General features: G+C 37.7%; 2 protein-coding genes across 4 annotated transcripts; both read left to right on the top strand.

Moving 5' to 3' along the window:
• The first annotated feature begins 38,445 nt into the window (after positions 1–38,445).
• On the top strand, positions 38,446–38,817 carry LOC131876039 (uncharacterized). Its single transcript, XM_059220806.1, has one exon. It carries the CDS (start codon positions 38,446–38,448, stop codon positions 38,815–38,817), a length of 372 nt encoding a protein of 123 aa, XP_059076789.1.
• A 27,880-nt stretch (positions 38,818–66,697) lies between these two features.
• Positions 66,698–226,722, top strand: LOC131036397 (uncharacterized). Of its 3 annotated transcripts, XM_059221579.1 has the most exons (15): positions 66,996–67,119; positions 92,138–92,245; positions 97,848–98,220; positions 98,513–98,596; positions 98,840–98,930; positions 126,148–126,214; positions 152,546–152,589; positions 152,887–153,057; positions 153,264–153,362; positions 164,858–164,926; positions 165,173–165,311; positions 224,852–225,122; positions 225,281–225,381; positions 225,493–225,526; positions 226,324–226,722. In XM_059221579.1, exons 3-15 carry the CDS (start codon positions 98,019–98,021, stop codon positions 226,494–226,496), a joined length of 1,545 nt encoding a protein of 514 aa, XP_059077562.1. In that variant the 5' UTR covers positions 66,996–67,119; positions 92,138–92,245; positions 97,848–98,018; the 3' UTR covers positions 226,497–226,722. The 3 variants fall into 3 exon arrangements, with proteins under 3 accessions (XP_057824264.2, XP_057824263.2, XP_059077562.1); XM_057968281.2 differs by lacking the exon at positions 92,138–92,245 and having other exon boundaries at positions 66,698–67,119; positions 225,284–225,381; XM_057968280.2 differs by lacking the exon at positions 92,138–92,245 and having other exon boundaries at positions 66,700–67,119.
• The last annotated feature ends 61,636 nt before the right edge of the window (positions 226,723–288,358 follow it).

Raw genomic sequence — 288,358 nt, 5'->3', positions numbered from 1 at the left:
AGTGATAGGACAGGAAAAACAGGTAGAGGAAGAGAAGAAGCAACAGGAAGAAGGAAAGAAGAAACAGGCAGATGAAGAGGAAAAGAGAAAAGAAGAAGAAAAGAGGAAACAGGAAGAGGACAGGAGAAAAGAAGAGGAAAATAAGAGACAAAAGAAGGAAGTAGAGAAGGAAGAAGAAAAGAAACAGGCAGAGGAGAAGAGGAAGCAGGAAGAGGAGAAGATAAAAGAAGAGGAGAAGAAGAAGAAGGATGAGGACGAAGAGAAGCGGAAAGAAGAAGAAGAGAAAAGAAAAACAGAGGAAGAGGAGAAAAAGAAGGCAGGAGAAGACAAGCTAAGAGCAAAAGAGAAGGAGGAAATGACACAAAGCACTCAAGTGGAGACTCCAAAGGCAACCGGTAGTCAAGCCAAACTAGCTGACATTACCAGTCCTATTGATCTCCAATCTGCAAATGAATCGGAGCTGTTATAGAGCATTAAGCTTGCTCAAGAATGCCCAAAGGTGATAAGGAGGAAGAAGGAACGAGACATGATCCAAGCTACGGTGGACACTCTTACCGGTTTGATACCTGGTACCAACCTCCCTAGTACCGATTCCTCTCTAGCCCAATTGAAACTCTTATGCACAGTTGTGGAGGACCAGGTACAAAGCCTGGAAGAGGTTGCTGAAGCGAATGCCAAGAAGGAACATCAAAAGGCTTTGAACACTACCTTGGTGAAAAAGTTACATGAGCTACAGTCCAATCTGTAGAAGGCACAAAAGGACATCAGAGATGCAATGGATGAGGGGAAATTACTGCTCAGTAAGATATGTCAACCCCATCTATTTTGTGATGATGTACTTGCTCAGAAAGACAAACTGCAAATTGATTTGCAGACATTCATAAGCACCTTCCAGACGCCATATGATTCCTTTACCGCTTATGGGCAAACCATTCACCGGTTTCAACTTTAGGCTGCAAAAATTGATTTGGAGATCAGCAACCAAACCAGGGATTTGTAGGAACTACAACTAGTTCTACTACCAAGACTGTAAATACTTTAGAAGTGTTATCTCAATCTGGATGCCTTGACGGTTACTCAAGAGATGAGTACCTTGGACACCATGGAGCAACAGGTATCCCAGATGCAAATGGAGAGTGAGGTTGCTACCTCATTACTTGAGTCATGGTCCTTATCCATGAAGCAATTTATGCAGGACTTTAAATCTATTTTTGACAAGTTTCACTCTTTATTGTCATAAACATTTATTCAGCTAATAGAAATAGGGAATTATTCAGCTATATGTTGTCATTGTTGGCAAAGGGGGATAAGTATTTTGGTATTTAAAATTTTGATGCATGTTATGTATACTCTCATGTTTATCTCTGTAAGGAAGTAGTATACATTGTATTTTCTACAAAGGGATAGTGTATATGCTTAGGGGGAGTATTTTTTATTATGGCATTTTTAAAAAAAACTTAGATGTCAATTTTTTTCCTAAGTGTTGCCATCAATGCCAAAGGGGGAGATTGTTGGCATTTTTGATGATTATGATTGTCATTGATGGACACACACTTGCTATGAGATCACCTCTTGAATGTATGAATTATGCTCAACCAATATTATGTTGTAGTCTTTAGACTATCGGTATTTTGCAGAAAGTGTTTACCGGTCTCAAGCGGCATGAAGATCTCAAGCGGAACGAAGAAAAGGAACTAGAAGCGACAGTTATCATTTTCCCAGTCTTCATTTTTGTCAAACCGGTAATTTGTTTAATAGTCAAACCGGTATTACTCTGAGTTACCAACCAGTAATCGATAAAGTTGTATAAACGAGTAATACTCTGTGATGAGTTACCAACCGGTATATTTTTGTGATGAGTTACCATCCACTGACACTTTGACGGTGATTTTGTGTCATGTTACCAAATGTGTCTAGATACAATGAACCTAGGAACTTGCAATGTAATCCTATTGGACCGACATGAAATCAAATTCCTTTTAAGGACATCATGTCTAAGGTTTTAGTGTGTGTAGTTGTTAGGGTTTTTTGGTGGTTGATGACTTCTTGTATGTGCGATCTTAATAAAGAAGATCAAGACTATGTCCTGTAACAAAGTGTGGATTTACTGAAGACTAAAGTAATGTTGAAATGCATCAACAATGAGGTACCATGGATCTAATCAAGTAGACTATTCCATTTGCTAGATCATTCACTTGTTGATTACTCACATCTTTGACAAGTCAGAAACCCTTAACCGGGTAGGCCCAGAAAAGCCTTTGTAAATCCTCTAACAAGGTGATTCACATCTGTGGGGTCTAAAATCCTCTCACAAGGTAGTCTTTAATCGGACTTATCTCCTAACAAAGATTGAGATTCCTAACAGGATATGTTCTGGTAAAGAACATTGTATGACCTTAACCGGTCTGGTTACTATTTTGCAGATAGTTACTTGTGAGTTTCATCTCACCGTGGTTTTTCCCATTTGGGTTTCCACGTCAAAATCTCTTGTGTTATGATGATTGTGCTTCTGTGGGTGAATGCCTTACTTGTTTTTTGGTTTGCATTTGTGTTAACCGATTTGTTAGTTAAATTGTTGTACCGGTTTACTGCTAGATTGATAAAGTGTTTGAGTTCAATATTTTTTGGTATACTAATTCACCACCCCCTCTTAGTATTCATCATTAGTTGTCTAATAATTTCAACCCAATTATAACTTAATCAAACTTGATGCTTAAAACTGATAAACCAAACTTAATGTCAGTAAACAGATTAATAGTTAATATCAATACCGGTAAAGTTTAATGCATGAAATAGAAATAGAAACAACATCCACAACACATAACACACAAATTTGTATGTGGAAACCCTGTAAAGGGAAAAAAAACAGTGGGAAACCTTACCCACAATCAGATGATACTACTACAGATAGTATGTGTATACAAATGGGGTCTGCACATGCATAAAGGCCAGCTTCCTAGACCTCACTACTCAAACACAAGATGGAGTCTCCCTAACTACAATTGGATGATTAAATCCAATGATAATGTACTGCACAAAGTAGCATCTCCAATGCTGGATTTAGTACCGGTTAAGCTTTGATTGTCTTCTTCAAACCTTCCTTGAATCTTCAAATGATGTCTGCGTGAGTAGCTCTACTTATATTCGCATATACCGAATATCACAACCTTACCATACCATATTTCATTCACTTACATAATCTCACAAATGAGATCTTACATATATACCAAAACCTAAGACCAAATGTGTAGGTCGGCTCGCTAAGAATATTATAATAAAATCAATTACAACAAGTCAAGATGTGATGCATCATGTCGTCTCAATCAACAATACCAATTGATTAAATCATCTCCATAATGTGTCATGCCGATCTGGAATAGATAATGTATGTCAGTCCATAACCTAGACCAATTTGTCGGTAACAGCAAATATGTCAACCCAATTAGACCAATAACCAAATCACCAAAACCATGTGTCCAAACCATGTCTTCAACGTAACCAAGTGATCTCCACATGATAACAAGTCATCCTTAGTGTTGGTGAACAATATAACCTGTCGGTGAACCAAATACCGGTGACTGTGCATAAGTCACTGAACTTGTCGGTGAACATAACCAAAGATCTCCAGAAGGATAAGTGTTGATAAATGTTGACATCAATTACAAAACCAATACAACATATCCATAATACCAACACACAAATCACATGACTCATGTCCTCCAAATCTTTAAGTGCAGAAAAATATTGCTTAAATAATTCAAGTTTTTTCATAATTCTAGGTGTAGAAAAATGTTGTTTCTCTAGTTAGTTTATATTTTTTCCATATTTATAGGTGTGGACATGTCTCTAATTATATCTCAAATAAAACTAGAAACAATTTTTTTCATATATACAATTATCATAAAAGTGAAAATAAAAAATAATTAGTTGATCCCTCAACAAGATTTTTATTTTTCAAATATCTAAGCTCTTTTTCACTAATGTGCCCCATGTGTTCATGCTACACCATAGTATATTTATTTAAAACCTTATGGAACTCTTAGATGTAAGGGTGAGTTAGTGAGATGCTAGATATTAAATTCCAACCTAGAGGTAGTATGTCCATAAAGTCCAATGGCTACCAAAGTGATAGATTTTCACTAAATGTTAGCTCTTATTGAAGTAACATTAAGTGTTGTTAAAGTGTCATAAAAAGTTGTCAAAGTTTCAACTTGTCATCAAAGTGACATTATTGGTGAAGTATCCCAATTGTTTCTAAAATGACATTATTATACTAAATTTCAACTACTCATAAAGTCCACTTTCTACCAATGTCGCAATGTGCATCTAAAGATGTTTTTGAACTTAAAAAATATTATACTAAATGTAAAATTATGCCTCAATGAGAAATAGAATGTCATGTGGAAAGAATCTCTATATTTAATCATCCATGTATCCTCACATATATGCATTCCAAATATATAACATTTATATCACTATTGTCATTCTAATAATTTAGTGAATCTAAATCATCATTTAATTCATTCTTATAATATTTTTCTTGCATTCATTTTTATGTGGATTTTCTTGACATAATTATAAAGCTTAACATAGGATTTATTGAGAGACTTAGATCTCACTTTATATTTGGAGCTTTGTCCTTTTTCTTATTTTTTCTCTTTGCTTTATCCTTTTATCTTCCTCTCATAACCAATGCATCCTTTAAAAAAATTAAAGTTGTTTTTGTTTTAACTCCTCCAAGAGTAGAGAACCTACTATTTATTCAAGCTTCAACTTAGTGTAGTACTACTAGTTGTGATCACTAAATCATCCCATGATTCTAGAAAAGAACACAACAAAGCAGTACATGTATTGACAAGTTCATAGATATAACTTATGACTTTAATATAAAGTGGTAGCCTATAAATTCCTATCAAGTTGAAAATATAAAGTGGTAGCCCAATTGAAGATAATGGTTAAATATTGCAAGGGTACTAAATTGTAATTCCATGGAAGTTACCTTCTTTGAAAATATGAACTACACAACGCTACCATTAAGTTATTATTAGAAGTCTCTCATGACAAGATGGTCAACTATTATGGGTCCCAAAGTACAACTATCATAGGTATTGTAATCATCCATCTGTCTATAACAAACATACAAATGCACCATGATGGCCCAAAATGCCAACTAAAAAAAAATCTTAATCGAGAATGAGCCTTCAGTGGAGTCTAGAGGAGGTGATTATTCATTATCTAAATCAATGGAGTCATTTTATTCATTATCTCTCTCTCTCTCTCTCTCTCTCTCTCTCTCTCTCTCTCTCTCTCTCTCTCTCTCTCTCTCTCTCTCTCTCTCTCTCTCTCTCTCTCTCTCTCTCTCTCTCTCTATTGTTTTTATGTTTTTGATGGAACTTATATTAATGCATCTTTAGATGTTAAAAAGTATTGTTTGAGTAGCATGGTGCATGGGAATTATGACGTTTTATTTTGTAGAATATTTTTTATACTTTGATTTAAGTGGATAATATTTCTTAAATGATGCTTATTATTAAAATAGACCTGCCTATTAATAATATAGAACTATGTGAGTTTCCTTCTTTTATATTTAAGTTGGTAAATTGTATTTAATTATAAGTTTTTTTGAAAGGTGAAATGTAAATTAAATAGTAATTGTAAATCTTCATGTTTGTATATATATGCAGATTATTTTCACATAATGGATGAGTTTGAGATAGACGGGCTATTAGTTCTAGCGTCACCTCCACCTCCACCCCCTCCACCTCCACCTCCACCCAATCAGTTGAGGTAGACCATTAGGAGGAATATTGATTTTTTGATTAGAGATATCCACACCATTAGACATGAGCCTCATCCACCTCCATAGTTGTTACCCCTTGCAAATAGTATGCAAGGGATTGTACAGTCTATACAGGCATTAGATAGCGAGTTGGATAGCTATCGTACTTGGAGGGAGGGATTGCGTGCTTTTTATGTTGATGGCCTATCATACAAACAAGTCAATGAATTAAAAATAACAAAAATAGATTTGAAATAATATTTTGTGAACCCTAAGACAGGTGAATAGATAGATCTGAAGAAGCCACGGAACTCAATTAGATGGTGTAGGCACCCAGGCATAGCTAGACACTTTTGGGAGCGGTGGTGGATGGTCTTTAACTATCTGCCACACTCCAATCATGAGGTTCCCATGTATTTTTTGAAAAAAATATGGGTAGAATTTGAATTGGGTAAAAAACCCAATTACTTTGATATTAGATCATTTCAGGGGGTCGGGAGAGGCATGCCCTTAGATAGGTAGAGGGCCAAATTGAGCGACAGAGTTAGAAACCATGTGCATGATGATCCCTTGGTTCCTCTTCTTGCACCGATTATTTCAGCACCTTCCCATCATCGAGCAGTGGATTATGCTCTTGGTTCATTGAGTGCCCTATCGGGCAATTTGGTACAGTAGTTGTGCGAGGTGAGGGTTACCCCCAGCTTAGCACATGTTTGCATGAGCTGCGGGAATGTATGTATGGGTCCACAAAGTGAGGCTGCCCTTGGAGGAGATGGTAATTTTGATGATGTTGATGCTGCCCATGGTGGTTATGATGATGCCGAGGAGGTTGCACATGCTGATGACATCTCTTCATATGTTGATCTCCTGTGAGCAGACGATGATCAACCTACAAAGATACAAATTTATTTATGTAATTTACAGTGCAATATTAAATTCCTTATATATACACATATGAACCATAACATGAGTCAATTTTTCTGAACAAGGGATGGATCATACCACATCATTGAGGGACTGACATAATGTTACCTCGATACCTAGAGATGTCGGTGCCCCATTTACGGTATGCACTTTCATCTAGATACATTACATTGATATGTACATTTAAAATAAATAATGAAAAATTTAATGTAATGATGTGTATGATATGTTTTTTCAATTTTGTAGGGTGCTTCATGTAGCACCGAGGTGGGTAGTTCTTCACGTGACCCGTCGACCACTGAGGCTCGGCCTCATATACCACTAGTATGTTTTTCATCCATTAATTTGAAGTGTTTATATGCTTACTAATTTATGTACAAATCTGATTCATGTTCATTATTTTTTGCAATTGTAGGCTTCTGGATTGTTTAATGGTGCATCACACGTACGCCTTCACCCATCAGTTACTTTGCCTGCACATGACATACCATATGTATGCTTTTCTGCGATAAACTTGTAGTCGATATATATAATTTATAATTTATGTATATATAAAAGTTTGATTCATGCTTTATATGTGTTGTTCAGGTTGATACCACTACCAGTATTGGTATGGCTATGGGATTGAGCCAGATGCAACCGTCGACATTGTCATCTATGGTGATGATTAGAAAATAATTTCTAATTTGTTTATACTATGTACCTGGATTTTATAGGGATTATCAAAATTGATGTACAATTTGTTTTTACAGGACTTGACTACAACCACTTTTCTTGTTCATGATAGTGGACCTCAACGTACATGTGACGACATTGTAGAGCACGGTGGTATGGTAATTTATTTTAAATTTTCAGTATTTAATTACTTTATAAGTGAATTATGCAAGTAACTTCTTCTCATGTTAAATCTGCTTCTCATGTAAAATATTTTAATAATGTACAGGAGGGTGGAGACACTGATATTGCACACACACAGGATGGTGCATCTCAGGACCACGTGCAATAGGATGATTCATCTCAGTCAGCTTCACATGGAGTGAAAAGGACTGCAGATGGGATGCACGAGAGTTCTTAGATTATATATTTTAGATCATGTCATGTTATTGTATTATGGACTTTTTATGATGACACTTGTTATGTTATCCTGGGACTTGTTATTATGTTATTTGGACTTGTTTTAATGTCATTTCCTTGTTATTATTTTTTCAGGACTTGTTATTATGTTATTAGGAATTGTTATGTGATTATATATAGGACTTTTTATTATGTCATTTCCTTGCTATTATGATATCAGGTCTTGTTATGTGATTCGACGCCCTCTAGTGATTATATATGTGATGTTGTTATGTGATTTGGTGCCCTCTAGTGATTATATATGATCTATTTATGACTTTATATTTTAACATTGTGATTGATCATCTTATAGTGCAACAGTTTATAATTCAATAAAATAATTATCCCAATTTACAATAACATCCTATTTTTAAAATAATAATAAAATGAAGAACTTACAATTAATCTGTGAAGAGATTACGATAAAATAAATATATCATAAAAAATTAGAATGATTGTAACACAATTACAATGTGCACAAAATAACATTAGGAAGAAGATAACTAATACAATGTTGTTTATGAAACCAAAATTTTATCAAATGAACACAAATACAATGTTAAAGGGACAAAGAAAAACAATTATCATAATTAAATATAAAAAAGTTCACACAATTAACACAAACTTACATGCATATAAATTTGATTCAACCTAATGTACCATCTGCATCCTCTCTCTTCTGCAATGTGTCTATGATTGCCTCATGCTCTTCTACTAAAAGTGTCCACAATACCTTATTAGCAGGTCTACCTTTGTATCTTTCTAATTTGATGTTTGTTGCCACCACCAAATGAGAATAGTGTATAAATTTCTTTTCTGATTGGTAGTCTTCATAAGCTAGTAAGTCATTCCTTCTTGTTAAGTATTTGTGTAGCCATGTGCCAACTACCACAACAGACCCAACTGGATACTGAAAACCATCATCATCTACTTGATCACATATCTAATTTTTCTTAGGTTCTACACATCTAGTTGGCCAATACTCAACCTGCTCATTATTATCCTCAGGTGCAACAACAACATACACATGTCCTAGAAAACAAATTTAAGTACATGTAGAAATAAAACTTGTTAGAATTTATAATTCAAATACAAGCATAAATTATATGACAATACATAAAAATATATAATTTAAATTTATAAACAAGAAATTGAATTAAATTACCAGGTTGTATGAGGTCTGAAACACGATCATAATCTTCTGATACAAATGCATGATCTGGGTCTTCATTTCTTCTAACATCTTGATATTGTGTCTCACTAGGTGTTAAGGATTTGTGTTGCCATTCTTCGACCCATTCCATATTCTTGCATTCTTTCCATTCACCTGCAACACAAAATTGACAAAAACATGCAAGCTCTCTAGTCCATATAGTCCAAGTGTTAGAATTAGAAATCTTAAATGAATGCCATCTAGCTCACCCATTGATTGTATCACAATCATATCTTGGAAGGATATTCTCCTCTTTAACTATCCAGAAGAAACATCTAATTGTAGAGTTCTTACTGGATCCTGTGGATAAAGTTGCACTACACCAATCCACAATTGCACTTGCATTTTTAAATTTAGCCTTTTCCTCGAATTTGAGTTGCTCTCTGCAAGGGGCTCTCTTAACACATGCACCGACACCATCATGTTCTCCTTTTCCATGTCCAGCCTCAAAAAAACTCCACATATGTTCAATATTAGTTTTCTTATGAATCCTACTCAACCAATGAAACATCCTAGCATTTTTGAATTGCCCTGTGCAATTATCTGACCATGTTAGATTTTGTGTCATCTGAATTTCTCTCTCCCTCAAATTCTCAAAAAAGGTCTTGAAGCAATACTGGACAAACTCAAATGAGTGTAATTTATTATCACTCATATAGAAATGGTACTCTCTCAAAATTTTACGACCCTCTTATGTACTATCTGGTGCATTCCTATGGACAATATGGACAAAAATCGATACTCGCACTGAATTGTAGTATTTTGATTGGACCTCATTTTGTGGTTCAAGTATGTACTTCTTTGCAAAGTCAACGACTGAAAGTATACTACCAATAGGAAATGTATCCTTACATATTCAAAACTGACCATCGAGCTATCTAGCATTTTGAGAGTGTTTAACATATTTAGGTACGATCTTACTCTTAAATTCATTCATAAATGCATGAACACTAACTTTTTCAGTGATTAGATCGCACCTTCTTCCAACTTTTCCATCCTTCAGTGGATACTCAACAGTTTTAAATCTTCTAACATCAACTAATTGTTGTCCAAAATCTTTTGAAATATTTCCATGCAAACATTCATCCAAGAATGCAAGATTGCCACATATATCACATACACTGGAAAAACATGCATTGAAAAGAAAATTTTGCTCATTTGGTGGGTTGCAAAACAAACTTGATATAAACTCCTTTATAGTTTTAGGTGGTATATTTATACCACATTCTTGGAACATTATATTACTATGCATTGTAACGCGTATATATTGAAATACATCATAATGGTAGCGAAATTGAACATGAGTTTTGCAACATCATGTGACTCTTTCCTTGTTAATTTGAACATACCAAGGTTTACACTTTTCAAAAGACCTTTGACAAATGCTAATAGTCAACACCTTATCATCCAAAAAAAAAGTGTACAATTCAACTTGAGTCATGTCCAATAGGTGTTTTGGATGTGGATCACAAATTTTTTACCCAACTCTTAATTTAAGAACATCTCTAACATTAGGTGATACTCTCGTATTATCGTGCCAGAATTTTTCGATCAAAGTTTTGACTTCACTAGTAAGTTTCATATCAGACCTTGGTAGTCTACCACTAAAAGTCCATAAATTGTATGTCAGATCACTTTCAAAGTTAACTCTTCTTTTTATAGCTCTTGACAAAGTTTTACGATGAATATTAAGATATCCACTTATGTTACTCATCATTCTTTTATCAGAAGTTGTTTGGCTTACTAAAGTTGTTGTTATTGCCTATCATGCTGCATTTTTATCTTTAGAATGACTTTTCTTTCCAATTGTATCAAAGGTGCTAGCAACAATCGATACAATTTTTTTTAAAGACTCGTCCTTCTTCTTGGGTTTGACATAAAATCCTAACTTCTTCATCATTTTTCACATTTCAGTCATTTTAATTAGTTGTACCATTAATTGACATTGAAACCCAAATTTCTTATTATAAAAAAAATGTCTAAACAATCTATTTGCATGTGTCCTAATCTATCTCCATGAAACCAAGCCAGGAAGGTTGTTTAGTACATCACTTTTAATTTCAAAATTTTAATTCGTTTGATTATCATTCAAACATGTTTCATTTTCAATTGGTGTTTCCATGTCTACATCCACATTATTGGTTTCAGTTGCAGGTGGATTTTCAATTTCATTTGGATTTTCAAATTCGGTTTCAATTTCAAATTCAAGTTGAGATCTAGTTTCATTTGGGGTTTCAATTTGGATTTCAATTTAAGTTTCAACTTGAGTTCTAATTTGATTTGGGGTTTTATTTTCAATTGGTGTTTGATTTAATAAGCAATTTGCTTCTACTAAATCACCAATTTCTTCATGAGAAAAAACATAGGGCTGTGAAGACATACATGTATCCAATAATGGATTAGAAGATGCACCTGAATTAAATGGTTCCATTATGTTTCCTTCATCAGCATTTATGGTCTCATTGATGTTTTCCTCTTCTAAAACGATTATGGAACTTGAAGCTCCTTGTCTCATTCTTTCTCTTCTATCTCGTTGACATATTGCCTCCTTCTCCCTATTTGCTGCAATCTCCTCAGGTGTCAGAACCTTCCTTTGCCTCTTCCTACGTTGATTTGATCCCATGGTTGCACCAAATTTTGAATTCAAATCGATCTCCTTACCAAATCGACAATAAGACAAAAAAAAGAGAATGATTAATTAAAACATTATCTTTGTTGATTGTACTTGTCAAGCAATGATTGAAAAATCATTCAATCATTGTGATTTGTGCTTGTGGGCCAGATTTTGGCCCAATGGATCTTTTCAGAAATGGGTGCCTGTTATTTAATGAAACGAGTGCCCGTTTTAGAATTGGGTGCCCGTTTTTAAAAATGGGCGCCCATTTGTTAAAATTAGGGGCAGGAAACAACCCTTAGCATTTTTTTTTGCTTCGGGATAGGCTTGGTCCCACCAAGCCTAAGCTTGGACCTCCAAAAAAAATGGCTAAGGTAAAATGACATTAGATTTCTACCTTGGCCTAATTTTTTGAGGGCCTTCCTGATTGAATTTTTTGATGAAATGAAAACCCTTTAGAGTTTTTAGCGTCTTGATTTTAGAAATGTAAATTTCATAGTGATAATTATTTTTTACTATTTTTGTATTACTTATTAATCAAAAGTGGTACCTAAACCTAAAATACCGAGGTTCAGTAAAACTTTAATAACTTTTTTGTTTTTAGGATTTTAGAAAAATAAATTATATAACATCGATCTACATACAATTCTTTTGAATATTAAAAAAAATTGAAAAATATGAAATTTTCATCAAATCTGGTGGTCGTACACCCGATGTTTGAAAATATATTTTATTGTCAGTTAAAAATTAATACAAAAAAATATATTCAATAAAAAAATAAGAAAAAATATTCTCATCAATATTTGGTGTCTTAGGTATTGTTTCCCAAAAGGATTTGCAAAAATTCATTTATTTGCATCAAAAAAGGGTGGTCGTACACATGTGTGGTATGGTCCCGAAACGGGCATTTTGAAAAATAGGTTTTTAAACATGCATACTAAAAAGTGTTTTCTACCATGTGGGTATTAAAATAAATTACATATTTTAAAAGTAGACTCCGAGCACTACATTTTCTATTACTAAAGTTTTTTGAGATTCAATATCTAAGTGCATCAAATTTTGACATCAATCGACGAAAAATTTAAAAAACAGAGAAAACACTTCCACTTTTTGCCCAAAAGTGGGACTCAGCTTCTTGCAGCCACCCTTATGCCACTATTGAACATGCATTCCTAGCAATTATCTTCACTTCTCAAAAGCTTAGACATCACATGTTGACTCACAAGACATTTTTTGTAGCAAAGATAGACCCATTAAAGTATCTACTCAACAAGGTAACACTCACAGGGCACCTTGCTAAGTGGGTTATGATATTGAGTGAAATTGATATCTAGTATGTAGGCAGTAAGGCTATAAAAGGATAAGCAATAGAAGATCAAGTGGACGAAGCTCCTCTACAAGATGATCACCCATTGTTATTTCATTTTCTAGATGAGTCCATATTCAATATCACACCTATCATTGAATGTCAACACTATTTCGATGGCTTACACACACAGCATGGCTCGAGGGTAGGAATTTTGTTTCTGACTCCGCAGGGGATGCAATCCCTAAATCATACATAATCATTTTTCAATGCATAAACAATATTGCATACTATGAAGCCTTAGTCATAAGATTCAGAATTGCAATGGGATATGAAGAACCTTCAAGTACATGGTGATTCTCAATCGGTGATCTGACAAACAAATGATAAATATGAGACTAAAAATGAAAAATGTATCCCTTAAAATAAGTTAGTTGATCTCTACAAAACCAAGTTTGTTACAATCACATTCAGTTGGGTACCATGACTACAAAACAAACCAACATATGTCATCGCCACTATTGCATCTATGCTTGATATCCCACAAAATGTTGCTATATGTGAGTTCTCAATTGAACAATTGTTGATATCTACCTTTGAGATTCCACAATTTGAACTCGTGTGTGAAATTGTTGGTTTAAATTCTCCTCGGTACTAGGACATATCAAACTACTAAAAATCCCAAACATTACTTCTTAACATGTCAAAAACTCAACGTCACTCCTTTACCCATCGCTCCTCCCCAGCCTTTCTAGCCTCTCCCCATCAGTATCATCCTCCAACTGAGCCATGGGCTCTCCAACAATTGTAATTTGAGGAAAAGGATGTGCACAAAAGTAGACCTCATAATTTTGAGTGTCATGCCTGCATCTGCAACATCCAACCGAAGATCCCAATGATGATATGATGAATCAATAAGGATCCAGACAACTACTAAGAGGGGGGGGTGAATCAGTAGATAGAAAACTAACTAAACTTTCACCAAACTCAAAAACAATCTCACAAGTCAATCTATGAACTAACTGGTTCAAACACTAAGCTACAAACTGCAATAGCACTGACAGTTTACTAGTTTGACTAGCATATCAAAATAACAGTATAACAGCTCTGAAACTCCCAAACCATTTAACCAAAACATCAAAATACTTTATTGATAATAGTAAAAGCACATTTCATATTATTGTTGGTCATCTTATCATAACTAAGTGGATTTAACAATTAAGCAAATTAACCATATCAAACATAACCACAAAAACCATTCACCACTTGACACAATGATTTTTGACGTGGAAACCCATATGGGAAAAAACCACAGTGGGGATGAATACCCACGAGTATTATGAACTCTTCTGAAGTTCACCCTGTTAGTAGCCAAGCCTGTTAAAGCTTTAAAAAATGCCCTATTAAGAACAGATCCTGTTAGGGACCACTCGGTTAAAGGATTGACTATAATGCCCTATTAAAAGAAATGCCCTATTAGAAGCAATACCCTGTTAGGAGTAATCTCAATAAAGGAGTTGAAATCCAAGCTAATGTATTACCTAGTTAGAGGATTTATAAAGCACTAAACTTGTTAAAGCTTACCCAATTAAGGTATTTAACTGTTGTAATTGTTAGACAACAACAAGGGTTTGTTGATCTGGTAAATAGCACTACTCTGCTTGATCAAATCCTTTTCATGCTCCTATCTGCCTTCACACATATTTCAAATACTCCTTCTGGTTCATAAATCAATCACACAAACACTTAACCAAAATTTCCAACACTACAACAAAACAACTCATCAACCTTATAAGCAAAACAATAGGTCGATAACACATCACAAACCTAAGATCTCATAGAGATTACAAATAAATTGGTTCAAGTATGACCGTTGGATTACATAGCAATCATTGCACATTGTTCGAGATAACCTCGACCACTTCTTGATCACCGCTCATCGATTCTTGTAACTCATCATGAGGTTTCAACTTCATGCAATGTACTCACTCATTCCCAAGATAAAACCGTTATCTCTATGCATCAAAAACCACTTGAAACTCATCACATACAACATGCATACGTGGGACAATCATTACCGTTCATCATTTGATCATAAACCAATACAACTGATTCACCAATCTCCATCAACAATATGCAACTTGATTCTCCCCCTATGGAGTAACTCTACTCTACACCAATCCTGCTTCAAGATTCTTCAATTAGCTCTGGGACTGATTTATTCCACATCTGCTCAATTGACCTCATGTGGGGGCAAAACCCCTAGCTGACCTATAAGATACTCAAAAGTGATCTTAGGCAAAGGTTTAGTAAAGATATTCACTAGCTGCTCCTTGGTAGATAAATGCTCCAGTAACACATCTTTACTCTACACTTTCTCCCTCAAGAAATGATATTTCAGCTCAATATGCTTGGTTCTAGCATGCAACATCGGGTTCTTTGAAATATTTATTGCACTAGTGTTATCACATAAAATATTTAATGGTTCTGTGATCTTCAACTTGAATCATTCCAGAATGTGTTTCATCCAGATTGCCTAGGTATAATTCATATACGCTACCACATATTCAGCTTCAGCAGTGGACTATGATATACAACTTTGCTTCTTGTTGCTCCAAGATATAAGTCTTCCTCCAAGAAAGAATGCACCACCAATTGTGCTCTTCTTGTCATCAACATTTACTACCCAGTCTGCATTTGTATAAACCTTCAAATCAAAGTTACCTGCATATGGATACCATAATCCATAATCAATAGTACCTTTCAAATATCTAAATATCCTTTTAGTTGAAATCATGTGTGTCTCCTTAGGGTTCTTTTGAAATCTGGCAACTAAACCAACTGCATGAGTAATATCCGGTCTGCTGTGAACAACATAATGCAGTTTCCCTATCATTGATCTGTACTTCTTTTCATCAATAGATGCAGCATATTCCTCCTTAGACAGTTTACAACATGTAACCATTTGTGTCCCAACTGGTTTACAGCCTCCCATTCCAAATGTCTTCAATACCTCTTTCACATATTTGGACTGTGTGATAAAAATACCACTCTTCATATGTTGAATTTGCAAACCTATGAAGAATTTTATCTCTCCTACCAGATACATTTCAAATTCACTTTTCATCTCATTTTCAAAGTCATCACTCATGTCATCATTGCCTCCAAAAATGATATCATCCACAAACACATCACTAGCCAGTATCTTATCTCCTTTAGTCTTGAGATAAATATTGTTGTCTTCACTGGTTCTCTCGAAACCTATATTCATCAGGTGTGATTGTAATCTTTCATACCATCCTCTTGGTACTTGCTTCAAACCATATAATGCCTTGTGTAGTTTACACACCATATCCTTTGCATCAATCAAAGCATAACCATCTGGTTGTTCAATGCATACTTCCTCTTCCAGCATTCCATTTAGAAATTTTGACTTCACATCCATCTAATATACTTTGAATCCCCTATATGTTGCAAATGCAAGTAGAGTCCTAACACCTTCCAATCTAGAAACTGGTGCAAATTTCTCACCATAGTCTTCTCCTTCTTCATGTGCATAACCTTTGCTTACCAATCTTCTTGTGTTTCTGACTGCTACTCCATCTTCATTCAATTTATTCCTGAATACACATTTAGTACCTATCACATTTTTGTTCACCGGACTAGGTACTAGGTTCCACGTATTGTTCTTCTCAATCTAGTCAAGCTCCTCTTCCATAGCTTTAATCTAGTGATCATCTCCAAAGGCTTCCTTAGCAGTTCTAGGCTCAATAGTGGAGATCATGCAAGAATTCTCTCTAATTCTTCTTCTCATTAACACTCCAGCATCTTTATCTCCAATAATCTGGTCAGGATTATGATTGAGTCTCACATACCTTGGAATGACTTGATTATTATCTTTAGGTTCTTCTTCCTCACTATCATCATCTTCTTCTGCAGAATCTTCCTGTTTCGATTGAACTGGTACTACAAGATTCACTTCACCAACTTCTGGCTTCACCAATTCTGGTTCCAAAATCAGAATGTAAGGTTCATCTTCCTTCTTCTCCTCACTGGTTTCTCCTGAAACTTCAGGATACTCATCCACTCGAACATCGACACTTTCAATGATTCTCTTTGTCCGGTTGTTGTAACATTTGTAGGCCTTACTCTTGGTGGAGTAACCAAGAAATATGCCTTCATCACTCTTAGCATCAAACTTACCAACATAGTCACCTCTCTTGATAAAACATTTACCGCAAAAAATATTAAAATAACTAACATTAGGTGGTCTACCATACCAGTATTCATAAGGAGATTTATCCTTACCTCTCTTTACCAATATCCAGTTCATAGTGTAGACAGTTGTGGTAACAACTTCTCTCCAAAAAGTTTTTTCTACACCTCCTTGTATTAGCTTCATTCTAGCAGCTTCAACAATTGACCGGTTGTTCCTCTCTGCAATACCATTCTGATGTGGTGTCCTAGGTGCCAAAAGTTGCCTCTTAATTCCATTGTCTTCACAATATCTAGTGAATTAGTCTAAAGTAAATTTGCCTCCTTGATCAGTCCTCGGACACTTTATCTTCTTGCCACTTTCCTTTTCAACTTAGGCCCTAAATTCCTTAAACTTACTAAAGGCTTTGGTTTTGTCTTTCATTCTTGAGCAATCATTAGTGAAGATCATAAAATATCTATCACCTTGAATACTTTTAGTCCTTATTGGTCCACAAAGGTTTGTATGAACCAAATCTAACAAATGTTCTGTTGAGAAAGATTTGCTTTAAAAGTTGAGGATGTCATCTTCCCTAAATGAAATTCCTTACACAAAGCATTCATTAGTTTGTCTAATTGAGGCAAACCTCTTATTGACTTGGACTTACTGACTTTGACAATGTTATCAAAATTTATATGATAAAATATCTGATGCCAAAGCCAACTGTCATCTACTTTAGCAATTAAACAGTTGTTTACTTTAGGATTTAGGTGAAACGAGTTACCTTTTGTCTACTTGTCAGTTGCAATCAGTTCACCTTTGCTCCCATAGATTTTGCACATTCCATTCTTAAATTCCAATGGATAACCTATGTCATTTAGTTGAGATACACTCAACAGATTATGCTTTAATCCTTCAACCCAATAGACATCATTAGCACTACTCTTTCCATTAAGAGAAACGGTTCCCTTTCCTTTTACCATGCAAGGTGAGCCATTTCCAAATCTCACAACTCCTCCATCAAATTCCTTCAAAGTAAGAAATTTACTTCGATCATCGTTCATGTGGTGTGAACAACCACTATCCATGATCCAATCATCAGAACTATCCATGCAAGAAACTAATGCCTTCTGATCAGATGTCTCCTCTTTAATGCCAACAAAGACAATGCCTTCATTAGTATCTCCCTCAGATTCCTCATCAGTGATTCCACCATCAACTGCAACGAGGCAATCTATTTTGCCTTTTCCTTTGTACTTCTTGTACTTCTCACATTTATGCTCATTGTCACCATTAGAACGATTAACTACAATATGTCCAATCTTGTTACATGCAAAACACTTCAAAGGTAATTTACCTCTGTACTTACCGATACCTCTGGGTAACTGCTTGGCCAACAATGCTTCAAGTTCGATCAGACTGTCTTCATCATCAACTTCTCTACTGGATCTAGACTCATAACTGTGACTGACATCTCTGCTTTTCCTCACAGGTGGATTAGAAACTGAAGCTCTAAATGCGGATTCAGATTTATGAGCACTACGATCATAACCATTTAATTCGAATGCAATAAGTTTACCAATGATGGAGTCAAAAGTTACCTTAGTTTTATCAATAGACTTATGCTCCTAAATGTTTGCAACTAGGATAGCGTAGACCGGTAGAAGGGTTCCCAATACCTTACTAACCACTATGGTATCCTCCACTTTACCACCAACACTCTTGATCTCACCGACTATCTCCTTGATCCTTTGACCATACTGTTGAATATTCTCACCTTCAACCATATGCATGTCATCAAACTTACCTCTCAGACTCTCTTCTTTGGCAATCTTCACATGCTCATCGCCGATATAGATCTCCTCAAGTTTCTTCCACACATCATAAGTAGTCTCCAGACCATAGACATCAAAATACTTTGAATTAGACAAAGAACTGACAATGGCTTCCAATGCTTGATTATTTTCTTGTTGCTCTTTCTTTTGATCATCAAACATGGTCCCACTAGGTGCAGTATATTGTGTAATAAAATGTTCCCAGTATTGACTTCCTAGATTCTTGATATATATTTTCATCCAATCACTCCATATTATTTAGTTTTCCCTATTAAACTTCAGACCTTCTTTCTTCATCACGTTCTTCTAGATCTTTACCTCAAGTTGTTAGGCTTAGACACTAGAGGACCTGAAATGCTCCGATAGCAATTGATGATATGATGAATCAATAAGGATCCAGACAACTACTAAGAGGGGGGTGAATTAGTAGATAGAAAACTGACTAAACTTTCACCAAACTCAAAAACAATCTCACAAGTCAATCTCTAAACTAACTGGTTCAAACACTAAGCTACAAACTGCAATAGCACTGACAGTTTATCAGATTGACTAGCATATCAAAATAACAATATAACAACTCTGAAACTCCCAAACCATTTAACCAAAAAATCAAAATACTTTACTGGTAATAGTAAAAGCACATTTCATATTACTATCGGTCATCTTATCATAACTAAGTGGATTTAACAATTAAGCAAATTAACCATATCAAACATAACTACAAAAACCATTCACCACTTGACACAATAATTTTTGACGTGGAAACTCAAATGAGAAAAACCGCAGTGGGGATGAATACCTTGAACTCTTCTAAAGTTCACCCTGTTAGGAACCAAGCCTGTTAAAGCTTTACAAAAATGTCCTATTAAGAACAGATCCTTTTAGGGACCACCTAGTTAAGGCATTGACTATAATGCCCTGTTAGAAGCAATACCCTATTAGGAGTAACCTTGATAGAGAATTTGAAATCCAAGCTAATGGATCACCTAGTTAGAGGATTTACAAAGCACTAAGCCTATTAAAGCTTACCCGGTTAAGGGATTTAACTGTTGTAATTGTTAGAGAACAATAGGGGTTTATTGATTTCGTAAATAGTACTACTTTTCTTGATCAGATCCTTTTCATGCTCCTATATGCCTTCACACATACTACATATACTCCTTCTGGTTCAGCAATCAATCACACTGACACTTAACCAAAATTGCCAACACTACAACAAAACAACTCATCGACCTTATAAGCAAAACAATAGGTTGTTAACACATCACAAACCTAAGATCTCATAGAGATTACAAACAAATCGGTTCAAGTATGACCGTTGGATTACATAGCAATCATTGCACACTGTTCAAGACAACCTTGACCTCTCCTTGATCACCACTCATCGATTCCTATAACTCATCGCATGGTTTCTACTTCATGCAATGTACTCGCTCATTCCCAAGATAAAATCGTTATCTCTACGCGCCAAAAACCACTTGAAACTCATCACATACAACATGCATACGTGGCATAATCATTACCATTCATCATTTGATCATAAACCAATACAACCGAATCACCAAGATCCATCGGTTAGGGTTTGGCACATCAACAGGTAGGGTTACCAGTTGATCTCACTGCTTCTAGAGTAATATCAGTTTCCTTCACTTGCTCACCTACTGGTTGCAAAACAACATCATAACAACATCATTACTGGTTACAATTGACATCAATGATAACACAATAGTTCATCAATGCAATCTTTATGCAAATTCCAACACCCAAGGCACAGGTGGCAATGCCTAAAACTTTGTCACAACAACCTCATAGGAGAGGCATGGTCCCCATTGAGGTATCTCTCACTTGGTGCGCACAAACTCAACATATCCTAGTGATTGCACCTATACCCTACCAAATTGTCTAGACACCCTATTAGGTAGGTGTCTCTCAGTAATGTATGGTGTCCCACCAATCAAGCACCTAGTTTGATAGCAGTAAGGCAGATCCTGCTCATCATCTTCTTGAGGTCACAATCTAAGTATGACCTCCAAATGACTGTTGATGTCATCAATCACTCTCCTCCAATAGTCCATCATCTCGAGCCAAGGTTGGGAGATGATCATGTTGTACATGTGGAAATATGTTTGTCATGCTTTGCAACCTCTATAACACACTGCCCTTGTAACAACAATATGTTCAAAGGCCCATATCTAGAGTAATGTCACTCTTGTTGAAATACCATAGTCTCTGAGGTACACAAATTGATGAAAATCATTATATAAGTGGGATAGAATGCATGGCCCCAAGAAAACTGAGTACCCTGTGTGAGCATCATCTCCATGACCTTGCCCCAACCAATGGACATTCTATGTGTCATACAATCAGGACATATGTATCTATTGATCACTCCTCCTAGGATAATAGCCCGAGTAGACTTCACCAACCCATCCTCGTACATCTCTTTCCAGCTAATGTGGCTATTGCAAACATCCAGATCCTCACAATCAAAGACATAATGTATAGAATCTATATCCTCGCCCTCCTGATCATAGACCACCATCTCTCCATGGATGGGGATTTGTAGTATTTGGTAGACATCCTCCAAAGTGACAGACATTTGTCTCGTCGACAAGTGGAATGTGTAGTGCTCATTGTACCATCTCTTAGCTAATGCGAACAATAGACCAAGATTAATTTAAATCTTGTGCATGAATGTAGCATGCCATAATTCAAGCACAAACAATGTCAAATGGTTATCCTTAGATAGTTGTGCCTCAATTGCTTGATCCACAGGAATCTCTCGTGTGAGTCCAACGGGGATAAATTAGCCCACAACCACAAATGCAATCACATTAGTGTTAAAATCTTCTTAGCTTTACTTGAGCTTTATCAGTCGCTCTACAACTTATCTTGTTGTGGCAATCACCAAATTTCATTAATCTGATAGTCTATCCTACTAGTCGTTTCTGTTTATCATAGCAACAACCTATTTTGCCCCTATTTTGACCATATATGTGTTTATGTTTATCATAGACATGCTAAAAATCCATAAACATAGTTTCATCGTGCATAAATGCATTTATGCCCTACATGTATCACTATTTGGTCAACATAAATGTGTCAAGAATTCATAAACGCACTTATCTGTGTCATATATGCAACAAGACCAAAAACGCCCCAACATTTGATGCAGATGCACCAAGACTTATCCTATACTCATTTTGACCATAAACCCACTTTTAAGTGCCAAGGACACAATTTTAGAGACCATTTACATGCTTTTAACATAAACACCCTCTAAACTACACTAAACGCGCTAAGAATGCACATAAATGCGATTTCACCATTTTTCTTATTGTTTTTTTTTTTGGCAAAATGAAACCTAGCCTAAATTATGATGCATTAAATTCATGAAATCAAAAGGATGATAAGGTACATACCAACTCTCTATACTCCTCAAGTGACTCATGTCGTCAGATGTGCTCGAATCGATGGAATCTCTCCACCATAGCTCTGTTGTTGTGCTCTTAAACTATCCTTCACTCTGCATTATGAGCAATGAAAATAATGGATGCAAATGAAGTGGACCCTATCCAACTCTCCTATTTATAGGAGTGGTAACCCTCCATGGTTGTCGTTATCTCCTAAGACGTTGTTTTCGCCTGTCTTTAGTCTTTTTCACTGGCCTATTCTTCTTGCTTAGCCTTTTTCTGGCCTTTTTCTTTTACAAGAGATTGTTTGAATTTTTTGAAATTTTTTCACCCAATCTCTCGAGGGGGTATGTCATCTTCCTTACCAAGGGCAACTTATCATATCAGTGTTTTATATTCTTTGAAATAACACCTAAAATTGTCCTAACCTAATTAAATAAATATTTTATCCTAAGCCTTCTATTAATTAAATAGATTACAATTTATTTAGTTAATTCACCAATCCTCTTCTAGCCTTCTCATATTTAGATAAATATTTTTATTTATTTAAATTATCTGTTTCCTAAATCAAATAAATATTTTATTTATTTAATTGGCCCCACTTCCTCTATTAAGTAAACAAATCTTTAATTATTTAATTAATTTATTATCTTTTTCCTCCCATGACACTTGTCATTCATCTCTTAATTTACCTTTAATCACCTAACTAATGTTTTCCTATTTTCTATACCTACCCTCTAATCCGAGTTGTCCATTTATCCCTCTACCTCTTAATCCTATCTCTTCATTTTCTAGGGTACTCTCTACAAAACATGATCCTTTTTCTCTCCCTTCATATCAATCAATCAAGTGAAGTATCTACACTTTGTCAAATTGCATACACAACCACAACCCATTCTATATTGAGCTCTTGTGTACGATACAAATTTGAGAGCAACCATAATCAATATCAAGCAAGATCGATGGAGATAGCAAACAATGCAGATCAAACTGTATGAGCATGTGAAGGTATAATATTTCTATTTTGTTGTTTGCATGGTTTAGGTTCTTCATTGGTGTATGTTGGTTTCATTGTAGAACTAGGTTTAGTGGTTGAATCATAGAGGTTTTACAATATTTTAGTTTCCAATTATAGCATATCCAATTATTATTTCTTTTATTATTGCTATTTAGATAAAATGAGGTAGATACTAAAATAGTTGAAAGAAGCCTCAAACTGACATAGGGTTGGATGAATTCTTAATGCAACCACCACCATAACAAGCAACAATTTGAAGTGGGATGTCAAATACTCTTGAGCTTACATAGAGGTTGTATACTTGAACTGCTAGCATGGTCACAATAGCATGGCATGTCTCGTGCTTTGAGAAATAACGACAGGTTAACACAATAAAATTCAAATTCCTTGTGTTTGCATATTGCATTTAGGAACTCAAGAAAGTTGATTGAGTTATTGTTGTGAAGTTTTAACACTGCCACACAATAAGAAAATGTAATACTGCAAAACTCAACACCCTTGAAGAAAAAGGATTCAAGACGGAATCATACGTACATGAAGATAATTTGCTTCAATATTAGTTACTGGTAGATAATTTCCTTTGTTTATGTCCACTGTATTTATTGTTAGTTCTAACAAATATTTTGGGGAAAAATATATTTATGATTTATCCTAGAGGTAAAAGACGATGTATTATAAAAAGTGACAAATTATGAATAGGCTCTTCAACATCAGAGTACGACATATTTTTGGTGAAGTGATTTTTTAGTGAGCCTATGAGGACCACATAAAGCCAAGTGTAATAACCTTACTACATTGAGACTTTTGTGACTTTATTTGAATCCCACATCGAGTGAGACAGTTCTCCTCCCTTATGTACCATCTGTCATGTCTTTCAATAGAGGTAAGTCTTGTGTGTTGCTCCATTTTAAGGCAATTATATCCTTTCTACCAAAAAATAAAAAATAAAACATTTTTTTAATTCTTTAATGGCTCCAATCCTAGGGTTTACAAAGTTTATAGCATACTACTATTTAGTATATAACATGATAGTAGCAACAAAGCTAAATGTATTGACGTGTTTTTTCAACCTAAATTGCTACAGGGAAAGAGAGAGGAAATTCAATATGAAAAAAACCTGCAAAACTAAAATATAGACTAGAATATAGGACCCAATTGATTGGGTACATCACCAAACTATTTGTGAAATTATCTGCGAACTAAAATATAGACCAAAGTATAAGACCCAATAGTTTTATTTGCAAAAGCAAAAACCTAGACATTTTTAACAAAGTGTTATAGATAGATAAAAGCATTGTTCGATACCTGCACGACGAGAAGAAATGAATCTAAATGTGTTTGTGGCTCGCAAAAAGATGTGCCCTTTCCATTTCCTTCCATGTTGCCCATCTGCGTGCCACTAACTCATAAAAGTTGCAAAATCAAGTGAGGAAACAATAGCATAGGTGTTTAATATTTTCATGCAGCCATTTGAACATTAGATGTTCATATTCATTTTTATCTTGCTTCCTCTACTATTGCTCATTTTTTTCATTAAATTTTTTAAATCGAAAATTATTTTTTTCCTCACAAAACTGTACAACCCAATATTTTTTTAAATATTTTAATTTTTTTAATAAAAAGAGTCTCCCCAACCCAAAACACATTAGAGATGAGGTTTAATATTTTCAAAGGCACAACTATGGATGCAAACAAATAGACAAAAGTTGATATGAAAACATTAGGCAAGGACTAATAAATGTTACTTAATATTTTTTAATAATAATAATAATTCTTTAAAATAGAAATAAAAACAATTGGTAATTACGTCAAAAGAATACCGTATTTGAAGTGTTTGAGTTAACTTCTGAAATCAACGAGTGAGAGTGGAGGAAAACTAATGCAAGACGATGGAAAAAATATTGACCATCCATATTTTGTTATTTAATTTGTCAAATTTTTTTGCTTTTTTGTTGTTTTTCACCGTCGGGGTTTGGTTGCATTATTTTTGGCGTCACGATTTTCATATATCTGTCACTGTTGTCGGTTTATTATTTTCACCCTGTAGTTTTATACTTTCTTACATTATTAGAATTTAATTTTATGGACAGTTTTGTTTCTCATTGCCACAATGCATAAATTTGTACCCTATGTGTACAGATAAACAAGACTGTACTAATTTCATAAAGATTTAACACATTGAATACTTTTAATTTGGTTTTAAAAAATCATATTGTCCTGTGCACTAAGATATCTATATGGCCTCCACTATAAAATATTAAATATTTTAACAACTTTTCAAAATCATCTATTATTCTTTATTAGTATCATTATTATAATAATGGGGAAGGAGAATAATGTTGCATTTAAAATAACAAGGAAATTTAAATTTCAAGCTATGGCGAGCGAAGGTGGCGAATTTGGCAGAGGTAGCGGCAGCGGCAGGCTTCTAACCGGCGAGCAAATTGTAGTGGTTTTGTTCAATGGCAAGGGAGGTCAGGGGTGTTAGGTCTGACTTGGAAAGCTAATGCACTGAGAGGGGAGGGGTGAATCAATACTTCAAAACTTTTCTTGAAAAACAATTTTACTGATAAGTATTGTTGATCTCATAAATATATAATACTAAAACATAATCATAGAAATAACATCCATCAACATTTCACTCCATAACACAAAGATTTTTGGTCACGCAGAAACTCTTGGTTAGAGAGAAAAACTATGGTGGGGATGGCACCCACAACTTCACTACTGCAGTAATCAAGATTGCTCAGTTAGAGCTACATGTTTAGCTATTTTTGATAGCTTACCCTGTTAGGAGTATAAAGATCTTTAGATCTACCCTGCTAAAGGATTTTACAAACACTTCTACAAAATGTTGTACCTGGTTAAAGGCTTTACAATTTATAGACTTTATTAGAGTCTTTTACCCTGTTAAAGGTTTCTAACACAACTTAATAATTCAATCAAAATCTTTACAAAATATCTGCAACTTCACATCTGAAATGTTATAGCAGACTCTATGTGCTCAATATAAAATTACCTTGCTCATAGAATTCCTCGGTAATTGATAAATAAACTCGGTAACCACTTTTGTAAACTATGTCCCTTAAATTGTTCTTTGAAACCTTCTCGGTAACCTCTGAATATCTTTGTCAATCTTCTTTCTTCACTATCATCACTTTGTATCTTCTCTCTTGATTTTCCATGTCATATCTCAAATACTCAAATCATTCTGTTTATATAGATCTCTGAGACGGTGATCTATTCATGCTTCGATCATACAAACATGTTTTATTGAATGAATAAACATAGAAATTATTTCATTGGATATTCTTCCTCAAAATCATACAAAATCTTTAAATGCAATTTCCTATGTAATAACGGTTTCATCTTCTCGAATCCTGTAACACATTTCACATGTGTGTCCAGGTTCATTGAATCTGGTAACACGTTTCCAATCGGTTCAAATTAACTCGGTATACGTTCTTTGCTGCTCGGTAGACATATTAACTCGGGTCATAGCTCGATGTATATCATCTCGGTGACTTGTCTCTCTTCTGTAACCGACACCGGTAGCCTTGGTATTTACCGACTGGACTTTTCGGTAGTATTAACCGACTAGTGTATATAGGATGACTTTGGGCATAAAACTAATGACAACTTAGTAAATAGCAACAAGGGGAAGATCAGATCATGGAGCGATGAAGCTGACGAAGCCTTTCCAATCGAAGCAATAAGGAATCATACTACCAGCAACCAACCAACTTTTAAATCGTCAGCATGGAATGATCAAACCCCAGGCCGACCATGGAAGATGGATGCACCTAATCCTGTGTGGAGAGGTAGGAGGGATCTTAGAACACAGAAGAAATCTAATGCTAGTCACCCCTACATAAATAGTAATCTCAGGCCAATAAATTTGCAAGCATGGAAGAAGAACGACTTTTCTTGGAGCAATGATGGTTGGTTTTGATCTGCGAAGCTTCTTGCTTCTGAATTGGCGCGCAATTGGAACTCAATCTTAAAACCTAATCCCTTTGTATTAGAGACAGGAACATTTAACATCCCTAATGGTCATCAGCAAGATTTCAACCCTCCTCTAGGTTATGGCCCTAATAATTTTTGGAATGGGAGGTTTAGGCAAGACAAAGTCTCGCAAGTCGATCGGGTAGAGACCTAGCTCTCCACTGCCCCAACCAAAAATCGGCGATCTAATCTGGATCAAGTTGGGAAGAATGAAACCGAGCGAAGATACCAATCTGTGGTTTATCCAGACATCCACAAACCGGTAAGGAAAATATCAAGACCCACTGTTATTTTGGATGATAACAAGATCAATTTGGCTAGGTCAAATCTTCAAGATTTCTGTTTTTTTACTAAATAGGGTGGAGTCAAATGGTTAAGGGGTCATTTTGAGAAATGGTGTAGATCGCAATGGGGGGACAATATTAACATTAATGTCCTTCTGAATGATTATTATCTGATTGAGTTTATGAAAAATGAGGACACGTTTAAAGCTAAAAATAAAGGTCCTTATACTTTGGATGGGATTGGGGTGCACATCATTGACTGGAAACCAAATTTTAATCCCCGGTTCCATTCCTTATCGGAAAACACAGTCTGGTTAAGGTTATACAACTGCCCATCAGACTATTGGCACATTGAGATTATTAAAGATATCTGCAAAGAGCTTGGCACCTTTGTATCTGTGGATGATATTTTGGAGGATAGGGTTTGGGGTTGCTTTATCAGGATTTGCATTAACACCGGCCAAATTTCCAGTATCCCAAAGGAAGTAAAAATTATTGGTGCCGGTAAGGTTTGGATTCAAAGGATTGACAAAGAAGATCAGTTGCATCTTTGCCCCAAATGCTTCTCAAGGGAGCACATTGGTCTTGATTGCGAGGTTTCAGCCTCCATCCTTAAAAGTTATGCTTGTGTGCAAACTAAGTCGATTGACATGAAGTTATATAAGGAAAATACAGAAAAACAGGAAACAAATGATGAAGAACAATCCTTGGCTGCCAATATGAAGGTGGGGGAAAAGAATAACCCTATTGTTAATCCTCCTCTTGTTGTGACTAGTCATCAACAGATCCTTACTAACAACAGTGAGAGTACTCAAGCTCTTCTAAATCTCTTGGATGATGCTAAATCCCTTCAAAAGGATATTGCAACAGAGCTTGCAGCTTCTCTTTCCTCAGTACCCAATAAGGCCAGTGATTTTAGTGTGATGGAGGATAAGATTATTTCCCCTTTGCCAGCTAATCCAATCGCCTCTGGTGATTTGGGCAAGAAAGGCCCCACTATTGACTTGGAAGAAGGAGAAATTGATTCCTCTGCCTCAGAATGGGAAGAAGATCTTGAACCGGTTGCCAGCCTGATATTGGAAAATACAATAAAAGGTTTTGGTAAGTCTGAATCGCATATTATTGCACCAAAATTCAATCCAAAGGGCAAAAGGGGGCGCAAATCAAGTAAAACAATGTTGAAAATCGCAGGCGCAGCTAGTGAGCAGTCCAAACTTAATTTAGGGAAGGGGAACCCCCTTCCCCAGGAACCATGAGACTACTATCCTAGAATGTCAGGGGCCTCAATACCCCTGACAAATGGTGCTTAATTAAGCGCCAGATTGATGAGACTAAGGGAGATATTTGGGTATTGCAGGAGACTAAATGGATTCAGTCTGAGATTATACTAAAAATGAAAGCATGGAAACAATGGAAAGGTCTATTGAGGCAATCTGAGGGGGCCTCAAGTGGCATGGGAATAATCTGGAACCTCTGAATGTTCATGTCACTCTCCTTAGCAAAGATAAATATTGGCAGCATTGTTTGGTCACTAGTTTATGCAAAAATGAGAGCTTCAACCTATTTAATGTCTATGGACCTTCTACTCCCAATGAAAAACTGTCACGAATCGTTTTATTTAATAATGTGCAATTTAAAGATTTAATGTGATTTTGAAATTAAAATAGATTAGATCATTCATAATCTAGTGTGAGGAAATATAGTATGCATTTTTACTCCTGCAATTGATATGAAATTCGACATTTAATATTCTTTTGGGTTTGTCAATACTGATAAAATTTTGAGTGCAAGTAATGCAGGATGAGGTGAAGGAGGTTGAAGGCGAGAACACGAATCAGGTAGAATTGTTTTTAACTAAATGACTTCAATGGAAAAAGGGAATCTCACACACCACAATTGCATATACATTTATCTTTACATTTTGGTATCAGAGCCTTGGGTTTATAACACTAGGACCTATATGAGTCACTACGTTAAGATAAATTTGGAGATTAATAGTTTTATGTTTAAACATTACAAAAATGGTGCGTACCAAGCAGACAGCCTAGAAATCCATAGCTGGGTATGCCCATTACCTGAGGGTCAAGAAGGATCCTCCATCTCCTGTCAAGCCAGTTTTGGATGACACCCCTTTTGAAGTGAAACCAGTCCCAGAAGAAAGTGTTGTAATACCTTCTGAGAAGAACATTCCTATAAAAGAAAAAGAACCTGAGTTAGAATACTCACCTATAAGGCCAATAGTGATCAGTTCTGAAGAATCCAAGGAGTATACTCCTCTAAGTGATGATGAATATGAAGGCTATACCCCTCTGAGTGAGACTGAATCAGAAGGATACACCCCTTTAAGTCCTAATGAGTCAGAAGAATCCACTCCCCTGACTCCTCCCGATGAGTGATGTAACGTGTTACAACACTTCTATAAAAATGTCTTTCCTTCTTTTACCAAATAAAGATGTATTCCCTTCTATTATCAAATAAAGATGTATTCTCTTCTATTATCAAATAAAGATGTCTTCTATTGTATTTTGAGTTAAAAATTGTGCATTTCTTAATGATATCTATATATATTTTGAACCTAACTTGTGTTATAAATTTGAATAAAGTAGATTGAAAATTATTTGATACTGCTATATTATAAATTTATATTGTTTCCCTATAATATTTAATAAGAGTATTAAATCTCTATAGTTGTAATATAAGGCTAGATATTAGGGAGCATGATAGAAGTTACGAAAAACGTAACATTTCATATACGTTTCTTTTTCGCTAAGAATTATCAACATCTCCCTGATGCAGAATTGTTAAAAATGGCCTCAAGAACCACAAGGGTAGGGTCAAGTAATGGAAATGAAAGGTTAGATCAAATTCTTGACCTACTCAATCAGCAAAGTGCAAGGATGAATGATCTTGAACAAGAGGTTCGAAGGGCCGGAGAAGTCCGACAGGAAGCCCCAAGGGTTGAGGAGCAACCCGACAACCAAGCCAGAATAGAAGAAGAACTGGCAAAGGATTTGAAAAGGATAGCCCCACCAAAGTTTGATGGAAAAACAATTGGCGATGGTGCAGAGGCATGGGTAATTGAAATGGAGAAATATTTTGGTCTCCGCAACATGTCAAATGAAACCAAGGCAGTTTGGGCTGCTTATTAGTTGTCTGGTGAAGCTACTACTTGGTGGGACAATGAAAAGTCAGAACGGAAACTGCAACCAAGAGAGATCACTTGGGATTTGTTTTTACAATCCTTCAGGAAAAGGTGGCTTCCACAGTTATTCTTCGACAAGAAGATGACAGAATTTCAAAACCTTACTCAAGGTAGTATGTCGGTAACACGGTACTGGGAGAAATTTACTAATCTCCTTAAGTATGTTCCGCAATACCAGATGGATGAAAGAATCCGCATTCGGAAGTTCATTTTGGGTTTAAGAACCCATATAGGAGTGGAGGTAGATATCCATAATCCATTAACTATGGTGGAGGTATTTGAAAAGGCAATTAAGCAAGAGCAGAAGTTACAACAGTTGGGGAACCTCTGAAAGAATGAGAACAACCGACTGCATTTTGGGAATAGAAATTTCCAAAGGAACCACAATGGAAACAATCGGCAGATAAGAAATCTTAAGAGGGGACCCAACACCCAGGAAAAAGGAAGAGCGAATCAGGATGGAAATAAGAAAGCAAACAATAACACCAATGCTCGACAAAATATGGACAGAGGAAGGTCAGGTGGCCATCCTGGTCCTAGGGATGGGTGTTATAATTGTGGAGGGAGTCATTATGCCTCCAATTGTCCACAACATACCTCAGCACGGAGAGGAGCATATCAGCAAGGAGCCCCTCAACATCAGATTCACGCTGTTGTCGACAATCGTCAAGCTGATTTCCAAGCCGCACCTATCCAGATTACAGGTAAGCTCTTTGGACAAACAGTTTCTATTTTAATAGATACGGGAGCTACTGAATGTTTTACTGATCCACAAGTAGTTTCTAGAATATCTGTTAAACCTGGTTATATTTCAAATTCATGGATGGTTCAATATGGAAATCGAGCAGAAAAGAGGGTAGATACTTGTCTATCTTGCAGTGAATTAGAACTTCCTAGTTTCCAAACCCAAGTTAACCTTTATGTTGCACCACTAGGATCATATGATGTGATCTTAGGTATTAATTGGTTGACTGAACATAAAGCCATAGTGAACTGTGAAGATAAGGTTATTAGTTGCATGGATGATTTTGGGAATTCCGTTGAAATTTTCAGGTCTCAAAATCCTCTTGAATTGAGATACATTTCGGCAATGCAACTCAAGAAGGCCCAAAGAAAAGGATGTTCCATCATTGCCGTCATGGTTAATGATTTGAATAATGTAGAGAAAATTCCTACAGATTATCCTGTCCTTGCAGAGTTTCTAGATGTCTTTCCAGGAGATCTTACCAAGTTACCACCTATGAGAGAGTTCAATTTTTCTATAGGATGTTGAACAAAGTAACCATCAAAAATAGATATCCTCTACCAAGGATAGATGAATTATTTGATCAAATGAAAGGTGCATCTGTATTCTCCAAGATTGATCTTCGATCCGGATATCATTAGTTAAGGATTAAAGATGAAGACATTCCTAAGACTGCATTCCGAACAAGGTATGGGCACTATGAATTCATAGTTGTACCATTTGGTTTAACTAATGCTCCAGCAGCATTCATGAACCTCATGAACAGTATTTTCAGAGAATACTTAGATGATTTTGTTTTAATCTTCATTAATGACATATTGATCTATTCTAAGAATGAAGAAGAACATAAGAAGCACCTGAGGATAGTTTTGCAATGATTGAGAGATCGTAAACTTTATGGGAAATTTTCTAAGTGTGCCTTCTTTCAGGAAAAGGTGCAATACTTAGGTCATGTCATACCCGCGGAAGGAATTTCAGTTGATCCTGCAAAGATAGAGGCAATAGTAGATTGGCCAACACCCTAGAATGTTTCAGAAGTTTGAAGTTTTATGGGACTTGCTGGATATTATAGAAAATATGTGGAAGGGTTTTCCAGGATAGCGGCACCAATTACCTCACTTCAGAAAAAGGAAAAAAGGTTTGAATGGACTAAGAAGTGTGAAGAATCATTTCAACCCCTGAAGCAGAAATTGACAACAACACCAATATTAACAATACCAGATCCCAACGGACATTTTGTAGTAATTACAGATGCCTCGGGTGAAGGTGTGGGAGCAGTATTGAATGCAAGAAGGAAAGGTGGTAGCATATGAATCACAAAAGATAAAGCAATATGAGATGAATTATGCTCTGCATGATTTAGAACTACTAGCTATTGTGCATGCATTACAAATGTGGAGGCATTACCTTTTAGGGAAGCCTTTTGAGCTTAAAACAGATCATTTAGGATTGAAGTATATTTTTACACAACCTAACCTAAATGCAAGACAGAGAAGGTGGCTTGAATTTCTAAGTGAGTGTGACTTTGGTATTGAATATATCTAAGGGAAGGAAAATAGAGTAGCTGATGCTCTCAGCAGAAGAAGACACCTATCTGCAATGGTCACAACAAGGACAAATTTGAAGCAACAAGTGTTGCAGAATCTTTATGAAGATGAACATTATTTAAGAGTTAAACAAGCCTTGGAAAGAGACTCTTCAGACCATCGCTATGATGGATATGAGATAGAACCAGAGGGTATTTTGAGATACCAAGGAAGGATGTACATACTAGAAAGGGGAGAGTTGAGGAAGTTGATCTTACATGAGATGCATAATACACCTTATTCAGGACACCCTGGAATAACAAAGATGGTAGCTGATTTGAAAACATTGTATTTCTAGCCTAAACTCAGGAAAGAAGTGGTTGAGTATGTAGCACAATGTCTGGAATGTCAAAGAGTAAAAGCTGAACATGTTCATCCAGCAGGACTTCTATTCCAACATGTTATACTAGAATACAAGTGGCAGGTAATCAGTATGGATTTCATCCAAGGATTACCGATGAGTAAGAATAAGCATGACACTATCTTAGTAGTGGTGGACAAGTTGACTAAAGTTTCACATTTCATACCTGGTAATCTAAAAGATGGATCATTTGTTCTTGCCAAGAAATCTGTGCAAGAAATTTTTCGGTTACATGGAGTTCCAGAAACTATAATATCTGATAGGGATACCAGGATGACTTCCATATTTTGGACAACATTGAATGCATCATTGGGAACAAGGCTAAATTTTAGCTCAGCATATCATCCTCAGACTGACGGCCAAACAGAAAGGGTTAATCAGGTAGTGGAGGATCTTTTGAGAATGTATTGCATGGATCAGCAGTACAAATGGGAGGAGTACTTGCCCTTAGTTGAATTTGCTTATAACAACTCCTTTCATGCGTCATTAGGTATGGCACCTTTTGAAGCACTCTATGGGCGAAAATGTCGCACACCTATCAGCTGGGATAGACTAGAGGATAGGATCATTATTGGTCTAGATTTACTCATGGAAATGGATGAGCAGATGGTGTTGATTAAGAGTACATTGAAGGAAGTAGCTGACCGACAGAAGAGTTATGCAGACCGAAATAGAACTTTTAGACAATTCGCTATAGGAGATAAAGTCTTTTTGAGAGTCAAACCTCATAAGAGCTCTATCTCGTCTGGAAAATCATCAAAATTGGCTCCAAGATATGTGGGACCCTTTGATGTACTGGAGGTTATCAATCCAGTTGCTTATAGATTAGCTTTACCCCCTGCTCTAGCTCGAATCCATGATGTGTTTCATGTGTCTTTACTGAAACCTTACAATGCTGATGCATCTCATATTCTTGATTGGCAATCCTTACAGGTTTAGGATCCAGGGGTGGTGCTAGTGGAGCCCATCCGAATCCTAGATCAGTGTAGTGTGAAGCTACGTAGCAGAGATTTCACTTAGTATAAGGTTCAGTGGGACCAATATTCTGAGGATAGTGCTACATGGGAGGATGCTGAGATGATTGACCGTCATTTTCCTCATTTGATTTCTTAGGAAATAACTGCTATTTAATTTTGGATATTTTGAAACAATTGTTTAAATTTTATGATGTAAAATTGGATAGCCTGTGTGCTCTTGGTATTATTATTTGAATTTGAGGTATGATTGACATTTTATGAGATGTTATTGTTTTGTGATTATTGATGAGTGGCAAGACATCGAGACGATGTCTCTTCCAAGAAGGGAAGGATGTCACGAATCGTTCTATTTAATAATGTGCAATTTAAAGATTTAATGTGATTTTGAAATTAAAATAGATTAGATCATTCATAATCTAGTGTGAGGAAATATAGTATGCATTTTTACTCCTGCAATTGATATGAAATTCGACATTTAATATTCCTTTGGGTTTGTCAATACTGATAAACTTTTGAGTGCAAGTAATGCAGGATGAGGTGAAGGAGGTCGAAGGCGAGAACACGAATCAAGTAGAATTATTTTTAACTAAATGACTTCGATGGAAAAAGGGAATCTCACACACCACAATTGCATATACATTTATCTTTACACAAACGTGAACTTTGGGCACTCCTGTGAGATAGATTCCAAAATATTCCTCAGGGCACCTGTGTGTTTGTTGGCGACTTTAATGCTATCTTGGCAGGTAATGAAAAGAAGGGTGGTATTCAGAGGATTGGTATGGCTCAAAAAGATTTCCAGGAATTTGTTGATAAGAATCAGTTATTGGATATTGTCCCAAAGAATGGGACCTTTACATGGACAAATAGGCGTACCGGTTTCACTGAAATTGCAGAACGTCTAGACCGGTTTTTGGTTCTTGGTGATTGGATAGCACAAAATCTTATTCTTGAATCATCTATTCTACCCCTTGCAGGGTTAGATCATTTCCCTATTTGCCTAAATGTGTCTTTAGGACAATCTGAGGGTGGCAATCCTTTTCCGTTTGAATTAATGTGGCTCAGAGTGCCGGACCTACATGATTTGATAGCAACATGGTGGAATGAGTCGGCTCTCAGAAACAACTCGAGGTTGTTCAGGCTCAATAAGAAGCTCAAGTATATTAAGATCAAAATCAAAGAGTGGAATTTGAGTCAGTTCCAAAACATCCATAAGGAGAAACTTAGGATTACAATAGAGTTGGAGGTTTTAACCAACTCTTTTATAAATTTAGGCACGAATGATGAACTTTTTAGAAGGGAGAACTCTCTCAAGTTTGAACTAAATGAAATTATTTGGCGTGAGGAAAATCACTGGAGGCGGAAATCTAGGGAACTTTGGCTCAAGGATGGGGATAGAAATAACAAGTTTTTCCACAGATTGGCTATTGCCAACTGTAGCAGGACCAAAATTTCAGAGGTTTTGAGACCGGATGGCAGTATTGTCAGAGTTTATGAGGATATTGCCCAGGAAGCAGTAAGACATTTTGAATCTCTGATGAATGGCAATTGCCAAAGTGTTCAGGAAGCAAGTAACAAAATTCTAGACTCAATCCCCTCTATTATCACTGAAAGACACAATAATGAGCTCTTTAAACCTATTGACTTAGAAAAAGTCAGGAAAGTTACCTTCCAGTTGAATCCTGATAAGACTCCAGGCCCTGATGGTTTTCTTACACCCTTCTTTCAACAATTTTGGGACATTATTGCCCAAGATTTGCACCTAGCGGTAGAAGAATCCAAGAAAAAAATGACAATGCTGGGAGCCATCAATCACACCTTTCTAGCTTTAATACCGAAAAAGAAGAACCCTCAGTAAATGGGTGATTTTAGATCAATTTCTTTATGCAATTCAGTATACAAAATAGTAACAAAGATCATTGCTAATAGACTGAAACCTCTTCTAAAATATATTATTTCAGATGAGCAGAGTGGCTTTGCCCCTGGTCGCTCTATTGTTGAAGGCATCATTACTACTCACGAGACCCCCCACACTGCAAGGAAAACTAAAGCTTCTTGTATGATATTAAAGTTGGATATCACGAAAGCCTATGATATGGTGGATAGGGAATTTCTTGTAGAAGTATTGAGGAAATTTGCCTTCTACAATGAATGGATCACTTGGGTCAGGAATTGTATATCAACCCCCCAAATTCTCAGTTTTGATTAACGGTTCATCTCATGGTTTCTTCCCTTCAACGAGAGGTATTTGACAAGGGGATCCTATGTCGCCATTTTTGTTTATAATTATGGCTAAAGCCTTAGGTCGGCTAATTAAATCTCTTCACCATGATGGTCATTGGCTGGGAGTCAATGTGGCTACAGGAGTTGAACACTAAACCCACTTGCAATTTGCTGATGATACTATTCTTTTTGGAGCCTCTAGTAGAAGGGAGGCAAGGACCATAAATACATTCCTGGAAGACTATTGCAAGGCATTAGGGCAAAAAATCAATTGGAACAAGTCAGAAGTTTTCTTTATCAATACATTGCCAAATATGCAAGGTGTCCTTTCAAGGATCCTCAATTTAAGAGTGGCAAACTTTCCAGGTAAATTCCTTGGGACTCCTCTTTTTAGTGGTCATAATAAGATTTGCTATTGGTCACATCTTATTGAGAAATGTAAAGCTAGGCTCGAAAATTGGAAAGGGAAATGGTTATCTTCTACCGGTAAACTCACTATGATAAAATCATCCCTCTCTGCCATACTGGTTTTCTCCATGGCTTGCATGAAGTTACCAGTTGCTATAGAAGAAGACTTAATTACTTTAATGAGATAATTCCTTTGGAATGGATCAGATGACAAAGGGAAGTTTCCCTTGATTGCCTGGAAAAAAATAAGTCAACCAAAAAGTGCAGGGGGTACTGGTATTCACCAGATTTCTATTATGAATCTGGCTATGGGAGCTAAATTGGTGTGGGAAATTTGTAGAGGAAGTAATCAGAAGTGGGCAAGAATCCTAAAACACAAATATCTGGACTCACTTGAGCCCAAAAGGATTACCACAATTATCAACCCTCCCAGGGGCTCAGCCATTTGGAATTTTATTTTGGAGTGCAGAGAAATCATAAGCGATCAGGTCACTTGGGATGTCAGAAATGGGAGGAATGCATCCTTCTGGCTGGATTATTGGAGTGGTAGAGAAGACTTGTGTCATAACCCGACCTTCCAATCTATAATGAGAGAAACATGTCGGCTTTGGGGACACAAGGTCTGTGATTATGGTCATTCAATTAAGGAGAATGGTATTGATAAATGGGTGTGGAATTATCTGGACCCCTTGGCCTTAACCCAAAATCGACAAGATCTTTTTACCAGTATTCTGAAGGATTGAATCATTCATCCATCCCCAGATGAGGACATCATTAGATGGTGTGGCTCCTCTGATGGTAAGTATAAGGTCTATTTTGGCTATAAATTGAAAGAAGCTGCAGTTGACAAGAAGGATTGACTGGTTAGTCTATTCTGGCACATACATCTTCTTCCTAAAGCAGATTCCTTTGCTTGGATGGTTTTTCAGAAGAAAATTTTAACCAGTGAAAGACTCCTTCAACTGGGTATTAATGGACCTAGTAGATGTGTATTATGTCGAAATGAAGAGGAAACAATTGACCACCTTTTGCTTCACTGCAAATTCTCCAGCAACTGTTGGTGCCATTTTATGGGAAAGCTTAATCTGGTATGCCTTTTTCCAAAAGGTTTGGATGATTGGTTTTTACTATGGCCTAAATCAAAATTCAAGGCATTATTTGGGGACTTATTTGTTATCCTACCCTCGTTGATGATTTGGGAAATTTGGAAAGAAAGGAACCGAAGAATTTTCCAGGATAAAGAAATGGGCCAGTTAGCCCTCTGTGGGAAAATAGAGAATCACCTGGTTGAGCTCTTGAATGAATCGGCCAAGTCCAAATCATTGAAAAAGGATCTATATACTGATTGGGATTGGAAGCTAAAGCTAGCATTCCCAAATTTGATCATCCCCTCACTTTTCCGAAATGGCAATCCTGAAATACCGGCTAATCCAAGGTTGGATGTTAAATGGGTAGTCCCAAAACCAGGGTGGTATAAGATTAACTTTGATGGTGCCTCTGCAGGGAATCCAGGGCAGAGTGGTATTGGTTGTATTATTAGAGATTCTGATGACATCTGTATTAAGGAATTTTTCGAAGACATTGGCTTGGCCACCAACAATGAGGCTAAATTCTGAGTGGCTTTAAGAGGTTTGCAGTTAGGGTCTGAGTTGGGGATAAAAAGAATCCCTTTGGAGGGTGATTCATTAAATGTTGTCAATGATATTCGTAGGAACCATACCCCCAATTGGCATCTCAACCTATGGCTTTGACCTATAGTGGGGTTGCTTGAGACCTTTGAAGTTTTTCGGATTAGCCATATCTATAGAGAAGGCATTATGGAAGTAGACAAACTATCTAAGATGGCAATTGCAGATGGAGGCCTTGATCCGGGTATTCGGCTTGGGCATAGATAAATTTGTTTACAATGATTATTAGGGTTAAATGTTGCATCCCTTGGCTGATGAATGTACTGCTTGGTCCCTCGATGTCTTGGTTCCTACCGGTCGGTCATTTATACCAGGATTTGAACTCTTATCAGTTATGGGTCTCTCTTGATTGTGGTATTCGAGCTCCTACCGATAAGAGTATCCATCCCGGCTGCTCGACCTCTTCCGGTTGGTGATTCTGTCGCTCACATAGGTCTATTGTACCCGTCCCCAACCGATACTTACTACGTTATAGGATCTCACCGAGGTTACTACAGTCTTTTTGCAGATGTTGTTAGAACGATAATTTAGCAAATCTTTGATAAGCAACAACAATCGTTTCTTTCCTCAGATACCCTATTTTGATTAAGGCACATCTTTATTTTGATTATGGTGGTTTATAAGGCTTAAGTGATGTAACTGCTCTTGTTCTAAGCACGAAATGTTTGGTTCCCCGATGTATTAGCCCCTACCGGTGGTAGCACTTTCTGGGAGACGTATTCTTACAGAGTCTCTTGCTTGGCCTCCTACCAGTATTCTTTATGGTTTCGGTAATTTGATCTTACTGGGGCCACTAACTCCAGCTCTAGTTGAGTTGTTGTCAGAAGATAATATATTTTTTATCATTACTATTAGATATCATGAAGACGGATGGTGACTGACATCAAAGAGGTAATTAATAGCGATTAAAGGTGGCATGCTCGAGATGTGCCTTGTTTGTACGAAATAATTTGGCTCGATTAGCTAAGTCCTCAAGCTCCTCAACCTTTATGAGATTTATGAGATAAATAAAGAATGACCTACATATTTTTAACATATCAAGCTCTACCTCTTTCTTACTCTGTTGTCCTTACAATGGAAACACTGATTTTGCTAGAAGCAACCTGTCATCAGATGACATTCCTAGGCAAAATCTTTGATAAGCGTCTACAATTGGTTCTTTCCTCAAGCCACCCTTTGATTTTGCACTGTGTTAAAAGAATTTTGGGGGAGGAATTCCTTTATGCATACCACAGATATAGAGCCAATGCAAACATCCCGACCTTCTTCCTAGCTATGCTGCTCTATATGAGGATTAGCAAACAAAGGGCGAAGCTTATCACCCAAATCGTGTTCGAGCATCGCTTTCTTGGGGAAATTGACGTAGTGTTGGACAATGTTGATGGCAATCTCAGATTGTCCTTCCCCCATAATTATTATATGAGCTTGGGAAATGGTGTGGAGGTGCGGAAAAAGATGATTGTAAACTCTCTTGACTTCAATGCACTGCAGGCCTCCTGGCTTGTTATTAACAAAAATATTGAGTTCCTCTGCAAGATTGTCGGTATGCTTCCAGGCTTCATGGCTACCGGGAGAAGCACCTTTATCTAGGAGGAAGGTCTTTCGAGTAGAGAAGACATTGGCATTATGGCCAACGGTGACATAGTTGAAGGCAACTCTTGGGGTCTTAGCCACGACGAAGAATGGATTCTGGATGATGTCTGCCACCCCTAGGGAAAAGAAGAATCACTAGCTCATGCTTCTTGTGGGAGTGATTGCCCGGTTATTCTGGATGCAGTTATTCTGGATGCAGTCGCTGCTCCTGCCCCTGATGAGGAGGATCTAGACTCAAATGATGAAGAATCCTGGATGCATCATCCTCCTTGGCCCTGTGTTATGGCCCTCGTTGGTTTTCCACATCTCATTTTCTTGCACTGTTTAGATAATTGTAGGTTTTTTGTTTCAATCAGCTTTTGTTCTCCTCCGGTTGTTTTTCCTAGCTTTTTAGGATCTTTGCCAGCTTGGCTGGCCCTTTTACTGTTGGAGCAATGGTGGGGGTTTTTCTTCCTGACTCTTTCCCCCCACGGCTCTTTCTGAACCAGGTATGTATTTCTCAATTTTGATTAATACAAGGGTGTTTCCCCTTTGCAACTATTAATCTAATAAAAAAAATGGGGAAGGAAAAAATACGATGAACCAAGCAAAACAATAAATAACCAGAGGGTGAGGGAAATAAAATTAAAAAAATGGAAAAACTTCTCGCACATAGAACTCTCAAACCGTACATCGGATTTCAAATTTTTTTGGGGTTGTCTTCGTATACGAATGAACTGCTTATAACTAAGGATCCGACTTCTGGCTTGTGACGACGCACATTGTGGAAATTGTTATGTGTCGAAAGGTCAAAAAGTGGTCATTTCAAAGTGTCTACCCATACATGAACTCCTTTGCGCCAATAGTAGATAACTCATAATTTCCAGTAGTAGTGGAGAAATGCCTCAGTAGTTTTACACAAATGTCCAGTAGTGGTGCACAAATGAGCTAATAAAGGGCAAAAAAGCTGAAAAATTATCCACTATTGGTACATGTGATATTCACTATTGGTGCACTATTGGTACATTTTTTGGGTTCCTTCACAATCTCCTACTGAGGGGTTGGGTTGACAAAAAGGTGTCCACTATTGGAACTATGTCCACTACTGGTACCCTTCCCCTAATCTATGGCAAAAACTAACAACTAATTTTAATATGTTTTATTTATTTTTTTAAGGTTTTTGTTTTATGTTTGAGGTTTTAATTTATTTTACTTATTTTTATTGTGTGAGCTTTTTTTTAATAGAATCAAAATTAATGAAAAATTACGGGTAATTAATTAGGTTTAAGATTGGGATTAAGGATAAACATAATTATCATTTATTCATATATGTTTTAAATATTTATAATGAAGAATCAAATTTAAGATTGAGTTAAAATTAGAATTATATACTTTTAATTAAATCACGGTTGTGATTATAATTAATTAGAATATATTTAATTAATTTTATATTGTTTTTTAGGATTAGAATTGTAATTAAAAGTGTATAAGATTATTTTTATTATATAATTATTCAATTTTAGGATTGGAGCATATATAAATGTAATGTGATGAAAGGTGATGAGGGGAGATCAAGTGGAAATCTTTACTCTCCTCAAGAAAGGAGTGAAAGTTTCACAAAGGATATCCTTCAACTTCTCACACACATTACATTTAAAAGAGGGGGGTTGAATTCACTAGATCCAATCCCAATGGAAAGAGATTGAATGCTAAGTGAATTGTAAGGAATTTACAATGAATTTGGAAAGTAAAGTAACCCTCTTTTAAAATAGACAAGTTGAACTAAGTGAATTGAGACTAAGTGTAAAGATGACAAATAAGCAATTATAACATGAGATAGAGACGTGGGATGAAGTTGTGCACCTGGAATTAGTAGTAAAATGTTGAGATGAAGCTTCCCTACAAATTTGAGTAAAAGTTGTCGAGGCCGAGTTGAAGTTGCACCTGGTCCTTCGAAAAATCCGCATGTCAAAAAGGGTTTTTCCATCTCTGAAAATGAATCCTAAACTTGCAATTACAGTCACGCACCTGCAATCTACACATATAAACGAGAGGGAATGTTGTTGGGATTAGGGGTTTGCCTTCAGGTCAAACCCCATTTTGAAATTAACCAAGTGATTGAAAATACTTGCAAGTAAATGAAAGGAAACGTCTGAAGTAAAATTCACCTCAAGAGAGGATACAATTGAAATGTTGATATAATTTATTGAAAGGATATGTAGAATAGAATGTCTTGAGTGTTGGTAGAGATCTCCTCTTCAATGGTTGAATCCTTGACTTGAATGCAACACCTAGCCCTGAAAGGAGACTTGAAATGCTTAATGCTTGAATGGATGCTTGAATACTTGAATGCTTGCTTATGATCAACTTCACTTATCATCAACTAACTTGTTGAATTTCGCTTTTAAACTTATGCAAATAGGAGGGGAAAATACTCCTTATATACTTGCCAATTACGGGTTTTTAAATAATTTTCCGTCTTAGGCCGATAAAGGAAAACATTTTCCCACTCACAATTGACAAGCCCAATGCAGGATTGGATCAAGGGAGGCCCATAATAGGGTAGGGATAGGGGCGCCACGCCCCTGTCCTACCCCAATTCAGGACAGGCAGTGACAGAAAGTAGTGCAGGGTGCAAGTTTTAGGTGTCTTGAGCATGTCTCGGGTCTCCGATCAGGCTTAGGGATTCATCTGCCAATGCGAAGACCCAAATGCGATCGAAAATTGCAAGGTCGCAATTTTATGACGCTACATTTAGTCCCCACTTTAGCGGGAGTATAAGCGTACACCGATACTATCGGTAAAGTACAAGCAAACAACATTGAAAGACTTTCACCACGACAAGGAGGGAAGATACACCAATCCCCCAGTGGACTAAGGATCTTACGACTTCAATTGACAAAGTAAAAGGGAAGATCAAGAGGGAGAGAACCATGACTGCAAGTAGAGGGAAGATCAAGAGGGAGAGAACCATGACTGCAAGTAGCAAGGTTCCCCTCACTATGAGTCATGAAAAGTAAGGATACCAAAAATTACGGAGCAAAGCCAAGTTCACTAACTCAAAGTATCAAGAAGGAAAATATGAGCGGAGTGTATGCCCCCATGTTAAAAAGATTGTGCATGCCTTATCGGGAGTGATTTCTTTAAGGTAGGATACACCAAAGAGAGAGAAAGATATGGAGCACGTTATCGCAAGGATTTAGCCCCTAATCGAGGAGTAAACCCAAGGATAATGAACACAAAACACAAAGAATGAGGTGGATTCACTTTCCTCGAGGTTAGTATACTCTATGATAACTCATGTATATCATCTATATATGCATAGAATAGTCCTCACTCCCCAACGAAAGGAAACCACCTTGGAAGAAAGGGAATGCATGTATCTTTTGAGTCAACATGAAAGAGACCAAAAGAGATCTCAATGCTTTGCATCGTCCTCAAGTAGACATCACTAGGGACAACAAATAGAAGAATAGAGATACACATAGAAGAATGGGAACAAAAGAGAAAGAAAAGATAGAGCTAGAGGATCTACGGTGCTAATGCAGCTAGTCTAGCACGACATCCACCTCCCGATCTTGTTGATCACTATTTCGTGAAGGCGGGAAACATGCCGAAGGAGAAACATCGAGCACAACAGATGGAGGTATCATAAGATGAAAACAAGGACTATGCTCATGTGCTAAGTCACTTTTTTCATTTTGAGGGGCTAGGATTAAGGCTTTTGAAAATTATGCAGATAAATGTTTGTCAACATCAACATATTCATATTCACTATTAGAAGAATTAGGAGTTGTATTGCCATCATGGATAACATTTTCACCTATTTCATCATCAAGATTTATAGAAAGAGGAGCTCTAACATGAATATAAGTAAAACCATCACATTTTTTTGCCACTTATGATTTGGCAACATATTGCTAAGGAGAAAATAGAATCATGTCAATTGTTGGTGTTTTGGGAGATTTAATAGTTTGAGAAACAACTTCACGAGATCGAGCATGACCTTTTCGTCAACGTTCTCTCGTACAATGATTTCATCGAGTCTTAGTGGAAGGATAAGAAGGATGAGGAATATTTGTTGAAGGATGAAAGTTTTCATCTTTAATAGTTGGATGGTTGGTTTAAGGTCTTGTAGGTTGAACAAGAGAATAGGCAGGTCTCTTCTCTCTGTAAGAGCAAGGAAGCGAAACTGCACCATATCAAGGAGGAATATTTGATGTAGGAAGGAGACTAGGTCCATCATGAGGAGGAGGTACAGGTCTAACCTTAGGAGGGACATTATTGTTCTTCTTAGGAGAAGGCATAGTTTCATCCATAGGAATAGGTTGGGAATCTTTCCTAAGAGGAATATTTCTATCCGTTAGAGGAAGAACTTCATCTTCAAGAATGATGAATATATCAAGTGTTGGAGTTCTAGGTTGGCTTAAGGATAAGATCATATCCTTCTTCCATTTTTGTTAGGATTTAAAGAGAGCATCGCTTCTTGGTGGAAGAGATTGAAATTGTTGAGGCTAAAAGTAATCAATAGGAACACCTGGGCTTCTTTCGGTTGGTCAAAATAAGCTATGGTTAATAGTTATGATTTCTCCATTGTGGGAAATTTCAAACACTTATGGATTGGAGAGGAAATAGCATTCATGGAAGATAGCCAAGGGTAGCCTAACTTCACACATAATTGTTCAAAGGAAGGAATGATAACAAAATTGACACCTATAGATTTACTGTGAACCTCAATAGGGAGCGTGATAGAACCAATAGTAGGAGAAGAAAATCCATCAAATAACTTAACAAACACATTAGTATCGTCATAGATTGGTTTGTGCAAATGTAAAGTATACATATATTCTTCAGTAATGACATTAACCATGCAAGAGGGATCAATAAGCACACCACGTCAAGGTTTGCCTTGGATCTTTGCAACTATGTATAAAGGGCCATCGGGTGCTCTAATGGTCTCACTAGGTTCAAATGTGATACATGGATCCTTGGGTGTTTATTGTTTCTTTACCATATTCACCAAATTTGGAGCCATGGTAGTGAAATAGGAGGGAGAGAAAGAGGTATGTACAGTCTCAATCATGTTAGAGATATGAGAGGGTAAAGGATCAGTGAAAATATTAAGATTTTGATTAGGAGGATCCACTGATTTGTTTCCCTTATCATTCACACTTGCCACATATATAGTATCATTATCAATCAGGTCTTGAATCTTACTTTTTAATGCAAAACATTTCTCTGTGTAATGACCAGGTTGACTATGAAATTGAAAAAAAGAATTATTATTAAAGTAGGGTGAGGCTGCCTTAGAAGGGTCAACTTGTTGGAATCCAAGAACACTGAGAAGGGGGGGGGGTGTGAATCGGTATTCTACTGGAATGATAAATTTTAACCTTATTAAAACATGCATACACCAACTGGTATATCGGTACATATAGAATTGAAAGAAGTAAAACAACCAATGAGCCAATCACATAAATGAATACCATAACACACAAAATTATACGTGGAAAAACTCAAAGAGGAAAAACCACAGTGGGATTTGTGACCCACAATATCAATCCACTGGCCATATGAAGAGATATTACAAAATACAGGGGCCTGCACTTGTAGGAAGGCTTACAACCTAGAGCACATTGCTCAATCACAAAAGGAGCCTCATTGACTACATACAAATCTAGACTACAATCCAGAGAAATGATTGAACTGCAATGATAGCATCTTCTATGCCTAAATATAGTTATGGTTAAGCTCTGTCTGTTCTAGTCTGAAACCCTAAACCCTTTACTCGAATACTCCTTTACATAAATATCCTCACATACATGATCTCTCTCATATATTTCACATCACATAACATTATCATATTCTCCTATCAATCCATATATCAAAATGATCTAATCAACTGACCTATATACCCTTTACAAATCATCATTCCTTATGTTGGCTTACAAAGATAATTACAATATGAATATACATGTCGACTAGATAACATAAATACATGAATATCAAAAAAATTATTGATGTCGGATCTCCAAATGATGTCATCCTCCAATACCGATAACCTGATTCTAAACCATGTTGGCTTGCATTGCTGGTAATCAAAGAAATCTATCCAATGTGTCGGTGCCGGTGCCGGTGAAGTGTCTGTGAAGTGCCTGTCGGTACACAACTGAACCAAAATATGAAGTCAAAACAAGTTACTATGTTCCCATCAATGACAACATATTGAAACCAACCAATTGAATGTCAATTTCCAACAATCTCTCCCTTTGGCATTGATGGCAACACTCATCTAAAAAATGATCATGGTTTGCAACTGTCGGTTTCATCCCCGAGCCTGCTCCCCCTAAGCTGAATATTCATCTATTCATAATAAAAAATACTCCATATCTCTAGAATGTTTTTCACCTATACTCCCCCTAATATATACAACTGTCTCTTTTTCATTTTCACATTAATATCTCTCCCCCTTTGACATCAATGGCATCAAAAATATCAAAAAGCCAAAAATTGGGACAAAGAATGAAAAGACTGTACAATGAATATCCCATAAATACCTTACTGGAGCTGAATATATTTGAATTTTTTTAGATAGGCCTTCTCCAAAAGCTCTAGATAAGTATCCCAACCAGATTTGAAAGTTTTGGAAATAGATACAAGTCCATGTAGCATATGGGCAAATGAATCTTTCTCATTTAACTCTGCCAGTGTGGGCTTACCAACCATATCTATACACTCCTTCTTATGTACACCTAATGAATCCAACCGGCGACTCACCAATCCTCTAAGACTTCTGGCTCTTCTTATGATTTTGTCTTTTTCCCTCTCAAGAGAAAAAACTTAGGCTTCCAAAACCAAAATTTGACCATCTATAGATGTACTCAATGAATTAAATCCATCAAAAGAATTGGCTATACCTACAATCTCTTCCTGAATGTCCTTAATCTTTTTATCTGTCTTAGCTATGAGAAAACCTGTGTTACAACATACTCTATAGATATTAGTACACTGCCTTAAAGAATTATCTATCAATTTTAACTTACCATTGATTTCCTTCCTTTCAGACTCAATCATTTGATCAAATGTATCTCTCTTTGCCTGTATAAATCTCTCCAGTGCTTGTTGGTTTGATATCTTCTGCAAGGACTGAAAGTCTTTGGAAATGTGTTATGTGATTATCTTAAGCTTACCATATGGGCTTGCTTCATTGTCAAATTTACACTCTGGGACAAGTCTATGACAAACAGTGATAGATTGATCAATAACACCTTTATCCATAGATCCTTCCTTCATCATTTTCTGTGTAGCCATCATCATGATTTCAGTAGAACTCATCTCGGTTATGCTTTTATTTTCAACCTGCGAGGTGTCAATTGACAATAATGATATAATCACTACCAGTTCCCTGTCGAATTCCCCTTTCTCCTCCTCTAATGGTTGAACCTTTATAGATTCCTCACTTGTACTGGTGGCTTCGCCACTTGGTGCAATCACAGTAACTACTGGTTCCTCCCTAGGAAATGTAACCTCATCCTGTACAGTCTCATCTAGAGGACTATTGTCCTCAACATTAGTAACTTGTACATTATCAACATTAACACTCTTTGTATCTACTGGTATCTCAATATTTTCCTATAAATTTGTATCTATTGGGGGCTCAATATCCACTATCTTAATGTTTTTCAAAATTGAGGGTGAAGTACCCATAATACCTTTACCCTTCCCTACAACTGGGATGTCTACAGTATCTGTCTTAGATTTCAGTGAAGTATAAAAACCATGGTTCTCTTCAAATAACTTAACCCATTCCTTGTGGGTCTCCTTGGTTATCTCATTGACCCTACCTAACATAAGACTAATTATTCTTATGCTTGTTGTTAAAGATTTTCCTATCTACAACCTCAAGTGTCTTGTCCATCTCCTCTAGACCAATAGAAACACAAATTGATAACAACTCTTGAATCTTTATATGCACGTCCTCTTGCATTGTTGATAATCTACTAGCATCTAAAATGTCATATAACTGTGCAGGTATTCGGTCTTCAATTTCTAACAAGGCTTTCTTATAAATATCCAAATACAACAAAACTACTTCCTTTGCTTCTCTTTGGTCATCATTATCTAAATGTTCATAATAAAACTATACAGTCTTTAACATACCATCTTTAGTAATTTCGTCAACTAGCTCTGCACAAGTCTTTGGTGGAATAATAGTTACATTACCAGATTCAATTGTCAGATCAATGTCATCCTTCTTCTTTCTCCTTCCAGTACCGGATGGGGCTGAAGGTGTTTCTTTTGGTACTCTTTTATGTGTCGGTACCCTGATAGTAATTTTCCTAACCGATTTATTCTTAGCCTCTACCTTATTTTCTTCAGTTTTCTTCCTTTTTACCCTTTTGAATGCCAAGGGTGTGTCATCATCAAATGGTGACTCTGGTGCAATAGGCTCAATGAATATTTCAAGTTCTTTCCTCTTCCTGCCTTTCTTTGGAACATCATCAATCAATGCTTTGATGTCTTGTGTAACCTTTTCAACAAATTTACTTTCCTTTCCCTCCCGCTTCTCTCTCTTTTTTGGTTGAAATCAGTTTCAACCTCTTGCTTCTTCTGCTTAGCAGTACCAAAGATTTTTACAGTCTCATCAATAGGTGCCCCAATTAGCATTTATGCATAAGCATCAAGAATATGTACATCAACTTAATAACCCATTTCCTCAATTCAAATTTTTTGGGGCCTTACAACTTCCATCAAAGTTTCATCTTTCTTGACCATGAAGCATATGTCGGTTGAGTACTTATCAATAATGTGCTTAGGAACCCTCATCCTAGAATTCATAGCCTTTTGAAATGCTTTAAAGTAACCCCACACTTTGTCATCTCTCTGACTACCCAATGTAGAAATTGATTGTTTTAATTGCCTCCCTACAGGGATATTGAATGCCCATTTTCTCTTCCCAAAATCGAGTCTCTTTGATGAAAAACAATATTAAACAGACAATTAAGTTACCATACCAGAAAGTCCCTTTCTTTTCTCCTTTAATCTTTCCTAAGTTAATCAACGGTTCATCCAACATCCAACCATAGAGACCTAACTTCTCATTCTCCCTCATCATTTTATGAGCTGCATAAATACAGGAGCTAGAAACAGAATTTAGACGGTTTGATTGTGTTACCTTGTAACCGATGACCATGCTTCCAAATCTGATATCTATGTCAGTGATAGTATGAATCCTCATTGATCGCTGGTCTGATGTTGCGTTGGTAATCTTGTTGACCTGATCATTTGAAACTTTCTTCTCCAGGCGTTGTCCAACCTGTGGTAAGCCAGTGATTCCCCTGATGGCCTACTTCATAATCTTATACGGTCTATCCAACCAGATAAACTCTCCATGCACTCTTCTCAAAACATACCTAACAATCTCATCTTCAAATTCTAGAATATCTAGAATGCTGGTAAACCCTAAATCAACAATATGTTGGTATTTGGGCTTAATCTTTTCAAAATATCCCATTAGCTCATTCATGTACATGTTATTAATATCACTCATTCCCAAATCCTCAATATGATAGTGAATGTAAGCTCTAACATCTTCAACATACATGACTCCTTTCGAGACACGGGAAAAAGTGCCAACCGAATTGTCCAGGGCAGCAACATGCAGATATCGTTTGAAAATTGGTTTGGGACGGTCCTTGACCTCAACAATAGTCAGATTTGCAACAAACATAAGTATAGATGATGATCCCGCTTCCATGATTGAAGATAAATACTTGTGAATAGCTGTCGGTGAAAAATCCTAAAGACCTCTTCCTATCGATGGTGAAATCGCTCAAGATGATATCGATCGCTCTGAATCGCCTTAGACTTCCTCTGAATCACTCTGAATTCAAATTGATAAAAAATAAAGTGAATTCAACCTTTTATCCTCCAAGAAACCCTAATCCATCATTGATATTAATGACTTCTAGTGGAAGATACCAGATCTCGATCAAACATCTCCATGCCGGATAAGCATCTCCAATGTCTGGAACATCTTCCAGAACCTCTTCCCGGGGCATATGCAACATATTCATGATTTTTGCCTACCCCTAAGGCATCTGCCTTAGTTATCGGATGAGCTTCCTGCTGGTGCAGGAGCAACCTCCTCTGTCGGTTGAGTAACTGGTGCATTTCCATCTATTGATTGTTCTTCTGACTTTCTGACCCATCTCTGGGTATGATCTTACTGGATTTCATTAACCTTCTCTTTTCCTTTCTCATTTGATCCTCCATTGCCAACCAGTGGATTTATGCTTCTACAGAACTTAGCAATATGTCCAACCTCATTACATGCATAACATGTAACATTGTTATTTTTAATTGCTTTGCTAAAACTGGTGTAATTTCTTGACCTGCATTGATTAGCCATATGTCCAAATTTTCCACATGCATAACATTTAGCATTCATTATGCAATCTTCTGTCTTATGACCATACTTATTACATTTAGAACATTGACCAGAAGAAGAATTAGGGTTTTGATTTTCTCTATTTCTACATTGCCTAGCCATGTGAACAAATTTATTATAAACAAAGCATCTACCATTAAATTTATAAGTATTAAACTGCCTTATTGGTGCCTTATGATTTTGATCTTCATTTGCAGTACTAGAACTCTGTCCTTGTTCAAATCCAAGTCCACTGGAATCTCCATTCTGCTTTTGTCTCTTCAATAACTCATCAAGTTGTGCTAAATTAATCTTGAATTTTTCTTTATATTCACTTGCAATAGCTAGATCATCTCTCGGATTTATCATTTGTCTCTCAAGTTCTTGTTCATTACTCTGGGATTGCACTAAATCAGTCTCAACATATCATTCTCATGAACCAGCATACCACATTCTTCAAATTTGTTTTTCAGAGATACAACAAGATTTTCTTCCTTTTTCTTTTGGTCTTCAATCTCCTTAGACATCCCTATAGTTATAGCTTGCATTTTATTCCTCGTGACCATGTTCTCCTGACTCAGTTTTAGACATCTCTCATTAAGTGCATCTTTCTCATCATTAACCTTATTCTACAAAAGTTCCTTTCTCCTAGCCTGAACATATGATAGTCTCTCTTGTAGGACAAGAATGAATTCCAAAGCAGAATTCAATTCATCTTGTAGCTTCAAGTTCTTCATCCTTTCAACATCATAATCTTCAAGTGCCACCTTAAGTTTCTTCTCCAAACTCATATCCATGGACTCCGGATTCAGGATCTTCCTCAAATTGTTAAACTTCCTCTGAGGCACAAGGCTCTGATACCAATTGTTGGAATCCAAGAACACTGAGAGGGGGGGGGGGGGGGGGGGGGGTGAATCAGTGTTCTACCAGAATGATCAATTTTAACTTTATTAAAACATGCATACACCAACCGGTATACCGGTACATATAGAATTGAAAGAAGTAAAGCAACCAATAAGCCAATCACACAAATGAATACCATAACACATAATTATACGTGGAAAACCTCAAAGAGGAAAAAATACGGTGGGATTTGTGACCCACAATATCAATCCACTGGCCATATGAAGAGATATTAAAAAATATAGGGGCCTGCACTTGCAAGAAGGCTTACAGCCTAGAGCACACTGCTCAATCACAAAAGGAGCCTCACTGACTACATACAAATCCGGACTACAATCCAGAGAAATGATTTAACTACAATGACAACATCTTCTATGCCTGAATGTAGTTCCAGTTAAGCTCTATTTGTTTTGGTTTAAAACCCTAAACCCTTTACCGGAATACTCCTTTACATAAATATCCTCACATACATGATCTCTCATATATATTTCACATTACATAAAATTATCATATTCTCCTAGAAATCCATATATCAAAATGATCTAATCAACTGACCTATATACCCTTTACAAATCATCGTGCCTTATGTCGGCTTACAAAGATAATTACAATATGAATATACATGTTGTCTAGATAACATAAATACATGAATATCAAAACAATTGCTTATGTCGGATCTCCAAATGACGTCGGCCTCCAATACCGATAACCTGATTCTAAACCATGTCGGCCTGCATTACCGATAACCAAAGAAATCTATCCAACCTGCCGGTGAAGTGTTTGTGAAGTGCCTGTTGGTACACAACTGAACCAAAATATGCAGCCAAAACAAGCTACCATGTTTCCATCAATGACAACATATTGACACCAACCAATTGAGTGTCAATTGACAACACAACTGGTTTTATTGGAGGAAGTTTGATAACATTTATTTGTAACAACTGAGACATGATGCTATGCAAAGATTCATTCAAAGGAGTAAATTGTCTTTCTCTTTTAAAAAATTCAGAAATAGGAGGCACACCTATTGTAGCATTCACATTGTTGTTGTCGATGGTGTCATTGAATTTGATGAAGCCTTTGTTCGGTTTGAACTTCGCAAATGGTTGTTGAGCACTCCCACCCTTATCACTCAGATCCATAGGAGTAGATTGCTCCAGTTGACTCACAGTCAGTTGATAATTGTGAAGTGTTGCGCACAACTGCGGAAAGGAAGTAAACTCAAAAAGGAGAAGTTTGTCCCTAATGTCTTTTTGCAAATTAGAAATGAAAATTCTTTGAATATCATTATCAAGCATTGGAAAATAAATTTGAGAACACAAATTCTTATATCTACCAATAAAATCAACCACTTTTTCTTTAACACCTTGTTTACAATGCATTAAATTAGTCAAAGTGATTTTAGGAGTTATTTTGTTTTGAAAATATTGAATAAAAGCATTTTCTAATTGTTGAAAATAAGTAATAGAATAAGAAGGCACAGAGCAATACCATTGCAAAGCCTTATCTCTTAATGTTCTAGAAAATAATTTGGCAAGAAATCTTTGATCATAAGCAAGGCCAGTACACAAAGTTTGAAATGTTTTGACATGTGTTAAAGGATCACCTTTTTCATTATAGAGTTCCAATTGAGAGACTTCAACATGTCTAGGGGGGACAAATCTAACAATATCAAGAGAAAGTGGGCTCGCAACATCAAATGTGGGCACACTAAACTTGGATTGACTCGTAGAAGCGATTTGTTGTTGCAATGAAGACATGGTTTTAGCAAGGCTATTCATGGTTACTTCGGTTGAGGAATTTATGTTAGACATGTTTGATTGAGAAGGTGGTGTGATGTTGTTGAAAGAAGGCATTGCTTGAGAACAGGGTGATGGAACACTATGGTAATTAGGGATAGGTGATGATTGAGTAGGAAATGGGACACTAAAAGGACATATAGAATGATTGGATGAATTTCCCCCTTGTGTCACATTGATTGGTTGGGAGACAATAGGAATACTCATTGAAGGCATAGATAAAGATGGAGGATTGATTGAGGAAGAGGGATTACCCCCACGACTAATGGTTGTAGGTGTGACATTTTGAGTTGATGTAGCCATGATGTTTGAAGTTAAAGTAGGAATACTAGTCATTGAAGTGGTCAAAGGAATAGAATGATTGATTTGTGTAAAAGGTTGTGAATAACCTAAGTTCTTAGCATAGCTCTTTATAGGCATTACATTAGAATCAACAATGTGAGCAATATCACACAATATATCAATGCAATTCTTATTACTTTGAATCATGTGTTTTAGACCTTCAATTAATGGAAGAGCTTCATTATTAGGATATTCTCGGGACATCCATTGTTGGAAATTGTCAAGCTGATTATCAAATTTTGAAAGTTGATTTATGGAAACTCTAGTCAAAGCTTCTTCTTCATCATTGGAATCATCAATTGGGTAGATAGGGATGTTATTAGCATGGGAAGAATTATCCATATCCTCATTGAAGAAGTAACCCAAATTAGGCTCCATCTCTTCAGGAATTAAAACCTTGGGAAGCCTTAATTCTAATGCTTCGTCTAACGGGGATAGTATAGGTAGGACTAATAGTTGTAAAATTCATGCACTGGAGGGAAGATTTGAATTGGAATTTTGAATTTTGGGAACCAAGTTTACAAAATTTGAATAATGCAAAAATCCAAGAAACTTATGAGTAGAAATTTTGAACTTTGTGGAAAGAAGAAATGACACAATTTCCAAGAAAATTTATGATAAAAAGAAATTAGGGCTAGTGTGATACCACTTAATTTCAAAATTAAAATTGGCAAAATTAAGATTTTAAAATTAGGGCAGATTATAAGTGACCACTTAATTTTAAATGTTTTCTTGAAAGTTGTAATATTGAAATTGAGTAGTGTTTTTTATTTTAAAGGGATAAAAATTCGATAAAATCAACCAATTTTCTAGATTTAAGCAATTAAATACAGTCATAACAGTCTCCCGAAATTTTGGGAAAAAAGCCAGGGACCAAGTTGAAAGTGTACTTGGTCCGCCCAACTTTTTCGAATTTTTTTAGGGATGAAAGCTACGATGATTTGAGAGCTAACCCCCCAAAATTGATTGATTTTACGATCTCTAGATAGGAAAAATTAAGGTTTGAATGTCAAAATAGGACCCTACTAGGGTTCTGAAAAGATAAGAAATTGAATTGCAAATTTGAAAAAGGTCAAACCTAATAGATAGGGCCACCTTGAATAATATTTAGAAAACTGCAATTGATTAAAATTTATAGAAAATCCAAGTAAATTTGAAAATTAGGGTTTTAGGGCCTAACCAGTGAATTTTGAAATTTTGAATTTTGGAAAAAGGATGGAGGTTGAAAATTTGAATTTTAGGCAAGAAGACAAATTTGAAAAATAGTCCCAAATCTGAAAATTAAATGTAAATCCAATGTTTGCACAAATTCAAGTTGAGTTTTGAAAATTAGGGTTTTGACACTTAACCACATAATTTTGTAAATTTGATTTGCAAATTGAAGAAGAAAATGAAAGAATTGAATTTGATAAGCAATGTAATTTTCAGATCTAAGTCAATAGATAGCAATTTTTTGCAAAACACAAGTTCAATTTCAATTTTAACAACTAGGGTTTTGAATGAATTAACCACTAAGTTTTGCAAAAAAATTAAGCTTGTAAATGAAAAATATGCAATAATTTTCAATGTAAAGCATGTAGGACGTTAGGTTCACCAAAATGTAATTTGGTGAAAGGTGATGAGGGGAGATCAAGTAGAGAGATTTACTCTCCTCAAGAAAGGAGTGAAAGTTTCACAAAGGATATGTTGGTGTAAATAAATATTCATCATGGATATTATTACACTTTACTTAAGTTTACTTAGGTACATGCATTTCATAGTAGTTTGGGTATGAGACACTTGGGTGTTTGTGCCACATTGGGATAGTGTGTGTAGGAGAATTTCCACCTGTTATGGTGTGATCTTGTTGTTACACTCCACATTGAGTGGGTGTTCCACCTCATGTGGACTATTATATTGTTTCTCCTACCTACCCACAACTATTTCCTACCTACCCTTGTTTCTTATTGAGCCACGTGTCATGTTTGTGTGCTCGCATATCCATATAGCCTTGCCTATATAAGCAGACTTATATTCATTGTATGTAACGATTGATGATCCATTTGATTAGTATTTTGCATCTTGATAGAATACAGTTTATTCCTATCATATATTTTGTCTCTCTTATTTGTGCTTTCCATTGTCTCTAGATCTTGGAAAAATATCACATGGTATCAGAGCCATTAGAGTGTCATTGGTTTGCCAATTGAGAGAAATTTGATGCTATTTGGGGTTTGCATTTTGGAGCTTTCTATTGTAGGTTTCTATTGGAGCTTGTTAGGTCAAATATGAGGTCACCATTGGATTTAGGAGGTCCAAGAGAGTCAGTTTTGTCTTTTGTTTCATCCAAATCGGACTTCGGAGGCCAAATCTAGAGGCATTTGAAGTTTGAAGCTACGACGGAAATTTTTCAGAAATTATATTTTTGCAGGCAATTTTCAAATAGTGATATCTCACTCATCCGGACTCCTTTTTTCGAGCAATTTTTTTTGTTTGTTTTGGGGTAGAATTTTGTGATCTGTATAATGGTGCAGGAATTTTCTGATTTTCGGATACAAGTTTTTCGGAAATCATGAAATCTCGATTTTTACAACTTTAGAGGCTTCGTTTGGACTCATATGGACTCCTTTTCAGGTGTCATTTTTTTTAAAAGTGCATAATTTTTTGTCTACTTTCATAATTTGCCATTTGTTTGCAGTGATTCTGAGTAGAAATTGTACTTTCAGTATTTGGTCATTTTTGGCCTATTTGGTATTTGTATTTCGTTTGGATCTCAGTTTAGATCACTAACAGTATTTGTTGAAGTCTCTTATATCTCATTTTGAGAAGTTGTAAATTGAAATCAGAAGTCCACTTTGACTTATTTTGAAGTGCCAAATCACCTTTTTTGGGGGGTTTTTTTGATTGAGCATTTTGGGGGGGGGGGTGTCTTGTGTGATTGTGCCTCTCTCTATCCTATGTTTTTCATTTTGGTGCTATGGGTTCTCCTAAATTTTCACTTTTAACTCCTCATAATTATGCATCATGGAAATTTAAGGCATGGAGTAAACTAATAGAAAAATGACTCATTCATTATGTAAATGAAACTATAACAACACCACCTGATCCTAAGGCTGATCCTAATGCTCAAATTGAATGGCTTACTAAGAATGCTATGACACTTGGAACTCTTAGAAAGTATGTATCAGATGACCTCATTTTTCACATTGATAAGTGTACAACAATTAAAGAGGCTTGAGATATTTTTAAGAAATTGTATGGTCAAGTTGATGAGATTAAGGGCTACAAGCTTAATAGTGAACTCACAACTTTGGATCCCAAGGATTTTGATACAATCCAAGATTATGTCACAAAATCAACTGAGCTAAGAGCAAAGCTAAAGGATTGTGGAATTGACAAAAATGATGCTCAATTGGTTTATAACTTGTTGGACAAGCTTCCTTCGGAGTATGCAACCTTTGTATCTAGCTTTCACACCCATAGGTTAGCTCAAGGTTCCTCATACACTTCTCCCTCATTTGAATCATTCACGGAGATGTTGATAATTGAGCAATCTAAGCTGACCATGATGGGGATTCTCAAATCTTCAAAGTCACAAGCTTTGGTGGCTAACAAAGGGAATCAAAGTAATCAAGGAAAAGGCAAGAATCAAAAGCAACCTAAGTCAAAACCACATCACGATGGAGCACAATCTTCCTCTCCACAATAAGGTGACTCACCATTCTCACCCAAGAGGAAATCTTATAAGGACAATATTTTTTGTGGATATTTCAAGAAGTCAGAACATGATGAACATCATTGTTATAAGAAGGTTATTGATGAGTTGAAGAATCTTCTTGAGAAGAATAGAATCAACCTACCTTCTAAAATGTCTACATCGGCTTCTTCTTCCAAGGATAAAGGAAAGGATCACTCTTTTGGGACAGATAAAGGAAAGGGGCAAGCTCTTTGTGCTACTACAAGTCATGGTTCGGGGAGATTGCTTCTAGATTCAGGGGCTTCTCATCATATGGCATCTTCGCAGTCTATGTTTTCTACATTTGAGCCTGACCACTTGCCGTAGATTTTGATGGGCAATCATACATACATGGATGTGATTGGGAAATGATCTATTGCCATTGGGGATAACTCCTTCAATGATGTGTTGTGTGTACCCCACTTGACAAATAATCTTCTTTCCATCCATCAAATCACGCATGGGGCAACTAGGAAAACTGTGGAGTTCACACCTGATTCAGTTTTCATTAGAGACTTGGAGAGTGGAGCTATCATTGTGACTGGGGTGGTTGATCATGCATCTCAGTTGTACTCTTTTTCAGATTTTGGTCCTATTGATGAGGTTGATTCTTCCTATGTTGATGAATTAGATTTTGAGGAGAACTTTAGGCATTTGAACTTGGGGATTCTCACATGTGACCCTGTTCTCGAGCCTTGCATTTCATCTCCTCCTCTTGATATCACACCACCTATTGCACCTGATGATGTAGCTAGTGCGACAATTTTGCCTTCTTATGATTCAGTGCAGCAGAATATTTCATGTCTTCCAACTTCAGTTGATTAGGATGCCTACTTGACAGACATTGCAGGTTTTTTTTATGGACTCCTACATTACAGATTTGGAAGACACCATTGATGACATTCATCTTCTCTTTGATGAAGATGATCCTTCTTTGATTGTTGCGAGGGATCACTCTGACCCTCTTGTGCATTCTCTACTTGATCAATCTTTAGAGGTTGACATGATTATGGATACTTTTGTACAACACTTGGAGGAGGTCTCTTTATCTTTTAAGGAGACATATGACTCTTTGCACATTGTTATACATTCATCTCCACTAGATCTTGGAGTGCCTTTTTCAGCAGTGTGGCACAGTTTACCACCTTTGGAGGGGGTACCTTTCAGCATCAACATGAGGACACTTGAGCAGTTTTTCAAAGATTATTTTCGTCATGAGTATTTTTGCTTCATCTTCCCTTCATGCTTGGGGAGAATTTTTGGATACACCTTTGGTTTTGTTTCTTCCTAAGGGGAGGAACGTGGTTCGACGTTCGTGGAGTAGTTTCTTCATTTATCATCGAGCTTTTATCATTGGTGCAGATTCCACATTGAGGGGGGGCTTCCTAGTCTCTCTTCTTCTTCTTCTCTCATATGGGGGGGACTTTTTCCTCACATGGGGTTTTGTCCTTCACATACTTCTATGAGAGTTCTTTGTATCTAGTTTTCATCTCTCTTTTGGGGGAGGGTTTTTTCCCATTGGGTTTTTCTCTCTTTCTCCACTTTATGGGAGATTGCATTTGCATTTGTCCATGGGTACCTAACATGGCCTCGTAGCCGGGACCCATCTTGCATTGCTTAGTTGCATTCTAGACTTTAGTGCATTCCCCGAAGTTGCACTTAAGGGGGTGTGTTGGTGTAAATAAATATTCATCATGGATATTATTACACTTTACTTAAGTTTACTTAGGTACACACATTTCATAGTAGTTTGGGCATGAGACACTTGGGTGTTTGTGCCACATTGGGATAGTGTGTGTAGGAGAATTTCCACCTTTTATGGTGTGATCTTGTTGGCATGATTATGGATACTTTTGTACAACACTTGGAGGAGGTCTCTTTATCTTTTAAGGAGACATATGACTCTTTGCACATTGTTATACATTCATCTCCACTAGATCTTGGAGTGCCTTTTTCAGCAGTGTGGCACAGTTTACCACCTTTGGAGGGGGTACCTTTCAGCATCAACATGAGGACACTTGAGCAGTTTTTCAAAGATTATTTTCGTCATGAGTATTTTTGCTTCATCTTCCCTTCATGCTTGGGGAGAATTTTTGGATACACCTTTGGTTTTGTTTCTTCCTAAGGGGAGGAACGTGGTTCGACGTTCGTGGAGTAGTTTCTTCATTTATCATCGAGCTTTTATCATTGGTGCAGATTCCACATTGAGGGGGGGCTTCCTAGTCTCTCTTCTTCTTCTTCTCTCATATGGGGGGGACTTTTTCCTCACATGGGGTTTTGTCCTTCACATACTTCTATGAGAGTTCTTTGTATCTAGTTTTCATCTCTCTTTTGGGGGAGGGTTTTTTCCCATTGGGTTTTTCTCTCTTTCTCCACTTTATGGGAGATTGCATTTGCATTTGTCCATGGGTACCTAACATGGCCTCGTAGCCGGGACCCATCTTGCATTGCTTAGTTGCATTCTAGACTTTAGTGCATTCCCCGAAGTTGCACTTAAGGGGGTGTGTTGGTGTAAATAAATATTCATCATGGATATTATTACACTTTACTTAAGTTTACTTAGGTACACACATTTCATAGTAGTTTGGGCATGAGACACTTGGGTGTTTGTGCCACATTGGGATAGTGTGTGTAGGAGAATTTCCACCTTTTATGGTGTGATCTTGTTGGCATGATTATGGATACTTTTGTACAACACTTGGAGGAGGTCTCTTTATCTTTTAAGGAGACATATGACTCTTTGCACATTGTTATACATTCATCTCCACTAGATCTTGGAGTGCCTTTTTCAGCAGTGTGGCACAGTTTACCACCTTTGGAGGGGGTACCTTTCAGCATCAACATGAGGACACTTGAGCAGTTTTTCAAAGATTATTTTCGTCATGAGTATTTTTGCTTCATCTTCCCTTCATGCTTGGGGAGAATTTTTGGATACACCTTTGGTTTTGTTTCTTCCTAAGGGGAGGAACGTGGTTCGACGTTCGTGGAGTAGTTTCTTCATTTATCATCGAGCTTTTATCATTGGTGCAGATTCCACATTGAGGGGGGGCTTCCTAGTCTCTCTTCTTCTTCTTCTCTCATATGGGGGGGACTTTTTCCTCACATGGGGTTTTGTCCTTCACATACTTCTATGAGAGTTCTTTGTATCTAGTTTTCATCTCTCTTTTGGGGGAGGGTTTTTTCCCATTGGGTTTTTCTCTCTTTCTCCACTTTATGGGAGATTGCATTTGCATTTGTCCATGGGTACCTAACATGGCCTCGTAGCCGGGACCCATCTTGCATTGCTTAGTTGCATTCTAGACTTTAGTGCATTCCCCGAAGTTGCACTTAAGGGGGTGTGTTGGTGTAAATAAATATTCATCATGGATATTATTACACTTTACTTAAGTTTACTTAGGTACACACATTTCATAGTAGTTTGGGCATGAGACACTTGGGTGTTTGTGCCACATTGGGATAGTGTGTGTAGGAGAATTTCCACCTTTTATGGTGTGATCTTGTTGTTACACTCCACGTTCAGTGGGTGTTCCACCTCATGTGGACTATTATATTGTTTCTCCTACCTACCCACACCTATTTCCTACCTACCTTTGTTTCTTATTGAGCCACATGTCATGTTTGTGTGCTCACATATCCATATAGCCTTGCCTATATAAGCAGACTCATATTCATTGTATGTAACGATTGATGATCCATTTGATCAGTATTTTGCATCTTGATAGAATATAGTTTATTCCTATCATATATTTTGTCTCTCTTATTTGTGCTTTCCATTGCCTCTAGATATTGGAAAAATCTCACAGGATACCCTTCAACTTCTTACGCACATTACATTTAAAAGACAGGGGTTGAATTCACTAGATCCAATCCCAATGGAAAGAGATTGAATGCTAAGTGAATTGTAGGGAATTGACAATGAATTTGGAAAGTAAAGTAACCCTCTTTTAAAATAGACAAGTTGAACTAAGCGAATTGAGACTAAGTGTAAATATGACAAAGAAGCAATTATATATTGAAATAGAGATGCAGGATGAAGTTGTGCACTTGGAATTGGTAGTAAAATGTCGAGATGAAGCTTCCCTGCAAATTTGAGCAAAAGTTGTTGGGACCGAGTTGAAGTTGCACCCGGTCCTTCAAAAAATTTGCACATCGAAAAGGGTTTTTCCATCTCCGAAAATGAATCCTAAACTTGCAATTACAGTCACGCACCTGCAACCTACACATATAAAAGAGAGGGAATGTTGTTGGGATTGGGGGTTTGCCTTGAAGTCAAACCCCGTTTTGGAATTAACCAAGTGATTGAAAATACTTGCAAGTAAATGAAAGGAAATGTTTGAAGTAAAATTCACCTTAAGAGAAGGTGCAATTGAAATGTTGATAGAATTGATTGAAAGGATATGTAGAATAAAATATCTTGAATCTTGGTAGAGACCTCCTCTTCAATGGTTGAATCCTTGACTTGAATGCAACACCTATCCTTAAAAGGAGACTTGAAATGCTCAATGCTTGAATGAATGCTTGCTTATGATCAACTTCGCTTATCATCGACTAACTTGTTGATTTTTTCTTTTTGAACTTGTAATCACATAAATCTGTCCATTTTAATTAAATGAATATTTACTATTTATATGAATTTATTCACTCAACTCAACCTTAACCTTACCTCCCAAGTTAACTCTCAGGTCATGTCAAGCATTTAATGCTTCTTACCTCTCCTCTCAACCCATCTCATGTTGACACTTGTCATCCTAGGATTGGGTTGAAAGTTCTCACATGGATCATAAACCATTCAATCCTGACCCTTGTTGAGATTACTCGATCTCAACCATTCATTGCTCCATTTTACCTATAAATAGAGCCCATTTCTTCAATCTCTAGATCCTGAAAACTTTATGCATTTACCTTATAGTCATTTTTAGATAGAGAGCATTTAGCATAAATCATTTACATTCACTCTTTTGGCTTAAAATCAACACTAGCTAATTAAATAACATCTCATTTTAGCTTTTGTTTACACTTCATAGCATAGATTAATCATATTCAATCTTGAACCTCCATAAGGCATCCATAGTGCGTGAAGTTGCTGAGAGCTACACTTATTTGGAACTTGGAGAGGAGAGGGACAAGGAAGGAGAAGCTACCAACATGGTAGAGAGCATTTGGAGGTGTTTAGTAGCATTTCTTAGATTTATTAAGCTTTCTATCTATTTTGTAGTGTCTTTCTTGATATGCTTATTTAGGAAAGTGTTTTGCTTGTGATTTCTAACACTAACAATTGGTTTCTTGTTTCTTGTTTGTGTTTGGTTATCTTAACTAATCCATCACTGAAAACCTTTGAACAAAAAAAAATGCTATTATGTGTGTCTACAGACACACACACACATATACATATATGTGTGTGTGTGTGTATGGACAATAACCATATAGGCACATTAAACTGTAAGAAAGCATTGAAATAAAACTGTAAACCGCATACAAAGAAATCATCAATATACAAAACATAATGCAGCTACGAAGGAGCATAAACCATCATTGGACATCCAATATGACTGTTAATATTACTTATAGTGATTATATTGAAAGAAATGCTGGTTTACTGAAAACAATATAATTTAAATTGAAAGAATTATAACATTTAACATTGACTACAGAAAGAACTTAGTTATTCAGTGTGTACTAATCTGAATGAGCGCCCTCGAATAAGAAATATGTTGTTGATTACAATAAGTTATGTGGCTATATGGTTATTGTCCATATACATTTACACATTTACATAGACAATAACCATATAGCCACAAAACTCGAAACAACCATCATTATAGAACATATTATGCTATTGTGTGTGTTTCTTCATGTATACATATACATATATATGTACATACATGTACACATGTATAGATACACACATACATAAATATGGACAATAACCATATAGACACAAAACTTGAAATTGTATATAACAAGGAGACAAACAAAACGCATGAGATGCAGGAGTAAAATATGTAACTGTGATGTGATTGAAAACTGGATATTGTTGATATTCTATTAGATACTGAACAATTCAATCATTGAATATCTTTCAAAAAAATAAAAATGCTACCGTGTGTGCCTGTATATATATATATATATATATATATATATATATATATATATATATATATATATATATATATATATATATATATATATACAGAGACAAATCATTGAAATGAAACCTTCAATGCTATTAAGATAAATGATGAAAAAATAAATCAGTTTCTGCAGGTACCAATGAGTACAAATCCATCATTGAACAAAATAAAATGGTGCTATATATATATATCTCTGTGTGTGTGTGTGTGTGTGTGTGTGTGGACAATAACCATATAGGTACAAAACTTGAGACATTATATATCAAGGAGAGAAACTAAAAACACAAGATGCAGGAGTGAAAGATGTAATTGTGATGTGATTAAAAACTAGATATTGTTGATATTGTATTAAGATGTAGATTCATTTCTCAAATGACTAATAATTGAATGATGTTGCTGTATTTCTCATATGAAATTTATTGGAAGTAATACAGTGTATGCCTGATAATATTACTTACAGTGAGTATATCAACAAATTGAAGACATGACAAACAATGAAAATGCCTCAAAAAATCTTCATTTTCCAAAATTTTTTACGACAATGTGGTTGGCGGTAATTTGTGCCAAGTGGCCCATAACATGTATGTGAGAAGGTTGTTATATGTCGACAATAACTAACACACACACACACACACGTGTATATATATATATATATATATATATATATATATATATATATACGTGTGTGTGTGTGTGTGTGTGTGTTATTGTCGACAACAACCTTATAGCCAATATCATGCATACACATTATTGTAATGATAAATAATGATGGGGTTTTATTAGATAATCATTTTTTTTGCCTTTTTCCGTGAGGATTTCAACATTATTAAACTGTATTAGAGCATTGAAATATATATATATATATATATATATACGTGTGTGTGTGTGTGTGTGTGTGTGTGTTATTGTCGACAACAACCTTATAGCCAATATCATGCATACACATTATTGTAATGATAAATAATGATGGGGTTTTATTAGATAATCATTTTTTTTGCCTTTTTCTGTGAGGATTTCAACATTATTAAACTGTATTAGAGCATTGAAATGAAACATCGAATAATTAGGAACAATAATAATTTTTTTTTGCATTCTCTGTAATTATTTTGGAATTATAAATAGAGAGACACCATTTAATAGCATATGTATTTTTTTTTGCACTCTTTGTAATTATTTTGGCATTATAAAGAGAGAGACACCATTGAACAATGCACCCATAAAATAAAATGATAAATAATGAAAGGGTTTCGAATAATTATAAACAATAATCAATTTTTTTGTATTCTCTGTAATTATTTTGACATTATAAATAGAGAGACGCCATTTAATAGCCCACCCATAAAATAAAATGATAAATAAAGAAAATGTTTCGAATAATTATAAGCAATAATCAATTTTTTTGCATTCTCTGTAATTATTTTGACATTATAAACAAAGATACACCATTTAACAGCCCACCCATAAAAAAAAAGAGTAATAATGAAGAGGTTTCGAATAATTTTCAACAATAATCAATTTTTTTTTGCACTCTATAATTATTTTGACATTATAAATAGAGAGACGCCATTGAACAATGCACCCATAAAATAAAATGATAAATAATGAAGGGGTTTCGAATAATTATCAACAATAATCAATTTTTTTTGCACTCTCTATAATTATTTTGGCATTATAAACAGAGAGACGCCATTGAACAACACACCCATAAAATAAAATGATAAATAATGAAGGGGTTTCGAATAATTATGATCAATAATCTATTTTTTTTGCATTCTCTGTAATTATTTTGGCATTATAAACATAGAAAACCATTTAATAACCCACTCATAAAATAAAATGATAAACAAAGAAGGGGATTCGAATAATTATGAACAATAATAATTTTTTTTGCATTCTTTGTAATTATTTTGGCATTATAAACAGAGAGACGCCATTTAACATCCCACCCATAAAAAAATGATAAATAATGAAGAGTTTCAAATAATTATAAACAATAATCAATTTTTTTTTGCACTCTCTGTAATTATATTGACATTATAAATAGAGAAATACAATTTAACAACGCACCCATAATATGAAATCATAAATAATAAAACCCTAACCATTTTCTATGAGGATTTCGACAGTATTAAACTTTAACATACCATTGAAATGAAACCCTAACCCGCATACAAATAAATCATCAATAGACAAAGCATAATGTAGCTACGAAGGAGATAAACCATTAGTGGACATCGATAACGCATGAAGGAAGAGCGACGATCGTTACCTGGAGTTGAAAGGAGGCGTTGCAGAGACAGAGCCGAGGCATTGCGGGTAGGAAAAACCATGACAACGTGAAGGATAAACCACGACGGGGAGAAAAAAACAAACAAAAATCCGCCGGCAAACTTGTTTTACCTAAGTTTTTAGGGACAATATAGGTAGCGGTAATTTTTGCCACGTGGGGCCGTGAGCGGTACGCGGGAAGGCGGTCATAGGTGGTCAACGAAATATTTGACCACCCATTAAAAACTTTATTATATTCAAACATATTTTTTTAATATTCATTACGTATTTTAAAAACATTTTTTTGTGTTGTAAATATAAGATAAATATATTATTTATTAGGCATATAATAAACATGTATAGGGCGCAAAAGAGGTGAAGTATTGGTCATCACTTCAAAATGACCACTTTTTGACCTTTCGACGCATAACGACCCGTAGAGACCGGATCGTTATTACCCAAAAACCAGATCAATAGCTGTAAGCAGTTAAGTCGCATACAAAGACAACCCCCCAAAAAAAATTGAAATCCAATATACCATTTAAAATTTATAGGTGCACGAAATTAACTATGACGGCTACCCGTGCTCTTCCCCTATGATGATTAAATTATTATATTGAGATCTGGCCACTGACTCAAATTCGGATTAAATCGTTATTGCTGAATGTAAAAGATGAGGTCCCGATATAAATACCGAATCCGCCAATATGGGCGCGCAACCCTTCTTTTCCTCTGTAAGGAAGAAATTTAAATACTGTTTTCCTATTTGAAAAATCCAAGGAACAATTTGATCGTCGAAGTATGAAATCTTAATATCACAGACGAGAGTCCAAGTCGATTTGATTTCACCGCAGGAAAATTGGCGCTAGATAAATATCGAAGAGTGTATGGCAATATTTTAACGGTTGTATGCTGTTGCGATTACACGCAGAGGAAATGGGAATAATAAAAGATGGAAGCGTGTCAGGAGTGCTACCTGACATTAACTATTTTGCCGTCAATTATCCCGGTTATCCTTCTTCCATTCCTCGAGCAATTGAAACCCTTGGAGGTATAGATGGCATTGCTAAGGTAAATATGTTAGTTTGAGAGGCATGAATTTTATCGCTTGGCTTTCCGTTATTTTGTTACACGAAGTTTTTGAATTTCCGCGTGGCTTGAACATTTAACCTATCGAAGTTAGAGTTTGGTATTATTCTTAATGTCAGACAAGTTGCACACCGAACTAATTTACAACAGACTTTGCCGTATAATTTTATTTGGAGGGTTTTGAGTGCAGAGTGATTTCTACATTCTTTTGTTTCTATATTTGAAGAAAACTCAAAATGGCGGTGATTATAACCAAATTTGACGAAGGAAAAATAATCTTGGTTAAGAAGGGGAGCAAATTCGACATTGCCTCCACAATGGACACCGATTAGCTCCAAAGCACTCTAAAATGAAATTACTCGTTTTTATTTGAAATTTTTTGGATGAGTTTATGGACCATCTATTGTACAGCGTTGGCTTGAGCCAGTTAGGTGAGATTTTAAAACTAGATCACATTCGAATGTTCCTTATCTTTGTAAAATCTCAACCTCATCACATGTCGCTGGGGTTATGGGCTGACTTGTTGCAAGGCAAGTATTCAATTAAATAAATATTTTAATCTTTAATCAATTTTTGTCCTTATATAAATGTAATAACCTTTCAATATTGGATTGTCTCTTCGATTTCTGATGAGGACATAAGTGTAGTGGCTGTTCAGCTTCTTTGAAAGCTTATAAATAAGTTCAATTTGAATCCAATAGACAGAGTTACAGGCATACAACTCTTAAGACGAGTTTGTCAAGCTGTGACATACATCTCGTCTGTCGAGTTAGCCGATTCAGCTCTCATGAAGTCCACAAGCATACAGCTCCTTCACGAGTTCGCCTAACTTGTATGGACTCGGGCATACAACTTCACCACGAGTTTGCCCAAATTGGATAGATTCAAGGGCATACAGCTCTTTCACGAGTTTGCCCAAAATTGTATGGATTTTACATATATATTGAATGAAATGAAGCTTTCAGATGGTTTATTATGTGTTTACAATACCACCAATTCTTCTTTTTATTGTCTCCTGAATTAGCAAAATAATTCAGATCACACGGTCATGCTTGTATGAGTGTTGCTCGATAGCATTGTATCACAACCACTTGTGCAATGTGGGCCTATCCTTGATAGAGCTGGGTCATACAACACAATTTCACAAATGTCTCTTTCCACTTCTTGCAAGACAAACATAAGGTTCTCAAATTGAAGAAGAATAGCTTTAACCGAGAACAAAAATGATAATTGGAGTAGATTATGCATGGAGGTAAAATATCAGACTATGGTGATAGAAGTCAATAACTAGTTTAAATGTAATTTTTAGGGCAATAGAGGTGCATGGAGCAATGAATCTCTGCCCCACTGGTAGAGCTTCTGGGTCGCTAATTGTCAATCCCTTTTTCACCTAGCTGATCTGGCCTCTGTCATCACTGATAATATGCTTAGATGTTGCTTTTGAGGGATGTCCAATCTTTCACGATCACATGGGCTTTACATCATCTGCCTGGAAGAAAGCAGGACCAAGAGATGAAGCATGCTTCATATTAAACACTAGACCATAATCTGACAAAGACAAAATCCCCCTCTTGTTGACTAGTTGTAATAACCTTAAACAGAAGTCTGAATTCCACCCTTAGTAAATGAACATTTATCAATCTATAATTGCTTCTTAATCCAATGAGCAGACTCATAATTTTATTAATACAGTTAATCAGTCAAGGGCTTAGACAACTGATCAAACTTCTTAAAAAATAAAGTATATATATTTCAATTGAATTCCAGGTCTGATTTATTACAAATGAACTATCAGATGAAAATACAAACTTGAGACTTATCCTGGCCTTGACATAACCCTGCTTTTGCACTTCTTTCTGGGTAGGAAATTTTCAGATTAGACCTTGGATGCCCTTGCTGCCTAGTTGCTAGGGTAAAAATGAGGCAGTTCTTATGGTGACCAGCTCCAAAAACTCTGTTGACCCGGATCTTTTTAAATGACTGCCGCTGTTTGCTGATTAGGGCTCCTCTAGGTATACTGCTCAGCTGCAGATTAGGGTTGCAGGTGCCTTATCGTGCTAATTCTCCAACCCTTATTATGGCTGATTATGGGAAATGAAACTATAAATGCTTTTTGGTTTCTAAAGTTGAAATAGCCATTACATGATTTTTTATAGAACCTTATCTAAATAGATTAAGATTACTATTAATATATATACACTCATATGTTGTTGGATCCCTAACCCTTATGGAGATAATTGGTCTTATGAATGGCTTTTCAAATGTTGACTAACATTATGCAGGGTTAATACCAAAGTTTATGTTGGAAAGGAAATTGTTACTTGGCAAGTTTATATTTTAAATTTACTATATTTCTTATTATAATTGAACTTGTGATTTTAGGGCAAGATTTAGGAACATCCCAAAAGGGGACATTACACTCTCCATCAATCTCTGGTTGAACTCCTTTGGGGTAGTGATTGAGCCATGTCCTTGTGTCACCATGCCATGGTACCACCACTCATGAGCCACACTCTCTAGGTGAAGTGTTGCAAACTTGATTGCTTTCTCTTTGTTCATGAGGTTTAAGGAGAAATAGATATCCAATTTCTGCAACCAAGCTCTTCTAGTCATCTTTCCTAAACACTGTTGTATATGTCTCCTTGGCTGATCTTGATATCTTCTCCCCTACGATGATTATTTCTTGTTTTCATATCAGAATACTCCATGAATGACAGGTTACAACAAATGGTTGGGTTTAGAGCACTATATTCTGCTGATGCTTTGCTATATTATCCTCAAGTTTTGGTAGGATTTACTTATCTTCGTCAAATGGATCTCATTCTTCTCTTCGCAAATATTTGGCCTCGAATGTCTTGGTTGTTGGATTGACTAAAATTCTATCATTGGTTGAGTGACTTTCTTTAACACCATTTGGATAAGGCCTTTTAGCACTTCATTGTTTATTTATTCCTCTAAAAGTCCTCACAATCTTTGCCATAGACTCCCTCATGGTGGACTGAAATTTTCTGGCCAACTCTTTGTTTTCATTCCAAATGACCTCTTGGAGGTTGATTTCCTCATTCTTATCAGTCATGACTTCTTCCTTTCTGTTTTCCCTGATTTTCCAATCACCCTTTTTGCATGAATCTGCATCACACACACCCACAGGCTAACAAAAAAGTTGGCTTTGATACTGCTGTAATAACCCTAATCAGAAGTCTGAATTCTACCCTTTGTGAAAGAACATTTATCAATCTAAAATTGCTTTTCAATCCAATCAGCAGACTCAGAATTTTCTTAGTATAGTTAATCAGTCAAGGGTTTAGACCTAAGTTACATATATGTATGTATACATATGTATACATACATACGTATACATATACATACATACATACATATGTATGTATATGTACATACATACATATTTGAATTCCAAGTTTGATTTATTACAAATGAGTTACCAGATGAAAATACAGACTCGAGACTCAACTTGGCCTCGACATAACCTTGTTGTTGTGCCTCTTTTTGCGTAGGAAAATTTTGGATCAGACCTTGGATGCCCTTGTTGCCTGGTTGCTAGAGTAAAATTGAGGCGATTCTTATGGTGACCAACTCCAAAAACTTTGTTAACCTGCACCTTTTTAAATGATTGTTGCTGTTTTCTGATTAGGGTTCCTACAGGTAAACTGCCCAGTTGCAGATCTGGGCGTGTGGCAGTTTGTCCCAGTTTTAGAGTAAAATGACAGGTATTACTCCCAAAAATCCCATCAATTTCGCCATATATTGGTGGCCTACATTCACAGCAAAATATATAGTTTGGGATAAGGGTACGCGGGCCCAAAAGTGGTGCCTTATTTCAAATTTTACTTTTTTAAGTTTTATTTATTATTACTATTATTTATTTATTTTAATTTTTAAATATTTATTAATTAACTGATTTACAAAGGTGTTAATAAACACCTTTATTATGCTGGGAGATGGCTGAGCTAATTGGGTTGGGACATGGCACTAGTTGTGTCTGTTTACTATATCTACATGGAAAAAGTTTGCTTGAACTTATCACAGGTTCACACCAAAAACTTGCTGTGGATGGTAAAGATTGGGTTGAATGTGTTGGAAATCCCTTCCATTCTGTTCCGGCACCACCATACTTGAAATGATCTGAACACAAAAAATATTTTATGTTGAATTTTTGTCCCTCAAATCCTAGATGTACTTCCTAAAGATTAGAGCATAATTGGCATTGCATAACTTATCTTTTAATAATTTCTCACTTGCTTGACTTCTTTCCTCACTCCTGAAAAACACTGCTTTTACATAAAGAAAATGAAAGATCCCTGATGGATCTTTTAAGCTGACAGGCTGTAATTTTTAATTATTTGTTTTAAAATAAATTCTTCCTGTTTATTAAATGATCTTTCAGAGAGAGACAGAAGTTGCAAAAAGGTTGTGTCTTTTGTTTTTGTTTGTATTTTTCCAGATATAGGTAAACAATGAATAACAACAGCAGCAAATATGAAATAGGCTGGAAAATAATGTGCAATAATATAATATTCAGCCAATCCAGAATAGCTACAAATCGTACCAGGCAAAATACATAAATGATATGCCAGCAAAGTATCTACCAACCAAAATAATGTTGCCGGCTGCAAGAAAGACCATCCACGCACAATGAAAAGAGATGGCTGATGAATACCAATCAACGACCCACGTGCCAGCTGGAAGGAGGCCGTACGGCTGCTGCAATCACGTCCAGGCAGCCAAGGAACTCCCACGTGCCAAGCAATATACCCAACATCCAAAGCCAAAGCTCTTCCAATGCTGAACTTGCACTCCAATCAAAGTCTGAAACCAAATGAAGCTGCTGAAACCTTCTATTGGGGTTTGCATCCCAATATCCAAGCCTGGGGTTTGCGTCCCAGTTCTCCAGAAATCGCCCCTCAGAGCAAATTCACAAATGCCAAGTTTGAAGATGTAAAAAGATAATAGAATAATGAGCCAACATCTTCTTTTATCTCCCTCTCAAAGCTACTCGAACCCTAAAGGGAGAATATGCTTTAACCTTTATTAAATAATGGCATATTCTTAATTAAAAGGCCTTTATGTATAGGAAAACACCCCTTTCGTCAAATAACAAAACTCAAGGTGCCAGAAGGTCTCCGGATGATGAAAATAAGTTATAATAATTCAAGACCTTTCCAACGAGCTATAACACATATGCCTGCCTGACCAGAAGAAGCCAAAATCCCCTTATTACTCCAATTAGCTATATAAATAGCTTTATTTAATTAATAAGACGCTAACTTAAGAAATATTAAAAATATATCCCAAATAGCCGTATAATGCTCATCTGACTCCACAAGTCTGAAACGGAGCCTGCCACCTGTCTGTGACTGTTGTCGGAAATCATGGATCCTTGAGCAATCTTGTCCCTAAAATCTAGCGATGCTCCTAGAAGCTAGGAAACATAACTAAATCTTCTGAAACTGAACCCAAGGAATAGTCTCATGGTAACCCAACCCTGGGTACTGTCAAATCCTCCTAAATAGTAGGAATGGCCTCCACAAAAGAAGGAAATGCCTCCTAAAATTAAGGAACTGCTCCAAACTGGTCCACTACTGCCAGAAGACCAAGTCCCAAACACTGTATAACCACACTGAGTCTCTATCCATCATTGTCAGCCTACAAGACCCCATAATAAGCTGACTCACATGTCTCTGCTAGACAGAGCTAAAGAGGGGACATGACAGAAAACCAATAGTTTTTCTCTATCAGTTCGACACTACAAGTAATTACAGAATTCACGAAGCATCATCTACTATTCAATTGTGACAACATTGCTACTTCGGTTTTTTGAATTTTAAGTGTCTTATTTAACATTTTAATGGTTTCCCCTATAGGTTTACATAAAATAATGTGAATAAGGTGAGTGTAGTCCATAGTGGATTTCACAAGTTCAAATCTAGAGGGGTAAGTGTTGGAATTTAGCCCCAAGTAAAGTCATTTTATAAATGCTAACATGGCTAAGATACAAGCCCTTTGCGAAGGTTTAGTTTTGGCCAAGGATCTGCAAATTAAGAATTTAGAAATTGAAGGGGACTCAGCTATTATTATTAATACTATTAGAACAGGCTCTACACCTAATTGGAAACCTAATAGCCAACTGAAGAGGGCAATTGTCCTTCTCAGTTCCCTTGAGAGATATACAACAAATCATATCTACAAAGAAGGCAACAAAAAGGCTGATTTCTTGGCCAATCTTGGGGCGGATGGTAAGATGATCTTAAATCTCAAACCCCCCTGAGAGGTTATCGGCTGTTGGACTGGTGTCCACTGTATAGTCCTCCTTGTTCTCTTTAGTCCACCTTTGGCATGCATGTGTCTTGGTTTTGTTCTGGTTAATACTCATTCTTTGCCTGGTCCTTCGATTTTTTTTTCTGCTATTCTTCTGTCTTTCTTTCTCCCTTTTCTTTATTTATTCTTTTATTTATATATATATGTTAAGATATATACACGAATATTTACACACATATATGGATATATGTATATGAATATACTTATATGTACATATATATTTATAATATTTTTTCGCATATATATATGTCTATATATATGTTCATATACATATATATGTGTGTGTGTTATATTCATATATATATATATATTTATTTTCCTTTTGTTCTTCTTTGTTTTTATATTTATTCATTTTTTCCCATTTTCTTGTATGTGCATATTTATTTTTTCTTTTTATTTTCTTTCCTTTCTTTTGAACTTTTATTTTTTCCTTCTTTTTTCATTGCTCTTTTATTTTCCTCTATCCTCCCTTTCTCCCCCACTTTCATAGCCTTAGATTTTTATACTTGTGGTTTTTCCTTGGCTTTTTGCCCCCCCTTTTTTTCTTTTCTTATGTCTTCGAAGGCATATTTGCTGATTGTTCATCATATATCCTTAGGCTCTTTGATTGTATGCCCTTATCATTGGTTGTTAAGCCTAAACAACTTTGTTTCTAGAGGTGGCGGAGTCTGAGGTGTGGCCTTTCATTTCCTTGTCATTGTAATTATTTTGCCTTCATCATCTTCCCTTCGACATGTGTGACATTTATGTGTCCTAGTTTCGAGAGCCTTCTTGGCTATCTTTAAGTTCAATCTGGCTTAGCTTTGGCATTGTTACTGTGTTTGATACTTTAAAATGGAGTCTGCAATTCTTATGCTCCCCAAGGAAGGAAGCAGAATGATGGCCTTTAAGGGCCAAGTTAAATAGGAACGTTGGAGCAGGGTCTTAAACGACCTTGATGATCTTGCTGTTAGGGCTGTTATAGAAGTTATGGGGGAGGAACATATGAACTATGAACTCAGGTTTAGGGTTAACTATGACATTCCTGCTACATTTGTAGTCATCTTACTTGTCATGGGTACACCCAAAAATGAGGCAATTCTACTTTGTCAGGCGATTTTTAAAGAGGACTTGTTGATTGGTCTAGAACTAGCAGTCCATAATGTTAATGAGAACCTGATGATTCCTTACCCCGAAGATTATGCTGAGCCGGGTCTAAGGAATCGTGTTAGGGATGTGGTGATGCGCCCTATCTTGGTTATCAAAGATATCTCCTCCTTCGAAGCAAGGAAACCGATAACTGCTAGAAACATTGCATTCCTCCAGAAATGGCTTCATCTGAAACCTTCTCAGGGTACGAAATGGTGGGTCGATTATATGGTTGAGGAAGGCTTTTCGCCTCCAATGGACTTCCCTGCAATGGATATCGAAAAATTTCAGGTACTTCCTCCTGTGATTATCAAGGCATCTCATTTGGTTGATAAATCTTATTCTCAGGCTAGAAAAAGGACTCAAAGGGTGATGGTGGAGGCGGTCCTGTCGAGCTCTTCTGCAAATCCTCACCCTCCTCATGGGGATCGTGTTTTTGTTGATAGGAACCTGAAAAATTAAGGTTTCAGTTTTATATTCCCCATTTATGTCAAACTTAGTTTTTCTTGGGAATCCCCATGAATTTTGCTGCACCAGCTGGGGCATACTTGGTAGCTTTCTATTATGGTTATTTAGCAGTAATTTTGGACATGTGGCTACTCTGAGACTTTAAGAATTTATTTCAGGACTTTACTTTAGATGCGTGGTTATATAGGGCCGTTTGATAAGATTTTGTCTATGTGGATAATTTTAGACTTTTACTATGGTTAAGGTTAGATATTTTCCTGTAGTACTGACATAGCACTTTGGTTTTCAGTTTCATGCAACATTGTTTCCTGAAGGTTATAGTGTAATATTGATGGTAATGCTCTGGGTCCTCTCTAGCTATCTGGCCTCTAAAATAACACCTGTGTGTATAAAGATTAAATTCAGAGGGGCAAGGGCCTCAGACCGGCTTGGGCTTTGGTTTGGTTTGTGTTTTTTATGCTTACATGGCTATGATATGCTGTTACTTTAAAATTGATATGCACCCATAATGCAAGAGCATTCTTATCTTGCATGGTTTTGCTAACAGCTAACAACAGGTCTAGATGGTTGGAGGTTGTTTGTGACTGTTTCTGTGTAGGGAATATTATCAGTACAGGTCACCCAAAGGAGAATGTTATACTGGATTGGACTGGACAACTACGTACTCCATGGGAAGGCCGTAGCTATGAGTGGCAACATCTTCGAATTTCAGCATGTGGTCTTCACTCTGTGCGTTCTCTAGGGGCAAAACACATGCAGAATTTTGTATGTTGCTACATTATATTTGTATCAGACTTGTTGTAAATAAATTTGTAATTTTTCAAAATGTATCCATATACGAACAATTGAATTTTTTGGGGCAAGATCGAAGGTTTAATCCACCCGACTCTTTCCTACTGGTGCCCCTAGAGAGTCGGGTTGTTTTTGGTTATAAATATTAATAAAATCTTATGGCTTTGGCCTTTTACCGATAAAAAAAAAAATCTAAATATTTAAATTTGTTTAATTATTAAATGTTAATATTTCAAATAAATAAATAAATAAGTAAAATAATGCTAAATTTCAATATTTTAAATGATCATTTATAATTTTTTTTTATATAAGTAAAATAATATATATTTTTTGATCGGTAATAGGTATTACAATTTCAGCTGCTCTGCAACAATCCACTAACTTAAGACAACATGGGGTCTCGCCCCTACAATATAGTCGCTTTTGACTGGAGCTATGAACCAGTGGGGTCTCATGCAGCATATCGATCCTACAAATCCATAATACTCCTTATCTCTCCACAATTATCTCTCCATTCGCCTTATATCTCCCGCTCCTTGTCTCTCCACACACACCACCTTATCACTCCACAACCGTCTCCTTATCGCTCCACTGCAACTCCTTATCACTCCACAACCGTCTCCTTATCGCTTCACTGCAGCTCCACTGCAACTCCTTATCGCTCCACATCGTTGGCCTCCCTTATCACTCCGCTGTCAAACACGTGTGCATGGCGCCTGGCAGTATTGTCTGTGTGCTCCTGTGCGGGGAGTACAGTCTGTCTTCCTTCGTCCGCCATCAACGCAAACGCCTGCCAAGAGATTCGAACATTTGACCTCCCCAAACCGGGGCTCGTGACTTAACCGTCACGCTGCGGGGTGAATCCCATAAGTAAAATAATATTTAATTTTAATGGACATTGATTATTAAAATATTAAATATATGTTTGAAAATTTTTAAACTTTATGAAAGCCAAAAAACATCTATAGATAAATCAAAAACTTCCCAAGCAGATTGCAAACTTGTGGATTTGACATTCGACATGAGGCTCGATTCACAGCAACTCCTCTCATGGCTCACCCACCATTTTTTTGCTATCGCGAGTTTGAGAAATTCTGTTTTCAAAAGCCCTAATAAAAACTTTTATTCTTTTCCATACAAATGTATTGTGAATTTTAACAAATTTAATTTATTTTTAATGAGTTTTGCTGCAAATTTTAACTAATTTCTTCGACCCCAAGCTGAATGAATAACCTACTACCGCACGCCGCCATAAATAGCAATTTTTCGTAGATTTTTTAGGGTTTTCATGGTAGTTTTTTGTTTCGTGGGATTTGTGTGATTTTTATCGAATTAAACATGTGTTTTTTTCGCGATTAAAACTTGAAATAATCGTTGACCATCGGTAAAAATCGTTGACTGATTAATTCCGATTTTTTTGGGGAAAAAATTGGCTCCAATGCCGACTCCCAATTAATTGGATATAATCGCGTTTTTTCTCGATTGTTGCTTCTTTGGTCTAAAGTATTTAAACTAATTTAGATAGTTTGCTAAATTGTTTATCTAAAATATTAATTTTGTCTTTTCACTTTGTATGTTTAGGTTAATAGTTAACCATTAATTCAGGATGGCAACTTCAAGGTATGATTGGCCACTAGAACCATGCCCATCTGGATATATAGGCACCCGTCCTAAAGGTGCTAGAGATAGGGCTTGGAGGTATGCCTATGAAGGACCAGACCTTGGGTCGGTGATTTGCATTAAATGTGAAGAAGTATTTCATGGAGGCATAAATCGCCTGAAATACCACCTTGCAGGCATCAAGAAGCATGATGCTAGGGTATGTCCCGGGGCCATCGAAGAAATAAAAAGAGATATTAATGCCATACTCTCAGTTGGGAAAAAGAAAAAATTGCAAAAGGAGAGGGCAAAACTAGCCATGAGAGCAACCATAGCTGAATCTCAAGGTGTTTCAGTTGACATTGAAGAAGAAGAAGAAGCACTTCAGGGCATAGTGGGCTCTCGTCATGGCCCACGTATCTGCAAACCCAACACCACCTCGGCCACCACTTCTGTTTCCTCTAGTAGAGTACCTATTGCATCACCATCAGGGACACAGTCTATAGGTAGTTATTTTGTGCCCAGGAACACACCTGGAGCACAACCATCATTAGAGGCCACTGGATGAAATAGGGAGGCACATGAGAAAACAAATATTGCATGTGCTGATTTTGGGTACTTCAACAACATTCCATTCAATGTGGCAGACAATCCTTATTGGCTAAATTTGGTTATGGCAATAACAGTTTCAGGAAAAGCGTACAAGGCCCTTCTTGCAAGGATTTGGGTGGGAGGTTAGTAAATAGTCCACTTGATTTCATTTTTAATTGTTTTTCTTGTTTATTAAATCAAAGTTGTGTAGTAAGACCTAATTTTACTTTGTTCTTCTAGGTTGCTCACAAATGCAATTGATAGGGCAAAAGAAGTGGTGGAGGACCAAATAAAAGAATGGAGAAAATATGGCTGCACCATTCTTTCTGATGGGTGGATAGATGGCAAAAATGACACCATTATTAATTTTTTGGACAATGTGGTGTTCTTCAAATCAGTTGATGCCTCCAATAAGGTGAAAAATGCAGATACATTGGCTAGAATGTTGGAGCACGTTGTCATGGAGGTGGGAGTAGAGAATGTGGTGCAAATGATCACAGATAATGCAACGACATATGTGACAGCAAACAAAATCCTCCAAGATAGGCACCCCACTCTTTTTTGGACACCTTGTGCAACACATGTCCTTGACCTTCTTTTGGAGGACATAGGAAAACTTGATGGGGTGATTCCAATTGTGGAAGATGCAAGGGGGATCACAAAATATATTTACAATCACCCTTGGGTCCTACATTTGATGAGAGAGCACACTCAAGGGAGAGATTTGGTGAGATCCGGTGTCACAAGGTTTGCAACAATTTTCTTGACGTTGCAAAGCATTCTTGGTGCATTGACTTCTTTGAAACAAATGTTTGTGAGTCAAGCATGGCTAGACTCACCTTATTCAAAGAAAGTTGAAGGAGAGGGTGTCGCATGCATAGTCTTTGACAACCATTTTGCACAAAAGGCTACAGAGATTGTAAAGGTAACTTCAAAACTTGAATTTTTAATTATTCTTGATTCAAGTCTCTCATTATTAATTTGTAACTTCATTAATTAATCTTTTTGTAATTTGTAATTGTTCAATTGTAAGTGTTCGAGCCCTTGGTTAGAGTTTTGCGCTTGGTAGATGGGGATCAAACCCCAATGGGGTATATTTATGAAGCCATGGATAGGGCCAAGGAGTCTATAAAAAATTACTACAGGGGGGATAGACTCAAATTTGATCCCATCTAGGAAATTATTGATAGGAGGTGGAACAATCAGCTCCACCAACCCATTCATGTAGTCGAGTACTTCCTCAACCCCCATTTTAAGTTCGAGGATTCTTACTCAGATCCTAATGGAGAGGTCATGGAGGGCCTCACTACATGCATTCAGAGGATGATACCGGAGGTTGAGGTGAGAGACCTCGTTGTGATATATCTCCAAAACTATGAGGAAGCAAGGGGTAAGCTATTCTCTTTAGAGCTGGCAAGGAGAGGAAGAACCACTCAAACCCTAGGTATAACATTTGCCATTTGGATTTTGGGGTCTAAAGTAATTGATAAATTGATAAAATATGTTTTTGCTTTTCTCTTTGCTTTCTAACTTTTCAATATTTTATTTTGTAGATGCTTAGTGGCAAAGTTGGGGTGGAAATACCCCAAATCTCAAAAAATTTGCCCTCAGAATCTTATGTCAGCTTTGTAGTTCATCCAATTGTGAGCACAATTGGAGTTTGTTTGAGGCCATCCACACGAAGAAGAGGAGCAAGTTAGCTCAAAAACGCTTCAATGACCTTGTCTTTGTGCAATATAATCTTCGCTTGCGCATAAGGAAGGTAGAGAAAGCAACAACTAGTACAATTGATTTGGATGATATAGATCCTTACAATGATTGGACATCACAGGAGCGACCTCCATTGTTTACAGAGGATGACATCAATGATTTGGAGAGGCAGGCTATGGAGGAGGAGGGGGGTGGATTTGGTTTCACACTGGATGACATTGAGGAGGATGAGGAGTCATTGCCAGTACCAGGAGAAGCTAGAGGCAGAGCTACGTCTAGGATGGAGGGTGAGCCACAGCCTGAGTCAGACATACCGAGTGTGGAGACACAACCACGCCCAGTGCAGACTTCTAGGACTAGACCCTCTAGTTCTACCTCTCCTTTAGTTTTTACTAGAGCTGGGAAGAGGAAGATGTAATTGTAATGATGCATTTACTTTTAGTTTTACAAAAACTATTTACTATTTTGCTTCCAGGCATCAGCATTCCTCACGAGGATGCGATTTTGTACCCACTTTGCGTTTAAATATATCTAGACTCAGTTTGTTTCTTTTGTGTTCTCATTTATTGACTCATTGGATGCATCTTCTCATTGAATTTTGCAAAAATAATTCATTTCTAATTAAATTTAAGCAATTTTTTAAGTTCTCGAGTTTTTTTGCCAAGTAGTGGCTGAGTTTTTCCTGAGTTTCTTTTTCAGGCCTTGGCAAGTTTTTGGTTTTGGCGAGTAGTTTAACTATGTTTTCAATATTTATTAACAATAAAATTATGACTTGTTGATTGATGAATGTTAGAAAATAATCATCGAGTAATATTAAGGGTTCTTGGAATATCAATCTGTAACAACAGTTTGAGCTAACACAATCTGCATTTATAATGACTGATATTCTTTTATTGCTGTTTGAATCAGACATTCCTGTAGCAGCATATTGAATAAGTTAATGTTGGTGTTAGGGTCTCATCCTAACTCTCTTGCTTACAACAACATTTTGTTTTGATTGAATATAATCATTATTGCTGATCATACAAGAAATTCAATAACTATATCTAATTCAGTGAATTCATAAGGAAGCGTCCCCCTTATTTTTAAATGTTGTCTGATTGGGGACGTTACACCTTTTGTGTATGAAAGAGAGTTTGGAGATGTATAATACAAAGATGCCAAGTAAACAATACAATATAGAATAACAAAGAAAGAAGGATAGTATAACAAACTGATCCAAGACAGTGGAGTCCAATGGCATGTAGACAACTTCAAAATGATGATGCAAAATGGTCCAATGTTGCTGTAGGTTATTAGAATGCTGTAGAATATTGTAGGAAAACTTGTGAATGTAGAAGATTGAAGATGAAAGCTAAAACCAGTCCAGTGCGTGAAAGGAAAATGGAATCCAATTTTTTTTTTTTTGATTGGTGAAAGGTTGTATTGTATTCATTTCCAAAACACATACAAATTTTTTGTTAAAGTCTTGTGGTCTTAACCACTGATCTGGCAATTTAAATCTTCCATGGAGCCATAAACTAAAACCTTTTCCTACATCCCACCCAGCTCCAGTTACTTACAATAGTCACAAAATATACATTTAAATTGTTCGTTTTTGTCCATTAAAATCTACTATTGTATTTGAAACCCTAATTACAATATTTACACCTGATACATTATATATGGCTACACATTAGTACCAAAAAATAATTATGCAACAATGCAAAAACATCATATTGGTTAATTTTTCTTCTGGGACTTCTTTGGCTCACCCGCCCAATATTCTTTCTTGAATTTCAGGCACTTTTTTGTGGGCTTCTTCTTTGCTGGACTGGCAGCCATTTGTGTTTGCTCTCTGTTGCATATGTACTCTTTAATGCAATTACAACTCAATTGGGCTTCTGCACGTTTGTCTTCTTTATCACAGGAGGCACTTCACAATAGAAAGGGCTGCAATGGTGGCAAAAACTCTACCACATGAAGTCAATCACCCCTACGAGCTATGAATCCTTTACTAGGTTTGGCCATTGCAATAAAAGTGCCCACGTTGTAGGTCCATTCATCTCTCACACATTCATTCATGACCCAATGCACATCATCTTTTTCATCCAATTCCAGACAACATGCCAGAAATAAGGATGCAATATAAATGTTGGTGCGGTATCTATATTTTGACTTCACAAGCTCTTCCCCCAACATCATATTTTTGTGAAAACATTGGGTTTTCAATTTTGAAGACATTCTTTAATCTTGAGATTTTTTCCCCAAGAATGCCAATTGTTGCTTCTTCATTCTCAAAGTGAAATTGGCTTCTATCCTTTTGACCTTTGCAATTCACTACTTACTCTAGTTGTTGCAAATATGAGTTCTTGTTGTCATTGATGTCAAACATGTTGATCCGGATATGTAACTTAGTGATATCTTTAGTTCAGATGTGATCTGGAGTAGTGCAGTTACAGTGGATTAGTTTAATAGTTATGCAAATGTTTGGTGACTGATTGCAGTCACCTTAGATGGTATATGAAGTTGTAATATAGATTTTTCAGAGCTTTGGAGATGATCCTAATGGTCCGTAGTTGGTGTTGGTGAAGTATGGCTGTTCCAGTGAATAGTTTGTTAGAGTTTGCTTAGACTTTGGTTCACATTATGGCGCATATGTTTTATCACTTCTTGCGGTTGGAATATAATGTTGTTGGATGTAAATGCATGGTGTATTCTTGTTTTCAGATTCTTATTTGGTCTATAGATGGAGTTATGTTGATTTGAGTTCAGGTATGCACAGTGACAGAGTGATATTGTACAGGAATACGTTGCATTCCTCCGCCTTAAAGTATTTGGTGATGCGGCTTGATGATTTGTGTTTGTAGATATCAGATGATGCTATCTTAAGCATCCACAAGTGTTTTGTGGTCCATATTGGAATTGGTGTAAGTTTAGCTGGTGTGCTTGACTGTTTTATTATTTGGAGCTGACCTATAATAATTTGGTTCGTGCGGTAGTGTGCAAATCTATAGTCGATGATTTGGGATGGATAGGAAGGTGTGTCGACATGGTGTGATGCCTCACATGTTTCACCTTGCCTTTCGCAATGCATTGAAGATTGGTTTTGGGCCAATTGTTTTGATTCTACATGTTACATCTAGGTAGGCTGACCTGATTGATGTTGTTTTGGTTGCGAATGGTATAAAAGGAATGAAATCATTTTGTAGATGTAAGTATGAGTTGTATGTCTTGTGTGTAGTGTTTGTGAAGTTGTGCAAAGGTTCACAAGTACAGTGGTGAAATAATGAAGACAGTTTCAGATGTCTTTTAACAAAGAATTTTAATTAGCATATCAGTGGATGCGGTTGCCGATAGTTTAGTCATATTAATGTATCTCTCTTATATGTAATGTATCTTGCCTTGAAGAAGTGCTCTTAGTGTCTGCAAGTCTTTGTATCTTGCCTTGAGGTTGTGCGCCTCAGTTTTGCAAGTCCACTTCAGGGGCAAACAAATCCTTGGCCTTGAGCCTAAACATTGTAATCTATTCTTCATATAGTGAGATAGTTCTCACTGTGGTTTTTCCCTCATTGGGTTTTCCATGTAAAAGCTTGGTGTTCATGTGTGATTGCTTTTGTGTTTCTTAGTTCATTATTTCTGTACATGTGGTAAATGGAATGAAGGATGACTGAGTGATTAAATTGGTTAAGTTTTAATATATGCTGATTCACTCCTCCTCTCAGCATCTAGAAGTGTTCAATAGAATTCACATTCTTCACCAACACCAAATGAGGATTGAAAAGACTTCCTTGCATCACTAAGCCTACTTCGCATGCTCCCCATTTCTCGAGGGAGGCATTTCCTTAAATGCAATTCATGATCACTTCAAATTGCTTCAACTCGTACATTCTCCTCAAAATTTATTGCTCTAAAGTCCTCCCAAATCTCATTCGCCTCCTTTACTTTAAATGTGGATACCTATTTAGACAGGGTGTCCGCCAGCTCGTTTCCCTCTCTTTGTATGGGTTATTACTTATTTTAAATTCCGCAAATGAGGACATATTGTTTCTAATGATTTTAATGAATTTGTTTAACTTCCATATTGTTGTGATGGATTCACACATCGCCCCATTGCAAATGGGGACCCCTACTTTTTGCTTTCTAGGGTTAGTTTTCTTGGCTTAGTCTTTTAGGTTTGTGCTATTAATATTTGCATTGGAGAGTTTCTAGAGAGCTCATTAAGATAGGATGGTCTGCTTAGGCTCAAGTGGGTCAGTAGGTGGTCCAGGTCAGGGTCTCTGTTGAAAGCTTCCTCTTGGTTGGGCTTGGGACTTGCTTCTAGGGTTGAGTCTTGATTGAGTTTGAGGAAGTCTTTGTATCATGCTAGGAAGTCTTGGCTTTTGAGACCTATGCCATTGAGTCAAGTCAAGGATGCCTTGGACATTAAGTTGAGCAAACTTTTGATCATGAACAATGAGGAATCTGGGTGAGAACCTCAATTTTGCTCCTGACCCTTTCAAGGGTACAAGAGCGAATTCTTCAAAAGAAAGCTTCCCCCCAAACTGGATGAAATACTCTATCTCAGGGCCTTGTTTGATGCAATATCCACTTACCTATCCCTTAGAGAAGCATATCAATGAGACTTGAATGCAAAGGCTTGAAGATAATGGAGAATCTAAGCTAGAACACCGAGTTCGCTCCTATCCCTCTCAAGGGTACAGGAGCGAAATCTTCCTTAGCTCTCTTTGCCCTCCTATTTTGGACAAAACCTTCACTTTAAGGCCTGGATTGGGAGGAAATAAGCTTGAATTCACCCTTGGAGATGCCTTTGACAAACTTAGATTTGGAAATTTTAGAAAAAGTCAAGAATTTGAGCATTATTGCAAAATTCACTCCGGACCCTTCCAAAGGGTTCAGAGTGAATTTCCTTAGACTCTTCTCTTGTTCCCAGTTTAGACCACAAACCTTGCTTTCTAGTCATGATTGAGGAGAGGATGATCTATTTAGGCCTTGAGAATGAATTGAAACCTAGCCGAATGCACTTGGATCATGGGAAAATTTGGAATTTGAGCTTAAAGAAGAATTTTGCTCCCGACCCTTTGGAGAGAATTCTCCTAAGAATCTCTCTTGGTCCTAACCTGGACTATAACCCTTGCTTCCAGGCCTCAATTAAAGGAAGAATAATCTATCAAATGAATTGAAGCAAGCTTGAAGATCAAAATGAGAGAAATTTGAGCTAGATTGTGAATTTCGCTCCTGACCCTTCCAAAGGGACAGGAGCAAATTCTCCTAATACCCTCCCTTGGTCCTAATTTTGGACCATAAACCTTACTCCTACACCTTGATTGAATGAAGATTGATCGATCCATGCCCTTGGAATGAGTTGCAACAATATTGGATGAGAAATTTGAGTGGAAATTGCCAATTTCGCTCCTGACCCTTCCAAAGGGTCAGGAGCGAATTTCATTATAGGTCCTGTCCTCTCAAAGGGTTTGGAGTGAATCAAGGTGAGGCACGCAAGAAAATTTGAAGGAGTCTCTACTTAAACTCTCTTAAAAGGTTTGAACTTGTTAAAATTCATGAGCAATGATGTGAAAATTGAGTGAAAATATGAATTTTGCTCCTGACCGTTCCAAATGGTCCTGAGCGAATTTTCCTATACACCTATTTGCTCCTTGTTTGGGGTCAAAATATTTGTTCCTATGGTGTGATAGAGAGAGAATTGATGTGTACAACAAAGTGAAATGATGAAAGTGTGAAGGTTTTGACCAAAATGCCAAATTTCGCTCCTGACCCTTCCAAAGGGTCCAAAGCGAAATTCTTAGGAGGTCTTGTACCTTGCCTAAGCCCTTGAGCGAAACCTATTACTAAGCATTTTCGGAGGCAAATGACTTGTTTTTGATGAGAAAAGGATGAGAAATGAATTTCTATGAAGGAAAATTGAGTAAAATGCAAATTTCGCTCTTGATCCTTCCAAAGGGTCCAGAGCGAATTTTTCTTGAGGCCTGTACCTTGCCCAAGGTCCAAAGCGAAATCCTTCTTTTAGGCCTTTTTGGGGGTTAAATAAATGATGTCTTTAGGAGAGAGGGATTGAAAGGTCAAGTCTAAGACAAGGCTAAGTGAAAAGGAGTATGAATTGAGCCTAGAGGATCAAATTCGCCCTTGACCCTTCTAGAGGTATAGGAGCGAATTCCTTCAAAATCTACATCTCACCTCCAGTTTGGGTAGAATCCTTGGTTCAAAATTTTTGCATAAGGTCGAATGACCTTATCCAAGCCTTAAGGACCTATAATCATGGTTTGAGCTTGTAGAAATGAGTAAACTTGATGAATTTGAACACAAATGTCAAATTCGCTCCCGACCCTCTCTAAGGTACATGACCAAATTTATTCTAAAAGTGTGTCTTTTCCTCCTAGCTTCAAGGGAAATTGATTCAAATATCTTCTTATTGATGATTTAAGGTAAGAAATGCCATGTTAGAATGAATATATATCATAATCATCTTTTGTTTTCTTTCTAGATCAAGAAGGCCGGGCTAGAAGGAAGAACAGACAAAAACAAGGAGGACGTCATTAGGAATCTTCATCATCCTCAATGGGACCCTTAAGCGCATAAAAGAAGTCTCAAAGTGCTGAAGACTTCAAGTGTTTAACAGTCACAAGCAATGGAGCTAACCATCCTCAAGGACCTCATTCTATCACATGGAGAAATCACAAGATGGCAGAGAAGAAAGATCTTATAAACACTTCAAGGCGAGGTGAGCTACCAGATGAGGAGTGACTTGACTGTGAAATCAAGAGGAGGCCTCATCAAACACAAGAGAGTCAAGGAAAGGTACATCATTCATCAGGTACATCAAGGAAGGAGGATGATCAACCAAGGTCAGCGCAAGGGTATTTTGAAGAAGCAGATAGTTTCAAAAGAGTTAATCAAAGTTAGCTTCTCATTGAGTATCAAGAAATATTGCTCAATGTTCTTTGACCAAGCACAAACGCAAGACAAGGTGGTATCCTAGTCACTATTCCTCCAATCAGAAGGGTCCACATCAGCGTGTCTAGATTCGATGAATCACGCTTATGCACGAGGGCATAAACTCCGATGTACCTACCCTTTTCATCTATTGGTTCTCATGTATTAAATGCAATTTTCTCATTGGCTAGAGGAGTTTGTTGTAACAAACCCTAATTAGGGTTTCCATCTTGTAATCCTAGCCATTGATTGTGAATCAATCAGAGCCATTGAATTGTAAGGAGCTCTTTATATAAAGCTTTGGCTCTTCATTTGTAAAGGTTAATAGTTGGGTAATAGTGAATAGTTTGTGAATAGGATAGAAGAATAGAAGCTTAGATAGTAATCAGAATAGAATAGGAGAAGGCAAGAAATTGTTGCCTAAATTGTAAATGAACTCCATTTTCATTGAAGTTAAGGTGAAATGTGTCGTTTCTTGCAATATGCATGGTTTCTTGTTGGATCTTCAAATTTGATGGTAGATAATTAGAGTGAATGGAGAAAATTGTTGAATGCACTCGTGTGGAATCCACCTAGTCCATACCACTAGCCTCTTACTAATTGTAAGGGCGCCCTGCGTGGTCAACTGGCATTGAATGAGCTTAATCTCAAATTGTTTTGCGTCTATTGTTCATGCATTAACTTGAATGGTGATCAGTGTTTGATGGTGTAACGATTTGAACATATTCGAAGCATCCTTTGGAAGATTGCACTGAGCTGGTGTCAAATTGTTCAGTTTGATGGTGAGACCTAGCCTAGTAGGACTCCACCTAGTCGTTCATCTATCTTCTTGTATTCTAGGTCTTAGATTAGACTCTCTAAACCCTAAACCTTTTGCTATTTCTTTATTCTCCCTGGTGAGTAGATAGGACTTGAGTTCCAACAAATCAAGCATTTAGGCATACAAATGTAAGTCCCCTTGTGATTCCAGCATAATCACATCACACGAACAGAGCTTATCCACACGTAGAGACCCTACATATAAGAACCTTGGAGTCTTCTTGAATGATCCTTAAGCAAATCTTCAGTATGCGAGAGATTTTGTTCAAGAGAGGATAAGATACCTTGGTATTTTATTCTGCGTTCGCATGTGCATGAAAAACACATCAACACATACCTAAGTTCCCCCTTTAATAATTGTATTTATTATAACTTGAGAGTCTCCCTCTAAATGAAGCCTTGATATCGAGAGTCTTCTTGCCATGTTGGTAGCAAGCAAAGTGGCTTGCTCTTTAGCTTCATTGTTTGAACCATCCACTAGCTTCTTCATCCCTAAGGCTAAAATGCTCCATGTCCAATCTCGAGCAAGATATACTACACTGGATGGGCCTGTATTACATTTTGATGCCCTGTTGAAATTAATCTTTACCCATCGTTCCTCTAGCTTTATCCATATCACTTCCTTGTTCATAATATCGTTTGGATGAACCCAGGAAGGCCCATTAATAGGCCAAAATGGAATCCAATTTTAGATCTCCATTATGCCAAATGTTTTTTTGTTCAGAGGAGTTAGGAAAGATTTGTTGAGAACTTGGTGGGACTGGGTATATAACTTACAACACAATTGAATTTTAAAGGACACCATTTTTGGCTATTAATTAGCATCTATTAATTAGCATCCATATAGTTGTGCAAACATGAAACAAAATCAGATCGTGCTGATGTATGTGTGATTGCTGTTGTAAAGGGCCAAAGTTTAAAGTTATCACTAAATAATTTAAATTACAAAATGAACATAAAAACATCAGAGCAACCATCATATGAAAGACAAGTACACAAATATTCATCAAGTTGGCATTCAGATTTAAGGAAAAGGCCACATTATAGGGTAAACTTTGTCCTAAAACAGACAATGATAATAAATGCTAATTACAGTTACCACTTTCACTTCCCAATTATAGGCTATGCAGTTTTCAAATACCTCCCTCTACAAAGTGCCAAATATCATTAGTGAACAATGTATTCATATCCTCTGCGTTTGAATATGGATCAATGCCATTGAGGTTGAGTACATGATGTATCGCTTGCACCTCTACCTTCTTTGCACACAATGAAATGTTGGACTACACAAAGACAAGTTCATTGAAGCAGTTATTAGTCAACCTTCTTTGTGCACAAACCAAAAACAAGTTCATTCAAACATTTTTTAAGCAACTTGTGGTTTGTGTGAATGGCTAAAAAAACACTCCAAGTGCTGGGACAAAATATGAATGGTGAATTTTTTGAGGTTTTCATGTTGTTGCACTAAAATCTTTTGACCACAAATCTATATATGTATGCATGTATATATTATATGAATATTTTGATATGCAAGATACTGCCAAGGGGGCAGGTACAATTAAATCAAAATTGGAAGTACATAAGTTCTCAAATATCAGTTTGTGCCATTGACGGCCTACTCCTAAATTTCTTCCTCAAGTCTTTCCTCTTCTCCTTAATTCTTTGAGTCATATCCCCCATATGTTTTTAAACAAGATATACATGATTTCTTCAATGAGTTCCTTGATGCGTGTCTACATCCTTGTTGTTAAGAAGTTGAAGAGGTCTTCGATGTATTTCCTATACTCCTCCAAGTTCCCTTTTATCAACCCCACTTGTAGAAATGCAAAAGCCATTCTCAAGTAGCTGTTCTCCTTGAGCTCTTACTTCGAAATGGCCCTTCTCACATGGTATCATCTAGCCTCATCAAATTCTTTCACAACCTTTATTCCCGCATCCCAAAACCTCTTCTAAACATAGTTTGCAGTGGCCAACATTCCCCAGCTATGTTTTCCCATGATGTCAGCAATAGTTGGTAGGAAACTTCCAATGAAGAAGTTGTCATGTTTATGGCTAGCTGACTTTGTGCACTCCTTGGATTTTATAACAATGATTATTGTGCTCCTTATTTGACTAGAACCAATGGAGAATAGGGACTATCGCTTTGTTCAAATAGAAAGGCTTTGTTACAGGCACAGGGAATATATTTTAAAGAAATTTTAGACAGTGGCTTTTGTATTCATTGGGTAGTGAGAGAACCTTAAATAGAGTTTCCATTCCCATGCGGAAAGGGAGAACAATTTCTCAGTTTGCATCATACAACCAACTTGGGATTTGCTTGGATTTATTGGAGTTTAGAGAGGTGGAAGAGGTATCACCAATCCCCAAAGGTAGTTTGGTGAGATAGTGATGGTTCTTGGGCCTTGCTAGAAGCTATAGGTGACACTTAGCCCTCAGGTCATCTGTGGTGGTATACTTAAGCTATCTATTCCAAAAGTGATTGGTGCAAATTTTTGATTTGCTTGAGGAGAGTTTGGAAGTGAGGCACTGTTGTAACCTTTTCACACATCGCCCCATTGCTAACGGGGACCCCCTCTTTTTCGGCTTTCTGCGTTGTTAGGTTAGGGTTTTGGCTGCTTAGTGGGCAATTTTGTGTTTCCCGTGCTCGAGTCTCAGAGTTTTGATCATGCCTAGTGCCATTAGGGTTTTTGAGGTTATAGGATGAAGTTGCAAACGTTGGAATTTTAATGATCCTAAATTTTGTCTAAGTGTTGACCTTCTTGAGCGTTAACGTGTACAACGGTGATTTTAAAGTGCCAAGGTATTCCTAGACCTTTTGGAGTTGTTTTCTTGCTCCTAAGGTATTATTTAAATTGATTTCACACTTTATCCCGACAAATGTCCTAGCGTTTCGCTCAATTTTCTGGAAAATTTGCCTAAGTCCAGTCAAGTTTTGAAGTTTTTAAGCAATTTTGAGTGGTTAAAATGTCAAATTCCTAAGGGAAATCCATATTCCAAGGGTTAAAAGGTCAAATTCCATGCTAGAGGTGCTTTTCCCCTCATATTCCAGACTACCCACCCTTTTCCCCCACTCAAAATCCACACTACACATGGGTTTCTTCTGAAATCCATATTCGCTATGATTTTCCACCACTATTTATCCATGCCTGGGTCGATTTTCCCCTGGAAGTGCTAAAATTTTGCTAAGTGTCAGGATTTTTCCAGACTGCCATCGATTTTCCACCAGAAGTGCGGACTGCAGTGTCGACTATAGTGCGGACAATGTTGAGGATGATTCCATGCCTGTGTCGATTTTCCACCAGGGTGTTTTGTGACAAGTTAGTGCGGATTTTTGTGCAGACTCTCAGTCCATACCCAAGTCGATTTTCCACTGAGAGCAATTTGATGAGTTAAGTCCAGATTTTCATCCAGACTGAGGTCAAATTTCCACCAGGGAGTGTTTTTTGTAGACAAAGTGAATTTGGAGTGTGGATTTCTTATCCATACCCCCATCGATTTTCCCCTGGCCTGTTTTGTATGCATTTTGATGAAATTTTTGCATGGATTTTTATCCAAGCTAAGGTCAATTTTCCCTTGTGGGGAATTTTTGACGTTTTAAGTGATTTTTAATGGTATTTTTTAATCCCAATTAAAGTTGATTTTCCCAGGCTCAATTGTGATTTAAAATTGAAATATTTAATAAGTGAGCCCCATTTTTTAATTGTTTTTAAATGATGATTAATGATTATTTAAAATTTTAAAAGCAAAATTAAATAACTTGCAATAAGCATTCAATATTTTTAACCTTCTAGAAGCAAGTTAGTTTACCAAACAAGTATATAGGCAAGTGTTTTATCCCACATTGCTTGTGTGGTGAAATTGAGAGGCAAAAACAAGTATAAGAGAGGAGTCTCCAGTAATATTTTATTATTAAATCTGCCAAGTGTCTCCATGAAGGGCGATTTTTCTCTCTTATTGGCGAATTTTGGCAAAGTGCTGAAGTGAAGTGTTGGGTTGAGGATTCTTTCCTCCTTTTTTTTCCAGCTTGCTGTTCCATCCCATTGCTGCCATTTAAGACCATTTCCAGATTATTCGATTTTCCATGTTTGGTGATTTTTGGTGTTTTGGCGATTTTCTCCTCCATTGCTGGTTGCTGTTCTAGACCTCCGTTGTTGCAGATTTGAGCTACATTGAAGACATTTTCAGAATTTTAAAATGGCGCTATAGCTGGGAAAGTTCGATTTTTATTTTGCAAGTGCTGGGAGCTTACTTTGGTGAATTCCATGCATGTTTGATGCCACCTTTGCCTCGCTACTTGTTGTCATTTGCTTCAGATTTAGACCTCCATTGTTGGCTGTACATTCAATTTTCAGACTTAATTTTTATTGCCCAGCCAGCTGCAACTTCAGCAATTTACATTTGGAGAGCATTTTGGAGGCATTTTTGGGATCATTTTCAGACCATTAAAAGGCTGTCTTAAGGTCTGCAACTGTGTTAATGGCTGCTTGTCCCCAAAAATTTATCTTTTACCAGCCATAACCATGTTTCCAAAATTAATTATTTTCATCATCAAGACTGATTTTTATCAAGTTTGTGCATATTTTGAAGGATTGCAACATGGTTTTTGAAGTTAATTTATTAGTTGTAGGTTGTCTTCAGATTTGTGACCTCCATTGTTGACTGCGGAAGGTGTTCTCAGACATACCTTGTGTGAAAACACAACCTTTCACACCTTTTCTTAGTCATCGTTGATCCGGTATACTCCTTTAAACTTTAGTTTGCATAATTTCTAAGCATAAAGAGATATTAATGAATTTTATAGAGGGTTTCCATGCCCTAACGTTGTCACATTTTGAATCTAATTGTCAAGATCTACCAAGAGTGTGGACTATTTTCCTGACTTTATGCTCTAATTAGCTAAAATCTTTAGAAAGTCAGGAATTTTATCAAGAACATTATTTATTTTCCTAAGTCTAACTTCAAGCTTTGTACAGGTGCGATATCTAAGTTCGGATTTAAGGAAAGGAAAAAACTACAGAAGATGTTGGAGACTGGATTTTATCCAGAGCTCAAGATTTCATCCAGATGGAAGGAGATCATCGATACAAACATGCATTTCCTAGACCTAAACCAGATGCGACAGCGGATGTTCGGAGTCGGAAATCAGGTTCCTTCCCCAACATATGCGAACATTATGAAGAGTGGTATTTTTCATGTTGTTGGATTCCCACAGTCCATACAGTGTAGTGAGCTTATCTTGGAGTGTGCACGGTGTTATGATCCTCGCACGCGAATGATCAAAACTCCTAAGGGCGTTGTTATCGTCTACCTTGTTGAGGTTGCTATTGCTGAGGTGTTCGGAATTCCACGCGGAACAGATATGAAGGATGCGACCAAGGATGATTACACAGAAAGATACACGAAGAAGATGGGTGCATGCAAGAATATGATAAACAAGGAGTGGATGATTGAGCCTAGGTCTCATCATTCCAAGGCTCCCAAGACACTCATGTGCGTAGACTTCAAAGAGGAGCATAGCGACTTAATATTCCTACTCAACAGAGTGACGAGAATGCCGCAGGGAGCAATATTCGATGAATGGATGTTCTATTTCATCCAGGATTGTCTTAGAGGGACATTACTAAATTGGTCTAAGATTATAAGTGACAATTTGGACTTTTAGCTGAGGAATGTAGAGCGGTCCAAGTCATTCGCCATGACTTCTTACCTGGTATACCTGCTTGCACGGTTTGTTTCATACAAAGGATTGATATGCAAAGGTGAAGTTGGGAATGCGCAAGGACAATTCCGGAGTCATGAATGCTACCCCCAGCTGAGCATGTATAAAATTGAAGACTATAAGAGAGTGAATGATGAATTCACTATGTACATCATGCGGATGCGTCAAGGCGGAATCCACAAAAGATTGTCCAGGGAGGCAATAGAGTTAATAGAGAAATATGGATCGTGGTATATTCAGTTTCCCACTTTCACATACCTTAGGATTCATGGGTTTCAATCTGAACCCTACAAACTTCCTAGGTATTCGACTGACAGAATGATCTTGTTGGAAGTGGTGAGATAACTTCTAGAGTTTGATGCCATTCAGAGAGAGAAGCATAGGACAGGCTTGACATTCTCTATTTCAGTTGGGAAGACATCAGAGGTTTGCTAGTCTGCCCTAGCTGCCAGCACTGCGAGTGAGGAGCTTGCATTTTATCGATTTGCAACATATAAGAAAAGAGAAAGATTTGATCCAGATAAGAAAGTAGGAAGGATGAGGGGAGAGAAGTTCATTCACAAAGTTGACATGGAAGATTATTGGGCCAACCTGATGGACAAGCAAGCAGTGAAGAGATGAATGTGGTCCAGAATGTTAGTGGATTTCATGAGGAAGTGTGGAATTTTCCTCATTCCTGATCAAGTGTTAGATGACAGAGATCATACGCATCCACAGTATGAGAGTGAAATGAATAAGACAATCCTATTGCCAAATTGGTTAGAGTCAGAAGAGATTGACCTGAATATATTGATGAGAGAGGTCTTGAGTTTCTCCCGTGCATGGGTAGATATATAGATGAATAAGTTAGCTGATATGGGTGTTCCCTTCACTTATGAAAGGATGAAGCCGACAGAGTCTACTTCCGAGGATGATCAGAGGACTATCAGTGATGTCAGGATTTATGCAGACGAAGAGAGTCAAGCTCCCAAGAGAAGGAAGAACACGCCAGGAGAAGTCAAGGCCAGAGGGAAGAAGATTGAGGAGGTGAAGAAGAAACAAAAGACTATCATTCCTTCACCTATCATTCCTTCACCATCTCTTAGTGTCTCATCAATCAAAGTGATCGAAGTAACAAAGTAGAACAAGGAAACCCAACAGTGTTCCAACACAGTGATACTACCAGAGAATATTCAGCAGTTACATGCCACAACGACATCTACACCTCCAAGTGAGAATGATGATTAGCCGGGATCCCCTACTGTCCTTTTGGAAGTTAGTTTGGGAAATGTGTTATACGATTTGACCAGGAATAATCCTGACGATGATGATGATGTTATCTTGGGATTGAGAGGACTTGATCGAGAAATGTGTCTCGCTGATGGCTTGGAGATGGCTGCTATTCCTGATTGGCTGATGGGAAGTATGGAGAAAAGTACGAATATGATAGAGGTACAACCTATTGATGACATTGATGACTACCTAGCTAGGAGTGCTAAGGAGAAGGAACCCAAGAGAGCTGAGATTTTGTCGCACATAGCTAGAGACGAGATAGGAATGTGGATTGCGCAATTTGCTGTTCTTATTGCAGGCGTGACAGCGGACATTACTACTCCTATGGATTTCCCGATCACTTCCGTTGCCCTTGGTCGTACATCCAGAGAGCAAGAGTTTCAAGAGGTTGGTGATAACCTCAAGGCGATCAACGCAAGGTTAGACAGAGAGATTGGGGAGAAAGAAAGGTACATAGAAAAGAATATCAGACTTAGAGAGTATATTGCAGGGATAAGGCGTGAAAATCCCACCCTTATTTCCCCCATTGCAATTGACCATGGAATACATTCACACTATGAGGCATCAAGAGATACACTCTCAGAGGTGGAAAAGTGGATTGAGAGTACAAGAAAGCAGGTAGATGATTTCCTTACTCAGTTTGTCCATGCATATGATAGGACAACCGGGCTTGTATTTAGAATCTAGTATTTGGAGGGAGTTTGTGAAGAATTTCGGCCTATTCAAGAGAAGACTATTCCACGCCTCCAGGCTTTGAAGAAGATTCCTCATTCCACTTTGGTCAGCGAAGACATTGTGCACAGTGGAGACAGATATGATTTTCATGGCTGGTATTGTTCATTGGCCGTGAAGAAATCCACTTATGAGAACGCCCAGTCGAGTTGTATGGAGATGGAGGGATTGATTCAGGACATTCAGATGAAGATCCTTGCCTCGATTGAGGAATTATTGGGTGTTGATGTTAGTGATGCTAGTGGTTTACACTTAGCCAAATTAAGAGACAAGATGAGGTTTATGTATTTTTGCCAGTTGGACTATTTGAAGGAGAGTCAGATGGATGACTTGGTCTCTTTGTTGATTCATGTTCATAGTTCGTAGAAGCTCATGCCAGATTGGGAGAACACTTTGGATGCTTGCTCGGATTCACTGGACATGATTGATTTACAACAGGATACCTTTCCTAGCATTTCCATGGAGGAGTTAGATTCAGTATTGGCTAGATTCTTGGAGTATGCTAGGAGAGAGAGAGATGCAGGGAAGAATCTTCTAGAAAATTCCCTATTTGATGATTAGGTATCTTTTCATTGGGCCATATGTTGGTGGCACCATTTTTGATGTAAACCCTAATTAGGGCAATTCTAGGGTTTTGTTGGCATGATCTCGATCGTTGATCTTGGATCAATCTAGGCCATCCATTTTGTAAGAGACTCTATATATGCCTCCTTGTCTATCATTTGTAAGAGAGAGTTTTTGTAGAATTGTTGGTATATGCTTCAACTATTTAAATCATAATCATTGTTCAATTGTTGGTGTTTTTGCTCTTCAAGTGTTGTGTTTGCATTCATAGTTCTCAATTCCTCCAAGTTAGATTAGAATTTATTTTTATGTATGTTAGATTTAGTGAAAGATTTGCTGGATATATTTGTGTGGATTCCTTAATCCATACCACTGGCCTCTTGCCGCTGGTAAGTGTGTCTTGTGTGGTCAATTGGAAATTTACGTAAGCTTAACTTCAACTATTATGCGTCCCTTGACAAGCATCAACTTGGATGGTGTCAACATTTGATGGTGATAGCCTGAAAATCCTTAAGTATACCTTAGATGATTGCACTAAGCTTGTGTCACTACCTGTTTGTGAGACCTTGCCTGGTTTGATTCCACGAAACTTGTTCATCATTTCCTACATTCCTAGGCCTATAATAGATTTCCTGAACTCTATTCCTTTTGCCCATTTTTTTAGTAAGAAGTAAATCCAGAGCCATATTGATAAATCTTAAGTTGTCAGCACACCTATTCCGCATCTTCATGATAATCCAAACATTTGCGTAAGCCCCCAAGTGAACACAACAATTCACATCGACCATTGAGTTACCCACAAGTCAAGACCTGACATGTAGAAACCTTGGAATCATTTTAGTTGATCTCATTCTTAGCATTTGAGGTGATTTTGTTCAATAGAGGGTAAATTATCTTGGTAATTTATTCTGTATTGTTATGTGCGTAAAATACACATCAATAGGACAAAATAAACTTGAAAGAAAATTCTTCCCACTCCATAATGGCAAAAAATACATGGTGTGACTCATTGGAATGGATCAACTTCCCATCCTCTATAGGGAAGGCCAGCATACCTCACTAACCCATGGATTATGAGATCTTTTGGATGTGCCCCCATGTCTCATTGTAGTCTTTGATAATGATCTCCTATGTTTGAGCATGTGATTGGGAGGGATTGATATAATATATATTCCATACACACACACACATACACGTAGACATATGTACAAACATATACATACATATACACATGTATACAGACGTATACATATATATACACATGTATACATACATATACATACATATACATATGTATATATGTATAGATATACACACATATACAGACAGACAGACACATACAGACATACACACACACGTGTGTGTGTGTGTGTGTACATATATATAATTTCAGACATTTATAAATACAACCTTATGTGGCTCACTTTTCACATTTATCAATTTGTATTTCCCTCTTAAGTTGTATTGTGTTTATACAGATGGCAGTGTTTGTTTGTAGGCTACTATATTTACTTTTCCAATTATACTCATTGGAACTTTTAGCAGTACTTGGTATTTATAAATCTTACAGGATAACTTCATAACAATGTAATAATTGTTAATCAACTAGCTATCGGATTTCTTAAGCTCCTATGGTATATCCTCTGGTAGAATCTGCAGATTCTGCAAATAATGTTATGATTTTTACAGTTTTAATGATATGCCACTGAGGTTTTTACTTAGAAGTAAGAAAGAAGTGAAAAATCTAATGGCTGTGTGAAATTTCTGAAGATCATCTGAGACTGACTGCTTATTAGATTGTTGCCTATGATATATGACACGATTAAGAAAGCTTGATTTAGTTGCTTTTTTTTTAAATATCATTTACCTCAAGCTTGAAATTCATTTCTGTTATTTAGTATATCAACGATGAATTTCTATATGATAGACCATGTTAGCAGGCTTGTTCATGATTTCTAGTCAGAATATTATTGCTCAGTCCTTGATGATCTGTTTTGCCCTTGAGCTGCATTATGGTGTTTTTGACCTTTTGAAGGCTTCTGAATTGCAGGCAAGATCATCAGATGCCAATTACATTGAGCTTAGATTCCGTCCAGAAGATCCACATTCTCATCCTGCATTTGGGGAGCTCCGCCAAAATAATTGTCTTTTGCTGCGTATTACAAGAAAAACTACGCATGATGGACAGAGTTCTGTTTCTCAAGCCACCTTCCCTTCTGAAATGAATGAAAATTCTTTACAGTCTATTGATATAGATCATGATATCCGGATCCCTGGATCAGAAAATTTTGTTCTAGGGAGTTCGAATGAACTGGATACCTCAGATAATGACGAAATTGATACTTCACCAGCACAGGACTCAACAAAAGAAGAGCTAAGAGCTGATATAGTTGCCAGAGTAGATCATGCATATAGTTTTGATGGTGAGAGTACAGTGTTTCTTTATCTCACGAATTTTTTCTTTTCTTTTCCTTAGCATGTTCAAAGATTTGATCACACATATAGTTTTGATCGTGAGAATATAGAGTTTATATAACATATTGTATCTATCCTATCGCCTTAGTGTGTTAACATGGAAAATGGAATTAACAAACTTGTTCAGAATCCCTGCATTGCATTTATGAGTTATGAGTTTGCTATGTAGTCATTTGTTAGCAGCTTTAAAATGAAAGTATGGAAAATAACCTAATTATATGGCTTGCATTACTTGGGCAGGCATGGTAGATTATCAATATGTACTGGCTGTTCATGCCGAGACTTCTAGAAACAAGAAAAAGGGGCATATTGATCCAGGTTTTGGTAAGGTTTCTAGATTTGTAATTGGTTTAAGATTAGCTCAAAAAGTAATATTACAATTTCAGTTATTTTCAAGCAGATAGTTTAGTTCAGACCATTTGATATATACCTTGAATTATACATTTATAGTCAGCAAAAATCCTAGTTTTGTGATAGAGGAACTAGATTAACTGTGTTGCTTAGTAGATTTGTGATAGAGGAACTAGATTAACTGTGTTGCTTAGTTTGCTAATTCGTCTGTCTTAGAGAAAGGCACTCTTATGGACATAGAGCAAGATGACCTGATGATGCTTGTACCACCACTCTTTTCCTTGAAGGACATGCCTGAACAATTAGTGTAAGTTTGAAGATTCTCAGCTTTTGCAGTGGTGTTGAATGTATGGGCATTGTAAATTTAGATCGGTATTAAGGATAGGCATTTGCTTGCTTAGGTTAAACTTATGAACTTGTATATTTCTGTTACCTGTTTCAACTTCTTTTATTTGTGTTACATAATTGCTTTTAGTCAAACACTAATTTATAATCATAATGCACTCACTTGAAGAGGAGGTATAAAAAATAAGAAATGATGAAATGAAAAAGGATGAGAAGAAAGAAAAGGTTGTTATTTCATAAATGATTGACATATACTTATAATTACAAATTATTCAAAGAATTAAGTTTTTTGATGATCAGAAAGATATTTAATGAAAATTCAGAAGTTTATTGAAGGCATATCATGTTGATGATTTTTCTCCTATGCTTAAGAAGGTTCATGTTGTGATGTTTCCACGCATCGCCTCATTGCAAATGTGGACCCCCACTTTTTGCTGGTTAGCATAGGTTTTTTGCTTTTTTAGTTTAGTTTGGCAACATTTCATAGTCCCTGTATTTAGAATAAAGGTTCGATTGCGTCAAATTATGAGGGTGTTTGAGGGATGAAAGTGTAAAATCTTGACTTGTATGGAAGTGTGAAAGTGATGTAGGGTAAGCTGAATGAATGTTCTAAGTTTGCATTGAGCTTCAAAGTCTATTCAATAGTGTAAACAATTTTCAAAAGTGCAAATGCAAGTGAAGTTTTATATTGAAATGGAAAATTACTTGCTATTCCATTAGGGATTGCAAGTGTCACATGCAACCTTGACCTAAATTGTTCAAAATTTGTTTGGAATTGCAAGTCGGTATTGCATTCACTCAGACAAAATTTCGCTCTATAAAATTGCATAATGTTGCACTTTGGTGACAAAATGTTGAAGTTGACTCTGCCCTTTTCATTCAAAATATTGATCACCTTTGCAATTGCATTACAAAATGTTGCAATTCACTCTCAAAATTGCAAAGGCAAGAATTGCAGTGTAGAACAAATTGCAAAGTGATTATAGGATTTACTTGCATTTTTATTGTACAATTCAACATTATGTCTAAAATGAGCTTCAAATTGTAAAGTTACTTGCATTTTTGATTGAACATTGCAAGACTCTTCCTCAAGTGTGCACAACATTGTAGAGTTTCCTTTTCGCTTGCATTCAAATTGCAAGGCACCCCTTCACTTGCGTCCAACATTGTACAATGCTTCAAACGCACAACATATTGTAAGACTAGCTGGAAATTTGAGAGGAGCACAATTTCCTATCCACCTTGCAATTCTGCCCAAAGAAGAGCTATAGGAAGAGCACAATTTCCTCTCTACTTTGCAATTCCTTTGAGCTCAACAAAGTTTCTTGACGACCTCTAAATCGCAGCCATTGGATGATCAAAAACATGATAAGGTGGCCTAGGATCAAGCTAGAGGGCGCAATTCCTTCACCATGGTGCAATCTCGCCCTTGTTGGCTTGTCCTTGATAGGGTCTCAAACTTGCTCTCGTATAATTGTTCAATTTGGCCTAGTTGGATAAGTGCTAAATCAAAGTGTTAAATGTTATAAGAGCTTCATCGGAACTTCATTCTAGGTGCAAAGTTGCAGAGCAGAGTAAATATTCAATGCAGGTTTGAAATGTGTTATGAAAGTTAAGATCTTAACTTGTATTTATACCACTGAAGACAACTTAACTTCAAGGGCGAAGATAGCCGACTTGGTAGAAACAAATTGAACTCTCAAGCTGGCCGACCTGAATAAAATGGAAAGGAATCCGAAATTATACATTGAAACAAAAGAAAAATGCTAGTGAGGTTGGCTAATGCAAGATAAGGAGGGCGAAAATCTGCCTCTATACTGCAATTGTGCTCAAGACAATAAGGAAGTCGACTAGTACATTAAGGAGAGCGCTAATCCACTCCCATGTTGCAATCCCACTCTTCTATGGTTGTCTAGGTCAGCTCTCTGGAAGGGACTTTCAAAATTCAATTACACACAATTAAAAAGTCAAGTTGGCATTATAAGGGAGTTATAAGTTTAGACTTAAGAGGGCTATAAAAGAGTTTAAGGTCTTTAATTCTAAACATCAATCTTCAATTCATTCAAAGCTCTAATGCGAATTAAGGAGCAGATCTGAGATGAATTACATCAGATCTTAGGCAGTTCTTCCTCCACATTGGAGCAGATCTGATCAAGCTTGAGAGTACGAATTATAGCATCCATTGGAGGACATTTGTACCAGATTTTGAATCAGGACTTAATGCGATTTCTATCAGCAGACTTAGACTTGCAATTTTCGAGTGCAATTTCTAGAAATCTCTAGTCATGTTAGATTTGTGAAGCAATTATTGAAAAAGGATTGTCATTTAAATATCTTTTAAGTCCTTAAAACATAAATTCAGGAATGCAAGATTCTAGTTTATATTTTTTCTATTAATTTATTGCATTTTGCTAATTTAGGATTTATCTTGCTATCATAATTTAAGGATGTTTCTTTCTTTTTCAGATTGATTGTATGTCATGAAGAACATTCCAAATCAAGGATTTCTGAAGGAAGACAAGATTCACAAGACAACATCAAAATGGGGGATTTCCAAGTTACGGATGCAAAGCGGACAATAATGCAATGAGAAGGAATTCAAGTACAACAAGAAGATCAAGACTCCAAGAAAAGCATTTGAAATCCACCTATATGATGCAAGGAAATGTGGATTGATGATTGATGATGAGTGATATGAAGATTCACATGTGCAAGCTGAAGGACTTCATAGCCTAAACAATGTAAGATGCGACATGGAAGGACAACAAGAGGAATCCAAGTTCAATACATTCAAGAGAATCAAGTCGTGCAAGGAAGGTGGTGAATTGGCTAAGTCATGAGACATGGGCACTATTTCACTAGCCTATTGCAATCTCACCCATCTCACTTTGCAAAGGAGCTAATCCACCTATATGATGCAATTGCACTTTCTTGGAGGAAATTTCCTCTTAGTGTTTTAGATGCGCCCTTGTAGAAAGCTAGGTCGGCCTCCAATAATGTGAAGGAAAGGAGTTTCAAAGGTCAACATAAAGGAATGATGCAAAGAAGAAGTCAAGCATTGCTTTGCACGATGAAGAAGTATTACAACATAAAGAAAGACAACATCCACATATGCAAAAGGTTTGAACAAAAGATGCAATCACAACATGGATGATTCAGCAATGCAAGCTTTCTCTATGATGGAAGAAGACTCATCAATAACTACAACAGTCTTGGATTTCCGAAAATCCAAGATCCCAAGATCCCAATATCAAAGTTTGAGACATTCAAGATATCATTAAGATGATACTACTACAAGGAAATGTTCCACAAGTAAGGAATTACACCAAGGAACTCAACAATTCAAAGCAAGGAACTCCATATTAAGGAAATTTCAAGACAAGGTATACATTCCAAAGCGAAGAAATGTTTCAAGATTCAAAGGTTGAAAGTGGAAATGCATCACAAGAAGAAGAATTACCAAACATGATAGTGAAATGCAAAAGAGTGATCAAGGAGGAAAGATAGTTTTAGGAGTTAAGCAATGTTAGAAACTTGATCACCAATATGATGCAATCTAGGAATATGAGCCATCACAATCAGTGAAAAGCTTAGGAATGTTGAGTATCAAGATATTGCTTGCAATGAGGTATCAAGTTCACATGACATGCAAGTAGATGAGGTTGCGCCAACTCATCTTCGTCCGCCAATCAAGAAGTCCCATGTTAACATGCCCAAGTGCATTGAACCTATTTCATTCAAGGAAGGAGCATGTGACATGTGGCACTACATCAAATGTTATTCGATGTACCTAACCTTGTTTTTCATTGGTCCATGTTCAAAGAGGGACATGCGTTTGAAATGTTGTAATGATCTTATTGGTCAAGGAGGAGTTAGTTGTAACTAACCCTAATTAGGGTTTTATTGTTAAATCTTGTCCATTGATTTCAAATTAATCCTTGCCTTTGAATTGTAGTTGGGATGTCTATATAAGGCTCAACCTTCTCATTTGTAAAGGTTAAGAGTTAATAGTCAGAGAATAGTTGATAATAGAATAGTTAGTCTTAGAAGTACGGTAGAAGGGAAGACAAAGGTTGTTGCTAAGGCTTGATGGAATAAACATACTACATTCATTGAAGATATGGTGGATTTTGTGTGTTATTTCAACATGTTGCATGGTTTCTACTTCTCTAAGTTTAGTTAAAATTCATTGATCTTGATGGAGAAATGCGATGATATGTGATGAATTCCTTGGTTCATACTTTTTGTGGTTTACTGATTGTAAGCTATAGTGTATAGTTAGCCTAAGCCTAATTATTGTTGCTAAGTTCGATTATGGATTTTCATTTGGATTTCGCTTGTAATTGGGTATTTGGATGAATGCTTATGATATGAAAGTCATTCACTACCTTGGAGATCACATCAGTTTTGTGTAATTGTTAATTCATGACGAAGCAAAGCTTGGTTTAAGGAATTTATCTATCCAAGCATCATCTATCATCATCATTGTTCAATAGGTCTAAATTAGATTAGACTCTCTTTCTCTTTCCTTTTGAACTTTCTTTGTTTGAGTTTGAGTTATTTAGTTTCACGTTTCAGTTGTGATTCATAAGCATAAGTCCCTTTGTGATACCAACATATCACATCATATACATTGAGTCTATCCATTGCATTGTCAAAACCTGACTAAAGAAATGTTGGGGTAGCCTTATTTGATCACATTATTGAGCATATTAGGTTTCCTTGTTTAAAAGAGGATAAGATACTTAGTATTTTATTCTATGTTGGCAAGTGTCAAAAAACACATCAACATGTCACTAATACTAACTTTTCTACATAATCCTCATTTAACAAATAAAATATTATCGAGGAATACTTTATCATCATCCTCCCAGCACAATAAAATAAAGCTCTTTTTTTCTAGCATGCAGAATACAAATTAAAAGAAGGACAATAATAAATCTTGAATGATGTTGGCATTATAATTGTTAATGGTGTTGTGAAAGACTTGGCATAAGCATTGGAGAAACCCTTTGCAAAGAAACTGCCACGTTTGATAATTTCTCCAAATGCCTATACAAGACATTGAAAATGGGCTAATAATTAGAATAAATAACCAAAAAGAAGAAAATGTTTTCCCTTAGAAGAGTTGAAACATGAGTCAGACAAGCATCAATGCTAACTTACATCGTGGTAAATACATCCACCTCATCTTGTGTCTCCCTAAAAAATTTCTGTTATGGAAATTGGTCGCTTGGTCTTTACGCATAGTGTTTGGCTTGAACACAACACTTGTTTTTATTGATCACAGTGGGGAACAATATGGTATTTCTTGGCCATTTGCACAAGGAATCTTAAGGGTAATTATTCCTATAACTTACAAAAGCTAAACTAAAATAAAACACTAACTCATCCCTAAACCTAACCTGAAGGTATAGTTGAAAAAACACACATGAAATACTGAGAGGTGTGGGGGTGAATTAGTATTTTAAACTTTTCAATTTTAGCGAAAACATAAAACTTAAGGAAAGCAATCATCAAGACATCAACACCATTTTTCTCGTGAAAAACCCTTTTGGGTAAAACACCATGACATACAAAGCTTTTTTTAACAAAAATTGGGCACCAACCCATATTACAAATGAGAGCACTGACTCTTTGAGAGCACCGACTCCAAACAGCTGAGGCACCAACCTCAGTTAGAGCTCCAACTCAATATAGAAAACAATAAATTTTAAAAATCACTGATATAACTCCTCTGTATTTTCTAGCGGCACTAAGTGTAACATCCAACATACATACATATCTCTGCCCAGTCATCTCAAAATGAATATCAAGTAAACATACATCAACTCTGCTACCTTCAAGAACAAAAAATTAACAATCATCGATTCCATAAGCTCTGCAGCTTCTTTCCAACGCTACACCCACTGTCACATATATGCTTGACACACAATAATAGTAACACTACCTAGTCATTGCTAGATGATTATCGCACCACATAAAACAAGCACACAAACAGAATACATGACATTCTTCTTCAAACATTTTAAAGATAAAACTCGTTCACCACTTGAAATCATGTCACTTATTTATAGAAATGACACTTTCACTCCTCCACATCTCAAGAAAAGCTCCTGGAAGAAAAAAAGGATACTTTCTGTGCACCCCCTTCTAACACAACATGTTTCTCTACATCACGCATACACTTCTGAAGAATACCACAAAACCTGCTAAGCACACAACACACTCAGATTTCCCCAACACTGTTCTATATTCACTCAAAATCACAAATCGATCGTAATAACCTGTAGAAAAAGAAGAATGTCCTTTTTTTTGTTTCAGAACAAAAAACGGTTCTGCTATTCCCTTCTCCAGTCATTCAATTCACAAATCAATCATCATAACCTGCAGAAAAAGAATGTCTTTTTGTTTCAGTACAAAAAACGGTTCTACGATATCCTTCAAGATGATACAAGACACACGTAAAGAAATGAAACGGTTCTGCGATTTTAGAGAATACGTTACAAAAGCACACACTCAAAATAAAGCCATGTAACATGAATTCCACACATATCATTCAAAACTTACATAAGAGATATTATTTGAAGCCTTTTATAAATTTTGAAAACACACTCTGCTCCATTTTTAGAACAAGTAATAGCTGCGATAACTTCTTGTATAACTCGTGATTTTGGGAATGAATATTGTCCACCACATCGTGAGTATTAATTTAGGTATGTTGATTGTTTCTGCAACAATTGGCTCCACTGCTGTAACTGAAACAAGAAATATTCTCATCGCAGTAATATATACTTTGTTACAACAAATTCTCCACTTGCCGTCACACACAAATCATAGAAAACAAATTAATCAATTTGATCCCATGGAAACAAAACACAAAACAATTATGAGAACATGGAGTATATATTCGATAACACTGAAATTAGATTGCCATCATACTCGAACAGTGAACTGATGATGTGGCATAAAATCTGACTGAGCAGCTGACAAATGAACAAGTAGGCACACACGCAGGTGAAGCTGACAGCCAAGCAATTGAAGCAACCGAGTAAGAAGTTGAAGCACACAGCCAACCAGCTCAACTAGGCACCCAAGCACCTCAACCAGACAAGCAAGTAGCTCGAGCAAGAAGACAAGGAGCTCAAGCCAACAACCAAGCGGCTCAAATGAACTTCATTTTAAACTTTGAATCTCAACAACTGACCTTTGTCATCAATGACAAAATGTTCAACAATAGTAAGTGGTGTATTTGCATTCCAATTCGAGTGATGACTACATGCAAATCTTGACTAACCTTTGGGATATTCAATTAGAGTACCCCAATGTGGGTGTTTCTATAGCTATCCTTGGTAATATTTTGTTATTTAATATTGATGAGTAGGGATGCTAGATGCACTTTTTGTTAACTTTGTCTATCCAGCACCCATATTGTTGCATTGACTGTGTTTAATAATTAATTAATAATTAAAATACAACAAGTGTTTATTTTTTAATTAATTATTAAACACGATCAATGCAACAATATGGATGCTGGATAGATGTTGCTCTTTTTGTTTGTGTGATTTTGGAACTGTTATTCACAAAAAATGTATATTGTTGATACTTTAGGAATTGGAAACACAATGGACTAATAGTCAGTAGAAAAATAATTCATTAATAACTAACAACATGCAATGCCCCTTATGGGACATGTTGGTGTTTGTTTTATCATCTACCAACAGTAGGATAAGATACTGTTGTGACGTTTTCACACATCGCCCCATTTAAATGGGGACCCCCTTTTTTTGCTTTTGTTTTGCCTGTTCTTCTCTCTGCTTTTAGGGTTTTGAATGAGTGAGTTGTCTGTCTGGGCTAGGGCTTAGCCTTAGGGGTTTCTTTTGGATATTTTTCAAGCTGAGTCCAGTCAAATTTTGAAAGTTATTAAGCGTCCTCCCGAGGATTGAGATTGAGTCGATAAGGTGAGTATGTCGGGAAGTCAAATAGGTCCCAGGTTAGGTCTAGTCAGGGTTTTTTGGGGTAAAAATTAAATTTTGTCTAAGTGTTAGCATTTTGAAGATGAAATTGTATATTCTTGCTTAGGTAAATTTTGATCAAATTTCGGAGGCAAGATGATGCCTGAGACACAAAAAAGTGCTCCCATCCCTCACTGAAGGACCATGCCACTTTTTCAAGATAACTGATTCCTAGCCTTGAAGATGACCTAACTCTGCCTTGTGAAGTGATTGGGGACCTAAATTTTGAATATTTTAGCCAGAAAGGACAAAAGTTCTCCCGTCCCTCTCCAAGGGACCAGAGCACAAATGTTATTTTATGCATATTTGTCACTGACTTTTCTATTTTGTTTTGTGCAAGGTCTTCTGGAATGATAATTGGACATGACTTGATAATTTTGAAGATTTTGAAGGCACAAAAATGGTGAATTTTGAAGGTTAAAGGAAAAAGTGCTCCCGTCCCTCTCCAAGGGACCAAGGCAAAAGTGCTCCCGTCCCTCACTAAAGGACCAAGGCGAAAAGACTTATTTGAGACATTCCTGGCCTTGTTTGGTTAAATTGAGACATCAAAGACATAGTGAAGGACGAAATGAACATGATAAAGCATCCAAACTTGATTGAAAGCAAAGAAATGATGAAGTTTTTGCCTAGAAGGTAAAAAGTGCTCCCGTCCCTCACTGAAGGACCAGAGCACTTTTCTTTATATGCGCAATTTTAGACCTTTATTGGACATTAACTTCTAATCATAGCATGAAGTAAGATGAAATCTTCTCTAGCAAAGGAATTTCGAGGTGAAAAGTGAGACAATTTGGCTTAGAACGCAAAAAGTGCTCCCGTCCCTCACTGAAGGACCGTGCCACTTTTTTCAAATTTGCACTATCTTTGCAAGGTTAAGGTGATTTTATGATTTGAAGAGGTTAAGGGAAGCATGTTTTGTCCATTGAATATAATTTGAGCAGTCTACAAGGGAGTAAATCAACCCAAATGACAAAAAGTGCTCCCATCCCTCACTGAAGGACCGTGCCACTTTTTCAAGTTTCTCTTCATTGTTCGATATTTTATGATAAAACTTGACTTGGATGGGAAAGATGAATGATGTTTTATGCCTTGGACGCAATTGAGAGGTTTAAAGAGCAAAAAGTATGCCAAAATGACAAAAAGTGCTCCCGTACCTCACCAAGCGACCAAGACAAAGTGCTCCCGTCCCTCACTGAAGGACCATCCCACTTTTCTAAAAATACAAATATCTTGCAAAGGCAAGGCAAGTTGCGTGATTGAAATGAATGAGAGAAGGCAAGATTCATCCATTGAAGATAATTTCGAAGGCTAGCAAAGGACAAATAAGCTTGTAATTGCAAAAGTGCTCCCGTCCCTCACTGAAGGACCATGCCACTTAATATGTTATCTTCCCTTTCTCACCAATTTTGGACAAATTGAGACCAAGGCGCAAGTTTGAAAAGTGTTTAAAATGCCTTGAAGTTGAATTGAGATGCGAGAGTTGCAAATTTTGACGACAACTGGCAAAAGTGCTCCCGTCCCTCACTGAAGGACCGTGCCACTTTTTCCAAATATGACCATTTACCTTGCATTTTGAAATGATATTTTTATTACCAAGGCTCAAGATGGTGTGAAATGTGATATTCTACGCCTTGAGGGTAAATTGAAGATTAATATGATCAAGAATTCATGCAATGGACTCAAAAGTGCTCCCGTCCCTCACTCAAGGACCGTCCCACTTTTTTTGAAAACAACAAATTCCCTCCGAGATTATTCTAAGGCAACGTTGTATGAGATGGGAAGAATCTTCTAAAGCATGGTGAACAAAGGTTTGACTTCAAAAATTGAGAATCCTAGCCTAAAAATGAAAAAGTGCTCCTGTCCCTCTCCAAGGGACCAGAGCGAAGTCATTAGCATTTTTTATTTTTGCCATATCCCAACGTTAATATCCTCCAAATCGCATTAGATGCCAAATTGCCAACTTCGAAATATTTGAAAAAATTAAATTAAATTGGCATTTAATAAATTGATTTTAGGCCTTAAAAAATCGAACTTTTATTGTGAAGGCATTTAAAATTAATTTTTTTTAAATTAAAAAATTAAATGTGGAGCACACAAGGCATTATTTGCCTTTATTTGACAAGTCGGCCTACTCCTTTTGGGTTTTTATTTATTATTTATTTCACCTTTTATTTGCTAGGTCGGCCTCATGGGTAAGTGGAAGGTGAGTGCCCTATATAGTAGGGGTGTTTTGAGCAATTTTAATCATTCATTCATTATTTCAAGTGCGATTTGAGGAGCAAGGAAGGAGGTGCGAAAGCTAGCCTATTTGGAGCGAATTATCTTAAGTGTTGAAGACTAAAGGTGGTGGAATTGATGCTTGAGAAGATTAAAGGAGGCGCATTTTGCTAAAGGAAGGACTTTGATCTATATTTCGCCTAGCCAAAATTCACCCTATTTTTGCATCATTTCTTAGAGTTAATTCTCAAGAGGAGGTATGGCAAAATCATCTTGACACCCTTATTCAAGGTTTGATTTTTTTTAGACATTTTTTTAGAAAAGTCTAAGTATTGCATGGTTAATTAGGAAATGATAACTCAAGATTTATCATGAGGTTTCCTAATTAAAATCTTAAATCTTCCTTTTGAATCCTAATTTCTACACTTCAAGATATATTGTTAATTGTGAAATGTTGTGTAGGTATCAAGATGGCGACTCCCAAGCTCGAAAGATCTACAAGTCGGAAGACTCTCCTCAAGGAAAATCAAGCCAGATCAAGGACGATCAAGCAAGGACAAGGGCGACCTTCTCCAGTCTAGCATCGACAAGGACGACCTTCTTCGGACTAACATCATCAAGGGCGACCTCTTCCAATCCAACATTACAAGGCGAGGTACATCAACATCCTGCAAATGAAGGACATGAGAAGTCAGAGCAAAGGGTTCGTTGAAGAAGCAGATAGTTCCAGATGAATTAATTAAAGCTAGCTTCTCAACAACATCAAATTGAATATCTACCAAGCTACAAGTGTCAGATGAGTTGGCATCCTAGTCATCACTCCTCCAGTCGGATTGGTCCACCTCAACAATGTCCAGATTCAATGTACCTAACTCATAGAAGGTAGCACAAACTTCGATGTACCTACCCCGGCTATCCATTGGTGGAATTTTCCAGAGAGGACATGTGTCCAAGCAATACAATTATTTCATTGGTCGAGCATTAAATGTTATGTAATGGTTGTGACAAACCCTAATTAGGGTTTTCATTGTAAAATCTTGGCCATTGATCTCGAATTGATCTCAGCCATCGAATTGTATTATGGGCACTATATAAACCCCGACTCTTCATTTTGTAAAGGCAATAGATAAGAGATATAGTTGGAAGCAGTTAGAAGACAGATAGAGAGTAGTTAGAAGGTGATTAGCTAGTTGATAGAATAGCAATTAGAGTAGAGTAGAGAGAGAAGGCAAAGATTGTTGCCAAGATGTTGTTGTAAAAGACTTGTAACTTCATTAAAGAAATGGTGAAATTTATGGGTCGATTCGACAATTTGCATGGTCTCTATACTTCTCGTATTTGATTTCATGTTATTAGATGAGTGGAAGAAATGTGCTTGATTGATGGTGGAATTCGTATATCCATACTACTAGCAGTTTGTTGATTGCAGACTTGCCTTGTGTAGTCAACTGGAATCATTCAGCTTAAGCTTAACTTCAATTGTCGCTTCTTCATTGATATGCATCAACCTGATGGTGTCTATGCCTGCAGTGATGATTTGAACATCATAAAGCTTTCCTTCGAAGATCGCACTAACCTTGTGGAGATGGTCCTGTGATGTCAAAACAAGACTTAGTTAGAATTCCATCAAAGATCATTCATTGCTCTTACATTCTTAGTGTTAGGATTAGATCCTTTCCTTGCCCTCATCTTTTTTCCTTTTTTCAAATCAAAGCTAGTAAGAGCCTGTGTTCCAGCAATATTCAAAGCAAAACAAAAGTTCAGTCATCAAGTGTAAGTCCCCTTGTGATTCCAGCAAATCACATCATACCACAAAGAGCTTATCCACACGTAGAGATCCTACATACAAGAACCTTGAAGTCATCCGGATTGAACCTTTTCGCGACATCTTCAGCATTCGGAGGCTTTATTCAAGAGAGGATAAGGTACCCTTGGGTATTTTATTCTGTGTTTGATAGTGTACAAAATACACGTCAACAGATACCCAAAGGTATTCTATCCTCTCCTGAAAAATGTCTATATGTGCGAACAAGTGACTTTAGTGGGATAGCTACTTGGGTAGTGTTTGCTGAAAATCTCAAGGGGGACTTACGTTTACAAATGTCTTTCAAGCTTCTCGACTCAGATAGATTTATCAATTTCAGGCTCTTTCTCTTTTTTGGGATTTTCCGGGATTTAGATTTTCAAAAAAAAGAAAAAGGAGATAGGGTTAAGAAAACTGATCTAAACCTATGAATTCGGGAGATGGTATTAACTAGGTGTTCTCGGGAAACCAAACTTTGCTTCGCCACACTAAGGACAACTACACAAAGCCGGTGCAATCTTCAATGGGTTGTGCTTATGATTGAAGTTTTGGCATGCACAGGGGATAGGCTTAGACTAACTTTGCATAGTGAACTGGAAATCATCCATTCACCAAAAGTATGAGCGGAGATACACCGTTAATTAATACTTATCAGATCCTTCATTCAACTTTAACAACATGAAAGCAAATCTAATTTAACTTTTAACTAATGTGTTGAGGAAATTGAAACCATGCTAATCATTCAAACAACAGAGATTACAGAGCCTTAAGAGAAAGTGCACATGCAATATATTATTTGAAAATGACCTTCACGCAACAATATATCAAAAACTTCACACTCTCCAAACGAGAGGAGGTAGCCTTATATAGTTTTCAGAAAATAAATGAACGTTGAGATCAAACAGTGATCAAGGGCCCAAATTGAAAGTTATAAACCCTAATTAGGGTTTTCCAAGATTCTATCAGTCAGAATGTACGAGAACATGACAAGTGGCACGGTTGCCATTCTCACTAAAGTATGCGTCTTGTTTCCTTTTCGGACAAGTCAAGTTCATTGAATCTGGGCATGTTGACTTGGAGCAATCTGATTGGTCGGAAGATGATGAGGCGCCACTGCAGCGTGAGTCACTCCTAATCTTGCTGAGGCGGTGCAGGAGTAGGTACGGGAGCTGGATCAACTCCTTGGGGCGACAATGGATGTTGCTCTCTTCCTTGAATCTATACTTCAATGCGATCAACAATCGCTTCGTCCTCTTCAAGGATAAAGCACATTCAACACCAGTCAGGATACTTTCTTTTTACACTGCAAGCTAAGCTGTATAATTCTGTGATGATGTTTTCTTGCTCGTTGTTGAAATTCAAGTCTGCCTGTAGTAATGGTTCAGGATCTCTTCCTGGTTCAGGAGGAATGATTGGCAGGCCCATGAAGCTTGGAAGGAAAATTGTTGAATTTCTTAGAATAATTTCTTGTTGACGACTCCATGCTTGCTTCTTTGTGGCCCCAGTTTATGTTGTGCGAGAGGAGAGTGAAAGCTCTAGATAACCCCTTGCAAATATGAAATGATAGGATCAAGCTGTTCAGACATTCGCTGTGATCATGCCCTCCTTCTTGATACCTTGAAATTTGGAGAAGATTTTCTCCATGCCTTCATTATAATTGAGGAAATTGGGATTTTCTTTGTGAAGCATTTTCCATACTTAGCCAAATTTTGGCTATCTTCACGCACGGATGTGTTGTGACCATTTCACACATCGCCCCATCGAAAATGGGGACCCCCTCTTTTTGCTCGTTTTTCCCTCGTTTGTTCGCCTTCGTCTTTAGGATTTTGTTAGTCAGTTAGTTGTCTGGATTTAGGGTCAAGCCTTAGGGTTTTTATTTTTGTCTTTTCAGGCCATAATCCAGTCGTTTTTGAGAGCTTTTTGAGCTTCCTTGCTAGGATGCAAATTTTGAATGCAATGAATTCGCCAGAATGGTCTAATTTTCAATTGGAATGTTGATGCAGAGCTTAAATTTGTCTAAGTGTTGAAAGTGAAATGTGAATTTTTGTCCGATTGAATATTTTGACCAAATTTTGACTTTTTTGATTTTGATCCTGGGCATTGGAATTGATTTGTTTTCGCCTAGTGAAGTGTTAAAATGTGAAAAATCATGTTATTTTGGCCTGTAGGAGCAAAATCGCTCCTGTCCCTCAGTGAAGGACGGGAGCTCGTTCTCGAATATCTCATTATTCCTGCAGAGTCCAAACAAATTTCAGGTTAGAAGTGATGGAGAACGGCGAGATCTTTCCATTGAATATAAATTGAAGATTTTCATGAGCACAGAAATGCCTCCAGGAGGAAAATCGCTCCTGTCCCTCAGTGAAGGACCGGAGCTACAAATCAAATTTTGCCTTGTCCTTGCGAGATTTCGACGACTCGATGATTTGAAGACGTCCAAAGGGAGATGCTTTACCAAATGAATATAATTTGAGATGCAAAAATGGAGGAGAATGGTCCACAATGCAAAGTTCGCTCCTGTCCCTCAGGAAGGGACCAGGGCGAAGTATCTTATAGCTCCCGTCCCTCTCCCAGGGACCAGAGCGATGTCCTTCATTAGGCAAAATCTAGGCAAAAACCAAGGCAAGTTTACGTTCAAAAGCAAGAGAAAGCATGAGATGAACTCATTGAATACAAATTGAAGATTTTAAAACGTCCACAGGGGTCCCAAAAGGCCTAGTTCGCTCCTGTCCCTCAGGAAGAGACCAGAGCGATTTTTGGTATAAATGATTTTCTGGCTAAGTTACAAGCAATGTTAAGGCATGGACGAATGGAGTGGAGTATGACGAGTCCGTTGAATATAAATTTGGAGCCTGACAAAGTGAAATAAGAGCCACAAAAGGAGGATCGCTCCTGTCCCTCTCCAAGGGACCAGGGCGATATAGTGAATATATTGCTTTTCACTCAAGTTTGAAGCCGATCCAAGTCAAGACAAGGTGGCAAAGGACATTTCAAGGCGTCTTCATCAAGCACAGGCACTCGAAGGCCGTTATAATGGAGAGATTTGCACTCTAAGACCTAGATCGCTCCTGTCCCTCAGGAAGGGACCAGGGCGATGTTGGATATATTGGCCATTTCATGCAAGTTTTGCGTAAGGTTAAAGTTTCGCAACGTCTTAGAGGGTCCACGGTACCTTTTGAAGATGATACACAGAGATTTTGAACGTAATATGATCATCATTTTGAACATGGAGACCATATCGCTCCTGTCCCTCTCCAAGGGACCAGGGCAATTTGCTTTGGACTCTTTATTTTGCTTCAAGTTCAAACTAAGTTAAGACTTCACAAGGTTATACAAGGTCCAAGGCGTTCCTTGAAGATAATATGCAAGAGTTTTGAACGTCCAAACGTTGCTAGTCAGGCTAAAAGACTCACATCGCTCCTGTCCTTTGGACAAGGACCAAGGCGATCTCATCAAAGGCACTCATGTTCCTTCAAAACGAGGCAAGGGGAGGATAAGCAAGGCAAGGGACGGCGTTTGGAAGACATCACAACAAGGATCGAAGTTAGAAGTTGCCAAGGTCAAGGAGAAAACATGGATCGCTCCTGTCCCTCTCCAAGGGACAAGGGCGATGATCCCTTTAAACGTCCAAACACGTCATGAAAACAAATGGAACAAGCGCAAAAGGAACGAGTGGGGATGTTATTCACTCTACAATGAAAGATCAAAGGTCAAAGATGCATATGGAACATAAAAACATGAAGATCGCTCCTGTCCTTTGGACAAGGACCAGGGCGATGAACACTCAAAAGCACCCATGAACGCATGCAAGATGATCTAATTCGGAGGACCCATTAAAATGATCGATATTGAACGTGGAGATGAAGGAGTTGAACGTAAAAAAATGCAAAATCACGACCAAATCATGGATCGCTCCTGTCCCTCTCCAAGGGACCAGGGCGATGAGGTACGTCCCTTTCATTTTCATAATTTTGGCGCCAAATAGACAATTCGAATTTCCTTAAATGCTAAGTTCGATAAAATTGAAAATCCATTTAAACTAGCATTTAATATGGCGTTAAACATTTATTAATTATTTTGCCTTTATTTAAAAATCGAAATTTATAAATTAAAACGAAAGGCATTTAATAATTAATTAATTAATTAATAAAAATCGCATGGAGCGCTCATTTAAGGGAGGTCGGCCTTGTTATTTCATTTAAAATCATTAAAAAATTGTTTTATATCCTCAAGTCGGCCTAAAGGATGAATGCAATACAAGCGCTATATATGGAGGGTGAAAGATATCATTTTCACATAATCATTTTTGCCCTCTACATGCGAATTAAGGAGAAGCGAAGATAGTGCGAAGTGTGGGGTGCGAATTCCATTCAAATCCAAGGTGGCGTAAGCAATCAAGGGTGGTGCGATAGTTGAAGACTTCATTGGAGCGAATTTGCTAAGGATTGAAGACCACGTCAAAAGGCGATAATTGAAGATCACGTTGAAGACAAAGGTGGAGAAATTGATATTTTGAGGAGATAACGTTGATGATCATTTGTCATCATTTTTGCCTAGGCGATCTTTTCCTTTTTGCATTCTAGAGTTAGCTCTCTTTTGAGGTATGGCGATTTGATTTTATTGTTTTATTCATTCATCGTCATATTTTAAGTTTTGAAGTTTTGAATTTTGAATCTCTTAGCTCAATCATCGTTATTTTTTAGGAAATGATAACTCTAGAGACTTATCATGACGTTTCCTAAAAAATCCTCTCTCTAATCAACGTTATTCATTGCAAAATCTAGTCCTTATATTGAAATGTCGTGTAGGTATGGTGACCCCAAAGGCGGGAGCATCCACCAGTCGCTCAGCTCTCATGAAAGAAGATCAGAAGACCGAAGAAGTGGAGACCAAGATCGTGTCGAAGTGGAGCAACATTGGAGATACAAACTTGGGGAACTTTAGCACGAAGAAGTTTCGAGAGGTCCCCTACATTGGCAAGCCATCACCTGTCGCCCGGAGAATAATAGAGAGTGGCATCATTAAGGCGGCCGGTTTTCCTCCAGCTATTCAGTGCCACGAATTGATGATCGAGTGTGCCCGTCACTACAATCCACAGTCCAGGACAATTGTGTCCAATGAGGGAAACACTTTGGCGTACCTTTCAGAGGAAGCTATAAGTGAAGCTTTCCATCTTCCAGAGCACAGGGACATGATATATAAGAGCATTGAAGGAGCCAGATCAGTGTACGATGATGATCCAGATGCTTGCCTAAGCATAATCAACAAGAACTGGCTACTCAAGAGTCGTCCCCGTCTAAGCAAGGTACCGAACACACCGCACCGGATTGATTTCCAGGAGGAGTACAGAGATTTGATTACTATGCTCAACCGAGTTACAGGAGCACCTCATGCCTTCTATTTTGAGAAGTGGATGTTTTACTTCATCCAGGTGATTGTTCAAGGTAAAGGTACGATACATTGGGCTAGGATGATTAGCCATTGCTTAGACGTACAGTTGAGGAGACTCAGGGCTACTAAGTCCTTCCATATGAGTTCATACGTCATCTATGCTTTGATCAGGAGTGTTGAGTACGCAGGACTACCTCACAGAGGAATGATTGGAAGAGGACCGGGCGAGGTCAGAGCTTGTGATTCCTATGCCTACTTGCATCATCCGCCAGGGAAAAACTACAAGTTAGTTAATGATACTTTCACGATGAACATCACAAGGACGTTGCAAGGAGGGATTCACAACAGGTTATCTCAGGATGCCCAGGAATTCATCAAGAGGTACAGTGCTTGGTTCATTCAGTTTCCCAAATTCACTTACATTAGAGTGCATGGATGTCCTTTACCTCCATACATGTTGCCGAGGTACCCGACAGACAGAATTGTGTTACTTGAAGTAACAAGGCAGTTGGCAGCATATGTGAAGGCATTCAGACACAGACATCAGAATGGAGTCCAAGTACCTATTATTTTGGGTAATTCAGTTGAGGTATGTCCTAATGTCTTAGCCATGGATGACGCCGAGAAGGAGTTAGCCTTGTATTCTTTTTCATCTTTTGCTTGGAGAAATAGTTTTGATCCACATGGACATTTAGAGGAGACAGTCGGTAGAAGATTTAAACATGAACACCAAATTGAAGATTTTATGATGAACCTCCTAGATGATCTTGAAGTGAAACGAAAGATACATTCTAGATTGCCTTTGGATTTCATCAGGAAATGCAGGATTTACAGAGTGGCCGACCAAGCTCAGGACAATGGCAGGCACATCCAGTCTTCCTATGATAGAGAAAGCAAAACAATAAGGTTGGATTGGAATGAGCCCGAGGTCGTGGATTTAGATGATTTGATGGCACCAGTCTTGTCTTGTACTCGCAGATGGGTAGACGTTCAGCATCAGAAATTGAGAGAACAAGGCATAGCTATGTCTTTTACTTTGGAAGAGAAACCAGCCGAAGGTGGAGCAAGCGTGAGTGAAGGCAATCCTAATCCTAGGAATTCAGGTGAAGGTAACCTTCGATGTGCCAGTGAGGGCAATCTCCATTCGAGAGGTTCGAAGAGAAAGGAAAGATCAGAAAAGAAAGAGCCTTCCAAGAAAAAGCAAGGTGCCAACAAAGATCAAACACCAGGTACTTCTTCCAGACCAGAGGATAGAACAATTCGAGTAGAAGAGTCCATGGAGTCGATGGTACAGAATGACAGGCAGGAGGAAGGACAGGCACAACATGTTTCGTCAGATGGATCTCTCCAAGATTATGAGTTAGAAGAAGATAATGAAATAGCATCTCCTCCCAGACAAGAAGAAATAGTACATAAAGAAATTCAAGTTCAAGAGACAAGATCGAATATCCCAGATTGGTTGAAGGAAAGATTGACTAAGGTGATCGTAGTTGAGGACGAGGACAATGCAATTGATTTAGAGAGCCTTGTTGGACGTTCACATGTGATAACAGAGAAGAAGAAGGCTACAAAGATGTCCAAGATGATTCGGGATGAGACTGGATGTAGGAAATTGCAGATAGCTACACCGGCAGCAGATAAATATGAGGGTGAGATCCTAGCAGAGGATTATGATATACAGACTTTTGAGTTAGGACCATCCACAGCAGAGCAGACTTTAGATGATGCCACCGACACATTTGAGGCATTGAAGGACAAGCTTAGAGAAGAAGTGGAAAAGAATAGAAAGCTTGAGAGAGAGGTCGGTGCATGGAGGACATATTTCAGTCACATCAACGAGCCTTTGGGACGTCAGGATCCAGTTAGATCACCAGTGCAGGCATTGCCCCTTCAATCGATCAATGAAGCAGAAAGATTCAGGAACCTGGTCCAGCGTACATGTAGTTGGATGGATAGATCTCATACAGTGGCCATAGAGTTTGTTAAAAGGATGACGAAGATTATTCATCAAGCTATCCAAGTTCTTGAGATAATCCACAGATTGATGGCAACAGTAGCTGCATTTGCCCATACCAAGGACGTTGTCATCCCTGTCTTGAAAGTAATAAGACATACATCCAGAAGAATTTTAGCGCAGGAGAGGATCTTGGAAGGTGATTCTCACAGTTTATTTCAGTGGTCAACCTTACTCCATATAAAGAGTGTTCTCTTCGAGGACATCAGTGTTAGATGTGGTCAAGTTGAGGAGGTGATCAATCCGATCCAGGACAGAGTATTTGAGGTACTTCGTACCATTCTTGGCAGAAGGATCGAGGTCGAGACAGATGTGGATATGCAGGAATTTGAGGATAGAATCAAGATCATCTTTTGCAAGGACGCAGATGTTACAGATGAGCAGTATGATCAGATGTATGCCACCATGCTCTTGATTGATAGAACGAAGGAACTTGAATCTACTTGGGACGCAGCTCTTCTAGATGCATTCGATCAGGTCATCCACTTAGAAGAGAGTATCAAGAATCTTCCCGAGATTCCAATCACAGAAATCGAAGGAATCGTGACAAAATTCATTGCATATGCTAAGAAAGAGAATTGGAAAGGGAATAAGATTCTAAATGAAAGGTTGTTACAGATGACATGACATCTTATTTCTCATTGGTCGATACCTCCTAGGTTTTTGTGCCGAATTTAATATTTGGCTATGCATTTAATATTGTTCAGTAAAAAGGAGGTCATTTGTAACAAACCCTAATTAGGGTTTAGGTGTCATGATCTTGTCCGTTGATTTACTTTCAATCTGGACCTTTCATTGTAACTGGGGATGCTATATATACCCCCATTTTTCATTTCATTGAGTAATAGTAATAGTTGATGTAATAGAGAAGAGAGATTAAAGCTAGAAGCAATTTTATTTTGTAGCAAGATTGAGTCTTGAAGAGAGAAATTCAAGCAATTGTTGTACATGATGACTTGGAAATCAATAAAATATTGAAGTTATGGTGTTTTGTTGCAAATTTCTTGAGTTATCTTCATGGTTGTTTGATACACTTGAATCGTGCTCAATCGAAGTAGTTTGTTAATTTGAAAGACTAAGTGTGAGATTTGATATTTGGTAGGATTCGCTATCCAAACCACTAGCTTCTTGCTGATTGTAGGAACGCCTTGCGTGGTCGACTGGAGAACACTTTGAGTCCTTAATCTTCAATTATCATTGTGTCTTGGATATGTACCTTTGTAGTAGTGTCCTTGGTCTTTGATGCATTGAACATCATTATATTACCTTAGAAGATCGCACTAATTTCAATTGAGTTGTTATCTTATGGCAAAATTGAAGTTGGTTGAGTCTTGCCAAATCTCGTCCATGCTAAGTCATTCATAGGGTTAGGCTAGATTAGACCTCTTAAACCCTATCTTTTTGCTTTATTTTTGAAAGTTCCTTTAGTTTAGTAAAATCTTCGAGCTTCGAAAGCGTAAGACCCCTTGGAGGAAACAGCAAAATCACATCATACCACTAAAAAGCTTGTCCACACGTGGAGACCCCACTAAAAGAACCTTGGAGTCCACCTAACTGATCCTTTTTGCAGATCTTCAGCAGTTAGAGACTATTTTCTCAAGAGAGGATAAGATGCCTATTGGTATTTTATTCTGTGTATGATTGTGTATAAAATACACGTCAACAGGATGAACCTTGCTCGTGAACTTGTCCTCAATCCTCCGTTTGGCTTGAAACTCCAGCTGCTATCTCTAAGATGATCCCGCTTCTACTACCATCTGCAACTTGCAAAACCAAAGGAAATTAAATTAGAAATCTATCTTTTAGTGCAAAGTTTCGAAGGTTAGATGGCAGAATGCTTTGATCTTCCGATTTCCCAACACTTTTAGCTTTGAAACAAGCTGCAAATACTTATAAGGTCATGCTTGAAAGAAAGAACGTTCAATCCAAAATGATCCTCTTATCAAAATTTTGGATAAACCCGATAAAGACACACCCAATACACTTAGAAAAATTGAGAAAATTGATAAGTCTGCCCACCAATCAACTTCACCTTTGACAGAAATGAGAATATAGAAGGAACAAAACTCAGAAAACTTGAAAGTTCTGCCTTCTATTAGTTGATTGAACTCCAAAATCTGCAGATAGATTAAAACTCCTCCAAAAGTTCGCTCAATCTGCAAGAGATCACACTGCAACACCTCCAATCTGCAATAAAACTTCTTAAAAACCCTCAGACCTGCAAGGAGCTTGCTTGAAAATGCTCTCACTCTTCATAAAATTCGAACTCTTATTGTGCAATAATGAGAGGAGAGATTGTTTATTTGTATTCAAACTTAAATTCAAAGTTAGAAACACGCAAATGCACTTCCATTCTTGACTTCAATTCGATCTTGCTCATGGAGGAAGTTTCTAATTTTAAATGAATTTGTACAATCATCTCCTTCAGTTTGAACCTCTTTACTCTTGCAAGTTTCTAAATTAATTTTGAGTTTAAATTCAATCCAAATCTGCAGACCTTAACCTTGACAAACTTTCTAATTAAGGTTTAAGCTCGAACTCCTTCATGGATTTGAGTTTCTAATTTGATTATGGGCTCAAATTCGAACTATACTTGCAAATACCTTTTGTTTTGAAAACTTTCTAATTTCATTGTTAGTTCGAACTCTTCTCAAAATCCAAGTTTCCAATTTAATTTTTTAGTTCTGATTCGAACTTGATCTTTAAATATCCCTATTCAAAACTCTCTAATTTGGAACTTAGTTCGAATTTCATGAAGATTTGGATGAGATCACCAAGGAATATTCCTTTTTCAATACTTAGCAAGTATTTTTGACTTCATCTTGACTTAGGCGAACTTTTGAGAGGTAGGCATCTTCCTTCATCACCTTATGCAGACTTCAAAACTTTCCATACACTTCGACAAGGCGGACTTTGTTGGTCACATCTCTAACTTGTTGCAATGTAAGTCAGACCTTTGAGAGTGGGAACTTTCCTAATGTCAATGTGTACTACATCTCTTTCAAGGCAAACTTTGATCTACTACATGATTTTCTTGCATTTCGTACCATCTTACTCTTCAAGGTGGACTTTGGAGATATCATAACACTTGCACTTTTACCTTGGGCGGACTTTCTTCACTTTGAAATCATCTTGCATGTCCTCCAAAGCGGACTTTGCTAGTTTCTTCACACCTTAACTCCTCCAAGGCGGACTTTCTATCTTCCATGATGGTGGACTTTGTGAGCTTCATGCCACTTGCTATCTTCCCACCCTAAGGCGGACTTTCTTGCCTCCTTAGACCTCTTTCATGGGCGGAGTTTGAAGAGATCACCAAGTAGGGCGGAGTTTTTGGAACTTAATCTCACTTGCTATCATCTCACAAGGCGGACTTTGTTATGCTCACACACCACTTTGCTTGGGCGAACTTTGTTCACTTTGAAACCATCTTCCTAGGCGGAGTTTGGAGAGATAGGCCTCTTCCTCAGGGCAGACTTTGACTTGTTCATGATCATAGGCGGAGTTTAGAAGAGATCACTAAGTAGGGCGGAGTTTCAAGAGATCACCAAGTAGGGTGGAGTTTCAGGAGATCATCATCATGGCGGAGTTTGAGACACATGCTTCAAGGGCGAACTTTCGTAGACATCCATTCATCATCACCTTGGGCGGAGTTTAGAGAGATCATCAAGGCGGACTTTGAAGAGTGCACTCTGAGGATGGAACAACTCTTGACACCAAGTCTGTTTTGTCTGTATATGAAATATAACATTTAAGTGTAAGTGGCATTTCAATGTCTTTTCTCTTTCTTATACTTTAAGTTATATTTCATATATATTGTCAGGATGTTTGAGAGTGGTCTCAGATCTCTAGGACTTATAATGCAAATTCTAGTTTTTAGGAGATTTTTCAAAATTTCAGACAGTCAAATTTGAGGCCAAATCAGGATGACATATGCGAATTTCCAGACTTAGATGATTTTTTGAGCTGATTATCCTTTGAATGTGCCATGACCCCCTAAATAATAGGAACTTAGCTTTTTGGGTCAAAACTTGAAAATTTTCGATAGCTTTCGATGCATGCCAGTGCCACCAGTGCAAATCCTAGGTCCCCATTCCAAAAAAGTAAAAAGCAGACATCCCTAAAAAATAGGGAAAACTTTCTAAAAATAGCCATACCGGGGATCGGGCTAAAAATGCCAAAAACGAAACCTCCTAAAAAATAGGAAAAAGCAAAAAAAATAAACTTTCTAAAAATAGAAAGTTGTCCAAATTCGTTCAAATCTTATGTTGAGAAGAGTGCTTTTGTAACTAGAGAAGGAACAACAAGAATCCGCATAGAGGAGTTTGTTCAAGACTATTTGTAGATCATATGGGAAGTGTTGCACAATGATTGTGGACAGCGGTAGCACAGATAACTTGGTGTCACAAGAAATGGTTGAAAAGCTAAGTCTGGAGAAAACAAAACATCTAAATCCATGCAGCGTTGGTTGCGAAAGAGGCATTAGTTGCTGGTAAGTGAACAATGCTTGGTGTGTTTTCAGATTGGTATTTATAAGGATGAAATCATGTGCGATGTGATGCCTATGAATGCTTCTCATATTCTTTTAGGTAGGCTATGGCAGTATGACTGAAAAGCAATACATGATGATGAAGCAAATACTTATACAATAACCAAAGACAATAATAATTTTTTTATGACATCATTGAAAGAAAAATAGAAGGAAGTGTGTAGTGATACACAGGTATGTATGATTTCAAGTAAACAATTTGTAAAAGAAATACAAAATGAAGAAGCATGTTTTAATCTGACTCTTGATTCAAAAGAAGTTAGGACAGCAGTTTTTTGTAGATACATTGGTTGGAGAGCAAGAAAGGATCCTCATACAAGAGGGAAAGGAAGAAGATAAGAAAGAGGTTGCAGCTGAAGCATGGTTTTCTCAAGGCATGGATGAGAAATTCGAAAAGGATGTTGCAGTGGAAGAGGAGATTTAAAAAGTAATTATTGGTTTGTCAAATTTTGTCAATGTTGCTATGAAGGCTGATTTTTGTGTGGGTAACATGGTAAAAAGAAGTGAAGAAGGAGAAATGGGAAGATGTAGCAATAGGAGACCATGAAAGGACATTGTTAACTTTGTTGAGGTACAAAAAGACGAAGGAGAGGAAGAATTTGGTAAGGAAATGGAATTTTTTTCTCTAAAATGCTTGTGATGATGACAATAGTGTAGATATTGAAGATGATGGAATAGAGTGGGAAGAAGCATATAGTGGACTCAATTTCATGAGAGGAAGGAAGAATAGGTGGATTAAGGGAGGGTATAACATTCTCGAATGTTCATGAACTTCTCAACTCATGAAACATTCTTTCTTACTCGGGTTGTTTGATGCAGGAGCATCTGGGTTCACGAGCAATTCTACACAATCAAGAAGAATTGCTTTACTTTATATTTCATTTTTGTTGTGATTTTGATTTTTAGGTCTGATTCAATTCTCTCAACTATTCTCTTAGCTCTAAAGATTAATTATTGATTTTCAGGAGGTTGATGACACAAGAAATTAGTGCTATTTATTTGCAAGTTGTAATGTTTAATGTTTAATGTTGGGCATGAAATATCCACACCATGCTAGGGAGGGATATTTATTGCAAATGTTCAGTTTTGTGGAGATTACAAATTTCTGTAGTCTCATTCTGAGACAAATTTGCAAGGGCTTAGAGATATTGCACTGCGTTCTTGGATGCTATGATTGTATACGTTATTTATTATTTATGATGCCAGGGAAATATATTTTCAACTGCTTGGTTATTGATATTGATTTTGGTGATTAAATAAAGTTTGTTTTTTGAACGACCATTGAGTATTCCTTTTCAATTGAAATTTGAGATAAATAATCTTCTTGTGGCTATGGCTCTATAAATATTAGGTTGAGCCATTTCTTATTGGATAAGACTATATTTAATATCTGAAGCTGGTGATTAGTTGGGTTTCCTTTGCTGGCTGCTGCATTTGACAGCACTTTATTTATTGCACGAGATCTTCCTATGTGGAAGAATGGAAGAAGATAATGAATGGGTGCCAATATTATGATATGATATTAAGGAGGAAACTATTCTTGTTCGGGTGTTTGCATTCAAAGGAGTTACTTCCTGAAGGTATTTTTGGGTGTGGTTTATCAGATGCTGTCTCGAGCTCTTAAGTTCATATTTATTTTTCATGTTTATTGATTTGGATGTATCTTTGTGGAGAAGACAGAGTTGTCTGTCTGAGGTCATGGATTAACTTCCTCACCGCTAGCTAACTATTCTGCAAACATTCTCTGCTCATGGTGTGAGCAGAAGGCAGGGTGAGCAACATTATTGAGAAGGGATTTTGTATTTTTCTTGGCATGACGGTATATCTGCTCTTGGTGTGAATGGTTCGAGATGATCATTAGCCAAGTCCCGAGTCTTGGAAGGGAGCAATAAATGATTGAAGTTCAAGGAATGCTGCCAACATCTTGCTCATTCAGTCTTCAATCTTCTGATCATGGCCATTCAATCTACTGAATATAGCAGATTTTGGTCAAAGCTGATCATCAAGGGAGTTGTAAAGGAGTTTGTGGAGCTTATTGGGAGGATTGAGTCTTTGTTGAAAACTACAGTGGTCGTGAACAGTGTTACGACTACAGTAATTGGTTTCATACTGAGTGTGGAGGTTTGAAATTGCTGTTGATTTGGGCTTTACCTACAGCTAGTCACTCTCAGAACAGTACCTTTGCACTTTATATAATTGCTGCAATACAACTTCCAGTGTTGTAAGTAATTCTGAGCAACGAACTTCTAATTACAGATTATATAATGTAAGGAACACTGTCATTATTTATTTCTGATCATTTCTATGCCCTTGAAATCTAATTTTTATTGTAGAGGTCAGCTATTTGCAACTTTGTTCATATTTTGATTCTATTAGGATTGATAAGAAGGAATAGTATTCTCTAGTTCAAGCAAAGCTTTCTGCTGACCTCATCTGAATATATTGAGGAAAGGAATCTGAATAAGTAATATAGCTTTCATTTACCAAATTGAAACTAAACTTTCATGAGTTCCTACAAACTGCAAGAAATCCCACACTCCGAGGCTTATGCAAACCTTTTGACAAAATGCTCTTTTTAAAGTGAGATTCAAATTACCAGTGTGAAAAGGTGCAAAAATTTGGTGTCAACTAAGGGTGGCCTCTTACATGTTTTGTTTTGCATGTTGCTGTTTTGAAGTTTCAAGACCAGATTTGCAGAAGTTGTTGAGTAGTTTTAGTTTATTTTGGGTTTTCTATGCACACATGTTGTGGGTTCTCCTGTAGCTGGTAGGAGTAAATTCAGTTTGTTTTCAAATTAAGATTTTACCAGCAAATTTGTCTTTATAAGTGTGTTCAGATTGTTCTTTTATTCTCATTTCTCTTTTCTAAAATTATTTGTGAGATTTAAAGAGTTGAGGGTTTGTGGATTTTGTTGCAACAATTGACAATCCTAGAGGATTCTCATTGTTGAGCTCCATCACATGTACCCATACCCAATTCAGCAACTTAGCAGTACGATTTGACCATTTTTTGAATTTGAGTCACAATAAGCATTCTGTCATATCAAACAAAAAATGGGAGATGTTACGTAAATTCTTGAATAAGCATACATTTTGTCATAAGGATTTGTTTTTTGTTTTTCTGATTTCATATTATTGCTTATTTATTTTCTTTGCTTTTACTTGACTGTTAATGGTTAGATTTTCCTTTTTATTTCAGGCTAAAGCCTTCTAACATTGTAAAAGCAAAGCAGAAACAAGAGAAAATCATGCAACAACAGTGGGAGGTAAGTTCACTTGTCTGAAGTTCTTTTTTTTTACTTTACCAGTGTTCTGTTATTCGATCAATAGCCTTTGGACAGATAACAGATATTTATGATTATTTAGGTGCATTCACTGAACTTATAAAAGTACACATTGCAGGTTGTGATTTTAAATTAGGATCAAATATTATGGAAGTTACTTGCTAAAATTGAATTCACAAGAAAATTACCACTTAGTGTGCATGTAACATTTAACCATTTTCAATTTTTTGATTATCCTCAAGTTTTTTTCTTTGCCTCAAAAAGCTGATTTTTGCGTTGCCTTCTGCTTTCGTTGGTTGAAACTTGAAAGTTAAAGTTAATATATAAGCCTGTAAAAATTACATATGAGATTATTTATTATAACCTAATAGAAAGTTTGCAAGTTAATTATCACCTGTGAGCATATAGGTTATTTGTCACCAAAGACAGTTCTGCAAACCGTATTGAATGATGCATTTTTCATTCATAGATAGGCAGATGCTATGGAGCCACTAGCCACCTCTGTATTGGAATATATTAATAATTGAATTAGTGGATGGTCAATGTGCAATGACCACAACTGGATAACCTTAGGAAATAAATGAAATTTCAAACATTTGCAAGTTGAAATAATGAATCGACGTCAAATGTAGGTGCCATACCATATTGGAACTAATGCTGATCAACAATAATACAATTTGCAAACCCGTGTCAGTCAAAATGCTTAACTCCAAACAACGGATTGAAACACCACAAGTTGAAATGAACTTTGGTAAAAACCTTCGAATAAAAAATTAATCAAATTATTAGTTTATTACAGCAAATCTGACTTATCTATGGACTATTATAATTCTGAAACTGTGATGTCCTGAGCTATATTTAAAATTTCTGTATGTGGGTTGTAATAAATGTATATGCACTACTAACGCTACTAGAAAAATAGATATAGCTCACCGATCAATTTCTTTTTTTCGTTACTTAGAGAAGTCTACCAGTTAGACCCATTTGTAGTTATGAATTGGAAAACAATCCCCATACTAACAGCTGCAAAGGCGCCTTACTTTTATTTTATTATTCAACAAAAATATGATAGTCCAGGCACAAGTACTGTATGCGCTGACTTAAGAAATAAACCTGAAGCTTACAATGCAGGATTTGATAAAAACTTCTAGAGTTAACTATCACTTACTGTATACAGACTAAAACATGGGCTGGAGCTGCAGATGGTTGATGAAGAATCACTCTGTATAAACCTGCAATGGCCTTCTAATCCACTCCCGGGTATGTGTGTCTGTGAGAGGGTGAGCTCTAGATGATAGGAGTGAACTGCTGCAGGCTGGATTAATTAATTCATAGACCTTGCAGACTGTAATGATGTTTGGGAGCATCTGATTAGCCTATTTTATTCGCGTAGGTTGATTTGAAGAATTAAATAAGGGAATATTTTAATTAATTATTTTAAGTTTCCTTAAGTTGTTTTGGGTAACTTTATTTATTTAATTTTATAAAGTGACTAAGTTAAAAAGCAGAAATAAAATAAAAGTCATTTTATGAGGGCCAAAAGGTGATTATTTTAGTAAAGGTCAATTTTAAATTATAACTTCCAGGGGAAGCTATAAAAGAGAATGGATATCTGGGATATTTTATTTCTGTTATTTCAAGTTTGGGGTACGAGTTCAACTACAAACCTTAGGACGAAAACCCTAGGGGTATTTTGCTTTGGAGATGAAAGATGTCTTCATAGACGAATCTATCATGGATTCACAGTTGTACTTAATGAACTCACTCTGCAGTTTCTGGCTTCAGTTCTCCAAGTACAAATTTATTGAGATTTGCAGGCAAATAATAAATTTTGTATTTTTGTGTTGTGTGCAAATAGTGAAGAATCAAAAGTACAGGTGTTGTATGTGCAGTGTGTATAGTGGAAGATTGAATACCATATATTATATATTTATTTGTGCTGGGCAAACTCACCCAGCTGTACCCTAGCCTTGCTGTGCCTCTTGAAATCTATTGCAAAGTGGTGATGAAATTATTGAAGGCTGTGAAAGGCCTTTCCTTATGCTGGCGCAACATTCTAAAGTAAACTGTACCTCTATTTACTAATTCCAAGGCAGTCAATAGATGTGTGGAAGGCGTTAAGCCTTTTGAATTTCTATGCAGCCCCGAGAAGGTTGCCTTAATACTGCTGCAGCCTACATGGAGTAATCACAGCCTATGAAGAGTGCTGTCCTACCTTGAAATGAACCGTATATCCTTGGGAAGAAATTAAGGAAGTTTGAGTTGGAGTATGAGCTGTACATTTGACCAGGTCAGCAGATTATTATCAAGATATTAAGATTTTTAACAATCACTGTTGCTGTTTGTAATTTTCTGACCATGATATATTGTATCAACAATACACAAAACTATAAAAAATTCTCTGTCGAATATTTTGTGCAGTAATTTTGTATGAATAAAGCTATGATTGTTACAAAATTGATACTACATTAATTGTTTACAATATTTTTCAAATTCAATTGGAAAGAAAAATAGAACAGCTAGGTTGCAAATTGTTGGATGAAATGCCTGAGTATAAAACTTTGTGAAAATTGCAAAAATTTGGTTAAAAAATTGGCCCAACTAATTACAGTAGCATCAGAGCAATGTATCCATCCTGCCAGCCAGTGGGGAATTGAGCTTCTTTTTGTTATTTCTTATACAGCTAGGGGTTCTCATGGATATTATTTTAGAAGAAGATCCAATGATCCACCAAAGCAATCGAAGATTGAAGAGGAAGTTTCTATTACCAATTTGTTTGGTGAATGAGCTACAGGTAATATGGGTGACAAAAGATCTTGCAAAGGGACAACAACAGTTAGTACAACTAATGACCCATATGATGTAGAATATTACTACAGATCAGAATAATGGAGGCAATAATGGCAACCAGAACAATCAGGGTTATAAGCATGAATGCGGGTTCCTGTGCATTGAAATATGTATGGATAGCACTGAGAAAAAGACCAAATCTTACCAACACTCCCAAAAGAAATTAAACACACCAAAACCTGAATACCCAAATCAAAAAACTCCATATTTCTTTATTTTCATCAAACCCTTATCACCAAACATCGAGCAAACACTAAAAACTTTATCTGAAAATCAACAACCAGCTAGGCTGGATCTTGCACCACCGAAACTAGATTCATTTCGTGCTTAACAATCTCTAAAAGAACTCTCTAGGTTTATTTTAATAGCATCTTGTTATGTGTGCACAAGCATAATGAAATAATGAGAGCCAAAATCCCATTATATAAACTTTGATGGAGAAATTAGGGGAAATTGGAATGTTTAAATATAATATTGCCTCGAAAGAAGCCCCCAAATGACTTTTATAACACAACTTATGTCTCCCAACTAGGCGTCCCTTTTTTTGTGAGATACTTTATAAAATATTAATCACTAAAGTTAAATATTAAAAAGTCATTTTTTTAAACACTTATTTGAAAATATTAAAATAATTTCCATCACCTTATGGAAACTCGCCAAGATACTAAGAGTAAAGAATTTAACATGCTAGAAGCAATTGAAGCTGAAAGATGATAATTGATGCCGACACGAGCACATATTATAAATAACAATTTTCTCTGATAACCAAAGAGAACAAACTCAGAGAAACCCAGAAAGGTTGATGCCATGCAAGCACTTACAGTAGTAGTGTTTTCTGAGGACCAAAGAGAAGAAACCGAAGAAAATCCAAAAAGATTGATGCTATGCAAGCACTTCCTATAAATAGTAGTGTTCTCTGTAGACCAAAGTGAACAAACCCAAAAATACCTAGAAAGATGGGTGCCATGTAAGGGCTTACTATAAATAGTAAATGCTGTCGAAACCCACTGAAACTTAGAATTGAGCTCACCAATAACAATGTAACCCTCCCAGCATATCTGGAAACCTACAAAAAATTAGGAAAACTGGTTAATGCCCGCAGAACAGGATGACATAAAAATGGGGACATTACACAACAAATGGTTCATCACAATCTAATGTTACATGTATGATTAATCCAAAAATCCAGGACCCACAACAATTGATCCCTTGTGATATTCACTAATTCACAGCAGCCTTCTTTGATAGTGTACTTCTGCCAGACTACTCAGATCTATATAATTGCATAAGATGCTTCACACAATGACATGACTCACTACAAGACTACAAAAGTCTTTAGTATCCAGAGGAAAAGATCTGCAAATGGAAGAACTCATCTGGAATGAGAGGAAAAAGATCCTTAGCTCAGATATAAACTTACTATTTATAGTTCGAAGGAACAAATAACAATGATTATCCAATGGATGATTTGACATTTGTTCCTTATTTTCCATTCACATGTAAGCTTTTCCTTTGTACAAAATCAAAATGGATACCAAGGGACACATATTGCACATGATAACAATCTTTTTGGAAGTCCCAACCATGGGTACAAATACATGTGTACACTTAAGATACTATTCACATTATACTACAAATAAATGTGGCAAAATATGTAATGTGCCTATGCATAGCACAAGACTTTCTGACAGAGAAGGAATGGACAAACAAATAGAAGAATTAAACAAACAATTAGAAAAATGAAAAATATAAATAAGATCCATTAATATCAGTAAAATTATTTGGCTTGGGCCCACCTCAAGCAAATTCTGCCACCATTTTCTCCTATTCTATATACTAAGTAAAGTCCACTGATGATGCTTTGGTAAGTTACCTAAAGGATGGCTTCCATGGAGCCTTTGCTATCAATGCGATCCCTTTAACAAACATTTCAACATGAATTTTCAGATAGATTACTGCTTGTAGAGCATTGTTCACCTCCAAAAGTGTAGGAAGATCACTTTGATTGATGTTCTGGGCAAACACATGGATCAAGGGTTGAATATCTTTTAACTATTCATCATTGCTCTTTAATGTGCCATTCATTCCAAAAGGGGAGGGCAATCCAGTATCTATCAGACCATCCAAGGTATTACCCTATGTTATTTTCCCAATGTGGGAAATATTTATTCGGCAGCTGTTACTAGGGCCTCAAGGGAGTTTTTAAGTTGTCTTGAAGGATATCACTTTTTCTGGACATGTTCATCTGTTTCCCACTCGAAATATTAGCAATGTTAGTGATCAACCCAATTTTGGGAGACCATTTGCTGTTTATAGTTATACCAACCAATCGGCTAGAGGCATTATTTTCTTGATTGGTAACCTTTCTAGTGCTCCTTATTGAGCTCCTCCAGGAATCTGCCAATTTTTTGATTTCACATACCCTTGGCTCAAAGACATTCAACATTGTTTTCTTAAAATGGGCATTGGGCGATTCTGTTTTGCTGTACAACAGCATCTTTGTTAGTGGCAGGGGAAGTTTTTGGATCAAGAAAAAGGTTTAATGGTTGCCGTTGAATAGCGTGTGTAAATTAAAAGGTAGATTGCTTAAGGAAAAGAAAGGCTGACTGCAGAGGGAACTGTTGTAGAAAACAAAACAAAGATATAGGAAAATAGTGGAAACAAAGGGGAAGAAATCAGTCTGTTATCCATCCATCAAAGAAAAAGAACAGTCCATTTTTATTCATTCTTGTATTGTGAAATTAAAAGGCACATATGAGAATGTTTGTAAGCTTGTTCAAGGTTGATTTATCAATTTTAATGCAACTAGTATGGTTATGCTTCTTTTTTTGGTGCATATAGTTGTCATTAAATGTTAGGCTGCTAGTTTTAGGTTGTCCTTATTGGAACCTGTTGTGACCATTTCACACATCGCCCCATTAGAATGGGGACCCCCTCTTTTCGCTTTTGTTTTTGCTTTCTCTCTGCTTGTTCTTCTCTCTGCTTTTAGGGTTTTGAGTGAGTGAGTGGTCTGTCTGGGCTAGGGCTAAACCTTAAGGGTTCCTTTTTGACGTCATTCAAGCTAAGTCCAGTCAAATTTTGGAAAATTGTTAAGTGTCTTCCTGAAGAATTGAGCTTGTTGAAATCAGGTAAAACTTTCAGGGGAGTCAAATAGGTCTCAGGTTAGGTCTAGATTGAAGGTTTTTAGGGTAAGGTTCAGTTGGTTTCCAAGTCTGAGTCAGTTGAGCATGGTCAGTGAAGGAAGTGAATCTAGTGGGCTAAGTTAAATGGGTGAAGAAATGGATCAAGAGCTTGATAATGTCAAATTCGCTCCTGACCCTTGCTGAGGGCCCAGGGCGAAATTCCTTGTAAACTGGATTTCCTTCACAATTTTGGCTAAGTGTTGATATATTTGAAGGGGAAATTGTGTGTTCTTGCCTGGGGAATTTTTGATCAATTTTTTGGAAAGCAAGATGATGCCTGAAATAGAAAATCGCTCCTGACCCTTGCTCAGGGTCCAGGGCGAACTTCATCCTAAACACAATTTCTTGTTTTTTGATGAATTTGCTAACTGGTTCCTGGCCCTAAGAATGACCTGGCTTTGCCTTGTGAAGTAGTTTGAGACTTAAATTTTGAGCAGTTTAGCCTAAAAGGGTAAGTTCGCTCCTGACCCTTGCTGAGGGTCCAGGGCGAAAATGTTGTCTAAAGCTTATTTGTCACTGACTTTTCTAACTTGTTTTGTGCAGGGTCTCCCAGAAGGAGGATTGGACATCACTTGAGGCTTTTGAAGATTTGAAGACATGAAAAGTGATGAATTTTGGGGATTAAGGACAAATTCGCTCTTGACCCTCTCTAAGGGCCCAGGGTGAAATTTTGATTTCCCTCATTTTGCAGTGAAAAGGACCAAGTTTTGAACATGAATGGAAAATGAATGACTTTCTTCACCCGCCTGAGAAAGTTTTAACTTGAAATGATGAAGGATCTTGTTGAAAACCTCAAAATCGCTCCTGACCCTTGCTAAGGGTCCAAGGCGAAAAATATTTATTCGGCATAGAGTCAAGGTCATCTTTTGCAAAGAGGAAAATGTCATCACAGATGAGCAACGAGACCTGATGTTCACTACCATGCTCTTGATTGAGAAGATCAAAGAACTCGAACCTGGATGGGAAACAACTCTTCTCACTGCTTTTGATCAGGTTATTCACTTGGAAGAACGAATGAAGAATCTTCCTGAGATTCCCATTGCTGAGATTGAGGGAATTGTGTCCAGATTCGTTGGATATGCTAAGAAAGAGCATAGGAAAGGGAACAAAGTTCTAGATGAAAAGTTGTTATAGGATGATGTGGCAGCTTAATTCCTATTGGTCTATGTTTCCTCGATTTTTGTGCCAATTAAATATTTGGCTATGCATCTAATAATGTTCATCTAAGGGGACTTTTTGTAGCAAACCCTAATTAGGGTTTAGGTGTCAAAATCTCAGCCATTGATCTTCTTTCGATCTGGGCCGTTCATTGTATTTGAGGATGCTATATATACCCTCACTCATTTTCATTTTGTCATTAGAAGAAGATTAGAAGATAGAGATAGTAGTTGGAAGTTAATAGTTAGAGCTTAGAGAGAAGAAAGTTATTGTGTAGCAAGGTTGAGTAGTGAAGAAAGAATTTTGAGCAATTGTTGTCCATTTGGCTTTGAGATCAATAAAATATTGAAGTTATGGTGTTTTATTGCAAATACTTGTGGCTATCTTCATGGTTGTTTATCTTCTTGAATCATTCTCGGTCGAAGTAGTATTTAAGTTTGAAGGACTAAGTGTTGTGCTTGATCTTTGGTGAGATTCATGTTCCAAACCACTAGCTTCTTACTGATTGTAAGGACGCCTTGTGTGGTCAACTGGAGATATTGAGATTGCACAAACATTCAATCATTGTTGAGATATTGATATGTATCTTTATGATAGTATCTACATCCTTGATGATTTGAAAATCACTAACCACCTTAGAAGATCGCATCAATTCCAGTAGAGTTGTAATTCCTTGGCAATACTGAAATTAGTCGAATCTTACCAAGTCTAGCTTACATTGAGTCATTCTTAGGATTAGATTAGTATTCATCTCTTGAAACCCTTATCTTTTGATCTTTTTTGAGAATCTATTAGTATTAGGAAAATCTTGTTCCTGTAGTCAAAAGAGCATGACACGGACAAGCTTTCTCAGAAAGTGCGTAAGACCCCTTGAAGAAACAACATTCACAACGACCACTGGTGCTTATCCACACGTAGAGATCCTACAACGAAGAACCTTGAAGTCACCCTGATTGATCCTTTTCGCGATATCTTCAGCATTCAGAGGCTTTAATCAAGAGAGGATAAGGTACAATTTGGGTAGTTTATTCTGTGTTTGTGTACAAAATACACGTCAACAGAACCCCATACCTAGATTGCTTCATAAAGTTAAGATAAGAGTGTTTGCATCTGAATAAACAAAAATAATATTAATTGTTTTAATTGTCTATTTTGCATCTAATACCTTGTAGATATCCTTTCTTTCATCTAAGGTCAACCAAACATGCTATCATGTTGTTTGTTTGTTCAAAGCTTGACACAAATCAAAATCATTATCATGACATAGAGAAAATTTGTTTTCTTAAATGTTTAAGAAAAAGAAAAAGAACTTTATTGTTACCTAGGCCGTAGGGACTTCCTATCATTGTTGAGATGCTTGAGTGACTTATAGAAGACCCCAGGCCTTCTTGGGGACATCAAAGTATCCTCGCTATGTCCATAATAGGTGGGACATCTGGAAGAGATCTTCTGCCTTTGTATTACATCTTGGAAACATCCCCACTTTGTTGGGGGCAGTGGGAGGGTGATGAGGGGATCTTTTTTCTCTGTGATTGTGTCCTCCAAATGTTCTTGTTTTTGAAACTCTAAATTTTTGTTGGTTGGTTGGTTGGTTGGGGGTGGGGGGGGGGCCGGTGGGGGTGGGTGCAAGTGGAAGTATGTATTGTGTTTCTAATTAGTTTGCCAATTATATATGACATCTACATTCATTTTAGCCTTGAACAATAGAATGCCAAAATTCACTTGAAATTTTGGAGGGCCTCGATCTCAAAATGATTACTTGATGATTGAGTTTATGGAAGCATCCATTTAAGGGTATTGGTGAATTGGTTGAATAGGAACATCTTTTGCTGCTGAAGTGCCTTTGAAATTTTGTTGCATCTTTTGATTTGTGTTTAGTCTATCGTGTCACCTTCTTAGGTGTAAAGAATTTCAGAAAGACCCTTAGTGTACTTAATTTCTTGTAGGTTAATTTGGATGCTGTAAGGGAAATAATTAATTAATTAAGCTGTCTAGTGACATTTTATATTAAAAGGACAACTTCTATTTAATTAATTATTTTATTAAAGGTGCCTAGTGTCAAAGTAATTTTAAAAGAGGGTCATTCTAGGAGATTAAAAAGTACTTTCAAATTAAAGTTTTTGAAAAGTCACTTTTGGAGGGAGATGGAGAATTTTGAAGAATAATATTTTATTAGCTAAAAAGTGCATATAAAAGGAGGATTTAAAAAGACATTCTATGCATTTTATCAAACCCTAGTTTATTGGAGAGATTGAGCTTGGTTCATTCTTTAGCCAAAGTATAAAAACCTTTTTGGCAATCAGTTTCGTGGAATAAAATCGAACTAGTTGATTGAGTGAATTCATATGGGATTCACAATTGTTCTTCATTGATTGGACGGATTAAAGGAGATTTGTTTAATTTTAGTTTTGAGTGAAAATATTGAAGATTTATTATATTTTGAAGGCTGCGATAGTACCCACTACAGTACCACTTCAATACTTGCTGATGTTCAAAGGAGAAATCAACATCTTTCCAGCCGTATGATCACCCTTGGAAGGCACTACTTGTGAGTTTGGTCATTTTCTAATGTGAATATTAACATTTGACAAATATATGGTACTATAATGAAAGATGCATAAAATAATATTTGTCTATTGCATGGTTCTTTGATCTATAACGTATCAGTTGCTGCTACTATTGTATTTTGACATTAAATACCAGCAGGTATTATGTTGGCCAATTGTTTGTGAAATTGTCAATAAAAGGTTGATGCATGACAACTCTTTGTTAAAATATCCATGTAGTGTTCAATGCTTGCAAATGTTTGGGAATATGCCCATGATAATAAAAGATAGTTGCAGCTGTTCCTACGTACTAAATTCAGAAATATTTACCGGGTCAATGTTTGGCCAACTGTTTGACAAATTGTCTTGGAGTAGGAAATCAAAAATTTTGCAAGTTTGTCGAAATATTTTTGTGGGGACTTTACACTCTCACTATCAAAACATTCTTAGAATTAGATGGAAGATGGTTTGAGAAATATCAAGGTTTGATGTCAAGCTTTAGAAACTTTGAGCTTGTTTAATAGGACACGTTGAATAGAAACATATTTTGCTGCTGAAGAGCTTTTGTTGTTGTTGGAAATAAGCCACACCCGGACCGACGATGGACTGGTCCAAGAGGGGCCAGTAGCTCAGTGGTAGAGCACTCCAGCAGCGTATGGAAGGTCCTAGGTTCGAGTCCTAGCTAGTCCATGTCTCAACATGGTATCAGAGCCAGGTCCAGGCTAGGAGCCCCAAGCACACAAGAGGTGTGGCTTAAGGGGGGTTGTTGGTGTTGGAAATAAGCCACACCCGGACCGACAATGGACTGGTCCAAGAGGGGCCAGTAGCTCAGTGGTAGAGCACTCCAGCAGCGTATGGAAGGTCCTAGGTTTGAGTCCTAGCTGGTCCATGTCTCAACAGTTTTGTTATTGGGTTGCTTGTATTGCATTTTCTGATTTGTGTTTTTTCACTATGAAAACTTTCTTAGAATGACATGGAAGATATTATGAGAAATCTCATAGTTTGATGCCAAGTTTTAGAAACTTTGCGCTTGTTTAATGGAACATACAGTACCAAGATGATCGACTTTGATACCACTTGTCTGAACTTCTGGAGTTATCTAGATGTGTTATATATTGAAGCATGCATAGGAGGGATACTAGAACTGATGTAAACAATTTTTTTAATTTGTGCATTCTGTATGTGGCATTGTCTTGAGGGAGATGTAAGGTTGTTTATCTTCCACTATCTATGTCTATGGTATGAGTATGTTATGCTTATGGATTTTATTGATATAGATAGATACATAATGTTACAAAGCTGTGATGGATAAAGAATTTGTGATGGAGGTTGAAAAGGTTAATCTTCTTTGTGATGTTTCACCTTCTTATAGTTGAGCTGAATGGTGTTAGTTGTAACAGTTATAGGGAGGGCTTTGCTCTTTCAAGGATGAGGGCTGCAACATTGTTGGCAATTGGCAGTGATATATGTTATGAGTGAATCTTGGAGGTACGGTTTGTAGGTTGTTAAGTTCCCCTCCCGAGTTTAACCAATGTATCTAAATTGTACTTTCAAAAGACATGTTGTAGTCAGTATGGAGGTTTGTTTCAGTTTGTAGTTCCTTGGTTTGTCTTTGTGTGCAATGAAGGTAACAAAATATAATATAAATTTTTGTAATAATATCGGAGTATTTAAGTCTGACCGTTAATTCTTGGAAGAAGTGACTCTTTACTCATGCATGAGTTTGAAGATATACACCATTTGACAAAAATCAGCGCTCAACAGTTTAATAGAAGTTTACATAGCAGGAAAAATGCATGAATAAGCATGCAGATATTAATTTCTTATACAGATTTAGAACATAATACTCCCACCCCTATGTCTTTGACTTGAGCCGACCAAATAATGAGTCTAATAAATTCCAGCGACCAAATAAAGGACAGGTCTGACATCCAGAAGTTCCAGCGCCTAAAGAGAAGTCCAACACTAACAATGACCATTTGTCTGTCATACGCCCTTGAATATGCAAGTGTAATATCCCCTGCTGTTATATGACTGAAAGTGTAGGGAATATTAACTAACAATTGTCTGTTAACCTGCTGTTCTAGTTTTCAGACAATAACTTGCGTGTTATGCAGTTTTGGATGCTGTATAATTCTGCGTGTTATGCAGTTTAACTAGGCATATGACTGATATAAGACTTCAGACTTGATATTATTGCTTGCAAATGATTGTAAAACATTAAGATAACCTTCTAGGATGAACATGCAATAGTTTTTTGTGTTTTCAGATGCATATACATGGATTAAAAGCTAGAAATGAACACCTACAGCAGACTGGTATTTTCACAAACAATTGGCATGCAAATTACTATCACCTTGAATACAGACATATTATCAAATAATTGGCCTGCAACTGATTCCTCATTTATTATATACATTCGCCAAATACAATTGAACATGTAGTTGCCAAAAGTAGAGGTTTACATTCATAAATCAACTACAATGATAAGTCTGATATTAAAGGACATCTACAGCAGCAATTTGCAGATCGATATGACAATGCAAATAAACAATAAGGAACCTGATGTACAAATCGATATGCTTTGTAACAATGCTGCAACCCTTGATGGTGATGAAACTTCACAATATTTGATGAAATTGTGCCCTCTATGTATGCCGCCCTTGCTGTAGTATATCAGTCCTCAGAATTAATTAATTGCAGCCTTGAGACATCTCCAATTTATCCCAAAAATGACCTCCAATATTCACAAATTTGACTGCTGGTTACAACCAACTCAAAAGCAACCCTTAGAAGATCTTCATCACCTCAGGTAGCTGTCACAATGAAGATACTATGTTCTCCAATGCCCTGATTTGCAGAAATGCAGAAACCCTTGGGTTTGCTTTCTCCAAATGCCAAGAAATCATAAATGTCAAGTTATCAAATGCTCATAGAATGAATGGCTCAATTCCCAAGGCTGAATATATATAACTTCATGAAGAAGTTGATTTCCCTCCAAAAGCTCATTTATTCATAATTAAATGTTATTACATTTGCAACATTTAATATTTCACCTTTTACACCTTGGGATAGACGCCAATTAAATTTATTGAATAATTGGCCCCTCTTTAATGATGACGTGACCCTCAATATTAAGTTAAGTTATAACTTAATATTATATACCCTTTTAATTAATTTATATTTATTTGAGCCAAATAAACATTAATAACTCCATAAATACTCAATATCTTTGAATGTCGTCTGAACAGGGTGCTGAGCTGAGGTATCCGCATATGACCACACACCTTACTAAAAATAGTAAGGGTCCCCCATTATGTGACTCTGACTTACTATAAATAGTAAGTAGTGCATACGGAGTCCTGGAGACCTCAAACGAAAGCCAAAACTGCTAATCACTAAACACTGGAGATGATACAAGCCTCAAAAGACCTTCTAACCATTCTCATTAGCCTATGAGGGTCAAAATAATAGGCTAATCATCTAGAATCCATGGTTTGCTAAATTGGGGACATTACAGCAAGCAAAACTCACACTTCTCCTTCTCAGAACTGCAGCTAGGTATATGCATTGATTTTTGCCCCCAAATTGTGGAGGCTCAATTTCCAAATAGAGGTAAATAATCCTTGACCTGCTACTTTTTTTCCCATGACCTGCTACTAGGGCTGGCAGCCAGCAAAGTGGCTATCTTCTGCAATGATCCTCACACCCAATATGCAAATTCCAATAAAACTCACAAAAATACATAAGCAAAAACCCACGCATCCTTATTTCCTCTTTTAACTTTTGGTTTTACTCCAAAGTAACAACATAAAATTACTTGCAAACTTTTAGAATACAATGCTTCAATTTCTATGTGGCCAAATCCAAAATGTAGAAAAAGTAATAATTAATTGCCCGACATAAAATATTATATTTCCATGGCATCGAATAACATACTTGCCGATGAATATCAGATATCAATAAATCTTCAGCTTTGCAAACTTTTCTCTGAAAGAGACTTCACAAATTTGATAACTTTAATCGTTCGAATCCACTGTGAGATCCTTGATTGAAATTTCCAACCATTGGCTAGGGTAGACTAGTCTCACTACCACATCCAGCACCCCTAGGGTTTCCAACTCTGAGAAGCTCTCTAAATTCCAAATCGAAGAAAAATAATCCAAGCTTGAAGAAATGAGCTCCCAAAATGTCCTTTTATAACAATCCAAGGAACTTTCCTAAAGGTCTTTCCAAATTCCCGTTTTTTAATATTTCATTAAGTTCAATAACGGAGTTGTTAAAATAATATTAATATCTTCTATAATGGTCATCTTCTATTTTTAGTGGTCATCTTCTATTTTAAGTTGTCGACTTATTTAGCTTGTTAAGTTAGCTTTTTATTATGTAATTAGCTTTTAGCTTTTTCTTTTTAGTTAATTAGCTTTTAAGCTTAATTTAGCTTTCACGCTTAATTTAGCGTTTAGCTCTTTAATCTTTTACTTTAATGTTATGTTCTAATTATAGAACATCGTCTTGTAACCTTTATATATACGTGTGTATATCGTTCAATGTAATCATCCGATTATTGAATCATTCATTCAATTTATTTTTCATGGTATCAGAGTGGGTCGATGGGATTCTTTAAAGTTTTTTTGGTTAATTTTTTAATAAAAATTCATGGCCTTCTTTCTGGAATATTTTTTAGATATTTTTTAATTGTTTTTTATAAAAAAACAATTTTGCTTTTTTGAAGGCTTTTTGAGGGTTTCTGGTTCGTGGGCGAATTTCTTTGTGCTGGACAGCAGTTCATGTTTTTTTTAAAGTTCTGGAGATTTTCAGGCCTACAAGCTGGAGGTTTTTTTTTTGCAGATTGAAAATTTTCCTAGGGTTTCTGCAATTTTCGACTAGGCTTTTTGACCCTTCAGTTCAAGTCGAAATTTTATTCTGGTTGCAGATTCTTGGTGGGTTTTTTGAGATCTCAACTGGGTCGTTGCCAGATTTTTATGGGTGCATCGTTTTCCATGCCTCAATTTTTGAGCCGTCAAATTTGCATTTTGATTTCAGATTCTTGGTGGGTTTTTTGAGAGTTTTTCTGTGTTGGTCTCATATTTGTCTGGGTGCCTTGTTTTCCGTGCCTCAAATTTTGTGCCAGCGAATTTGCCTTGGAATTTCAAAATAGTCAGCGATTTTTGCTAATTCTGTGGACGTCAGGTGTCTTCTGGGTGCCGTTTATGTTGTACATCCGACCTAGGGTTTCTGCTCCTATTTTTTTTGCGTTTTTTTTAGAAAAAAAATCAGAGGTATTTTTTTATTTTCTGCAAATTATTATTTTTTTCTGATTATTTTCAGGAAAAATTTCAGGTTTTAAGTTTGTAGAAAATTTTAATTTATGGGTTTCTTCCAAACCTCGAAATTCGTGCCAGAATTCTTCTTCAGGGTTTTAGATTTTTTTTGCAGCTGCTTCTATTCTGATTTTTGAATTAGATTCTTCTGTCTCATGCTTTCACTAGGTTGAGCTCGTTCAACCTCCATTTTTGTGATGGCATCTTTGACCAACATCATGTTGGAACACAGTCAAAAGTTCAACAGCTGCCACAACACCTGAAAATAGTGCATGTTTACGATATCTGAATATCATTACCTTTATCAGATTGATTTAGGGCAGACCTCGTCTTACAGGTCCTAGGGTTTTCACGTTTTTTTCCTAAAAATTTGTTTGTCGGTTTTTTGATTTTTTCCACAAAAAAATCATGGGAGGGTTTTCACGATTTTTTCCTCAAAAATTGTTCACAGGGTTCATAATTTTCCCTTAAAAATTATCTCATCTGTAATCTGCGATATTCGCGTAAGGTTTTAGTTATCTGTCATCCGCAAAGCTTGCGTGGGATTTCTAGGTTTTCACGATTTTTTCTTCAAAAATTGTTTGCTGGTTTTTACGATTTTTTCCTAAAAAATCATTTGTAATATGCGAAGTTCACATGGGATTTGTGATTCGCAAAGTTCTCTGGTTTTGATTGATTTTTCTCCTCAAAAATCGAGCTTTGTTACAGTAGTTTGGGTCGCACCTGCCAGGGCGTACTTCTGCAACCGTGGTATCTTGCAGTCAGTTTTCTGCAAAAGGGTTTGCTGATTTTTTCCTCAAAATCATTGTTTCAGGCTTCAGTAATTCGTGTGTGCCAGATCTCTAATTCGCGTGTGAAGGCTACATTCGCTTGGATGGCTTTTGGTATTCTCGGTCATTTACATTCTGCAGATCCTGGGAGGGTCTCCCTGTAGTAGAGTGTTCTTTGCATTGTGATCATAACACTTGTAGTGTTTTCTATAGGGTATTGAGTACGTTGACCATTAGGGAGGGTGTTAAAATAATATTAATATCTTCTATAATGGTCATCTTCTATTTTTAGTGGTCGACTTATTTAGCTTGTTAAGTTAGCTTTTTATTATGTAATTAGCTTTTAAGCTTTATTTAGCATTTATCTTTTTAGTTAATTAGCTTTTAAGCTTTATTTAGCTTTTAGCTTTTTCTTTTTAGTTAATTAGCTTTTAAGCTTAATTTAGCTTTCACGCTTAATTTAGCGTTTAGCTCTTTAATCTTTAACTTTAACGTTATGTTCTAATTATAGAACATCGTCTTGCAACCTCTATATATACGTGTGTATATCGTTCAATGTAATCATCCGATTATTGAATCATGCATTCAATTTATTTTTCAGGAGTGACCTTTTAAATATTTCTTTTAATTTTTACTTTATTCACTAGAACATCATACTGAAAAACCCATTTAATTTAATAATAAAATTCTCGTGCATTCTATTAATAAAATAGAGTTATATTCAAGCAACTAAATATTAAATTATTAAGTTAATTTGATTGCTCATAAAGGGGACATGACATAGGTGCTTGGAACCTTGACAATGTTGATGCCAACAACTGCAAAAAGTTTTCTGCATGCTTGGATGGCATCATGTTTAATCTGCTCACTTTGTCTTGTACCATTAGCAAAGTTTGTGGGGAATTTTTAAGATGGAATGATGGTTGTGGAGATACCACAAACTTCAGGAGAGCATTCGGAAGTACTGCAGATTATGAGTTACCATTACTCCAAGCCATGGGAACTTAAAGATTATTTGGACCATCTGGATCACAACTGTAAATTCAAAACATAATTCCCACCTGGATCACATGAATTGTATTCCTTCAAATCTAGATGTATTTGTAATTTTAGGAAGTTCTTTTGGAAACACTAGTAATTATTTTTTTTTAATTTTGCAATTTATTATCCCTAGTCTGGAAGAGAGAAATTTTTCATTGATATGTTCTCCTAAAATTTGTTTGCGGAATATCTTCGAGAAAAGATATGAGGTTTTTTCCCCTGAAATTTCCATGAAACCTTTGGCAAACAGTAAAACCCTACTGGAGCCAGCAGAAAGGGAAAACAAACCATTATGATCCACATGGATTCTGAAATGGACTTTGACAATTTCTGAGCATGATTCATAGTACTGGACAAACTTGGTAAGTTTTGAAAAATTGTGAAAATTAGATGAAGCTTAAACTCTTGAGTTGGATGCAATTTTGTGAATCATGAAACATGGGAAAGTTGTGAAAATAAATCATCTCAGAGATTCTTGATTTAAGGGAAAGTCTTTTTGAAAACTTTCAATTTTCATTTAAAACCTATTTTGCTGGTTTGGGTTTTGGGTACATTGGTATGGTGATTTTTTTCCCCAAATTTGGTTTGATGTACAGCTGTACATTATGTATAATAAAAATTAGATAAAAATACCCATATTTTGCAGAATACAAAAAAAAAGAAACAGAGTTGGAGAAGTAGGTCATAGTGATAAAGATGATAGATAATTCAATGTCAAATATCAAATCAATACAAATTACAATCAATAATCTTCATCTTGTTTTCTATCGAGAACATCAATATCAGCACTTGGTTCATTTGAACCACAAGCAGGTACAGCACCACTCCTCCTACCTGTATCATGTGTAGTAGCCTCTGTCATGCCCCCGATTATAAATTCAATAAAATAAAATGTAATAAATAAATATTCGTTATCATAACAATATAATTAGAAACAAATATAATAATAAATAAATTCAAAAAATATATTCAATAAAAATTATATATTAAAAAAAACTGCTTTCATCCTGATTGGTAATCTATAAAATAAATAAAGTTAATTATTGAAGTAAATACCAAGTGGACTGCAGGTGTCAGAGATTGTCCCCTCAGCAGTAGACAATGATAATCAGTCTTAACTCTTAAGTGTTTTGGCAGCGATTATGATGATAAAAAGATAGAAGTTGTAATTAATTAAAGTCAGTTGTTATAAGCAGCGATTAAGTCTTCATAAAGGCAGATTGATATATCGTAATGAGCAACAATCATACTTAAGCAGCGATTTGATATGCAAATCAATTTGTGCTAATAACCATTATTCATGGAAATGGTGCGATTAGAACAAGTAACTAATATTCAGACAATAATAATTATTTATGAAGAGATATGATCAAGGAGGAGTACGACTGTTTACAAACTAAAGGATGCATTCCTTCGATATTGCAAGATATATAGTGGATATCAAATCCATTCTCTGAGGATCATGGAATCTTTACATCTTTTAATATATCCTATTTGGAATGCTCAATCTCAGCATTTGGCCCAATGTCAAGAATCAGTAAGAGCAAGAAGAGTTGGTACGTGGGAAAAGGAAGAATAGTCAATGAGAAAGAGCAGTGGAAGAGAACCGATCAAGGTAAGTCTGTTAGAAACCCAGAAAATGGAATATCTAGTTCGTATGATAGAAAATAAAATGTAAATGCTGTTACAGTCATTAAGCTTCTAAAGCAGTTTTAATTTATTATATATGTTTATAGATTTGTCCTTAATTTGGTAACTGAAATTAATCTGTAATAAATCTAGAAATCCATAGTAAATTTGTAGATGCGTTCACATTCATAAAGCAAAAGGATCACATTATATTACAGTAAATAACTTTAATAAATTTGTATTCTGTATATCTGGTGTGGTAACCATTAACTTCGTATAAAGATATTGAGAACTATGATTCGGATTAATAATAAAATGAAAAATGACAATAATACAGGCATTCCTTTGATTCAATCTGTCAAATAAGTAATGGTCTCAAACAATAAAATTTTGGATTGAATAATCAATTAATAACAGTAAACAGAAATATTAGCCTACATTTACAACGAACTTATTAATCTACACTTAAGTTGATATCATTCCAGGGAGGTACGGGATTTGTAGAGGGGAATACTGTCCACCCAAGTAGGCCACCTACTGAATCTTAATAAATGAGTAGGCCAGGAGGGCAGGTGACCACTTCTGGGCTTGGGTTTGACAGAATTAAGCCACCACTAACATCCAATGGCTCACTGGCCTAAGAAGATTAATTAATAATGAAATAAGGTATAGGGGATAAGACCCACACCATAACGAGTAGGCCACCCTGGTGGATGATTAATCTGCTGCCAGGGCCAAAAGAGCTTGATGACCGCTTTTGGGCTCAGAATGGGATGGTTGGGCAAACCTGGTCATACATTTGTTTCCAAATCATATAATAAAATGAATTATCTTCACCATCCTTTAACATATAATTGCGTAACTTCAAATATCTGTTGTGTAGGTAGTGATTCATGACTACAGGTGTCTTATAGGATTTAACAGAAAGGTTGCCTTTGGTAAGACATCTCTCTTTTTCTGATCTATTTTCCTGTTGTTAATACAGTTATACATATCTGTATATATATATTTAGTAGGGGACATTACAGCCTCCTCATTCTTTGGAGAAATTGTGACAAGCTGTGCAGAAGAAGCATCCGAGTTGGCATGCTGAGGGGCTACATCCCTATTCTTTGATGCTAGCTAAACTATCCCTGTAGCACTTGTCAAAGGCATCTTTGGAGTTTTTCTACCTGATCTGAATTTGACAGAGAATTCAATTAACAACAAAGGTAAGCGGACACCTGCAAGTATTGTTGCAAAAATGGACAATAGCATAACTTGTAGAAGAGTTGTTTGCATCCAAAAGTCTTATACAATTATTTGGAATGTGAGCAGTCTCCAGATTGTTATGAATACGAAATGAAGAGTTTTATGCTGACTAAAACAAAACAAAATTTTGAATAAAAAAAAAAAACTAGGAATTTTGATACCCCAACTTGGCGGGGTTATAACTCTTTGCTCGATGCTCGGAATTCGAAACCGCTTACACTGTTGGAAAGGTCTCCAAGACATCCAATTGGCTATTCAATTTAAAGGACCGACGAGACTTTCAACCCCAAATTTTGCTCCAAAGACTTCCGAAAATAAAATTTACTAGAATGTAGAAATTACCAAAAAATTAGATCTTCGGTTTTTCTCAGTTTTGTCACCTCCGGACTGCTTTGGATGACTCCCGACATGCTCTGAAGTCTGGACCATCCTCAGACGGCTCTGGATCACCACCACTCAAAGACAGCAACAATCTCGGGCAATGAAAAACAATATTTTATGGATGTTTGGAGTGATAGTTATGTTCAAAATGCGTTTTCTGTTTTTTTTTTTTTAAGGTTTCTTGTATGATTTAGATGGGCATTTTAGGGTTATTTTGATTTTAAAATATGCTTTTAAAATTTGTTTTTTTGTGGTGGAAAATGGCTGCCTACCCTTTGGATTTTCTCACTGCACTGCAGGGGTGCCTTGGGCACGTGTATAGCATACCAAGGATGCTTGGAACATGAAATGGGCAAATACCCTGGATATGACATATCAGGTCCAGTCTTGAACCTGTTTGGCTTGGCTAATGGGGGCTACCTGGTAACTTAGGTCAAAACGCTTGATTTGCAGTCATAATTCCTTAATTTGTAGGAAATAGCAAAAACAATAAGGATTGAAAGGAAAATAAAAAAAAACCTTATCACCCCTTGTTATCTGGTTCATCTTGCTTGCAGAACATAAATTTGGCAAATGTAACAATTTTATTTGGGTATTGTTGACGTGTTTTTTGTACACTATCAAACACAGAATAAAATACCCAAGGGTACCTTATCCTCTCTTGAGTAAAGCCTCTGAATGTTGAAGATATCGCGAAAAGGATCAATCAGGGTGACTTCAAGGTTCTTCGCTGTAGGATCTCTAAGTGTGGATAAGCTCTTTGTGGTATGATGTGATTTTGCTGGAATCACAAGGGGACTTACACTTGATGACTGAACTTCTGATTTGCTTTGAATATTGCTGGAACACAGGATTTTACTAGCTTTGACTTGGAAAAAAAGGGAAAAAGATGAGTACGAGGAAAGGATCTAATCCTAACACTAAGAATGTAGGAGCAATGAATGATCTTTGATGAAATTTTAACTAAGTCTTGTTTTGACATCCCAGGACCATCTCCACAAGGTTAGTGCGATCTTCGAAGGAAAGCTTTATGATGTTCAAATCATCACTGCAGGCATAGACACCATCAGGCTGATGCATATCAATGAAGAAGCGACAATTGAAGTTAAGCTTAAGTTGAATGATTCCAGTTGACTACACAAGGCAAGTCTGCAATCAACAAACTGCTAGTAGTATGGATATACGAATTTCACCATCAATCAAGCACATTTCTTGCACTCATCTAATAACACGAAATCAAATATGAGAAGTATAGAGACCATGCAAATTGTCGAATCGACCCATAAATTTCACCATTTCTTCAATGAAGTTACAAGTCTTTTACAACAACATCTTGGCAACAATCTTTGCCTTCTCTCTCTACTCTACTCTAATTGCTATTCTATCAACTAGCTAATCACCTTCTAACTACTCTCTATCTATCTTCTTTCTAACTGCTTCCAACTGCCTTTACAAAATGAAGAGTCGAGGCTTATATAGTGCCCACAATACAATTCGATGGCTGAGATCAATTTGAGATCAATGGCCAAGATTCAATAATGAAAACCCTAATTAGGGTTTGTTACAACCATTACATAACATTTAATGCTTGACCAATGATAAAATTATATCTTTAGGACACATGTCTTCTCTGGAAAATTCGACCAATAGATAGCTGGGGTAGGTACATAGAAGTTTGTGCCACCTTCCATGAGTTAGGTACATTGAATTTGGACATGCTGAGGTGGACCAATTCGACTGCAGAAGTGATGACTGGGATGCCACCTCGTCTGACACTTGGTTGATGCCAATTTGATGTTGCTGAGAAGCTAGCTTTAATTAACTCTTCTGCTTCTTCAACGAACCCTTGCTTTGATTTATTTTGTCTTTGATGTGCAGGATGATGATGTACCTCGCCTTGGAATGTTGGATTGGAAGAGGTTAGTATGATGATGCTTGACCGAAGAAGACCGTCCTGGTCGATGCTAGACTGGAGGAGGTCGCCCTTATCCTTGCTTGATCCTCCTTGATGATACTGAGCTGGAAGAGATCATTTTTGTCCTGGACCGGATCTTCTTTGATGAGAGCCTGCCGACTTGTAGATCCTCCGGGCTTTGGAATCGCCATCTTGATACCTACACAACATTTCACAATTAGTAATATATCTTGAAGTGTAGAAATTAAACTTAAAAGGAAGATGTAAGATTTTAATTAGGAAACTTCATGATAAATCTTGAGTTATCATTTCTTAATTAACCATGCAATACTTAGATTTTCCTAAACAAATGTCCAAAAATCAAACCTTAAACAAGGGTGTCAAGATGATTTCGCCATACCTCCTCTTGAGTATTAAACTCTAAGAAATGATGTAAAAGTAGATGAATTTCGCTAGGCAAAGTGTAGATCAAAGCCTTCTCTTGAACAAATTGCGCCTCCTCTAGCTTGGAAAAGAATAAACTCCACTAGCCTCTTCAAAAATCTGGAAATTCGCCTTCAAATACCTTCAAAAAATCTGGAAATTATCCTCCAATCTAGGAAGAAATTCACCTCTCCAATAGCCTTCAATATGAATTTCGCCCTCCTTAGTCTCCACACTTAGTAGAAATTCGCTCCACTCCAGCTAGATTTCGCTCCTTCAATTAGCTCTCCAAATTCGCACTTGAAAGGATGATTGAATGATTTGAATTGTGAAACAACACCTCCAATATATAGAGCGCTCACCTTCCACTTACCCATGAGGCCGACCTAGCAAATAAAAGGTGAAATAATAAATAAAACCTCAAAAGGAGTAGGCCGACTTGTCAAATAAAGGCAAAATAATGCCTTGTGCGCTCAACTTTTAATTTTTTTTTTAATAAAAATTAATTTTAAATGCCTTCACAATAAAAGTTTGATTTTTTAAGGCCTAAAATCAATTTATTAAATGCCAAAATGTCTTTTATTAAATGCCAATTTAATTTAATTTTTCCAAATATTTCGAATTTAGCAATTTGGCATCTAATGCAATTTGGAGGATATCAACGCTCAAATATGGTGAAAATAAAAAAAATGCTACCAACTTCGCCCTGGACCCTTGGCAAGGGTCAGGAGCGAACTTTCAATTTAGGCCTTGGATTCCTCATTTTCCTGTCCAAGACTTTATCTAGGCATTAAAATGGCATTTCTAATTGGAGTCTTGAGTTTAATTTCACTTGATCTCTAGGAGGGAAGTGCATTAGGACCCTTGGAAAGGGACAAGAGCGCCTTTTCACTTTTGCTCTTAATCCTTCACCTTTTATTTGTCAATTCTCGTTGTGGGGTAAGTAATGATCTCTTTCACTTGTTCCATGCATGCTCAACTTGCTTCCGCAAGGCAAAATAGGTGTTCTAAAGATTTTCGCCTTGGGCCTCTAGTGAAGGACAAGAGCGACTTTAGCAATTTAGGCTAGGATTATCAAATTTTGAAGTCAAATCTTTGTTCACCATGCTTTAGAAGACCTTTTCCATCTTTGCACAACCTTGCCTTAGCGTAATCTTGGAGGGAAGCTATTCGTTTTGCAAAAATCGCCCTGGACCTTCAGTGAGGGTCAGGAGCGATCTTGAGTCTTTTGCACAAATTCTTAATTACCTCAACTTCAAATTACCCTAAAGGCGTAGAACATCATTCTCCACTCCCTTTTGAGTGTTGGAAACAAAACGTTATCTCGAAATGCAAGGAAAGTGGGCACACTTAGAAATTTCGCCCTAGACCCTTGGTGAGGGACAGGAGCGAATTTGCAAATTGTCATCCAAATTCGTAATCCTAGTATCTCAATTCCACCTCAAGGCCTTTTAAACATCATTTCAAACTTGCGCCTTGGCTTAGATTTGTCCAAACTTGGAGAGAAGGGTTGGATATTAAGTTTTTCGCCTTGGTCCCTTAGAGAGGGACAGGAGCGATTTTGCAATTTCAAGCTTATCCATCTTTCGTTAGCCCTCCAAATTATCTTCAATGGGCAAAACACACCTTCTTCCATTCATTTCAATCACAAAACTTGTTTTGTCCTTGCAAGAAAATTGCATTTTTAGAAACTAGCTCCGGACCTTCAGTGAGGGTCAGGAGCGCTTTTGCAAATTTGAACAATTTCTCTCTCACCTTTCCCATTGAAATCACCTTGATAGGGAAGAACTTTCCTTGTTTCACGCTATGAATATACCTTCATGTCCAACAAGTGATAAAATAGTGTGTTCACAAGAAATTCGCCCTGGACCCTCAAAGAGGGTCAGGAGCGAATTTGTCCTTCCTAGGCAAAAATCCTTCATCTCTTGATCTTCAAACAAGTTTGGGGGCTTCATCATGCATATTTCACTACTCATCTGCCTTTGATACCTCAACTTGACCACAACAATGCTAAAGATGACCTTCATGAAGAATTTCGCCCTGGATCCTCAGTGAGGGTCAGGAGCGATTTTGCCTTGGTTGCTCAAAATTCAACAATTTTCATGCTTTCAAACCTTCAATTGTATCAAGTTACGTCCAATCTTCTCTCCGGGAGACCCTGCACAAAACAAGTTAGGCAAAATTAGCGAGAAATAAACTTGAACAACATTTTCGCCCTGGACCTTCAGCAACGGTCAGGAGCGAGATTTACAATCTAGGCTAAATTGCTCAATCCTTTAGTTTCAAACCACTTCACAGGGCAAGGTAAGATCATTTTCAAGGCCAGGAACAAGGTTTCAAATTCAAGCGAGTTGGCAAACGAAATCCACAATGAATTTCGCTCTGGACCCTTGGAGAGGGTCAGGAGCGAAATTCCCAATCTTGGCCAAAATTCATCATTTTCTTCAAGGTGTTCAATCAATTCCAAAGTCCAAACAAAATGCTTTGCAAATCAAAATTTGGTCAAATAAGACCAGGAATGAGTCCTAGGTTGATTTTCGCCTTGGACCCTCTGGAAGGGTCAGGGGCGAGATTCGCATTGGACCTCCTGAGAGGGTCAGGAGCGAAATTTGACTTTTTTGAACTCTCTGTCAGGATAATTTTATGGAATATAACATTTAAGTATAAGATTCCATATATACTTTCAGGATGTTTGAGAGTGGTTTCAGACCTCCAGGAGTTATATTGCAAAATCTAGTTTTTGGAGGTTTTTCAGTTTCCAGACTTAGCCAAATTTCAGGATCAGGACTTTCAGACTTGGCCAAATTTTAGGATCAGGACATCACTTATCAACTTGACCTAACTCAAGCAGAACCTGCTATCCAGGTGATCCCCTCGGCGACACTCAAAATGCAAAGGCTAACTAACAAAACCCTAAAAAACCTAAAGAACAAACCCTAGAAAGAAAAAAGCAGGGGTCCCCATTTGCAATGGGGCGATGTGTGAAATGGTCACAACAGGTATATAATTTCTTGTGTTATTTATCCCTGAGAAAGCATTAAGTTTAGTTATGGTGATACAAATTTGGAAAAAAGATCCGAATGTGTAAGATAAAATGCAAAAGATCATGCAAGGAATCATTCTTGTCCAGAATCTGAACTCGGTTCAAATAAGAGGCATTTCTATTTGAAAGGTATTTATCAAGAAAGATTTTGAGAGAATTGATCTCCTGTGCTTGTCATTATTCTTGTACTGAAGCCTTTTGGGCTTATCCATTGCTGCTTTTTAATGATCTTTTCCGGCCATTTTTGGGTTATTCTGGATGGTAAAAAGATTAATACATTTCTCCTTGAATTCTCCATTAGTACTTGCTTGGGAGGAAATATTACCATCAGCTTCAAAGGGAGAATGATATCTGTGTTTTGACTTTTGCATTTATCAAAGGATCCAATTAATAATTATTAGTGGTTGCAATCCCTTTATAAGTGTGGCTTCTTGTAAGTAATATGATAGAACATTTTTTTTCCATATAGAGCTCCATTATTGTATATTGAATGAATTTTTGTGTGTAGTCCTTACTGTTAGACAACTAGATTTAAATGCTATTAATTTTGAGTTTTACATTTGGAGGAGTTCTTGCACTATTGTCTTTAAGTTTTTTATTGCTGCTGCTGTGGTTTATTTGAGATTTAATTGTTTATTTATATTCTTTAAAGAAAAGTATGTTTCACTTATCCTTTGATAGTAGAATACATGAATCTTGTAAGTGAATGAATTATTATTGGCATGCAAACAGAAATAGCTTTTGCTAATTGTTTGGCCCAAAATCTGTTTGAAACTTAGCCATTTCTCTTTTCCTTGCAGATGGATATAACTCCATGCTTTGGGCTTGATTTCAAGATAGAAGATATCCAAGATACTGTTATCCACTGCCTTTTTTTGCTCTCTTTCATTTTTAGTAAAATTATTTAGGTGGTTGAATTTGTGCTTAAGTTAATACCTAGGATGCAGATGTGTGAAAGCCAAATGATTGTTGACATTTATTACCTTGATTTTGATGGTCTAGAAAGTATTAGTTTTTTGTTCAAATTTTAAGTTTATTTATTTTTCAGCTGTGAAGCATCCCAGATTAGCACAAGCTTTTTATGCTAACAAAATAAATCAAGGCTATAGTTCAATAAGTTGTTTGATTTGACAATCACACAAGTTCCACAAAAAATAAACTGGGAGGACAAAATAGTGAAGGGTTCAAATGACTGGATTTTGCAAACTGCTGTGTCTAAGCTCTTTGACGAGCGACCGATTTGGCCAAAACGCACCTTGCAGGAACGTTTGGCAGATGATGGCCTAAAGATTACATATGATCATCTGAAAAGGTCTTCCATTTGCCTCTTGCATTATGTATTTCTCATCTTTAATACTTGATGTATGAAGGGGAACTCAATAAGAAATCATATGAATTTTTTACATGTAATGCAATTTAATGTTTATTTTCCTTAAATATTTTCATATTGTTTTGTGGTTTTACTTTCTGTTTGGACTCGTACTTCAATAGGTATTACATTTCTTTCTTTCCATGCAGGCTTCTTTTTAGAACAGCATACTACTTTGGTTGTGGTCCATATCGCACTCTGTGGATTAGGAATGGTTATGATGCCAGAAAGGATCCAGAATCACGCATGTAATGGACTCAATTTCTCTTTCCTTTTTGCTGATTCTACACAATAATCTTGTTAAAAAATCATTAGAAAGTAGAATTGACAAAGCCTTGAATGTTCATTAATGAAATATTGTTCGGAAAGAATGTCCAATCAACTAGAATATGAAATAAGAAGAAATTGAGAAGAGAATACCTTGTGTAGACCCCGTATCATGTGACTTAGCATGGCAGGTTTAGTGGAATATCTTCTGCAACCATTGTGGTTCTTTAACATCTCATCTGTCATGGATGAATCGTTTCCTTTTACTAACTGTAGCAATATTTGTTGTAAAGATATTGAACCTTGAGATATAATATAAAGTAGTAACATAAAAAGGACATAATCAAAATTAATGGCAATTATGATAACATTAATAAACAGCATAAAGTATAGAATTAAAGTAACCTCACCTAGGCATCCAAAAAGCAAGTTCTAGTTTATATAATCAAAATAAATTGCAATTGTGATAAAATAAAATAAATAGCATAAAGTCTATAAATAAAATAACCTCATCAAGGCATACAAAAAGCAATTTCTAGTTTGTCGGGATAGTGCTGTGATCAGGAGTTGATCTGTGATGAGGATGGATGTTATCATAGTTACTACATTCAGACTCAGCACATACTTGGCAGGTTGGTTTTGGACTTGAACTCTGACTTGGTAAATTTTTTAAAATGATGAAATGTGGAGAATTATTAATGAATTAAAGGTTTTTTTAGACACTACAATCTAAATCATCTCTAAAGACAGAAAAAACTAATGAATTACAACCTACTTTGATCATATACACAGTTATATATCTATGTTTCCAAGTTTAGCTGAACCCTTCTGCTTTCTTGTACGGGTCCAGTTTCGTTATAAGTTCAGGGCTAGAACAGCCTAGTGTTCACCTAGGATGAATGATCCATAGGGAACCTAGGGTGTCCAATGTGGAACTTGGGTGAACCTAGCTAGACCCATGGGCGTCACGATACAAAAAGTGAAAAAAATCAATCTTTTAACATTTTTAAAAGACAAAAATTCCTAAATATCTAATTTGTCCTAAAGTTAGGACTCCTTAAGCTCTTTTGGCTCATTTCACAAACACAAGTGAGTAAAATAACATTTTTGCCTCCAAGCTGCAATTGTTGCTTTTTGAAAGTTGTAGCATTGATTTGTTTAAAAAAGAATATAGGGACAACTATATGAGAGTTTATTGTTATCTTTTATGGATAGGTGGTCAAGGGGTGAAAGTATGAGAAAAAGGGCAGAGTTATTAGAAGCTGCATAAAACTATACACAAAAATAATACGCTTATATTCTCTGCTTTTCATTCAATACAAATTACATATTTATAGGATTTTTTAGAGTCTATATTATAGGGAACAACTCCTCTAAGTATATGACTTGTTTTAACAACTCAAACAAACACACGATCGTACATCAATGTAATTCTATATTATCCTATACATGTCTAACAAATTTATCAAATACTCTAATATTCCTAACACCCAGAATAAATACATGAGTTGTTAGTACAACTCACTTTAGCTCATTCATTCTCACAATATTAACCGATGTGGACACTAGCTCCTAGCATCCCTCATTAGTGCAAACATGGGGAGAAAGTACATCACATGAAGTAGAAACAGAATGGTATGGCTAAGCAGACTTTTAGGTCTGCATATTGCTATCTGGATCTTGTTGCACATGATCAGCTACATACAAGAACTTATCTCGCTTTCACTCCCAATGAACTAATCACTGATCGGCCATACTTCCACGAAGTCTACTAGTCAAAGGATCTCTAGAGCCAACTGGTCTCCTTTACAACTGTTTACAACATCATTGATGTTCATTTTCTCCTTTCAAACTTTAGCAAGGGAATGTTTTTCTGTGTTCTCAATTTTAGCCATTATTGTTGATTGTCAACACTCGATCTTTAATAGCATAGGAAGTTGCTAGTGCCAGTGGAAGTTACCCTTGACTTTAGTCAATTTGGCACAAGTTGTTTTCTCACAAATAATTTTGCAACCTTGTTGCTAGTGATTGAGGAGAGGTTCTTGAATGTCCTCCAATCTCATGTGCCTTTGTCTTGCAGTTGATTAGCTACTTAGCAAATTTGACTTTGAAGCTCAATTTTATAATTTCCGCTCACAAGATGGACGTTACATACAAGCGATAGTATATCCACTTATAATTGTGGAATTTTTTATTTTTTATAATTTTTTTGACACTGTCACATTTTGACACAACAATTAAGTGTTGACTTGGTGGTCAGCACCTCCTTCGGGGTTTGTGACATGGCTTAACTGCCTCCCGTGGATCTGGGTAAGTCTGGCATTTGTAGTGGGTGTTGATAGCTCGAGCTTTTGGCGCAACCACACACATACCAACAATTAGTATCAGAGCCTTGGGTCACAGGTTCGTATCTCGGGAGGTGTCCTTCATTTCGTCGGTGCGGAACCCTCAGTCAGTGTTGAGGGGGAGATTGTTGACTTGGTGGTCAGCGCCTCCTTCGGGGTTCGCGACATGGCTTAGCTGCCTTCCATGGATCTGGGTAAGTTTGGCGTTTGTAGCGGGCGTTGATAGCTTGAGCTTTTGGCGCAACAACAAACATACCAACATAAGTACTTGTGAAAATGGACCTAATTCAAAATAACACAACTTGACTTTTAGACTTTGACAAAGTATCTCATTATGAACAATATCTGATCCCTCCTTAATCAAAATAAAGTCAAAGATGTCGGGTTCCACAGATAATGCACGTTGATTATAATACTTTTAACACGTTGACTTTTTTGAACTATCACTATGTAAGCAATTAAATTTATAAAACCAAAAACTAACAGACCCAACAACAATACCAAGAAAATTACAACACAATGAAGAAGTGTCTACTTGAGACATTGTATACCCAAAAGATCCAAAACATAATGCACCATATCCATTACAAACAAAAATTATATCTGATTTGAATCTTGAGTAGCTAGTATAAAAACTTCTCTAAAAAAACAGACATAGCTTGATCACCAGCACTTCCAAAGTTTGCATGTTTGTCCACTTAATGGTTTTGCACGTCCAATTGAACCTGTAGAAAACAGCTTGCACATTTGAAAAGAGATGCTATTTCTTTTACACGAAAAGTTAGCTTCATATCATAGCTGCTTTGATGAAATGGATCTTAAATAAGTGCACCATGAATTCTTCTATGCTCTATTTTTTATTGCAGCATGTGAACCAACCAAAGATGCATAAGGTTGTGCTACCAAATATGCTCAGGAAATGTAGATTAGTGATGAAACAAATCTTGGGTATCGGCTAGTGCAAGGATGGGACCAAGATGTAGACATTGAAAGCCTAGAATGACATGATTGTTAAACTCACCAACTTTATCCTTAATAGCATTGTAATTCCTTTGGCATCTTTATGCTGCAAGTTCTGAATATGGATAAATGCACCAGCGTGGAGATCAACATTCTGAAATCATATTCATGTCCTCCATTTTCATACAAAAGTGGTATGCAGAATATATTCAAATGATTTCTGGGTTTTGTTCTCCTCTATTTAAGTTTGACAAATCATTTTGACTGTTTATTTTTTGTTTAGTATTGAGAGAGATATCATGATTTTATTGAACAGGTTAGTAAAGGAGTGCAAGGAGCAAGAAACTGTTATGAGGTCCTCTTTTATGTACATCACCTTATGGTCGATGAGTGACAGTCCCATGAGGCCAAGGGGGTGCAAGGTGTGGCCCGCCCTTGGGCTTAGAGGGGAAGGATGCTCTAGACACCCTATTGTGACTTCCCACCAAACTCAACAAGGGATCTCAATGATATACGGACAAACCAGGTGGCACAAGTAGGGAGAGCAAGTACAAGTGTCTTCACTAGGTACACCTCATGAAGGATGGATGGTGGAAGGGCACATGAGGCGAAGAGGGATGGTATATTTGCTCTTGGGCCTAGGGTGGAGAGCTGCTTTGGGGGACCTATCATGTCCCCTTATTTGGGCCGTTATGGTTGAACCCAAACAATAAATTATAGATATTATATGATTAAGATGTTTGTGAATATGTCTTGTCTAACCTTAATACTAATTGCTATTATGTATTGTGTTCTTTCAATGATTGTCTAACATGATTGCAGACTTCAACCAAGAGCTATCTTGCTTCATATTTTTTGGGTAAAGGTTATAAATCTAACTATATTATGTTCTCTGCTTTATTGGAATTTTGAATTTAGGGCAAAATGCATAGTAATCCAAAAAGGGGACATTACAAAAAATGACATCAGCAAGATTGAGGGTCACTTGCCCATTGATGATGTAATCATCATGTATGATGATGTCAGCATTGTACAGGTTGTAGACAAATGTAAGTGAACCGGATGAATGCACCATTTAAAAGGTCCAGTTCAATAAGTAATGAAACTTCCACAAAAAGGGCAAAGATGAATTAATTGCTAGGTATGGAATATAGAGTTTTATCAACTGAGAATAACTACTTAATAAAGTTTAAAATCTTGTTTGGATGGATTCTAGACCTCTGCAAGTTGATGTATTGATGATATTAGCAATATACGAATTGCAAGATTCCTCAATTGAACTAGATCTCATTGGATTGGGAGAATTTGCAATTGAACTAGATTTATAAACAAATTACAATATTCTTGTTTAGATGAACACTAGACTCCCGCAAGGGGATTTCTATCTGCAGTAGACATTTGTGGACTTCCAACAGCTATTTGGATATGCCAAATTTTCAACGATTTAGTTGTAGTAACTATGAGATGTTGTAACAATTTTTCTTGAGAAGCTCAAAAGTATAAAAGAAAGGTATTGTAACTATTTGGAGAGCAATTAGTGGGAAAGAATTGAAGTGGGTAAATTCTTGAGGGTTTTGTGTGCATAAAGTTTCCCAATTGTGAATGCTTGAATCCATGTTGTAGCTGTAAAAGAAGGGCATGCAGAAAATGACAACTTTGTAATTATAGAGAGGATAATGTTTATTTTGTAAGGTTTTGGAAACCCCTAGTGTAGTAGTTTGATGATGTTGTAATGAATTTATAGAAAGAATAAAGCATGTTGTTGAGTTTGTTTGTTGGGAGCGTGTTTAGGCTGTAAGGTTAGGTAGTTTGATAAGACACCCCAACCTCTACTTCATAAAGTGACAAGCTGTTGTATATTCTTTGTGCAAGGAATGGTGAAGCCATTTGTTACCATGATGTTAAATCCTTTAAAGTCCTTTTGTAAGAATCCTTGTCCTTTCTGAACTTATTTTTTCAGTTTGTGTGGTTTGACATTTTGTCAAACACTTGGCATGTTTTCTTCTTAGGATTGATTTCTGAGTTTTGATTGTATTTGATGTATGTTTATAATGCCACACATAGAAGAACATACAAAATCGATAACATAGAGTGCATAAACCAAAACAACAATTTATTACTATCAAGTTCACTTTATTATCATCATATCAGATCTGAGTACAATGCTTATCAGGTCTGTTACAGTAATTTTCAGACATATAAAACCTATAGAAATGTATCAACAACATGCAAATGCATTACAAGATATCATCAACATACCCAAAGTTCAATATGTCCTTTAGGCACAATTTGATGACATGAATGGCTGAAGATAATGTCTGAAACTCCTTATGTAGGTCATATTTTCTGCCCTTTGTCTGAAGATTATGACAGCTAAAAACAATCCCAAACTCCTCCAAAGATATGTGTCGAAGTGTAATGTTCCCTATCTATAGGCTGTCAATTCTCAAAGGGAAACATACATTACTAGCTACTATGTTATGGTAATTATGAATTAATGATTAGGGTTGCTCATGGTATAGTTAGGCATTGTCCTTATTCAGGCCTAATCTTAATCCCCTTCTAATTTATAATCCTGGATGGGAAATTTGTTTGTCTAGGGCACGACAATACCATCTCCCCTAATGCAGCCCAGATTACTGGAATCTCAGTCCATTCACGCTTGGGGCTTGCAGCCCAGATTTCAGGATCATGAGTTCTTTCACCCTTGGGGCTCATCTATCGTGAGATGGTTTTACTCCACCTCTCTCTAACAGCTCACACCACTCGTCGGGAAAAAGAATCAGAACTGGTTAAGAGCTTGGGACTGTAAATATGTCAATATCTCGCTGGGAGTACACTAACTTCTAATGTATATGAAATAAATTTTGGCAGTAATAAATATTGCAGTCTATATTAATATTACTATTAAATTCTGCATAAAAGCATTATCAGGATTCATATATTAAGCATACTTATTAAGCACATCCCCATGTATACCACCAAGAACAAGGATGTTACTGCCTGTAACTTAATAACAGTTCTGATCTGATCTGATCTAATCAATAATGATGTTCACTGGATGCTTTGATTCCTTTCCTTTATATCTCTTAATGTGAGGGAGAGGTCAGACCTCTTCATCCCGTATGCTCTTTAGCAAGAGACACACCCTTTCCACCATTAGCACCCTTTGAAAGAGCAACTCTTCATTATATCTGCCCTTTGAAAGGGACACAACGTTTCATGATCAGATCTGAACTTATTATTTAAGTCAGATCTGCACTTTTGATTCCCAAATCATCCCCCCCTCAAATGAGGTTCTCTTCTCTCTTTTATATCCCATGTTTGAGGGAGTCACAACTTTTCATTCCATGTCTTTTGACATTTCATTAATTTAATTAAATTTTAATTATATTCTTTTATGTTTTAATTTAATTTTAATTTTTACTCTTTGTATTTTAATATTATTATTATTTATTATTAAATTATATTACAAGGTGGGAACATTACACCAAGCCTAGGAATAGGGCACTGAAACCCTAGATGCAAGATGTGTCAATGAAATGCAAAGTAGATCATCAAAATTTTATGGACAAAAAACTGATGTCACTGTAGAAACACTGTTCACGACACTGTTCATGCACTGTAGCACCCAACAATGTCCAACATTCAGCTCAACGAGTTTGGCGTCCAAACTCCTTCACAATATTCAAACCCTAGCAAAATGAATAGTAGAAATAGATACCTACATTTCCAAAAATGTGAAACACAAGTGAGATACCTAAATGATATCTCCAACTGACGATGGGTTTCTGTCCACTGCGTCCAAGCTCGAGGGTTTCCGTCCTCAAACTTGTTGAAAGCCAAAGCTCCCAAATTCTCCAAGAGAAAATAATAAACCAAGCATAACCAAGCATGCTGAAAATGAACTCTTAAGAGTCTTTTATAACTTTCTTGGGAGAGCTCACACACTTTCCAACCAATGTAGGATAAATAGATATACTTTTTTTTTAATATTCAAGTCTCCCAGTACTTTAGTGAAAGGGAACTTTTAATTTTAAAATAACTTTTTCCTTTTTGTTCCCACATTAATAAAATTAATTATTTAATTTAACTTTATAACTTAACTTTATTGTTAAATAAATTAATAATCATTAAATCTCTTGTCAAAATCAACACTATCATCAATGGGATATTATTCATGAGTTTTTTGTTGATCCAACCTTGGTCCAGCTGACTTACTATATATAGTAAGTATCTCAAAAACACACCAAAACACTTCAGTATCGCTTGCAACTGAAACTATCTAGGCCAAATATCCTCAAGATCCCTTAAATGTCCAAGTTAGCCTACGAGACTATGAAGAAATAGGCTAACAACAACGTCATACAATATGTGCTAGAAAAGGGACATTATAGTCCGCCCTTCCCAAAATTGCTTGTCCTCAAGCAATTCCAATGCAGCCCCAAGATCACTATGTTGAATCAAATTGAAACCGAGTATGATCCCAGGGTCCCAAGTCAACCTAGGAGATCTAAAGTACCAACCACTATAAGTACTGCCTTGTTGGATGCCAACACAAGAGACCCCTTGATAACAACTAGTAAGTAGAGCAATCAAATACTGCACCATCTCTGTCAACTCCTTAGGAAACTGCTCTCCAAAAAAACTAAACTGGAACACCATGGGAGTAAACCACAGTAAGCTAACATTGGCTTCTTCATCCTCAACTGTTGAACTGCAAACCCAAGTTATCCTAGGGTTCCAAATCAGCCTAAAAAAGGAACCACCATGCTGACGTTGCGCCACTCTAATATAATCATAAACTGAAACTCTGCTATCATGTGCAAGCCTGTCACCCATGTATGTACCTTAATCTCTTATGTCATTAAGCATACTCAGCATGAAATGGGGAACTCTAGGTATTTGCTTATTAGATCTTCTTTACGGGTCTAACGACGAGTGGAAAGAATGCCCAGTGTAGTTTTCAACATATCTCCAAATGTAATCACACACATCTCTTCACAATTTTCAGCAGCAACAAGTTTGAAAATCTGATTTATACTCACTTCCCAAATGCCTTTGCTTTGATGGACTAGCAGATTCTTGTCAACATCCAATTCCCAAGTGCTATAGAGATCATTATGTGCACTCAAATCCATACAGCCAGTTGTTATCATCATTGCATGCTCTGAAAATTCAATGACTAGCGTCATAGGAGAACTTTTTAGATGATTTAGAGCAAATGAGGCTTTTCCTTTCGACTTAGAGGACATAGTTATGTGGTGTGGCGCAAATTTTGGAACTTACTCAGCTAATATTTGTTACTAGTTGATGATGAAACATGTGAATGATCTGGATTGGAGGTACGATTTGTGTTGGCATAGCACAATATTGCCAAAGGCAGTGGCATTCTTGTGGATGGTACTACATGGTTGCATCCTAACAGATTAGAGGTTGCAAAAAATTGGAATAGAAGGTTCCAGTTGGTGTGTGATGTGGAAGAAGGAAGAGAGAGTTGCAACCATTTATTGTTTGAATGCGCCTTTGCACAAGACTATTGGAATTGGCTAAAAAGGATTCTGGGATGGCAGGGCTCTTGCAATGCCTCTTTGGTCTCCTTTCTCTTAGGCTGGCCAAGACATAAAAAGGGTGACTAGTGGGGTAGCGTTTGGATTATCTCCTTGTCATTATTGGTATGGAATTTGTGGCTCGGAAGAAATCGAAGGATCTTTGACAGAGTAGAGAAGCTAGCAACAAAAGTTACAAAGAAGATCAAAAGAAGCATGGTAGAGATTCTTAAGGTTAATAGTGGACAAAATCAAAAGGTCTACTACTAATGGCAGGACCATAGTAGAATTTGTGTGCTCCTTGCTGGTTGTGGCGGGGGCTTTGTATTCTATTAGAATGTGAATTGTGTTTTCATGGTTTGGGTCCATAATCGTTTGAGGTCTTCTACTGTGGTGGATGGGCAACACCCACACTGGGTTCATATTTGAACCATTTTTGCAATGTAATCTTCATTTTCAAGATTTTTAACAAAGGGAGCCACTCCCTACAATGGCGCTTACCCAATTATATATATGTATATTAACATATTTTATAGTTTGCAAATATATGTAAAAATATAAACATTTACAATTTTCAAAATCTATAAAAAATTGGAATTAAAAAATTCATATAAATTTTTAATTCATGACAATTTAGTGCGTAATATTTGGTTAGGCTAAGGAATATTTCCATTTCTCTCCTTGGCTAATAAGAGAAAGTCCCACATCGATTCCATTTTTATTATGGTAAGTTGGGGTGTAGGGATGGGGAATGTGTTGGATCCCACAGTATCTCCAAGTCCATAATCTGCTTATTGTAGAGCCAAGAAAAGGAAATGGGAAATCTCGTCTTTGTGTTTTGTTGATGCCAAGTTTGTTGCATAGAACAATATTGGAAACCTTGATTGCAATTAAAATGTATCAAAAAATGTTGAAAATGACAATGCACAATTTAAAGGCGATTTTAATGTGTGTAGATAGGAAGAAGTCGGTCAATAAAGCTTGATTACAATTTTTAAAGAAGATGCAATTTCGTTAAAAGAAAATTGTAAGTAGTGGCATTTTGCGGTTGTTGCAATTAATTCATCGTTTTTGGGAATTTCTGTTTCTTTGCTTTGTTCCTTCTATGGTTTACCCGTTTTAGGGGTGTCTTTTGTTACATTGTATTGCTTAGTTGAGTTCATATATATGTTTCGTCGTTTTTTTGTGTGTTGTCTTTTGGAGATGCTAAAGAAACTCTCATTGCACACAATGCTTATTCTAGGTTTTTTGGAATATGATAGCTATGAATGGAAATTTTAAATTAAATTATATTTTATATATCATTTCATTTTTAATGGGTCAACTCTAAATGTATTGAAAATATAGGAAATTGCGTGATTGTTAGTATGAGGTGTATTTATTGTCATCCTAATGCATAGGTTGCACATCAGGAAATAAAGTGCATGATATTCTATTTCTTTTTAGTAAGAATTGGATGGGATATAGATATACACGTTTTAGAGTGAGATCCTACTTGCCTTGTGGGATTTTCTATTCATTCTTTTGGGTAAGAAGAATGCAGTTATATGTCTTGTATAAAGATGATTCTTTTAAAAGTACACGTAATATTTTTGTTTGAAGGAAAAATTAGTAGATCATGACATTCATTGAGCATGTGGAATAATTGATTATTGGTGGAAAAGATGTAGTAGTGTATACATACTGAATTTATAGAATACTAATTATATGTTACATTTCCAAAGTCTGTTTTAGTGGATACTTGTGGTTACAAAGTCTAATGGAAGAAGTGAAAATTCTGAACAAGGCTTTTTCTTCTATGGATAATCAAATTGTAATAGTAGCAAGTGTAATGGGTATGCTTTTCAGGCTTTTTTTTAATGGGAACACCTGAATTAAATAGATATTCACATCTCTGCCCTTTCTTAAGCAGATTATAACATGAAAAGTAAGGAAACATTTAAAGTCCATAGTTACAAGACTCTGCGAGTCTTGGCAAGACTCGGCGAGTCCCGAGGCGAGTCGCCTCTGCCGAGGCCAGGCGACCCTGGACTCAGACTCAGCTGAGTCTGGCCGGGTCTTGGCAGACTTGGCAGACTCGCTGAGTCAAGAGCCCTGGACTCTGCCGCTCAGCAAGGTTAAAAAAAGCCAAAATTTGTTAATAATTTATAGTTTACAAAATATAGGGTTAGAATATGTCAGCTGCCCCTGGACCTTGCAAGGGGCGCTGCCCCCAAACCCCCATTGAATAATTTGGGGGGAAACTACGCTGATAAAAGTGGGGAAAAATTTAATCTCCGGGTCTGATTGGGCTCCATATAACAACAAATTCTGGACCAATAACAACTCTTGGATTTGAACCTTGGTGGATGTCATAATCAATAAGCATATCATCATTCTCACCCATCGTGCACAACCAATCGAGCTACAACCTTTTTGTTGCTTCTCAGTTTCGCAAATAATGTTTGTTCATTATTATCTATAGTTTTTATGTTGAATGTGCATAACATGTTTAGGGTATTTGAAAAAAGATCAAGTTTAAAAGGTTTATAGTTAATACAGTGTTCTATACTCAATAGCTTTTGTTTGAACTTCATTTTTCTGCTAGTTTGATATGACTGATTTGTGCGATTGGTTGAGCAGATATCAGAGGGTTGATTTTCGTATCCCAAAGCCCTTAAGGGACTCTATAAATGCAAATTCAAAAGAAGGGTAAGCTTCATTGGACTTTTTACTTATTGACTCTACAGTGTTTTTGTGCATTTCTTTAACTAACATTTTGAATTTCTTGTAGTTTCTAGAATAACGGCAAATGGGTGCATTAATTTAATCTTTAAATAAACACCAGTTTTCTTTTCTTAAGTCTCTTTCAACAAATAAGACAGTATATAAAGTCAAATTTCACCTCATGTTTTATTAAGAGCGTAACTGATGGTTCAAACTTGTTCTGTATGATAGTGAGAAGGTTTTATGGAAAGATATATGTGCCTTCAGAGTTGTTCCCCATAAAAAGTTCTCTTCTCTTCAGCTGTACGACTTGCAAGATGATTATATTCAAGAACAAATCAGGAAGCCTCCAGAACGGACAACTTGCAGAGTAAATTTCTGACTGGATCAAATGTGAAACAAACAAAATATGTATTTATAGGTTCACTTGTAAATAAGTGTAAAATTTTTGACTGTTAAACATTTGCATTAAAGAAACATAGAGATGAAGAATTGAATATAATTTAGCGTTCAAAAGTATAAGTAAGGACTTTGCAATTTAAATTTTTTATTTGTTTCATCAACTGTTTTTAAAGGTAATTCTTTCAGGCTATATCTTGCGTTTTATTAGCTCTACATTTCTTATTTGCTTGTCACTTTTGCCAGTTTCTATATGGATCCATGGTTGGTAGCCTCATCTGATTGTAAAATTGCTCTGAATTGGAAAATAGTTCTTGATATATTTCCAGATTAAATGTGTAACAGTATTTTACATAATCCTAGGCCTAATAGTAGAATATTTTATATTTTGTATTTTCTATATAGACTAGAAGCTGAACGGTCATCTAGAAGAAGAATTGGAGAATCATTTTCATATTGATAGTTATGTACATTGTATTGCATTTTTATCAATGGATGAATGGTAAGCATTTCTTTGAATACCTTGCTTCTTTTCCAATCCCTGTTCATTTTCGCATTTACATTCCTGAGCTTAATATTGGTATCATAGCAGGTTATTCATCCTCCATTTTTTCTTCAATTTCAAGTGAAATGTTCCCTAAATCCCTATTCATGTTTTATGTGTAATACAGTTTGTGGATGTTGTTATTATTACATTTTTGAGTCAATTAAAATTACATTGTAGGACAACTTATTATATGAGCCAAAAAATGAAACAATGAAGTCTATTATGTAGGAACAACCTCCCAACAATGTATAACCTACGTGAAGCAACTTACAACAAGATCAAGTGAAGTTCACACTTGAGAATAGGAATTATTCAAAACTCAAAAGAATGAGTGCACCTAGTGATAAGGGGCAAATTTGAACATAGTGCATGTTCAAACCATAAGTTGTAGGGAAAAGTGCACGTGTAAGTCTTAGGGGCATGTCTGTTAAAGAGAAAATTGTTTTGAAAACAAGGTTTAACTTTAGACTACCACACTATCAGGGGTTCACTTGATCATAAGGGGCAAACCTAAAGGCTAAGTTGTAGTTAAAAGTGCACGTGTAATTGTTAGGGGAGTGCCTCATAAAGAGAAACATGAAGCATTGTTTACAAGTGTTTAGGTGCACACTCACTAAAGAGAAATTCCAGGTGAAGCATGAAGTATTGTTTGTAGGTGTGCACCTGGCTTGCAAACACACACGTTGCTAGGGGAAGAACCAAGTGAAATGTATTTTGTTAGGAAGTGCTAGAAAGATGCACCTAAAGGATGTTTTGAAGTTTGCATGTGAAAACAAATGCATGTCTGAGCATGATGATAGAATGACGTCAAGCTATAGGTGCACACTTGGGCTACTGGGAAGTGCCCTATCAAAAAGAAATAAAATTGAAATTTGTCTATGTTGAGATCAGAGTATGCACCTTACAAGGTAAGGTGTAGGATAAAATTTATGTTACCTAGCCTGTAAGCATGCGCCTTTGTAATAGAGAAATCAGAATTGCGATTTTTATGCTGAGGTGCATTTTCCTGTTACAAATGTGCATATTTTGTATTGGGTTGAAAACAGCGCAATTTTCATGGTGAGGAGTTTTCGGAATTGCAGATATGAGTTAGGTTTTATGTAGGGAAAACAAAGAAAAGATTGTTGATATTCAAACCATCAAGTGGATTGTCAGAGGTTTAGAGTTTTAGAGAATTCTACCATGATCAACACAGAAAAGAGCTTCATTAAAATTAGTTACAGCTATCTATCCAAAAGTCTAGTTTTAGCCCTCACTATTTTCATGGAAAAAACATATTTTGCGTTCTGCTATTTTATTCTCTCCTCTAATTTTAATGTTTTCTATTTTTAGTGAAGAGTCAGGTATTATAGATCATCTATCTTTAGATCTCTTGTAATGCAAGAGTTGTGAGTTCTAAGTAGGAATTTGTAATAATTTGCACCATCAATCTAATTAGCAGTCGCATGGTTCTCGATTTAGTTTTAGTGGATAAGATTTGATGATAAAACCTGCATTGCATGCAAGTAGTTAGTAGGTAGAGAAGTATTTATTTTGATTCAATAGCTTTATAAACATTATAAATAAATGCTATTTTGCACATATTTCTAATAATAATTCCCACACCTACTTATTGTTGAAATTGCTCTTCACCAAATATTCAAGATTGTTATTCTAGAATTTGTTATTCATTTTATATACATATTTTTGTGCAAAATTACTATTTAAGTGTTTTGGTTTATGTTTTATTGTACTCTAATGAGTTGAAACCTAACAATTATTGAAAGCTTTATATTGCTATAGGTGTTAGGTTGGTCTCTTGTAGCTTTGAGTGCAATTGTCATTTTTAGCTTATAAAGTCTGTTGTATATGTTTGAGCCTCTCGAATACTTGTGTACTTGTATTTTTTAGTCTTCACTTTTTGTTGAATGTTGCAAGCATGTAGTCTTATAATTTATTTTCCGTCAAAAATTATAGAAGCCATTCACCCTGAGTTAAAGAGCATCTCAGCTTTTTGCTCTTAACTGAATCCAAAAAGACAATTTTATTTAGCATGATCATGAATCACTTAAGAGTTTTACTTTTAAGATTGCAAACAAGCAAGTACATATTGTGAAAATTATGTTAACTTTTGTTTGTAGAGAGGACACCAATTCCTTTTTGTGTTGCATTGAAAGGTGTGAATTAAAACACTAACAAATTCAGTGTCAAATGTCAATTCAATACACAATAATGATCAATTGTCTTCATCTTACTCTCTATTGTGAGAATCAATGCATTGCCACTTTGACTATCTGAATCATGTGTAGAAGCTGCTTCATCCTGTAAAGAAACTATGCCAAGTTGTGCAATAGAAGCATTTGTGTTTGGACATTTAGGGGCTACTTTCCAATTTCTTTATGCAAGATAAAATATCTCTTTAGCACTTATCAAAGACAACTTTGCAATTCTTCAACAATAAAAAACAGAAGCAGCTTTGAGGGATGAAAACCATAAAATTTTGGAAGTTTGGAGTGATAGGTAAGTTGGAAATGTTTGGTCAATTTTTATATCTTTAGGTTGCATTTAGGGTTTTGGAAAAAATGTTTTTTTTTTTAATTTAAAATTTTTTGAATTTATTTTTTATTTTTATTATAAAAAGTGGAATAGAGCCACTTGCCATATCGGTTCACTTGGGTATTTGTATAGTGTGCTCAAGGTGCTTGGGATATGCCCTTGACAAAACTCCTAGATACTAGGAGACATACCCTTGGCAAAACTCCTAGATACTAGGACCTTGACTTGGTCCCAAACCCATTCAGTCTAGGTACATGGGTCTAGCTGAGCATACATGGTAACATGGTGAAAAACATTTACACTCCCTTATATGCCACCTAGCAAACTTATTATCACTGGATTAATATTTTGGTGGATTCCTTGTAACAATGTTAGTGTTATTCTATAAAGAGTGGATGGTTTTCTAGGAAATGTATGTTAAATTTGAACCAGAATATATAAAAGAAATCACAAAATTTAAGAATAACAAGGACAGAAAAGACTTATCCTGGGAAAACCCTCCACCTGAGGGTGAAAAACCCTACCCACACAAATATGATCTTTATTATATCTCTGAAAATGAATACAACTGTTGATAGTTTCAGAATACTATCAATCACAATAAGATAAGATTGATTGTCTACAAATCAATCATGACAATGAAGTCAAAAAGACACATCTTGTATACGTTCTATAAACCTTCATAAGTCTGAAATCACTGAACAGGGAAAAACATATAATATTAATGAACTGACAGACTACATACACAATGTTCTCAACTTGCTACAAGACAAATGAGAGAAGCTAGCAATATATAACTATCCATCTGCCGAAGAAGAAGAGCAACGGAAAATGGAAGAGCAATGAATATAAAGAATCGGAATTGCAAGTGAAGAGACACCACGAAGGAAGAGGAAAAGACACCAACAGCCACATCTTCACCGACAGCCATATGGACATGAAGAGTCACCGACAGCCACGAGTCACAACTACTCCATCAGCCACATAGACATGAAGAGTCACCGACAGCCACAAAAATATTTCATGGACATCCACAAGATAAATAAGAGACATTGCATCTTGGATCTCTATCACAGCTATACCTTCAACAATGTACAACTTGAGTTTCATCTTATCTTGCTTTGAGGTTTAATTTTATTTTCTCTAGCTTGTGAAAAAAATTAACATAAACGATTTGGCTTAAGAGCCTGTTGACGTGTATTTTGTACACCATCATACACAGAATAAAATACCTAAAGGCATCTTATCCTCTCTTGAGAAAATAGTCTCTAACTGCTGAAGATTCGCGTAAAGGATCAGTTAGGTAGACTCCAAGGTTCTTTGATGTAGGGTCTCTACGTGTGGACAAGCTCCAGTGGTATGATGTGATTTGCTGGGATCACAAGGGGACTTACATGTGATGATTGAACTTCCGATCTGCTTTGCTGGACACAGGCTCTTACTGACTTAGATTTGAAAAAAATGAAAAAAGGATAAGGGCGAAGAGAGGATCTAATCCTAATACTAAGAATGTAGGAGCAATGACTTGATTTTTGATGAAACTCTAACTAGATCTTGTTTTGACATCAATGGAACATCTACACAAGACTAGTGCGATCTTCTAAGGGAAGCTTTATGATGTTCAAATCATCACCGCAGGCATAGATACCATCCAAGTTGATGCATATCAATGAAGAGGCAACAAATTGAAATTGAGCTTAAGCTGAACGATTCCAGTTGACTACACAAGGCAAGTCTGCAATCAACAAACTGCTAGTAGTATGGATATACGAATTCCACCATCAATCAATCACATTTCCTCCATTCATCTAATCATCTACCATCTAAGATTGAAGACTCAACAAGAAACCATGCAAATTGCAAGAAAACGACATATTTCACCATTACTTCAATGAAAATGGAGTTTGTTTACAATCAATGGCAACAATTTCTTGCCTTGTCCTCCTATTCTACTCTAATTGCTTCCAACTATTCTCTAACTATTCTAACTATTTACCTACTATCTCTAACAATTGCTCATTAGCCTTTACAAAATGAAAATGCTTGGGCTTATATAGTGCCCACAATACAATTTGATGGCTTAAATCAATTCAAGATCAATGGCCAAGATTTTACAATGAAAACCCTAATTAGGGTTTGTTACAACCATTACATAACATTTAATGCTTGACCAATGATAAAATTGTATTGCTTGGACACATGTCCCCTCTAGAAAAAAAATCGACCAATGGATAGCCGGGGTAGGTACATCGGAGTTTGTGCCACCTTCCATGAGTTAAGTACATTGAATCTGGGCATGCTGAGGTGGACCACACTGACTGGAGGAGTGATGACTGGGATGCCACCTCATCTGACACTTGTAGCTTGCTAGATATTCAATTTGATGTCGTTGAGAGGCTATCTTTAATTAATTCATCTGGAATTATTTGCTTCTTCAACGAGCCCTTGTTCTAACTCCTTGTGTCCTTGATGTGCAGGAAGATGATGTACCTCGCCTTGGAACGCTGGATTGAAAAAGGTCGCCCTTGTCCTTACTTGATCGTCTTGGCGAAGACCGTCCTAGCGAAGACCGTCCTGGATCCGGCTTGATTTTCCTTGAAGAGACCTCCATTTGATGCCTACACAGCATTTCAAAATTAGTACCATGATTTTGCAATACATAACATAAATTAGAGAGCAAATTTTAGGAAACTTAATGATAAGTCCTTTATTAATCATTTCCTAAAAACGACTGAGCTTATTGAAATTCAAAATTTCAAAATTCAAAATTTAAGCTATGACGATCAACGTTCAAAATCAAAACAATAAATTCATATCGCCATACCTCTCTTGAGAGCCTAACTCTAAAATGCAAAACAAGGAATTTGCCTAGGCAAAATTAAAACTTGAAGCCTTTGACTTGATCCTGAAGGATAATGAACGTCCTCTTTATTAATTCGCCACCCTTGGGGATATCTTTGATGTGTTCTTCAATGTCCTTGGCAAGTTCGCCTAACTTGAGACTAAGCTCGCACTCCTTTGATGATGTCTGCGCCCTCCTCTTGAATGACAATTTCGCACCTCCTTTGTATTCTCTAAATCGCATGCTAATGAAGGATGTTAAATGATGATTTGAAATGAATAAACCACCTTCCCTTTATAGGCGCATACCTTCATATTGATCTTAGGCCGACTTTGGTAAATAAGACAAATTTAAAATAAACTTAAAAGGCCGACCCTTGTAAAATGAAACAAATTTTAAATCAAGCGCCCCATTTGATTTTTTTATTAATTAATAATTAATTATTAAATGCCTTTATTATTTAAATTAATAAATTTCGATTTTTATAAAGGCAAAAATAATTAATAAATATCAAGCGCAAATTTTAAATGCCATTTTTAATTAAATTTGCAATCCATCGATTTTAGCATTTAAAATAAATTTAAAGAAATGTGTTCGAGCGCCAAATTTTTGAAAATGAAATAATACGTACCTCATCGCCCTAGTCCCTGACTGAGGGACATGAGCGATCCATCAATTTGGTCTTGATCCTTGCATTTTTGACGTCCAAAATCTTGATCCTTACGTTCAAATCGGCATTTTAGCTGGGTCCTTCAAGTTTGATTGACTTGTTTGTGCGAAGGAATGTCTTTAAGATGTGATATCGCCCTGGTCCCTTGGAGAGGGACAGGAGCGATCCTAATGTTTTCACTTGAAATTCTCCATTTGGATATCAACTTTTCCTCGTATGGTGAATAATAACCTTGCTTGTTCATTCCATGCTTGTTCCACTTGATTTTCACAAGGCATTTTGATGTTTAAAGGATCATCGCCCTTGTCCCTTGGAGAGGGACAGGAGCGATCCTTGTCTTTTCTCCATTTTAAGCTCAAACTGGTAATATTTAACGTCTATCTCCCTTTGTATCACCTTCCAAATGATGTTTAAAACCTTGTGCAACCTTATTTCAACGTGATCTTTAAAGGATATCATGTGTTTTGGCAAATATCGCCCTGGTCCCTTGCTGAGGGACAGGAGCGATCCTAGTGTCCTGGCTCAAATTTGCAAACATTTGATCTTCGTTCTTCGTTCATTGTCTTCCAAAGGACGTCCTTAACTTCGCCTACCCTTGCCTTGTCATGATTTTGAAGGAACATGGGTATTTTAATGAAAATCGCTTTGGTCCTTGTCCAAAGGACAGGAGCGATATAGGCTCTTTATACAAATTGGTGATCGTTTAACGTTTGAAGCCTTTGTATATCATCTTCTAATCATGCCTCGGACCTTTTACCACTTTGCAAAACCTTAACTTCACATGATTTTTGAGAGATTTGGCCAATATGATAAACATCGCTCTGGTCCCTTGGAGAGGGACAGGAGCGAACTTCAAGGTTTTGAGCTTGTTCTTGCGTTCTTCAACTTGCCATTGCTTTCGATGCGTAAAATGAAGTCCCTTGATTCTCCTTAATCACTTAACACTTGATAAACTTTCAAAATCCTGGCCTTTATAGGAATTTCGCTCTGGTCCCTTGGAGAGGGACAGGAGCGAATTTGTATTTGTAGTCTCCATCACACTTCGTCAGCTTCCAAATTTATCTTCAACGGTCTCGTAATGTCCCCTTTCATTCATCCATGCCTTGGAATTCATTGTAACTTGGCAAGAAATTTGTCTAAGACAAAAATCGCTCTGGTCCCTTGGAGAGGGACAGGAGCGAACTTGGGCATTTGGGTCCCTTGTTGACGTTTGATAATCTTCAATTTGTCTTCAATGGGTTCAATTCATCTCCTTTCTTGCCTTCAAACATAAAACTTGCTTGATCTTTGCCCAGATCGTACCTTATGAAGAATTTCGCTCTGGTCCTTCAGTGAGGGACAGGAGCGAATTTGACCCTCTAGGCAAAAACTTCATCATTTCGTTGTTTTTGATCAAGTCTGGATGCTCTATCATGCTCATTTCGTCCTTCACCATGCCTTTGATGTCTCGATTCATCCAAACAAGGTCAGGAATGGCTCAACTAAGCATTTTCGCTCTGGTCCCTTGGTGAGGGACACGAGCGATTCGCCTTGGTCCCTTGGAGAGGGACAGGAGCGCTTTTCGCTCTGGACCCTTGGAGAAGGACACGAGCGAAATTTGACTTTTCGCACTCTCTATCAGGATAATTTTTATGGAATATAACATTTAAGTATAAGTGACATTTCCTTCTATGTTTCTTCTTTCTTATACATTAAGTTATATTCCATATATACTTTCAGGATGTTTGAGAGTGGTTTCAGACCTCCAGGAGTTATATTGCAAAATCTAGTTTTTTGAGGTTTTTCAGTTTCCAGACTTAGTCAAATTCAGGATCAGGGCATTCCAGACTTAGCCAAATTTCAGGGTCAGGACTTCAGACTTAGCCAAATTTCAGGACATTCCAGACTTAGCCACATTTCAGGACTAGGGCATCACTTAAGCCGGACTTGCTATCCATGCGATCCCCTGGGCGACACTCAAAATGCAAAGGCTAACTGACAAAACCCTAAAAAACCTAAAAAAACAAACCCTAAAAAGCAAAAAACATGGGTCCCCATTTGCAATGGGGCGATGTGTGAAAACGTCACAACAGAGCCTCAAGTCATTCTTTAACTTATCATTCAAACCATCCATAAATGTGTAGGACTGTCTAGAGATTGGAATACCTTTAACCAAAAACCGACATCTTCTGAATTTATCTTTATAATTATCAATAAACAAGTGCATCTTTTATTGTAAATTTGTCAGATGTTTATTGTGGCAATCACAAGCTCTTTTGGTTGAAAATATAAAAAAAGTGAGGAAATCTTATGGTGATTGTTAGGGGTCAATAACACATGTTAGTTTGTAGTTGGGTTGGGTGATTATGTTTATGGTCATGTTTATGTTGAGTCGCCGAGAGGTTGCCGTGGGGTAGTTGGTAGTTAGTGACGGTTGGCAAGTTGGCCAACCGTCGAGTCTATATATGATTTGGATGGAACCTCGGCAAGGATGGTATTGTACGGAGATGTTCTTGAACTCAATAAAGATATCATTCTTCTGTTATAGTTGTTTGTTGTTGTTACTTATGCTTGATATATAAATGTTTCGTTACATGAATAGTTGGTACGCATGGGATATCCTTGTTTTATCCTTGAGTTTACCAACCTCACTTTAAGGACTAAACATTTTGGCACTGTTGCCTGAACGAACCTGGAGATAGCTATGGTGACAGACGAAAGGAATTAATGGGCTGGCCATTCAACCAACAATTAATTGTCGTGGACAGCGACACACACGAAGAAAGTACCGTGGAAGAGGCACGAGAGGATCAGTTGATGACAGACTTGGTAGAGTTGTGGGACATGTCGGTCACGCAGTACGTGCAGAGGGAGGCTCAGGAGAGAGCCGTCTCTGAAGGCACAGTATGTGGTGAACTCACCGTCAACACTCCCGTCTTTGACCTGCTTGGAAGTATTCCAAGGTTACTTGCCAGAAATTTGATTGCACTTCAAGACCGAAGGGAGGAAACTGCACGGGAACTCCGTTGGCAACAAGTACTCCAAAGGTATGAAGAGTGGAACTGTAGGGAGGAAGAGGAGGGAGACAAGCCGATGCCGTACCTCTGGCACTTAATGCCCCTACGGCCAAACAAAGACAAACGTATCACTGCCACCGAAGGAAGGAGTAGTCGAGGGAACTGTACGAAGATCTCTCCGTATAAAAGAACAGGCTGAGTGGAGACGACGGCTAAGGGAGGTTGTGTTGTGACGTTTTCACACATCGCCCCATTGCAAATGGGGACCCTTGCTTTTTTTTGCTGTTTAGGGTTTGTTTTTTGGTCTTTTAGGGTTTTGTTAGTTAGCCTTTGCATTTTCAGTTTCGCCCAGGTGATCACATGGATAAGCAAGTCCGGCTTGAGTGATGTCTTGATCCTGAAATTTGGCTAAGTCTGAAAGTCCTGATCCTGAAATTTGGCTAAGTCTAGAATGTCCTGATCCTGAAATTTGACTAAGTCTGGAAACTGAAAAACCTCAAAAAACTAGATTTTGCAATATAACTCCTGGAGGTCTGAAACCACTCTCAAACATCCTGAAAGTATATATGGAATATAACTTAAAGTATAAGTTCTTATACTTAAATGTTATATTCCATAAAAATTATCTTGATGGAGAGTTCAAAAAGTCAAATTTCGCTCCTATCCTTCACTGAGGATCCAGAGCGAAAAGCGCTCCTGTCCCTCTCCAAGGGTCCAAGGCGAATCGCTCATGTCCCTCACCAAGGGTCCAGAGCGAAAAAGCTTAGTGGAGTCATTCTTGACCTTGTTTGGACAAATTGAGACATCAAAGGCATGAAGGAGGACGTAATCAACCCATTGAAGATAGTTTTGAAAGTTAACAAGGCATAAATGAGCTCATAAAGGCCAGGGCGCTCCTGTCCCTCTCTAAGGGACCAGAGCGATTTTCCCTCAAGACAAGTTTTTGGCAAAAGGAAGGCAAGTTTCGCGTTTGAGGTGGGTGAAGGAAGATGCAATCGATCCATTGAAGATAATTTTCGAAGCTAGCAAAACACAAGTGAGCTTATAAATGCAAAATCGCTCCTGTCCCTCTCCCAGGAACCAGGGCGAAAAACACATTAGCTAACCTTCCTCTCCAAATTCGGACGAATCCAAGTCAAGACGCAAGGTCAAAATGATGTTTAAAAGGTTTCACGGAGGAATGAAGTAACAAAGGCCATCAAGTTGATGAAAAATGGCTAGGGCGCTCCTGTCCCGCACCAAGGGACCTGAGCAAAATTTTCAAAATACTTAATTACCTAGCATTGTGAAATACTATTTCTTGCTTCTAGGACTCAAGATGAAGGGGGGAATGATATTCTACGTCTAGAAAGTGATTCAAGGTTGATACGATTAAGAATTTGTGCAATAAACTAAAAGGCGCTCCTGTCCTTTAGTCAAGGACCAAGGCGATATTCATTAAAACAATCATTTCCTTCCAAGACCACGCCAAGGCAAGGTTATGCAAAGTCATAAATGCCTTTAAGAAGATGGTGAACAAAGAAATTACCCCAAGAATCAATAATCTTAGGCTCAAATACAAAAATCGCTCCTGTCCTTCACTGGAGGACCAGGGCGAAAATCCTTAGAAGAGCTCGTTTTGTCTTGAGAGGGCGAATTGAACATGCATAGGACGAACAATAATGACCATTGCCTACCTCACAACTTGCATTGGCGATTGGAAAAGACAAAAACAAAGGGCAAAAGGCAAAATCGCTCCTGTCCCTCACCAAGGGACCAGGGCGAAAATGGTTCTAAGGAGCATTCGTTCCAAAAATTGAATAGATCAAACTCAAGATTTCAAGTAAAATGCCATTTTGGACGTCCAGGATGAAGTGTTGAACGTGAAAAACAAGAATTGCAATGCTAAAGTGTAAGGGCGCTCCTGTCCCTCTCCCAGGGACCAGAGCGATCTTGTTGATGTCCATTATCTTGCCATGCCTAGGCGCCAATATCATCTATGACACATTAAATGCCAATTTCGATAAAACCTTGAAATATTTTTGAAATTAAATTGACATTTAATAAGTGCGCAAAACATTTAATAATTAATTTATGCCTTTAAAAAATCAAAATTATTAATTACAAAGGCATTTAAATTTAATTATTATTAAATTAAATTTAAAATTGGGGCGCTTGGGGTATTATTTAATGTTTTTATAAAGTCGGCCTCTCCTTTAATTAAATTCTTATTTATTTTTGGCCTATTTTCCAAGTCGGCCTATGGGAAATTGCAATGGTAAGTGCCTATATAGTGGGGGTATCTTGAGCGATGTTAATCCATCATTCACTCATTCACTCAAGTGCGATTTGGAGAAGAGCAACAAGGTGCGAAATTTGGTCTAGGAAGGAGCGATTTTTGTTGAAGGCTAGAGGTGGAGCGAATTTTCCTCAAGGCGTTGAAGGCTAGAAGTGGTGAAGTTGATAGAAGAAGCACATTTTGAAGACTTCGATCCACATTTTGCCGAAGCAAACTTGCTTAATTTTGCATCTTTTCTTAGATTTAGTTCTCAAGTGGAGGTATGGCGAGATTCTCCTAGTCTCAATTTTGAATTTTGAATTTTCAATTTCAAGTGGCTTAGTTAAATTTAGGAAATGATAATTCAAAGATTTATCATGAGGTTTCCTAATTTAAAACTTAAATCCTCTTTCTAGTCTATATTTCCACGTTGCAAAACGTGTTACTAATTTTGAAATGTTGTGTAGGTATCAAGATGGCGACTCCCAAACTCGAAGGATCTACAAGTCGGAAGGCTCTCATCAGGGAAAATCAAGCCAGATCAAGGATGGTCTCCTCCAGGACGATCAAGCAAGGACAAGGGCGACCTCCTCCAGTCTAGCATCGACAAGGACGGCCTTCTTTGGACTAACGTCATCAAGGGCGACTTCTCCAATCCAGTATTCCAAGGCAAGGTACATCAATCGTCCTGCACATCAAGGACACAAGAAGTCAAAGCAAAGGGTTCGTTGAAGAAGTAGATAGTTCCAGATGAATTAATTAAAGCTAGCTTCTCAACAACATTAAGTTGAATATCTACCAAGTTACAAGTGTCAGACAAGGTGGCATCCCAGTCATCGCTCATCCAGTCGGATTGTTCCACCTCAGCATTTCCAGATTCAATGTACCTAACTCATGGAAGGTGGCACAAACTCCGATGTACCTACCCCGGCTATTCATTGGTCGAATTTTCTAGAGAGGACATGTGTCCAAGCAATACAATTTTATCATTGGTCAAGCATTAAATGTTATGTAATGGTTGTAACAAACCCTAATTAGGGTTTTCATTGTAAAATCTTGGCCATTGATCTCGAATTGATCTAAGCCATCGAATTGTATTGAGGGCACTATATAAGCCCTGGCATTTCATTTTGTAAAGGCAATTAGCAATAGTTAGAGGGAGTTAGTAAGCAATTGGAAGTATTAGAATAGCAATTAGAGTAGAGTAGAGAGAGAAGGCAAAGATTGTTGCCAAGATGTTGTTGTAAAAGACTTGTAACTTCATTGAAGAAATGGTGAAATTTATGGGTCGATTCGACAATTTGCGTGGTCTTTATACTTCTCATGTTTGATTTTATTATTAGATGAGTGGAAGAAATGTGCTTGATTGATGGTGAAATTCATATATCCATACTACTAGCAGTTTGTTGATTGCAGACTTGCCTTGTGTAGTCAACTGGAATCATTCAGCTTAAGCTTAACTTCAATTGTCGCTTCTTCATTGATATGCATCAACCTGATGGTGTCTATGCCTGTAGTGATGATTTGAACATCATAAAGCTTTCCTTCGAAGATCGCACTAGCCTTGTGGAGATGGTCCTGGGATGTCAAAACAAGACTTAGTTAGAATTTCATCAAAGATCATTCATTGCTCCTACATTCTTAGTATTAGGATTAGATCCTTTCCTTGCCCTCATCTTTTTTCCTTTTTTTCAAGTCAAAGCTAGTAAGATCCTGTGTTCCAGCAATATTCAAAGCAGATCAGACGTTCAATCATCGAATGTAAGTCCCCTTGTGATTCCAGCAAATCACATCATACCACAAAGAGCTTATCCACACGTAGAGACCCTACATCAAAGAACCTTGGAGTCATCCTGATTGATCCTTTTTCGCGACAGCTTCAGCAATCAGAGGCTTTATTCAAGAGAGGATAAGGTACCTTTAGGTATTTTATTCTGTGTTTGATAGTGTACAAAATACACGTCAACAGGTTGTTGACTCGAAGAGCCCTGAGAAACGTAGCAGAAGTCAGAGTGTGAGTTAGAGTCGTAGTCGGGAGAGACAAAGGCCGTGTACATGGAAGGAGTTGGCGGAGGTCGCTAGGAACCTGCCACTTCCAGACGCAATGGAGGAAGATCTTGTGGACGAGGCCCCACACTCGACGTCGAGTGAAGAAGACTTTGGAGCTGAGTCGCAGAGCAACCCATCAGAGTATTCTGAACAAGAGGAGGCGGTACGGGACCTGCACGAAGAGGTTGCCAATATTTTTGAAGCAACATTATCTGGCATCAGGAATTTGTCCTTGTTAGAGGAAACCAAAATAGGAGGGTCAGATCCAGAAACCCTGGGAAGGAGGGACTATAGGAGCGAGGGTGACCAAAGCTTTGTGGACAGGGGTCCAACCAGGTCAAGAGCGTACGGTACCTTCTAGACACATAATACCTTCCGAGCATATAGTAACTTCCAAGCGCTACATAAAACCCTCCAGACAAAAACAATGGCACACACCCCGGAGAAACAAAAGCTTCCAAAATTCATGGACGACGGGTCGGAGGATCCTGTACGACATTGTAAGACATGCGTGACCATTTGGGAGGCAAATGGCCGGGACGACCAGGATTACTAGTTGAAGGCATTTCCAGCCACTCTGCGAGGAATAACAATTGATTGGTATACAGACCTGGATGCCCAGTATAAAAGGTCCTGGAACAATCCGAAGAAGGCTTTCCAAGAGGAGTTCAAACTCCTACAGGATGACAATGAAATTGTGGCCGAGATTTACAATACCAAGTAGGGAAAAAGTGAAATTGTGTGGGTATATAATAGAAGGTTGAGGGAACTGCTCAACAAGATGGAGAACTAGTTGGCTGATGGCCTCAAGAAGAGATGGTTTGTTGAAGGACTGGTACCATCTCTCAGGCGGAAGATGAAGGTGGTCCCTCCGCCCTCGTATGATGAAGCATACAACTGTGCAATGAATATTGAAAGTGAAAATAAGACATCCCGAGGGAAGCGCCGGGTGAGTGATGGTGACAGTACGGATGAAGATAGCGATGGAGAGTCCAAAATCATGCAAGCACTTCGAAGGGATATGATGAGGATGATGATAGAACTAAAGGCTGATAAAGAAAGTGGCAAGGAAGGGAAGGAACTATGGTGCACTGAGTGTAAGACAGAAGGGCACACTAAGGGGAGTTGCCCTCGAAAAGCCTTCTGTGACATCTGCCAAGTAATGGGACATTCCATTAAGGAATGCCCGTACAACTTGAAAGCACGGAGCACACAAGTGCTCTACGCCCAACCCGACCAAGTCACACCGCCAATGACACCTTCGAAGCCAGCAGCAAACTCTGACACCTCTCTTGGAGGGTACCGAAACAACCGGTGGGGTAACAACAGGTCCAATAATAACACGCCGAGGAGTAGAATTCAATACGACACAAAGGGATGACCCATGATCCAATGCCAGAAATGCAACGAATGGGGTCACTTTGTACGGGAATGTCAAAATGGAGATGACACAGGAAGTTTGCTGTGCAAATGGTGCGGCCTGAGGAATCATAAGGACACAGAGTGTCCAAAGCAAAAAGGGGTGAATATGCTGGAGGTAGAAGAACTAGGGGAAGGCGTACTGTCAATCACAAGATTGCAAAACAAGAAAGCCATGTATCTTGACCCTCACACGGAGAAGGAAAGTTTCCAGGAAGCCAAGGCAGATATCGAGAGGGCGATGGCAGAAGAACAAAGGGCCTCACACCCGGCTGCCAGTACCCCTCTAGTCAGGACTGGAAAAAAACTATCATTAAGCAGATGTTACAAACTACTATACCCGTGCGGGTATCCGACCTTGTACATACCATGCCACAGTTGAGGATGGCTCTGACAAATGCAGCCGGTGACACTACCGTCGGCCAAGAACAGTGAATGATGACAAAACCACATAGTACGGCTTCGGTGAAGGAACCTGGTACGGATGCCATGGACCCTATGCTGCTCATGGTAAGCATTGGTCGGAAACCTGCCGTGGTGGGGATGGACAAAATGGGACAGAATCTCACAAACACCATTGTGGATGGCGGGTCTGAAGTCAACGTGCTACCAAAAGAAACTTGGAGAGGTCTGGGCAAGCCTACCCTCTGGCCAACAACATTTCATGTCGTCGGTGCGGATCAACACGACATCAAACACCTCGGGACTCTCATGGCACAAAGGGTGGTGATCGGGACAGAACAATTCCTCCTGTACTTCGTAGTCATTCCACTAGAGAGAAAAGCATACGACGCCCTCCTGGGAAGGGGATGGCTGATCATGGCTAGAGCCAATCATAACTGGAAGAAGAATACACTCTCAATTGAGAGTGAAGGTCATAAGTATGTGATTGATCTGAGGAATCAGTCTGTCATTGAAGAGCTTGTGTCGTCTGACTCCGACTCGGAGGATTGAAATTGATGGGAGTGGGGTTCCGAAGGAGACAGAGGAGGGAAGGAACCCAACGAAGGAGTACTGGAACTAGACGGATGCTCCGAAGATGGAACTAGTTCACTGGTCGGACTCTTCCATTGGCAGATGGAGGACTACGAGGTCTTCCTCCTGGAGTGCCACATGTTGCAAATATGCGAGGTTGGGGAATCAAGTGGCGGTATGGAAGAACAACCATTTCCACTGGAGTACAGTAGGTACCAAGAGGGAATGGCACGGGTGGATGACACACTAACCCAACAGTTTGAACGAGACAAACCCATCAAGTACGAGGAAAGGGATGTAAAAAAAGTTAATCTAGGCAAGGACGAGGACCCGCAGGTGATACTCGTAGGGGATGACTGGAACCCCGTACTGAAGGCATCGACTTTCAAGATATTTCTAGAATACAAGGACGTCTTTGCTTGGACCTACAAGGACTTGAAGGAGTTACCACCAGAATTGTGCGTACATCGCATAACCCTCGTACCAGGAGCCTAACCTGTACGGAGCAGACCGTATAGGATGAACAAGAACTGCGCGGCCAAGGTGAATGAGGAAATCAACAAAATGTTGGAGGCTGGGATCATTTTCAAAGTGGAAACTAGTGATTGGGTTTCCCCAATAGTCATTTCTCTCAAGAAGGAAGCTAATCAGATAAGGATATGCGTGGACTTCAGGTACCTAAACACAATAACAATTAAAGATCCATTCCCAATCCCATTCACTGACAACATTCTGGAAGAAGTAGCTAGGCATGAGATATACACATTTTTGGATGGGTTTTCGGGATACAATCAGATAAGTATTGTGGAAGAAGATAAGCTAAAGACCACATTCGTGGTGGAGGAGGGGGTGTACGCCTACAATCGCATGCCCTTCGGGCTATGTAATGCACCGACAACCTTCTACGGAATAATTTTACACATTTTTGACAAAATGTTTGTAGGAAATTTTAGGGCATTCTTTAGATGACTGGTTGATTTTCAGTGATCAAGACACCCATCTAAAGGCACTTGGAGAATGAATGGAGAGGTGCTGGAAAGCTAGACGGGCTCTTAACCCAAGGAAGTGCAGGTTTATGGTACCGCAAGGGAAGCTTCTCGACCACATTGTCTGTAAAGAAGGTCTGAAGATCGACCCAGATAAGATAGGAGTGATTGTCAACATGGAAAACCCAACGAATGTGACAGGGGTGAAGTCATTTTTGGGACATGTCGGCTACTGCCGGAGATTTATTAAAGGCTTTGCACAAGTCTCCTGGCCCCTAGATAAGCTGACAAGGAAGGGGGAGTCATTCATATGGGGTACGGATCAGGAAGAAGCCTTAAAGGAATTAAAAGATCGGCTGGTAAGTGCAACAATACTGGTGTACCCGGACTGGAATAAGGAGTTTCACGTACATGTCGATGCCTCCAACTTTGCGATTGGTGCTAGCCTCGCACAAATAGGGACGCAAGGACTGGACCATTCCGTTTTCTTCGCTAGTCGACTTTTATCAAGGGCTGAACGAAACTACAACACAACGGAGAGGGAGGCACTTAGGATGGTGTACGCAGTACAAAAGTTTCGCCACTACTTGTTGGCTACTCCATTCATGTTTTACGTGGACCATTAGGCACTAATGTATTTGGTAAATAAACTAATTATCCAGGGTCGGGTAAGTAGATGGCTACTACTCCTGCAAGAGTTTACCTTCACCATTATTGTGCGGCCAAGCAAGTCCCATGTGATAGCCGACCAACTATCAAGGATTAGATCAGGAGAACTGGTTGAAGGGGTGAACGAGGACTTCCCAGATGCACACTTGTTCTAGATTGCAGTACTACCATTGTGGTACAAGAAGATTGGCCAATACCTCTCTACTTCCACATTTCAAAGGGAGATGCCTCTGGGGGAACGACGGAAGTTGGCACTGAAGAGTAAGACTTTCCAGCTAATCAATGGCTTGTTATATAACATGGGCCCCGACCAAATCCTGAAGATGTGTTATGGAGGAGGAAATTCCCAACGTATTGAAGGAAGCACATGACGGGTTGGCAGGCGGACACATGGGACCAGATGCAACTGCCAGGAAAGTACTTCCAGCCGTTCTGTGGTGGCCAACTCTATACACTGATGCTCGGGAGTGGGTGGTTGGGTGTGACACTTGATAACGTGCAAGAAAACCACTCAAGTGGGACTTCATGCCCCTCTTTCCCTCGCAACCACAGGAGCTATTCGAATGATGGGGTCTGGACTTTTTAGGATCCTTGAAGCCGAGTAGCATGCATAGGTGCAAATATATTGTAGTAGCTATGGAATACCTCACCAAGTGGGCAGAAGCGAGGGCCTTGCCAGATAACACGACTCTAAGTACGACACGGTTCTTGTATGAACATATCGTCACAAGGTATGGGATGCCCCTTCAAATCACCAACGATAGGGGAGTGCACTTTGTCAACCAAGTAATCCGTACCATGATCGTAGAGTTCAAAATCTTCCACAATCTCTCTAGTCCGTACTACCCCCGAGCTAACGGACAGGCGGAAGCAACCAACAAGGTGTTGGTGTCAATAATTTACAAATTGTGTGGGGTGGAGCAGGAAGACTGGGAGGAAAGGCTACCAGCCGTAATATGGGCCTACCGCACAACCTACAAGGTCACCACGGGGCATACCCCGTTCCAGCTCATGTTTGGGCAGGAGGTAGTAGTACTGGCCGAATACACCGTACCTAGCCTCCGGGTGGTGGTGGATAATAGACTCGGTGATGAAGAAAGCTTGAGTGTAAGGCTTGACAGCCTGATGAAACTGGATGAACGAAGGATAATGACACAATGGGCAACGACGACGGAAGTACTGGCATGACAAGCACCTACGGCGGGTCAACGGTCGGAATGAACTCCGACCGGGGAAGTTTAAAGTTCGTTGGCTCGGACCCTATAAGATTAGAGAGGTCGGCAAGAACGAGGCAGTAAAGCTATCCACTGTGGATAACAATCCAATCAGGGACCCAGTGAATGGTTCAAAACTGAAAGTCTACAAGGAATGAGACAAACCTGTGATCGGGATTAACATGCTGGGGTACGCTACAAAAGGGGATTGGACCATTGGCCAGAGCAAGGGAGTCGATGAAGACCTGGTGATACAAGCAAAGCCCTATTGAGGGGATGAAGATTGGGCAAAACCTCTTGCAGCCATAGAAGAACGGCTTGTGCCAAAACGGGTGGAGGGTGTTGTGGTTCCCTGGACCCACAAGCACCTCACAAACATGTATTTTGGGGACCCAGCTGTATGGGTGCCAATTTTAGGACATTGGAAGAAGCGGGCCCCATATGAAGGTCTTCGAGAAGGGTATGTAGCATACGATATCGATGAAGAGGCTGAAGCCCGAAGGAAAGCCGAGAGTGCAAATAAAGAGGAGGAACTTGAAGACCTGAAGGCGGAATTGGACTTGGAGGAGTATAGGGCAACCCTGGGTCCCTGTTTAAAAATGGTGCTGAAAACAAAAGATTTATTCATCATTGCCTCCCAGCCAGGTGAAGCGGAAGCCGGACCCAATTCATTATACCGGGTGATCCCTAACCTCGCAGGACCACCTGATGTTGACGCAGAGAAAGTAAAATGGTACCAACAGTACGGAGGTCGTTACATTGACGGGCAATATAAGGGGGTGGGATCCGCTCCGTTGGTTGACAAGATATGGGACTTGGAGTACGTAGGGTCATGTTGTGCACAAGAATGCTATAGGAGGTTGCCGCACGTCTGTATGTGGCTGCACGATTCAGAGATAGAAGACTCAGAATGACCCCTTAGGAAGGAAGAGGAACATTGGAGACGAGGACACCGACCAAGGGTCAATTAAAAGGCAGAAGGAAGTTAGGACGAGTGGCAAGGGAAGAGCAAGGAAGAAATATAGTACCCGAACAACGAGGAAACTGAGGGGGCAGAAAGATCATTCAACAACATTGGTAGAAGCAATAAACTGTCATGTGGACCCCAAAGGGCCATCTAAACAACACAACCTAACCCAGGGATACCTTGGTAAACTGAAGGTACGAAGAATTACATTTAAAAAGTGCTGTCAAATAAAAGAATTAAAACAATTGCTAAGAAAGGGAGTATTAAAAGTTGGGGAAGGGAAATATATGGAAAGGAGAAAAAGGCCAGGGTCAACAAGTATTAAAAAATTAAAGTGCTAGGCAAAAGTAAGGAAAAAATACGACTGATAAAAAGGCAATTATTTTATAAAAAAATAATAAAGTATTTGAACCTAACCCTAACCTTGAAAAGAGCGAATGATTATAAAAACCCCCTAGAAGTTCATTTCTATACAACACAGAGGCAAGATTGTACGGGTGACACCAGAAGGACCAAGAGAGAGGAAGCAAGTCTAGAAGAAGGCGCAACAAGGGAGGGGAATCCGTACGACGTACAAATTACACGTACGGAGGCATCACAGACCAGATGAAGCAAGCTGTACGATGTTGGAAGTGAACTGTACGACGACCTTTGCACAACGTACAGGAAAGCCGTATAGGGTTCATCAACTCGAGAGAAGCTGTACAGTCCACGCGAACACAACTGGAGGCGAAACCGTATGGTGAAGTCGTACGGTACACGAGCACACCATCAGGAGAAACCGTACGGAAAGGAGTGGCCGTACGGAAAAGACAATCGGATCTCGTGCACTGGCATTCCATACGCATTCCATACGGGTGGCCAACATCAAAAGCGCAGTGACTGTATGGTCAAGGGAGGTACGAAAGACAGGGGCAAAAGGATACCGTACAGAGGAGATTGGACACTGTATGACTAGGGTACGGAATTGGAAGAAGGTGGCAGTGCAATACGTACGACATTCCGTACGCAGCAGGCAGCGCTACAGGAGAAATTTTGTGCCATCCGTACGAAGTTGGATGCAGAATGGGCATGCATTAAAAAAGCTATAAGGTCAGTGGAAGGAAGTATACGGGCCAATCGGTACAGTGTAAAAGTAGCAGCTGGTCTGATGGTCCGTACCAATTGACGAGTCACACTGGCAGACCGTTATAATAACAGTCAAGGACGGGACAAAGACAGGAAAACAGGGCAAAGCAGTTGCAATGCAACCATGACAACTACGGACCCAGCCAGCGGTAGCAAGAAGGCCAAAATCAAGCCAAAAGTGCAGAAGGATCCAGAGGGAATCACGACAGAGAATGTAGCCTTTGGGAGTAACTGGTAGCGAATGCTGTACCTGGTGGGAGGAAACTTTCCCCGACCATGTGATAAAGGATTCCCTTAGAAAAGCTCAGGTAGACCATGCTATCCAGATGCCGACATTCAACATCAAGGATTTTGAGCCAGTGCTACGGACTATGGTATTCGGATATAACCAGCAGGAAAGGGCTTCCATCATTCAGTTCCAGGGATGCACAGTACGAGTTTCATTCAAACTAGAAGACTTCAAGAGGGTATTTGGTATACCCTAGAAGGGGGCATCTGCAGCGAAACCAACCAAGAAGCTCACCAAGGAAAAAAAGAAATGGCTGATGGATTTGGTATGCAGGGATGACCTCACAGAGGAACAATGGAAGAGCACTTGGTTTGACAGTAGGGGGTTGAAGCGTGCGTTTATCGCACCAAGAGAATGGAGAATGCTGATGGACTTGGTAAAAAGTCGTCTCATAGGAGCCAGCCGTGCATCCGACATAACCGCCTGGATGATAGGGTTAATGAATGGGATTAAGTGTACAATTGGGGGCAACTTCTGGTGGAAAGAATTCATGATTTTGTCAAGCTAGAACACAAGACATTTTACATGTGCCACCGTGTCATCAGCCTATTCTTGGACGCTGTACGCCTACAAGTACCGCCAAAAATGTGGGGAACCTTTGAACCGCGCGGGTAGGTTGAACTTAATAAGCCAACCATGTACAACCATGCCCATCTGGACACACTGGGTGACACCGCGCAACCGGCAAAAAGGAGGAGGTTGTTGGATGCGTTTGTAGAGGTTGAAGATGTCAGCAACACCGAGGATTTTGAGGAGTAGGGGAGTGGCGATGAGGGGTTTCGTATGGCACCACACATAGCCGTAGAGGATGAAGGGGAAGCAGAATCGCAGCAGTAGGAAGAGGAGGAAGAGGAAGATCAACATGGAGGGCTACGAGCGCAATGGAAGAGCACGAGGGTGAAATTCACACCCCCAAAATTATCTTCGACACACTTGGTACCACAGGAAGCACTTACAGTGGGAAATCCTGTGGGGGACGTACGAGCATTAGGGGTGCTGTTCCAGAAAATCAATGAAGGAGAACCACCGACACGATGATGGTGTCCCTACCACAAATCAACTTGGCTGTACTTGCATCGAAAACCACGAAGTGTACCAGTATGGTAGGGGAGACTGTACCAGGAAATGACGAGGTCGCTGTACAGGGAATTGGTACTAGTACGACAGGTTTAGGTACTGGTACGAGAAGCACTAGTAGGTACTGGTACGATACTAGTATGGTACTAGCATATACTAGTACGGTACCAGTGGAGAGAGATGAGGTAGGGGATGTACCGATGATTGGGGATGGTCTGGAGGAGTTGGCAGTACTGGAGACACTGACGGATGAGGATATAGATGCATCGTTGGATGGGTGGCTGGGGTAGTTTGCACTCACACCTCACCCCCCCTCCCCTACACCGCACAACATGGCTATTGGGCCGCACCAGACACAGGACATGACTATCTCTATCATAGATCAGGATGTGGGGATGTCTGTTGACGGGAAGCATAGGGCAACAGGAAGTGGTGGGTAGAGCTAGAAGATCAACTATGATTGGGAAAGCGAGCCAGAAGGATCACTGGCAGGACTTCACCTCACTTTACCAGATCCTAGCGATCCAGCAGGCTCGCTCCAACGATTCCTTGGAGAGCTACAGGGGATCTCAGATGTCGCACGTGGAATGGCACAATCGACTGGGCAGATGGAGGTCGCCAACTCCGCCGATGCTGGAAAACTGTGCCACTTCATGACTTTAGGGTGTGTAGACAAGTTTGCACGCCACTTTGAGCAGCAGGGGTGGCCAGACAGTAGTATGCCGGAGATGGTGCAGGAATGGACGCGCATGCGCCTGGTGGAAGGAGGGGGCACCTTGGAGATGTGTACCTGCAGATGCAACGGTGCCACATAGAGCAGGAGGGCTAGCGACTGTATATAACAAAACTGGAGAAGGAAGGGGAGAAGCATGCACATCTAGCGGTAGTAGAAAAGAACCTGCAGGATGAGCTAGAAATGAAGGTGACTACTTATGAGGCCCATTGCAGCATGCAGAAGAAGGAGGTGCAATTACTAGCAGCAAAGGTGGTCGAGCTTACCTTGCAGATAGAGCAAAAAGACAAAAGCTATTGGAATCCGCACACATGGTGAAAAAGGCACGAGAACGACAGCTAGTAACAGAGAAGAACCTTCGGCTTCACACAGGGCAACAACCTTCTTCTTCGACCACTATAGGGATGCTTTCTCCCCCTTCTCAGTCTTAGTCTTTTGTTTGTATTCCAGCTCCTATGGTCTTAGTTGTCTAGAAGACGACTACTTTTTGGGGGGGCTGATGTTAGGGGTCAATAACACATGTTAGTCTGTAGTTGGGTTGGGTGATTATGTTTATGGTTGTGTTTATGTTGAGTCGCCGAGAGGTTACTGTGGGGGGTAGTTGGTAGTTAGTGACGGTTGGCAACTTGGCCAACCGTCAAGTCTATATATGATTTGGATTGAACCTCAACAAGGATAGTATTGTACGAAGATGTTCTTGAATTCAATAAAGATATCATTCTTCTAGTATAGCTGTTTGTTGTTGTTACTTATGCTTGATATATTAATGTTCTGTTACATGAATAGTTGGTACGTGTGGGAAATCCTTGTTTTATCCGTGAGTTTACCAACCTCACATTAAGGACTAAACAATGATTGAAGTCCTCATTCTTGGAATATAAGATACTCTTGGATATCTAAATCATGATGGTGCCACCAATCAGTGGGTTCTCTCCAAGTGTAATGATGCAAACTAAACAATTTCCAAGTGAGTCATTGAATTTGTTGAAATAAACATCAAGCTGAGGAATTCCCACCATTGGTTCAATTTTAAAATGTTAGTTTTTGGGGACCTGTTGATGGTGTTTTTATGTACTATGCAACACAAAATAAAATACTAAGCATTCTATCCTCTCTTGAACAAAGACTCCCAAATGCTAAGCTGCGTGATCAAGTGGGACAACTCCAAGGTTCTCAAATGTTAGGTCTTGACGTGCTCTTGGATAGACTCAGTTGTATATGATGTGATATTGTTGGGATCTCAAGGTGGACTTACATTGAATGCTTGAATGATGCTGGAACGTGGGATTTCATTTGATTAAAAAAAAGGGAAAAAAGATAAGGTTTAGGAAGCTAATCTAACTCTGAGAATTTAAACCCAATGGACAATCTTTGATGAAATTCAACTAAGTCTTTTCGCACTTGCTGTTTGAATAGTAGATTCCATGGATTCATTCATTCCATGATCAATGCTTTCCCTAGTTGACTAATTTTCCAGGCCAGCTACTTGATTCTGTTAATTTTAGATCAGACTGTTAAATATAGATAGCAATAACAGAGAACTAAAACAATGCACACAAAGGACTCCAAATACCTTGGGAAAACCTCCTTCTTGGAGGTGAAAATCCCAACAACTCATTTCAGATCTTTATTAGACAAATCAGTATGAGTCTTTACAATTGTACTTCAACACTTGAAGCACTCAGAACAGCAAGGTATGCACAACAGTATAAGAACTAATCTGCAATATGAATGCTGATCAATGACACAATTTGCAGATCAAGGAGGATATTCGCTATCTCAAGGAAGTTCATTGCACCTTGATTCCGGTTCGCTGACTGTAGATGGTATTCGCTGATCACTGCTGAAGGAGAATGTATTTGCTATGTGTATGAATGTATTCCCTGATTTTATGTTCTTGAATGGCAATTCATCTCCTTTATATAGGAGTTAGACACTTATTATAACATGTTGGCCAAGCTCCTATTCACAATAGGTCGGCCTAATAACAAATAACGATATAATATGTTACAAGTTACAAATTCCATATAGGGTGTGACTAAGGCCAAAGGCCAATTAGTCACATAAACGTGCTAGGTCGGCCCAAGAAGGGATCCGACCTAGCTATACATCAACACTCCCTCTTAGCTAGGGAGGATTCCTTCTCAATAACCGAGTCACATAGTGACAACCATCATGGTTACTCCCAGAGGGTGGGTCAATCATGGCTACTCCCATGAATGGAATTACAAATGTACACAACCACCATGGCTACTCCCAGAGGTTGGGTCCACCATGGCTACTCCCATGGATGGAAACCAAAAACATCATGACGTTCACCATAGCTACTCCCAGAGGGTGAACAAACACAAGTGCTAAGTCATGGAATTTCTTCCATGACATCGACCATGCCTACTCGTAGAGGGTGGATCCACCATACCTACTCGCAGAAGGTGGATAAACACAAGTGCTACATTCATGGAATTTCTTCCATGACATCCACCATGCCTACTCGCAGAGGGTGGATCCACCATGCCTATTCGCAGAGGATGGAACAAGGGCTTTCACCTCAGACTTCTCTTGCAGAGAAGAATGCGCTAACAAGGGCTTGCACCTCAAATTTCTCTCGCAGAGAAGAATGCACTAACAAGGGCTTGCACCTCAAACTTCTCTCGCAGAGAAGAATGCATTAAGTGGATCTTCATGATGATGTGGCTCCCTCTGAAACTGATACCAACCTTCTGACCTCCTTCTCCAAGGTTGCAATGTCAGACTCCCTCTGAATCTGATAATAACCTTCAGACCTCCTCGTCCAAGGTTGCATCTGATGAAATGTCAAACTCCCTCTGAATCAGATATCAATCTTCTGACCTTTTCGTCCAAGGTTGCCTTTGATGAAATGTCAGACTCCCTCTGATTGTTAATTCTTCCTCTTCGAAGAAACTGATCGTAATGCCAACCTAAATAGGTTCTTCCTCTTTGAGAGATGCCTCTAGTTATGTATCACCAACTCAACTTTATGGCAGCAAGTTGTGTCTCTAGTCTTCAGCCTGTGATGCTTCCTCACATGATGCCTCAAAATCTTCCTTCCTTGAATTCCTCAATCTCAGATAATTAATTCATCATTCATTTGCTTCTCGATCCAACCTGCATTTTAACAGGATTAATAATGGTTTATATCAAACTACAAGTGAAGTAAGAAGTAAATATCATTGAAGGATCAATTAAAGAAGTAATAGAACTTATCTTTGTTGATTCTGAAATATCTTCCTTTCATCTTTAATGCTCCTGGAAGTGCGAATCGCACCACAAGAAGAAAGGAATCTGCTCAACTCAGATTTCTTAGACACATTATGTAGCCAACATATTCAATATAGGATCAAGACTCTCAAGGCACCATTACAATCCATGTACATAGAGAATGAAATCGATGTGACCAACCATCACAATCGAGTTGCAGTTCTCGTTTTATTTTTGAGACACTCTCATAAATCTTCACAAATGAAGGTGAGGATAATGCTTAGAAGGATATGCATGGGCTGAATGAATCACAAGTACCAGCCCAAATCATGTTGAACATTGGCCCTGCATAACAACCAGCCATAGCCATGGCTGGCTGTCCAGCCTTTGCAACTGCACCATTTGCTACAAAATTTCCCAATGCCAACACTGTTATACCCAATAAGGCTTGTGGCAATTTTAATATTATACCAAGCGGTTCTAGGCAACCTAGAAGCTCTCCAGCTACAAAGGAGATTAATAATAGTTCATCCAATGCAAATGAAGCATACAAGATTCACTAATCCAATGTAATTGCATGAATATATACTCTACATAAAATTCATGATCATTAATTAAAGGTATTGTTGATGTGTGTTTTAGGCACATAACATTACATAATAAAATACCAAAGGTAATTTACCCTCTCTTGAACAAAATCACCTCAGATGCTAAGAATGAGATCAACTAAAATGATTCCAAGGTTTCTACATGTCAGGTCTTGACGAGTGGGTAACTCAATGGTCGATGTGAATTGTTGTGTTCACTTGGGGACTTACGCAAATATTTGGATTATCTTCTTCGATCATCTTAGGATTTATGAATGAAGCTCTGAATTTAAATCTTACTAAAAAAATTGGCAAAAGGGACAGGGTTCAGGAAATCTATTCTAAGCCTAGGAATGTAGGAAATGATGAACAAATATAGTGGAATCAAACTAGGCGAGGTCTCATAAACAGGTATTGACACAAGCTTAGTGCAATCGTCTAAGGTATACTTGAGGATTTTCAGACTATCACCATCAAACGTTGAAACCATCCAAGTTGATGCTTGTCAAGGGACGCGTAATAGTTGAAGTTAAGCTTACTCAAATTTCCAGTTGACCACACAAGGCACACTTACCAGGGGCAAGAGGCTAGTGGTATGGATTAAGGATTCCACACAAATATATTCAAAAAATCTTTCACTCAATCTAACATACATGAAAATAAATTCTAATCTAAAATTCTAATCTAACTTGGAGGAATTGAAAACCATGAATGCAAATACAACACTTGAAGAGCAAAATCACCAACAATTGAACAATGATTATGATTCAAATAGCTACAACATATACCAACAATTCTACAAAAACTCTCTTACAAATGAGAGACATAGAGGCATATATAGAGTCTCTTACAAAATGGATGGCCAAGATTGATACAAGATCAATGACGAACATCATGCCAACAAAACCCTAGAATTGCCCTAATTAGGGTTTACATCAAAATGGCGCCACCTACATATGGCCCAATAAATAGATATCTAGTCATCAAATAGGGAATCTTCTAGAAGATTCCTCCCTGCATCTCTCTCTCTCTCCTAGCATACTCCAAGAGTCTAGCCAATACTGAATCTAACTCCTCCAAGGAAATGCTAGGCAAGGTATCCTGCTGTAAATCAATCACATCCAGTGAATCCGAGCAAGCATCCAAAGTGTTCTACCAATCTGGCATGAGCTTCTGTGAACTATGGACATGAATCAACAAAGAGACCAAGTCGTCTATTGACTCTTCTTCAAAGAGTCCAGCTGGCAAAAATATATAAATTTCATTTTGTCTCTTAATTCGGTTAAGTGTAAACCACTAGCATCACTAACATCAACACCCAGTAATTCCTCAATCGAGGCAAGGAACTTCATCTGAATGTCCTGAATCAATCCCTCGATCTCCATACAACTCAACTGGGCGTTCTCATAAGTTGATCTCTTCACGGCCAATGAACAATACCAGCCATGGAAATCGTATCTGTCTCCACTGTGCACAATGTTCTCGCTGACCAAGGTGGAATACTAGATTCTAAATACGAGCCCTATTGTCCTATCATATGCCTTGAGAAACTGAGTAAGGAAATCATCTACTTGCTTTGTTGTACTCTCAATCCACTTTTCCATCTCCAAGAGTGTATCTCTCGTTGCCTCATAGTGTGAATGTATTCCATGATCAACCACAATAGGGGAAATAAGGGTGGGATTTTCATGCGTTATCTCTGCAATATACTCTCTAAGTTTGATATTCTCTTCTCTGTACTTTTCTTTCTCCGCAATCTCTCTGTCTAACCTTGCATCGATTGCCTTGAGGTTTTTACCAACCTCCTGAAATTCTTGCTCTCTCGATGTACGACCAAGAGCAATTGAAGTGATCTGGAAATCCATAGGAGTAGCAATGTCCGCAGTCACGCCAGCAATAGGACCAACAACCTGCGCAATCCGTATTCATGTCTCAAGTCTAGCTATGTGCGACAAAATCTCAGCTGTCTTGGGTTCCTTCTCCTTAGCACTCCTAGCTAGGTAGTCATCAATGTTATCAATAGGCTGTACCTCTATCATTTTCTTACTTTTCTCCATACTTCTCATCAACCAATAAGGAATAGCGGCCATCTCCATACCATCGTTGAGACACATTTCTCGATCAAGGCCTCTCAAAGCCGAGATAACATCATCATCATCATCAAGATTATTCCTGGTCAAATCGTATATCTCATTTTCCAAACTAACTTGCAAAAGGATAGTAGGGGATCCCGACTGATCATCATTCTCATTTGGAGGTGCAGATGTCGCTGTGGCATGTAACTCTTGAATATTCTCTGGTAGTATCACTCTGTTGGAACATTGCTGGGTTTCCTTGTTTTGCTCTGTTACTTCAATCACTTTAATTGATGAGACACTGAGAGGTGGTGAAAGAGTGATAGGTGGAGGAATGATACTCTTTTGTTTCTTCTTCACCTCCTCAATCTTCATCCCTCTGGCCCTGACTTCTCTTGGCATGTTCTTCCTTCTCTTGGGAGCTTGACTCTCTTCGTCTGCATAAATCTTGACATGACTGATAGTCCTCTGATCATCCTCGGAGGTAGACTCTTCCGGCTTCATCCTATCATAAGTGGAGGGAACACCCATATCAACTAATTTATTCATCTGTATATCTACCCATGCACGGGAGAAACTCAAAACCTCTCTCATCAATACATTCAAGTCAATCTCTTCTGACTCTGACCAATTAGGCAATAAGATTGCCTTCTTCATTTCATTCTCATATTGTGGATGCGTATGATCACTGCCATCTAACACTTGATCAGGAATGAGGAAAAATCCACACTTCCTCATGAAATCCACTGACATTCTGGACCACTCGTCTCTTCACTGCTTGTTCGTCCATTAGGTTGGCCCAATAATCTTCTATGTCTACTTTGTGGATGAACTTCTCTCCCCTGATCCTTCCAACTTTTTTATCTGGATCAAATCTTTCTCTTTTCTTGATGGTTGCAATTCGATAGAATGCAAGCTCTTCACTCGCAGTGCTGGCGGCTAAGGCAGACTGGCAAACTTTTGATGTCTTCCCAATTGAAATAGGGAATGTCATGCCTGTCCTATGCTTCTCTCTTTTAATGGCATCTAACTCTAGAAGCTGTCTCACCACTTCCAACAAGATCATTCTGTTGGTTGGATACCTAGGAAGTCTGTAGGGTTCGGATTGAAACCCATGAATCCTAAGGTACGTGAAAGTGGGAAACTAAATATACCACGATCCATATTTCTCTATTAGCTTTGTTGCCTCCTTGGACAATCTTCTGTGGATTCTGCCTTGCAGCCTCTGTGTGATGTACATAGTGAATACATCATTCACTCTCTTATAGTATTCAATTCTATACATGCTCAACTGGGGGTAGCATTCAGGACTCCTGAATTGTCCTTGCCCATTTCCGACTTCACCTTTGCATATCAATCCTCTGTATGAAATGAACCTTGCAAGCAAGTATATCAATTAAGAAGTCATGGCGAATGACTTGGACCGTTTTACATTCCTTAGTTGAAAGTCCAGATTGTCACTTATAATATTAGACCAATTTACCAATGTTCCTCTAAGACAATCTTGGATGAAATAGAACATCCATGCATCGAATATTGCTCCCTGTGGCATTCCCATCACTCTGTTGAGCAGGAATATTAAGTCGCTATACTCCTCTTTGAAGTCTATGGACATGAGTGTCTTGGGAGCCTTGGAATGATGAGACCTAGACTCAATCATCCACTCTTTGTTTATCATATTCTTACAGGCACCCATCTTCTTTTTGTATCTTTCTATATAGTCATCCTTGGTCGCATCCTTCATATCTGTTCCATGTGGGATTCTGATCACCTCAGCAATAGCATCCTCAACATGGTAGGCAATGACAACACCCTTAGGAGTTTTGATCATTCGCGTGAGCATCATAACATCGTGCACACTTCAGGATGAGCTGACTGCACTGTATGGACCGTGGAAATCCAGCGTCATGAAAAATACCACTCTTCATAATGTTCGCGTATGCCTGGGAAGAAATCTAATTTCCGACTTAGAACATCCGCTGTTGCATCTGGTTCATGTCTAGGAAATGCATGTTTGTATTTGTGATCTCCTTCCATCTGGATGAAATCTTGAGCTTTGGATAGAATCCAGTCTCGAACACCTTTAGTAGTTCTTTCCTTTCCTTAAATCCGGACTTCGACATCGTACCTGTACGAAGCTTGAAGTTAGACTTAGGAAAATAAATAATGTTCTTGATAAAATTCCTGACTTTATAAAGATTTTAGGTAATTAGAGCATGAAGTCAGGAAAATAGTCCACACTCTTGGTAGATCTTGACAATTAGATTCAAAATGTGACAATGCTAGGGCATGGAAACCCTCTATAAAATTCAATAATACCTCCTTATACTTAGAAATTATGCAAACTAAAGTGCAAAGGAGTATACCGGATCAACGATGACTGAGGAAAGGTGTGAAAGGTTGTGTTTTCATACAAGGTATGTTTAAGGACACCTTGCGCAGTTAACAATGGAGGTCACAAATCTCAAGAGAACCTGCAAGTAATAAATTAATTCTCAAAACATGTTGCAATCCTTCAAAAATATGCACAAACTTGATGAAAATCAGTCTTGATGATGAAAATAATCAATCTTGGAAACATGAGTATGGCTGGTAAAAGATAAATTTTTGAGGACAAGCAGCCAATAACACAGTTGCAGACCATGAGACAGCCTTCTAATGGTCTGAAAATGATCCCAAAATGCCTTGAAAATGTCTCTAAATGCAAATCGCTAAAGTTGCAGCTGGCTGGGCAATAAATGTTTAGTCTTGTTGTGACCTTTTCCACACATCGCCCCATTGCAAATGGGGACCCTTTGATTTTCCTGCTTTCTAGGGTTTTGTTAGTGTCTTGTGACCTTTTGCTGTAGTTTCACCAAGCCTTGTCCAGTTTAGAGCATTTCAGGCCCTGACGATTGAAAGTTAGTTTTTTCAAGTTATGTGATTCCGAAGTGTGAACACCACCAGAGTGCTTAGAAAGGCCAAAGGATGAAGATCGCAATCGATTTGGACGAATTTGGACAACTTTCTATTTTTAGAAAGTTTGCTTTTTTTGCTTTTTCCTATTTTTTAGGAAGTTTTGTTTTTGGCATTTTCAGCCCAATCCCCGATATGGCTATTTTTAGAAAGTTTTCCCTATTTTTTAGATGTCTGCTTTTTGCTTTTTCGGGATGCAAACCTAGGGTTTACACTTGTACCACTGACCAGCTTCGACCAGAACTCGAAAATTCCAAGTTTTGACCTAAAAAAGCTAAATCCCTAGATTTTAGGCTTTTTGCTTTTTTGGGATGCAAACCTAGGGTTTACACTTGTACCACTAACCAACTTCGACCAGAACTCGAAAATTCCAAGTTTTTTCCTAAAAAAGCTAAATCCCTAGATTTTAGGCTTTTTGCTTTTTCGGGATGCAAACCTAGGATTTGCATGGATACCACTGACCAGCTTCGACCAGAACTCGAAAATTCCAAGTTTTGACCTAAAAAAGCTAAATCCCTAGATTTTAGGCTTTTTGCTTTTGCAGGATGCAAACCTAGGGTTTACACTTGCACCATTGATCAGCTTCGATTGAAACTTGAAAATTCCAAGTTTCGACCTAAAAAGCTAAATCCCTAGATTTTAGGCTTTTTGCTGCTTCAGATGATCCACCTAGCCATGGATTTCAAATTTCAAGTTAATCCGATTAAATTAGACTAAACTGTGAAATTTTGAAATTTCTCTGAAAATTATTCTAAGTCTGGCTAACAAGGGTTTTGAAGTATTTTTGCAGGTTCAAACCCCACCACGATGTAAGAGAGGCCATGAAGGAGCCTTGCCTGAAGTCCGCCATGCATTAGGAGGCTGTGTGGGTGCTCACCTCAAAGTTCGCCATGCCTTTGGGGGTCACATGGGTGCCAAGTCTAAAGTCCGCCAAGGCTAAAGGGGTCATGTGGGAGCTAACAACAAAGTCCGCCCAAGCATGCCAAGTGATGGAGGAGCCTAGCCTAAAGTCCGCCATAGGCTAGGAGTTTCATGTGGGATAAATGTCTAAGCTTCGCCCATCCACACCCAGACAAAAGACAACCCTAAGGAGGAATTAAAGAGGCTAAGCTCGTTTGTGCTAGAACAATTCAAAAGGATAAAAGTCAGTCTGCCTTTGATTGAATTGATGAGAATCCACGAAATCAGAGAAACAATCTTTGGGAGTATTACTGAAGTTGTGGCACCAAGAATCCTTCAACCAAATGCAGTACACAGAGGGACGGTCAATGTTCCCGCTAATATCAATATTGTATCATCCGATGTCCCACAACAATTGCCGAATTTTGTAGGCATGATGCAAACTTCAGTTGAAAACCAAGAAAGCATCACACCAGAAGAAGTCCTCATGGACACAAACATATTCCAAGAAGAAATTCTAGCAAAAGAATTATTACAGAGCTCACACAGTGAGGATTCTTCCTTCAAAGAGCAAGAAGACGAACCAGGAAAGAACCAAGTAGTTTTCTACCAAGGGAAAGATGAACCTGCTCCATTCCTGTTGTCAGTAAGGATATTTGGTAAAATGTTGCATAATTGCCTAGTAGACTCCAGGGCCTCCAACAATGTAATGCCACTGGCCGTTTGTCAAAAATTAGGACTTGTTCCGGCAAGGACTAATAAGAAAGTCACACAGCTAGATAAGACTGAGGTACCGGTGATGGGAGAGTTCAACAATATTCACATGCAATTGGCAGCAGACCCGAGAGTGCAAAGTTGCATCGATATCTCTGTCGTAGACATCCCAGATGGATATGGCATGTTGCTAAGTAGGGATTGGTCCAGAAGACTGAATGGATAGATTTCCACTGACTTCTCTCACATGTGGTTGCCATGGAAAGGGGTTCCCAATCAAATCAAAATTGATAGTACCCCAAGACTCACACTAATGATTACAAAATATGGAGAAAATAACGAGATATTGTTCCTTGAAACGGACCTGGGGTCCTATACACCTAGGGCGAATGAAATTCTGACACTACAAGCCTCCTCCATAGGGGAAGCCAATGGAAACGGGGCCAACTTCACAGTGATTGACGATCCAGATAAAGAGAAAAGATTGTTCAAGAGTTTCAAAGAATTCATATGGACGAACGTGTGTCGAAGAGCTGAGATGAGGAGTAAGATTCATGAGCTATTGCTGACCAATTGGTGTTGGGTTCACGACACATCTCATTCAGAATTCACTTGTAAAGAATGTCACAAAGCAATCACAGAGGTTTGTCGGATGCTACAGCAATTTGCAGATCCCGGAAGCGATACCAAGAGTAGACAAGTCAATCAAAGGCATGAGCCTCAGTGGAATATAGAGGTAAATATGGAAGAAGATCAACTACAAGATCGTTGGAGACACACCTTTGAAATACAAGCTTCACCATCCTATCGTACAGTCAAACAAGAGGTTGAAGGTGAGATCAGTCAGATATTAGAAGAATTCAACGGAAATACCATGGAAACCCAAACTCTACCACCCCCACAGGAGAAAAAAGAAGAGCAAGCTTCAGTATGGTCTCAATATGAAGAGGTAGCATGGATCCTGAGGTTTGACGGATCCTATTCCAAGAAAGGGGCAGGAATTGGTTTTAAGTTAACCAGTCCTGATGGGGAGATGTTTCTCATAGCTTGTCGACTCCAATTCCCCTGCACAAACAATGTAGCTGAGTATGAGTCGCTAGTTCATGGATTATTGTTCGCCATAAGTAAGGGAGCTAAAACGGTACAAGCCTACGGTGATTCAGAGATAGTAGTCAAGCAAGTGAAAGCAATATGTTTGCCATGATAAGAGGTTGTCCCATTACCGTAACAGAGTCTGGGATCTTCTGGAAAGCTTCGACGCCTTCAACATCTGGTCAGTAGGGCGAGCAGATAACCAAATTGCGAACACGTTAGCTCAAGCAGCCAGTTCACTGGAACCTCTTACCATAGGAAACATGGATCATCTGTCCATAGAGTTGTCACTGAATCCCTCAATCCCAGATAACATCACGAACTTTCAAGTATTCGAAGACGATGGTCAAATCCAAGAATTTTTAACAAGCTCAGACATATTTACAGCCCAAATGATTGATGAGGAGGAAACAGAAGAAGAAGCAGAATTGGATGATGACGGCGTTTTGAACTTAAAAACAAATTTCATCCCTAAAGGAATGATACAGTTGGAAAGAATGTATGACCAAGACCAAATTAATGAGATGAAAGGTCAAAAGACTAATGGTGACCAATTCGAAAAGATCAATATGGGGACTAAGGACAATGCCAAAAATGTGTACGTAGGCAACATTTGTACACCAGAAGAAACGGTTGGAATAATTCAAGCCTTAAAAGAATACTCCGATATCATGGCATGGAGTTACGAGGACCTAAGGACCTATGATACTTCTATCATTACCCACACGATTCCTCTCAAACGAGACAGTAAACCTTTTCGGCAACGCCAGAGACCAGTCAACCCATTACTGGAACCTCTTATACACCAAGAAGTTAAAAAGTTGTTAACATCAGGGATCATATTTCCAGTACGCCATTCGACGTGGGTTGCCAACTTGGTCCCAGTCAGGAAGAAGAGTGGAGAAATTAGACTGTGCGTCGATTTCCAAAATTTGAACAAAGCCTCTGAAAAAGACAATTACCGCCTGTCGTCCCTCGACAAAGTATTGCAAATTGTGAATGGTTCATAGATGATGTCCTTTCGGGACGAATACTCAGGTTATAATCAAGTACTTGTGGAATATGAAGATAGATTGAAAACCGCGTTCACTACAAAATGGGGGACATTTGCTTACAAAAGAATGCCTTTTGGACTGATCAACGTTGGAGCTACATTCCAGAGAGCTATGGATATTGCCTTCAGAGAGCTGATTGGGAGGAGTATAATCATCTACATGGACGATCTTACTGTATTCTCAAAGGAAAGAGAGAGTCACGTTAAGGACCTAAGCAGGACATTCCAAAGATGCCGAAGGTATGGGATTTCCTTAAACCCAAAGAAATGCATATTTGGGGTCACCGAAGGCAAGTTGTTAGGATACTTGATCACAGAGAAAGGCATATTGATTGACCCTGAGCGTATTGATGCTATTTCAAGGATGAATTTGCCATCCAGCCAAAAGGAGCTGAGGTCTTTCTTCGGAAAGATTAATTTTGTCAGAAAATTTATCACCAGTTTCGCCGAGATAGTAAAGCCTTTAAATGAGATGTTGAAAAAGGGTGCAAAGATGGAATGGACACTGTCATCGAAGAAAGCATTTGAAGAAATCAAGTTGGCTATAGTCGACGCGCCAGTTTTGGTCAGTCCAGACTACACTAAGCCATTCTACTTGTACTCCTTTGCATTTGAACATTCATGTGCCACAATACTCACGCAGCGAACAGAGGAAAAGGAAGAGCATCCTATAGCCTTTATGAGCTCGCCTCTCAAGGATGCAGAGTTGAGATACCCAAGTGTTGAAAAGCAGGCTTATGCCTTAGTGAAGGCTGTCAAGAAATTTAGGCACTATATATTAAGGAGTAAGATCTTCGCCGTTGTACTTGATGCTGCAGTTAAAACACTCTTGATGCAGAACGAGCTAGGGGAAAGGCGAGGAAAGTGGGTGGCCACCATCCAAGAATATGATGTAGAGTTACAACCAATGAAATTAGTCCGAGGGCAGGCTCTAACACAGGCTATGGCGGTCAAAGGACCTGGACTAATACGATAGACATATGTCTTGACTGATGTCTCTCAGAAAGAATGGTACTATGATATCGTGTCATATTTAACATACCACAGATACCCCGCTCCCATGAATTCTGCACAAAATCAACAAAGTTAACATGATGTCACAAAATGCATAGAGATTTCAAAATTAAATCCAAAATGAAGAAAATATCTAGGGATTATTGAATATCTTCAAACTTAATTCAAAGTGGAAAGTTTTTGAGGAAAAGAATATTGAAGGAATATTAGAAAATTATTGAGATGTTAATTCAAAATGGAAAGTTTTTGAAAGGGAATATTGGAGAATTGATGAATATCTTTGAAATTAAATCAAAATGGAAAGTTATTTTTTGAAACGGAATATTGGAGGATTGATGAATATCTTCAAACTTAAATCAAAATGGAAAGTTTTTTTTAAGAATTAGAAGTATGAGTTGGATGATTTTAGGGGTTTTGCTTGAAGATTTAACCTTGTCTACAAATACTTCATTATCATCTTCATTATTACACCAAGAAGTTCAAAATTAGTAAGGAGAGCTTAGTAAAGTATGTCAGTTTGAAGATCATCTGGAGAAAATTCTAGATATTGCTGGAAGTGGGATAATATTTTTTGGCAGAAGGTTTACAGATTTCTGGAGAAAGGCAACTAGTACGAGGAAGAATCATCCAAACTTTTCTGAATTTTCTGAATATTTTGGAGAAAATTCTAGCCTTACTCCTATCCAAGTCAGAGGTGAAATTAAAATTGTGAATTTTCTGAATATTTTCCAGAATTCAATAAATGATTTTTTCGAAAATTTTGGAGGAAGAAAATCATTTTTTTTTGGCAAGTATGAAATTTTTTGAAAGTTTTGACACTTGGTGGTAACCACAACTAACCTTAAGACTGAGGGTTTTAAGGTGAAAATTCGATTTTTATGGCTAAGTATGAGAATAAAAAAATGGAAAATTTTCCAGCACTTAGCTATTTCGCAGCCCCGTTATTTTCAAAACTTTGCAAATCCTTTTCTAACTTTAAAATTTCCATTGTTTGCCTGCAGACCTTATACATTATGAAATTCTAGGTAGACAAAGATGCTCCTCCAGAGTCGAGGATGACTTCAAAGTGGAAGAACATCAGCAACACCAACCTCGGACACATCAATCTGAGGGAGTTTAAGAAGTGAATGTTTGGTCTGGACAACCTTGTGCCTACCACCATTGCGCGAAAAATGATGAAGAGTGGTATCGTGCACGCTACCGGCTTCCTCCCCACCATGCAGTGCAATGAACTAGTAGTTGAATGTGCCAAACACTACAACCCCATCAGTAAGGATATTGTTGCACCTGATGGAAGACTGTTGGCGAATGTCAGCGATGAGGCCATCAGAGAGGCCTTCAGCACCCCTGAGTACCACAACGCAGTATATATGACAAAGGACAAAGCTGACAGTCTGTACCATGACCACCTGGAGGAATATGATGCCATAGTTAACCATTCCTGGCTAGACAAGCCGAGGAAGGGCGCCTCCAAACTCCAGAGAAAGAGCCTAGTGCGAGCATACTTCAAGGAGGACATTGGGGACATGATTGTCCTGCTCAATAGAATAATAGGAAATCCTCAGGGAGCTCCATTCGAACCCTGGATGTATTATTTCATTAATGAAATAATCAATGGAGTAAAAATGATAGACTGGGCCTGGATGATCAGCGACAACCTAGACAGCCAGCTAAGGAATCTGGAGGCGAATAGGACTTTCTTCACGAGTTCTTACTTGTTTTATTCTTTGGCCAGGACCTATAGGTACAAAGGTCTCACTTGTAGAGGATAAGTTGGAAACAAGGAGAACCAATTTCCAGTATATGATTGCTATCCCCAGCTCCACATGGAGGAGAAGTTCCATTTCAAAAGGGTGAATGATACCTTCCTGATGCACATTACCCGGACCCTTTAAGGTGGCTTGCACCAAAGGCTCTCTCAAGAGTCTATGGACTTCATCGGTCGGCTCGAGTGTTGGTACATCCAATATCCAAAGTTCACACCTCCGAATGCAGGGATTCTCTGGGCCTTCATACAAGCGTCCAGCTTACCCTACCAACCGAGTGGTGTTGCTTGAGGTTGTGAGACAATTGGAGGAGTATAGAGTGATTCAAAGGGATAAGCAGAAGAAGGCAGGGACGTCCTCACTTACAATTGGTAATGGGCTGGAAACATGTCCATCATCACAGGCTGCAGCCACCGCTGAGAAAGAACTGGCCTGGTATCCCTTCTATCAATACAAGACAAGAAAAGATTTCGATCCATTCCATAGGATAAAGAAGATCGAAGGGACAACGTTTGAGCACAGACTGGATCTAGAAGACTACTGGGCTAATGCAGCCGATAGTTTCAAGATCTGGAAGAGGTTCTGGTCAAGAATTCCTTTGAGTATGGTGAGAGCAACGGAAGTATTTAGAGTTGCCGATCAGTTAGAAGAAAGCCTAGAACTTTAGCAGCCAAGTTTTGAAAAGATGAAGAATGAACCCTTAGTCTTGATAGATTGGACAGAGGGAGAGAAATCAGATCTAGCAGACCTCATGAGGTCGGTGGTTGAGTACTCAAGGTGGTGGGCGTCTGAAAAGACAAAACAGTTGAAGGCCAAAGGTATGACTTTGACTTATGAATTAATGGGAGTAGATGATACTCTGTCTGTCGACCTTTGTACCTCCGTCGGTGATGCTCGAAATCCAGAAAGTGTTGGGTCTCGAAAGAGGAAGGAGCTGGGTGGAAGCTCCACAAAGGTCACAGGGAAAAGGGCTGTAGGTGAGAGAAGAGAATCCAACGAAAGTCACTCCATCCTAAGTGCTGCTTCCATTGCGCCTGATCAGAGTGCAATTGGGGAGCAAGAGATGAACATCTGTGTGATTGATGATGAAGTAAGAGTGCTTTCCCAACCAGTTGAGGAAGTGGTGGAGAAGGTCTTCCGAACTCTAGACAGGGGGCAGATTGAAGCCCCTACAATCTTCTTGGATGGCATACCAGCGAACCCAGGAGAGGCAGATGATGAGTTTGATCGGAACCCTGTAGAACAATCAACCATTCCGGATTGGCTGAGAGCAAGGATAAAGGACAAGGTTCCCAAGGAGGCCCACTCAACCGAGGAGGTCACTGCAGCATTCCTGGAGAAGGTGAATGAACCCGCTATAGCTAAACCGCCCAAACCAGCTAGGAAGTTTTCCCTGATTCAGAGAGAGTGCCGGATTCAGGACAGTCTAGATAGCTGTGCCCAAAGAAGGGAAGACTAGGGACAATGTCACCGCAGATGATTACAAGGTTACCACCATAGAGATGGGTAAGCCTACCCAGGACCAAGAGATCCAATATTTTGATGACTCCTGCAACGTTCTAAAGACGAGGCTGGCTCATGAAAAGGAAAAGAGGAAGAAAGTGGAAGAAGAGAACCAACAGTGGAAGAAGTATGTTCTCCATCTTACTAGCCCGCTCAACCATGAAGTCCCGGCTACTCCACCACAGCCTCTTCAGCAGGGATCAATGAAGGACTATGATGATATGAAGGGATCGTACACTCAAGAAAAGGAGTGGATTTCAGACGCTTTGGTACGTGCTGACACCCTGGTAGAAAACTTAGTATCGGCACATGATGCAACTTCTTTGTTGATTGATCGTATCGAGGATCTAGCATCCAATATGGAAGAAGTGGATGAAATTCAGAATGAAATACTCCCTCACCTGAAGGTTATCTGAGGCATGTCAAAGAGGAGCTTAGTGGATGCAGGCATCATACAGACAGGAGATAGGTACGACTTCGACACATGGTACTATGCTCTTGTCACTTGGATTGAGGTTCTGAAGAAATCCGAGACCAAGTGTTTTGAGACAGAGGTAAGTGTTAGAGAGATCCTGGGCAAGGTATTCTGTGTGGCGTCAGAGATCTGGAAGAAGGAAAGCCTAAGGGAGAAGCATTTACAAGCAGAGAACCTAAGAGCCAGGATTCAGGCGAGCTTCTTCTGAGATTCAGGGATGATTGACAAAGGCGATCTTTCGAAGATTGCAAACTTCCTCTCCATCGATGACAACTTCCTCACCCAAGCAGTGGAGTGGGAAGGCATCCTTGCCACATGCGCCGACGATGTGGACCTCATCGACTTCCAGATTGGCGGTTTGCCAAGTATCACCATGGAGGAGGTCAAGCTCATTGTGTCCAGATACGTTGAATCTCTGAAAGAGGAAAGTTGCCACTCACCTCAGTGAAATTAGCAACTGTGCCACTTGTCACTCTTTCATTTGTTTGAACTGATAGTATTTCGGGAAACCCTAATTAGGGTTTAGGACTTTCAATCTTGGCCCTTGATCATTGTTTGATCTCGGCCATTCACTTATTTGTTAGAAACTATATAAGGTTGCCTCCTCTCATTTCAAAAGTGTGAGGTTTTTGATGTATTGTTGGTTAAGGTCATTTCCAGATAATATATTGCATGTGGGCTGCTTTGTAATCTCTATTATTTGAATGATTTGCATGGTTTCAATTGCCTCAACACTTAGTTAGAATTAATTTAGATTTGCTTTCCTCGTTGTTAATTTGAATGAAGGATTTGATGAGTATCAATTGATGGTGTATCTCCGCTCATACTTTTGGTAAATGGATGATTTGCATTCTGCCGTGCAAAGTTAGTCTGAGCCCATCCCCTGTGCATCCCAACATCTGTATCATAAGCACAACCGATTGAAGATTGCACCGGCCTTGTGTAGTTGTCCCTAGTGTGGCGAAGCAAGGTTTGGTTTCTCGAGAGCACCCAATTGACACCGTCTCCAGAATTCGTAGGATTAGATTAGCCTTCCTAAACCCTATCCCTTTTCCCACTTTCTTTGAAAGTCTAAATCCCAGAAAATCCAAAAAAAAAAAAGAAGAGCCTAAATTGCTAAATCCATCTAAGTCCAGTAGTTCAAAAATACTTGTCAAATGTAAGTCCCCCTTGAAATTTCAGCATACACTACCCAAGAAGCTATTCCACTAAAGTCGCTTGTTCGCACATATAGACCTTGGAATCAGTAGTGATTTTTCAAGAGAGGATAGAATACCTTCGGGTATCCTATCCTAATGTTTGGTAGATGATAAAACAGAGACCAACAAGTCTAAGAAATGAATGTGTAGCCAACGATGGAGGTCACAAATCTGAAGCAAATGACAGCAAGTAGGGGGGCAAAGGTGGCATCAAACATTCATGGAATCCACCAAAGTATGCTCCAAACAAAAATCAAACTTTTCTAGCCATGGCGCTATGTCCAAATCTAAAAAAAATGTCTTCGATGCATACTTCAATCTGCCAACAATGGTCTGAAAATGGCCTGAGAACAGCAAGCATTAATTGTAGAGAAAATCGCAAAAGCCTCAAACACCAAAAATTGCTAATTTCCACCAAAAATCGCCAAACTTGGGAAAAAATCGAAAATCTGGAAATGATCTTCAATGGCAGCAATGGAAAGGATTGCCAAGCTGGAAAAAAAATGGAGGAAATAATCCTCAATCCAACACTTCACTTCAACACTGCCAAAATTTGCCAATAAGAGAGAAAAACCGCCTTTCATGGAGACACCTGACAGATTTAATAATAAAATATTACTAGAGACTCCTCTCTTATACTTGCTTTTGCCTGTCATTTTCACCACACAAGCAATGTGGGATAAAACACTTGCTTATATACTTGTTTGGTAAAACCAACTTGCTTCTAAAAGGGTAAAAAACATTAAATGCTCATTGCAAGATAGTTAATTTTGTTTTTAAAATTTTAAATAATCATCAATCATCATTTAAAAACAATTAAAATGAGGCTCATTTATTGAATATTTCAATTTGAAGTCAAAATTGAGCCTTTGGGGAAAATTGATATGGGTAGGGATTAAAAATCCCATTAAAAATCATTTAAAACGTAAAAAATTCCCCACAAGGGAAAATCGATCCCAATATGTATAAAAATCCATACTCAAACTCATCAATATGCATACAAAACAGGCCAGGAGAAAATCGAAGGGGGCATGGACAAGGAATCACACTCCAAATTCACTTCATTTGCAAAAAAACACTCGGTGGAATTTCGACCTCAGTCTGGATGAAAATCCAGACTCAAAACTCATCAAATTGCTCTCAATGGAAAATCAATTTGGGCATTGATTGAGAGTCTCCACAAAAATCCGCATTAACTTGTCACAAAACAGGCTGCACAAAAATTCTCATGAACTTCATCCGCACTATAGTCCGCACTCCCGGTGGAAAACAAAGACAGTCTGGAAAAATCCATGACACTAAGCCAAATTTTAATGCTCCCAAGGGAAAAACGACCCAGGCATGGATAAACAGTGGTGGAAAATCATGGCCAACATGGATTTCAGGGGAAACCCATGTGTAGTGTGGGTTTTGAGTGGGGGAAAACGGTGGGTAGTCCAGAATATGTGGGGAAAAGCACCTTTAGCATGGAATTTTGACCTTTTAATCCTTGGAAAATGGATTTACCTTAGCAATTTGACATTTTAACCACTCAAAATCTCTTAGAAACTTCAAAACTTGACTGGACTTAGGCAAATTTGTCGGGATAAAGTGGGAAATGAACCTGAATAATACCTAGGAGCGAGAAAACAAATCCAAAAGGTCTGAAAATACCTTGGCACTTTAAAATCTGTAATGTTCCCCAATAAATAAATAAATCATGAAAATAAATAAGACATAATATTAATTATTTTATATTAATATTCTAACTTGGATTAATATAAATAATTAATATTGTTAACGCATTAATGAATAAAGGTAGTTCATAAAACTACTTGGTGGATGAATAAAATGGCATGGCGTACGTTGATGAAGGAGGCCTAGAAAAGAAGAATCGAAATTGGCGTATGGGTTATTACGCACCGCAAAGCACTTAAGCCTTTCGTCAGCCATTGGCTGGCCTACTGGTCTCGTGGTATGGAGAAGTGACAACATCGCAGGTGCAGAGTGTTGTCCGTGGGAATTTCGTGGTATACGTAGTAGATAGGAGTGTTCATACACGTGGAGTTAACCAAAGCTATCGCGAGGGGATAAGAACTGGAAACCGCAGTAAATGCATTACCCTTCCGCGTAAGAGGATTCCACACTGTTAGGATTCCCACAGATACTGAGAGGGGGGGGGTGAATCAGTATCTAACCGGTGTACAAAATTTCTTAACTTAAAACATGCAGAACATATTATAACAGTGTACCTGTAAGCAAGAAATAATGCAATAAACAGAATTAAGAACATCCACATGAAAAGCACACCATAACAGAAGGATTTAACGAGGAAACCCGGTGTGAGAAAAACCTCGGTGGGATTTGTGACCCACAATATCCACTTATTGGCCAATAAGAGAATATTACTTACAATAGGGGCCTGCACATGCAGGAAGGCCAACTGCCTAGAGCTCACTGCTCAATGGGAAGTCTCATTGATACAAATCCAATATCTTGTATTGCTTTACAATAGCATCTATAATGCTTGATTCAGTATCGGTTGCTGCTCTGCTTCTTACATAAACCCTTTAACCTATATTTCGCATAATAGGTTTGCCTTAATATTTCGCATACATCACTTTCTTTTCTTCCTTCATTCATTTCTAAATGTCTACAATGATCTCTTTTATATATAAGAGTCATTTTACAACATGCCAAGTCAGCTTACAAAGTTTTACAATAATAAACAAAATATAATATAACAAAATCCTGTCGGCCTCTGTGCCGGTATACTTCCTTTCTTTGTGCCAGTGCTGGTGTCTTGAGTGCCGGTGTAGAGTGTGATCTGCTGATGCCGGTGCACTAACTTGTCGGTGCACTAACTTGCCGGTGTAATGCCTTGCCGGTGTGATGCCTTGCCGGTGCCATAGGATTGCAAGGTTGCCATCAATGACAAAACCTTCAATCACATACAATGTCTCATTGGAGTGTGCATATGCCAGCAATCTCCCCCTTTGGCATTGATGGCAACACTCATGAAAAATTTCAAAAGTGTATCAAAAAATGTGAAGTCCAAAAATGTTACCAAAAATGTGTGTGCTCCCCCTGAGCATATGATTCCTGTGATATTTGAATTTTCTCATCCCACTACTCCCCCTTTGGCATCAATGACAAAGGTTGTCAAGATGTCAGTAGAGTTTGTAGTTTCAACCTTGTAACTGGGTAGTTACAATTTGAAATAGATCCGCCAAAATCAAGTTTATACTCTCCATAAACTTTTTACTATCTCTTATTGCTGTCTCTGTTCTTTTAACTGTATCGATGAGATGCTGCAAATGCTCTGCCGGTGTTTTCTGTCCCTGTATTAGTGCCTCAGATACTTCCTTCCGCAATGATGCTAGATAGTCCAATCTTGGACTCAGTTTTAATCTTAGATGTTTTGCCTTATTCACTATTCTCTCATTTTCTCTTTCCAATTTAAGTAATTCATCTTCAAAATTTGTTATCTTCTGTTCAAAAACTGATAATGTATCAGGTGAGTTAACAAAATTATCTGCAAGTTTATTGATTTCATCCTGTACCTTGCTCATCTTTTTATCTATATCTACAGTCAAAAAGTTTGTCTTACAGGTGTCTTTGTACAGAGTTTTGTATTCTTTCAATAAATTACACAGTTCCGGTAGAAGTGTGTCAAAATCTCTTGTACATTTCTTTATCTGCTCATCAAAGAATCTCTGCGTTTCAATTTCTACTTTGTCCTTCAATGTCTCTTCCTTTATTTTCTCAATATTTTCTGTGATATATTTACACAAGGTATCAAGTTGTCCTAAAGAATCTTTATTGTCTGTATTACAGTTAGGAGCAATTACCTTCAAAATTGGTATTGTGTCATCCATTGCCTTATAAGCTTGGGAACTGTAGTCTGTTATCTTTTTAATTGAATCTAAGAGTACCTCAATCACATTAGTTGTTTTGTAGCCTGATGATGAACCAACATTCTGAGTACCGCCAGTGGAAGTAACCAAGCTTGTATTGACCTCTGGTAGGTCTGTTTGTGTTTGGATTTCCCTAAGCAATGGTTTTTCTACTTCTCTAGTTGCCGGTGGCACTGTTTCGTTATGAACTTGTTCCTGTTTCTGTTGCTGTTCCTGTTCAGGAGCCTTTTGCTCTGTTTGTTTCTTTGTTTGTTGCATTGTCTCAGTCTGAGTCTGAGTTGCTACTTTTTGCTCTTTGTTATCTGCCGGTTTCTTCTGTGTGTTATCAGTTTGCTCAGCTACCGGAGGCTCACTAGCCATTTCAGTCTTATTAGTTATATCTTTGTCTACCACAATGTTGATCTTTTGAGTATCAACATCCACTGTATATAAGACTTCAGGATTAGGATTAACATTCTCTACATCCATACTTTCAACTGCTGGTTGATCTTTTGTAGCTGTTGTTTTTACTGGTGTAGTAATGAAAGGAGGTGGGGGTAAGTTGTCTTTAACCTTGATGTTGGGTGGTCCACCAACTTTACGTTTACCTTTGTCCCTTTCTTTCTGATATACCTTTATAGGTTTGTGGCTCATGTATTCTTCTTGTTTTTCTTTTTCCACTAGGAAAATGTCCCATGCATTTTCTGTCTCCTCAGTCACCTCGTTAACTCTTCCAACCATTAAAGCAATGTGCCTGTGTGTAGTAGAAAATACTGATCGGTTGGCTTGAGTAGTTCTTGGAGTCTTCTACTTCGTGTTTGGTGGTACGTGAAGTTGTGCAACAACAATCACAGTTATGTCATCAGGTGCACCACAACTGACATTCCTCTTCTTTGCTCTTTACGGAATGTTTAATGTCTGAGAATAATAATTACCCACATCTGCTATGTACTCAATATTTGTTAAGATACTATGTGTTAAATAGACAAGGAAGATTCCAAATTAAAGCTATATGAAAACGTTCATTGTCACTGTTAGTGCTATGTAAATGAGAATCCGTTTTATATTGAATAAATTCTTGTTAGGGAATTTTACAGTGGTATCATAGCATAGAAATCTTGCCAACCTATAGGGTGTTGAAAATTCATGTAAAATTTATGCACAACTGAGTATGCACTAGGGAAATTATAATTTCCGGAATACTAGGGTCCGACAAAACAAAAATCAAAACTCTCCTTTAGCACACAATAACTCTTCTATTCAGTTTGAGATTGAGGATAACCATATTGAAACTGACGAAGAAATTATTTTTGAAACAAACAGTATGGGGGAACCAAAAAATAACAGGGATCTCATAACAACCTTAATTAGAAGTCAACAAGATATGCAAGACATTGTCAGCAAAATGACTAATTTAATGACCCAATTTATTAACCAGCATCAAAATAATGGAAATAATCAACACCAAAATGTTGGGGCAAACAATGGGGGTAGAGATGAGCATTCTGTCAATAATAATCAGCCAGAAAGAACAAGAAAATCCAAACCTTTTATGCCAATGTTCACTGTTAGAAATGTGCAACCAGAAAATGAACCAACAATTAGAGAAATACAGGATGAGATACACCAAGATTGGTTATTATCAGGAGATGAGTTTAGATCAACCATGACATTTAGAGAGTACTTGGATGTTAGAATGAAACATAGGCCAAGGGGACAATGAGGGAATAACAATGAATTGCAGAGAAAAATAGGTAAGATGTCTATCCCTTATTTTGATGGGTCAGGGAAAACAGCTGCTAGAGCTTGGGTGCAAAAACTTGACACCTACTTCCAATTAAATCACATGTTGGAAGATGAAGCAATTAAATATGCAGCATTACATCTTGACGGTGTAGCACACGAATGGTGGCACCATGGGCAAGTAACCTTGGGTCATAATCAGATTAATACTTATGTTGAATTCACTGAGAAACTTATTGACATATTTGACTCCAAAGATCTTGAACTTCATCTTAAAGATTTAACTCAGCTTAAGCAATCTGGGACTGTTGAACAATACATTTTTGAATTTGAAAAACTGGCAGTTTTAGTAACTGAAATTTCAGAGAGAGATAAAATCGTGATATTTATAGTTTGAACCCTCCTACTTTACAAACAGCTATTAAGAGAGCAAGAGAATTGGAGCCATCTTCAAAAGGGAAAGTTTTTAAAGTCCCGCCATGTAAAGCGGAAAATAACAGACAACCTCTCCATAAAGATAATTTCCCTAAAAACAAGTTAGATAAAGAAGAGAGAGAAGAACTCAGGAGGAAAAAACTATGTTTCAGCTGTAGGGAGTGATGGCAGCCAGGACATAGATGTTTGGGAAAGGGAAAAATTCATTACATTGAGGCTATGTCAGATAGTGACGATGAAGAGAATGTTGATACTAATATAGAAACCGTACCACAAAACACAAAATCAGGGACAGGAACTAAACATGGAGAAGGGGTAATAGCATCTATGACAGGAACACCTCATTATAATATTTTTAGAGTTAAGAGGGGTTTTGAATGGGCAGCGTGTGGTTGTCATGCTTGATAGTGGTTCTACTCATAATTTTATAGATGCAACTCTTGTGGAAAAACGTGGATTGCAAACTGAAAAACATGAAGGTTTTGATGTTAGAGTAGCAGATGGAACTAATTTGTCCAGCACTCATAAAGTCCCTAAATTGAGTATTACTCTTGGCAATTATACTGTTATTGATGATTTTTATGTGATTGACTTGGCTGGTACAAATGTTGTTTTGGGCATTCAATGGATGGAAACATTAGATGAGTACACGCAGAGTTTTAAAAGATTGGAATTTTCTTTTAAGATTGATGATAAGAAAGTAGTACTTCAGGGTATGTCTAACGGTGGTCCCAGGATCGTTAGTGCTAAAAGAATGGAGGCTATTTTCAGACATGGTGATGTGGCATTGTCATCACAATGTTTAATTTCCAACAAGGTAACATGTTTTGAATCTAAAAATTATCAAGATGATTTATTGAAAGTATTAGATTCACATAATCTGGTTTTCAGTGATATACCTCCAGGGGTCTCGCCTGACAGAGGATTTGAATATACCATTGAATTAGAGGAAGGTGCAAAACCCGTTATCACAACTCCTTACAGACATCCGAAAACATTCAGGGATGAAATCGAAAAGGCAATTAAGGAATTGTTGGATATGGGGCATATCAGGCCCAGTTCTAGTCCTTTTGCATCATCAGTAGTATTGGTCAAAAAGAAGGATGGGACTCTTCGCATGTGTATAGATTATCGTGCTCTTAACAAAAAGACAATAAAAAACAGGTATCCAATTCCTCGAATTGATGAGTTGTTAGATGAATTACATGGTGCTGTTTACTTTTCTAAAATTGATTTGAGGTCAGGATATCATCAAATTAAGTTAAGAGATCAAGATGTCCATAAAACTGCTTTCCGTTGTCATTATGGTCATTATGAATTCTTGGTTATGCCATTTGGATTAACAAATGCTCCGACAACATTTTAGTCTTGCATGAATCATACTTTTAACAGACAGTTGAGGAAATATCTGCTAGTTTTCTTTAATGATATATTGATTTACAACAAAACTTGGGAAGATCACTTGAAACATATTGATATTGTTCTTGGTATTATGGAATCTCAATCACTTTATGCAAAGGCCTCTAAATGTGAATTTGGAATGACATAAATTTTGTATTTAGGGCATATGATCAGTGCTACAGGTGTACAAGTTCATCAGGAAAAAATAGGAGCCATTTTGGATTGGCCACCGCCATGAAATCTCACAGATTTACGAGGATTCTTTGGATTATGCAGTTATTACAGAAGGTTTGTCAGAGGCTTTTCACAGCTCGGGGCACCGTTGACGGACCTTACCAAAAAGGGGGCATTCCATTGGACGGAGGAGACACAACAAGTTTTTGAGAAATTGAAAGAGGTAATGAGTTCTTGCCCAGTACTTGCACTTCCAGATTTTAATCAACCTTTTGTCTTGGAATGTGATGTGTCTAGTGAAGGAATAGGAGCAGTCTTAATGCAAAATAAACATCCTATAGCATATGAAAGCAGGAAACTCAATAATCTAGAGAGATTGTATTCTATTTATGACAAAGAAATGTTGGCTATCATGCACGCATTGGCAAAATTTAGACAATATTTGGTTGGTGGCAAATTTGTAGTCCGAACTGACCATAATAGTTTGAGATATTTCTTGGGACAGAAAGATTTGAATGACAGGCAGCAAAAATGGATCAGTAAGATCCAAGCTTATGATTTCGAAATTGAATATGTGAAAGGTAAAAACAATGTTGTTGTAGATGCACTATCTAGAAGGCCTGAAATAAATGCATTATTTGTAGTAACAGTTGATTGGTAATCTTTATTGCTGGTTGAATATTCTAAGGATTCTTTTGCCTGTGATTTGCTAAATGGTAATACACAAGATGATAAATATAAGATTCTAAATGATATTATCTATTACAAAGACAAGATTCAGTTGACTCCAGGATCGAGATTGAAAGAGAAAATCCTCCAATCAGTGCATGATGTTCCTTTAGCAGGGCATCCCGGCTACTTCAAAACTTACCGGCAGATAAGGGAAAGATTCACTTGGAAAGGTCTAAAGAATGATGTCCTTCGTTATGTCAAAGTAGGCATCACTTGTCAACAAAATAAAACAGAGCACACCTATCCCGCGGGTCTATTGCAGCCATTACCTATACCAGAACAGAAATGGGAAAGTATATCAATGGATTTTATTACAGGCCTCTCGCGATTTCAAGGTAAGGATTGCATTTTTGTTGTGGTCGATAGATTAACCAAATTTGCACATTTCTTATCTATCACTACAGAATTCACAGCTGTTCAGCTTGCCGAACTATTCTTTCGAGAGGTGTTCCGCTTACATGGTTTACCAAAAAATATAATCAACGACCGCGATAGCAGATTTTTGAGCATATTTTGGGGGGAACTGTTCAGGCTGACAGGTACGGAGTTGAATAACAATACGAGTTATCATCCACAAACCGATGGATAGACTTAAATAGTAAATAAGTGGGTTGAGGGATACCTTCGTAATTATGTATCTGGACATCAGAAAGCTTGGGTTCGTTGGCTATATTTGGGTGAATACTGTTATAATACCACATATCATATATCTATCGGTATGACCCCTTTCAAAGCACTATATGGGTATGATGCACTTTCTTTTATTGATTTGGCTTTTGATTAGAGTAATGTTCCCAAATCTCGTGACGTACTTCAGGAATGCCAAGATATATTGAAAGCACTTAAAGGAAAATTTGCAATGTGCTCAGAATCAATAGAAAATTTATGCAGATAAGAAGCGTGTTGAACGTCATTTTGAAATTGGGGAATTGATGTACCTCAGACTACAACCCTATAGGCAGTCATCCCTCAAGCGGAACGGGGTTGAGAAATTGAAGCCTCGATTTTATGGGCCGTACTCGGTGGTTCGGAAAGTCGGTGCAGTGGCATATGAATTGGGTTTACCTGAAGGAAGCAGAATACATAATGTATTCCATGTATCTTGTCTCAAAAAAGCTTTGGGTCAACAGGTGACAATATCAGGGAACCTACCACCATTGGATGAAGAAAGGAAATTAGAGATGATACCCAAAGTGATTTTGGAAACTTGAGACCAGCATTTGCCGAATGGGACAATCAGGGAATACCTCATTAAATGGCAGAATTTACCATTGGACGATGCTACTTGGGAAAATGAGCAGGTCCTTCAGCATCCTGGATTGTAGTTGCTTGTGGGCAAGCAACATTGGGTAGGGGAGACTGTAATGTTCCCCAATAAATAAATAAATCATGAAAATAAATAAGACATCATATTAATTATTTTATATTAATATTCTAACTTGGATTAATATAAATAATTAATATTGTTAACACATATTGTTAATGCATTAATGAATAAAGGTAGTTCATAAAACTACTTGGTGGATGAATAAAATGGCATGGCGTAAGCTGATGAAGGAGGCCTGGAAAAGAAGAATCGAAACTGGTGTATGGGTGATTACACACCGCAAAGCACTTAAGCCTTTCGTCAGCCATTGGCTGGCCTACTGGTCTCATGGTATGGAGAAGTGACAACATCGCAGGTGCAGAGTGTTGTCCGTGGGAAGTTCGTGGTATATGTAGCAGATAGGAGTGTTCATACATGCGGAGTTAACCAAGGCTATTGCGAGGGGATAGGAACTGGAAACCGCAGTAAATGCATTACCCTTCAGTGTAAGAAGATTCCGCACAACATCGCCTCCATGTCTAGCAACCCGAAAACGGGTTGAAGATTGAAACAAAAGTTCCGCAGTGGGGTGTCGTGCTAGCATCGCCACCATGTCACGGGAGTCTCCGCAGTGAGTTGTCGTGCCAATGGAACCACGGGGGAGTTGGAGCAAATAGGAGTGGGCATTGTGACCGAGAAGATATCATTCTGGGTACCGTAAAACTCAGTGAATGCGATTGGATGGTAGTCATTTTCTGGTAAACTTAGGGGAAGTTCCGCAGTTCTTGGAGTCTTCTACTTCGTGTTTGGTGGTACGTGAAGTTCTGCAACAACAATCACAGTTATGTCATCAGGTGCACCACAACTGACATTCCTCTTCTTTGCTCTTTACTGAATGTTTAATGTCTGAGAATAATAATTACCCACATCTGCTATGTACTCAATATGAGTTAAGATACTATGTGTTTAATAGATAAGGAAGATTCCAAATTAAAGCTGTATGAAAACGTTCATTGTCACTGGTAGTGCTATGTAAATGAGAATCCGTTTTATATTGAATAAATTCTTGTTAGGGAATTTTACAAAATCACCGACGCGTGTGTTTAAAAACACATTAACGCTCAAGAAGGTTAACACTCGGACAAAATTTAGAATCATTAAAATATCAACGTTTGCAACTTGATCCTATAACCTCAAAACCCTAAACGGCACTTGGCATGATCAAAACTCCGAGACTCGGGCACGGGAAACACAAAATTGCCCACTAAGCCGCCAAAACCTTAACCTAACAACGCAGAAAGTAGGAAAAAGAGTGGGTCCCCGTTAACAATGGGGCGATGTGTGAAAAGGTCACAACAGGTACAAACAACAAAGGAATACCTATCTTTTATTGTTGGTAAACCATTGTTCTAGATCTTTCCATCCACTCGCTCTTACGTTTTCTCCACAAACTCATCAGGCAACACCCTTATTCTTCATCCTCCCTATATTGTAACACCTTATTCTTGTGTTCTTAGCTGGTTATCTTCCTCTCGATTCGCCATGTTGGAGAATGGATCTTATAAGTGTTGCCCCTTTCATGTGGTGGAAAAGTTCTTCATTCCATGCTCCACAGTTCTATTCCTTGCTTGCATTAAACATTAGGGCTGCTGATGATTTCGTTCCAAATCAACCTCGAAATAGATACAAATGTTTCCCAGATTTGTTCATATCAAACCTTATAAATTCACACCCATGTTTGATATCCAAACTCACTTCCAGGAATAAGAAAATTGCTCTAGAATCTGATGGAGTTCGCTAGCTGGTGTCTACTGATGAAATTTGGTTGCAATCAGCCCTAATCTGAAATTTTCTCCTCAAAATCGTTCAGTTCTGATTGAAATTGCCTCTACCCTTAAGGTCTTATAATTTACCTAGGTCTGATTTGTAAGTCTAGAAATTTACTTTCACTTGTGGAGATCGTTTTAAATCAAATCAAATATTGCCTCCTTCAAAAGGTGAAGTAGGAGTGATGCTATCACACAGTCTGATCCTAACTGAATCAACCTTAGCTCTGATACCATGTTAATTTTAGATCAGACTGTTAAATATAGATAGCAATAACAGAGAACTAAACAATGAACACAAAGAACTCCAAATACCCTGGGAAAATCTCCCTCTTGGAGAAGAAACACCCAGCAACTAATTTCAGATCTTTATTAGACAAATCAGTATGAGTCTTTACAATTGTACTTCAACAATTGAAGCACTCAGAACAGCAAGGTATGCACAGCAGTATAAGAACTTATCTGCAATATGAATGCTGATCAATGACACAATTTGCAGATCGAGGATATTCACTGTCTCAAGGAAGTTTACTGCACCTTGATTCAGGTTCGTTGACCTTGAAATGTAGTTCGCTATGCATAGAAGTGAATTCCCTGTCCTTAGGAGATATTCACTGACTGTAGATGGTATTCGCTGATCACTGCTGAAGGAGAATGTATTTGCCATGTGTATGATTGTATTGGCTGATTGTATGTTCTTGAATGACAATTCATCTCCTTTATATAGGAGGTAGACACTTATTATAACATGTTGGCCAGGCACCTATTCACAATAGGTCAGCCTAATAACAAATAACGATATAATACGTTACAAGTTACAAATTCCATATAGGGCGTGACTAAGGCCAAAGGCCAATTAGTGACATAAACGTACTAGGTCGGCCCAAGAAGGGATCCGACCTAGCTATACATCAACAGATTCATCTCTACTTCGTGCACAGAAGAGGTACAGAAGAGGTACTGGTGGAAGGGTGTCCTGAACTTGATTTATGCTTCTTGTTTGGAGGCTCTTCTTTGTGACTTTCCTTTCTCTTCGATCCCTTTGAGCGAGTTGATTGGGTGGCACTTCCACTTATGCTTTCACTTTCCGTATCATCATCGGAAGACTATCTCTCCACCATTGTCTATCCAGCACCCAGATTTACCATTTGATCCTGTTTTTTAAATAATTAAAAATTAAAATACAAGGAGTTTTTTAATTTCCAACTAATTACTAAATACAGTCAATGGTAAATTTTGGGTGATGGATGGACGTTGCCTATCTCTCCCATCGATTCGAATGTCAGTTGGGTATCCCGATTCTTCAATTTTTGGATTTGGATGTCTACCCATCGTTTTACATATGCAAAGATTGGCTTCATTAAATCTTTCAAGTTGTTGATCTCCATAGCAATCCAATTGACCTTCACCTCTTTGTCTTTCTCTTGTTCATATATTGGCTGGAGACGTCTTCCAATATCTTGTCCCTTATTCAGAATGTTGAAGACCTTGCATGTCCTGACGATGTCAATTGATAGTCTTGAGCACATTCTTCTCCTTATGCCTAAATCATCTTGAGCATTCATGAAATGATCTTCTAATTGTAGCTTATGTTTGTGCCTTCTCCCACTAGATCTTTTGATACTGCCATAGGGATCAATGTTGCGTTCGGATAAGTATGGAATAAGGAGGAGAGATTTCAATTCTTCTTCCACCTTCTTGGCCGCCTGCAAGGATGGACATGCTTCCAATGACTGTCCAACTGAAATGGGAAATGGGATCCTTGACTTGTGTCTATCTTCTGTACTTTGTTCTATGTCATCAACTGCCTCACCAACTCAAGCAATACTATCTTTTCAATAGGATATCTTTGTAGAATGTAGGGCGGACAAGAGCATCCTTGAATTCTTATGTAGGTGAACTTGGGAAACTTGATAAACCAAGCACCAAACTTCTTTATCAGCTCTTTTGCTTGTGGAGATAACCTCTGATGAATACCACCTTGCAAGGTTCGTGTTATGTGCATCGTGAAGGCATCATTCACTTTCTTGTAATGTGCCCTGCCAGGATAATGTAGTTGTGTGTATGATTTGGATGCTCTCAATTCCCTAGCTCACCTACCAAGTGGACCTCTATAAATTAATCCCGTGTATTCATGAGCTTTGGCAAGCGAATATATGAGATATGAACTCATTTAGAATGTCTGTATCGTGCAAGTCTCTTGAGTTGTATATCGATGTTGTTGCTTATAATTCTTGCCCAGTTAATTCTCTCCTTTCGAGTTGATATGATTTCCATGAAGTAGAACATCCAATTCTCGAATTGAGATGCTTGAGGGGTTCCCATGATCGATTGAGCAAAGTGATTAAATCGCTGAATTCCTCCTTGAAATTATTCTTGTGAAGCTTGGTGTGTAACTTGGATATGCTAGGCTGGCTGTTCAACAACCAATACTTATTGATTATGCCAAGGCATTTGTCGAGATCATCATCATAGAATGCATGTGTTGCTTCCTTGCTTTTGTAGATCATGTTGTTGAATTCAGGTATTTGGAAAGCTCAAAATCGACTTGTGTCATCAAATTTCGAATTTGAATAAAACATTTCTCTTCATTGTGGGGCCCTTTCAAGGTGGTGCACATACTTAAATGTTTCTCCCTTGCCTTAGATGCAGAATCGCATTTCTACTTGATTGGCGGAAATGCTTATACTTAGGTTGCACTTTTGGGGGGGTGATAGGAAGTTGAAATGCTTAGGTTGCACTTTAGAGGGTTGGTAGGAAATCTTAGTTCGCATTTTGAGGGCCTGATCGGAAGTGACAAATCCTTAGTTTGTTGATTTGGAGCTTGATTTGAAGTCATCAATCCTTAGTTCGCTGATTGGAGGTCTGATCGGAAATAACCATTCCTTAGTTTGCACTTTGGGGGGGCAACTAGAAATGTTAGTTCGTGTTTTTGAAGCCCAACTGGAAGTGGAAATTAAAAGATCGATCAGCTTGCTACACATTCCTCTCCTTGAGTTGCTATTGATTAAGTTTGCAACAACTTCTTGACAACGCACTTAGCAAGATCGTGGTCCCTTTTCAAGTATTGAAATACACAAGGCTTAGTTCGCTGGTTTTGATGGCCACTGGAAGAGTCAAGGCTTAGTTCGCTGATTTGGAGCTTTACCAGAAGCTTTAGTTTGCAGATTTTGGGCTCCACTGGAAATCTTCCCAAAATGATAACTTTGCTATTTTGATCCCTTTGTTCCAAGCCTCTCATGGTAATTTGAACTCTAGCCTATCCTTCCTTAAAACATTGACTTTTGAAAACTAGTTTGCCTTGGCCAAATTTAGCATTTCATCTCCATTTAAGCAAGCAAAAGATGATGATTATCACGAATCATTCACTCGCAAAATGTTGAGTATATAGATCAACTCAAACTTATTCATCATAAAGGATCGCTACTAGCAATCTAACCTAAAAACCCTAAAATTGAAAGCAAAAGAAGGGGGTCCCCATTTGTGATGGGGCGGTGTGAAATGGTCACAACATGTAGGTGGGTGTGTACCCATAGGGAACTCGGGGCATTTGGGGGACACCTTGGGCATACTTGAGCATACCCAAAGGCACTTGATGCAAAAAAAGTGAAAAAATAAAATATTTTTTAACATTTTCTTGCGTGCAAAAACCCTAAAACAACCTTAAGTATTTTTTATGGAATTTAATATTTATCTTTATCACTACTATCAAATGTATTTAGTTTTACAATATATATATATATATATATAGACAAAGTGATGCAATCAAGGTTGGAGGGTCCAGAATGGATTGTCAAGCCTTGCAGCCAAAAATACACATGAACACAACAAGAATTGAACATTGTTAAGAATAGGAACTTTATTGATGAATGCAAAAAGTTCACATGCCTATAGGCCTTCACATGCTCATTACATTCAGCCCATTGGCCTCACATGCTCATTACATTCAACCCATTGGCCCCACATGTTGGCGCATTGGCTGCCATGGGTTTATTACAGAGAAACAACTAAACAAAAGTTTTTTGGATCTCCCTTCTCCTATCTAATGCTCCCCAACTACTTCGTAGCTACTGCTGATCCTCTCCCACGAATCTTGAAGTGCTTAAACATCAAGTCCCAACACTAGAAGTGATTTGTGTTGGCCTCCCAGGTCCAATTGTTGGTGTGACATGTGCAATGGTTCAGAGTGCTTGAAGACGGTCTAAAACTTAATGCGGATAGGTGTAGACCTATTTGAATGTTGTTTTGCTTTTTATCCAACATGTGACACACTCCGTAGGCTCTGCAAGTCTTGCAAAGGTCTTGCATGCTTCCAACATTAGGACCCGTTTGTGGTCTTTTGAGATGCTCTTGCGTCACCAAGTCACAGGATTAGCCAAATTCGGCCAAGAAGTTCAAAATTCGGCGAACTTCAAAAGATTATTGGAAGTTTGTAAAAATTCGGTTCATCTTCGTATGGAGAAAATGGCGTAGCTTTTTTAAATAAGATATATTTCAGAAAAAATGTTTTTGGGGGTTTTTGGCTTTTTTAGGGTTCGCAAATATATATTTTTTCATCTTGTTTAGGATTCATCAGGGTTTTCTTTGCCTTCTTTACAGTTTGTTAGGTTTTTTTCCTCCTTCAGGGTTCGTTGAGATTTTTCCCACCTTTTTTGCGACTAGGATACAAATATTTTTGAAGTTTGACAATGTTCGAAATTTGTATTGGTTTTTGGCAACATTCGAAATTGGATTGGATTCTAACCTTTGTAGGCTTTAGGGATTTTGCAATGATTTGTATGGCTTGTGTGCACTTGTTGAGCAATGAGTTGAGGCCTCTGTATCGAATACAAACCAAGACAATTGTAACACCAAAGCTTTACTATTATTAATTTAAGAATTCATTAATATTAAACATTAATATTTAATACAATTATATTTAAAATTTAATATTTCTAATTTATTATTATAATATTATATAATATTAAAATATTATATGTAGAGTTTAATATTTTTAATTTATTAATATAGTATTATATATGTTTAAAATTTAATTGATAAATTATTATTTTAATTTTTATGGCGATTTTGCTTATTATATACATAATAAATGTTATGCAAGTGATATTCCAAATCAATTTCTAATTTTACACCATAAATATGTATATATTTATTATTTTTTTATGTTTTGTATGGACAAATCCAAATCTATTTATCAATTTTAAACTATTTTGATCATTTTGTGAGTATATTATTTATATATTTTTAAAAATTAAATCTATGTAAGGTGAATTTAATCATGATATATATATATTTTTTGGATTTTTCTTCCTTGCTGAACTTCATCTGAGTTTTGTTGCCGAATTCGATCTTGAACCTTGTGACATAGTATCAAGATTTGTTTTTTTGCTGTGCCGGCATACACCTATTTCGTACTTGTTTTCGATCCCCGAGTAGTTGTAATTATAATTAACATTATGGAAATCGCTTGCTTCCATAAATGAGAGAATATAAATTTATTAAAAACAATGTTCATGTGAGTATAATAAAAGTCTAATTAAATTAAAAAACATATTTTTATTGGAATCATATATATACATGTTTGCATGTATTTATAAGTTTATTATTATTAAGAAGCAAAGTCAGTAATGAAAAAAGATAATTTTCTTATCATTATTAAGTGAGGAGAAAAAAGCATGCAATATGAGCTTAGCAATAATGTGTATTTTATGAGCTTAGGAATAATGTGTATTTTTCCAAACATCACTATGGTTCTTCATGTTGTCATTTCTGCTGAAGGTACTCAAACTACTTAGTCACGAAGCCTGAATAACATTTAGTTAGTGCTTATCTTTCACAAGCACCATTTTTGACTACCATGCTATAAGCTGATGTGTGGCAAAATGTATGCTTTTGGTGCCCTCAATTGCATTACTATATGCTTGAAAGGCTGTATTGGATTGAGAAATCTTTGTTACTTTAAGGGAGCACTGTGTATGCCACATAGTTGTTCATTTTTCATTCATTTTTCTTTTGACTGACTGAAATCTGTCTGAATTAATAGATGATAGATCATTTTTTCTTGTATGCATATCAACTATTGTTCAAATCTAACATCTTTGTATATAATGAAGCAATCGACTGGGTGGTTTAGTCGGAGTACCTTTGACAGATTGCGCTTGCATGTTCGTGTAAGATTTCTGTCCTTACTTTCAAGTGATGCTGCGAGGACACTAGTTCTGTCGGAGTCTAGAATTCTGGAAAGATACAAACGGAGGGCAGGTTATGAGGAAACAAGACATGAAAGTGATTCAGATGGGCTAGAACATGTTGATAGAAGTTCAATCTCTGCAGATGCAACAAATCTTGCTCAAAATGAAAATCATGAGAGACATCCTCATCATGGTAAAATTTTGACATCATACTAATGTTATATTATTTGATTGATGGTTTGTGCTAGATGCTAGTGTTGCTAAATAAATTTTAGGAGGGATTAAATAGCTATATCTTAATATTACTTATAAAGTATCTGAGATGTGGAAAAATATTTGATATAATTAAAGAAGAGGATGAAGATGAGAAAGATGAAGGAGATGATGATGAAGGTGAGGAAGAGGAAGAGGAGGAGGAGGAAATGGATGATTACGACTACCCACCACCTGAGGTTTGAAGATTATGGTGCTTTCCTTCTTAGTATCAATGAAATAGTTGTTTGTGATTATCTGACATTTGTTCTAATGCATTTTACATAACATATTTATTTGTTTTAACACAGAGATTTGGAAGTGCATCTCCAGGCAGAGATTCTTGTATCCTCTTTCTATTACTGTGGTGAAGTTATAGAAAGCTATTCATTCATTTAGAGAAAGCTAGTCCATATTATTAGCACCTCTTTTTTAAAGAAAAATAAAGTGACCTCTATCGAATAGTGTTAAAAATAATTCTTAGTTTCCTTTTAGCTTTAATTGGACATGCTTTTAGTCAAACCTTAAATATTATTCTTTGAGTAGCCTACCAAGATGACATATTTTCCTGTAAAGCTATATTAATTTTTTAATTTTTTATGTCTGGAAAAGGAGTAAATACATTGCAAAAAGAGTGATGTTACAAAATATAGCTGATAAGAAGGTAACAAGAAAGTGGGAACAAAATAAACCACAAGAAATTTACCTGTAAAAGACTGATGTAGCTATCCATATATTAAAGTCCACCTAATATAATCACTGAGAATCTGTCTGATTTAGTCAGTAACAATTCCGGGAAAAAATTATCACTGAAGGTGTTAAGAGAATTGGAGTTGGTGCACCAAGGCCCAAAGTAGAAATAGCCAAAAAGGAATGTTCTTCTGTGTTGAGAGCTTTGGAGTTGATGCACCAAGGCCCAAAATATATATAGCCAAAAAGGAATATTCTTCTGTAGCAAATTTTGGAGAAAATATAATTTACTTGAAGAGGATACCAGAACCTAGATTTCTAGCTTTATTGCTTGGTCATTTGGTCACTGTTATATCAATATTTAATAAATCTGGATTTTTGACCAGCATTGATGCTTTAATATGAACTCTACTGTTGGGGATATTTTCTTGAAATTCCTTGACTTAAACCAGACATGGATTTCCAGGATAACATCCCCAGAAATTACCTACAATTATTGTTGGGAAAATTTCCTTTCAGCGAAGTTGGTGAACATGATCCTACACAAAGCAAGCCAGGAGGCACTGATCTCAGTGATGGAGAATATGCCATACAAGAGCAGGATAGTGATGATGATGATTATTGATTGGAGCTTACTCATGCGATATGTATTTGATTTTTCTTCCAATGATCATGTTTTTTTTGGCAGCGTAGATTTTGTTTTGTAGGTGTAAATTACAATCTTGTGGTTGGAGAGTGCAGAACATGTGTAACATATTCTTTCATGTGAACTCAAGGTCTGTAATTTCTTAAATCATCATCTCTTGTATTTATGATTTGGAATTGTGAAAAAGTTTCATACATTACCATGATTACTTGTCTTAATTGATTAGTGTGTATGTTTATCTGCATATGACTGCAGATTAGCTGCTACTTTTTCTGCAATGCTTGTAATGTCCCCTAATGGGACCCTCTTATATTCTGATTCAATAATCTCTGCTGTGTATGCTACTTCCTTTCTTTTCCATAATCCCCATGCACACCACCAAGAACAAGGATGTTACTGCCTGTAACTTAATCACAGTTCTGATCTGATCTGATTGATGGTGCTGTCATTGGAGGCTTTTGATTCCTTTCCTTTATATCTCTCAATGTGAGGGAGAAGGTATACCTCTTCATCATGTATGCCCTTTGGCAAGAGACATACCCTTTCACCATTAGTCATTTTGTATTTCATTATTTTCCTCATTAGACTCGATTTCTGGCCAACATTTAGTGTGTAACACATCATAATTTAAAATATTAATGGAATCCCTGTTCATCAAATTGAAGAACTTGTTCTGAAACATCTGAAAGCATTGACATTTGTGTAGCAACAAAGTGGTCAACTTCATGTAAGGAGTCAGTAAGCAATCTTACTCTTCCTTGCAAACTATTATTGTTCCCTACTTTCTAAATGAAACATAATATTTCAGTGGATAATACAAGCTAGAATCTGTTTAGTTTCCTATCAGACGTGCTCTAGAACCAAAGAATATCTTCCCAAACAATAGTTTTGTGTTTTGACCAACATCCTTACTCCCAATAAACAAGTTTAAGATTTTATTTATTTATTTATTTTTTAAAATAAGGACAATAAAAAATGTGTTTATATGACTCAGCAACATTGTACAAACCATGTGATGGAGACAAAACCATTAGGACTTCTAAATGTGCCAGTAACTAGTTTCAACAGTAGTGGCGTCCACCTAAAGGAAGCTTTTGTGGTTCTAGGAAGGCAGACCAAATGATTTGGCAAATTCTATTTCATTTGGACTCTCTTAAATCCGTTTAACATTTAAGATTGAGGTAAGTAAATGATACTTTAAGTATCATGTAATTTGTCATACACATTTACTAGAGGTCTTGTGCAGTTTTATACTATTGAACTACAATATCATCCATGATTTTTGTTTCAAAAAGCTCATGAAATTCTGCAATAGTCCATCTGAAGCCATAGAAAGATTAGAGGAGGTTCTTTTTTGAGAATCAAGAATATTATCTCTTTTTCAGTTCACTCCAATAGACCAATTTGTCATTATAAAAAATGTTGTCAAAATTTTGAATACCTTTAGAAAACCATTCTTTTGTAGAACCACCCTAGGAATTAAGGCTAAAGACCAATTCTTTTATTAAAGGTACCACCAAAGAGATTTATATGCTTTTTCTTTTTTCCCCTTCTAGGAATAGGTGTTTGGCCCTTTAGAAATTGCCTAATAGATTCGCGCACTCTCCAAATGTTAGCAACAAATATATCAAAAATATTGAATTTTAGCCTTAAATGTAAGAAAAACAATGATGCAAAACATGTAGGCATAGATGAGCACGCAAACCCTAGTTGGCATAAGCAAGGTAGATAACACAGATGATAGCCATGGCGGATTAGAGGGTAGGGAAGATGACGGGGCCAAGGTTAAACATGCAAATTCTATGTCAACAGTGGCTATTGTTGGTAAGGGCTCGTGTTCCTTTAAAGGCTTTGCTCTCTTTGCATCTTGGAGTACTTTGATGATTGAGGAGATGTTTCTTGATAGTGTCGAGGGCAATGAAGTGACTTTTGAGGATCCTGGTAGATTGGGTGTTTGTTGGTGTAGATGATGATTATGAACTTCTATTCAATACTCATAGTCTTGATTGGATGCCTTGAGGCACAGGGGGTAGTATAAGCCCTCTATTAGTACATGTTCTTAGGAGGAAACCGATAAGGACATTTCTATTTTGTCACTGTGGTTGAAGTCTTAACAGTTTGCCTAAAACTTTACTTCTACATTGAAAGGTGATAGGAGTTAGGATTCCCTAGTTAAGGTCTTGTGATCTAGGTAGTGGAGCCTCTTCCTTCTTTGTGTGTTGAGAGCCTGCCACTTCTCATTGCTAAGGGTGATGTTGTTGCTCCTCTACTCAATAATGTTGATAAATCTCCTCTTCATGTGTTGGTCTTGTATCCTACGTCTTTCTTGTGGATGGTGGATGTCAAACCATCCCGACGTTCAGTGGTGGATGTCAAACATGTGTTCAGTGGTGGATGTCAGACCATCTAGGTGTTTAGTGGTGGATGTCAAAGCATCCAAGTGTTTAGTTGAGGGCCCCTATTTTTCTTCCTATTGTTGAACCATCTCCCATTCAGGTTTGCGATTATGGGAGTGGTAGTCTTCCTTTTTTCTTTGTTAGGATTCTAGGTTAGAGCTTATGTTTATTTGGAGTATTCCTTCATTAGTAGGCTGTTTGGTTATAGGCCAAATATTGATGTTATTTGATGTTGGGCGAGCAACTATTGTTATGATTATGGTCTTAGTGTAATAATTATATTTAATGGATGCCTCCTTTCTTTTGTTTCAATCCTTGAAGGATTGTTAGATATTCTTTAGGGAGGTCTCTGGTTCCTAGGGATGACTTATTTGCATTTGTCTAAATGGACTTGTCTTTGATGTTGCCAAGGTGAATATTTTTGAGTTAGGTTTGTCTTCTTGAGCTTTCACAAGTCTTTTGGGACGGATGAACCATCCAAGGCATAACTAATGCTATTGGTAAATGGGTTATCATTGACATTGTAACCAAATCTTGTAAACATTTTCTTTTCATCAGGTTTTGTGTATGTGTTGAAACCGATAAAGCTTTGTCAAATAGCATCAAGTTGTGTTCCAAGTTAGGTGTTTGGGAGCAAGTAATTTTTTGTGAGTCCTCTCAACTATTCAAATGTCACCCCAAGACTTGGTGTGAGGTCACTTTTAATGTGGGTTGCTTCCAGGCTCATTTTAATATGATAGTGTTAGATACTAATGTGTGATCCCATTGGTAAGGTTTTTGATTCTTTGTAGGTCATTATTAATGGTGACAATAACTCTTGCAATGCTAAAAGAAAAAAATAGTGATGTGCTTCGAGATCTTTCGTTTGAGTTCTCTCCAAAGAATGATTTAAAGTTTGCCCCTCTCTTGAAGTGTTGGATAAAGTATGGTTTCAAGTCTCCTTCATTATTCTAGTTTGCTTTCTTATGGCTATTTGTAGCCATGTTCTTTTGCTAGTTTTTTCTACTTTTTGCTTATTCTTTATGAGATTTGTTTTGTTTGCCTTTTTGTTTGTTCCACTTTTCATGGTTTGTTGTTTTGCCTCATTGGTTGATACGAAATGGGTTCAAGTCCTTCCTCCTCCATGACATTTGAGATTCTTCAACCAAATTCCACCCAATTTGCCAATTAGACATCACCAATGCTAAGATGCAATACACTTTTTTTTTTGTTATTAATTTTTGAATCATATCAATGTGGCAGTTGCCAAATAACCAAGAAAAATCATAATCTAGAATGGAGATAAAACCTTTTGACATATTTGCAACATTCTTCCGATGTATATTATATGACTTTGCCAATTGCCATTTTTTTTCTACAATTTTCATCAAATGTTAGTCCCATGCCTTTTAAGGAAAGAGAGAAAAGTATGTATACTTAGGTAGCTAGGTCTTGCTAATGAAGATTGATCTTATTGAAGGTCTAACATATAAGATATAGATATGCTCAAAATAAAATTAGCTAATTCAATTGTGATGAAGTATTTGGGTGTTGCAAAGCAAATCTTTGGTATGAGAATAACAAGAGATAGGAAAAATCACAAATTCGCAGTCTAAGAGTGAGTGCATAGTGAAGGAGTTGAAAATATTTCTAATGTAGGATACCAAATTAGTTAGTATTTTTTGACCATCCATTTGGAACTAAGGAGATGTGCTTGAAGTCATAGGCGGAGATAGACTCCATGTCTAAGGTTTCGTACTCATCGATAATTGGTAACTTGATGTATGTGATCGTGTGTGCAAGGTTAGATATTGCAAGTGTAATGGGAGTTGTGAGTGGGCATATAAACAATCTAGGAGAATAACATTGTAACATAATAAAGTGGTTTGTCAGATATTTGAGAGGTACTACTACTAAGGCATTATGTTTTGGAGGTTCAAACTTTACTCTATAGGGATATGTTTGAGATCGAACAAGTGATATATATAGTAGGAGGAGCACCATAGGCTTTATTTTTATTGTAGATGAAACAATGATAAGTTGGATTTCAAGATTGTGAAAGGTTTTTTTACTTTGAACAACATAAACAGAGTATGCTTTTGATTAAAAAAGTAACGTTAGCTAGGGCGCGGACCCTTAACATAGTTAGAGACTATAAAAAAGACAAAACAAACCAGGGAGCAAGACCTTTTACAACAAACAGACCAAAAAACAAACTAGACCCAACTCAAGGAGGGGAAGAGATACCCAAACCTTGAGAGGGAGATGTTAGGACAACGGGGGGAGACCTCCCCTTCGTCCTTCGACGAACCACAGTCCAAGCGATACAATCATTAGGACCAAGAGAGAGATCAGGTGGAAGTGATTCAACAGAGTTGTGATCAGAAGTAGCTGCAGAGTGTTGTTGTAGAACCGCAACAGGAAGTTGAGAAAGAACGACAGATTGTGGCAGGGTAGGCTGTCGAAGCAGAGCAACACCAGAAGCAGGCTCAATAGTAGTAGAACATGGTTGCTGAACAATAGGGAGAAGATCAGTAGAAGGCTCAACAACAGTGAGAGTCTCTTCATCACAGGAGGAAACATCATCCTCATGAGAGGAACAAGTAGTATCCAATGCATTGACAGTCAAATGTTCAATGGTGGCATGTTTCCACAAATTAGCAACACCCTTATGGCGAGGAGGAGAACAGTCTGAAGCAAGATGTTCTATTGAGAAACATTTTCGACAACGGAAGGGCAGGCCCTCATAATCTAACGATTGAGACCAAGGCCTATCGCCAACCATAAGAACAACATCCTTGGGGAGAGACAAGGAGATGTCAATGTCAACCAACAAGCGAGCAAAGGTAGAGTGCCCCATAGAAGACGTGGCCTCATCCACCTTGAAGAAACGACCAATGGAGTTGCCAATGGCCTCATAAACAAAGTATGTTATTCCTAAAGAGGCTAGGACATTGAATCAATATAAAAACCTTTTTACTTTTCAAGACTAGAGACCTCAAATCAGAAGCAAAAGAAAGGTAAGAGGCCCCTCAATCCAAATCCATAAGTTAGAACCTCCCAGTAGTCCGAAAAAATCCGTACAATAGCAAAAACGTGATTGTTTGCAGGAAAAGAAGGTTTCTTTATTGATTGCCGAATGAAAATTTACATCAACTCCTTCATCACCCACTTGAAAGGGCTTATGAAGGCTTCGCCCATTGGTTACAACCAATTTTTGAACTAATTAGCCAATGGGGAAGGATATTTGCTTACAAACAAAAGTTGTCAAGTGTTGTGATGACAACATTGACACTTTTTTGACAATTTTTGCTCAAAAGCACTTAAAAGTGCAAACTAACTTTCTAAATCCTACCAATGGTCATGAAGGACCAATTTATTGCCAAAAACAAGAAAATAACTCAAAACTCAAGTTTTATGACCCCTTGACCATAGTTGACCAAATGGCTCATAAATTGCAAAACCTGGGACTAGGCCTCACAAAAGGATAAAAAACAAGACTAATGACTCCTAGCATGAAATAAACATTCCAAGACCCCTTAGGAGTCATAACAAGGTAGGATGATCAAGTTTTTAAAGTTGGTGCTCCTGCACCATACTCCCCATGAGTTTTTGAACTCAAGTTCCCACTCGAGTCAAGTTTGTCAAGTGAAGATCCATGAGTTTGGATCTGCTCTTCAGTCATCCATGTGGCACCAATGGTGGGGAGTCCTTTCCACTTTACCAGGTACTGCAAATATGTCTTCTTTCTGGTTTTATTCAGAATCTTAGAATCCAAGATCTTTTCCAACTCAACCGGCTTGCTTTGAGGAAGGTTGGTGACATAGTCTTCTTGGTCATGAAAGATTTGATCATTAGAAGTACCCGTACCTTCAGAAGGACCTGCAACAATGTCAATACTTGCATCACCTTTATAAGAGGTCAGATTAACCCCCTCGGTATCTTTATATACTTCTGAATGTAACTTGTGACGAAGGACAATTATGAATGGAATAACATCGTTTATAGTGCATTTGATATCTATGGCATTATTATTTTGCATTACGTGTTTTATCTGTGTGCTTTAAGTTATTCACCCGAGAGGGCAAACATAGGAGAGGATTGGGTGGAAAAGTAGGAGGAAGAGAAATCTCATAGGCGTTGTCACCCATTTTGTTCAAAATGGTGCATGGCCCCACTTTCTTCATATGTTACTTGGAATATTTTCCCTTAGGCAATCTTTCCTTCCTGAGATATGCCCAAACTTTGTCTCCAATTCTGAAATGTACTTCCTTTCTCTTTTTATCAGCTTGGGCTTTGTACTTTTGAGTAGTATTTTGGAGGGTTTGTTCTTCCTGCACTTTTGCTATCAAATCTGCAAGTTCTCTCCTTGTGCACTGATTTTGAAATCAGATGGTAGGTCTACCAAGTCTATGGGACCCCGAGGAAGTATGCCAAACACTTTTTGAAAAGGAGTCTTCCCTGTTGACCAGTTTAGAGAGTCATTGAATGCAAACTCTGCTTGAGGGAGTACCATCTCCCAATTCTGATTGTATTGCTTTGTTAGGCATCTAAGTAGATTACCTGATGACCTATTCACCACTTTTGATTGGCCATCAGTTTGTGGGTGATATGCAGAACTATAGGTCAGATTTGTGCCCAATTTCTTGAACAAAGTTATCGAAAAATGACCTTGAAACTTCACATCTCTATCTGAGACAATTGTTTTTGGTAACCTATGAATTCTGACCACTTCTTTGAAGAAGAGATGGACAATATGTGAAGCATCATTTGTGCTTTTACAAGGTACAAAATGTACCATCTTGCTGAACCTGTCCACAATGACAAAAACACTATCATACCCTTGCTTACTCCTAGGCAATCTCATTACAAAATCCATTGAGATTGATTCCCAAGGCCTAGAAGGTAATGGTAAGGGCCGATACAATCATTGATTGGTTGACACACCTTTTGCTTGCTGACATATGGTACAAGTTTGAACAAACTTTTTGACATCATTTGCCATTTTAGGCCAAAAATAACTCCTTTTGACTAGATCTAGAGTTTTATCAATACCAAAATGACCACTCATGCCACCACAATGTTTTTCCTTGATAATATTAGACCTCATTGAGCATTTAGGAATACAAAGTTGAGATCCTTTAAACAATAAACCATCTTAAATGAGGAAATCTGAAAATTCAGTGTGATATTTACCCACAAGTTTAGAGCAAACGTCAAAAGCTTCACCAAAATCTGAATCACCTGCATAGAGAGTCTTCAAGGCATCAATACCAATGCTTTGAAGTCAGATTTCTTGAACCAAACCCACTCTTCTGCTTAATGCATCAGCCACTTTGTTGGCTTGACCCTTTTTGTGCTTGATAGTGAAAGTATAGGCTTGAAGTTGCTCCATCCATTTGATGTGTTTAACACTTAGTTTCTCTTGTGAGTTCAGGTAGCTAAGAGCATGATTGTCTGTGAAAACCACAAACTCCTTTGGTAGAAGGTAGTGTCTCCATTTTTTCAATGCTTGAACTATTGCATAGAGTTGAAGGTCATAAGTAGAATACTTCTTCTTGGCCTCATTGAGCTTTTTTGAAAAGAAAGCAATAGGTCTGTTTTCTTGGCTTAGGACAACCCCTATAGCCAAGTTGCTAGCATTTGTTCCAACTGTAAACACTTTGCCAAAATCAGGCAAGGTTAGAATAGGATATTGTGCCACCCTGTTCTTCAAATATTGAAAAGCCCCATTGGCTGCATTAGTCCATAGAAACTTAGTTTTTCTACCACCTTTAATTGTTCCAACAATGGAGCACATATGACTGAAATTTTTAATAAACTTCCTATAAAAGGTGGCTAATCCATGAAAACTTCTCACATCACCTGGATTCTTTGGTTCAGGCCAACTTACAATGGCTTCTACCTTGCTTGGATCCATCTTTAGTGTGCCTTGAGAGATGAAAAAGCCCAAAAATGTGAGCTCCTTCTGCATGAAGATACACTTCTCTAGATTGATGATTAGTTTGTGCTCGTGAAGCTTCCTTATAACCTGCTCCAAATGGTTAATATGATCTTCTAAAGTGCTGCTAAAAATTAGAATATCATCAAGATATATAACCACAAACTTACCATTGAAATCTTTGAAGATTTCATTCATCAACCTCATGAATGTGCTTGGAGCATTGCTCAAACCAAAAGGCACGACAAGCCATTCATACAAACCATTTGTTGTCTTGAATGCAGTCTTCCATTCATCTTTCGGTTTGATCCTTATTTGGTGATAACCAGATTTGAGATCAATTTTAGAGAAGTAGCAAGCATTGCCAAGTTGATCCATTAGGTCCTCCATCCTTGGAATTGGGAACCTATATCTTATAGTGATCTTGTTTATAGCCCTGCTATCAGTGCATAACCTCCATTTCCCATCTTTCTTGGGTGCTAATACTGCTGGTACGACACAAGGGCTAAGACTCTTTTGAATGAGTCCCTTGTTCAACATCTCATGAACTTGTCTTGAGATCTCAACATTCTGATTGGGTGCCATCTTGTATGGTGCCTTGTTGGGCAATGATGCACCAGGAATCAAATCAATTTAATGGCAAACATCTCTCAAGGGTGGGAGGGTAGGGGGTAACTCACTTGTGTTGACTTCCTTATAGTTGTCAAGCAAACCTTTCACAATATCAGGAATAGGTGCTATAGGATCAGATTCATCTTTGTCCTTGGGTTTCACAACCAAAACAAAACTCTCTTCTTGAGACTCTTTCAATGTTCTTACCATCTCTTTCTCACCAATTACTATGACTGTGGGCTCTTTCTTTGCCTTAGTGTCAGGCAATGGTTTCATGGTATAGGTGACTCCATCTTTTACAATGGTGTAGGTGTTCTTCCTACAACTATTAGAAGATGACAAGCATCCATCTCTACAATATCACATAAAACTTTGTCCTTAAAATCACCTAAAGAGAACTCAACCATGGTTTGATCAGTCACAAGGGTTTGTTGCCCCTTAGTAAGCTAAGAAACATGATAAAGAAAAGGATGAGCAGATTCAGTTAGTCCAAGTTTATCTACCATTTCTCTAGAAACCAAATTTTTAGTTGAACCGAAATCTATGAGTAGGTTACACACTTTACCTTGGCACCTTATCCTTGTCCTTAATAGATTCTTCCTTTGGGGGGGTTCTTGGGTGTGGGGAACTTGTAGGAAGGCTTGCCTCATCATTAGGACCGTACCTTCTTCAAAATCAAGTTCATGTCTCTCCTCTTGGACCACTTGAGTTCTTCTTTCACCTTGGTTGTTGTTGTTGTTTCCTCTTTCAGGGCACCTTCCAACATGGTGTCCTAATTGATTACAATTGAAGCATTTGAGGGGTTCATTTGATCTCCCTCTTCCTCTACCAAAAGGTGTTCTCCCTCTAGAGTTTCCTCTACCACCATAGTCACCTTGTTCTTTGTTTCCTTGGGGCTGCTCCCAAGATTTGCTGTCATTACTTGACTGCCCTTTACTCCAAAAATTGCTCTTGCCTTTGGAGTTCTTGTTGAAATTGCCGCCTTTACCCTTGTTGCCTTGGTCTTGCCTCCTCTTCAACTTATCTTCCACATTAAGTGCCAATTGGTAGCATTGTTGTACTGTGGTGGGGGTACACAATTTCAACTCCTCTTGGATATTCATTTTTAAGCCATTCAAGTACCTGGCTAACCTTTCACTTTCCCTTTCCATGGTCTTGGACTTTAAACACAACTTTTGGAACTCCTCGGTGTATGTGCTGATGTCCATGTCCTTTTGCCTGAGATTTTGCGTCTTTCTATGAAGTTGAACTTCATATTCTGCAGGGATATAGGCCTCATGTATCTTGGCCTTCATGGTTTTCGAAGAGGTGATCAAATTCTTGTCCTCTTTCACCCTTTCTCCTTGAAGAAAGTTCCACCATGTCAAAGCTCCACCTTTCACCTTGGACTTCGCTATCTTGACCCTCTGACTTTCAGGGATCTCTTCACAATCAAAGAAACAATATAGGGCATCAACCCATTTAGTGACCACATCAGGATCCATCTTGCTAGTGAAGGTAGGCAAGTCAAGCTTACTATCAGTGGTTCTCCTTGCCACTATCTTGAGGGCATTAACAACGTACCTTTGTTCTACAGGTACATCTCAGCATCGTCTTGCCACAAGAGTTCTTCCTCTTCTTCACCCCTATCTCCAAGGTCTTCTCCTTGTTTCCTCTCATTAAGCTTCCGATTAAGACTGCTTACTTCATTCATTAGGGATTGCACCCTCTTTGCCAATTCCACATTTGTCATGTGGGGTGGGAGCCTTTCATTGTTGTGATCTCCATCTGCATTATTCTCTGACATCTTTCACTCCTAGGTTCAAAACCTAAGCTCTGACACCACTTGATGCAAGTGCTAGGCTAGGTGAGTGCAATTCAGGACAAAACTGTCACAATAGGCCACCAAGGAAACCCAAAACACCCTACCAACCAAACTTACACCTTAAAAACACACTTCAATTAATCATAAACAACATTCTGGACCCGAAGAATAACATTGACAAGACCTTAGGATCAAAAGTTGAAAATTACTCAGGCCTGCTCAAACCGGCTAGACACCAAACTTGGCTTCAAATTGGAAATTTGACAAAACGGTGAGCAAGGATCAAACCAAATGGTCAAGGTGGGTGAAAATGCCCATACAAACATGCTCAAGGTGTGGTGACACAACAAACTGATCAATTCAACAAGGTTCTTTTGTAAAACCCCAAAATCATTGGAGCCCTACTCAAGAGGACTTATCAAAACAACTTTGCAAACTTGCAAATGACCAAGAAAAAAAAATGGATATCCAAATACCCTTTATTGAGAAAGGTCTAAATCCAAAAGGAGGAGGTCTGGAAAGCAAAGGAGACCTGTTGTCCTTCACAGATGCAAGAAGGTCTAATTAGGTTTAAGTAGGTGGGTTTGTGAAGGAAGTGTATGAAATGTGATTGATTAGAAAGTGTCACCAATTGGAAAAGTGTTGTCCACACCCCAATTGACCAAATCCAAGAGGTTGTGCATTGGTTCAACCCCTATTTTGTTTTATCACCAATTTTGCATTTTGAAAACTAGGTTGTCACATGAGGATGCCAACCTAAGAATCAAAGAAAAAGCCAAAGACACCTGCCAACCTGCAAATTTCTTCCAGAATCATTGAATACATATACAAACCTCTCATTCCACCAAGTTTTAGAATTTTTGTACGGTGGCCATGAGAGGAAATGCAAAAAATAGGTTAAAACCCTAGGTTTAGGAGGGTTTCAATACTGTTTTTAGTAAAAATGCAATAACTTTCAAACCAGAGCACTAAGAGACCTCAAATCAAAAGCAAAAGAAAGGTAAGAGGCCCCTCGATCCGAATCCATAAGTTAGAACCTCCTCGTAGTCCCAAAAAATCTGTACAAGAGAAAAAACGTGACTGTTTGTAGGAAAACAAGGTTTCTTTATTGATTAACAAATGAAAATTTACATCAACTCCTTCATCACCCACCTGAAAGGGCTTATGAAGGCCTCCCCCATCGGTTACAACCAATTTTTGAACTAATTAGCCAATGGGGAAGGATATTTGCTTACAAGCAAAAGTTGTGAAGTGTTGTGATGACAACATTGACACTTTTTCGACAAGTTTTGCTCAAAAGTACTTAAAATTGCAAACTAACTTTCTAAATCCTACCAATGGTCATGAAGGACTGATTTATTGCCAAAAACAAGAAAATAACTCACAACTCAAGTTTTATGACACCTTGACCTTAGTTGACCAAGTGGCTCATAAATTGCCAAACCTGGGACTAGGCCTTACAAAAGGATCCAAAACAAGACTAATGACTCCTAGCATGAAATAAACATTCCAAGACCCCTTAGGAGTCATAACAAGGTAGGATAATCAAGTTTTTAAAGATGGTGCTCCTGCATTAGAACCCTTGCTACATAGATAATGCCAAATCTGAAAATGATCAAGACATCCAAAGATCTATTGATAGCATCATTAGACAGTGTAATCAACATTATGTAGTACCAAGGAAAATCTGCAATGATATTTGAAATCTGCAAACAATTAAGCTACAAATATAACTCACAACAAGTATCCACATCTCTCCCAACTTCTTGGCACATAAGAATGAAAAGACATAATGAAACCTCCAAGTCATCAATAAAAACAATAAAGTACAAAGGCAACACATGACCACAAACCTAGTGATCACCATAGCTCCACCCAAGACATCACATTCAATGTCATGTGAATCCAAACATATAAGAAGATAACCAAGACCAAAGAGAGAACCTGCAAATTAAAACTTGTAGCATATCTGCCTACACACACCTCTATATTCTAAGGCATGATAAGTAAGATATCCTCAATAAAACCCCAAGGAGAATAACATCAACAACAACCTTCCGTTCAATCCCATAGATCAATAAAAGATGCATCATGTAATCAACATGGATGCAAGCCTTTCAAACCAAAGAAGATCAAACCAAATAAATTCCTAATCCACAGGAATGAAAATAATGTGTAGACACATAAAAATGTCTCATCGTTAACATGATAATTATTCGTCTTAAATAATTCTTTAATTATTTAATTAAGCTAATTCACATTCTTCTGAATTAATTTTAATCGTCACATTTCAATTTTAGTTATTATTCAATTTCTATCTTCATCAAGTAATCATTTAGCCTATTCTTTACATTGATTAAATAATTTATTATTTAAATAATTACGATTTAACTTTTAATTAAATAATCTTTATTATTTAATTAAATTCAATTTCTACACAATTAAATAATTTTTTAAAATTATTAAATCTAACTAATTCATTCTTTTCAAATTCAAAATTCAAAATCCCCAAATGCCAATTTTAGTTAATTTTATCAAATTTTTATTTCAATTTTACATTTTTGAAAATCAAAATTCAAACGAAATGCAAATGAAATTTGAATCCATGTCAAATCCCTATAGCACATGTTGAAATTCTAACTGACATTGACTTCCAGTTTGACCGAGTAATCGATTTAGTCAACTTCTGAATCAAATCAGTCATCTCCCTAGTTAACTCAGTTAACTCCTCAATCACCTTTTTCAACTCGGAATCAACTTTTTGGAACAGATCAATCAAGTTAACAAATCAATCAACTCAGTTCACTGGTCAATCTATTTAGTCATTCTATAATCAATCTAGTTGACTCGTCAATCAAATGAGTTCAACTCCCAATCAGTTTTATCTCAACCAATCTCAACTGTTGATCTATTTTGTTGCACAATGCATCTCAACTGTCCATTCTTCTCCTTTAAAATCTATAAATTTAGCTCAATTCTCCCAAATTTGAATAATCAAAAATTTCGAATCTTTGTGCCATTTTGCAAGTTGATAATTGCAACACTCAGAGCCAACATTTTGCAAAGAAGAGAAGGACAATGGAAGCGAAGCTGCAAATAGGGAGTGTTAATTAGATTGATCTGATATTTGCACACTTTCATTGATTTGCGTTTAAGATTTGTTAATTAGTTGGCCTTTTCATGATTTCCCTTAATCTAATTAGCTAATTGATGATGATTTTAACCGTGAAAATAATGGTGAACCCAATATGAAAGTACACAATCTAACCTTCTTTTTGTTTTTCATGTTTTCCTAGGTGCATAATACAGATTCCTGCAAGCCTGCCCAGGATTTCACATACATCTGTGCAGAATGTTGCATCTGTTGGTTTAGTGTTACACATTCGTCCTTCTCCTGTTCCACATTTGTATCTCAAAGATATAACCTTCGCTTTAGGTAACAAGGGGTAAGGCATTCAAATCTTTTTTATTTGGTAAGGTGTCGCCTTTCCAAATCATAGTGAATTTTGTTCAATTTCGGATATTTGCTTGTTAGTTTCATGTCTTCTTTAAAATGTATCTAAATTCATGGCTTGCAGGATAAGGATTAAAATTGCATGTCACAGATAGTATGTAAAATGTAGAAGAAAACATAGGCACTTCTAGAAAACTTTAAGAGCTGAACAAAAGTTGATCGGACTTGAGTTACAAATTGTGTATTTCAAAGATTAGAGACGTGTCCAAGACTATTTCATAAAATACGAGATGACATAGGGAACTAGTTAGCGTTATGATAATAATTTGTATTTTCCATAACCCTTTGTTTTGTAGAATTTTATTTATTTTCTATTTGTCTTTTTTTATTTTGCATTCATTGTGTTAGCACGTCACATGGGTTATGTCAGAATTACGCTTATGTTATTTTAGTATTTCGCATTTGTTGCATAGGTGTTTTGCATTCATTTAAATAGGATGTTGCATTTGGCTGGTAAAGTGGATATATGTCTTTTCTGTCTCTAGGTTTTTCGTTTCGGTTCTAATTTTATGTGATTCTAATGATATGTTTGTAGCTTTTGGTGAAGGTGAACAAAGAGTTGAGAATGGTGAGATGAAGATCAACCGGTGGAGGCAGATGGTAGTGAGACTAAAGGCTAAGTTCATTCCGGGAGACTATGAGCCGGAGTTGTTCAAGATTTTGCAGAACCTGAAGCATAGGAACATGAGTGTGAAGGAGTATATCAAGGAATTCTACAAGGTAATGATCAAATTTGGACATAGACAGATGGATAGAGAGAAGGTGGTTAGGTACATAAATGGATTTGCATTTAACATTCAGGATGAGATGAGTATGCTAAAGATTTCCATAGTAGAAGAGGCTTATCAATATTGTTTGAAGGTCGAGGAAAAGGTGAAAATAAGACAACAAAATAATCCTAGAGGAAAGGAGAGATATAAGGGGCACATGAGTGGCAGTATAGAGAAGCAGAATGTTGAAGAAGAATCAAATCCTAAGTAGAATAAAGATCGAGATTAGAGGACACAAAGAAAAGGCAGTAGTAGTAGCAACAAAGAATTTTTTGGTAGATGTATCAAGTGTGGAGAAACTAGACAGATCTTTTGAGTGCAAGCAAGGGATGACAAGGAGCTGTGTGACAAATGAGGATCATGGAGTTAGAGTTATTGGTGAGTGTGTTGGAACTGGAGCAGGGAGACTCGCTTATATTCAGAAGAGTCTTGATGGAGTAGAGCAATGAAGATACCAAATCTACTTAGAGGAAGAATCTTTTCCAGACTGTGTGTACATCTGGTGGTAAGTGTTGTAAAATTATTGTAGATATTGGAAGTATTGATAATTTGGTATCAAAAGAGATGGTAGAGAATCTTGGATTCAAGAGGCTTAAGCACCCTTGTCCTTATGAGGTGAGTTGGTTGTAGGATGATCAAAAGTTAGAATTAAAAGAGTAGTGTTTGGTGAATTTTAATATTGGGCCTTTTAGGGACGAGGTCTTATGTGATCTTTTGTCTACGAGTGCTTGTCATGTTTTGTTGGGGAGACCTTGACAGTTTGATAGAGGATCTATCTATGACATTAGAAGAAACCTAATGACTATTGAGAAGGATGGGCAAAAGTTCACATTGGCTTCTTTGACGGAGAAAGAGAATGAAGTGAGGAATTTGAATCTAGAGATAAGTTGCAGTGCTGAGAAACTGGATGAAGGGGTTACACTGGATGGTGGCATGAATTTGCAAAAGAGTCTGATAAATGAGCCTGATAGTAAGAAGGAATCAGATGACATTAAGGTTATAATGGCAAATCAGATGAAGTCTTGTGGCATAAATAAGTTAGAGTTGCAGCAGACGAAAAGCATTGGTCAGAGACAGTTGTAGGTCAGCAAGGAAAGAGAAATAAAGAGAATCAAAAGTTAGAGAATTTGGTTGAGGTTCCGGAGGAGGTAAGGAAGAGGTTTGCAAACTAAGAAGATGTTTGGATCAGAAATGAGCATGGAGTCTATATCCCGAATTCTTTTTGATGTTCATGAGTTACCTCTCATGGAACATCTCTTTCTACTTGGGGTGTCTGATGCAGGGGCATCCCCAGTCTATGAGCAATCTTGCATCAACCATAAAAATTTCTTTAGTTTTGTTCTTCTTCAGTTCGAGTAGCAGTTTTCTATGTTTTCCTTCAACGTGTTTTGGTAGATGGTTCTTTTTCATTGCGGATCAGATTTTCGTTTTCTAGGCTTGTCCTTGAGCATCACTCTAGATTCTCAGTTCATTTGGATTATTTTCTTGAGAGTTATTCCTTATGGAGTGTCTATTTCTTGGTTCCAGAGTAGTTTTGAGCTCATTGTTTATGTTGGTGATTTCTTCTTGTGCAGAGCAATTCCTTGGCTTGCAGATCCATTTGGTGCCTTGCTCGATGTTCTTGAGTCCTTGGTTGACCTTCTTTTCGATCCACACTCCTTGGTTGTTTTTTGCCAGAGGAATCTCCTTTCATTCTTAGGGCCGACCTATTTGTATGTTTCATTTTCCTGTCTTGGTAAATGTAATCTATTGTGGTTGACCTGGATGTGTTCTAGAGGATATATATATTGTTCTAGGTGATCCTTAGGGGGGCAGTGGGAGATTATGAGCATCTAGTCTTTGAAATTATAATCGGGTGGCCTCTTGGAGGTTTAGATGAATTGTATTGTAGGCATGTTATTTTTTGATTACAAAAGCAACGTTAACTTGGGCGCTGACCCTTAACATAGAGACCTCAACCCCTCAACAATTAGCGTTAACTATTGCTAATTGTTTTTGAAAAACAACAGTGTTAAGAAGGGCACTGGCCCTTTACAAAGCCAAGCAGGGGTGCAAACCCCAAAAGGACAAAGTTGGACCGGCCAAACGAACCAGTCAAACCATCAGTAACCCAACCCAAATCAAGAGGGGGGAGAAAATCTCGAATCTTGACAAAGGAGGGCTTGGGAAAGGTGGTTAGATTTTCCTTTCCGCCTACGACAAAGAGCCGTCTATGCAACACTATCAGTAGGAACTTTCGAAGAAGAGACAAGCGGGGAAGACCCTGTAGAGTCACTTCCAAACTGCTGTTGCAGCGGAGCAGCAGTAAGAGAAGAATCGCCAGGAGCATAGTGAAGGTGAGAATTAGGAACAACAGGAGGAGGAACCAAGGGGGTGGAAAGGACTGCAACAACAATAACATCAATCAAGGCTTCATCAACAGTAAGGGGCAGCTCATCTTGAGATGAATCAACCGAAGCAGAATCTGAAGCATTAATCGTCAAGTGGTCTTTCGTAGCATCTTTCCACCAAGTAGCAACACCTTTACGGTGAGAGAGAGAACAATTAGAAGCAAGGTGACCCGTTGAGAAACACCTTTGACAACGAAACAAAAGGTCCTCATAATCCAGTGGTTGAGTCCAGGGCCTGTCCCTAACCATAATAACAACATCCCTAGGGAGGGCCAATGATATGTCAACATCAATTAATAGGGGAGCAAAGGTAGAATGACCCATGGAGACCGTGGCATCATCAACCTTCAAGAAGCTGCCAATGGAGTTACCGATGGCCTCAAAACAAGAAGGTTCCCAGAAATGAAGGGGGAGATTGGGGAGGCGGACCCAAATCGGACGAATAGAGAGGGATTCCGTAAGGGGGTTGAAGGAAGGAGTCTAGGGCTTAAGGGAGAGAGAGTGATCCTCCCAAGACCATAGCTTACCCAAAATCAATTCACGATCATGAGTAGAGGCAAGGGAAGCAACAAAAAACCCCTTAGCACAAGGGAAAAGCTCAATGCCATAAGAAATATGGGGCTTCTAGGAATCACTCACCCAGCGATGGAGGTTTGGAGGGAAGGCCAAAACCGAGTAAATTTGCAGACCATAGCACTGCATTGATAGAAGTCAACATTCTTCATAACCTCATGACCACATACCACAATAGGAGAGGTCTTGGCACAAGGAAGATGACGAACCCCCTTAGAAGGCTGGGCAAAAAATTTTGCCACACGTGAAAAGCTACGCTTCCCAACAAAGGGTTTGGGAATAACATTATCACCTGCAGGAAGGTCGTCACTAGCACTAGCATCAGTTGCCAAGGTATCCAAATCCAAGACTGGGTCAGAGACACCAGGTTTGGGAGTCAAAACCCCGACATTGGTACCTGTAGGAGGACCTTTTGCAACAACAATATCACCCAATGTAGCAGCCAGAGCCACCACAACACCAACACCAGAAGTAGCAGCCATGAGTGGGGGAAACACACCATCATTGTGGGAAACTCCAGTGACGCAGCCAACAGTAAGCTGAGGCACCAGCTCTGAAGAGGAGCGAAGAGCAGCAGCCGCAACCCGAGCCCGGGCTGAAGGACCCAACATAGTCAAAGATCCATTTCTGATCAAGGCAACACCAAGAGAAACTCCTGCAGCATCAGGCACATTCAAACTGCATGAGGCGGGAGAGCCGTTGGGGTCCGGGTGCGGGAGCGACATCAAAGTTTTTTTTCTTCTATGTTGTAAAGAGGAACAACGTAGTGTAGGCATGTTGGCCTGCATGTAACGGGTTGATTACGAGATGTTCTATGATGATAATATGTTGATGCGGATATCTAATTTTGCACTTTATCTATGTTTTGTTGTTGCTTTTGTTGTGTTACTCTTGTTGCATGATTTGGTTTGTTCTCTTTGAGGATCCATTGGATTATGGTTGCATCACAAAGAAACATTAACTAAAAATATATCTACTTCTATGAAAACATATATTTACAATATAAAAAAACGTGTACCAGAGGCTCTGATGGTTCTCTTGTTGTCCCAGGAGGGGTCATCGTTGATGAGATAGGCATGGATGTTTCTTGTATTAAAAACTATAAGAGTGTAATACAATGAATATACACGTGTATATAATCATGAAATTGAAGAAAAATATACCCCATCTCTCCTCTTCCAATGTATGATCAGGCGCATTCATCAATGTTATAAATGATCCTAGTTGTTGTTGCATGTAGAAGACAAAAAATGTAAGACTAGATCAATCTAGATGTATGTATATAATCATAATACATTTGAAAAAGATAAATCTAAAACATGCTAGAATAACACCTATCAACTCTTGAAATTATTATATCTTCATTAAAATTGTGTTCAATTACCTTTTCTCGATTAGGTGTCCTCAAGAATGACCTTAGCAAATGAGGAAACTCAACCACACATGGCATAGCCTAAAAGAGCATCATAATAGATACCAACATATAATCTCATTTATTATAATTTAAATGATATGCATACTCACTAAAAATTTGAAATAAGAGGTGTGCAAAAAACAATACCATATAGGTTTCTAGGCCAATTGAAATGGCCATAAGGATGGCATCATCAACCTGTGAAAACTAGTCCACTATTAACAATTGTCAAACCTCGCATAAATATACATTACTAAGTTAATATATCTTAAAAATATTATTTAACTAAATTCAAGATTTTATTCTATTTTGACATGCTATAAAATGTTGAAGATGTAGGTGCATCAGTTGTGGTAGAAATAGTCAGCGGTATAGCAAAATTTGCTGCTACATCCCGAAATGCATAATGTTTGCGTAAATTTATTTTGACCTATAATTAATAATCTATTTACATTTGAAAATTTAAGTATTTAATAAATAAAATTTTATTAATTTAATTCAACATACTTGCGTCTGAGTGGCGAACACCTGATCCTTCAAGTAATTGGAGGTTGAACCATTATCATGTGCAATGGTATCTAGCCCAAAACATACATGGTAATAGGTGGTGCACCCGTGAGAGCTAGGTACATTGGATGTATATGTTCTAGCTGTTGCACCATCGTTTGAGCCAAGAGGTTGTCATAATTGACTCCAATGCTAGATGATGGCGTGAGTCAGTGCAGTAGGTACTTGAAGAGTCTCCATCTCCATTGAATCCTTAATGTCTACAAGAATCATGCCATGAATAATAGGTTTCATACCTAGTGGTATATGATTAGGGAAATTTTGTACCCACCAAGCCCATGGTCTATCCTTGGTAGAGCCTCCACCTCTACCTTGGAACTCCCTCATGTGAAAATAATTAGGTATTTGATTAAGGATAAACTCACAGTATAGTTTTCTCAAAAAATATAAAGGTACCTCAAAATTATTGCAAGGAGATTGGTCGAAGACCTTCCACCACCTATCTCGAAAATTGGTTTTCATGGGCATGTGATTACACCAATGTATAGGAAACCTCTTTGAATTAAGAGGTCGAGTCTCATTGGTTCGTGGATCTGTGAAAAGAGAAAATATTTGTGGTTTTCTTATTTCTTTATTTTTTACTTCATCATATGTTTGACTATTTGCATAATATTTGTGACATCAATCTCGATATGTTTTTGAATAAATTACATGGTTGGAAATTTTATCTACACCTGTCATCATTGTTTCTAAGGCCGTGGCAAGGGATGCATGCTGATGGTGTTTCGAGGCCTTTAGCCTAGACACTAATTGAGATATGGTCACCCTATTTCGTACCACACAACCTAATAATTCCTCCTATGTGTTTTGAGAAGGGTGTATTAGAGGATTTAGAGGGTTGCCCATTAGAGGGATATCATTAGGGTTTTCTTTAGGGCTATTAGGAGGAAATTTCGTTCAGGGCCATTGTTTTGAGGACCTGATAACAATTTTAAAAAATGAAACAAAATTAATAAAAAACAATAAAATTTTAAATAAAAAATAGCTTAAAATGTGAAAAGGATTGGAAACTTACCTATGTGACGTCGTAGCTTGATGAATTCGTTGATAGCAAGAAGAACATGTGCAGGTTTTTATCACTTTTTTTGGAAGGGTTTTGAGGAAAATCGTTGCGGATGTGGGTTACAATGACCGAATCATGTTTAAAAAAAAAAATCAGAAAAAAGCGATTGGGTTACTTTTATAAATCATTCATGATTTTATTTTAAGTTTAATGCATATGGGCTTTTAATTTTAAAGCCTCGTAAGCGTTAAGGTTCATATTTTCTGAACTATAATTCATTCGGGTTATTTGAAAAAATAAAATAACCCAAACGTGTTACTTGCGTTTTTGGGATTTTTGTGGGTGAGTGGCCACTTTTTTATTTTATTTAATTAGGCTAATAATATCTTAAGTTGTCTCATTCATTATGATTGGGACACTTAGCAGTAGTTACTTTAATCTTGCATTAAGGTTTGCATCTAGGGCTTTACTCATCCTTTCATAAAGATTAGTTCATTTATTGCAACAGAATCTTTGAGTGCAATCAATACAAATTTCTTAGGTTGTGTTGAGAAAATTATCCTTTCTGGAGCTTTCTTTGTGATAGGTGGTGTGCTTGCAGAGGATTCTTAGCTTGTGAGGTTGCAACCATCAACTTCTACATGGTTGAAGAGGTCAATCTTGGTTTTTTAGCGATAACTTGGGTATAAAGACTCAAAATTGTGCAAAAAAGATATCATTAGAAAGTTGGTCCCAATGCCGATCTATTGGTGCTAGTCGTTATTCCAAATTTAGCTCTAATTTTTTGTGCTAGGCTTGGATTTGAATTTAGGTCTTCACTTTTACACATCTTGGATCATTTCTTGCACATTTGGATTCTATTTTTTGCAAACATATATTTGTTGGAAAGATGGTGGACTCATCTATACAGATCCTAGGTTAATTTTTTTAGATTTTTCCCTAGGTATAGTTTTAAATATTTGTGATTTCACTATTTAGTTGTTTACTTGGACATTTTGACAATTTGAATGAATTTGTTTGTGGTGAGGGTTGTATTTGATTTACTTTATATGTACTGAGGTTTTTGGGGTTTGATAATTTTATTTGAGGAGGAATCATGGGTTTTTAGTTCATCCTTCTAATGTCAGTCTATCAAAGTGGCAATTATGAGTGACATGGGAAAAGGCATCTTGACACATAGATAGGTGGTTTGATTTTTTTTACTTATTCTTTAGTTGATTTGGCATATCATGATTTAGACATGTGGACAATTGAGTAGTTTTCCATGGCACACATCATGAGACTATTCATTTCATTTCCTTTCATGGAGTTGCTTCTACCTTGGCCATTTGATTTATTTCTTCCCAAGGGGATGAATGATGTTTGTCACTCTTAGATCATCTTCAATGTTCGTCTTTGAGCATTCACTTTTGGCATTGGAGCTTCTTCATTATGGGGGGATACATTGCCCTTTCTTTTCTCTCTTATGGGGGTATCTTGATTGTACTTATGTGATTATTTTGTACTAGTGGGACATTTAGAGTCCATGCTTAGTCACATGTACTCTTTTTTATTTTTATTTCTCCCTTTTGCAGAGGAGTTTTCTTTAGCTGGGTTTTTCTTCTTTTTTCCATTTGTGAGAGTTGCATTAGTTTGTACATGGAAGCCTAATCAAGCCTTTGTTGTTGGGACCTATTCATGCTTGCATCTTTTTATTGATCTTTATCTCTTTAGCTTATCCCTAAGTTAATCTTAAGGGGGGTGTTGGATTAATTAGGACATTATCTACTTAATTCTATAATAAGGTTGTTTGATTACTTTTGCACTAAAGCTAAAAATAGGTGTTTTTTGCTTTTATTTATTTGGGCTAATAATAGCTAAATTTGTCTCATTCATAATGATCGTGATACTTGTTTCTAGCTAATTTAGTCTCACATTAGGTTTTGCATCTAGGTTTTCATTCATCCTTTCATAAGGATTAATTCATTGTAACATAATCTTTGCGTACCATTAATACAAATTCTCAGGTTTGAAGAACACAAATGGACTCTGAGAGGGGGGGTGAATTAGTGTATTTTAAAAACTTTTAATTATGTGTGCAAGGACTGAAACTGAAAATTACTTAAGAACGAACATACACGCACACACAAATCAAACTAGAACATATAATATACAAGGAAAACCCAATGTGGGAAAAACCTCGGTGAGAATAGCTGCTGGAGTCTATTGCTCGAATCCAGCTGCAAATTAAATAATAGTTTACAATTTTTAGGACACCAACCCAAGGAGCACCAACCCTTGAAGCTTTAGGGCACCAACCAAAGGAGCATCAACCCTTGATTCTATAAGAACCTACTCAAAGGAACACCCACCCTTGCTTTGAGCACCCACTAAGAGATTTACAGTGATTGTTTAAGTTTACAATGTAATGACAAAGCCTTGTTACAAATGGGTTTTGTAACACTTACAAATTTCTCATATCTCGAGACTGAATTTCTCTGCCTGTTGAAGTTTTTTGTCTGTTTCTCCTCCTTCCTTTGTCTGGTTTCAACATTACTCTTTAGAATGCTCTGTTCATGCTCTGTGTTGACTCTTTCGACTTCTATGATTTTTCTTTGTTTTCTCTTAGTAGTAACACTCTTTTACTCTCTTTTTCTCAACACACTCAACCATCTATTTCAATTGACTTGTTAAGATATCTATATTTTCACCTCAATCTCTATCTCAACAACCACACCAACCAATGCCAAATCTCATTTACAACTCTGCTAGAATAGATTGACTCTGTACACATCATATATTTCTTCTACTGTAGACTTGAATATTTTATTCAAGTCAGTTGCCTTGGAGATTTGTAACTCTAGAGATTTTATTCTCTGTCTTGAATATGATCTCATATTTGCCGCATGTAGTAAATTCATCAAATCATTCTTTTGATCATTCTTTGTACTTAGATTACTAAGTTTAGTAATCTTTCTCTACCCAAAATGATTTGGAAACCTTGCTCGAGCCACACAACCTGCCTACAACTCGGTCGACATTAATGCATCTGTCATTGTCTATTGACCCACCTTGAAAAGGTCCACAACTACCATACTTGAATCCATTATCACTGACTTTTGCATACTTGATTCGTTCTTTGTCCACCAAGAAACCACATGCCTTTATATTCTTAGTCCAGATCAGTCGGTCAAGGTTGGTTGTCCTCCACGTAAAACCCTTATGCCAATTAGCATGCGTAGGTGTCGTCAAAAGTGTTCATAATCGACTTCCAAGTCATCTGATCAACCATAGTCAACCATCACGTGGACCATCGAAAACTCAAATCAATTGAACTCCATACTGTGAGTAACCTTCATGTTATGCACATCTTATGTATTCCTTCCTATTTTACCCATGCGAGATAAGCTCTTGTTTGTTCTCAAGGAGCCTCCCCTTTTCTTTGTTAGCCCACATCACATATGTGTAAATTCTTAACCTACGCGAGATAAGCCTTTGTCTTTTGCCTTATTACTTTATTATCCCACAACCTTTTCCTTATGCCTGTGAGAACACGCAGGATAAGATTTGTCTTCCCTTGACAAGCATCTTCTTCTTCTATGTTAGCCCGTACAACATTTTGTGTGCCTCTTAACCCACGCAGGATAAGGTTTCTCTCTCTCTTCTCTTCGTTTTTCCTTATCCTACGGGCATCTTCACATCCCAACTTGTTCACCCCGGATAAGTATGCCCTTCACTTCCTTTTATCTTCTTATCTCACGGGCCCACCGATATTATCTTTGTCTCATGCAGGATAAGTGTCTTCAAGTAATATTCCTGTCAGTTTCTTATCCCGCGCGACATTTCTTGGTCACTTTGATACTGCGAGATAAGAGGGGTCGCCTTGTTCATCAAACTTAAGTTATCTCGCGTTACTAGCACATGACCTTTTTCACAACATGGGATAGTGAGTAGTGCCACTTTTGTGTTATCCCGCGAGGCATTCAACACTCGACCAACATCCTGCGGGATAAGGAGAACACCTTTGGCTTTTTTTCAGTGTTATCTCGCATGGTCTCTTCCCTTCATTCGAACACACCACGAAACCCTTGGATGCACGTGAACCAAACAACTGTTGCCACGTGGAAATCACGATTCTCACTCCAACTCAGGACTCGTTCACTACTGTTGACATATGGAGACGATGAATCTAGTCGAAACCCTTGCAAAAGGTGGTTACGTGTTATGCGTAGTTGCTTAGCATAACCTGCGTGTTATGCACAACTGCTATCTACTTCTCTGCAACCTATTAACATCACTTGACATGACAACTCCTACTTGCTATTTTACAACCATTTGATATCCCTTGACATCAATGACATTAATACCAACAATCTCCCCCTTTGGCATTGATGTCAACACACTTGCAGTCTTTGCTCTCTGAGTATTTTCTCCCCCTTTGACAACAATGGAAAAGGGTTAAACGTCCAACTCCCCCGACACCAGCTGTGAATTTTGCAAGTTGTCCCCTGTGATTTTCTATAGCAATGAATGGAACTTTCAATTTCGATCACGACACATGTACAATGCATTAGAAATTTCCTTTATAACTTCTTGACCTCTACTTCCTTTAGCTAGATGAACCATTATTACAATATAAAGAGTAGTTTCATCTACTTCCTTTAGCTAGATGAACCATTATTACAATATAAAGAGTAGTTTCATCTACACATCCTACCTATATGCACCAGTTAGGCTTGCAAACTAAAATCTCCTTTCGTTGGATACCATAAGCCATAAGTAAGTGTTCCCTGCAGATACTTGAATATTTTTCTTACAACATTCACATGTGATTGCTTAGGAGCTGATGGAAATATTGCAACCACACATATTGCTTAAACTATATCAAGCATTGAAGCTGTATAATACAATAGGCTTCCAATCATGGATCTATACAAGGTGTGATCCACACTAGGTGACTCGTCATGTTTGCTCAACTTGCATCCTGTCACCATGAGAGTATTGACCGGTTTGTTGTCCTGCATTTGAAACTTCTTTAACATGTCCTTGGCATACTTGGTTTGAGAGATGAATATGCCTTTATTCTGCTGTGATATTTGCAAACCAAGAAAATATGATAACTCTCCAAGCATGGACATTTCAAACTCTAACTGCATCTGTTCAATAAATTATTTGTATAGAACATCTTTGTTACCTCCAAAGATGATGTCATCTACATATACAACTACGATGATCATGTGGTATCCATCTACCTTGATATATAAATTGCGATCAACATTTCCTTTTTTAAAACCTTGTTGATGGAGATACTCATCCAACTTAGAATACCATGCTCTAGGTGCCTTCTTTAGACCATATAATGCTTTTTTCAATCTGCAAACAAAGTTTTCATCTTGATGCAGGTGAAAACCTTCAAGTTGGTCTATGTACACCTCTTCTTCTAGATTTCCATTGAAGAATGCAAATTTGATGTCCATTTGATATACTTTGTATGCTTTATGGGCTGATAATGCCAAGAACATTCTGATTGTGTCAAGTCTTGCAACTGGTGCAAATGTCTCCTTAAAGTCGATCCCTTCAACTTGAGCATATCCCTTGCACACGAGTCTTCCTTCGTTCCTTATCACTTTGCCTTCTTCATTCATCTTGTTCCTATAGACCCATTTAGTTCCTATGATATTCTTGTCAGCAGGTTTAGGCACCAATTCCCATGTTTTGTTCTTTTCAATCTGCTACAACTCTTCTTCCATAGCTTTCATCCACTTCTCGCTTTTGCTTGCCTCATCATATGTTCTTGGCTCCATCTCAATCAAAGGGTTGAAATTTACTTGCTCAGTGTTCCTTGCTCTCCTTCTAGTTTGCACACCATCATTCTTGTTGCCAATAGTTTGATCCTCTGGGTGATTCTTTTGCAGATATCTGTTAGGGGCTTTGCTCGATGCTTCACTGTGGGATTCTTCAATCTGATTTATTGTAGCTTTTTACCTTTATGTAAATCCTCATCAATTCTCACATGTACACTTTCAACCACTTTCGTCAACCTTTTGTTAAAACATTTGTAGGCTTTCCTGTGAGTAGAGTACCCCAAGAAGATACCTTCATCACTTCTTGAATCAAAACTTCCTAATCCATCTTCATCTCTTTTGATGAACCATTTTCTGCCAAACACTTTGAAATACTTGACTGAGGGTGCCCTATCATACCATAACTCACATGGTGTCATTCTGTTGTTCACTCTTAGTTGAACTCTATTTAATGCGTATACAATGGTATGGACCGACTCTTTCCAATATACATCAGACAAATTTGCTTCATTTAACATTGTTCTTGCCATTTCTTTGACTATCCTATTTTTTCTTTCCACAAAAACATTTTGTTGTGGTTTCCTAGGGGCAGAGTATTGCCTTCTTATTCCATGTCTCTCACAATAGTATTTGAATTCATTAGATATGAACTCTCCTCCATGGTATGATCTCAAATATTTCAGATTGTAGCCACTTTCATTTTCAATCATCTTCCTAGAGATCTTGAATCTTTCAAAGGCTTGAGACTTGTCTTCCAGGAAGGTGACCCATGTCATTCTTGAGAAGTCATCAACCAACAACATAAAGTATTTCTCACCATTTAGAGCCCTCATTCTCGTTGGCCCACACAAATTAACGTGTACAAGCTCTAGCACCCTTGTAGTTGAATACTCTTTTGTCTTAAAGATGACATTTGTTTGCTTTCCTCTTTGGCATTCATCACACAAAGTGTTTGTTGGGTTGATGATATGTGGTATGTGCCTTACATATCCTCTTTTGTTGACCTTAACAAGATTATCAAAATTTATGTGACCCAATCTTCTATGACGCAACTAGCTCTGATTAACTTTTCCCATCATACGTTGAGATTCAAAACACTCCTTAAGGTTGTATACGTTGCCATCTGTCCTTTTACCTTCAACAACAAGTTATCCATTGTTGGAACACAATGGACCACTGAGAGGGGGGTGAATCAGTTGTGATCAATAAAAAACTTTTACTCCCAAAAGATCTAAGCTTTAATATCAACAATCAGAAAACCATGAGCATAGATACTAACACATGAAAACACACACACACACACATAAGAGAATATCACATAACACAAGTGTATATGAGGAAAACCCACAATGGGGAAAGACCTTGGTGAGAAATGCTACTGGAGTCTACTACTCCAATCTAGCCTCACAAGTAAAACTTGTTACAATATTTAGGGCACCAAACTAAGGAGTACGAACCCAAGGAGCACAAATCCCTACAGTTTTATGGTCTACAACCCAAAGGAGCACCAACCCCTTACTTTGAGTACCCACTCAGAGATTACAATGAGTATATAATGAATACAATTTAAACACCTTGTTGCAAATGAGGTTTTGCAACTCAGAAGTATACTTTTCTTGAGATTAAACTCACTTGTTTTTGCTCATTGTCACTAGGCTTCAATCTCTGCTTGGTTCTCTCTATCTGTTTCTTCTCTTTCTCTTTGTCAGCTCTACTATCAGCTCTTTGTTTTGCTACTGTCTGATCTCTTCTTTCTACGTGTGTTTGCAAACAACTTACTATTCTATCCTACTGCCACACTCTCCTCCCTTTTGTTGCTTTCCTCTATCTCTTCTCTGTGTTTTCTCTACCCAGCCTCTCTGTGTTTTCACCTTGCAACCAGAATGGCTCCACACACTACTCTCACATGCTACTACTCTCTCTATCTCTATATTCTCTATTTTTGCAGAGCTCTAATTTTTCACCCCTTCAGCCACACACACCTTACTTAATGCAATTCCTTATTTTGATCGACATCCACCTGCTTGCATATGCGAACTCAGGTATATCTCCAGCTGTCACGCCTCATGACCTGTACACTGTTCTTGGTCATCTCTGTACCTACTAGATTCCCTCCAAAAATAGATTCAAAATCCAATCTCCTCGACCTCTGAGAGATTATGTCTGCATACCTATTAGATTCTTGCTACCCGCAATAAATGTATTCTCCTGAAAAACAACTGTATTCAAATCATTCTTGAGATTACAGGATTGCTATACTTAGCAATCTTCAGTTTGGCATATATCATTGAGCCTCAAAAATTCCTTCTGCAACATGATTACATTAAATGTTGCTTCGTTCTTCTCAGTCGACTCTGTACCTTGATTACTAACTTTAGTAATATTCATATGTCTGGTGAGATCTAATTTCCTACATCATGATCATCTTGAGCCGTGCACCAACAAACTACAATGCGGTGGCCATTAAAGCATTCTCCATCATTTGTCGACCTGCCCTATTGAATCGACAACCACCTCATTAAAATCGACCATCATCTCTGTAAGCACCGACCTCTGCATATCGGATTTCATTATCGACCACTTAGGGGCCACTTTTCTTCATTTTCTGCATCCACATCACTTGGTCAATGTTAGTCAGCTTCCACATAAGCCTCTGCATCTATTGGCATGAAAATGTGTCCTTAAAGTCTTCTTAGTCTCCTCAATCTGCATCTAGTTCATTCAATCAAACCAGGTCAAATATCCACATGGACAATCAGACTGCGTTCGTGGCCTGCTAAGCACGCACATTGGATTGACAATTAGCAGTTATGCTGATACATTCTATCCTTTTGATTTCCCTTTCCTTATGTTCATCGCCATAGTTATTGTGATGTAACACCTCGTCCCTTCATCGACATAACAAACACTATCAGACAAACTCCTACCACTTACTTTGCCTTCATAACCTATCTCGATCACCTTGCAATGTCATTTGTTCCTTTCGTCAGCAAGAGTTATTCCAATGAAATCTTCACCTTCGATTTCACCTTCGATTTCACCTATCACCATAAGCTATCCCGAAATCAGTTTCTTAAAGGTCCATCAGTATAGTTATAACTATCGGGTTAACATCTAGCCTCTATTCCGCCTTCAAAACTTATCCTGACGACCACTTGATTCCTTTGGTTTCTTTTGTTGGCATGAGTTACATCGAAGGAAAAAATCACCTGGTTTCACTTATCGCCATAGGTTATTCCGAAGCACAATCTCCATGATGGCATACATTATCGACATAAGCTACTCCGAACTGAAAAACTTTAAGCCAAAATGACCACATATCAGAATAGGCATAACTATCGGGATAGAAAAAACATGTTGAATTGATAGTGCAAGCTATTTCGAAACATACCTGTCAACCTCTCTTTGTCGGCATAGGTAACTCCGATGAGAACCTCCCCTTTGATTTCCATTATCACCACGAGCTATATCGAACCACATTCTCCATGTTGACACACCTTATCGACGTAGGTTATCCCAAGCTGAAAGACTTTAGGCCAACTAACCACTCATCAGTATAGTCATGACTATCGACATAGGGAAAACATGTTAAATCGACTTAACAAGTCATTCTGATGACACTATGTCTTCCTCCCTTTATCGACATAGGTATCCCTAAGTGCATATTGCACGATGATAAAATTCATCGACTTAGGTTACTTCGAAAAGCACACCCATCAGAACAACTAACACTATCGACTTAACATTTGGACACTATCCCGTCAAAACAAGCTTATACTGATGACCCAACATGAACGATCATCAATGTTGCTATTCCAAAATCAAACTCCGATAGCCTTCTCCATTTCGACATATGTTATTTTGATGATCAAACACCGTAGTGATAAACTACATCGGCATAGATTATATTGATGATCTTACCAAAAAGGTCAACTCTTCTTTTTCCTCTATGGACATAGCTTGGTCTATCAGCATTACACGAAAAATGCTACTTCGCCTACAAAAGCTACCTCGATAGACATCCTCGGTCTCAATGGTTGGCATAGCTATTCTGATACATTGATATCAGGAAGTTCTATCAGTATGACACAAACCTGGTACTTTGACTTTATCCATTTTTCTGATGTGTAGCTCGGTTTTTTATTCGACATATCTATCCTAATTCGACATAACAAAAACTCCACACGAACCAACATTGGCATACCTTATGTCGATAGAAATTTCCACCTCACGACTCGGTATCGACATAGCTATTCCGATATGACCACCTAAGCAGTTATCACCTGTGCATCACTTGATCAGTATAGGTTATCCCGATATCGACAGTTCAACAACACATCACTTGATTGGTATAACATAGTGGAGTCTAGCCGATATACATGATTTGTTGTTTTCAGAACTCTAGCTTCAGGACATCCATACAAGAACTTCATAGACACATCACATGACATTGTTGGAGTCTGCAACAATTCATCAACATGATCCATCAACCTGATCCAACAACTTGATCACTATGATCTCTCCTACTACATTTGCAGCCTGGTTGACATTCCTTTGAAACTTCATCATCTTGCATCAACTCTGCCAACATGAACTAATCTGCTGGAATTTCTCAGCCCTGCATACACACATGTTGACATCAATGACAAATTCAATGCCAACATCCATTTCTTTCTTTTCTGATTTCACAATCCTTGGAATCAAATGTAAACTCATATCCTTTGTCACACATTTGACTCACACTTAGCAGATTGTGTTTCAGACCTTCCACCTAATATACATCCTGAGCTTTTAGTTTGCCATCAATGTTTAGTGTATCTCTGCCCTTGATTTTGATTGATGAATTTTCTCCAAACCTCACTGAACCACCATTCCAATCTTCAAGTTTAATGAATTTCTTCTTATCACCAATTACGTGGTTGGAACAACCACTGTCAACTATCGACAAGTTTTTCCTTTCAACGTGTAGAGCAGTTTGAACAATCAAATTTGACCCAGCCTTATCTTTATCCTTTTTTGCCCAAACTTGTTTGGTTTCTTTCTTCTTTTCTGTTGTCCCATTTTTTTGTGGTTTTGCATTAGGTTCAAACGTTGACATTGTCTTGTTTTCTTAGCTATCCTAAGCTTACAATGTTTTGCAATGTGTCCCAAGTTTTGATAATGATAGCATTTAACAATTACATTGAATGATGAATTTGCAAAACTATTGTAGGATTCAGATACATTTCTCTTACATTCATAACTCCTATGACCAACACCATTGCAATCATAGAAAATGACATTTACATTCTAAGAGCATCAAAAGGATTTCTATTGTCATAAATAAAAGGGGACCTATGCGTAAGTCTACATTCTGCAATTTTATGACCATAAGTATTGCATTTATAGAAGTAGCCATGGAATTGAGGTACATACCAATCATAGTTGGAGTTGTTTCTCATTGGTCTCCTTGGAGCAACATAGTTTGGTCTTCTTGAGCTCTTCCTTCTTGTATCTTTGACCTTCGTGAAACCTTCATCATCCATCTTGTCTTTTCTCTTAGGATCAACATATTGGTTCCCTATAACCGCAACATATGTCTTCTTATTAGTAGGCTTGCTGACAGTGAAGGTTTGTAGTTTACTATTATCACTTGAAGAGAGATTTTGTATTTCTTTATTCAATTAGTTCTTACTTGTAGAACATTGACCAACATCAAAGCCAACACTCTCTGTCTTTGGAGTGCTTTTGTTTGCTCAACATTTTATCCAAAGAATCAGTGCTACCCTCATACTTGATTGTCATTTTGAGTTCATCTTTGCGCTTTTCAAGTTCCTTTCTTACGTTTACAAGATCTTCTTCCAACTTTTCACACTCCTTATCCTTTCTTTCTAAATCTAATTTTGTTACTTCATACATCGTCTTTGCTTTTTCCAACTGGATCTTCAAATCAGAAATTGTTGTCATTGATTCCTCAAGTGATTTGTTGAGTATATCTTGTTCTTCAGCATCATCATTCTTGTACTTTGTATACTCCTTTCTTACATTTCTAAGTTCTTCTAGCGCACTTACAAGTTCACCTTCAAGGTCTACTTAACCTTCAATTTCTTCTTCATTATTATCAACAAAATGATGATTAGATAACTCCCCTTGCACCATGAAGAGATTGACTTTTCTTTCACCTTCACTGCAACAATCTTCAAAGACACTTTCTTCATTAGAGGCATCATCCTCAAATGTGTAAAGACTTCTTTTTCTCCTAAAATTTCTTCTTCTTATCTTAAAAGTGTTTGTCATCCTTTCCTTGCTAGAGGCCTTCATGTTTTTTTTTTCATCTTTATCTTTCTCTCCATAAGGACACTTAGACACAAAGTGTCCAATTTTGCCATAGTTGAAACACTTGAAAGGCATCTTACCTTTGTACTTTCATGAGCCTCTTTTGAGCTTCCTTATAAAGTTTGCAGCAACAACATCAAAATCATTTTAATCTCCATTTGTAGCATGTTCTTTTCCTTTCTATGAGGTATTAAAATTAACTTCTTTCTTTGAAGGTTCAACACTTATTGTTGTTATCTCATAGGAAGACAAAGAACCAAATAGTTCATCCGTAGAGAAGGTGGTTAGATCCTTAGCTTCTTTAATGGAAGAGACTTTGGTGTCATACTGTGGATTGAGTGATCTTAGTACCTTTTGACTATTACTTCATCTTTAACCTCTTCTTCGAGTCTTCTTATAGTACTCACATTTTCATCCACTCATTATAGATAATCAACTATTTTCTCCTCATTCTTCATTTTTAGGTTTTCAAATTGAGCTCTTAGATTTTGTAGTCACTTTAGTATCACCTTCATGTATGCTTTGTAGTTTATCCCATGTTGCTTTTGCTGAAGTGCAATGCATTACTTTGACAAACTCTATATTAGACAAACCACTTAAGATTGTGTTCTTAGCTTTTGCAATGTTTTCATACTCCATTTTAGCATTAGGGTTAGTAAGGGGAACTTGAGGAACAATATATCAATATTTTATTGACATCTAAACATCAAACCCAAGGGAATAAAAATATGTCTCCATTCTTCTTCTCCAGAAGGCATAGTTGGTGCCATCAAACATAGGGGCTTTAGAGGACTCATTTCTAGCCGTTTTGTTTACAAGACAAGATCTCCCCAAGCTAGAGAAAGCTTTGCAGAAGGGGAACCTAGGGCTCTGATACCAATTGAAGAACACAAATGGACATTGAGAGGGGGGTGAATCAGTGTTATTTTAATAACTTTTAACTATGTGTGGAAGGACTAAAAATGCAAATTACTTAAGAACATACACACACACACAAATCAAACCACAACACAAAATATACGAGGAAAACCCAATGTGGGAAAAACCTTGGTGAGAATAGCTATTGGAGTCTACTACTCCAATCCAACCTCACAGTAAATAACAATTTACAATGTTTAGGGCACCAACTCAAGGAGAACCAACCCTTGAAACTTTAGGACACGAACCCAAGGAGCACCAACCCTTGATTTTATGAGCACCTATTCAAAGGAGAACCCGCCCCTCCTCTGAGAACCCACTCAGAGATTTACAGTGATTGTTCAAGTTTACAATGTAATGACAAAGCCTTGTTACAAATAGGTTTTGTAACACTTACAAATTTCTCATATCTCGAGACAGAATTTCTCTTCCTGTTGAAGTTTTTCGTCTGTTTCTCCTCCTTCCTTTGTTGGTTACATCATTACTCTTCAGAATTCTCTGTTCTTGCTCTGTGCTGACTCTTTCTACTTCTATGAATTTTCTTTATTTTCTCTTGGTAGCAACACTCTCTGTCTCTCTCTCTTTCTCAAGACACTCAATCATCTATTTCAGTCGACTTATTGAAATATCCATATTTTCACCTCAATCTCTATCTCAACAACCACACCAACCAATGTCAAATCTAATTTACAACTTTTCTAGAATAGATCGACTCTGTACACATCAGATTTTTCTTCTACTGCAAACATGAATATCTTATTCAGGGTAGTTGTCTTGGAGATCTGCAACTCTAGAGATTTTATTCTGTCCTGAATTTGATCTCATATTCGCCACCTGTTGTAAATTTATCCAATCTTTCTTCTTATCATTCTTTGTACTTAGATTACTAAGTTTAGTAATCTTTCTCTACGCAAAACAATCTGGAAACCTTCCTTGAGGCACACAACCTATCTGTAGCTCAGTCACCATTAATGCGTCTTTCATTCTCTATTGACCTACCCTAAATAGATCGACAACTATCATACTTGAATCCATTGTCATTGAATTTTGCATATCTGATTTATTCTTTATCCACCAAGAAACCACATGCTTCATATTCTTAGTCCAGATCAGTCGGGCAAGGTCAATTGTCCTCCACGTAAAACCCTTGTGCTAATTGACATGCATAGGTGTTGTAAAAAAGTCTTCTTAATCGACTTCCAGGTCACTTGGTCAACCATAGTGAACCACCATGTGGACCATCAAATATCGGATCAGTTGAACTCTATAATGTGACTTACCTTCGTGTTATGTGCATCACATGTATGCCTGCCTGTTCTACCATGCATGATAAACTCTTGTTTCTTCTCAGTAAGCCTCCCTTTTTCTTTGTTAGCTTGTGTCACATATGTGTTGCTTCTTAACCTATGCGAGATAAACCTTTGTCTTTTGCCTTATTACTTTCTTATCCCGCGAGCTTCTCCTTATCCCCACAGGAACACATAGGATAAGCTTTGTCTTCCCTTGACAAGCATCTTCTTCTTTTATGTTATCCTGTACAACATTTTCTGTGCCTCTTAACCCACGCAGGATAAGGTCTCTCTCTCTCTCCTCTTTTCTTTTCCTTATCCCACAGGCATCTTCACATCCCAGCTTGGTCACACAGGATAAACAGGCCTTTCACTTCCTTTTATTTTCTTATCCCATGGGCCCATCGACATTATGCTTGTCTCATGTGGAATAAGTGTCTTCAAGTAATCTTCCTCTCAGTTTCTTATCCCGTGCGATGTTTGTTGGTCACTTTTGAAACCATGAGATAAGAGGGGCCACCTTGTTCATGAAACTTAAGTTATCCCACGCAACTAGCACATGACCTTTTGCAGAATACAGGATAGCAAGTAGTGCCACTTTTGTGTTATACCATGAGGCATTCAACACTCGACCAACATGCTACGAGATAAGGAGAACACCTTTGCTTTTTCTTCAGTGTTATCCCGCATGGTCTCTTCCCTTCATTGGAATAACCCACATAACCCTCAGATGCACGTGAATTAAACCACTACTACCACACGAAAATCATGACTCTCAACCCAACTCAAGACTCGTTCATTGTTGGCGACATATGGAGACGATGAATTTGGTCAAAACCCTTGCAGCATAACAGAACGTGTTATGTGCATTTTCTCAACATAACCTGCATGTTATGCACGACTTCCATTTGCTTACCTGCAACCTATTAACATCCTGTGACATCACAACTTGTACTTGCTATTTTACAACTATTTGACATCCCTTAGACATTAATGACAATAATTCCAACAAGGTTATGTTGAGAAAATTATCCTTTCTTTGATATTTCATTGTGATATGTGGTGTGTTTGCATATGATTCTTGGTTTGTGAGGTTAATCTAGAATGGTGGAAATATGAAGAAAAGTGTTCTAATTTGACCCATCTATTGATGGTGTCCCTCAATTATCTCTTGAATGCTATTAATTGCTCATACCAGGTCAAAATTGCCTTCTCAAACTCCTCAACCACTTGGACAAGTCACCAACCTCCCTATATGTTCTTTTCATGTTGCATAATTGCCTTTAACCTCTTCAAAGTGCTACAAATTATTGTTCAATGATCATAGGGCATTTGTTGATACTTTGAAAAAGGTTAATTCTTCGTAGATGGTGTGGGGGAAACTCTAGGACAAGGTTTTTCCACCTATGCCATTCAATTATAGCTCCTTCATCCTTAAGTTTACCATTTAGTTATTATAAAATTATTGTTTATATGACTATCCTTTTTTATCAGCTATATTAGATAACGATCGTAATTAAATCTAACATTTATTTAGGTAAAGACTAATCATAAGCCTATCTTTTCTTGATTCTATTTTCTCAACATTCATATGATTATCTCTTTTTGCATCTTTTAGATTGTCCTTTTTGATTTGCAGGTTTGTCTTCATTTTTAGGCCTCCTTTGATTTCTCTTTCCATTTATGAAATACCCTCATCTCTTGAATATTTACCTTCAAGCTATATGCCATTATCATAATATTTTAGGTTTATATTGCTACCATGCATTATTCATCTAGATCATGAAATATATATTCTCTAAATTGTTTGTGACTGGGTCTTAATTCTACCATTTCTTGCTTTCTTTTGCATTGTCTTGACACTTGTTTCTATTCTTCCTTCTCACTATCACTAGATCATGATTGCGCTTTACTCTTACAACAATCCTTCAGTGCTATGACACTATTTGGCACTATGTGTCAGTCATTACACTTGTCATTCTTTATATGAATATACTCCTTTACAACTATTCTTACTTGTGACTTCTTTGAAAGACCTTTGACAGGGAGGATTTATTCATGAGACACCAAAACTGTAATGGGTTTGAAAATGCAACTGTACTCTTTAATCTTTCTCACTATCCTTTATGGGACTAAAATCATTCAATTTTTTATTATCATTCTTCTCTTCTACTTTTTAATCGTATTATGAAACTTATTTTTTTATAAACAATCTTTGTCTTTTGGACTATCATTCATCCTTTTAGGTCTCAGATTATACCCCTATCATTAAGGGATTTAATAAGCTTTCCTAAAGTTCTTATATCTATCTTTACACTTTTCAAACAACATTGACAACGTTTTTATCATTTTCTTGTACATGCAATAGTTTTTTTCTACCTTATTGTTGGCAACAACAATGAAGAAAAACTGAGAGGGGGGGTGAATCAGTTTTCATTGGATCTATAAACTTAACCACAAATACAGATCTGATAAAGTGCAACAATAAAAAAGATAAGAAAATTGATAGCACAACACACAACACCAAGATTTTAATGTGGAAAACCCGGTTAAGGGAAAAACCACAGTGGGAACCTACCCACAATAAGATGATACTTTGCAGTCGTATGTGTAAATATTACAATGGGGAATGCACATGCATTCAGGCACACTGCCTAGAGCTCACTACTCAAAAGATAATGACCCAGAAGGCTAGACCCCTTAGGGAAGTCTCATTGACTTACAATAAGATTTAGACTACAATCCAGAAGAAATGAACTGCAATAATAACATCTCCAAATGCATGATGACAGTTCTGATTAAGTACAATTGTTTTCTTTGCAACTCCAATATCTGCTCAATCACAATGCCGAAGGATGAATCACTTGTTCGCACATACACCACTCTCTAACAATGCAAGCACAACCTTGACACCAAAATTACATGACAATATCACCTATTTATACAATTCATCAACCTTAACAACAAGGTCGGCTAAACCCTCAACTCGCAATTACAAAATTACATCACACGATACAAAGATCGACCTCCAGACCAATACAATGATATACATGACATAACATGGATCTAATTCAAATCTCCAAACATGCATCACCACCGTAAATCACGCCAATATGAATTGCAACACGCTACACCACCAGGAAAACCGCATAACATGAAAAACATCACCGGTTCAACAAAATCACCGACAACTCGCACAATGATCAATACAGATCATCAGGACAAATATGACACAATTAGGAAACACCAACAAGCATGTTAGAATCATCAGAAACAACTGTACCAACACCACTTATCAGGTCTTCATCGAACAACATCTGAAACTCAAGAACACTCAAACAACAACAATTATCACGAAGAAAGATAACTTGTGGAGCACCAAATCACGAACCATCTGAAATGAAGATACACAAGACCATCCCGAGAAATATCCCAAACACTAAGATCTTGAGTTGATCACACCATAATACACTTGAGGAAATATTGAACTCTTCAGAGTGTTGATCAGAAAAAACAGATTGTAAAACCGAACCATATGATATGATCAATTAAGCTTCTCGGATCACCAAAACCAATAGAGAAGAATATAGTGATACTATAAATACTCCATACACCAAACCATGATCCCAATAAACCAAACAACAATCATTGGAGCAGGAATATGTTGACATCAATGACAACAACATATCCTAGCAACAACAATGTCCAACACTTATAAGGATTCAATGAAACCATTAATAACCTTACTTCTTGGTGGTCACTTTGATAGGTTTGATGAATGAGACTAAAGGATTTGACCAAAAATCTTCACATCACATCTATTTCTCTTTTGTTCATTGTACAATCCTCTTTTCATGAAGTTGTTGCCAAGGCCCTTCTCAATTCATTCACTATTACAAACTTCTATCCTTCTTCTATAGACTTTTTCCCCCTTGGTTTGGTCAAGGAATATTAAACAATGAGGAAGATTGTCTTCCTCTCCATGTCTCTATGAATAAATCTACTCATGTTCCTCATCTTTTCATCACTTAGACTATTTTCTTTTTCCAAACTCTATCTTCTCTTCATGGCCACCATTTCATCACTGTGTTATCATGTCTTCTGACCATATACGTCATTGAGTAGAATGTCAGAGGCTCGGTCACTTAGTGTTTCCTTTCTCAAGCTATGAAGATAAAGGTAAATGTTTGCAAGTCAACATTGATACTTACCATTGCATATGATTTCAAAAATTTTAGTCCTTCCAACAAAAATACTCTTATGTGTCTCTGTTTCTTCCTATTGTGATTGTTTTGTAGAGATGTTGACACTCTTCACAAAACAAATGTTCTACCATCCCTTTTTACCAACTTTATTTCACAAAAAATTAAAAAGATTACCACCTCTATATATTTTTGGTATGGCCTCTTCACTAACTCTTATACATGGTTTTACAAGTTGTTGTCCTTACTTCCACATTCACTATCACTCTTCTACTTGTCTTAAATTGTCATGTGTGATTATGGTTGTCATATGTATTACCATTCATTGCTACAAATTTCCACTAATGGTAGATTGCTCCTTATGATTATGTTGGCATTTGTATCTCTTGATTAACTCTCACAAAGTCTTTCATAAGCTTTTTCTATTCATGCTTCATAGTCATGACTTGACTTCATGGATAAAAGGAACTTATCTCTCAAGGAGAAACATCAAACACTTCATTTTTTATCATTTAATTACTATTGTAACCATCATTTAGCTATCTTCTATCATTAGTTTCTAACATGACCATCTCATATTTTTCAGTGTTTTGGGGAAACCCAAGTATTGGAAACCTCAAACTTGCTCTTGTCTTCATGAGATTCTTGACATACACTTCATACTTTCCATCATTATGCTCTACATGCTTTCTTGTAATATAATAGTTGTCTAATCATTAAATTCCATGGACAAATGAATGGACCAAATCACAGTCACAACTTAAACGAATAGAGATAAGGCTCCACTCCAATTGATATATTGGCATTTATATGGAAATTAAATTACTAATTAATATTGTATAGTTGTAAATAAGGATGATAAAATTTACCATGTCTGGTCCAACAATGTTTATATTTAACCATTGTTATTTCCAATCAAGGATTCATGTTTCTATTATAGTGAACGATACATTCAGTTTCAATGTTAGCTATTTTTATAGTAGGATTTTACCCTAGGCCTAATATGTGCCAATTACTATTTATAAATGAGTGAAGCTGTAAAATATGATCAATATAGGAGGGAAATTTTCAAGCCTCCATAATACTTGATCTTCATTCATGTCCTACCACTTGTGGTATATTACAATTATGTCACATATCATTAATTCTTTTAGGTCAAAGACATTCACCCCCGTAGTGTCGTAAATTGTACACCCTTAATTGGGTGGTACAATTCCACGCTTAGGTTAGCACATGCCTTAGTGTGTTTGTATTTTGCATTTCAAATTCCCTTTAAGCATTCAATTAATTAATTTAATTAAATCTAAAGTCTTATTTCATCCCTCTACACTTTATAAAATTGGGCCCTTTACCCTAAGTGTGCCCCTTTTTATTTTATTCCTCAAATAAATCATTTCATCAAATAACTTAATTATGTCTTATTTCGACCTTCAAGGCCCAATTTCGCATATCTAAATGTCACAAATTCCCACATACTCTTGGAATTTTCTTTAACATAACAATATCTTGCTTCCTTGAAAATTTGGTCGGACCGTGTGTTCAGACTATGTGGGCATCCACATGGTCCTGACTTTTTCTCCCCGAATTTTGGGAGCATGTTTTGGCCATATTTTAATATTCAAAGGTAAGAGATTGGAACAAAATATTATTTCTAAGTTGTCCTATGACTGAAAACAAAGTTAGGGTCTCCTACATAAACCCTTTCTTTTCTCATTTGAAAATCTAAGATCTAGCGATTGAAAGAGATTCTTATGAAGTGAAAGTGTAGGTTTTATGAGGTCTACAACAACAAATCAAGCATTCACCAAGTCTACTTCAAGTATTTTCAACACCCTTTAAGAGCTTTGAAGACATTGAAGAACAATAGGAGATCACCGATTGATGATTGGCTTTTACTTCTCCCTTAGGGTTTTGTATGGTTTCATGTTGTTTTGATGTCTTTTTATGAGCTTCATTTTCAGATTCACATTCATCCTTTAGATCTCTAGATCATTTGTGATTTGAAGCATTTGCATTTACATTCACAAGCATTTATGGTTTTCTCTCCAAAGAGTAGGGTAGAACTGTAGATTTACTTTCTTGTTCATTTAGGATCTTGCATACAAACAAGATTCTTGCACACACATTTTTTAGTACATTATCGTCTATTTGTGGAGGTGGAAATCACGAAAACACGGGTTTGACTAAGGAAAAACCCTATATAGCCACCTAGACACCCTTTTTCAAGTTGCAGGTGCACATACATGAATCCAACACATGCACGAATTTCAAGACTGACATAAGACATAGAGATAGTCTTAAGGCTATAATTTGATCTCAGATCATAGAGACATGGGCGTGGCACACTGGTCTTGAAGGTGTTGCAATTTTTAGTACTAGATCTGCCTCTCAGACCCTCAGGACTTCAGATCCAAAAATCTAGCATCCTGTTTGCATAGGGACCAAGGCGCCCAATGCCCTGGTCCTGCCAATTCTGCTTCAGATTGTAGTATTAGGTGCACCTTTGAGTCTCTTTTCTAGTCCTTCTTTCTGTATCTCAGTTTTAGTCTCCACAAAATCTGCATTTTCAGTTTAATTGTACTTTTTTTCTCATTTCCTAGCCTAGTTGTTTGTTTCATTATATTTCACATATCTACTTCTCATTTACAAGGGAATAGAACCTGTTGGCAATTTTTGTGCCAACCTTTGCAGGGATCAGTTCTAGGAATTCAGTGTAACTAAATTTTTTCTTGTTAGTCAATATCGATAATATGTCGTGTTATCGAGCTTAGCATAGTTAGTTGCTTTTTCATAGTTTTGTAGAGTCATATTACACGAGGGTTATATGATGTGTCAATAACACAAGTGTTATTGACCTCGTGCCTAATATGCTATATCAACAACTCATGGTAGTAACATGTTGTGTTATTGATGACTGGGTCTATTCTAGCTCCAAAATGGACCTTTCATACGTTTTAGTGACAAGTTAGTCAATCGCAGCCGTTAATTGCAAAATCCACGGTGTAAAATGCGCAACTAACACGCGTGTTAGTCAATCCGTACTGTCGTTTTGGAGCTAGAATAGATGCGTCTGTTATTGACTGGGTCGTGTTATTGACTGGGTCGTGTTATTGAGCACCTCAATTTGCTGCGTGTTATTTGGCATTGAGGCGGGCCCCAATTGGCATCAAAGAACAACATGAAGACAATGTGTTTTCTCTTATCCTACGGGGTCGAGGGGGACACAATGTGAGATCGCAAGATAAGAAATAAAGATAGGTTTTTTCTTATCTTGTGGAGTTATAAAGACATCAGTATGATGTCGCAGGATAAGGAAAGTTAAAGGAGAATGGGGCTTTCTCCTTATATCACGGGGTGGGAACAACTTACAGATGAGGTTGCGGGATAAGGGAACAAAGGATATGACTTCCTTATCCCATGCGTTCTCATGAGATAAGGAAATAAGGAAAAATCGAGGGACTCTTATCCCGCGATGTGGAGGAGAGGGTCAACGAGGCTCATGAGATAAGAAGGCGAGATAAAAACAAAGGACATGCTTATCTCACAAGGTAAACAAAGACAACAAAGGGGCCCGTGGGATAAAAATTAACCAAGGAAGAAACTTAGAATGATTATCCCGCGTGGTATACTAGGTTGCATATACTCTAGGGTCATCTAAGCCAATATCAACTGGTACTCCTATTGGCCTAGTGCATATGATATGCTTGAACATCCAAACCAAAAGAAGGGTGCATGTCATCATGCTGCATCCATCACCATAGACATAATCTCCTAAGTCATTGTAGAGATGGGCCAACATGCTCTATCCCCAGGAGAATAGTGTCCACTTCTCCTCCATCGCTCAGATAGTATAAGTGAGACTGCCACTCTATCTATGCATACAACTATCTCTACCATGGCTATCATGAGTCTCCTCACGAGCAGAATGACACCGGTAGGATGTAGTAACCACCGAATCATCATCCGTCCTCTAGTCTCATTGGGTATAACTATCCCAATGTAGTACCTCTGCTCTCTCCTAAAATTAGATGGGTTGTGACTTGTCTGATGCCTCATTGTGCGTCCTCTAATGGGAAACCTCAGTTTGCGGTACACGTCCTTAAGTGTCACCATCATCTCCCCCACTAGTAGGACAAATGTGGAAGTATCTATATCCCATCTCTCCATGAGTGCCATAAGTATCACCGGATGGAACTTCATGGATGGCATGTTGCAAATGCACCACAACCCTACTACGTTATGAAGGTCTTTGTTGTCTTGAGAAAATTGGGGAATCTGACTCTAGACTCTGTTATGTGTGCTCTCGCATATATGGTAGTCTCTACAAAAGTCAACCAATCAACAATCACTATCGTTCTCTCATTCACATCAGAAAGCCTTATCCTATGCTAACCCTTGGTCATCTTAGGCAGGGACTAGGATGCCATGGAAAGACCATGGCACTCTTGAAGGACTAGCATGCCCCAGTGGGACCATGGCGCTCTGGTAGGACCAGGGTGCCTAGTTAGGACCATGGTGCCCTAGTGGGACCATGGCACCCTCTTGGGGGCACATGTGCAATCAGACTTTACCTCATACCAAAAAGTCAAAGTCAACTCAATAGAAAGTCAACAAAAATTACAAAGGTAGTTCAACGCACTCACCTCGTGAAGTGACTGATCGGTAAGGACAGACTGTGATAGAATCTCCATCCAAGTGGGTTGCTCAGGTCACCTTCAAGGCATTATGAGTACTATGTGGGATCCTTTACTTCAAATAAGACAAAAAGTGATAAAATGACAAATGAAAGTGTCATTTTGCACTATTAATAAGGTATGCGCTTCTCTCTTTATTGAAACCCTAATTTATGCTTTTCTACTTAAATCTTTCATATCTTGAGCTAGAGAACTCCGATTTTTAAACTGTTGGCGGCGTTGGAATCGTGGTTCAATTCTCTTTCTTACCCAATGTTTCATGATATTCGTTGATCTTTTCTCAAGCTTCAATGTGAGAATTTCTCATCACCTCTTTTCACAATTCGTTGTGGTAAGCATGATACCTTGTTTCACCTCACTCATTAGAAGCCAAAACAAGGGGGCATATAGCTACCTGCAAATTTCATCATTTCCCTACTAAGAATTAGGCGATTTTGTGATTTTATATAACATGTGGTTTTGTAGGGTGTGGTTCCTAACAATGTACTACAGATACCACTAGGGGCTTCGTCTGACACCTTATTGATATATCCTTTTTTATGAATTGTTTACTTTTTTGTACTTTATCTTGAATATTCACATAGTGTCATATATTGCTAAAGTGGGAGCTAAATGTAGCGTTGTAAATTGTACACCCTTAATTGGGTGGTACAATTCTATGCTTAGGTTAGCACCCACCTTAGTGTGTTTGCATTTTGCATTTCAAATTCCCTTTAAGCGTTTAATTAATTAATTAAATTAAATCTAAAGTCTTATTTAATCCCTCTACACTTTATAAAATTGGGCCCTTTACCCTAAGTGTGCCCCTTTTTATTTTATTCCTCCAATAAATCATTTCATCAAATATTCTAATTATGTCTTATTTCGACCTTCAGGGCCCAATTTCACATATCTAAATATCGCAAATTCCCACATAACCTTGGAATTTTCTTTAAAATCACAATATCTTGCTTTCCTAAAAATTTGGTGAAAATTTGGCTGGACCATGTGGGTACCTACATGGTGCCAACGTTCTGTCCCCGAGTTTTGGGATCATTTTTTGGTGGTATTTTTATTTTTAGTTCCAATAGATTGACAAAAAATATTATTTCTAAGTCGGGCTATGACTCAAAACAAAGTTAGGGTCTCCTACATAAACCCTTTCTTTCCTCATTTGAAAATATAAGATCTAGCGATTGAAGAAGATTCTTATGAAGTGAAAGTGCAGGTTTAATGAAGTCTACAACAACAAATCATGCACTCACCAGGTCTACATCAAGTATTTTCAACACCCTTTAAGAGCTTTGAAGGCATTTAAGAACAATAAGAGATCATCGACCGATGATTGGATTATACCTCTCCCTTAGGGTTTGGTAAGGTTTCATGTTGTTTTCATGTCTTTGTATGATGCAACCATAACCGATAAGAACCCTCAAAAGAGTCAATCGGCTTATGCAACAAGAGAGACACAATGGAAGCAGTAAGGAAACATAAAAAAATTGCATAAACAGATCAGGTTACAGGCATAGAAATTTCAGAAATCATCCGATAGTCTTCATATTATCATCAAAGAACATCCGGTAGTTAACCGGTTACATGTAGGCTTCAAGCCATAAGAATCCAATCGAGATTCTACGAATCAACCGGATCACAACATGTGAATCTCAATCCTTATTCTTAGTTCTACTTCCTCTTCCTTTACAAATGATTACATAATATCATATTTATACCCACCAGAACATATCTGAGTCGGCCTCAAAGGATTACATTCACCAATGCAAGAAAAATGAAACATGTAATTAGGTTGACACTAAGATTTAAGAAATCCTTCTGGAAAATAACAACCAAGTGATGCGGTTCAGCAGGAAGGTTGGCAACACACTAAAGAACATCGGACAAGACCCAAGATGGATCCACACACCATGAATCACACCGGTAATGAAGGAAAACCAACCAGTAAGCACAAGAACTATCCCGGGAACCCAAAAGCAGCCAACTGGAAGCGATAACTTACCATAGAAGAACCCAAATGAACTATAAATATGAAATCAACCATATGAAACTGATAGGAAATTGCAAATAAGATCTTCCATGAAGAACAAGCAGCTACCAGTACATACCGGTAAGAATACAAAAAACTGCACAAGGAACTAAACAATAACAAAACTGAAAGGAAACATTTTTGGTTGATGCAAGATTGCTCATCGATCGAGGATGCTCCTGCATCAGACAACCAAGGTAGAAAAATATGTTCCATGAGACGCAACTCATGAAAATCTAAAAGGATTTGGAATGAAGATCCCATGCTTGTTTATGATCCAAACATCTTCTTTATCTGCCAATCTCTTCTCTATCTCTCCTGGTGCTTCAACTGACTTCTCTAACCTTTGACCCTCTTTGTTTCTCTTTTTGTGCTTCTGATCAACACATTGTCTCTGTTTTTGCAACTCTAGTTTTGTTCTGCCACAAGACAATCAGAGTTGTAGAAACAAAGACAATTTGCTGATCAGAAGCAAAGAGAGAGAAACAAAGAGGGTCAGAGGTTAGAGAAGTCAGTTGAAGCATTGGGAGAGATGGAGCAAAGATTGACAGATAAAGAAGATGTTTGGATAAAAAATGAGTATGAGATCTTCATTCTAAATCCTTTTAGATGTTCATGAGTTGCCTCTCATGGAAAATATTTTTCTACCTTGGTTGTCTGATGCAGGAGCATCCCCGGTCGATGAGAAATCTTGCATCAACCAAAAATATTTCCTTTCAGTTTTCTTATTGTTTAGTTCCTTGTGCAGTTTTATGTATTCTTACTCGTATGTACTGGTAGTTGCTTGTTCTTCGTGGCAGATATTGTTTGCAGTTTCTTGGCGGTTTCATATGGGTTATTCTAGATTTCTAGTTCTGGTTTGTCACCATCAACTCTTTGTCAACCGATTGCATCTGTCCATTAGACTTATCTGCTAGGTCCTTTTGCAAGCTCATGACACCCTCCAGTATAATCTTTGCAACTGGTTCTATCAGATCTTTCTTCAAAACCTTTGGTATAACCTCTGCAACCGGTTCCATCAATCCTTCTGGTATAACCTTGGCCACGGGTTTCCTGCAACTTTTCTCAGGACTCAGATTCTTCACCTCCTTTTTCTCCTTCAAAGAAATCAATGTGAACTTCTGTCCGTCCTTTTCAATAGTAACTATGTTTCTTCTATAGTCATAAATAGCTCCTCTATCATACTGCCAAGGTTTTCCCAACAAGACATCACAAACATTCATTGACACGATATGACATAAGACTTCATATCTGAAAGGCCCAATATTGAAAGTCACCCAACACTGCTCCTTTATCTCTATCTTTTGATCATCTTGTAACCAATTGACCTCATAAGGACAAGGATGCTGAAGCCTCTTCAATCCAAGCTTCTCAATCATCTCCCCAGATACTAAATTATCAATACTTCCACTATCTACAATAACCTTTCAACACTTACCACCTGATTTGCATACCATCCGGAAAGGTCTATTTCTCTAAGTACATCTGGTATCCTTTCTTCTGAACATAATGGATTCTCCTTGTTCCGGTGCACAGTCAGATCTGGTACCATCCGGTTCTTCAGTTGCCACACAACTTCTTGCTATTGCTTGCTTACATTCATAGGATCTATGTCTGGTTTCTCCACACTTGAAACATTTTCCATGAAATTCTCTACTGGTACTGCTGCTACCCTTCCTTGGTGTCTTCTGTTCCAGTTCTATACTCTTAGGTTTTGACTCCTCTTCTTCAACCAGTTTCTTCATACTACCATTCATCTTGAATTTCTACTTTCCCTTGTTCGGTTGTCTTCTTCTCACCTTCTCATCAGCCTTCAAAGCATACTGGTAAGCTTCTTCAACCGTTGAAACCTTCAATATACTCATCTCATTTTGAATGTTAAAAGAAAGTCCATTGATGTACCTTGCCACCTTTTCTCTGTCCATCTCTCTATGTCCAGATCTGATTACCACCTTGTATAATTCCTCAGTGTATTCCTTCATAGTCACGTTTCTCTATTTTAGGTTATGCAATTTCTTGAACTCCAGTTCATAGTCTCCCAGTATGAACTTGGCCTTCAAGCTTGCAACAATCTATCTCCACCGGGTGATCTTCTATTCAGCATTCTCCACTCTGTCTTTCTACAAATATTTCCACCATAAGGCAGCATGCCCTTTCAACTTGGTCTTTGCCAACCAGAGTCTCTGCGGGTCCTTGAAATCCTCAAACTCAAAGTAGTTCTCTGACTCTCCGATCCAATCGATCAAATCCTCTGGGTTCAACATTCCGTAAACATTAGAAACCTCAACTTTATGTACTTTACTTGCTTGCGCCACTACTCTTAGGAATATTTCCTCTCTCATCTTCTGGTCCTTCGGATTCCTCAAGCTCTTCACTGGCTTCCTCATACTCATCCTCAGAGTCAGGGTTTCTTCGCAAACCAGCCGAAGCATTCCGAATTTCATTCGTCACTTCATTCTTGAAGTCTTCCATCATTTGTTCTACCCTCCGGGGGTTTTTTCTCCTCGACAACATCTCTCCTCCACTCCGGTGAACTGCCTCAACTCAGCGATCTGACTACAAGTTTCAAATGCCTCCCCTCGACAATTTATTGAACACACGCGTAGTCTGCCTCCAATCGACGATCTGTCCACCTGAAGGAATGCGTCAATGTTCGCAAATGATTCTTCCACCAGCCTTTCCATAACCAACTTTGATACCAATTGATGCAACCATAACCGGTAAGAACCCTCAAAAGAGGCAACTGGCTTATGCAGCAAGAGAGACACAACGAAAGAAGTAAGGAAACATAACAAATTCACATAAATAGATAAGGTTACAACCATAGGACTTACGACAATCATTCGACAGTCTTCATATTATCATCAAAGAGCATCCGTTAGTTAATCGGTTGCATGTATGCTTCAAGCTGGAACAATCCAACTGGGACTCTAAGAATCAACTGGATCAGAAAATGCGAATATCAATTCTTATTCTCAGTTTTACTTCCTCTACCTTTACAAATGATTACATAACATCATATTTATACCCATCGGAACATATCCGGGTCAGCCTTAAAGGATTACATTCACCAATGCAGGAAAAATTTAACGTGTAATTAGGTCGGCCCTAAGATTTAAGAAATCCTTCCAGAAAATAACAACCAAGTGATGTGGTTCAGTAGGAAGGTCAACAACATGCCAAAGAACATCGGGCAAGACCCAAGATGGATCCACACACCAATAATCGCACCGATAATGAAGGAAAACCAACCAATAAGCACAAGAACTATCTCGGGAACCCAGAAGCAGCCAATCAGAAGCGATTACTTACCGAAGACAAACCCAAATGAACTAGAAATATGGGATCAAGCATATGAAACCGCCAGGAAACTGCAAACAAGATCTGCCACGAAGAACAAGCAACTACTGGTACATATCGCGAAGAATACATAAAAATGCACAAGGAACTAAACAAGAACATTACTGAAAGGAAATATTTTTTATTGATGCAAGATTGCTCATCGATCGGGGATGCTGTTGCATCATTGTATGAGCTTAATTTTCAGATTTGTGTTCATTTCTTAGATCTCTAGATCATTTGTGATTTGAAGCATTTACATTTGAATTTACAAGCGTTTAGGGTTTACTCTCCAAAGCATAGGGTAGAACTCTAGATTTACTTTCTTGTTCATTAAGGATCTTGCATACACACAAGCTTCTTGCACACACATTTTTCAGTATATTATTGGCTATTTGGGGAGTTGGAAATCACCAAAACAAGGGGTTTGACTAAGACAAAACCGTATACAACCACCTAGACACCTGTTTTCAAGTACCAGGTGCAAGTACAAGAATCCAATGGACGCATGAATTTTGGGTCTGATAGAAGACTTAGAGACAACCTCTAGGACAAAATTTGATCTCAAATAACAAAGACAGGGGCATGACACACTAGGATAGGACCAGGGCATGACACCCTAGTCCTCAGGGTTTTGCAATTTTCAGCATCCAATCTGCCTCTCAGACCCTGAGGACCTCAAATCTAGAAATCCAGCTTTCTGTTTGCATAGGGACCAAGGCACCCAATGCCTTGGTTCTGCCAATTCTGTTTCAGATTTCAGCATTAGGTGCACGTCTAAGTCTCTTTTCCATTCCTTCTTTCTGTATCTCGGTTTTAGTCTCCATAAAATCTGCATTTTTAGTTTAAGTGTACTTTTTTTTCTCATTTCCTAACCTTGTTGATTGTTGCATTATATTTTACATATCTACTTCTCGTTTACAACAAAGGAATAGAAACCCTAAGAGATATTCCTTGTCTCTCTTTTCCCTACAAGTAGTCAAAGTAAGATATCTCCCTAGGCTAGCTCTTTCGTATTCCATTGTGTGTACATGAGAGTGGGATTAGGTCTTAGTTACTTGGTTCCATTTTTGTGCACCACAACCCCATATGCCCAATTTAACTTTTTGGGATTTCAGTGTTGCAAATTGTACCTTTTGCAAATTACACACGTATTATGCCCGATGCATTTATGATTGATATTTCATGATTCTAACTTAATGAATACTAAGGATTAAGCATTAACAAAACGTGTTTTGAATTTGGGATGCAATCATTCAGATGACAGAGCAACGCATATACATCTACATTGTGTGCAAATATCCTGAAAGGATTTGAGAATCAGAGGAGCATTTTTTATAGAAGATTGTTTTTGATGCATGTCTCATCGCACAAGCACATCTAAAATGGTTATTACCACCCACTCCAAGAAACAAAAGTTTGATTTTCACTCTTATTCTACACACTGGATACTTTAAAAACTCTCTACATCTGTATCTTATCTTGCGGCGAAGCTCTACAAAATCTCTCCATGTTCTTGATACTCATAGCAACAACTAAAACTTCTCTTATGTTGCTATCACATCTGCTATCTTAAGAGAAGAGCCACAACAATTGGTAATTCTCTCTTGCTTGACTATTGATCTCTTACAATGATTTTGTTCATCTATTTGTCTATTATATCTTGTTTATTGTCTTTTATCTCTAGTAATATGAGTTTTCCTCTATAGTGGGGATTGTTTCTATTACATGTATTTATCTGATTATTATCTCGATGTATGTGGAGGTGGAAATATCAAAACAGGGGTTTTCTTGAGGCAAACCCCTATACAACCCCAACATTTTTGCCATCTCCATGTGTGCAGGTGATGAATATGTCTAGGGAGAGGAAAGTTACATTTTGGTGACTTTATAGTTGTTCTTAGTTTTATACATACAAACTACAACACATTGTGTATATTTTCCCACCACATGCTAGCATCGAAGACCAAGACCTTGTCCATATGATATATCAATCTTTATGTTGTAAGTGTTGGTGTAAATAAATATTCATTTTGGATATTATTACACTTACTTAAGTTAACTTAGGATAATGCATCTCTTCGTAGTTTGGATTTGAGACACTTAGGGAAGTGTGCACATAGGGATAGAGCTTGTAGGAGAAATTCCACCTTTTGTGGTCTTTTTGGCTGTTACACTCCACATTCGGTGGGTCATCCACTTCTTGTGGAATATAATATTATTTCTCCTACCTACCCCTAGTATTTCTTACCTACCATTGTTTCTCATTGAGCCACATGTCATATTTGTGTGCTCATACATCCATATGGCCTTGCCTATATAAGCAGGCCTATATTCATTGTATTGGTTAATCCAGTTGATCATTTTGCATATTGATGAGAATACAGTTTGTTCTTGTCATTCTATTGTCTCTTTTATGCTTTTCATTGTGCCCTTGATCTTGGCAAAATCCTACATGGTATCAGAGCTATTGGGGCTTCATTGATTGGTTTTTGGAGATATCGTGGAAGGCTTCTATTTTCGGATTTGGGGATCTTCATTTTTTGGGGGTGTTATACAGCGATTTGAACATTACCGTTGAATCCGAGAGGCCGTTTCTATAAATTTCGACTATAAAGTCGACCTATTTTAGTGAGAAATTTCTTTTCCCCATTTTGGCTATTATCGTACGGATTTTGAAATTTTTTTTCAAAAAAAAAAAATAAATTCGAAAATCTGAAAAATAGCGATCAAAAATAAAAAACAAAAAAAATAAAAAAAAAAGCCTTTTTTTGCATTGGATTTGGGGGTCCGCAGACCCCCCGTACTCTGCAGTACCCTACAGGTTGTAGGTCCTCCCGCTGACACGTACTTGCCGTGTACACCACCGCGCCCTGCTCGTTGCCGTTGCCGTCGCCGCACGCTGTCGTCGCCGCAGTCGGTCGCCCAAACTCTCGCCGGCCCCCTCACTCACCGGCGCCCAGGTCTCCAATCGTCGGCCGGGACCCAGCCATTGCCGCCTACAGGACCTCCAGTGACCGCCCAGTCACTGCCTGCCGTTGCGCCTCTGACCCCGCTACGTGGAGCCCAGTCGGCTACCAAGACCCCACCATGCGGAGCCGAGTCGGCTACCAGGACCCCGCCACGCGGCTCACACACAACGGTCCGTATGCCACGTCAAGCCACTGTCAGGCGACCACTGGCCCGCGGGCAAATCCGTACACCTACACAGTGATGTCAGATCCGTACGCCCTGTCAGCTGTACTGCACAGTCAGCTGCCCAGTCAGCAGTACGTACAGTACGGACGCCCAGTCAACAGGGAGGCGAAGTTTTTGTAATGGTCATACGACTGTCAAATTTAACACAGTAAACTGCTGACGTCAACGCCACATCAGCAACCTTTTGAAATTTTTTTGATCCCTCTCCATTGAGCTTTTCAGTTTTGCAGTCCAACTTTGAAAGGCCATATCTTGCTCATTTTTACTCCTTTTTTGGTGCAATTTTTTTTGAAATGGGCTAAAATTTCGTGATCTTCGCAGTGGTGTGGTTATTTTTTGATTTTGGTGCATAGGTTTTTCAGAATTTTCGGATTCTCTCAGCTGTACCTGTCCAATCCTCAATTCTGCAACTTCAAAGGCCTCGTTTGAGCTCATACGACCTCCTTTTCAGGTGCCATTTTTTTTGAAAGTGCATATTTTTTTCGTCTACTTTCATAATCTATGATCAGATTTCAGAGATTTTGAGTGGAAATTGTGCTTTTAGATATTGGTCTTATTTGGCCTATTAGGTACTTGTAAATTGCTTGGATCTTAGTTGGATCTCTTGCATTGTCAGTTTGAGTCTCTTTTGGCCTTATTAAGGCAGTTGTAAAATTGTAAATCAGAAGTCCACTTTGCCATTTTTTGCAAGTGGCCCATTGTATACACACTAATTATAAAGTGCCAAATCATCACTTTTGGGGGGGTTATTTGATTGAGTGAATTTGGGGGGGTGTTTTGTGTGATTGTGCCTCTCTTTGTGCTCTTTCCATTTTTGTTGCAATGAGTCCTAATAAATTTCCGCCTTTAACTCCACATAATTATGCATCATGGAAAATTAAAGTATGGAGTAAATTAATGGAAAAGGGTCTCACACACTACATAGATGGAACAATAACAACACCACCTGATCCTAAGGCCGATCCAAATGCTCAATTAAAATGGCTCACAAAGAATTGCATGGCTCTTGGAACCTTGCGCAAGTATGTATCAGATGACCTCATTTTTCACATTGAGAAGTGTAAAACAATCAAAGAGGCTTGGGATATGTTTCAGAAATTGTATGGTCAAGTTGATGAAATCAGAGGCTATCAGATTGACAATGAGCTCACCAACTTGGATCCCAAGAGTTTTGATACAATCCAAGATTATGTCACCAAAACAAATGAGCTAAGAGTAAAGCTTAAGGATTGTGGAATTGACAAAAAGGATGCTCAGTTGATATTCAACTTGTTGGACAAGCTTGCACCAGAATATGCAGCATTTGTGTCTAGCTTCCAAACTCATCGTTTGACAGTGGGGAGTTCTTATGTTATGCCTTCATTTGATGCTTTCACAGAAATGTTAATATTGGAACAATCTAAGTTGTTGAACATGGGGTTTCTCAAGTCTTCAAAGTCCAAGGCTTTGGTGGCTAATCAAGGGAATCAAGGAAGTCAAGGCAAAGATTCCACCAAGAAGAAGAAGCACTGTAAGTCTAAGCCACACTAGGAAAGAGGACAATCATCCTCTCCATCACAAGGCAATTTTTCATCCTCTTCCAAGAAGGGGACACCACCTAAGAAGGATAAACAAACTTGTGCATATTGCAAGAAGTATGGTCATGATGAGCATCGATGCCACACAAAGCAAGTTGATGAGTTAACTAATCTTCTCAAGAAAAACAACATCAACTTGCCATCAGCCTACACAAAGAAGGATTCATGTCCTTCCTCTTCCTCACAGTCTAAGGGAAAAGGGCAAGCATATGTGCCTACAACAGGTTCTTCACAGCAATGGATACTTGACTCGGGTGCCTCATATCACATGGGTTCTACAAAGGAGCAGTTTTCTTCACTGGAGCCATGTAAGGTACCTCACATTTACATAGGTGACGATACACAAGTCGAGGTTGAAGGGAAGGTTCAGTTGACATGGATGATGGAACATTTGAGAATGTTCTCTATGTTCCTAACTTGTCTACCAACCTTCTCTCCATCTACCAAATCACTCACTATGGGAATGGGAAAAAGGTTGAGTTTACACCAGATTCAGTTGTGGTAAAGGAACTTGATGATGATGCCTTGGTAGCAGTGGGACAAGTCAATGACAACTCAAGGCTTTATTCATTCTCCCACTTTGTGCCAAGTTCACTTTCTAGGGCCTTGCTTACTCATTCAAATTCAGAAAGTAAGCTATGGCATGAGTGGTTTGGTCACCTCAACTACCGCTATCTTTAGCAGCTAAGCACTAAAGACATGGTCACAGGTCTAGCTCGAATTAGTTTTTCAGAGGGTGTATGTTCAGGTTGTTCCATGGGCAAGCATCCTGAAGAGAAGTTTGATAAGGGGAAAGCTTGGAGAGCTTTGGAAGTTCTTCAACTTGTTCACAGCGATGTAGCAGTTCCATTTCCAACACCTTCATTTAGTAAGGCCCGCTATGTTCTTACCTTCATTGATGACTACTCCCGCTTCACTTGGGTCTACTTTCTTATTCATAAGAGTGAAGTATTTGACAGATTTCAGGACTTCAAGACTCGTGTGGAGAAACATTCAGGGAAAGTGGTCAAGATTCTTCGCACCGATAATGGAAGGGAATATGTGAACAAAAGACTTGAGGATTTTTGTACATTTGAGGGGATTGATCTTTAGCATTCTATCGCATACACTCCACAGCAGAATGGGGTTGCAGAATGCAAGAATAGAACTCTCAAAGAAATGGCTAGCTATATGATACATGCACGTTTTCTTGATCCCGCCTTTTGGGCAAAGGCTATCAGTTGTGCCACACACATCCAGAATCGGGTTCCTCACAAAGCTTTGCAAGGTATTACTCCTTTTGAAGCTTGGGCTGGTAGGAAAACCGATTGTGAGACATTTCCGAGTCTTTGGGTGTCCAGCATGGGCTCACATACCTCCGTAGAAACGCAAGGCATTGGAACCTCAGAGTCGGCCTTGCATATTTGTTGGATATCCTGAGGGTGTTAAGGCATACAGATTGATGGATCCAGAGACACATGAGGTGTTCATTGAGAGGAGTGTTCACTTTGAGGATAGCTCTCCTAGCTTAGCCTCTCTACCTCCTCCACCTTCCTCCATTGTGGATAGTGATGTTAGTGATTCAGATGATGAGACTCCTTCAACTTCGACTCGCAGGGTTACACCTCCGCAGAGTCCACTTGCAGTTGAGGAGCCTCGTTCTCCACCTCCACTTAGACCTTGTTGGGCTCGACAGACACTTGAGTCCGCAGGTTCTCTTGTTGGGGATCCTTCAGATACACGGAGAACTCGATCACAACATCAGGATCTTCCACATGCATTCATTGCCACCGCTTCCGATCCACAGTCATTTAGGGAAGCATCAGGGGTTCTTGAGTGGGACCACGCTATGGAGGAAGAGTATAGTTCCTTGATGAGGAACAACACATGAGATTTAGTCCATCTCCCTAAGGGGAGAAAGATGGTTCGATGTAAGTTGATCTATCGGACCAAGTTTGCAGCGGATGGTAGTGTGGATAAGTATAAGGCTCGACTTGTTGCAAAAGGTTTTTCTCAGGTTGCAGGTGTTGACTATACTGAGACCTTTGCACCTGTAGCCAAGATGAACTCCGTTCGTTTGACACTTGCTATTGCTGCAGCTCATGGTTGGGCTGTACATCAGATGGATGTGAAGAGTGCTTTTCTTCATGGTGATCTTGATGAGGAGATTTATATGGAGTAGCCACAGGGTTTCATTTAGGATACTTCCATGGTTTACAGACTAAGGAAATCTCTCTATGGCCTTAAGCAGGCCCCCAGGGCTTGGTACGCCAAGATGGATTCCTTTCTTCTCTCCGCAGGGTTCACTAGGTGTCATTCCGATCCGAATGTCTACATTTTGCGATAGGATGACTCTCACTTGATACTTGTGCTCTATGTTGATGACTTGATAATTACAGGGAGTACTTCATCCATCATTAGCATGGTCAAATCTGCTTTGCATGACAGATTTTCTATAACTGACTTGGGTCTTTTGTACTACTTTCTTGGGATAGAGATTTCACAGTCACCTTCCGGGATTACACTATCGCAGCCCAAGTATGCTCTTGATATACTTGCACGCTTTTATATGGCTAATTGTAAGCCTTCCCCGACTCCCTTTCTTTCGGGAGTCAAGCCTGAGGCTCAGTGTTCTTCTCCACCAGTTGATGCCACTTTGTATCGTCAGCTTGTGGGTAGTCTCATTTACTTGACTCATACACGCCCTGATATTTCATTGGCAGTTGGCATGTTTTCCCGCTTCATGCAGGAACCACATGAGCTTCATTGGAAAGCTGCCAAACACATCCTTCATTACATCCACGGTACACATCACTATGGGATTCACTATGTAGCAGGCACAGGACTTCGCTTGGTTGGTTACACAGACTCCGATTGGGCTGGCGATCTAATTGATCATAAGTCTACTTCTGGTTACAGTTTTCACCTTGGTTCGGGCCCCATTTGTTGGCAGAGCAAGAATCAACATGCTATTGCTCTCTCTTCGAATGAGGCTGAGTATCGAGGCGCTGTTAACGCAGCGATTGAGACCATTTGGCTCCAGCAGATTCTCACAGAGTTTGGATTCACCACTCCACGGCCGACAGTTCTACATTGTGACAATCAGAGTGCTATTGCGATCTCGAAGAACCCGGTCCAGCACCAGCGGACCAAACACATCGAGATCCATATGCACTATATCCGAGAGCTCATCCAGGAGCAGGTCATTGATTTGCAGTATTGTCCTACAACAGAGCAGGTTGCTGACATATTCACCAAACCTTTCACCGAGAGTAAGTTCCAGTAGTTGCGAGCTCTCTTGGGGGTGCGGGATGTGTCATTAGGGGGGGTCAGCTGACTTCTCCTTCCTCTCTTATGGGGGAGACTTTTTCCTCTTTGAGGTTTTGTCCTTCTTCTTTGAGAGTCTTTTGTACATTCATCTCTCTTTTGGGGGGGAGTTTTTTCCCACTGGGTTTTTCTCCCTTTCTCCATTTGTGAGAGATTGCATTGCATAGTTTTGCTTGCTTTTGCATATTGTACATGGGTACCTATCATGGCCTAGTAGCTGGGACCCATCTTGCATTGTTGACTTGAGTCTTCATTCCCCTAAGTTGCACTTAAGGGGGGGTGTTGGTGTCAATAAATATTCATTTTGGATATTATTACACTTACTTAAGTTAACTTAGAATAATGCATCTCTTCGTAGTTTGGATTTGAGACACTTAGGGAAGTGTGCACATAGGGATAGAGCTTGTAGGAGAAATTCCATCTTTTGTGGTCTTATTTTGCTGTTACATTCCACATTCGGTGGGTCATCCACCTCTTGTGGAATATTATATTATTTCTCCTACCTACCCCTAGTATTTCTTACCTACCCTTGTTTCTCATTGAGCCACATGTCATATTTGTGTGCTCATACATCCATATGGCCTTGCCTATATAAGCAGGCCTATATTCATTGTATTGGTTAATCCAGTTGATCATTTTGCATATTGATGAGAATACAGTTTGTTCTTGTCATTCTAATGCAAGAGCATCCCCGGTCAATGAGCAATCTTGCATCAACCAAAAACATTTTCCTTTTTTTGTTTAGTTCTTTGAGCAGTTTGAATATTCTTACCAGTATGTACCTGTAGTTGCTCATTCTTCGTGGTAGATCCCGTTTGCAGTTTCCTAGCGGTTTCATGTGGTTGATTCCAGATTTCTAGTTCATTTGGGTTCTTTTCCAGTCAATTATCACTTTTGGTTGGCTATTTCTGGGTTCCCGGGATAGTTCTTTTGCTTACCAATTGGTTTTCCTTCATTACTGTCGTGATTATTGGCTTGTGGATCCATCTTGGGTCTTGTTCGATATTCTTTGTCATGTGGCTGACCTTCTTGCTGAACCACATCACTTGGTTGTTATTTTCCGGAAAGATTTTTTAAATCTTAGGGCCGACCTAATTACACGTTTCATTTTCCTACATTGGTGAATGTAATCATTTGAGGCCGACGCGAATATGTTTTGGTGGGTATGAATATGATGTTATGTAATCATTCGTAGGGACAAAGGAAGTAGAACTTAGAATGAGGTTTGAGATTCACATGTTGTGATCTGGTTGATTCTTAGAGTCCCGATTGGGTTGTTTCTGGCTTGAAACTTGCATGTAACCAGTTAATTACCAGACGTTCTTTGATGATAATCTGGTGATTACCGGATGATTGCCAAAACTTTTATGACTTGAATATGATCTGTTTATATGAATTTGTTATGTTTTCTTGATGTTTCCATTATGTTTCTCTCACTGCATAAGCCGGTTGACTCTTCTGAGGGTTTTTACTGATTATGGCTGCATCAATTAGTACTAGAGTTGGTTATGGACCAACTGGTGGAAGAATCTTTTGCGAGCATTGAGCCATTCCTTGAAGTGGACAGATCGCTGATTGGAGGCAGGCTACATGTCTGTTCAATAGATCGTCGAGGGGAGGCAATTGAAACTGGTAGTTAGATCGTCGAGTTGAGGCAGTTCACTAGAGTGGGAGGAGAAATGCCACCGAGGAGAACAAACCCCTAGAGGGTAGAGAAGATGATGGAAGACTTCAAGAATGAAGTGAGGAATGAAATCCAGAATGCTTTGGCTGGTTTGTGAAGAAACCTCGACTCTGAGGATGAGTATGAGGAAGCCGATGAAGAGCTTCAGGAAGTTGAAGGACCGAAAGATGAGAGAGAGGAAATATTCCTAAGAGTAGTGGCACAAGCAAGAAAAATGCATAAAGTTGAGGTTTCTAACTTTTCTGGAATATTGAACCCGAAGGATCTGATCGATTGGATCGAAGAGTTGGAGGACTACTTTGAGTTTGAGGATGTCAAGGACCTATAGAGATTCTGGTTGGCACAAACTAAGTTGAAAGGGCATGCTACATTGTGGTGGAAAGAGTTGCAGAAAGACAGAGTGAAAAATGGTGAATTGAAGATCACCTGGTGGAGATAGATGGTTGCAAGGTTGAAGGCCAAGTTCATACCGGGATACTATGAACTGGAGTTGTTCAAGAAGTTGCAGAACTTGAAACAAAGAAACATGACTGTGAAGGAATATACTAAGGTATTCTACAAGGTGTTAATCAGATTTGGACATAGAGAGATGGAAAGAGGAAAGGTGGTGAGGTACATCTGTTTATGGTGAAAATGGAAACAACAATATTGAAAGACTAAATGAATTTAACCACAAAACCCTAGCCTAACAACAACAAAGATCCACCATAACATATGGTGAAAATGGAAACAACAATATTGAAAGACTAAATGAATTCAACCACAAAACCCTAGCCTAACAACAACAAAGGCAGGCGTCCAACGGTGGGGTTATGGATCCTCCACCACCACCAGATAGAGGGGGCAGGAGAGATGATCCTGAGGCGGGTCCTTCCATGGTTCAGATTCCATCGAGGCCAGGTGGCTCCGAGGGAGGGAGTTCATCATAGCCGTAGAGTGCTCCCTATGTATCAATATTGTACCATTTTGTATTATGATGTAGACACCTTCGGGTGGTTTTGTAGCCATATGATTTTGACATCATTGTATCATGACACTCTTTATATATATATATATGAGATGATTCATCTTTGCGGCAGCTATATGCATATGTACCTATGTGATGAGATGTGTAATGATGTATGTTTTATGTGATGGTTAAGATATGGATGCAAATATGTACATGATGAAATGCAATATTTTTGTTCTTTTATGTTTTATATGTTTATGCATGCACTTGTGAATGTATGAAATGCAGATGAATATGATAATATAGATAATTGTGATGCAAATGTAAGATGTGCTAACATGTGTTGTGTGTAGGATGTGATGCAATTGTGATATCTATATGTATGTATGAAATTCTTACATGTGGTAATGCAGGTGCAACTACATGAAATGAAAAATATTTTTGGTGTGTCATTATACTTTGTCATGTGATAGCAGGCTACACGGACTTGAGAAGGATGATGGAAGTCAATCAAGAAAGGGGGATGGAAGATAGAAGATATGAAAGTGAAAGAGCTTCTTGTGCGTTATCATCATTGAGCTTTATTATGGCAAATAGGTTATGACAATCGAGACATATTTGTCCAGAAAGTCATTGTACCTGTTTGCATGGAGATAAGATAGTCACAAACAAGGAATGCCCCAGTTCACACTAGACTCTCAGTGTCCTCATATCCTTGGACAAGTCATAGCATTACTAAGAGACAATCCACAGACAGCAAAGAAAAATAGGTGACGATACCCCATCCTCGCCTTTCTAGTCAAAGACATCCTAGAGATAGAATCTTTAGTCAGAGACATCCCAGAAAAGCTAAAAGACATGTCACCAAAAGATAAAATCAAAAGAAAACCAAGACTCGACACCAACATCCACTGTAGTCCTCAAGTTTAGTGTCTCTTGTCACTTGTATAAGTCTTATTTGATTGTGGTCACAATGTTTACTTTCACAAAAAGGATAGATTACACTGAACCATAATGTTGTCTGAGTCTATTGAAAGATTTGATTTGTTGAAGCCCATTGCTGCTGCTGTGTCTCATTTGAAACTGACTGAATCGATGAAACCGATACTTTATTGCGGAGAAGACAGAACTTGATTGCGGATTGGCGATGCAAGTGCTGTTTTATTGCAAATTGTGCGCGAATAGACTGAAGAAAAGTGGAAGAAACTGTACTCCTCGAAACATGTGATGTCCTCAGTTCCACACCCATCACTAGACGTAGGATTTGCCTTAGCCATAGATAGTAGCTAATTTATTATGAATGGAAAGGGGTGAAAATGGAGGTTTATTATGAATGGCTAACCAATCTTGGGTAGATCAGTAACAAGCCATGATGGGAATGGGTAAGTTTATTATGAATGGATAGCATGTGAGTGTGTGCAAAGTGAAAGGATGAAAGTGAATCCTGAAGGAGGGAGGAGCAATGTCTCTACGCATGGCACCGGTGACCCTGTTTTCACCATGGTACTTGCCATGGCGCCACGAAAGTGGTTTTCACCGTTGGACGAAATTATTTCTCTTTACTTTTTTGATTTTTCAATTTTTTTTTGTGTCACAAGGCGCCT

Source organism: Cryptomeria japonica, chromosome 5, assembly GCF_030272615.1.
Source record: "Cryptomeria japonica chromosome 5, Sugi_1.0, whole genome shotgun sequence".
Taxonomy (NCBI): Eukaryota; Viridiplantae; Streptophyta; class Pinopsida; order Cupressales; family Cupressaceae; genus Cryptomeria; species Cryptomeria japonica.
The sequence above is the reverse complement of the archived record's forward strand: the minus strand, read 5'-3'. Positions and strand labels throughout refer to the sequence as shown.

Coding starts and splice junctions, on each gene's coding strand:
- LOC131876039 (XM_059220806.1), top strand. CDS start 38,446: ATGGGCCAGTTAGCCCTCTGTGGGAAAATAGAGAATCACCTGGTTGAG.
- LOC131036397 (XM_057968280.2), top strand. CDS start 66,958: ATGCTGTTGCGATTACACGCAGAGGAAATGGGAATAATAAAAGATGGA. Junction 126,215..152,545: donor TCATGCAACAACAGTGGGAG/GTAAGTTCACTT, acceptor TTTTCCTTGCAG/ATGGATATAACTCCATGCTT. Junction 153,363..164,857: donor AAGGATCCAGAATCACGCAT/GTAATGGACTCA, acceptor TTGGTTGAGCAG/ATATCAGAGGGTTGATTTTC.